The 288,358-nt window shown below is 43.5% G+C and overlaps 1 protein-coding gene, 1 non-coding gene and 1 pseudogene across 5 annotated transcripts; 1 reads left to right on the top strand and 2 right to left on the bottom strand.

Moving 5' to 3' along the window:
* The first annotated feature begins 601 nt into the window (after positions 1-601).
* Positions 602-138,352, top strand: LOC101015052. 4 transcript variants are annotated; one of them, XR_004178277.1, is made up of 5 exons: positions 602-1,246; positions 28,647-28,836; positions 120,046-120,280; positions 121,266-121,357; positions 136,682-138,352. It is a non-coding gene; the product is annotated as an uncharacterized LOC101015052 (transcript). The 4 variants fall into 4 exon arrangements; XR_004178278.1 differs by having other exon boundaries at positions 28,706-28,836; XR_004178279.1 differs by having other exon boundaries at positions 120,046-120,169; positions 136,682-138,351.
* An 82,367-nt stretch (positions 138,353-220,719) lies between these two features.
* TMEM17 (transmembrane protein 17) lies at positions 220,720-227,010 on the bottom strand. The gene is made up of 4 exons (XM_003908713.5): positions 226,532-227,010; positions 223,178-223,281; positions 222,923-223,036; positions 220,720-221,982 (listed from the first exon to the last, which is right to left on the bottom strand). Exons 1-4 carry the CDS (start codon positions 226,629-226,631, stop codon positions 221,704-221,706), a joined length of 597 nt encoding a protein of 198 aa, XP_003908762.1. The 5' UTR covers positions 226,632-227,010; the 3' UTR covers positions 220,720-221,703.
* A 53,669-nt stretch (positions 227,011-280,679) lies between these two features.
* LOC116270285 lies at positions 280,680-281,163 on the bottom strand (annotated as a pseudogene).
* Between the last annotated feature and the right edge of the window lie 7,195 nt (positions 281,164-288,358).

Raw genomic sequence — 288,358 nt, forward strand, 5'->3', positions numbered from 1 at the left:
AGATTCCTGTAGGTCCTTTGAGTCATGTCGGCCTTGAGCATTGTCTGGCAGGGCTGTCCGGGGAATTACCTGACTTTCTAGGGGTGTCAACCTTTGTCTAGCTTGCTATTTACTACTTATTAGGTTATTTTACAACTTTATGACAAAGGCATAGGAAACTGATAGGGTGTAGGCTTGTTTTATAGTGACACAAATAAAAGTATTTTAGTCAAAAGGCCAGGGAGGACACTCATTCTATTTTATGGAATGAAGTATTGCTCCATAAAAAATTGTAAAAAAAAGGAAAAGGGAAAAAAAAAGGCTAAGTCCAGGCACAGTGGCTCACACCTGTAATCCTAGCACTTTGGGAGGCCACGGTGGGTGGATCACCTGAGGTCAGGAGTTCAAGACCAGCCTGACCAACATGGCGAACCCCCCCCATCTCTACTAAAAGTACAAAAATTAGCCGGGCATGGTGGTGGGCATCTGTAATCTCAGCTACTCAGGAGACTGAGGTGGGAGAATCATTTGAACCTGGGAGGCAGTGGTTGCAGTGAGCGGAGATCACGCCATTGCACTCCAGCCTGGGTAACAGAGCAAGACTCCATCTCAAAAAAAAAAAAAAAAGAGAGAGAGAAGGAAAGGCTAAGATTTTATACAAAGTTATTTAGCAATATTACTTTAGTATTCTTTACTTCAGTGATTATAACTATTTTGATGTCTCCTACATTTTTTTTAAACCAGCTCTACCATCCTGCTGGTTCTCTCACACATTAGTTAAATACTTTTTAGATACATGTTCATTCTATATTTATGTGAAAGCCATGTTTAAAATTTTAATTTTGAAAAATTAACATCTAGCAAAATTGAGGGTTTTTTTTTTCATTTACAGTTCTATGAATTCTAACCCATATATAGTTGCATACCTGCTACCTCAATTAGGATACAAAGCAGGTCCATCATCCCCCTAAAAAACTCTCGGGTCACCCCTTAGAACCAAGTTTTTGACTTTTTGAAAATGCCTTTTTCACAGGATGCAGAGGGCTGTCAGTGACTAGGGAGTTGTGGGTACGCCCGTCTTATCAATCCCCACAGCCCTGCCTGTGGAGATGCCCTATCTGTCCCCCTCTGTCAAGCCCAGGGAAAGGCGTGGGGTCTGAGGATTTGGCTCTGTCACACCACTCACTGCCTGCCCTCCCTCCCCGCGCTTCCAAGATCTGGTTGAATTAAATACAAGAACGAAGAGAGGAAAATGCCTTCACCCGCGGTATGCTCTGGGGACATCTCCAGGTGTGGGTGGTAGGGTCAGTCACAGGACGGGTAAATAACCGAAGGGAACATGGGCACCCAAGCCAGATGTCCTCTTAGCTCCTTCCCTCAGGAGAACCTGCCTTTTCCTCACCAGGGAGCTGGTGACACCCAGGCTTCCCTGCAAGGACAGGAGGGACATCGAGGGGCCAGATAGCCAAGGGAGCAGAGGAGGAAGGGGCTCTTGGAGTCAACTTGTTGGGAATTAAGATGTGCTGCTCTCATCACCTGGGTGTTACTTCAGTTGGAGAAAAAAGAGGCTTCACCATTTGTCTTTGTGCAGTATTATCCTCAGCAAAGAGGACTGGGAACGCGGTACACGGGAGGAGGGAGCCAGGGATGCGAGTGGCCAGCCATGCCAAGGGAGAGGGAGCGAGGCACAGGGATGTCCCCACACAAAACCCCTAAATCATGTGGAATCAGATACACATATTCTCTCTCTCTTTTTTACATTCTCTCTCTCTCTCTCACTGAGCTATTTTTCACTCAGTGTTCAGAGCCTGTGATATGTGTGGATAGCAAGTAGGGCTTCAGGTCTTCATAGGTCTAAAGTCCATAACGCTGTCTCTAGTGCCCTCCCTTTAAAATGTATTTTATAGCCTTTTGTTTGTCTTTACCAACAAATGGAAAAGCAATGAAGGCAGACTTTTTTTGGGATTTGCTGCATCTAACCAGTGCCCTTGCCCTCTCCAGAGGCCTCTCTTTCCCTGCTGCAAGAGGCATGTGCAGGGCCTGGTAAGAAAAGGAGCCTTAGACACTGGCTCCAGGGGTCCCTAGCCAGCCTCGTGGGCTTCATGACAATCCTAATACTTAATGGTGTGTTCTACTCTGACTTCCAAGTTCTCTCTTCATAAGAATGTGTCTTATCTCTAGGGTAACCATGTAACTTTTAGCCTCCAAACAATGACATTCTTAAGAATGAAAGGAGGTGGGAATAATAATTACTCTGGGACAATGTGTGTAAACTGAGACTATGGCAGGCAAGCAGCAAAGTATTGTCACTCTTATCTTTCGAGTAAATTGGGAACTTTTTCCATGAAGGGCCAAGTCTATCCATCTGTGATAAGATATACTTGGCCTTTGTCCCCCAAGAGATGAGTGTCTTTTGTATGCCAATGAGAGGTCTGGTGGCTGGGGGTCCCTAGATAGCTTCAGGATGGGGGTTGCTCTCCAGAAAGACCAAGGCAGGAGTAGAGGGTTTGAACTTTCAACCCTATCCTGGACCTCCTGGGAGGAGAGAGGGGCTGGAGGTTGAGTCAGTCACCAATAGCTAATGATTTAATCAATCAGGTCTAGGTAATGGGATCTCCATTAAAAACTCTGAACAGTGAGGTTCAGAGAGCTTCTGAGTTGCTGAATACATTGAGGTCCTGCGAGGGTGGCATTCCAGAGAGAGCGTGGAAGCTCTCCACACCGCCCCCTAGTACCTTGTCCTTTGCATCTCTTCCATTTGCCTGTTTCTAACTTGTATCCATTCTGATAAACTGGTAATAGTAAGTAAAGTACTTTCCTAAGTTCTGTGAGTCCTTCTAGCAAATTATCCAACCTGAGGAGGGGGCTGTGGAAACTCTTGATTTATAGCTGATTGATCAGAAGTACTGGGGACAACTTGCGACTTTTGACTGGCATCCAAAGTGGGGGCAGTCTCATGGGACTGAACCCTAAACATGTGGTGTCTGCACTTACTCCAGGTCCAATCCAACATAGGAATTAATCCTACATATTAATCAGGATGGAATGGAATTATAGGATGCAATTCCTACGGCGAGTTGGAGACCTTCTTGGAGTCCTCTTCTGCATCTAAGAGCTTTGTTAGGAGATGCTTAGTTAACACTGACTGATGGCTGCTTCTTTAAGGTGCTCTCTTCCTAAGAAATTTAACCCAGTACAAGTTTAGAGGGAGAAACTTCTTGGTTTAGTTCAAACACCCTGTTATAGGTTGGGCTGACTTTGGTTGTTAAATATCAACTGTTGTGAATGAACACTGAGAGACAACAGGTGACTTGTGATGGAAGGAGACTCTTTGAGAGAAGCCAGCCAAGGTCAGGCTGCTGTAGGCAGCGTTTGTCTAATAAGTCACAATTGTGTGGCAGAGGCTCCTGTGACCCCAGTTGTGCTGGAGGCAAGAGCTAAGCATTGGTATGCCCAAATGGGATTTCAGGTATCCACTTTGTGTGGAAACCCACTAGGACTCCTTGAAGAAATGAAGGTAATTTTAAGGACTGACTACAGGATTCTAAGAGAGCAGGTTTACATGTCTAGGGGAAAAAAAATAAAGACAAAGGTGACTTTAACCCCTGAAGAGTATGCTTGGATGGGCAAAAAAAATCACTCCATGGTAGAAGGCTGTGGTTTGAGATTCACTGGGGGGAGTCTCTTGCACATATCCCTGGGTGGTTGATGGTGGTTGATGGTTGATGACTTCTGACCCAGCCCTGGTGGAGGAATCTAGGAGGCCCTAAGAAAATGAAAAGAGTAGGAGTGGTCCTTTTGGAGCCTTATAAACAAGGCATGAAACCTGATCAGGAGAGATCTCTCTTCCATCTCAAAGGGTTAGAAACTGGGCAGGCTGTGCTCTACCACATCCCAAGAAGCCCATACACATAATGGACACCAAAGAGAAATCTTTCCAGCAAATGGCAGCCAAGTGTTACATCCTAAAATCAGAATATCATGATGGTTTTCTGTTAGAGGAAGTCCAACATCTTAAGGAAGGGCACTCTTTGGTCTAACTGGCACGGGGCAATGGGGTAGTGTCAGCCCCAACATGGGGTAGTGGCAGCCATGGTCAGAGTGATGTCCTCACTGGGGAGTGACAGTGACTACACTGTATTGCTAGTGGCCAACACTAGCAGTGATGTATGGAGTTGGCAACATCACTGCTGGCCTTGATGATGGCCAGGCTGGTGCTCATGCAAAACCTGCTGCTGGTCCCACTGAAGCACAGTGGAAAATAGCCCAGAGAGAAGTCCAGGAAGGCTTTGTCAGTAGAGGCAGTGTTGATGCGATACTCGGGCCCTGCCAGGAGGAGGAGGAGGGGACCATGGGGAAGGGACCTGGGGTAAAAAATATTTCTATTCACACTGCAGTTGTGACTCAGTCCCTTAGGATGCTGTGACTGGGAAACACACATTACATTGTGTATACACACACATTACACTGTAACCTTCACTTCCTGGGTTCAAGTGATTCTCTTGCCTCAGCCTCCTGAGTAGCTGGGGTTACAGGTGTACGCCACAACACCCGGCTGAATTTTTTTGTATTATTTTTAGTAGAGATGGGGTTTTGCCTTGTTGGCCAGGCTGGTCTCGAACTCCTGACCTCAAATGATCCCCCTGCCTCTGCCTCCCCAAGTGCTGGGATTACAGAGGTAAGCCACTGCGCCCGGCCCTGTATGATTTTTCGTGTGCAACTCACATCCAAAATTACTGCTTGGCTTCTTTGGTGCAGAACCACCCTTCTCCGCCAGGGCCTCTCATTGGGTCTGGATGGTAGACACTCGGGAGGATGCCTGCCTCACTCTCTGAAGTGAATTATTTTGGGTATGTCCTTCATCCTAAATAAGGTCAGACAATCCCAATATACTCTAAACATCTGTTCAAATCTATTCAACTATTTTCATGTAGTATAATAAAATTTTATTAATATCTCTTGGTTTAATTCATGAACATTTTACATGTGGTGAAATTGAGCCCAAGCTCTACCAACTCTGTCTTCGTTTTTTCTTTCAATTTTTAATTTTGGGGGTACATAGTAGGTATACATCCCTCATCATTGTGAAATTAAAATGTGTCTTTAGCCTGAGCACAGTGGCTCACACTTGTAATCCCAGCACTTTGAGAGGGTGAGGTGAGAGGATTGCTTGAGCCCAGGAGTTTGAGGCCAGCCTGGGCAATATAGAGAAACCTTGCCCCTACAAAAAAAAAAAGTTAAAAATTAAAAAACAAATATGTCGCCAGGCATGGTGGCTCACGCGTGTAATCCCAGCACTTTGAGAGGCCGAGGTGGGCAGATCACGAGGTCAGGAGATCAAGACTACGGTGAAACCCCGTCTCTACTAAAAATACAAAAAATTAGCTGAGTGCGGTGGCAGGTGCCTGTAGTCCCAGCTACTCAAGAGGCTGAGGCAGGAGAAAGGAGGTGGAGCTTGCAGTGAGCCGAGATCGCGCCACTGCACACCAGCCTGGGTGACAGAGCGAGACTCTGTCTCAAAAAACAAAACAAAACAAAAAAACCAAATATGTCTCTTAGTGATTTTTCTTTTCTTAATTACATATTCACTGTAACAAAAAAGTTTGAAGATAGAGGTAGGCAAAAAGAAGAAAATAAAAAACACCCCAGTCCCATTCTCAGAGTTAGCTATCACTTACCACTTGATGTATTTCCTTCCAATCTTTTTCTGTGTATGTACATGTGAATGTTTGTGTGTAAAAAAAACCACACACACCTATAAAACATAAATAAGATGTCCAGCTACCTCAATGACTGCATTATTCATTTCTAATACATATACTTTGTCATGTAGTTGCCTATGTTTATTTAATAACCATCTGTTCTTATTTGTGATGTATATTCTTTCATTTAGTTCCCTGAAGTTTTATGTATACATTTTAAAACCCCCTTCAAGATTGTCTATTATCTCTAGTTCCTTGAGTATAAATTTTCTTGTTTGGGGGGGTCTGAAAACTGCCTTTAGTGTTGTTGATCTTCCTTATAGAGTGTGTAATTCTTGTCTATGAGCTTGTCTTTCATGGGAGCCATCTTTCTTGGGACTTCTCCACTGTGTGGTCTGGGTTGTTGAGGAAGGATTTCAGTGAGGAGGTTTCTGTTGTCCTGTGGAATAGAGCACTGACTTCAAACCAAGTCTATGGCTAGTGGACCAGGACTGTTGACTGTTTCCACTGATAGCTGGGCAGATGGCTTGTGTTCAGCTACAACCTTGGGCAGCCCACTTCCTGGAGGGGCAGCATGGTCCTGCCTCCTAGACTCATGGCTTCCTGCTGTATGTGGGGCTCGTGACTTATTGAAATCACAACCACAGCTCATCCAGTCTGAGTCCCCTGTGGGCTTTAGCTCCCATTTACAGGCATGCTTTATTTTATTATACTTTGCTTTATTACACTTTGCAGATATTGCATTTTTTACAAATTGAAGGTTTGTGGCAACCCTGCGTGGAGCAAGTCTGTCGATGCCATTTTTCCAACAGCACATGCTTATTTTATTAGCATTTTTTTAGCAATATTATCTTTTAATTAGGGTGTGTACATTGTTTAGACATATGCTATTGCACACTTAATAAACCACAATATAGGGTAAACATACTTTTATATACACTGGGAAACCAAAAAATTTGTGTGACTTGCTTTATCTTAATATTTACTTCGTGGTGGTCTGGAACTAAACTGGCACTACGTCTGAGGGATGCCTGTATGACTTTGTTCCTACTCTGTCCCTGGAGATTTCCCTTTCTTGCTTGGAGCTTGGACATATCAATCTAAAATATATTTTTATATTTTATTAAGTTTTTCTATGCATTTGCAGTAGGAGATGACAGCAGTACGGGGAGTTCACCCTGTGCTCAACATGTTGACCTGAAATTCAATACCAATTATCCTTATGTTGATTTGTGTTTGTCCTCCAAACATCCAACATCTTCTTAACTACTTTAATTGCTTTGTCATTTTCTTCCATGTTCACTAGAATTATCTCAAGATTTTTCTGAGCTGGGAAAATTTCAAGCTTCCTTGATGTTTCAAACTTATCTAATAGCTCTACAAAGCTCTTGTTTTCATCCTGAAGTTTTTTCCTTAGCTCTGAATTTCCTTTGCATTTCACTTGGTGGACTTACCAAGTCACCTTTGGGTTCTTGTTTTACTAAATTTCAAATGCATATTAAATATTTTAAAATGAATTATATACCAAGTTAATACAAATTATTAATTGTTAAATTAATATAATTAGCAATTAAATTAATACGATTGATTAATTATTAAATATTCTTATTGGCTCTACAATGTGAAGCATTCTCAGGAGTTTTCTTCTGTACTTGGGAGAGTGATTTCTTCCAATCTAGATATCTGGATATGTTTATCTTTTTCATGTTGTGTTTATTGCTTTTTTTGTTTGTTTGTTTTTGAGACAGAGTCTCACTCTGTCACCCAGGCTGGAGCTCAGGGGTGCAATTATGGCTCATTGCAGCCTCCACCTCCTGTGCTCAATTGATTCTCCTGCCTTAGTAGCTGGGACTACAGGCATGTGCCACTACACCCTGGTCATTTTTTCTATTTTTTGTAGAGACAGGATCTCACTATGTTGCCCAGCCTGATCTCGAACTACTGAGCTCAAGTGATCCTCCCGCATTACCCTCCCAAAGTGCTGGGATTACAGGCATGAGCCACTGTACTCAGCCTGTTTCTTGCTTACTTTCCTTATTTTCTTTCTCCTACTCTGCCTTCTCCTTCTTGGTGTTCTTCTTTTTAAAATCTAGCATGTTGGCTTAACCTCCATGCCATCTCTTTTAATTTTGCACAGGTAAGTCTGGTCAGACCGTCTAATGCTGTGAGAGTGTGAGGACGAATTCTTTTTGACACCTTTTCTAGCTACCTGTCATTCCCTCAATACTAGAGTTTGGGGGCTGGGTGGTACTTCCTTCCTGCTTCCTGAGCTCTGAGAGTCACATGGACAGGCGAAGGACAGAGCTAGGCCTGGCTCCCTCCTGACGTGGGCTAGCATCCCACACCTGGGTCCGCTCCACTCAGCAGGCACATGTCCCCTCCTGGGACTTCAGCTCATCCCCTTGGACAGCACAGAGTCCTGACCAGCAGCAAGTCCAGCCACTCCTCCAGTCACTGCTGGCTTCTGTGATGGTGCTCAGGGGCTCCTTCTCTCTGGGGTTTCTCCTGGACTCCCCAGGCTGCCAATTTAGCCTCTTGGCCCTCTTTGTGCCAAGCTGAGAGGTGCTGGTGACCCTTATTGGGATCCTGTTCTCTTACCTTCCCTCATTTGGCTTCAGCTGGGTGTGTGGGAGAGAGACAGCTAACATTCCATTCTGAGACCCTCTATTTCTTCCCTCTTGACACCTTCTCAGTCTTGTGTCATAAGGTTGTACTATTTTCCATGTGTGGTTGCCTCTGGTTAGCTTTGGACTTTTTTTGTTTTTGTTTTGTTTTGTTTTTGAGATGGAGTTTCACTCTTGTCACCCAGGCTGGAGTGCAATGGCAAGCTCTCGGCTCACTGCAGCCTCTGCCTCCCAGGTTCAAGCAATTCTCCTGCCTCAGCCTCCCAAGTAGCTGGGACTACAGGTGCCCGTCACCACGCCTGGCTAATTTTTGTATTTTTAGTAGAGCCTATTGACCAGGCTGGCCTCAAACTCCTGACTTCAGATGATCCGCCCGCCTCAGCCTCCTAAAGTGCTGGGATTACAGGGATGAGCCACCGCACCCGGCCAGCTTTTGACTTTTTTCAAAAAAATTATTCTTTGATCACCTTGTGATGTGCCAGGTAGAAGGAGGTGTGTTTCTGGCCTCACTTGTGCCACCTTTACCCAAAGTCCAGGCACATGTGCTGTCGAGGCTCCACACAAGACCCCAGGAACTCCTGGGTCTTTGCTACCGCCAGAGGGTCGCACCTGCTTCGCAGACAGAAGACCCCCCTCTCATGGTTTCTCTCTCTCAGGCCTCCAAACCCCTGGTTTCTTCATCTTTGAAATGAGTGTTTCATATGCAATTAACCTATGTTGAAACTTTATCAACTCTAAAGTGAAATTATACATCCTTCCTACACCTAATTCTATCTAACCATAGAGTTCCCCTCCTGAATATTTCTGAAAGTTTCCCAGGGAGAGCTTTGCACAGCTCCAGAAAGTATCTCTCACTCTCACTCCACCCTTTTCTTCTTGCTGCCATGATTCTGCCTCTGTAGCTTATGGGACTGGCGACTTAGTGACTCTGCCAGGCCTTGGGAAGGAGACATTGTCCTCCCCAACCCCCTGCAGCTCATCTGACCACAGGTTCCACTGAGTGGAGGAATAAAGAAAGCAGCGTTAGAAATTTCCATCTTGCCGGGCACGGTGGCTCACGCCTGTAATCCCAGCACTTTGGGAGGCTGAGGCGGGTGAATCACGAGGTCAGGTGTTCAAGACCAGCCTGGCCAACATAGTGAAACCCCGTCTCTACTAAAAATAAAAATAATTAGCGATCATGGTGGCAGGCGCCTGTAATCCCAGCTATTTGGGAGGCTGAGGCAGGAGAATCACTTGAACCTGGGAGGTGGAGGTTACAGTGAACCGAGATTGCACCACTTCACTCCAGCCCGGGGAACAGTGTGAGACTCCGTCTCAAAAAAAAAAAAGAAATTTCCATCTGCCTCCAGAGGAGAAGTGTCTTGTACCCAAAGGCCTCCATTTGGTAGGGGCCACTTTAGCCCCCACCAACAGCAATATACAGGTCCCCTTTCTCCACAGAGAGAGGAAGAAATCTCTCCCTTTCCAGCCCACAACACTCTTCCTTGCCTGCCTTGGGACGACAGACTGTGAGGGCACCCCTTTCTGTTAGGGGCAATCTCCCTCCTCCCTCCACACCTGAAGGTGTGGTCTGACCCTTTCCCCTCTGAGAGAATAAACCACCATCTTAGTGTCCAGTCTGAGTGTTTTGTTGTCAGAGCCTCAGGCCTGTCTAGGCAGCGCTGTTCCCTCCCAGGGCACCATGGTAGCCTTTCCTCCAGCCTGAGGTGAGGAGAGGATCGTTTTCCGACCTCTGGTAACCCCATCTCCCAGGAACAGATGTTGGACAACAAAGCACTCATGTCACCCAGGAGCCAAAGGGCAACCTCAACCAAGATTTTAAAAAATGGACACCTTAGAACATGTGTTTGATTTGTTTGGGGGCAGTTCTACCCATAAACACAATTAATGTTTCCTAACAGGACTCATAATGACTTTGCTCAGAATCACCCCACCTGGGCTTCCTCCAGAACAGCGGAGGCTTCTTGCCTCACAACAGGTGGCCTGCAAGTGCTGCCCAGCGTGGTTACAATGTGAGCACACTGGCGGCTGACTCACAGGAAAGGGTTCCCGAGGCTGTGCCTGAGGTAAGGCTGGCTTCTGGAGGCCTCTTTGCAGAGGAACAAATCCCACCCCAACTCCCTGATTGGATAATAAGACTCAGAAACTCCAGTTCTCCCCTTCCTATGTGGCTTTGCAGGTTCTGTGTCTGACTGGACTGCCACTTTTCTCACGTACCTGTGGTCTGTGCTACAGAACATCCTAGCCACACAGGAAAGGCGGGAGCAGTGGGTGGCTTGAGGCCAACTGAGCTTTCAATCCAGTTCCTCTCCCCTGCCACCTGCCTTACCTGGTGCTACCTCTGCAAACACCACCTGCTGGGACAGCGTGGGTGGGAGGGGCTGGTGAGGAGGATTATTTCCCGTTACTGCCTTGGGGATGCTGCTGAGGGCATTGCTCACTCCTTTGATCTGGGCAGAGAAGGAAGCCACCTGTCCTAGCCAAGGTTTTAGTGCAGTGACCAGATGAGAGGCTTCAGGTCACCTCGGGGCCCTGAGTCTGGAATCCAGAGCCACAGAGAATGAGGCTCTGTGTGGAATCATTGGTAGAGACAGGATTGGAAACCTCTTGCAGCCAGAAAAATCACCATCGCAGAGGGAGACTAGAAACCATCTCTGGGCCTGAACCTATCCTTGCTCCCGCCTTTCTTGTGCGGTTAGGTGGTTCTGTGACACTGACCTTAGGCAGGTGAGAAAAGTGGCGGTGCAGTCAGACAATTCACAGAGGCCAGACGGGATGGGGAGAACTGGAGTTTCTGAGTCTTATTATCCAACTAGCCAGGCAGTGGGGGTGGGCTTCGCTCTTCTCTGCAGAGAGGCCTCCAGAAGCAACCTTATCTCAGGCACAGCTTATGAAGCTCTTTCCTGTGAGCCAGCCACCAGTGTGCTCAAATCTTAACAAACATCATGACCTTTACTTAATAAAGGCCTGGGGGAAAGCCAGGGCAAGCGTTCCCACTTTAAAGTGCTTCATAAACGACGTGGCATCTGCAGTCACAAGGATGACATGATTAGCCCGCCGTCACCTGAGTCAGTTTTTCCAGATGTGGTGAGGGGCAAGGCAGCCAACTGGTGTAATGGAAAAAGCTCTGGATTCGAGTCTCGGTCAGATGTTGGCTACCCACTCAAACTGCTGCCGTGGCAGCCCTGCCTACTTGCACTGCCGTTTCACATCTCTGATGTGGGAGATGAAGAGGGGAATGATCCATGCCTGGTATTTTGCAAACAGAATGCATGCATTCATAGATATGAGAGCACTGAAAAAACCCAAGCAGTTGATTCGGCAGCCAGACTGTGTAGGGGGATGTCACTAGACTTGGTGTTTGAAGACTCTGGTTGGATCCAAGCTAATTCTTTTTTTTTTTTTTTTGAGACAGAGTCTCCCTCTGTCACCCAGGCTGGAGTGCAGTGGTGTGATTTTGGCTCACTGCAACCTCTACCTCCCGGGTTCAAGCGATTCTCCTGCCTCAGCCTCCCAAGTAGCTGGGACTACAGGCGTAAGCCCCCAGACTGGCTAGTTGTTTTTTTTGTTTGTTTGTTTTGTTTTGTTTTTTGTATTTTCAGTAGAGACGGCATTCACCATGTTGGCCAGGCTGGTCTCGGACTCCTGACCTCATGTGATCCGCCCACTTCAGCCTCCCAAAATGCTGGGATTATAGGCGTGAGCCACTATGCCCAGATGGATCCATACTAATTCTTAGTCATGTAAATCTAAGCAAGTGATTTAGTGTCTCCGGATCTCAGTTTTCTCCACTGTCAAATGGAATGGGTATAACCACCCTGCACCTGGCTCTCCTGAGAGGTAGATTAAATGAGATGGGGATGCATGGGAAGTGCTGTGGGGTCGGCGTACTCAGATGTTATTTGATGCTGTCTAAGGGTAAGCCTTCTTATTTGGGCTACTAGGGCAGAGCACATCTGGGCCTCCATTCTCTTTCAAGAGAAGAGAGCATGGCCGGGCGCGGTGGCTCAAGCCTGTAATCCCAGCACTTTGAGAGGCCAAGGTGGGCGGATCACCTGAGGTCAGGAGCTCGAGACCAGCCTGGCCAACATGGTGAAACCCCGTCTCTACTAAAAATACAAAAATTAGCCGGGCGTGGTGGCAGGTGCCTGTAATCCCAGCTACTCAGGAGGCTAAGGCAGGAGAATCGCTTGAACCCAGGAGGCGGAGGTTGCTGTGAGCCAAGATCGTGCCATTGCACTCCAGCCTGGGGTACCAGAGTGAGACTCTGTCTCAAAAAAAAAAAAAAAAAAAGAGAAGAGAGCAGCTGCCAGTTGCCCTGGTAACCCGGACCAGCAGCAGGCTTCCTGCAGGGACTTTCCTGCCCCGGCACAGTTGTCAGTTTCTCTTCTCAACCTTAGCTGAGGCCGAAAGTGTGGTGGAGACACACAGGTTTCTCAAGCAGGGCCCTCTGCAGAGCACACCGTGCCCACTGGCATTACTTGCCACATCTCCTTGCTTTGTGGAAGAGAACTTGGTTACACATCTTACTGTTTTTTCTGCTTTCTTTCTGTGACTCATCATGTTTGTGAGTATTTCAGGTAAACACTTGTAGGGGGCAGCCTTCTTGGCTCAGTTTTCTGTTCTCTGTAGTCTCTGTGCCAGGCTGGTGACCCTCCTCTCTGTGTCCAGCCCCCCTCCCCTGGGAATAGGTCAGGGGTCTGAGATCGCCAGCTGCCTGGGCTGTCTTCAGCCAGGACCTGAGGGGTTTGTCTCTGTAGCAGTGGAGTTCATTCACTGCTATCCTTTGTGAGAGTGGAAGCTGCCCGTTTCTCCCCTACCCTTCCTGACAGGAAACTAGCACTGGCTGAAATTTCTCCAGGGCTGACCCGCTTCTCGGTGTCCTGGTCCCATGTTCAATATAAAAGTCCTATGAATCACCACAGTCTTCAGGAGTAACACTTTCTATTCCCAGAAAGTCAGGACCAGCCTGGAAGGACTTCGTACCTTCCTGGGATTTGCTATTTTGACCATCCCCTATCTGTTTTCCTGTAATTATCTGCTGTGAAACTTACAAAACTAAAATGCCACGAGTGCTTATCTACAGGGCAACCAAAAAAGAGAAGGCCTTGAACCTGAGTCCCTCTGTATGTGTGGGTTTCTATGGGGGTGGGTAGGCACTGCCTGACGAGGGGGCAAGAAAGCCAAGAGCTGACAGGGAACCAGGGAGGGGCCGAGGAGCCTGCCCAGTGAGGAGGCCCATGGGTGAGTCCCTGATTTGTGCCAGCCAGGAAGTTGTAGAAGGCAGGGAGCAGTTGCCATGCTGATGTGATTCTTATAGGAGTGGTCCCTAAGATTAGTTGGAAAGGCCCTTTATCAAGGATCGGAGAGCTATCCAAACTCTTGGTCCACAGGAATAATAAAAGTGTAAAAGCATGTAACATCCCTGGTAGCTGTCCTTTATTGATGTTTTCTCTGTGCCCTGCCTTATCTCAGACTCATGTTAAACCTGGGAGATGGTAGTTTTATCATCCCCATTTTACAGAAAAGGAAAACCAAAGGGCAACCATGTGGGCTAGGAATGTCGCATCCAAGTGGCTTTTATGGAAGTATGCTAGATGCCAGGCGCCCTGCTAGATGCTTTCCCAAGTACCATCTTGAATCCTCAGCAGAGCTCTGTGGGGTAGGCTCTATTATCCCTGCTTTATAGATAAGGCCCATAAGGTTCGCAGAAGGTGACGTGCCCAGGGTGTGAGTGCAAGTCTGTCTGTCAACCCCGCTGCAGCTTTCTGCAGCACAGAAACTGGTCCAGCTCTTCAACTGATTAGAAGGCTGTTTAGGAATCAGCCACGGGTCTCTGTCACATCCCAGACCATCACAGATCTCCGTGCTGCTGGAGGGTGGCCACCTGCTCTTGTCTGGCTCTCCCACCATCTAATCCCTAAGCAGGCCTGAGAGAGAGGAAGGAAAAGGGAACACGTGGCCCAATCAGGAGCTTGGACCCAGGTCACCTGTACCTACCATGTTTACTTGCACAGTCTCTTCACCCTCTGCACTTATTCTGAGGGTGCATGAGCTTGGCCATTATAAACCAAGGAGATAAACTTATTTATTAGCTGCTGTGGGTCCTACTCTGTGCCTTTCCTGCTCACAAAGTCTCTGTGAGGCAGAGAGCAATCCCCGTTCCACAGAAGCAGGAACGAGATAGAGGGGTCATGAATCCAGCCACACAGCTAGTGGTAGTCAAGCCAGGATTCAACCCAAGGCTCCCGGCCTCCACAGCTCATGGGATTTCCTTCAAATCAGAGTGAATAGTTTAGCACTATCCTCTCTTGGTCCCTCACGAGTGAGTTCTCATGTATGGTTGTTTAAAAGTGTGTGGCACTGCCCGCTTCGCTCTCTCTTGGTCCTGCTCCTGCCATATAAGACGCCTGCTCCTGCTTTGCCTTCCGCTGTCAGTAAAAGCTCCCTAAGGCCTCCCAGAAGCAGACACTGCCATGCTTCTTCCTGCAGAGCCTGTGGAACTGTGAGCCAATTAAACCTCTTTTCTCTATAAATTACCCAATCTCAGGTATTTCTTTATAGCAATGTGAGAGCGGACAAATACACTTGTTTTTGATGACCTTGACAGTTTTGAGGAGTACTACTCATGTATTTTGTAGACAACCCCTTAATTGGGATTTGTCCATTGTTTTTTCATGATAAGACTGGGGTTTTGGGTCATGGAGAGGAAGGTCACATCATGTCATTTCAACACATCATGTCAAGGGTACATACTAGCAATATGTCACTGTTGACATTGACCTTGATCATCTGGTTGAGGTAGTGTGTCAGTTTCCCCGCTGTAAAGTTACTTTTCCCCCTTCCCATACTGCATTCTTTGGAAGGAAGAGAACTATGTGCAGCCCACAGTTAAGGAGTAGAGAGTTATGCAGTCTTCCTTGAAGGCTGGGTGTTTTGTTTTGTTTTGTTTTTTAGATGCAGTCTTGCTCTGTGACCTAGGCTGGAGTACAGTGGTGTGATCTCGGCTCACTGCAATCTCTGCCTCCCAGGTTCAAGTAATTCTCCTGCCTCAGCCTCCTGAGTAGCTGGGATTACAGGCACCCGCCACCACACCTGGCTAATTTTTTGTATTTTTAGTAGAGATGGAGTTTCACCATGTTGGCCAGACTGGTCTCGAACTCCTGATCTCAAGTGATCCACCCACCTTGGCCTCCCCAAAGTGCTGGGATTAGAAGCGTGAGCCACTGCGCCCGGCCAAGGTTCATTCTTACACTTAATAAAAATATACATATCAGACAGTCTGCTTGATGATTTATATTTTTTGTACCTAAGGTCTTGTCAGATCTGAGTAGAGCATCATGTTTTTTAATAATAAGAGCTAGCTAGCTTTTATTAAGGGCTTACTCTGTCCAGTGCTGTTCTAAGCAGGTCACATACTGTATTAATTTACTTAATCCTCACAACTACCCTCTGAGGTGGCAACTATTATTATCCCCATTTTGCAGATGAGGAAACAGAGCCCCAGGGAGGTCAGATAACATGCCCATATAGCTAGAGAGTGGCAGAGCTGGGGGGAACCCTGGCGGTCTGGCTCTAGAGCCCATTTTATAGCAGTCACCTCTGCCCACCCTGGCCTGGCTAGGACTCAAGGCCAGAAACACACCATTCTCTGATCTCCTGCAGGGAAACAGAGCTGCCATTATCCCAGGAGGCAAGGCTGTCCCAAGAGCATAGACCAGTGGTAGGATTGGCTGCCAGCTTCTAGGTGTCGCCTCAAGGCTCCTTGCTGCTTCTATTATTATTCTAATAGTTCTGAGCTAGGCATGAGGTAATCTGAGCTTTTAGACCTTGGCCTTTTCGCTGAGGTTTGTTGTTAGGCTTCAGTTTTGTCATCTAAAACAGCACTGTCCTTCTAGAGTTGCTGTGAGGACAGGAGAGGAGTCTGCCAAGCACTTAGCAGGGGACTGGAGGGCAGAAAGCATTCAGTGATGGGGAGAAGAGGGAAGCTCACAGAGCCTCGGTCCACGTGGCTCAGCTCTGTGCTGGAGCTGCGATGCGGTCAAAAGACCATGAAACAAAACGTGATTTCAAAATAACTCAAGTCTTTCACGTGTGTTTCTCACACACCAGTAAGTGAACATAGCCCTTTGGAAGACTGCACTTGATTCTCACGGTGGCCATGTGAGAGTCACAGTTCTTCTTGCACATCCCCCTCCGTCTTCTCCCACACATAGCTCTCACTTGCTGCAGGGGCTCCCGGTCTGGCTCTCAGTTTCCATTTCCTCTGATTTTTATCTCACAGATGGCTGGCAGGGTGGGGATCCTTCCTTGGAGGGTGGGCTCCAGGAGGAACTGAGGAGAGGGTAACCAGGACCCTCATTAGGGACCACGGGGGTGGGAAAGGTTGGGAATTCGCCAGTCATTTTTATCCCATCACGTGAATCATTCTTTCTGGCAGAGGAGAAGGTGCCGGTGTTAGTACCACCAACTGTGGCTTAAAATCACAGAAATCTATTCTCTTACAATTCTGGAGGTTAGAAGTCAGAAATCAAGGTGGTGGCAGGGCCACACTCTCTCTAGAGCCTCCAGGAGAGGGTCCTTCTGAAAAAAGAAAAACTTCAGCTGAATTACATTTAAAGGAGTTTAACTGAGTTTGATTAAATGAACAATTTGTGAATCAGGCAGCCCCCAAATCACAGCAGATTCACGGAGACCCCAGTGCAGCCACATGGTGGAAGAAGATTTATAGACAAAGGGAAATGATGTACAGAAATTGGAAATGAGGCACAGAATGGCCGGATTGGTTATAGCTCAGTGTTTGTCTTATTTGAATGTAGTTTGAACACTAAGCAAAGTATGAATGGTTGAAGTATAGCCTGTGGGATTGGCCAAGACTTAGTTATTGTTACAGGTGCATACTCCTAAGTTAGGTTTTCAATTTTGTCTGACTATTAAGCTAGGTTACAGTTCATCCACAAGGACTCAAATATAGAAGTATAGAGTCCTTCTCAGGACATAGTTTGCTTTAACACTTCCTTGCCTCTTCTCAGCTTCTTATCATTTCTGGCATTCCTTGGTGTTTCTTGCCTTGTAGACCCATCATATTCATCTCTACCTCCATCTTTTTTTTTTTTTTTTTTTTTTTTTTTTTTGAGACAGAGTCTCGCTCTGTCGCCCAGGCTGGAGCGCAGTGACCGGATCTCGGCTCACTGCAAGCTCCGCCTCCCGGGTTCACGCCATTCTCCTGCCTCGGCCTCCGGAGTAGCTGGGACTACAGGCGCCCGCCACCTCACAGGGCTAGTTTTTTTGTATTTTTTTTAGTAGAGACGGGGTTTCACCGTGTTAGCCAGGATGGTCTCGATCTCCTGACCTCGTGATCCGCCCGTCTTGGCCTCCCAAAGTGCTGGGATTACAGGCTTGAGCCACCACGCCTGGCGTCTACCTCCATCTTTATGAGGTCTTTTCCCTGTGTATTTGTGTCCAAACTTTCCTCTTCTTATAGGGACATCAGTCATTGGATTAGGGACCACTGTAGTTGAGTATGACTTTATCCTAACTTGATTACATCTGCAAAGACTCCATTCCCAAATAAGGCCACATTCACAGGTTTGGGGGCCAGGATATACTCTTTTGGGGAACATAATTCAACCCAGGCTGTAACAGTGTCATATTATTCAGATAGATTCTGAGCTAGCCCATTCCCCGTCTAACATCTCCAAACCTGGTTCCCTTAAACCGTTGAGCTTGTCTGCAACTCTTATCCAAATGAAGCTGTGAGGAGAGCTGCCCTGCTGACCAATGGCAGGGCCTCCCTTCTGGCTCCAGGCTCTGCACTGAAGTGCAGTGGCCCAACCAGATACTTGCCCAATGCCGTGGGGGAAGCCAAGGAGGGCATAGCCAGTAGGAAATATATTCTCCCGAAGTGATCACTTTTCAGTTTTTAAAAAAAAAGGTAATTAAGGGCCGGGCGCGGTAGCTCACGCCTGTAATCCCAGCACTTTGGGAGGCCGAGGCAGGCGGATCACAAGGTCAGAAGATTGAGACCATCCTGGCGAACACGGCGAAACCCCGTCTCTATTTTAAAAAATATGAAAAAATTAGCCGGGCACGGTCGCAGGCGCCAGTAGTCCCAGCTATTCGGGAGGCTGAGGCAGGAGAATGGCGTGAACCCGGGAGGCGGAAGTTGCAGTGAGCCGAGATTGCATCACTGCACTCCAGCCTGGGCAACAGAGCAAGACTCTGTCTCAAAAAAAAAAAAAAAAAAAAAAAAGGCAGTTGATATGTTTTAACGGTATATGTCAACTTAATGTTTTATTAAGATTATGAGGGAAATTTTTTCTTCTATGAAGAATCAATGTGAAGTTATTGTTAAAATATCAATCGCTATGTCATATTAGGAGATAAAAGAGGAACTATTCAACAACTGAAGCTAGGAAAACATCCATATGGAGAAGAATGAAACTGGGCAATGTCAAAGCATGTCTTCCTTGTTTATCTTGGTAGAAAAGATAGAGGACTGTCTTTCTTGGAATAAAGAAGGGAAGAGGCCAGGCATGGTGGCTCACACCTGTAATTCTAACATTCTTGGAGGCCAAGGCAGAAGGATCACTTGAGGCCAGGAGTCTGAGACAAGTCTGGGCAACAAAGCAGACCCCCTCTCTCCAAAAAAAAATGTTTTAAATTGGCTGGGCATGGTGGCATGTGCCTGTAGTCCCAGCTACTCAGGAGACAGGAGGATTGCTTGAGCCCAGGAGTTCCAGGCTGCAGTGAGCTATGATTGAGCCACTGCACTGAAGCCTGAGTAAGAGAACAAGACCTGTCACTAAAAAAAATTTAAAAAGAAAGGAAGAATTCTTAAATTAGGTACAAAAAAGTACCAACCAAAAAGAGAACAGATGTATACATTATATTATTATTATTGACTATATTAACTATATTATAAAATTGAATATTCACATTCTCTATGACTCAGTGTGTGCATCAGGATGTATCTATTGGAATACCCTTAGGAGCTCTGTAGATATCAGCAAAAACAAACAAAAACAAACCAGAAACATCCCAGATGTCTACTGACAGGTAAATGAATAAACAAATTGATATATTCACACTGTAGAATATTACACAATTAAAGCCATGAACTACAACTACATGCAACACTGTTCTTACAATGTAATTATATATAAACTACCTACAACATAATACCTTTCTATCAAGTGTTCTTCATTTATTTATTTTTGAGGCAGGGTCTCACTCTGTCACCCAGGCTGGAGTGAAGTGGTACAACCTTGGCTCACTGCAACCTCCACCTCCCTGGCTCAAGTGATCCTCCTGCCTCAGCCTTCTGAGTAGCTGGGACAGCAGGCACATGCCACCATGCCTGGCTAATTTTTGTATTTTTTTTGTAGAGATGGGGTCTCGCCATGTTGCCCAGGCTGTTCTCTAACTCCTGGGCTCAAGCAATCTTCCCACCTTGGCGCCCAAAAGTGCTGGAATTATAGGTGTGAGCCTCTGTGGCTGGCCTTCTATCAAGTTTGAAAACAACTAAAACTAAACATTTATTAAGCATTACATTAATCAAATATAATTTAACATTAATTCAAGATTAATTAAGGATAACACTTATTTAACTACTTTTTAAAGGAAGAAAATTATTAGGACAAAATGGAAGTAAAGGGGTAAAGGGAAGCACACAGGCAAATGTAAGTTATTGTTGATATTTTAGGCCAGGTGCAGTGGCTCATGCCTGCAATCCCAGCATTTGGGAGGCCAAGGTTGGTAGATTACTTGAGCCCAGGATTTTGAGACCAGCCCAGGCAACATAGAGGAGAACCCTCCTTTGCAGAAAAGGATTAGTGTCCAGCTAGCAGAGAAACACTTGGCCAGGTACTTAACAGGTACTTAACAGGTTCTCCCTGATGTTAGTGGAAGCTCTCCCCAACACACATGCCCACTCAGCCAGAGGAGAAGGCAGCAGGAAGGAGGCCCCCTGAGTATTGTGACTACAGAGATAGCCTGCCCCTGCAACCACACCCACACACTGAGGTTTCACCAGGGCGTAGGGGAGTGGTGGTTAAAAGACAAGAGAACAGGCAGATATTATTATCTCCAAGTGTTGCTCCAAAATAAGAGCTCTGACGTGAGGTCCCATTTCCATCTGTCCCCTACCCCATTCTACTCCCAGGTATAAGTTGCTTACCAAGATGAATAATGAGGGTTCTTTGCAGCTTGTAAAATACTTTTTTAAAACATCGTCACATTTGGTCCTCCTTAAAAAACCCGGTGGGGGTGGTTATCATGGTTACCTTTATTTTGCTAGAAGAAAAAACCGAGGCTTGGAGAGGCTCAGTGACTTGTCTAAGGTCATAGACTTGGAGGCAGAGCTGAGAGGAAGGTTTCTGACTCCCTCTTATGCCATGTTCCTAGAGGGCGTGCTCAAAAACATGCTGTCTCAGAAGGAAGCAGCCACTACCCAAAAGCAGAATGAGAGGAAAGGAACAAGGGCCACATCTGGTCCTCACCAGCCAGTGGAGAAACGGTGGTATTGGAAGGAGATGTTTAGAGAGTGGCCCTCCTGTTACCTGATCCAAAGGCCAGGACTGAAGGAGCTATGTCCTAGAGCAGCAGAGCTCTGTTAATTTGTTGTCTGTGCCTTCTGTACAATATCCCTTGATGCCCCTAGATATGCTGCTTTCTCCAGTGAGTCTAGGGAAGGAACTCCGAGGGATCATTTCACTGTCATTAAACAAACAAACAAACAAACGTTTAAAAGGGATACTTCAAAGTTTGATGCTCTAGTTGTTTTTAATCAAGTAGAGATTGCTCATTGTAAAAGTAATTTGGGATAATAAAGTCAAATAAAAAGTAGGAAAAAGAGTCACACCACCCAGGGATAATCACTTGTCCATCACCACCTTATCCCTGGCAGGGAATCTGCAGACAACATAGCACTGTTACCTCCCTTTGAGGCCTCAAATAAGTTCTAACAGAAAGAGGCTGTTTTTGCTTAGGATGTAGGAAGCTGCAGAATAAAGAACAGAACTCCCATCCAAACAGTGAGAAAAAGATATGTAATCTACAAATCATACCTTTTCTTGAACCCGTCAGAGAGCTGAGGTCACAAGGCAATGAAATGAACTGAATTCCAAAGAGTAACTATCCAGCCTGAGAAGAAATAGGGAACAGGGGCTATTTTACCTTTGCTCAGGATTGGCTACATCATTTACAGATTTACAGGACCCAGTGAAAAATATGGGGAGCTTCTGAGCACGGGGCACTGTGTGACTGCACAGCTCGGATACCATGAGTTGGGTCCTGTCTTTGGCAGAGAACAGAAGGAAGTGGCCACCATCAATGTTGGTAAAAAGGAAGGAACTCAAATGTTTTGGATTCCCGAAGGCTGAGTATAGACTAACATATCAATTTATTTATTTATTTATTTATTTATTTATTTATTTATTTATTTGACGGAGTCTTGCTCTGTCACCCAGGCTGGAGTGCAGTGGTGCAATCTTGGCTCACTGCAACCTCCTCCTCCCAGGTTCAAGTGATTCTCATGCCTCAGCCTCCCAAGTAGCTGGGATTACAAGTGTGTACCACCATGCCCGACTAATTTTTTTTTTTAGATGGAGTCTCACTCTGTCACCCAGGCTAGAGTGCAGTGGCACAATCTCATCTTACTGCAACCTCTGCCTCCCCAGTTCAAGCGATTCTCCTGCCTCAGCCTCCCAAGTAACTGGCATTACAGGCCTGTGCCACCATGCCTGGCTGATTTTTGTATTTTTAGTAGAGACGGGGTTTCGCTCTGTTGGCCAGGCTGTTCTCAAACTCCTGACCTCAAGTGATCTGCCTGCGTCAGCCTCCCAAGATGCTGGGATTACAGGTGTGAGCCACTGTACCCGGAGTGTATCAGTCTAGAATGACTGGGAGCCCCAGACAGAAGGGGAGTTTGTCACTACAAGCCCTTTTCCATGGGCCTCCACTAGCTGCTCACAAGAAAGAATGGGGATAGGGCAAGAGCCCCATGCTTGATGGTGCAGGCATTCAAGATGATGCAGGCAGCCCTACACCAGGGTGTAGCCAAGAAGTGGATGGGGACTCACTTCCAAAGACTCCACTTTCATCAAATAAAAGCATCAAACTAGAAGAATGGCAGCAAACACTTTCCACCCCAGAGCCACAGGTGTAGAAGCAGAGTCTGGCTGCCTTTGGGAAACAGTAGGAAACTCTCATTCTACATTGGCGAGGGCAAAGATCCACTGCTTCTGGGATAAGAGTCAAAGCAAAAGCCAACTTCCCCTGGGAAAACAGGGGTAGGAAAACCTTCTGGACCTAGGACTCTGCACCAATATACAGTGGAGACGTGTGCTATGTTGCTCAGGCTGGTCTTGAACTCCTGGCCTCAAGCAATCCTCACACCTCAGCCTCCCAAAGTGCTGGAATTATAGGCATGAACCACGATGCCTGGCCGGAGGGGCTCTTTTACACCCAAGACCCAGCACAGATTCCAGGAGGATAATGATACAGTCTACCTCCTGAGCATTTAAGAAGCCTTAACTGTAGCATCAAAACATTTTTCCTGGAACTAAAAACATGATTTTCTGATTAAAAACTCAGTAGATGTATTCAAAGAGCTCATGGGCAAAGTGGTGATAAAAGAAAAACTTCAGCCGAATTAAATTTAAAGGAGTTTAATTGGGCAAGGAACAATTTGTAAATCAGGCAGCCCCCAGAATCACAGCTGATTCACAGAGACCCCCGGGGTGCCTCGTGGTCAGAACAAATTTTTAGACAAAAAAGGTAAAGTGAAGAGGCCGGGCGCCGTGGCTCACACCTGTAATCCCAGCCCTTTGGGAGGCCGAGGTGGGTGGATCACGAGGTTAGGAGATCGAGACCATCCTGGCTAACACGGTGAAACTCCGTCTCTACTAAAGATAAAAAAAATTAGCCGGGCATGGTGGCAGGCGCCTGTAGTCCCATCCCAGCCACTAGGGAGGCTGAGGCAGGAGAATGGTGTGAACCTGGGAGGCAGAGTTTGCAGTGAGGCGAGATCATGCCACAGCACTCTAGCCTGGGTGAAAGAGCAAGGCTCCGTCTCAAAAATAAATAAATAAAATAAAATAAAATAAAAAGGGTAAAGTGACATACAGGAATCAGAAGTGAGGTACAGAAACAGCGAGATTGGTTACAACTCTGTGTTTGCCTTATTTGAAGGTAGTTTGAACATTCAGCAGTCTATGAGTGGTTGAAGTATGACCAATGGGATTCAGTAGTCTATGAGTGGATGAAGTATGACCAATGGGATTGGCCAACACTCAGTTATTGTTACAGGGACATACTATTAAGTTAGGTTTTCAATTTTGTCTGACTATTAAGCTAGGTTACAGTTCATCCACGAAGACTCAAATACAGGAGTACAGAGTCCTTCTGAGGCCATATTTAGTTTGCTTTAACAGTAGAAATATTAATTAGTAGCCTGGAAGATCAAATGGAAGAAAATCTCAAATCATAGCACAGAACTACAAAAAGGTGAGGGAATATAATCACTATATTATTATCAAAACTTACATATATTAATATAGTTAATTTATACTAACACCTATGAGTTAGCTATTATTACTCACCCATGTCAGAGCTGAGGAAACTGAGGCTCAGAGGGGTAAGGAACAATCCCAGGGTTGCACAGCTGGTGTTCAGACCCAGGTAGTCGGGCTTCTGTGACTGTGCTGTTAAGTGCTGGTTTGTTGTTGTTTTAAATGTAACTTAATTTTATTTTAAGTTTCAGGATACATGTGAAAGATGTGTAGATTTGTTACATAGGTAAACATGGGCCGTGGTGGTTTGCTGTGCTGTTGTTAATCACATATTTTTGCTTCTTAATGCCCATGCAATTTTGCCGTGATAAAAGACTTGGAGGATTGATCCAGGAGACCTAATTTAAGAAACAGAAATTCAAGGCCGGGCGCGGTGGCTCAAGCCTGTAATCCCAGCACTTTGGGAGGCCGAGACGGGTGGATCACGAGGTCAGGAGATCGAGACCATCCTGGCTAACATGGTGAAACCCCGTCTCTACTAAAAAATACAAAAAACTAGCCGGGCGTGGTGGCGGGTGCCTGTAGTCCCAGCTACTTGGGAGGCTGAGGCAGGAGAATGGCGTGAACCCAGGAGGCGGAGCTTGCAGTGAGCTGAGATCCGGCCATTGCACTCCAGCCTGGGCGGCAGAGCGAGACTCCGTCTCAAAAAAAAAAAAAAAAAAAAAAAAAGAAACAGAAATTCAAGAAGGAGAAAAGGAATTGTTAAAGGAAGTAGAGGAATTAAATAAACGATGAAGTTGAGGTGGGAGGAACACCTGAGTCGGAGGTCAAGGCTGCAGTGAGCTGTGATCATGGCACTGCACTCCAGCTTGGGCAACAGAGTGAGACTCTGTCAAAACAAAGAAAGAGAGAGAGAGACAGAGAAAGAGAAAGAGAAAATGCTGCTGTGATTAAAAAAGACTTGTGATTTAAAAGGGCTCATTGAATTCCAGCCTGGATTGAGAAAAAAGGCACACATGTAAAAATATCCTGTAAAAAGCCCTCAACTCCCAGGATAAAGAGAAATTTCTATAAGTTTCCAGGCAAAAAGAACAAATGACTTATAAAGGAGTATCAGACCTTCCTCAGGCTTTTCATCTACAACAATGGAAGCTAGAAGATTGCAGAATAAAATCTAATGACAATGAGAGTAAAAAGACCTTGGAATATTAGCCAGGTGTGATGGCGGGCACCTGTAGTCCCAGGTACTTGGGAGGCTGGGGCAGGAGGATCACTTGAACACGGCAGGCAGAGGTTGCAGTGAGATCAGTCCACTGCACTCCAGCCTGGTAACACAGCGAGACTCCGTCTCAAAAAAAAAAAAAAAAAAAAGACGACCTTGGCCTAAGGATCTGGATCTGACACCCAGGCTGACAGGCCTTACCTATCAGGGTGAGAGAATGTTTTCTGTGGATATGATATGGGTCAGAGAGTACTGCACCCACACACTCTACCTGGGGAATTTATTCAAGAAGAGCCTCCGTCCAGGCAACACGTGAATCAATCCCAAAGGTAGTATGTGCTTAAAAAATAATAAAGGCCGGGCGCAGTGGCAGTGGCTCACACTTGTAATCCTGTCACTTTGGGAGGCTGAGGTGGGTGGATTGCCTGAGTTCAGGAGTTTGAGACCAGCCTGAGCAACACAATGAACCGTCTCTACTAAAATATAAAAAAATTAGCTGGGTGTTTCAGTGTGCGCCTCTAATCCCAGCTACTTGGGAGGTTGAGGCAGGAGAATCACTCGAACCTGGGAGGTGGAGGTTGTAGTGAGCCAAGATCATGCCATTGCGCTCCAGCCTGGGTGACAGAGCAAGACTCCATCTCAAAAATAAAAATAAATAAATAAATAAATAAATCGAATCAAAGCAAAAAATCTCAGTGTAGTGAAATATGATAAAAAGAAGAAACAATAATAGTGAGACATAAGCCTAATACATATCTATTTACCTAAATTTAAATGAATACTGATAGAGCAACTAGGAAATTATTCTATAAATTTGGTTTTATGATTGTGGTGGGAGATTTCAAAACACTCCTTTTAATCAAATCTAAACAGACCAAAAAAATAGTGAAATCATAAAGAAATGAAATATTTCATTAACAGACCCAATTATAGTGTTAACTCAATTATAGTAAGTGTAAATATTAATGTTTACAATGATAATAAAGGTTACAATGATAGGAAATGTACTCTGTGTGGCAGAGGCACTTGGCAGCCTTAACTTAAGCGTACCCTGAGAATGACTACAGTCTTAGAAGAAAGTGTTTTTGGAGTTACAACCTAAGGAATCTGGGAGTGGCCAACCTGGAGATTCACTCCCTGTGGTTTGAAGGACATCTGAGCTCCTGGCCCATCCTGTGGAATGCAGGCCACATAGGGGATCTAGGCATTTTGTTTTGGGTTAAACGGAGGCTGCTAGGTGCATTCTTTTCACAAAGGGTAGCAGTCTTCCTGTCCAACCCACTGCCACTGGACTGTCCATATTTGTAAATGCCCCCAGTAAACCCTTTGTCTCGTTCGCTCTCTCTGGATCTCTTTTTGGCCCCTCAGACACGGTGCCATTCTTACTAGAGTCAGTCGGGGTCTGGCACAACACCCTATAAATAGAGAGTGAGAATAAGGCTGCTCTCCTGCGTAGAAAGAGACCCCACCATCTCAGGGACACCAAATGCTCCTCTCAGGGAACATTCTTCTGCTCACTGACCTTTAAATCAAGATGAGAAATGACTCCTTTGGTTTGAGGTTTTGTTCTCTGTTCAGAGATCTCTCAGAGAAGTCTTTAAACTATGGCCATCACCTTCCCTTCAACAGAAGTCTGCTTGTTAAATTCTATCCTGAGGAGAGATTTAATAAGGGATAAATGGGGAGAGTATAAATTCAAGGGAAGGGTACCTAAGGGAGTGAGAGAGGTGAGGAAAAGACCCTAAAGCTATTAAAAAGGGTAGTTCTGACCCACCTCAAGCCCAGCTTGCCTGCCTCCCAGGCTGGGGTACATACTCCCAACCCTTCTCTCTCTGCTCCCATTTCTTCCTGTTCTTCCCTATCTCTTCGTGCCTACATTTCAATTGTTAAGTTAATGGGGGATGGGACAAAGCATTTCTTGTTCCTTCAACCTAATTCCTGAGAGAAGCAGCTGCTACTTAAGAAATTTCTCAAGCTCAGAGCATAATTAAGTGCGACTTTTAGCCCTGAAAAAAAAAAAAATCTGAATTTCAATTTGGGAGCTCCTGAGCGAGCAGTCTCCTTGACATTTGAAAGCTCAAACCTTATCTGGAGCAGCCCTTTGGAGGCTAAAAGACCTTGTTGAACTTGAACCATTTCAGAACCCACCATAGGGTTATTTTTCATTCCTGTTTTTCAATTACACAGCAGCAGAAGATTCAATTAGAATGTGAGGGCTTTTTTTCATTAATCCGTAGAAGCTTAAGTGACCATATTTTACAGAGAATACCGTAAACTAAATATTGCACTGGATCTCTTTCTTATGTTAGTTTTCTCTTGCTATTATTAAAATGCAAGGAACATCAGAACCCAGAAGCCTTAGGGTTCACTCAGGTGTCAAAACCTCCACAAGCATCTCGTCCCACTGCCTCTCTGCTCTGCTGTGACCTTTGAGAGCCTCGGTTTTTCCCCAGCTGCATCTGTTTCTAGCCTCTTCCCCTAGCGCATTTGTATATGTATTACAAGAATAACCTCACTGTGGATGTCAGTATTTTTCCATTATAACAATTGCTCCACTTGGGTGCATTTACACAGACATACCATTTTTAAAGTACAAAAGCATTATGTCAGATATCTTGTACACATTTTTCTCTATCCTTATGCAAACATGTAAGCTTAGTATTGTTATTCCCATTTCTCAGATGATGTTCTGGTTATCTATTGTATCTGTATGTACCATGTTTTGTTTATCCATTCATCTGTTGATAGATATTTGGGTTTGAGAAAGAAAACAACATTTTTGCCGGGCGTGGTGGCTCACACCTGTAATCCCAGCCCTTTGGGAGGCTGAGGTGGGCAGATCACCTGAGGTCAGGTGTTCGAGACCAGCCTGGCCAACATGGTGAAACCCCATCTCTACTAAAAATACAAAAATTAGGCAGGTGTGGTGGTGCATGCCTCTAATCCCAGCTGCTTGGGGGGCCGAGGCAGGAGCATTGCTTGAATCCAGGAGGCAGAAGTTGCCGTGAGCCACTGCACTCTAGCCTGGGCAACAGAGCAAGGCTCTGTCTCAAAAAAAAAAAAAAAAGAAAAGAAAAGAAAACATTTTTATATGAGGAATGTGAGCCCCCTTTAACTACCAGGCCCAGAGAGCACTGAAATGTGACAGTATCTGACAGCAATCATTCTCACTCCCCCCTTAAGCCAAGTAATTACCTCTTGAAGCCACTTACTATGCAGGTTCTAGACTAACTGATGCCAAGTAGCCATAAAATGCCCCATGCTAAACACCATAACTCATACTCTACATTTCAACCATGCATAGGCAATTGCTAATCAATGTTGTTTCTGCAAACCAGTGAGAATTCCTGTCAAACAATTTTGTATCCGCCCATTTCTTACTCTCTTTTGCCTTTAAAAACCTGCTTGTAACCAATGCTGAATGGACCACTCCCCAAAGCAACTTGGAAGCCAGCTGCCCTCAACCTTGGCCCAAATAAACTGTCTACATTCATTTTGCCTCAGATTCTTTAGGTCAACGTTTTGTTTCCATCTCTTGGCTATTGCAAATAATTCTGCTATGAACATGGATGTACATTCAAGTTCCTCCTTTTAATTCTTTCAGATATATACCTAGAAGTAGAATTGCTGGATCCTAACAGTAATTCTGTCTAATTTTTTGAGGACCACCATGCTGTTTTCCATGGTAGCTGGACCATTTGACATTCCCACCAACAATGCTCAAGGATTCCAACTTCTCTGCATCCTTGCCATCCTAGTGGGTATGATGTGGTATCATCTGCTGCTTTTGAATGGTAAGTACCTAAGAGAAAAAGCAGCCCCCAATGTGAGGCTCACCTCCCTGGGCTTCCCTTCTCCCTAGGATCTTGGCCCATCAAGTCCTCATTGCCTTTGGTAGTTCCCTAGTACATTCACACCTATTTCAAGAACATTTTGTCCAGCTTAGAGTTGTACTCACTAGGAGTTTGGTTGAAACAAGCCATTGCTGCCCCTTCCACACTTCTGGAAAAAAATATTAATGCCCTAACTCCTTGCATCATGGGGTTCTAAGAAACCTATAAGGTCATTTTCTTGTGTGTGGGTTTTTTTGGTTGTTGTTGTTGCTTGTTGTTTGTTTTACATAGAGATGGGTGTGTTTCCCAGGCTGGTCTCAAACTCCTAGGCTCCAGTGATCCTCCTGCCTTGGTCTCCCAAAGTGCTGGGATTATAGGCATGAGCCACCATGCCTGGCCCTATATGGTCATTTATATGTGGTAATCATTAATGCTTTTGCCAAATATCCATTTTAGTTGTATCCCCTTCTGGGCATATGTCAGGATTGTATTTCTTGGTGTCCTTGTGATAGGGTAGAGCCACAAAGCCAGTCCTGGCCGGTGATTTTCTTTGGCGGATGATGTTGGAGCAGCAGTGTGACAAATGCGTGCCGGTTACTCACTACCTGCAGGGTCCCATTCACAAGAGTGAGGTCCGGTCTAAAGAAAGTGACTTTATTCCAATGTTTAGCTTAGGGGAAGTACAGGCTCCTGCCTTAAAGGGTACTGCTTCACTTTTGGGGCAGAAAGCAGGGAATTTTAAAGGGGATTTGGCATGAATGGCATGCATGGGAGGGAATGAGCAGGTGCAGGGTCTATGTGACTCACTTTGGTGCCTTATGTACCAAGTGGTCAAGCTGCTGCCACTGCAAGTTGTAAAGGGGCCATTGCCTCAAGATCCCCTCCGGGTGGGAGACAGTTCCCTCACGGGTGTACTTTAGGTTATAAATTGACTGTTGTCTCTCAGATGATCTCCTGATGGAAGAGAGCTCCCGCTCTGGAGCTTCTAAGTCAGCACATAGGTAAGCTTGCTGTGAAGGGAGTGTCTTCAGGTCTGTGTCCTTCTGCACGCTCAGGGAAATCCATTTACCTTTTGTAGCTCCTGGAGGCTGCCACATTCCCTGGCTCATAGTCCCTTCCTTCTTCAAAGCCAGCCATGGCTGGTTGAGCCTTCCTCATATCACATCATTCTGACACCCACTCTTGTTAACAAAAGACCATGAGGTCTACAGAGAAAGGAAAGGAGAAGACTTTATTTTCAGAGGGAGAAGCAATCGTGGATTGAGGAACACAGCTTCTAGGGACAACGGAAGGTATGCGCCCTGCAGAAGGAAGGGGGAGCTTGTATATGTGTCTTACAGGGCCAGCCTTACTTGCATATTGAGCAGGGTTGGGGACATTCTATGAATATTCATGAGGGATGGCTGGCACATACACGGTGGGTAAACATCTATAACATACATTCTATTCACTTTGGGATGGGGTTTTAGGTATTAAAATGAGGTAGAATTTGGCTCTTGATCTCAAAAGGTAAACTGTAGGGCACAAAGACAGTTTGTGCACAGTCTCTATAAGCTAAATGGCTACAACTGGCTTGAGGTCTGCAGCATTTATCAATAAAGAAAGTTTATAAGACCAGTCCTCTGTCGAATCAGAGTTGTGGTGGGGAGGGTGGGGCGACTGGGGACTGGGTATGCAGGAGGCGGGTTGGGGGGTTGGGTCGGCTAGAATCTTGGGGTCATTTGGGAAATTTTCCAGCTGTAGTTGTTTGGGCAGTGCTTTTCAGGAACTGGTTTCTGCTTAATTACAGGAAATAAACCTTATGGCCGTTATCGACACTGGGATTTGTGACTAATCCCCCATCCTGCTGGCCATGAGATTCTGTTTTTGGTGTGTCTCATTTTAGCCACAAGGAGTCAGTCCACTTTGTCTGTTTGTTGGGGGTATATTGTAACACTCTTTTGCCTCCCTCTTCCACATGTAAGGATCTGTTAGGAATGCAAAATGCTCATTCCCTGGTGCCATAAAGAAATAGCACTTGAACATAAATTTAATTCTCCCAGCAAGGCAATTTTTACTTTCTGCAGAAAGGGTACAGTCACCAGCCATCTTGCCATGAGAGTACACCGAACAAAGGAAAAGCAGACATATTTATCCCTTATGCATTTGGGTCATCCTTACTGCTGTGTCCTGCATCCGTTGGCTGGAGCCAAACCTCATAGTCTAAACTGTTACCTGATTTGCTAACAACCTAAAACTTTCTTAAATAGGTAAAGGCAAGGGAGAACAAAGGAAAGGAGGAAGTTGCTTACAAAAGATTTAAAGAAGCAATAACATTTCCAAATAAGGCAGGGGCATAGACTGTTAGCTGGAATGTGCCTGTGAGCATGTCTAACAGCTATATAGGATATATAACTTAACAGAGAGCTATTAGCACAAATCAAGGAGGTTTGAAGAAAGTTAGTCTTTAAAATAAACTATTCTTTCTTTTTTTTTTTTTTTGAGACAGTCTCACTCTGTTGCCCAGCTTGGAGTGCAGGTGGTGCGATCTCAGCTCACTGCAAGCTCCGCCTCCCAGGTTCATGCCATTCTCCTGCCTCAGCCTCCTGAGTAGCTGGGACTACAGGCGCCTGCCACCACGCCCTGCTAATTTTTTGTGTATATATATATTTTTTTAGTAGAGACGGGGTTTCACTGTGTTGGCCAGGATGGTCTCGATCACCTGACCTCGTGATCCGCCCACCTCAGCCTCCCAAAGTGCTGGGATTACAGGTGTGAGCCGCTGCACCTGGCCTGAAAGAAACTATTATTTCTAACACTTATGATTTATTTTTTAACAAGAAGGGAAACTTTGAAGAGGAAACTTTTTACTTTCTATAGATCTTTATGATTACATTGGGCCCACCTGCATAATCTAAGGTGCCCTTTCTATTTTAAGGTCAGGAGATTGGCAACCTTAATTCCCCTTTGCTATGTACTGTAACATATTTTCAGGTTTTGAGGATTAGGACTTGGGCATCTTTGGGGGGCCATTATTCTGCCTACCAGGGTCACTCAGCTTGGCCTGTGGTAGGAGATGGTGGTAATAACCATGATAGTAGTGGTGGTGAGGCTCATAGTCCTGATGAGTCTTGCTTGAAGCTATAGTTAGTACCTTCCTGATTTTTACATAGTGGGTGTCCTACATTTTCCAACCTTCCAGAATTGCCCTTTACTTAATCAAAGAAAAGAACATGTTCTGCAGCCAGAGGAATTCTAGCCCCTTTCCAAATTGCCAAGAATTCCTGGAAGCACACCCACCCTCACAGTCACCGGTCTCCTCCCACTTTGCTGCTCCCAGCTTCTCCTGGATCTCTCTGGCTCCTCCATCACAGACTCTGCATACCTTCCACTCCCTCTGAGGTTTTTCCTCCCAAACAGGGACCCTCCCATCATTCTGGAGGCTACCTGGAGAGAACCAGGTTAGAAGGTTTGATTAACTCCACCGAAGGCCTGAAGATCCTTGTAAGGACTTTAAAGTGCAGGAGGGGAGAACTTCATTTAGTACTTAGTACAGAGAACTTCTTGAATCTTTGGTCACACCAGTGTCAAGGGAGGCCTTTACTTAAAGTCTTCCTCCTTGAGCCAAGCTTAAATTCTCTTCTCTGAAGCCCCAGACCTCAAATTGCTCCTTCTAGGACCACCAAAGGAAACAGAAACCCTTAAATATTGACTTTATTATGCAGAGCATTATAGCCCCTTTGGTCTCCAAGAGCTTACTTCAGCCTGATCTCAGGGACTTACCTTTGCATAACCAGAGGGCCAATTAAGATGTTTTTCCCATACAAAAGATACATTATTTCCCAAGATGAATTCTTCTCCCACTCTTGGAATGCACAAATGCTACAGTTGAAAAGTACAACAGAGCAAAAACAGCTCCATTTATTTCTACTTCCATTATTTACCACAGAAACAAGTAGTATTAGTATGTGTGTTGTGGTGCAAAAGACTTAAATTTTATATCACAACAGGCATACCAGTTGTATTAGTCCATTTTCATGCTGCTAACAGAGACATACAGGAGACTGGGCAATTTACAAAAGAAAGAGGTTTAATAGATGCACAGTTCCATTTGGCTGGGGAGGCCTCACAATCATGGCGGAAGGCAAGGTGAAGCAAGTCACATCTTCCATGGATAGCAACAGGCCAAGAGAAAGAGCTTGTGCAGGGAAATTCCTCCTTACTAAGCCAACAGATCTCGTGGGACTTATTCACCATCATGACAATAGCATGGGAAAGACTTGCCCCCATGATTCAATTACCTCCCATGAGGTCCCTCCCATGACTCGTGGAAATTAAAGATGAGGTTTGGGTGGGGACACAGCCAAACCATATCACCCATGTGCACACGTGACTTAAATAAAAGAAAAAATACCTATTTCTACTATTTGGGATACATACCTTGATATTTTCCATTCTGTTCAAATTTTAAAATGCTGAACATGATTCACATAGGAGAACAAAATATGCCACCCCAAAATATGACCATAGGAGACCAGATTATGCCACTGTAGGGGAGTGAAAATGACTTCCTTCCACCCTTCTAGGTCTCTTGGCTGGGCTATGAATTAAATTGGCATAAGACAGATTAACAGGAGAAAAATCATATTTAATTATGAACATACACACAGAGTCTCACAAAATATGACTCAATAAAGACTGATGATTGGAGCTTATATGGCATCCTGAGCTACAGAAGGGAACGGGGCTTGCAGCTTCTGCGGGTGTGGTGGCCACACAAGTTATGAGAGAACGAGGGGAGGAAATGTATGGTGAATAAAGGTCTTCTTGTTATGCAGATAAAAGTCTCCCAGGTTGGCCAGGCAGCAGCTCACTCCTGTAATCCCAGCACTTTGGGATGCCAAGGTGGGCCGATCACCTGAGGTCAGGAGTTTGAGACCAGCCTGGCCAACGTGGCAAAACCCTGTGTCTACTAAAAATTAAAAAATTAGCTAGGTGTGGTGGCATGTGCCTGTAGTCCCATCTACTTGGGAGGCTGAGGCAGGAGACTCTCATGAACCCAGGAGGCAGAGGTTGCAGTGAGCCAAGATCACACCACTGCGCTCCACCTAGGCGACAGAGTGAAACTCCGTCTCAAAAAAAAAAAAAAAATATCTCCCAGGTAACAAAAGTTGGCTGGAGCAACCCTCAGGAGAATAGGTGGTTTCTGTCTGGATGTGACATCCAGGCTCTCTTGTGTGATCCCAGTTAATCTTCCCTGATGGATGAGATTCCTGGGGAAGAGAATTCCTGGGATTCAGGACCATTGAGTTCCCTTTGGAGGATGGTCTTTAGGTAAGGGGAGCTCAGAGAAAGCCTCTGCCTGTTTCTCTCTTCCTCTGTTCCCCATGTACCCTCAGTTCAATATAATCAGCACACCAAAGCATCATATTCTGGGAGTGGCACTCCCTGAACTCCCTTACCCCTCCCAAATATGCCATTTTGGCATAAGGATTATTGAGCTTGAGCCTTTTTTTTTTTTTTTCTTGAAAGGGTCTCGCTCTGTTACCCAGGCTGGAATGCAGTGATGTGATCGTAGCTTAGTGCAGCGTCAAATTCCTGGGCTCAAGTGATCCTCCTGCCTCAGCCTTCAGAGTAGCTGGGAATACAAGTGCATGCTACCGCACGTTTCTTCTATTTTTCTGTAGAGACGAGACCTTGGTATGTTGCCCAGGTTGATCTCACACTCTTGAATTCAAGCGATCCTCTTGCCTTGGCCTCCCAAAGTCCTGGGATTACAGGTGTCGGCCACCGTGCCTAGCTCTAAGCTGATTATTTTGAGGAACAGCAGACACAGGAGAGGCCCCCAAACCAGTATAAATTGCCCTTTCATTAGGGAAATTTACATTTCTAAAGTAACTCTCCATTTGTAAGGATGTCTCCCTCTCTGCACCAGGAAGAAAAAGAAGACTCTAAATCACAAGACTTTTATCAGTGGAGAAGGCATTGCCTTATATCTGCACAGCAAACCTTACCCTTGTTTACTGTACTTTTCCTGGTCACCTTCCCATAAGTTGCCTTGCCCACACCCTTCCACTTTTGTTAGCTAGGGTGTATTTAAGTTCAAGCTTTAGCCACCTCTTTGAGTTACTCTTCCCTGACTTTCTTTTTTTTTTTTTTTTTTTTTGAGATGGAGTCTCGCTGTGTGGCCCGGGCTGGAGTGCAGTGGCCGGATCTCAGCTCACTGCAAGCTCCACCTCCCGGGTTCACGCCATTCTCCTGCCTCAGCCTCCCGAGTAGCTGGGACTACAGGCGCCGCCACCACGCCCGGCTAGTTTTTTGTATTTTTAGTAGAGACGGGGTTTCACCGTGCTAGCCAGGATGGTCTCGATCTCCTGACCTCGTGATCCGCCCGTCTCGGCCTCCCAAAGTGCTGGGATTACAGGCTTGAGCCACCGCGCCCGGCCTCTTCCCTGACTTTCTCCCATTTGTATATAAGATCTGCATATTAATAAACTTCTGTTTGCCTTTCTCTTGCTAATATATCTTTTGTAACAGGAGCTTGAGCTGAGAACATAGAAGAGTAGAGGGAAACATTTTGTTCTTCTCTTACACTCACTAAATATTTTTCATGACCTGCTGATAGCTCATAACCTGCACATTTAAAATTATTGCACTAAGTAGAATATCCTTTTATCTCCCCTCCCAGGGCTAAGTATTTGTGTAATGCTTTAGTGTCTACAAAGCATGTTTTAAAGCATACATTATCCTATTTAATCCTTGCACAACCCCAAAATGGGAATAACTTTCCTTTTATAAATGGAGGGAAACGAGGTCTAAAATGTTGGAGCAGCTTGTCAAAGTCATGCACCCAGAAATGCAGAGTTTGGATACAAATCTCTGAATCGAAATCCAGGGCTCTTTCACCAAAACCAGACTCCTAGTCCCACTTTATCAATCCCTTCAACTCTTATGGTTTAGGTTAAACTAGACAAAGTAAGCTCTTTTTGTGTAAACTGGATTCTTAGTGCTCACAAAACCTCAGAATTCTTTGTGAGCCTGGAGTTGCCATAACTGTCCTGCCTTCCCTTCCCTTAGCCCAGGTGGTCTGGCAGAGCTGGGAAGGTCTTTGCAGAGTATAAGGTGTGCCTCTTGCCCCGCAGGGCAAGAGGCCTCTGCACCCACCTGGGGCTTCACTGTGGCTGGCCTTGGGTTTGAGCCCTGCCTTTGAACACAGCAGGGGGACACAGTCCCTGCCCTGGGCTGGGAGTAGTTCATTCAGGCTGCTGTAACAAAATACCATAAACTGGGCAGCTTATAAACAACAGAAATGTATTTCTCATAGTTGTAAAGGCTGGGAAATCCCAAGATGAAGGTTCTGGCAGATTCAGTGCCTGTTGAAGGTCTACTTCCTGGTTCATAGATGGCGCCGTCTCGCTGTGTCCTCACTTGGTAGAAGGAGTGTTGATAAAAAGAGTCCAACTCTGTAAAATACTTGAAGAGATTTATTCCGAGCTAAATATAAGTGACCCATGGCCCATGACACAGCCCTCAGGAGGTCCTGAGAAGTTGCGCCCAAGGTAGTCAGGGCACAGCTTGGTTTTATACATTTTAGAAAAACATTAGTGTATTAGTCCTTTTTCATACTGCTATGAAGAACCGCTTGAGACCAGGTAATTTATAAAGGAAAGAGGTTTAATTGACTCACAGTTCAGCATGGCTGGGGAGGCCTCAGGAAACTTACAATCATGGCAGAAGGGGAAGCAAGGCACCTTCTTCACAAGGCGGCAGGAAGAAGTGTTGAGTGAAGGGGGAAGAGCCCCTTATAAAACCATCAGATCTCATGAGAACTCACTCACTATCACAAGAACAGCATGGGGGGAACTATTCCCATGAGTCAATTACCTCCACCTGGCTTCTCCCTTGACATGTGGGGATTATGGGGAATACAATTCAAGATGAAATTTAGGTGGGGACACAGAGCCTAACCATTTCAATGAGACATCAATCAAATACATGTAAGATGTACATTGGTTTGGTCCAGAAAAGTAGAACAACAGGAAGGGCTGGGGGGCTTCCAGGTCATAGGTAGATTCAAAAATTTTTCTGATTGGCTGTTGGTTGAAAGAGTTAAGTTATCGTCTAAAGACTTAGGAATGCCTGGCATAAGATAACGGGTTGTAGAGACCAAGGTTTTATCATGCAGGTAAAGCCTCCAGGTAGCGGGCTTTAGAGAGAATAGATTGTAAATGTTTCTTATCAGGCTTAAAGAGTCTGTTCTATCAGTAATTCCAAAAGGGAGGAGGGCATAGGGAGGCAGTCTGACCCCTCCTTCCGATGATGGCCTGAACTAGTTCTTCAGGTTAGTTTTGGAATGCCTTTGCCAAGAGGAGGGGTCTTTGCAGATGGTGCGGGGCTTAGAATTTTATTTTTGGTTTGCAGGAGCAAAGCAACTCCCTGGGCCTCTTCTACAATGGCCCTAATCCCACTCATGAGGGCACAGCTCTCACAACCTAATCACCCCCCAAAAGCCCCCCTGACCCACCTCCGAACACCATTTCCTTGGGGGTTAGGATTTTAACACAGGAATTTTGGGGGAACACAAACATTCAGACCTTGGCACTCAGGAAGCTGGGAAATGACACCAGGTATCGGAGAGGGAAAAATGGCTTTCCTCTACCCTTCTAGTTCATTGGCTAGGCTACTAATTACACTGACATTAGACAGATTAACAGGGGGAAAAACATGTTTAATTACATGCATACACATGGGAGACTCACAAAAATAGGAGAGCCACAGAAGGGCCAAAATATTGGAGCTTATATAGCATCCTGAGCTATAGAAAGGAACAGGGGCTTGGGGCTACTGGGGGGTTACCTTACACAGATAAAAAGCCTCTCAGGTAATAAAGCTTGTCTAAGCAGCCTTCTTCCTAACACAAATACTTTTACTGAGGTAGACTTCCTTTATAGATGTAGTTTTTTTTTTTTTAAATACAAAGAAAGCTTTTCAGAGCTACCCCTCTGTGTGCAGTTTCTCAGAATAACCAGCTCAACATATACCAATGAAGTATATTCTGGGGCGGCATATTTGGTTCTCCTACAGTAATATTTTGGGGTGGTGTGTCCTGAGCGCCAACACAGAAAGACAAATCATGGTGTCTGAGGACAGGTGAGCCAGCCTGAGGATGAGTGGCTTTCGGTGGGGGCCAGGGGAAGGTCAACTGAATGAGCTGAGGATAGGGATGGGGTATCACATATCCAGGAAATGCTGAGCACCCTGGGGGAAGGAAAGAAAACCTGGGGATTAGAAAGCATGTCTACCAGGTGGAGCGTGGTGGCTCAAGCCTATAATCCCAGCACTTTGGGAGGCCGAGGCGAGTGGATCACCTGAGGCCAGGAGTTCGAGACCAGCCTTGCCAACACGGTGAAACCCCATCTCTACTAAAAATACAAAGAAAAATTAGCTGGGGGTGTTGGCGCACCTGTAATCCCAGCTACTTGGGAGGCTGAGGCAGAATAATTCTTGAACTCGAGAGGCAGAAGTTGTAGTGAGCTAAGATCATGCCACTGCACTCCAGTCTGGGCGACAGAGCAAGACTCTGGTGAAGAAGAACTTTTTCAGATGGGCTGCCAGGCTCTGCAAGCCGGTGAAGTGACCCCTCAGCTTAGAGAAAAGCTCATCAGGGCCGAGAAAGAACTCTTTCTATATCCCCAGGATCCAGCCCTAGGTACCCAGGATAGCATTTTCTTCCCACCCAGAGAAGCCAGGGTTCCACAGGACTGAGCCTCCCTCCGGCACTAGAGGCTGGTGGGAGTTGATGTTTACCCGTATTTCATTCAACTGGAGACACCATCCACTGTAAGCTGCACTGTCATTTTATGTACTATTATGCAAGGAAAAAAATGCCAAATATCGAGACACCACTTAAAAGCTGGGATGCTATAAGAAAATAAGTCTTCCCACGGGAGTGGCAGGCTGGAAATGCGCACGTCTCAGTCTTGACACTGTGGAGGGAGGAACAACAATTGTCTCCTGAGAATTTGAACCACTGAGCCTGTGCTCATGCAGATTTGAGGTCTGAATTCATACTGTCAGTGTGGTCTGAAAAAGTGAAGCTGATAATTAACTTAAGGTGGTCTCAGGTTGGTGGCGAGCTGGAAGTGACTGTCAGCTGTGCATCATTTCAGGGAGAACTCAGCTTTGCATTGCAGGACGCCACTGATTTTAAAACACATCCTGGTTTCAGTGAAGTTAAATATGAAGAAATGTGTTGCTTAAAATTAATGATGAAGGGGGACGAGCATGGTGTCTCACGCCTGTAATCGCAGCCCTTTAGGAGGCTGAGGTGGGTGGATCATGAGGTCAAGAGATTGAGGCTATCCTGGCCAACACGGTGAAACCCCATCTCTACTAAAAATACAAAAATTAGCCAGGTGTGGTGGCACGTGCCTGTAGTCCCAGCTACTGGGGAGGCTGAGGCAGGAGAATTGCTTGAATCCAGGAGACAGAGGCTGCAGTGGGCAGAGATTGTGCCACTGCACTCCAGTCTGGCAACAGAGCAAGACTCCATCTCAAAAAAATTAATGATGTATGGGCATGAAACAGATGTGACGTTGGCTGAACTGATTACTAACTTTTCCAGGTTTGTCTGGAACTTTCCTGGTTTTAGCTCTAAAAGCCATGCTTCCTATAAAATCCCTCAGTCCCAGACAAGCCACAAAGGTTGATCACTCCACCCATCTGGTTGTCTTTTGGAGTTATCTCCTCTGGCCTAGGGGGCCTTGTTTTATACAGGGGTGGGATGATTGTACCCCGAGCAGGGACACCTGACCTGAGGGAAGATAGGGGAATATGGAAATTTAAACTCGGGATTTTGAAGAAATGAGAACATTTTCTGAGAACACTAGGCCTGGCCTAGTTATTCGGTTTCTCTTGGGTTCCTGTGCTTTGAAATAATTTCAATAAATTCTCCCTTTTATTTATGTGCTCTTTGAGGGGTGGGGTAGTTAATTTCAGTATATCTTTGGCCTTTATAGCTAATGGGGCCCTGACTGAGGGAGGGAGGCAGCCCTGAAAGGCTTTTTAGAGGCTCCAAGACTGTCCTAGGCACGAGGCTTGCCACTTGGAAAGCTTCCAAGAGAAACCAGCGATGCTTGTCAGCGGGTCTGTGTGTGCAGGGGATGGGCTCTCCTTAGACAGATTTGTCTAAATGAAGCAGAAATACCATGAGCTCCATCCAACACTGTTGTTATTCTCACAACTCTATAATTAGCAGAATGATGTGAATTATTCCCTAAACAAAGGCCAAGAGAATAGTTTAACCGTCTCTGTTTTATTTGTGTACTAAATAACTGTACTTGAAGTTGTGTTTGTTTCCAAGCTCCTTATCACGTGTTTTCCTTTTTCTCTTCCCTGCCTCCTATACCAGTAAACTTCTTGAGGGAAGAGTAAGGTCCTCCTGCTCATACCTGCCCCTCCCAGGGCCCAGCATAGCTGCTTGTTTTCCTTTAAGCTCCTTGAGGACAGGGAGTGGGTGGGTCTCTGTGTGTTCCTAACACCGAGCACCATGGTGACACCTAATAAGTTCTCAGTGAGTGAGTGCTGAACTGAGCTGCCGCTTGCAGACTCACCAGTAAATACCTGAGCCAAGGACAACGGATTTCCTCATCCATTCATTCACTGAGTAGTTAACGAATTTGTATTATATGTCTCCATGCAGCTTACATTCTAGTGAAAGGCAGACCAAAACCTAGTAAACAGACAAATGAAGTCAGAATAAGGTATGATAAATGCTGTGGGAAACAAAAAGGAGAAAGAGGCCCAGTTGAGATAGAATAGCCAGGGAAAAACCCCTCTGAGGAGGTGACAGCTGTGAGAAAGGAAACACTTTCTCCCCACTCTCTTAGGTTCAGTGTTGGAGGCCTGTGAATTAAACTGACGAAAGACAGATGGGCAAAACAAAAACAGAAGTTTTATTCACATATATACATGGTAATTCACAGAAAAATGTGGCTCAAAGAGGTGAATAGAATTGGGGGCTTATATATCTTTTTCACAGGCTCTCAGATGAAAGACCTTTGTCTTTTGGTGGTAGCTCTGACATTTTATGACACAATATACACTCTTAATAGGAGGAGGGGATGGAGAGAAAGGGGACTGGAAAACCAATGACTTTTAGAAAAGATAAATGGGCCCTTAGGTGAATAGATATGAGGGAGATATGATAGTTTTGTGATCACGTATATTTAGGAGAGTTTTTGTTTTGTTTTGTTTTGTTTGATATGGAGTTTCACTGTTGTTGCCCAGGCTGGAAAACAATGGCGTGATCTTGGCTCACTGCAACCTCCACCTCCCAGGTTCAAGCGATTCTCCTGCCTCAGCCTCCCGAGTAGCTGGGATTACAGGCATGTGCCACCATGGCCGGCTAATTTTGTATTTTTAGTAGAGACGGGGTTTCTCCATGTTGGTCAGGCTGGTCTCGAACTCCCGACCTCAGGTGATCCACCCACCTCGGCCTCCCAAAGTGCTGGGATTACAGGCATGAGCCAAAGTGCCTGGCCTAGGAGAGTTTTTATAGCCTTGTGGCTTCTCCTCTCTCGTGAAGGCAGTCAGTCACTCTTCCCAGGTTGGGGAAACCTCTGGGAAGGGCATCTATGATGGTTGCATTCTTTTGGGAGGCTCTGCTTTTAGGCAGATAAGAGGAGTTTAGAAAAAAACCTCTCTTCACCATTGTATGTTCTGGATCTTTTTGCTAGAAAGTTGGTTTCTTTTTGAAACGGAGTCTTGCTCTGTCACCCAGGTTGGAGTGCAATGGCTTGTGAATCTCCTTTTGCAGCTTTCTCTGTATTCATTGTTATGGACTGAATTGTGTCCCTCCAGATTCATTCGGCAAAGCCCTAACCCCCAGTGTAACTGTATTTGGAGGCAGGGCTAATTAAGATTAAGTGAGGTCACAAGGGTGCAGCCTAAAGCCAAAAAGGACCGATGTCCTTATAAGAAGAGAAAGAGATACTAGAGAGCCCCCACTTCTCTCCTAAGCAAGCACAAAGAAGGGGCCATATGAGGACATAGGAGAAGGTAGCTGTCTACAGGACAGGAAGAAAGGCCTCACCAGAAAGCAGCCCTGACATTTTGATCTTGGACTTCTGGCCTCCAGAACTGAGAAAATAAATCTCTGTTGTTGAAGCCACCCAGTCTGTGGTATTCTGTGATGGCAGCCCTAGCCAACTAATAGACTCTTATTAGTATACACAAAGATCCGTGCACAGGGAGAGTGTGTTTTATTTGATGTTTATTTGAGCAAAAATGGGATTGGGCTATACTCTCTTTCCTCTGAAACTAGCTTTAGTCATTAACACTATTAAATGGCCATCTGGCTTCTTGCTGACGCCCCACATCCAGTTCCATTAGGACATCCTGCAGGCTCCACCCTCAAAATCCATCCGGAATCAGACGACATCTCCCCACCTCGTGACTTCCACTTGGTGCAAGCCCGATCCTCTGTCTCTCTCACTTAGATTACTACGGCAGCCTCTACACCCCTCTCTGCTCCAATCTTGTCCCTTCAGTCCGTTCCCCTCACAGCAGCCAGAGGGACCCTTTGAAATCTGTCAGATCACGTTGCTCCTCAGCTTAAAAATCTTAACTGGCTTTCCATTCTACTCAGAGTAAATACCAGTCTTAGCCAGGTGGGGGGAGTATACACATTGTCTCAGTTACTCAGGAGGCTGAGGCAGGAGGATTGCTTGAATCCAGGAGTTCAAATCCAGCCTGAGCAATATAGTGAGACCCCATCAATAAAAAAACAAAAAAACCAGGCCGGGCGCGGTGGCTCAAGCCTGTAATCCCAGCACTTTGGGAGGCCGAGACGGGTGGATCACGAGGTCAGGAGATCAAGACCATCCTGGCTAACATGGTGAAACCCCGTCTCTACTAAAAAAAAATACAAAAAACTAGCCAGGCGAGGTGGCGGGCGCCTGTAGTCCCAGCTACTCGGGAGGCTGAGGCAGGAGAATGGCGTGAACCCGGGAGGTGGAGCTTGCAGTGAGCCGAGATCCGGCCACTGCACTCCAGCCTTGGCGACAGAGCGAGACTCCATCTCAAAAAATAAATAAATAAATAAAAAACCAAAAAAACCAAAACCAAAGTCTTCACCAGGAGCTGCCGGGCCCTACATGGTCTGCACCATGTGTATACATCCCCCGCCCCCACACACCCCTGCTCTCCTCTCTGACCTTCCCTCCCATCCCCGTCTCCTGCTACCCTGGCCTCCTTGATGCTACTAGATCACACTAAGCACATTCCCAAATCAGGGCCTTGACACTCAGGATGGAATGCCCATCCTCCTGATTGAGGGCCACAACGTTCCTTCCCTCATTTCTTTCCAGGCTCCATCCCCCAACTCACCGCCATTATTCTTCATAGCATTTCTCACCAACTGATACTATATACTTATTTATTTGTTTATGGCCCGTCTTCCTCCACTAACATGTGAAATGCATGAGCAGAAAACCTTGTCTTGTTCCCTGCTGTATCCCTAGCACTTAGAATAGTACTAGGTTCATAGATGATGCTCAGGAAATGTTCAATAAAGAAATCTCTCCAAGTCACTAAACATAAATATAATAACCTTTTCAATGGTTGTATAACATGTGCTAATACGAATAGATCACAATTCACGAAACCATCCCCTGTTAATGATGTATATGTTGTTTTTCACTTTTTTCCTATATTAAGCGATGTTTGTGACAAACATTTTTGCATAGCTACCCTTCTCTATTAGTTCTTTTGTTTCTATAGGATATTTTCTCTAAAGCTGGATTGATGTATCAAGAGATAGGCATCGGCTGGGCGTAGTGTCTCACGCCTGTAATCCCAGCACTTTGGGAGGCCTAGGTGAGCAGATCATGAAGTCAGGAGTTCGAGACCAGCCTGACTAACATGGCAAAACCCCATCTCTACTAAAAATACAAAAATTAGCCGGGCGTGGTGGCGTGCACCTGTAATCCCAGCTACTTGGGAGGGTGAGGCAGGAGAATCTCTTGAACCCAGGAGGCGGAGGTTGTGGTGAGCCAAGATCGCGCTGCTGGACTCCAGCTTGGTGACAGAGTAAGACTCCATCTCAAAAAAAAAAAAAGAGAGAGAGAGATAAACATCAAGTTTCAATAGCCATCAGTGCTTTTCCTCAGTCACTATTCATAGACAAATCCCCGTGCAAGGCCTCAATCATTTCCGCGAACCTGGGGCCAGTGCAATATTGTCCTTAGACCAGGCAAGAGGACCTCTACTCTTTGGAGGGCCTTGCATATCACAAACACAAAAATTAAATTTACTGAAGACCACATGGGAGCTTTTGTCACCTGGAATCCTGGACATATCACTGGCACAGTGTGACCTGTGATTGTGAGCACCGATGCGTGAGATGAACACCCTCACTCTCCACATTTCCCTCCTGTGTTCTCAAAACAAGCCTGCTGAGCCCAAACACTGTGAAGGTCTACAGGTCGTGCCCCTGCTGACACTGAAGACAGACACTGCTTTGGACGGAGAAGGAATGAAATTGGCTCATATGTGTGTCCCTTCTCTCAGCATGAATTCAAGAGGTCCTGGCATAACCAAATATTATTTCTCAATAGTGCCAAGGGCCTATTTTCTTCTTAATTTGTCCTAATTCATGATTCTGGAGGCATTCAAGAATTAGCTTAGTGTTCACAGGAGTCGTACGTGGTGGCTGTGTCAGTTATCTATTCCTGCATAACAAACCACACCAAAACTGGGTGGCTTAAAACGACAACAATTTATTTGCTCGTAATTCTGGGTTGGGCTCAGCTGGGCAATTTTTCTGCTGATCTCCTTTGGGGTCACTTATACAGCTGCAGTCAGCCAGTGGCTCAGCTGCCACTGGATGTTCCCCGATGGCTTTGTTTATGTGCTTGATATTTCTGCTGGCTGTTGGCTGGGGCGCCCTAGTTCTCCTTCAAATGGTCTTTCCTCCTTTAGGAAAGGACGGGGCATTTTCACATAATGGCAGAAATGTGGAATGTAATTAAGGCCTAGCTGTGGGAGTTGCACCATGTTACTTCTGTCTCAGTCTATGGTGCAAATGAAGCCTTAAGGGATGCCCAGATCCAGGGGTTGGAAGGATATAGACTCTATGTCTCCATGAGAGACGTGGCAAAAATTATATTGCAAAGGGGCTGGATGCAGGGAGGTAAGACGTGTTGGGGACCATTATGTAACAATATACCACAATGCCTGAGGAACATTTTGCCAGGCCGAACAATTGATATTTTTCAGCCAGGCACAGTGGCTCACACCTGTAATTCTAGCACTTTGGGAAGCCAAGGCAGGTGAATTGCTTGAGCTCAGGAGTTCAAGACCAGCCTGGGCAACAGGGTGAAACCCTGTCTCTACCAAAAATACAAAAACTTAGCCGGGTGTGATGGTGTGCACCTGTGGTCCCAGTTACTTGGGAACCTGAGGTGGGAGAATCACTGGAGCCTGGGAAGTGGAAAGCCATGATCACACCACTAAACTCCAACCTGAGTGACATAGTGAGACTTTGTCTTAAAAAAAAAGAATTCGTATTTGTCTTACATTTATATACATGTAGTTGTAGGATATTTGAAACATGATACAGATTATTTGCTTTGCTTATTAACCAGACATTAAAACCCAGAATTGTGAAGTTTTATTTATTTATTTATTTTGAGATGAAGTCTCTCTCTGTCACCAGGCTGGAGTGCAGTGGCGCAATCTTGGCTCACTGCAACCTCCACCTCCCTGGTTCAGGTGATTCTCCTGCCTCAGCCCCCTGAGAAGCTGGAACTACAGGCACACACCACCATGCCCAGATAATTTTTGTATTTTTAGTAGAGATGGGTTTTCACCATGTTGGCCAGGATGGTCTCAATCTCTTGACCTCGTGATCCACCCACCTTGGCCTCCCAAAGTGCTGGCATTACAGGTGTGAGCCACTGCACCCGGCTGAAGTTTTATTTTTATAATAATATTGAATAAGATTTAATTATCAAGTATACAAAAATTAGCCTTATTTAAATAACTTTATTTTTAAAATTTACTATTTAAATTTTTGTATTTTGCTTTGTAATATTAATAATTTGGTCGGGCATGATGGCTCATGCCTATAATCCCAGTACTTTGGAAGGCTGAGGTGAGAGGATCACTTAAGCCCAGGAGTTTGAGACCAGCCTGGGCAACATAGTGAGACCCCTGTTGGAGCTGGGGAAAGAGCGACAGAGAGAGCTAAAAAAATTAGCTGGGCATGGTAGTGAGCACCTGTAGTCCCAGCTGCTTGGAAGACTTAGGTGGGAGGATTGCTTAAGTTTGGGAGGTCGAGGCTACTGTTGCCCAGGATGGAGTGCAGTGAACTGTGATCATACCACTGCACTCAAGCCTGGGCAACAGAGCAAGACACTGTCTCAAATAAAAAAAAGAAAAAAAGTTGAATGTTTTAGAAGAAAAACAACTTTATTTTGTAAACTCTTAGATCACTAGGAATGCATACAAGTTGAGTTGGGATCAATTTAGAAAATATGACAGTGGAGCTCAAAAAAAAAAAAAAAAGCCAAAAAAGGAAAAGTATTAAGAAGGGCATCGGGCTTCAATTTTTAAAAACTGGCAACACTGAAAATGAACAGTTTTCTACTGAGGTCTCTCATAAAATTTGTAAGAAACAGAACTTAACAAATTCTTTTTCTTTTCCCTTTCCCTTCCCTCCTTCCCTCCCCCTTCCCCTTCCCTTCCCTTCCCTTACCCCTTCCCTTTCCTTCCCTTCCCTTCCTTCCTTTCTTTTTTGAGACAGGGTCTTGCTCTGTTGCCCAGGCTAGAGTACAGTGGCATTATCATAGCTCACTGCAGCCTGGAACTCCTGGGCTCAAGCAAATCTCCTGCCTCAGCCTCCCAAGCTAAGACTATAAGTGCATACACCTCACACGACTAATTTTTTATGTTTTGTAGAGATGAGGTCTAGCTATGTTGCCCAGTCTGGTCTTCAGCTCCTGGCCTCAAGTGATTCTGCTGCTGCCCAGGCTGGAGTGCAGTGAGCTGTCATCACAGCCTCCTAAAGTGTTGGGTTTACAGGTGTGAGCCACAATGCCCAGCCACAGATTCTTTTTCAATGAGGTTTTAATGCTGATGAAGCTGTAAAAATAAGCAAGAAAATTATTCTCATTAAATTCATAACTTGAAGAGTTGAATGCAATTCCTGCAACTTCATATTTTTTTACCAAATGAGGATCTAATCATAGATCCAAAGAATAAGAATGTACGTGGCCTCTGTTTGCACTTGCAAGTGTTGGGGGCGATGAAATTGTGTCAATCAGCCTCCTTCTCCCCAGAGTCTGTTTTCAGGTGAGGCAGGAGAACAGGGCAGAGTCATTCTGGGAAGCCTGGGCCTTGTCAGATTCTTCAGAAGGGACGGCCTCCTGGGACACTCTGGGTCCCTGGCAGAGAGCTCAACCCTGACAGCCTCCCTGAGTCATACCAGAGCAGTCACTGGGTCCTGATGTCCCTGTTTCAGATGCTCTGCTGCCTCCCCCTGCACCCCTGGAGTCATCGGGCGGCTGCATGCCCATCAGCCTGAGTATTTGCAGGCTATTGGTGTCATTTCTGGAAAAGAAGGCAGCTGCTTCTCTGTTTGTTTTTCTCTCCCAGCACAGTGCCCTATTTACCTACAGAACCACCACAAAGTGACAGCCCCGGCAGATCTGCTACCATTCAGCAGCTGCCTCAAATCACCCAACATAATGTTTGAGTCTCCAGCGAGAGGGAGGGAGACAAAGGCTGCATTCCACAGACCAGGTGATGGAGGCCCAGAGAAGAGACAGTGATTTCCTCAAGGTCACACTACTTCTCGGTAGCAGAACCAGGATTCTCAATTTTCAGTTCAGATCTTTTCCATTGTGTGAATTAGGAATACTGAACTGTCTTCACTTTTCTTTTGTTTGTTTGTTTTTGAGACAGGGTCTCATTCCCCTTGCCCAGGCTGGATTGCAGTGGTGCAATCACATCTCACCGCAGCCTCAACTTTCTGGGCTTAGGTGATTTTCCCATCTCAGCCTCCTGGGTAGCTGGGACTACAAGTGCATGCCACCACGCCTGGCTCATGTTTTCTATTTTAGTAGAGATGAGGTTTCACCGTGTTGCTCAGGCTGGTCTTGAACTCCCGGGCTCAAGCGATCCACCCGCCTTGGTCTCCCAAAGTGCTGGGATTACAGGTGTGAGCCACATCATGGTTAGAAGTTTGTTTTGTTTTTTTGCCCTCCTTTGTAAGTCAGCCCTATCCTGATAAATTATCAGGATACAGACTTAGGGATTGGGTGAGTTTACCAATGAGATTGCAGGAATGCTAATTAAATTATCCCTTTCCCAGAAGCCTCTGCTTCCTGAGGCTGCCCCACTGCCAGCCACCAAATGCAAATGGACTTAACTGCAGTAAAGTTTTGTTTACTTGGGGATGTTGGTTACATTTTCAACTGCAAAGATTTATAACCAAAGTTAAGGGGTTATAAAAAGACCTCAGCATCTTATTTATTATGACGTGAAAAGTAATATCCAGACTACCTTATTTGCAATAGCAAAAGTTTGGAAATAACTAACTTGCTCATTAAAAGAGGATAGATGAAATGACTTCTAGTACATCCACAGGACAGCATACTCTGGAGATATAAAAAAGGAATGATGCAGAAGTTTTCCTTTTTATTTTTTGCATGATAATCTACAAACAGAATACTGTATAATGAAAAACCTTCCTTCTATTCTCTCTCCCAGTCACCAAGTTCACCTTCCTACAGGCAACCAGCATGGCATATTTTCTCTCTAACGTTTTAAAGACATTTCATGCACATAGAAGCATTTATAAGGATAGTCAGCCCAGGAGCTTGAGGCTGGGCTCAAACGCCTCTGGCTTTTTTTTTTTTTTTTTTTTTTTGAGACGGAGTCTCGCTGTGTCGCCCAGGCTGGAGTGCAGTGGCGCGATCTCGGCTCACTGCAAGCTCCGCCTCCCGGATTCACGCCATTCTCCCGCCTCAGCCTCCGAGTAGCTGGGACTACAGGCGCCCGCCACCACGCCCGGCTAGTTTTTTGTATTTTTAGTAGAGATGGGGTTTCACCATGTTAGCCAGGATGGTCTCGATCTCCTGACCTCGTGATCCACCCGCCTCGGCCTCCCAAAGTGCTGGGATTACAGGCTTGAGCCACCGCGCCCAGCCGCTTCTGGCTTTTTTCATTTACTGTTTTCACTTCTTCAGGAAACACTTACCGAGCACCTACTATGTGTCAAGCACTCTTTTAGGCATTTGGAATTTGGTAGTGAACACAACAAATACATTTCTTGCCCTCCTGGAGCTTACTTTTTTTTTTTTTTTAAATTTTTATTTATATATATTTTTCCAAGACAAGGTCTTACTCCCTCACCCAGGCGGGAGTGCCGTGATGTGAACACTGCTTGCTTCAGCCTCGACCTCCTGGGCTCAAGTGATCCTTCTGCTTCAGCCTTCCAAATAGGTGGGACTACAGGCACCCACCACTACCCCCAGCCAATTTTTAGATTTTCTGTAGAGATGGAGTCTCACCATGTTGCCCAGGCTGGTCTCAAACTCCTGTGCTCAAGCAATCCTCCCTCCTTGCCCTCCCAAAGTGCTAGCATTACAAGTGTGAGCCACTGTGCTGACCAAGCTTACATTTTTGTGGAATATAAATAAACAAGTGATATATGGTGATAAGTGGTAAGTGCTATGGAGCAAAACAGGGTAAGGGGATAGATGTGTGTGCATGCATGCATGTGTGTGTGGTGAGGGTGGTGGTGAGTGAGTTGTGGTTATTTTATGATAGGGTGGTGTGGGAGACCAGAATATGCCACCCAAAAATATGAAGGATTTTTGAGCTAAAGACAAGAAACAGATGAAGGAAAGCTCTCTGCCCTCCTTCTATTTGCCTAAAAGCAGGACATAGATTTACAAAGGCAAAAGGTATCCTGCCCTGCTACCCTTCTTCCAGGAAAAACAAAGATTAGCACTGAAGGTCTAACTTTGGACCCTTATCAGCCTGGAGATGGCACCAGAGGAAGCTGCATGAATAGGCCTTACTAGCCAGCCTATATCTGCCATTTATTTGCTTTCTTACAAGTTGCTGCCCCTAGAGACTCAAAATCCTTTTCCTTTGCCTTGTCACTTCTCTAAATATTCATTGTTCTTTGTTGACAATGCTACATAAGCTAGAATTCAAAGCCACCTCTTTGAGGACTACTCATTCTCTGGGTATGTTCCATGTATACATGAAATATACATGTTAAACTTCAGTTTGTTTTTCTCCCATCTTTTGCTACAGGGGTCTTTTCCAATCAAAAACCTATGAGGGTTGAAGAAAATTTTATTTTTATTCTCCTATAGTGGTCAGTGAAAGATTTGCCAAAGCCTGAAGAAAGTGAGAGAGTGAGCCAGGTTTCCTCTGCTTTCAATCCAGATATCTGCATTTGAACCTTCAAAGCCTTTAAACCCTCCACATGGAGTGGAAGGAACTTGCTATGAGGAACAAAGCAGTTGTGGTTGAAACTGAGTGAATATATCTTGGAGATCTTCTGTATCATGAGAACTTGCTCATTCTTTTTACACCTGCATCTTATTCCATTGTATGTGTGCACCACGGTTGAATTAAGCAGGCTCTTCCTAATGGAGATTTCTGAGACATCTGTTCTTTTGTGATTGCAAACAATATTGCAGTGAGTAACCTTATCAGGTGGTTCTGTGCAATGTGCAAGTTTCTGTAGAATTAATTCCCAGAAGTGGAATTGCTAGGTCAAAGGTATGTGTGCCTGTATCTTCTTACAGATTTTGCCAAACTGTAACTAACAAAGAAGGTGAACTATTTTTGGTCTGCTGCCAACTATATATTGATATATATATATATATATTTTGAGACAGAGTTTCATTCTTGTTGCCCAGGCTGGAGTGAGTGCAATGGTACAACCTTAGCTCACTGCAACCTCCACCTTCTGGGTTCAAGCGATTCTCCTACCTCAGCCTCTTGAGTAGGTGGGATTACAGGCCCCCGCTAAGGGAGGAGACCACCCCTCATATTGTCTTATGCCCAGTTTCTGCCTCCAAAGGAAGAAGAAGTAAAAACTAAAAGGCAGAAATGAAATCCACAAGCAGACAGCCTGGTGCCACACCCTGGGCCTGCTAGTTAAAGATCGACCTCTGACCTAATCGGTTATGTTATGTATAGATTACAGATATTGTATAGAAAAGTACTGTGAAAATCCCTGTCCTGTTCTGTTCCGTTCTAATAACCAGTGCGTGCAGCCCCCAGTCACATACTCCCTGCTTGCTCAATCAATCACGACCCTCTCACGTGGACCCCCTTAGAGTTGTGAGCCCTTAAAAGGGACAGGAATTGCTCCCTCGGGGAGCTCGGTTGTTGAAGACATGAGTCTTGCCGAAGCTCCTGGCCGAATAAAACCCTTCCTTCTTTAACTTGGTGTCTGAGGGGTTTTGTCTGCGGCTTGCCCTGCTACACCACCACCATGCCCAGCTAATATTTTGTATTTTTAGTAGAGATAGGGTTTCACCATGTTGGCCAGGCTGGTCTCGAACTCCCGGCCTCAAGAGATCTGCCTGTCTCAGCCTCCCAAAGTGCTGGGATTACAGGCATGAGCCACCGCACCCAGCCGATTTATTATTCTTTAAGTAAACATGTATTGAGCACCTACCATGAACCAGGTACTAGTCTAAATGCTGACAATTGAGAATTGGAGCGGAAGCCACAACTTGCCAAGCATATCCTGACTCAAAGAACAGATTGACTTTGCCAGACCAGTCATGTCAGAAGCTATGATGTGCTTCATACACTATCAAAACTCAATACTCAACACCAATTTGTTCAGACCCGTGATCCCAAGGTAAGACCACTGACAATTCCATTAATTATCTAGTTTTCAAAATCTAACCAATCCTTGCAAAGAGCACCCTCTAAATAACCTCTGGGACAAAATATACCCATTAGTGAAGACCATTTGACTTTGGGTAGTGCAATAGGAAGAACATTCATTAATGAGAAAGGTCTCAAAAAAGAGGAAGCAAACTTGTGTGGTTTTTTTTGTTGTTGTTTTTTTGTTTTTTTTTTTTAAGATGGAATCTCGCTCTTTCACCCAGGCTGGAGTGCAGTCGTGCCATCTTGGCTCACTACAACCTCTGCCTCCTGGGTTCAAGTGATTCTTTTGCCTCAGCCTCCCAAGTAGCTGGGACTACAGGTGCCCACCACCACACCCAGGTAATTTTTGTATTTTTAGTAGGGACGGGGTTTCACCATGTTGGCCAGACTGGTCTCAAACTCCTGACCTGAGGTGATCCACCCACCCGGACCTCCCAAAATGCTGGGATTACAGGCATGAGCCACTGTGCCTAGCCCAAACTTGGATTTTGATAAAACAAGGAGTCGTTGAGAAAGAGTGGAGGCAAGTCTCATTTTGGACATGTCAGGGCAAGGTGGTCCTTTGTAGTTAGACTTTTCTGTGAACATAAGGGTGGTGGGATTTCCTAACCATTAAAAAGGTGCTATTTCGGCCAGGCATGGTGGCTCACACTTGTAATCCCAGCACTTTGGGAGGCCGAGGAGGGTGGATCACGAGGTCTGGGGTTTGAGACCAGCCTGGCCAACATGGTGAAACCTTGTCTCTACTAAAAATACAAAAAAAAAGTAGCTGGGCATGGTGGTGCGCTCCTGTAGTCCCAGCTACTCTGGCGGCTGAAGCAGGAGAATCACTTGAACCCGGGAGGCAGAGCTGGCAGTGAGCCAAGATCGCACCACTGCACTGCAGCCTGGCAACAGAACGAGACTCCATCTAAAAAAAAAAAAAAAAAAAAAGGTGGTATCTCAGCACAGCTTAAAATGACAGCTTGACATATGATTCACATATTATACAATTAACTCATTTAGAATGCACAATTCAATGGTTTTTGGTATATTCTTGGTAAATTTATGCGACCATCACTAGGATTAATTGTAGAACTTTTTCTTTTTCTTTTTCTTTTTCTTTTTTTTTTTGAGGCAGAGTCTCACTGTCACCCAGGCTGAAGTGTAACGGTGTGGTCTTGGTTCACTTGCAACCTCCACCTCCTGGGTTCATGCCACTCTTCTGCCTCAGCCTCCAGAGTAGCTGGGATTACAGGTACCCACTGCCACACCTGGCTGATTTTTGTATTTTTAGTAGAGACAGCATTTCACTATGTTGGCCAGGCTGGTCTCGAACTGCTGACCTCATGATCCTCCTGCCTCAGCCTCCCAAAGTGCTGGGATTACAGACATGAGCCACCGTGCCTGGCCAATTGTAGAACATTTTCATTACCCCCCAAAGAAACCTCATACCCATTAACAGTTATTTTCCATTTTCCCATTGCCTTTTCTTTTTTTTTTTTTTTTTTGAGACGGAGTCTCGCTCTGTCACCCAGGCTGGAGTGCAGTGGCCAGATCTCAGCTCACTGCAAGCTCCGCCTCCCGGGTTCACGCCATTCTCCTGCCTCAGCCTCCCGAGTAGCTGGGACTACAGGCGCCTGCGACCTCGCCCGGCTAAGTTTTTGTATTTTTAGTAGAGACGAGGTTTCACTGTGTTAGCCAGGATGGTCTCGATCTCCTGACCTCGTGATCCGCCCATCTCGGCCTCCCAAAGTGCTGGGATTACAGGCTTGAGCCACCGCGCCCGGCCTCCCATTGCCTTTTCATAGGCAATTGCTAATCTGTTCTTGCCTCTATAGATTTGCCTATTCTGGACGTTTCATATAAATTAAATTATTCATTATGTGATCATCTTTTGTGACTGACTTCTTTCACTTTGCATAACGTTTTCAAGGTCTATCCATTCTAGCATGCATCAATACTTCCTTTCTTTTTATTGCTGAATTATACTCCATTGTATACCATATTTTGTTTATCCATTCATCAGCTGGTGGACATTTGGGTTGTTTCTCCTTTTTTGTTATAATGAATGGTATTGCTAATAAACATTCAGGTACAAATTTTTGTGTGAACATATGTTTTCAGTTCTTTTGGCCATGGACCTAGGAGTGGAATTGATGGATCCAATAGTAACTCTATGTTTAATCTTTTGAGGAACTGCCAAACTGTTTTCCAAAGCAGCTGTACCATTTTACATTTCCACCAGCAATATGAGGGTTCCAATTTCTCCATATTTTTGCCAACACTTGGGTTTTTAAACATTTTTATTATAGTGTAGGGGCAGAAAAGTGTGATACCTTTCCTCACCCATCATAAGGCACATGGCCAACACTGATAACAAAAGAAAGGTTAACAAGAGAAAAGCATAACAAATTTATTTAATCAAAGTTTTATGTGACACAGGAGTCTTCAGAAATGAAGGCCCAACAACTTAGGGAAAACCATTTATTTTTTGCTTAGGTTTGATTAAGAAGGAACAGCCTTATAGAAATGTGATTGGACAAAGAGGTACAAGCAAATGGGAATAGACTGAGGGGGAAAACCCAGCAAGGCTTGTCCAGATTCGTCTTGGCCTTTCTGTGGAGCCTCACTCTACCCTTCCCAGGTGTGGGGCAAGACTCCCCTTGGAATAAGGGCCTTCAAGGGAGAAAGGAGAGAGTGACATTTCTAGGTTTTATGGCTTGCTTTTGGAGAGAGGGTCTCTGGTTTCTATGACTCACCTTAGAAGAAGAATTCTCCTTTCTATGACTCCCTTTAGGAGGAGAAAGAAGGGCAGGAGACAGGAGGATGGGAGAAGGTCAGAGAGATCTTTCTTCTGAGATCCTTCCAAGCTCTTTAAGTTCCAAGTACTTGGCATGCTGTTGAGACTCAGAAAACAATACCCCAAGAAGAAGACCTCAGCACCAAAGGGACATTGTTGTCTGGGGTAAATACCTGGGGTCCGTCATCTGGCGTCAAGAAGATAAAGGACACAGACACATGTGAAGAGTGAGTTTAGGAGCAGAGGTTTAACAGGCAAAAGAAAGAGAAAGGAGAGCAGCTCTTTCTCTTGTGAGGAAGAGGGGGCATCTGAAAGGGAAAAGTCGGCCCATGGGGGACTGTGCCGGATTTTATAGACAGGCTTGAGGAGGGGGTGTCTGATTTACATAGGGCCCACAGATTGGTTGGACCAGGTATGACGTTTGCATAGCTCGCAGGGAAGGCTGGTCACCCCACCCTAATTTTATTATGCAAATTGAGTCTTTCCCTGGCTGGCACCATATTATCTTTTCCTTACTGTACACATGGTTTGGCAAAGATAAGCCGCCATTTTGAACGTGGCTAGTCCCAGGTAGCCTTTGCCTATTAGCACAACTGCTGGCACTCACCTGTACAAGCTTCCATCTTGTCTATGTCTGCAGCTCAATTTTACAGGCTGCTCTTTGTTAGAAGAGAATGATTTGGGGGCTGCTTTCCATTAAAAGGAAATCCTTACTGAGGTTTCCTGTACCCTCACTATCTGCCTAAGTAATTTCTTCTTAACTTCTATATCAGCAGCAACCTCAGAAGCAAAAAGTTTCTTCTGACCTTCTCATGCTCTCCTGTCTCTCAGTCCCATTCTCCCCAGAGGCCAGCCATAGAAACTAGAATCCCTCTTCCCCAAGGCGGGTCATCAAAATCAGAACCCTTTTCCCCCAGAGCTAGTCATAAAACCTAAAAATATTACTCTAATTTACTCCAGTTATCACCAAAATAATTAGATAATATGTAAATTATCAAATATTACTCTAATTTCCTCCCCTTTCCATGTAAAAACTGGTCATAAAGAAATCATCTGGGCCAGGCATGGTGGTGGCTCACTCCTATAATCCAAGCAGTTTGGGAGGCTGAGGTGAGACTGTCTCAAAAAAAAAAAAAAAAAAAGTTATTTTTAACATAGTTTTCTCCTCTACGAACTGTTTTAGCTATAGTCTATGGGTTCTGATACATATAGCTTTCATTAACATTATTGTCTACTTAGGGGAGAAAAAAGCTTTTCCTCTACCCTCTCAGTTTTAGTACCTGGCAACCTGTCAAGAGTCGCATTCACAGGAGAAAAGGCATACAACCTTTTTTTTTTTTTTTTTTTGAGACAGAGTCTCATTCAGTTGCCCAGGCTGAAGTCTGAAGTGCAGTGGTGTGATATCGGCTCACTGCAAACTCCACCTCCTGGGTTCACACCATTCTCCTGTCTCAGCCTCCAGAGTAGCTGGGACTACAGGCGCCCGCCACTACACCTGGCTAATTTTTTTGTATTTTTAATAGAGACGGGGTTTCACCATGTTAGCCAGGATGGTCTCGATCTCATGACCTCATGATCTGCCCGTTTCAGCCTCCCAAAGTGCTGGGATTACAGGCGTGAGCCACTGCGCCCAGCCAAGGCATACAACTTTATTATGTTAATATTTGTACCTGCACCCAGCTTCACAGAAAACAAGTGAAAAATCCAAAGAGATGATTGGATTTGAAGGCATATATACCATTTTAACACAAAGTAATAAACTGGAGAAATGACTAGAAAAGAAAAAGAAGACTTGGACTTCTAAGGGGTTAAATTGTAGGAAGGTGATGAGAAAAAGTCTGGGGGAAGCTAATGGCAGATAAGGGTTGTTGATGCAGACTCATTTAGTGCTATCTCTAGAGATAACATTAATTTTCCATTCTCCTCTTCCTGGTATGGGTGAGGGGACCTTTACAAATGGCAATTTTCTTTGCAGAAAGGAAATCTATGACCTGCTTGTAGTCAGATAGGAGGAGGGCAGAGAGCTTCTGTGTCCGCTGCTTCTGCTCAAAAATAATCCTTATACTAAAGTTACACATTTTGAGGTGCCTTTTCTGATCCCCTTCATTGAGATATTTTATACTTTCCTCTTTTTCTCTTCCTTCTTCTTCTTCCTTTTTGGACCTAGTGTTAAGTCAGGGAGAGTTGTAAAAGTCCAAGTGGTAGGCCGGGCACTGTGGCTCACTCACGCCTGTAATCCCAGCACTTTGGGAGGCTGAGGCAGGCAGATCACGAGGACAGGAAATAGAGACCATCCTGGCTAACATGGTGAAACCCCGTCTCTACTGAAAATACAAAAAATTAGCCAGGTGTGGTGGCAGGCTTCTGTAATCCCAGCTACTCAGGAGGCTGAGACAGCAGAATCACTTGAACCCGGGAGGTGGAGGTTGCAGTGAGCCAAGGTTGCGCCATTGTACTCCAGCCTGGGTGACAGAGCGAGACTCTGTCTCAAAAAGGAAAAAAAAAAAAAGTCCAAGTGGTGAAGTTTGTTTGTTTTCTGGTTCTATAATTAATTTTTAGTTTTATTACATCATGATTAGAGAATGGTGTCTCAGGCCAGGCATCATGGCTAGTGCCTGTAATCCCAGTACTTTGGGAGGCCAAGCCAGGGGGATTGCTTGAGCTCAGGAGTTTGAGACCAGCCTAGGCAACACAGTTAGACCTCGCCTTTACTAAAAATAAAAAAAATTATCGAGATGTGTATGCTGGCACACACCTGTAGTCTCAGCTACTCAAGAGGCTGAGGTGGGAGGATCACTTCAGCCTGGGACTTTGAGGTTGTAGTGAGCTATCATCACCAATGCACTCCAGCCTGGGTGAAGGAGTAAGACCCTAGAGAGAAAGAGAGAGACGAGAGTGGGGAGAGAGAGAAAGAGAGAGGTGTCTTTATTCCTTTTACAATGTAATTACTTTTGGGATTTATTGAAGTTGTCGTGACATAATTACTGGGCAGTCAATTAATTTTGAAAACGTTCCATAGATACCTAACAATAAAATTAGTTTTTAGTCTTTAGATTATAAATTTGATATACAAAAAAAGGCTGTATTGAAAAAAATATGTTATTTGGGTATACCTTATGACCATGGCCTAAAAGAGAGGTAAATTAAATTCTCTAACTAGTGTGTTTCTATAAAGAGCAAGTACAAAATTGCTTTTTATAGTCTTAATATTAATTAGATAATTATTAATTAGTGGTAATGTAACCACCCAACAGGTTCACCTTGCCCGCTGACAAGTATTGTTACTTAGATATTAATAAGAATTAATAAAAATATAAATCGTGTGAATTTCCCAACTTTATTATTAAAGAACTGTTGTCTCATTTAATGATTTTTCTTTTTAACAGAATTCACCCAAGTCTAGTATTAAGATCATAATCTCTGCTAAACGTTTTTTTGGGATGGAGTCTTACTCTGTCGCCCAGGCTGAAGTGCAGTGGCATAATCTTGGTTCACTGCAACTTTTGCCTTCTAGGTTCAAGCAATTCTCCTTCCTCAGCCTCCTGAGTAGCTGGGAATACAGGTATGTGCCACCATGCCAGGCTAATTTTTTTTTTTTTGTATTTTTAGTAGAGATGGGGTTTCACTGGGTTAGCCAGAGTAGTCTCGATCTCCTGACCTTGTGATCGGCCTGCCTCAGCCTCCCAGAGTGCTGGGATTACAGGCATGAGCCACTGTGCTCGGCCTAATCTCAGCTAAACTTTTACACTTGCTTGGTTAAAAACACATTTTCTCAGCCTTTTGTATTCAACCTTTCTTTCTTTCTTTTTCTTTTTGAGACAGGGTCTCACTCTGTCTCCCAGGCTGGAGTACGGTGGCACCAGCTGGGCTCACTACAACCTCCACCTCCCAGGTTCAAGTTATTCTCCTACCTCAGCCTCCTGAGTAGCTGGAATTACAAGCATGTGCCACTACACCTGGCTAATTTTTGTATTTTTAATAGAGATGGGGTTTTGCTTTGTTTGGCCAGGCTGGTCTTGAACTCCTGGCCTCAGGTGATCTGCCTGCCTCGGCCTCCCAAAGTGCTGGGATTGCAGGTGTGAGCCACTGCACCTGGCCACAGCCTTTCTTAATCATTTTGTTTTACTTTGTGATTTAATATGAGAATGTCTTTTAGCAGATGATGTGTTGGTCTATTATCTTTGCTTTATTATTGTTTGTGTTTTTAGTAATAATTTGAAAGGCGTGTGTTTTTTTTTTCTATTAGCTACCTTTATCACTTTTTTAAGAAATGATTTTTAGAAAATGATGAAGACATAACTCTCATGTAGATGCAAGAATGAACATGTGTTGAAGATTTTATTTTTCTCCTTAATTAGCAAGGGAACCAGGCAGGTATTATAACTGTTTCAAAGGAAAAAAGGAACATAAATTTAAATGGACAAAGAGATTGAATTACAAATGGAGGCAAACTGGTTTTTCCACAAGGGAAAGAAATCAAAGGAAACTCTTCTAGATAATATAGTTTGTGTATCTGTCAGTCACCTACAATTTACAGAGATGCAAAATAGCTCAAAGACAATGAACAGGACCAGAAAATGCAGTTTTTCAATGAAGTACAAAATTGCTTTTTATAGTCTTAATATTAATTAGATAATTATTAATTAGTGGTAATGTAACCGCCCAACAGGTTCACCTTGCCCGCTGCCTAGACGGAGCTGATTTATCAAGACAGGGGCACTGCAAAAGAGAAAGGGTTTAATTTATGCAGAGCCAGCTGTATGGGAGACTGGAATTTTATTATTACTCAAATCAGTCTCCCTGAAATTCGAGGATGGCAGTTTTTAGGATAATTTGATAGGCAGGGGCCAGTGAATCAGGAGTACTGATTGGTTGGGTCAGAGATGAAATCCTAAGGAGTCAAAGCTGCCCTCTTGTGCTGAGACAGTTCCTGGGTGGGGGCCACGAGACCAGATGAGCCAGTTTATTGATCTGGGTGATGCCAGCTGATCCATCAAGTGCAGGGTCTGTAAAATATCTCAAGCACTGAGCTTAGGTTTTACAATAGTAATATCATCCCCAGGAAGGCCAGAATCTTGTAGCCTCCATCTGCATGACTCCTAAACCATAATTTCTAATCTTGTGGTTAGTTTGTTAGTCCTACAAAGGCAGTCTAGTCCCCAGGTCAGAAGGGGAAGGGCATTGTCCTTGTTTGGGAAGGGACATCGTCATCCTTGTTTCAAAGTTAAACTATAAACTAAGTTACTCCCAAAGTTAGTTTGGCTTATGCCAAGGAATGAACAAGGACAGTCTGGAGGTTAGAACCAAGAGGGAGTTGGTTAAGTCAGATCTCTTTCACTGTAATCATTTTCTCAGTTATAATTTTGTAACTACAGTTTCGGTAATACTCTTAATCTTCTGTTTCTTTAGACATATCTGTCAATTTTCTTTATAGGATGAGCAGCTAATTCCAGTTTCCCTGGGAATTTCCTGGCTTCTACACTGAAAGTGCCTCATTGTGGGAAACCCCTCAATCCATGGAAAATCAGGACCATTGGTCACTGAAATTTTCTACTATAAGAAATGATACAATTATTGTACTTCCTCTTTGTTCCTTTTTTTTTCTTTTTCTTTTTCTTTTTTTTTTTTGAGACAGTCTTGCTCCGTTGCCCAGGCTGGAGTATAACGGTATGATCTTGGCTTACTGCAACCTCCTCCTCCCAGTTTCAAGCAATTCTCCTGCCTCAGCCTCCTGAGTAGCTTGGATTACAGGTGCCCACCACCATGCCCAGCTAATTTTTGTATTTTTAGTAGAGACAGGGTTTCACCATGTTGGTCAGGCTGGTCTTGAACTCTTGACCTCAAGTGGTCCACCCACCTTGGCCTCCCAAAGTGCTGGGATTACAGGCGTGAGCCACCACGGCTGGCTCCACTTTTTTCCTGAGGAAGTTTTTATTCTTTATCTATTTTAGAGATAGGGTGTTGCTCTGTCACCCAGGCTGGAGTGGAGTGGTGCAATCATAGCTCACTGTGGCGTTGACCTCCTGGGGCTCAAGTGATCCTCCTGCCTCGGCCTCCCAAGTAGCTGGGACTACAGGTGCAAACCACCATGCTCAGATAAATTTTTTATTTTTTGTAGAGATGAGATCTCCCTATGTTACCCGGGCTGGTCTCGAACTCCAGGGCTCAAGTGGTCCTCCCACCTCAGCCTCCCAGTGTGCTGGGAGTCACTGTGTCTGGCCATGCCCAGCTAATTAAAAAAATTTTTTTTTTACAGAAGGTGTCTCACTGTGTTGCCTAGGCTGATCCAGAACTCCTGGCCTCAAGTGATCCTCTCTCAGCATCGGAAGCTTTTTTTTTAGATAATAGTGGTACAAAACCTTGACTGTACCTGAATGAGTTTTTTAAAATTCAGATGCTTGGGGCCCAACCCCAGAAATTCTAATTTAATTGGTCTAGGATATGGCTTGGCCATCTAGGATTTTAATAGTCTACCCAGGTAATTCTAATGTTCAGCCAAGGTTGTGAATTGCCAATATGTAAAGATACGGAGCCATCTCCAAGATGTATTGAATGCAGAGTAGTGTACACAGATGGCCTCTGACTTATGGTGGCTTGACTTATTACGATTTTTGACTTTATAATGGTATCCATACAACCATTCTGTTTTTCACTTTCAGTACGGTATTCAATAAATTACATGAGATATTCAACACTTTTTTATAAAATAGGCATTGTGTTACATGATTTTACCCAACTGTGCACTAAGTGTTTTGAGCACATTTAAGGTAGGCTGGGCTAAGCTATATTTGGTAGGTTCAGTGTATTAAATGAATTTTTGATTTAGGACGCTTAAAACTTACAATGAGTTTATCAGGACGTAGCTCAATTGTAAGTCGAGAAGTATCTGTATAGCATGTCACCACTATGTAGAAAATGGGAAAGAAAAAGAAAATATTTATATATGTACATAAACTATCTCTGCAAGGATGCAGAGGGAACTGTTAACATTGGTTGTTGCCAGGTATGTCAACTTAGGGAGTGGGAGGAAGATTTTTCACTGTGTACTTTTTGGACCTTGTGAATCTATTATTAATGTTTTAAAATTATTTTAGGCTGGGCGTGGTGGCTCACACCTGTAATCCCAGCACTTTGGGAGGCCAAGGCAGGTGGATCACTTGAGGTCAGGAGTTTGAGACCAGCCTGGGCAACATGGCGAAACCCCGTCTCTACTAAAAATATAAAAATTAGCTGGGTGCGATGGCAAGCACCTGTAATCCCAGCTACTAGGGAGACTGAGGCAGGAGAATCACTTGAACCTGGGAGGCTGAGGCTGCAGTGAGCTGAGATCACACTATTGCACTCCAGCCTGGGCTATACAGAGTGAGACCCTGTCTCAAAAAAAAAAAAGTTATTTTAAAATTCTACCTCTTTAAAAAAAAAAGTTAGTTTTCTGAAAAAGTAGGTATATAACTAGACAATATGATCTCTTCTTTTTCTTCTTTTTTAAATTTTTTTATTTACTTTTTTTTTTCTTTTTTTTGAGACAGTTTCTCTCTGTCACCCAGGCTGGAGTGCAGTGCAGTGGCATGATCTCTGCTCACTGCAAACTCTGCCTCCTGGGCTCAAGAGATTCTCCTGCCTCAACCTGTGTAGCTGGGATTACAGGTGCGCGCCACCACGCCCAGCTAATTTTTGCATTTTTAGTAGAGACGGGGTTTTGCTATGTTGGCCAGGTTAGTCTCGAACTCCTGACCTCAGGTGATCTGCCTGCCTCAGTCTCCCAAAGTACTGGGATTACAGGCATAAGCCACTACACCTGGCAATCTCTTCTATTTTTTTAAACCCCCCAAACCACAGAAATTTTAAAAAGAAAAATGAGCTTTGCATAGAAAACATTTTTTAGGTAAGGAAATTAAAACATACAACATGCACACACACGCACAACAAAGGGACTTTAGATGGTAAAACTATCTCTCTTTTATTTCTTATTTTCTTTTGAAAAATATAACCATATTCATTATTTTTATAACTGTTAAATATTTTATAATTTAATATTTTTATAATAAAATAAAACATAGAAAGAAACCTAACAATCCTGTTTTTATCTAGAGACAAACTTTCCCTCTACTGGAGGGAGTCAGCTTTGTCCTGCTGGTGTGGTGGCGTTTGTGCCTCTCCCTTCCTTGGCCACTTGGTATCCTCTCTTCTGGCTCAGGAGGAAGCCCAACCACTAAGCCTTCAATATCAGCCCCGCTGCCTCATGGGAGAGGCTTTGGGGGCTGCTACCACTGGAGCTGGGCAGCTGCCAGTGGATGCCCAGGCAAACTCTACTGATTGTCTCTCATATGAGGACACTGTAGGGGAGAAGAAAACTTTTCCTCTATCCCCTGAATGTTTCATAATTGAGGCTATGAAATAAACTGACAGTGGACAGATTAACAGAAAAAAAGATATACAAATTTATTATGTGGACAGGGTATCACATGAAAGAAAAATGAATACCTCCCACACCCAGTGAGATCTAGAAGCTTATTTACTTGCTCTCTCTCTCTCTCTCTCTCTTTTTTTAAGCAGGGACTTAATCTCTTATTTATTTATTTATTTATTTTATTATTTTTTGAGACAGGGTCCCACTCTGTAGCCCTGGCTGGAGTGCAGTGGTGCAATCACGGCTCACTGAAGCCTTGATATCCCAGGCTAAAGCAATCCTCCCTCCTCAGCCTCCTGTGTAGCTGGGACCACAGGCAAACACCACCATTCTTGGATAATTTTTTAAATTTTTTGTAATGATGGAGGTCTCACTGTGTTGCCTAGGCTGGTCTTGAACTCCTGGGCTGAAGTGATCCTCCCGCCTTAGCCTCCTGAGTAGCTGGGACCACCGGCACACACCACCACACTTGGATAATTTTTAAAATTTTTTGTAGTCATGGGGGTCTCATTATGTTGCCTAGTCTGGTCTTGAACTCCTGGGCTCAAGTGATCCTCCTGCCTCACCCTCCCAAAATGCTGGGATTACAGGCATGAACCATCGCACCTGGGTTGGAAGCTTATATACTGTCTTCATATGGGAGAATGAGGGGTAATGTGGGCAACTTGGAGAGTAAATGATTTTGATTTGGGGGAAAGAAGAATAGGTGATAGCCTGTGACAAAGTCCATCAGGGCATGGTGTCAATCTCGTCTCTTCTGGGATGTTGTTAATCTTCCCTGGTTGATGAGATCCCCAGGAGGTGACTAATGACAATTGAGTTTCTTTTTGGAGGATGTATCTTTAGACAGATGAGGGAACTTCAGAGAAAGTCCCTCTCTGTACTTCGGGGAAGAAAGAGGGGTGAGAGGCAGGAGAGCAGAAGAAGGTCAGAGAGGCCTTGCTTCCTCTTTAGTTCAAAGCACTCAGCATGCCCAAGCACCATACTTCGGGGTATGATTTTCTGATTTTCTGTTTGTTTTGTTTGTTTGTTTGTTTTTTCAGACAGAGTTTCATTCTTGTTGCCCAGGCCGTAGCGCAGTGGCACAATCATGGCTCACTGCAACCTCCGTCTCCTGGGTTCAAGCGATTCTCCTGCCTCAGCCCCCCAAGTAGGTGGGATGACAGGTGCATGCCACCAAACCCAGGTAATTTTGTATTTTTAGCAGAGATGGGGTTTCAACACGTTGACCAGGCTGGTCTCGAACTCCTGATGTCAGGTGATCTGCCCGCCTCAGACTCCCAGAGTGCTGGGATTACAGGCATGAGCCACTGCTCCTGGCTGGGTTATGATTTTTTTTATTTTCAGACATGGAGTCTCACTCTGTTGCCCAGGCTGGAGTGCAGTGGCGTCATCTCGACTCACTGAAAGCTCTGCCTCCCAGGTTCACGCCATTCTCCTGCCTCAGCCTCCCGAGTAGCTGGGACTACAGGCACTTGCCACCACGCCTGGCTAATTTTTGTACTTTTAGTAGAGACGGGGTTTCACCATGTTAGCCAGGATTGTCTTGATCTCCTGACCTCGTGATCTGCCCGCCTCGGCTTCCCAAAGTGCTGGGATTACAGGCGTGAGCCACCGCACCCAGCTGGGGTATGATTTTCTGAGCCCCAGTAACACTGTGCTAGGCTTTGGGTTGTTGGCAAAAAGTTAGCAGATAGGACTCTGCCCACAGGTCTTCCCTGTCTGAGGTGGTGGCCAAGACATGTACACAGAAGCAGGCCTGTCCTTAACATTTATGGAGCCAGCATGAAAGTATCAGTGAGGCCGGGCGCGGTGGCTCAAGCCTGTAATCCCAGCACTTTGGGAGGCCGAGAGGGGCGGATCACGAGGTCAGGAGATCGAGACCATCCTGGCTGACACGGTGAAACCCTGTCTCTACTAAAAAATACAAAAAACTAGCCGGGCGAGGTGGCGGGCACCTGTAGTCCCAGCTACTCGGGAGGCTGAGGCAGGAGAATGGCATGAACCCGTGAGGCGGAGCTTGCAGTGAGCTGAGATCCGGCCACTGCACTCCAGCCTGGGCGGCAGAGCGAGACTCCGTCTCAAAAAAAAAAAAAAAAAAAAAAAAAAAAGAAAGTATCAGTGTAAGCTCACTATTACATATTTAAATATTTGTTTATTTTATTTTTAATTAAAAAAATTTTTTAACCTTCCCTGTTTTTCTGCCTCATTTAAATTTCTTTTGAGACAAGGTCTCACTCTGTCACCCAGGCTGGAGTGCAGTGGCACAATCTTGGCTTACAGCAGCCTCAACTTCCCTGGGCTCAAGCAATCCTCCCAATTTAGTCTCTCAAGTAGCTGGGACCACAGGCATGTGCCACCATGCCTTGCTATTTTTTTTTTTTTTTTTTCTGTATTTTGTAGAGATGGGGTTTCATCATGTTACTCAGGCAGGTCTCAAACTCCTGGGCTCAAGCAATCCAAAAATACAAATTTACCTGGGTGTGGTGGCATGCACCTGTAATCCCAGCTACTTGGGAGGCTGAGGCAGGAGAATCGCTTGAACTCAGGAGACGGAGGTTGCAGTGAGCCAAGATTGTGCTACTACACTACAGCCTGGGCAACGAGAGTAAAACTCTGAAAAAAAAACCAAAAAACAAAATCAGAAAATCATACCCCGAAGTATGGTTCTTGGGCATGCTGAGTGCTTTGAACTAAAGAGGAAGCAAGGTCTCTCTGACCTTCTTCTGCTCTCCTGCCTCTCACCCCTCTTTCTTCCCCGAAGTACAGAGAGGGACTTTCTCTGAAGTTCCCTCATCTGTCTAAAGATACATCCTCCAAAAAGAAATTCAATTGTCATTAGTCACCTCCTGGGGATCTCATCAACCAGGGAAGATTAACAACATCACAGAAGAGACGGGATTGACACCATGCCCAGATGGACTTTGTCACAGGCTATCACCTATTCTTCTTTCCCCCAAATCAAAATCATTTACTCTCCTGCCTCTGCCTCCCAAAGTGCTGGGATTACGGGTGTGAGCCACCACACCTGGCCTTAATATTTTTAAATATTTAAATGTACACACTTATAAATATTTAAAAGGTGTAACTCAAGATAAGAAACTGTTGACTAAAATATTTTCTATTCTCTCCCCTTTATATATATAACTTCATAATGAATTAAGAAAGCCAGGTTTGAATGTAGAACTCTTTCTGATTCCTTGGAGTTCTGTGCTTGGATATGGCTGTGGCAGGCAACTTCTAAGATGACACTCAGTGATCCCCACCTTTGACATTTACATCCTTATGTAATCCCCTCCTCTTGAGTATGGGCAAGACCCATGAGCTGCTTCTAACCTACAGAATATGGCAAAGGTAATGACATGTTCCATCCATGATTAGGTTATATAAGACAGTGGCTTCTCTCTTGCTAGCAGACACCCACCCTTCCTGGCTTTGATGAAGCAAGTTGCCTTGTTCCAGGGATCCATATTACTAGTGAATGAGGGCAGCCTCCAGCCAATAGCCAGTGGGGAACTGAGGCCCTCAGTCCAGCAACCCTCAAGGAACTGAAATACTGCTAACAGCCACATGGATGTGGACGCAGATCCTTCCCCAGTTGAGCCTTGAGATGAGACTGCAGCCCCAGACAACACCTCCTGAGAGACTCTAAAACAGAGAGCCTGGCTAAGCCCTGCTGAGATTCCTAACTCACAGAAACTGTGAGATAATACATATGTACCATTTTAAGCTGTAAATTGGTGGTCATTTGTTATGCCACAATAGGTAACTAATATAATGGCACTGCTGGAAAAGTGGCCACCAGTTAGTGGTCCAGCCATCTTCTCTTCCTACCTGCTCTTCATCCTGAACCTGGAAGGGCCTCATGTTCATCTCTGTGGACACGCCAGCTCTCATGTCAGTTCTGCCCACCCCACACTCCACTCCACACTCCTGGACACAGGTCTAAAGGGTGTGCACATTTGGTGAGTGCTGCCCATGAACCCAGTGTTGCTCTTGGGAAGGTGGGCAGGGGACAAACCCCAGCAAGCCCTGGAAATAGCTCAGGGACATTTGTGCAGGGAATTCTAGGGTCCCAGAATTCTAGAGGAGGGGCTTCAGGTCCTTGGCATTCTAGAGGAGGGGCTTCAGGTCCTTGGCCCTCCATAGACTCTCCACCCCACTGGAAAGGGTGGAGCAAAGCCCTCTAGAGCACAGAGTTGAGGCCAGGAGCCCCTCACCCATGGAGGCCAGCACTCCACTCAAGGAGCACTGGCTGAGGGCCAGGTGATGGGAACCGACCCAGAGGGCTGCCTGAGGAGGGCCAGAGGCCAGTGCTGCAGCACACCTGATAGGAATCTTCTCTGGGAGCTGTGGGTGGAGCTGGGCCAGGAATGTGGGAGGGCTAAAGCACCAGCAATGGGAGGGCCTCCAGCAAGACAGCCCTAGTCACTGGCTTCCAACAACATAGTTTCTTTAGGGTGGAGAGGAGCTGGGGCTATTGAGTCATAGTGCATCTGTTCAGACCCCGCCTCTGCACACTGGTACATGACTCTAGTCAAATTACCTAAACTCTGAGTCTCAGTTTCCTTCTCTGTAAAATGAGGATAATAATAGAACCTGTCCCATAGGCTTGTGGAGAGGATTAGCGCATGTGAAATGCCTGATAAGTGTTAATGAATATTGGCTCTTATTAAGGAAAATGAGACTCAAAGCAGATGAAGGGTGATCTTTCTGTTCCCCAGTGCTGCTTGTCTTACCTAATATATCAGAGGGAGATGTGAGGAGGGGAGCATTCAGTTCTAGGCTACACATTGTCTCTACAAGCATTTATGGAAACTTTCAGACCATGATCCTAACTCATGCCATGCTTCCTCAGACTCCCTGAGAGCTGGGATGACACAATGGGAGGTGCTGCCTTAGTGTGCAGAGTGGGCCTCCATGGTGCCTATCCAGGAGTACTGAGATCACTGGGTGGGCACCTCAATCCCTGGTCCCTGTTGCCTCATCTGTGAAACAACGGGGATACCAGTGTGACTCTAAGCGTAGACCACAGACCATAGCCTCATTTTGTGGTGCACCTGAAGGAAGTTAGAAATGCAAATCTCAGCCATCCCCCTCCAACTCCCCTCACACAGACTTACTAAGTCAGAATCTCTGGAGCAGGGATCTGAGAGCTTGTATTTCTCTTTTCTTTCTTTCTTTCTTTCCTTTTTTTTTTCTTCTCTGTGTGTGTCTGCGTCTGTGTGTGTGTGTGTGTGTGATGGAGTCTTGCTCTGTCGCCCAGGCTGGAGTGCAGTGGCGCAATCTTGGCTCACTGCAACCTCTGCCTTGCAGGTTCAAGCGATTCTTCTGCCTCAGTCTCCTGAGTAGCTGGGACTACAGGCATGCAGCACCATGCCTAGCTAATTTTTGTATTATTAGTAGACACAGGGTTTCACCATATTGACCAAGCTGGTCTTTTTGTTTGTTTGTTTATTTGAGACAGAGTCTGTTGTCCAGGCTGGAGTGTAGTGGTGTGATTCCAGCTTACTACACTCTCCACCTCCCAGGTTCAAATGATTCTCCTGCCTCAGCCTCCTGAGTGGTTGGGACTACAGGCACCAGCCATCACGCCTGGTTAATTTTTTTATTTTTATTTTTTTTTAGATGGAGTTTCGCTCTGTTGCCCAGGCTGGAGTGCAGTGGTACGATCTTGGCTCACTGCAAGCTCTGCCTCCTGGGTTCATGCCATTTTCCTGCCTCAGCCTCCTGAGTAGCTGGGACTACAGGTGCCCACCACCACGCCCGGCTAATTTTTTTATTTTTAGTACAGACAGGGTTTCACCGTGTTAGCCAGGATGGTCTCGATCTCCTGACCTTGTGATCCACCCACCTCGACCTCCCAAAGTACTGGGATTACAGGTGTGAGCCACTGTGTCTGGCCAATTTTTGTATTCTTAATAGAGACAGGGTTTCACCATGTTGGCCAGGCTGGTCTTGAACTCTTGACCTTAAGTGATTCACTCACCTCAGGCTCCCAAAGTGCTGGGATTACAGGCATGAGCCACCGCGCCCAGCAGAGTTTGCATTTCTAACATGCTCTCCGGGTACTTTTTTTGCCTGCTGAAGTGGAGAACCTCTGGGTTCTGACGGTGGATTGTCAGAGGTCTTCAGGTGCCAACGCAGGGGCCTCCTGGCTGGGCTTCCTGGGTCCCCACCCTGGGTCAGTGCAGGCCTCAACCAGAGCAACTCCCCTGGGGTTTTAAGAAAACGAATGTTCCCCTTCTCACTCATTAGACATTAGAAACTTCTGGGCTGGGGTCAAGGCCACTTTTGTAATTTGTGGGGTCCAGTGCAAAATGAAAATGCAGGGCCCTTATTCAAAACATGGGAGGAAAGCTTTTTTCCTTTCTTCTGTGGCCTCCCATGTCACAGTGGGACATGGGATTTAATTTGTGATTTAATATCATGCACCCTTCAGGCATGGGGATACAGACAAGGTGAGTACAGACCCTCACCAGCTTCCGGACCTTCCTGAGGAAGCTGCAGTTTACAGAGAAACCTCTGAGTTCTTTTTGGAGCAAAACTGGCTGCAGTAGGGAGAAAGCCGCGCAGCTGGCAACAAGCAGGTACTTAGGGTGATTAACGAATGCATTTGAAAATTCCCTCCTGCTTCAGCCTCAGCCTGCACCTGAGCTCTGGTCTGCAGCAGTACATTTCCGGATAATCTCTTTTGACAACTGAGAGGGCAGCCAACCCACAAGACTAACCCAATTACAGCGAAAGAGAGATCTGGCTGCTCCCTGTTGACAAGGTGAACACAAGGGCATCCCCTTTCGGGGACTGTGGTGCTTCCGGACCGGTGGGCTGCCGGCACGGGAAGTACTTTCCTGCTCCAGCATCTTGAGATACTTTTGCTTTGTGACAAACGGTGGCTGTCACTCCTGGGCTGTGTCAATTCGGCACAATCTGCTTGCACCCCCATAGCTGGGCCTGATACTTCAGCCCAGGAAGAGATACGCAATGGTAAGAGCCCTTATCCGGGATCAGAAAAGTTGAGGTCTCTGGTCCCCTATCTTGCTGTGTGGCTTTGGGTACAGCATTCAGTCTCCTTGGGCCTCAGCATTCTCTTTTGTAATATAATAAGGTGTTAAAGTAGATTACCCCCAACTCTTCTCTCTTATTAACATTCCATGTGGGTAAGGATGTAAGAGAGAGTTTTCAGTCTATACTGTTAGTTTTACAGGTAGAGCTGTAAGAATGTAGGGTGGAGGGGTTATACACCAAAACAAGGGTTGGGGTTTCATCACTGAAGGCCAAAGTGTCCAGTTAAAGAGTTTGGCACTTCTTCATAGGCAATAGGGAGTCATTGAAGGCGTCTAAAGAAGGAAAGGGATACGTTCAGAGCTGAGCATTAGGAAGAGGAAGGGGAAGCGTTGTTTCAGAAGAATTGAGGATGGAAAAGAAGCCAGCTAAGTAGTGACCACATGTGCACACACCTTTTGCACTTCCTGGACAGCACCAGGCTGCCTCCCTAATTCACAGTCCCACCAGCAAGCTAAGGGAGTCCTTATTTCCTCATAATCTATCACTTGGCATTGTCAGACCTCTACATTTTTGCCAATGAGATGGTTAGGAATTGGCATGTCATTGTACTAATTTGAATTTGCATTTCCTTGGTTAGTAGTGCAGTTGATTTCATTATATTGCCCAGGCTGGTCTCGAACTCCTGACCTCAGGTGATCCTCCTGCCTTGGCCTCCCAAAGTGGCGGGATTACAAGAGTGAGCCCCTGCACCCAGCCCATTTTTCTTTTTGTATTTTTTTTTTTTTTTTTTTGAGATGGAGTTTCACTCTTGTTGCCCAGGCTGGAGTGCAATGGTGTGATCTCGGCTCACCGCAATCTCCGCCTCCCGGGTTCAAGTGATTCTCCTGCATCAGCCTCCCAAGTAGCTGGGATTATAGGCATGCACCACCACACCTGGCTAATTTTGTATTTTTAGTAGAGATGGGGTTTCTCCATGTTGGCCAGGCTGGTCTCGAACTGCCAACCTTAGGTGATCTGCCCCCCTCAGCCTCCCAAAGTGCTGTGATATAGGTGTGAGTCACTGCGCCCGGCCTTCTTTATGTATTTTAAAATCTGTTTTATTCCCCTACAAATTCTGATACTCACCTTTTGTCAGTTATTTGTGATGCAAATGTACTTTTCTAGTTTGTCTTTGCACTTGGGTTATTATGGTGGCTTTAAAAAACTAGTCATAGATAACTGTAACCTAGTTTAATTTTTATTACTTTAATTTATGTTTTTGAGATGGGGTCTCTCTCTGTCACACAGGCTGGAGTGCAATGGCATGATCATGGTTCACTGTAGACTCTACCTCCCAGGCTCAAGCAATCCTCCCACCTCAGCCTCCGGAGTAGTTGGGCCCTCACGTATATGCCACTATGCCTAGCTAATTTATTATTATTATTATTTGTAAAGACTAGGTCTTGCTATGTTGTCCAGGCTGGTCTCGAACTCCTGGGCTCAAGCAATCCTCCTGCCTCAGCCTCTCAAAGTGCTGGGATTACAGGTGTGAGCTGCCATTCCCAGCCATCAACATTTTTACTTATGGTTTGTTCTTTGGTGTCTTTTTAGGACTTCTCTACACTTAAATCATAAACCTATTCTATATTTTCTAAAAGTTTTAATAATTTCCTTTTACCTTTAAGTCTTTGACCCATATTGAATTTATTTTTGTGTATGGCATAGGTAAGGATGTAATTTTATCTTTTTCCATGTGGATACCCAGTTGTCCTGGCACCATGTATTGAATGGTTCATAGGTCAACTCCACTGCCCAGGGTGAGGCAACAACAAAGCACTGGTTCTCAGGGTTGTGCAAGTTCATGGCCAGCAGCAGAGAGTGAACACCTGCTTAAGTTTTGCGCCCTGGGCACCTCGCTTGCCTCTCCCTGCATGCCTGGCCCGGCTGCTGCTTTCCACACCTGGGAATCCAGCCCAAGGTGAGGGGGCTTCTCTTGTCACTGACAGTCCCTGACACACATAAGACTTTGTGTCTCCTGCTTAGGAGTGTTGGTTCCTGATACAGAAGAGGCTTTGTGAAGGAGGAAAAGGAACTCTGGAATTTCCTATCAGCTCTGGAGGTGTTAGGAGGGGTGCCTGGGAATAGGGCAGTTATGGTGAGACCTTTCGGGGTGAGAGTCAGGAACCTTGTGCCCCAGAGGTGCTGTTTGAGGCTTCACAGTTTTCTGAGGCTTCTGGGGGCAGGACGCTGGTACTTACATGGCCTCTCCCCTCTGCGCTGTCAGGAACGAACCCTGGAGTGCCTGGTACTTGTGGTTCTGCCCCCTGCCTTCTCCATAGAATATGGAAGGCACTTACAGAGCACCCTAGAAAGTTTAACCTACTGCACGGACGTGGACTCAGCAGTAGAAGTAGAGAAAATTTTTCCTCTTCTCATTCTCTATTTTTTTTTTTTTTTTTTTTTTGAGACAGAGTCTCGCAGTGTCGCCTGGGCTGATATGCAGTGGCACGATCTCGGCTGACTGCAACCTCCACCTCCTGGGTTCAAGCAATTCTCCTGCCTCAGCCTCCCCAGTAGCTGGGACTACAGGTGCGTGACACCACGTCTGGCTAATTTTTGTATTTTTAGTAGAGACGGAGTTTCACTATGTTGGCCAGGCTGGTCAACAAACTCCTGACCTCGTGATCCACCCATCTCGGCCTCCCAAAGTGCTGGGACTACAGGTGTGAGCCACTGCGCCCGGCCATCTCATTCTCTTCTAATTGCACCTGGGAGAAAAGCTAACCTATAAAGCCCCTCCCTGACAACACTTGCTCATCTGCCTCTGTTATCCGCTAGAGACTAGGCCTCAGGCTTGGGAGCCTTGGTGAGTTATGGTATCTGACCAGATATTTAGTCAATTGTTTTGTTTTTTGAGATGGAATCTCACTGAGTTGCCCAGGCTGGAGTGCAGGGGCACAATCTTGGCTCACTGCAACCTCCGCTTGCCGGGTTCAAGCAATTCTCCTGCCTCAGCCTTCCGAGTAGCTGGGATTACAGGTGCCTGGCACCATGCCCGACTTATTTTTGTATTTTTTAGTAGAGATGGGGTTTTGCCATGTTGGCCAGACTGGTCTTGAACTCCTGACCTCAGGTGGTCTGCCCGCCTCGGCCTCCCAAATTACTGGGACTGCAGGCGTGAGCGCCCGGCCACATTGTTTTGTTTTTGTTGTATTTATTTGGGAGGAGTTACTTTCTATTCTTGCAAGTCATGGCAGTTTGCTATTAATGATGCCAGTAGAGCATTTCCTTTTGAATACATTTATTTAAGCAAAAAAGTATGCCTTATGTCTGTAAAATCACATTTGTGTGTATATTTGGAGAAAGACATGTAGGAAAGGAGGAATCGAAATGTTGATGGTGGTTTTCCCTGGGTGATGAGATTTCAGGTGGTTTTTGGCTTCCTTATGCTTTTTTGTGTTGTTTGCATTTGTTATAATGAGCATACATTGAGTTACATAATCAGAAAATAACTATATTTATTTATTATTATTATTTTTATTATTATTTTTTGAGACAGTCTCACTCTTTCGCTCAGGCTGGAGTGCAGTGGCGTGATCTCGGCTCACTGCAACCTCCGCCTCCTGAGTTCAAGCAATTCTTGTGCCTTAGCCTCCTTAGTAGCTGGGATTACAGGTATAAATCACCACACCTGGCTAATCTTTGTGTTTTTAGTAGAGATGGGGTTTTGCCTTGTTGGTCAGGCTGGTCTCGAATTCCTGACCTCAAGTAATATGCCTGCCTCAGCCTTCAAAAGTGCTGGGATTACAGGTGCGAGCCACCATGCCTGACAGAAAAAAAGTATTTTTATTATGGAAAGAGGTATATGCACTTAAAAGAACATATTAAGTGAATAATAATACAAGGAATATATTTGTCAACATGTTGACTAAAGTTGGGAAACCCAACTCACAAAATAGCAACTGAGGGAGAATGTGGGGCTTGCTTTGGGAGGCTGTGTGGGAGAAGAGGGGACAACTGAATGCAAGCACAGAAGGATCCAAGATGGGCTTCCTGTCCTGGGACCTTGTAGCTGCCGCCAACCAGCGGCTGAGCTCTGTCCTTTCAGTGTTGTTCACAGGATTCCATTTCAGAGTCTCGGTTACAACTTTTTAATCAGGGACATATCGATCATTTGCTGAGGTCAAGGTTGAGTTTCGGTGATGTGTTATTTACCTTGCCAGGATCGGGTAGACAAGAGGAAACTTCGTCAGGGGTCTTGCTATGTTGCCATTTTAGTCCATCCTCATACTGCTATAAAGAAATAGCAATATGAGACTGGGTAATTTATAAAGAAAAAGAGGTTTAGGCTGGATGCGGTGGCTCACACCTGTAATCCCATGACTTTAGTAGGCCAAGGCTGGTGGATCACCTGAGGTTAGGAGTTTGAGACCAGCCTGGCCAACATGGTGAAACCCCATCTCTACTAAAAATAAAAACTTAGCCAGGCATGGTGTTGCGCACCTGTAATCCCAGCTACTTGGGAAGCTGAGGCAGGAGAATTTCTTGAACCCAGGAGGCGGAGGTTGCAGCGAGCTGAGATCGTGCCACTGCACTCCAGCCTGGGAGGTTGCAGTGAGCTGAGATTGTGCCACTGCACTCCAGCCTGGGCGACAAAGTGAGACTCCATCTCAAAAAAACAAAACAAAGCAAAAAAACAAAAAAACAGAAAAGAGATTTAATTGGCTCACAGTTCTTCAGGCTGACAGGAAGCATGGCTGAAGAGGCCTCAGGAAACTTTCAATCATGGCGGAAGGTGAAGGGGAAGCAGGCATGTCTTACATGGCTGGAGCAGAAGGAAGAGAGAGAGGGGGACATGCTACACCCTTTTAAACAACTGGGTCTCATAAGGACTCACAGACTATAAAGGCAACAGCAAGGGGGTAATCCACCCCCATGATCCAACCACCTCCCACCAGGCCCCTCCTAGAGACTGGGAAGGATTGGGAATTATAACTTGACATGAGATTTGGGCAGGGACACAAATCCAAACCATAGGAGTTACCCAGCCTGGTCTTGAACTCCTGGCCTCAAGCAATGTCTCTTGGTTGAGAGCACTGGCTTCTCCTCATTGGGCTGTCCTTGTCTGCAGGGTGACCACTGTGTGGCTCCTATCCCAGACACTTGGCAGCTGGTGCCAGGCCCATGGTACTGGCCTCTCCTAGGGAGGGCATAATTTAACAGGAGCCCTTGGGCAAAGGATTCCTGATGTGTAGCCTTGGGAACCCTAGGCTCACTGCCCTTAGGAAGAGCCTTTTTTCAGATCACAGCCTAAGTTACTGTTTAATCTTTAATAGGGCCAGCACCATAGTCCAGACGCAATAAGAAGCAGACAAGTAATCTCAGCCCTTCTTCCTTGGGAACTTATTTGGCTTCACATCTAATTCTGGTTCCGGGCATCTAATGTGGGACAGATGTGGGGTAGGAGACAGTATCTGCCAATCATATTGTCCTTATTATGATTGGCATCAATATAAGGACAATATAAGGATAAGGACCAAGTAGCTGATACTAGCACTGTGGGAGGACCAGATAGTCACTGTCCCTGTTCTCTTGGAGGTGGCAGGAAGCAGCATGTGGCAGAGAAGTGGGGTTGCCACAGGACACAGTGTAGGGCTCTGGAGGCGGGGTGGGGCAGGGGGCCTGAGCAGGAAACCTTTATGCTGAGACACAAGGAGTTTGCCAGGTGAAAACAGGTAGGGAGGGGTGGCCCAGGAAGAGATCCTGTGCAGAAATCCTGAGGCAGGAGGGATGTGGTATCCAGTTGAGAGTTGCCCTTTAGGCGGCTAAAGAAGAAAGCACAGGCTGGCGACCCCTGGGGAGCAGATGAGCCCGGGGGGATGGACAGGGCCAGATCCTGTGGGACCGCCTAGGGCAATGGTTCCCAATGGAGGGCAATTTTGTCCTCCAGGGACATCTGGCAAGGTTGTCACAAGTGTGTTGGGGGATGCTCCAGGGATGCTGCTAAACATCCTGCAATGCAGAGGATAGCCTCTGACAATAAAGAATTTTCCACCCCCAAATGTCAGTAGTGCTGAGGTTGAGAAACCCTCTTCGAGGACCACTTGAAGGACTTTGTTCCTTATTCTAAAGCCAAGGGGAAGCCATAACGGGGTTTTACGTAGGAGACGATCAGATTTCTGTTGTAGAGTATTCCGTGTGGCTGCTCTGAGGAATTTTGAGACCTAACTGTTCTAATTCAGAACCACTCTTGGTAGTTGTGGATCCATTCTCCAGCTTGGGAATTTCCAGCCTCTCTGATTGTCTCTCCCCGATCCCCACACCCACACCTCCAGGGCTAAGCTTTTGGCTGCTTTGTGACCATCTGGGTTTCTACCAGGGCAAGGAAACCAAAACAGATATTTACTAAGAGCTAAGCAGGGCAGGGGTTTTTCCACTCCACACAATAGGCATAGCACTAGGGCCTACAAAAGTGTTTAAGGCCTATGTGGCAGGCAGAAAACTGCCCCTGCAAAGATGTGCACGTCCTAATCCCCCAAACCTGTGAATATGTTACCTTACATGGCAAAGGGATTTGGTAGAAGTGATTAAGTTAAGGATCTTGAAAAGTGGGAAGATTATCCTGGATTATCTGGGTAAGCCCAATGTAATCAAAAGGGGCCTTCTAAGCGGAAGACAGGAGGGTCAGATTCAGAGGCAGTGTGATGACAGAAGTAGAGGACAGAGAGATTTCCAGATGCTGCTGCTGGTTCTAAAGATAGAGGAAGGGACCAGAATTCCAAGATAAATTTGTGTGCCACCAAATTTTTGGTAATTTGTTACACAACAACAGGAAACTAATACAGCCTAGAAAAAGTTTTTATTAACTCTGAAATAAAAGAGGAAAACTGCAAACTAGATATTAATAAATGCCATTTATTTTAAAATTTGTTTTTTAATATTTAATAAATACAAAAAAGTATAAAGATTAATACAACAAGCCGGGCACAGTGGCTCACATCTGTAAGCCCAGAATTTTGAGAGGCTGAGACAGACGGATTGCTTGAGGCCAGAAGTTCAAGACCAGCCTAGGCAACATAGGGAGACCTTGTCTCTACAAAAAAAAATTTAAAAATTAGCCAGGTGTGGTAGTACGTGCCTCTAGTCCCAGCTACCTGGGAGACTGAAGCAAAAGGATTACTTGAGCCCAGGAGTTCAAGCCTGCAGTGAGCTATGATCAGGCTACTGCACTCCATTCTGGGTGATGGAGTGAGACTCTGCCTAAAAAGAAAAAAAAAAAAAATACTAATATAACACACAAGTAGGTAGTATTACCCACCCAACCTAAGAAATAAAACATCTCTTTTTTATTTTATCTATTTTTTTTTAAGAATAGAGATGGGTCTTGCTATGTTGCCCAGGCTGGTCTCAAACTCCTGGGCTCAAGCAGTCCTCCCACCTTGGCCTCCCAAACTGCTAGGATTCCAGGTGTGAGCCACCATGCCTGGCAGAAATAAAGCATTTCTAATACAGCCAAAGAATCTTGCAGACCCATATTGATTTCATTCCCTTTTGTTCCTTACAGAGGTAATCAATATCCTAAAGTTGGTATTTATTTTTCTCATATTTTTAATAAATGTATCCCCAAACAATATGTAGTATTGCTTTGCATGCAACTTTATATACATGGCATCATAGTGTATTTTCTTATGCTGCTTGATTTTTGTGTCAAACGTGTTTTGAGAATCATTCTTGATGTGTATGGCAACTATATTTATATTACCCTATTGTATGAATATATCCTACTTTATTCTGCTGACAAACATTTAGGTTGTTACCAGTTTGGGGCTATTACAAACCAAATGGCCATGAACACATTTGTACCTGTCTCATTGTGAATTTCTGCAAGGGTTTCTCTAGAGTTAATTCCCAAGAGTGAAACTTCTGGTACCTTGGATAAATAGCTTCTCCAGAGAGTTCAAACCATTCTTCAGAGAGACTGGGCCAATCAAAATTCAACTGGTGATGCATAGAATTCTTGGTGATGGTGGTATTGTTATATTTTTGCCAATATAGTGAATGTAAAATAACATTTTATTGTGATAAAAACTTTTATTTTCTGGATCACTATGGAGTTGAGCATCTTTTCCTATGTTTACAGAGCATTCCTGTTTCTTCTGTGAATTGCCTGTTCATCTCTTTGCCCGCTTTTCTGTTGGATTGATCGTCTTTTTCTTATCATTTTGTAGAAATTCTTTGTATTGTTTTGAGTACTACTCCTTTGTAGCTATATGTGTTGCAAATATCTTCTCCCATTTTGTGGTTTGTCTTTTCATGAACATATGTTGTCTTTTGATGAAGAGTCTGTTGAGGCAGGAATATCGTCTTATCCCAAGGCAGGATTTGGGCAAAAATTCAGTTCCATGATCCACCTAGGATTATGTTTCAAGGCTCGACTGGTGAGGATAGTTAAGGTGTGTAACTGGCACTGGACCTCAGTGTTGGGAAGTAATGGGGCATGGTGTGGACTGTAGCAAGCTGGAGAGTGTTGGGAACAGGTACTTGGTGTCACAAAACTCAACACTGAGAAAAAGGATCTCTCAGCAAGGCTAGTTTACTTTCTGCAGAAAGGGTACCGCTCGCTAGCAGTCTTGCCATGAGAGCACACCCAAAGGAGACAGGGTCATTTATAACCTGAAGCGGCCACCCTGCTGCTGTGTCTGGTGTCCATTGGATGGAATGGGACCTCACATTCTGTACTTGTCCTGATTGGCTAGTAACTTAGAACTTTCCAAAAGAGGCAAAGGCAGAGGACAAAGGAAGGTGGAAGCGACTTGTGGAATGCTGAGAAAGGTAAAAACACCTCCAAATAAGGAAGAGGACCAGGCTGTGACCTAATGCTTGCTTGGACCAGTATAAGCATGCCAGGGCAAATATCTAGGCTAAAATATGGGAGCTAAGAACACAAAGTACATTGATTTTTTTATTACAGCTAGCAGATATCTAAGAATGTTAGCCCAGGTCTTTGAATACATTTTGCTTCTAAGAGATTTTACTATTTATTCCTAATTAGACAGGGAGGAAAGTCCCTTTGAAGAGGAACCTCTACTTCACTTTCTACAATTGAAAATGCCTATTATGGGATATAGTGATTACTCGATTTCAGCTGCCTTATGTCAGCAGGAAATATAGACTTAATATTGTCAGATCTTCTGATTTTTTTCAAGAGAAACCAGAAATCCAGATTTTTATGGGGATGGCAACTGATTTTTAAGTACTGGCTCAAATTCAATAATTTTACAAAGTTGTTCAGACCAAATGGGTTCAGGCCACCCATTTTTCTGGGGTGCCACTTTGTGACTTTTGATTTAGCCCAGAATAAATTGTTTGTTTGCAGCCTGAACTACCTTTGGGATAACCAATTCCTAAGAGCCATATGGAATATTTCCTTTTACTTGTACTGAAATAAACTCTGTTGAATAACAAGAATCTTTCCTTACTTGAATGCTTAGGAATTTGTAGTCCCCAGTACAATCTCACAGATTTCAGTTATATCTCATATTAATTGTCTCCTTCTCAGACAGAAGTTGAATGAAATAGTCACAAAGCTTGAGACAAGTGTTCTGGTATTGACTTGCTTCCCACAGTACTTAATTAAAATAATTGTTTTTTTTTCTCTTAGGTCTTAGTAAGTGTCTTAATGGCTGCAATTTACTTGTGTGAACCCAGAAAATCTGAGACAGGTCTCAGTTTATTTAGAAAGTTTATTTTGCCAAGGTTGTGGACAGCCTGTGACATAGCCTTAGGAAGTCCTGACGACATGTGCCCAAGGTGATTGGCGGACAGCTTGGTTTTATACATTTTAGGGAGACATGAGGCATCAATCAATATATGTAAGAAGTACATTGGTTCCGTCTGGAAAGGCAGGACAACTTGAAGCAAAGGCAGGAAATGGGGAAGGAGCTTCTAGGTCACAGATAGGTGAGACACAAAGGATAGCCTTTCCAAAGGAGGCAATCAGATATGCATCTATCTCAGTGAGCAGAGGAATAACTTTGAATAGAATGGGAGGCAATTTTGCCTTAAGCAGTTTCCAGCTTGAGTTTTCCTTAGTGATTTTGGGGGCCCAAGATATTTTCATTTCACACTTGTAAATACTGCAGCATTGACAACGGAATGCTGTGTACCTGCTGGTTAAATTAAGCTTCAATTCCAAGGGCAAGCTACACCCCAGGGGTGTCAGCTAGTGTTATATCTGAAAGGCTATTCAATGTGCCCCTTAAAAGTTGCTTGGGTAATCTGTATTTTGATTCATAGCAGATACTTTGCTAATCAGCACGTAAATATCAGAAATTGGTTTTATTTTGTGGTGAAATCAGTGGCTTAGTAATTAGCATGAAAAAATCATAGAAAAGGGCTCACTGATGAAATGGAAGAGAATCAAGATACGTGAATATGCTAACATATTTGAGAGGCTCTGCTCATTTGCCTGAACAGGGTGTAAGAGTCTATTGAGGCCTTTAGCAAGCCCCTGTAAAGATGGTGCAAGACCCTGGACCCTGAGCCACTCCTGTATCCAGATGTTGCTTTAGAAGAGTTTCTGGTTGCCTGATGCTGACCACAAAGATAATTAAATCCTGTCTCTAAAATGTTGGTTCTTTTCCTGCAGATCATTCATGTCATGTAGTCATTAAATCATTTAAAAGGACATAAGCTGGACCTACCGAGTGGGTTGTATAAAATGTTCTGTGCCTAATGGTCCATGAATATTGGTTTAATAAATGTCTTTGCATGGGGCAGAATTTGGCCTGGGGCTTGCTTTTATTACAAGTTGGTAGCAAGGTAGGAAATGAGCAGCTGAATCTTACCCACTACAAAACATCTTGAGCTACTGCCATAAACTGAAAGTAACAGGCTAGTTCCCAACAATGAAAAAATGGAGGAGCCAGAACAAAGCTGGAGGCATCACATTACCTGACTTTATACTGCAAAGTTGTAGTAACCAAAACAATGTGGGACTGGGATAAAATCAGACCTACAGGCCAATGGAAACAGAATAGAGAACCCAGAAATAAATGCACACATTTATAGTCAAGTCATTTTGTTGTTGTTGTTTTGTTTTTGTTTTCCAGACGGAGTCTCACTCTGATGCCAGGCTTGAGTGCAGTGGTGCAATCTCGGCTCACTGCAACCTCCGCCTCCCAGGTTCAAGCGATTCTCCTGCCTCTGCCTCCTGAGTAGCTGGGACTACAGGCATGTGCCACCACACCCAGCTAATTTTTGTATTCTTAGTAGAGATGGGGTTTCACCATGTTGGTCAGGATGGTCTGGATCTCTTGACCTTGTGAGCCACTGCTCCTGGCCCAGTCAACTCATTCTTGACAAAGGCACCAAGAACATACATTAGGGAAAGGATCCCCTTTTAATAAATGATGTTAGGAAAATGATAGTCATATGCAGAGGAATGAAACTAGACCCCTATTTCTTACCATATACAAGAATCAAATACAAATGGATCAGGCCGGGCATGGTGGCTCACGCTTGTAATCCCAGTACTTTGGGAGGCCAAGCTGGGTGGATCACCTGAGGTCAGGAATTCGAGACCAGCCTGGCCAAAATGGCAAAACTCTGTCTCTACTAAAAATACAAAAATGAGCTGGGCATGGAGGCACACGCCTGTAATCCCAGCTACTCAGGAGGCTGAGGCAGGAGAACCACTTGAACCCAGGAGGTGGAGGTTGCGGTGAGCCAAAATCATGCCACTGCACTCCAGCCTGGGTGACAGAGCAAGACTCTGTCTCAAAAAATAAAATAAAATAAAATAAAATAAAATAAAATAAAATAAAATAGGATCAAAGACCTAAATGTAAAACATGAAACTACTAGAAGAAAACATTGGAGAAATGCTTCAGGGACAATAGGCTGGGCTAAGATTTCTTGAGCAAGACCTCAACAGCACAGGTAACCAAAGCAAAAGTTGACAAATGTCATTAGATCAAGCTAAAAAGCTTCTGCACAGCAGATAAAAGAATCAACAAAGTGAAGAGACGACTTACAGGATGGGAGAAAATACTTGAAAACAAGTCATGTGGCGAAGAATTAATAACCAAAATATAGAAAGAACTCAACTCAATAACAAAAGAACAAATAACCTGACTTAAAAATATGTAAAAGATCTGAATAGATATTTATCAAAAGAAGACATAAAAATGGCTAACAGGTATATGAAAAAATGCTCAACATCACTAATCATTAGGGAAATGCAAATCAAAACCACAATGAGATATCCCAGTTAAAATGATTATTGTTAAAAAAACAGAAAATAGCAAAAGTTGTCAAGGGTGCAGAAAAAGGGGAATGCTCATACACTGTTGGTGGGAGTATAAATTAGTATATCCACTATGGAAAACAGTATGGAGAGTTGTCAAAAAACTAACAATAGAACTACCATATGATCCAGCAATCATCCTTCTGGGTATATATTCAAAAGAAAGGGCTGGGCATGTTGGCTCATGTCTGTAATCCCAGCACTTTGGGAGGCCAAGTCAGAAGAATCACTTGAGTCCAAGAATTCAAGACCAGCCTGGGCAATATGGCAAGACCCTGTCTCTACAAAATTTTTTAAAGAAATTAGCCTGATGTGGTGGCATGTACCTGTAGTCTCAGCTACTTGGGAAACTGAAGTGGGAAGATCATTTGATCCTGGGATCTTAAGGCTGTAGTGAGCCATGATTGTGCCACTGCACTCCTGCCTGGGTGGCGAAGCAAGACCCTATCTCAAAAAAGAGAAATAAAGAAATGAAATCAGTATATCAAAGAGATATCTCCACCCCCACATTTATTGCAGCACTATTTACAATAGCCAAGATATGGAATCAACATAAGTGTCTATCAACAGATGAATGAATAAAGAAAAGGTGTTATGTACACACAATGGAATATTATTCTACCGTAAAACAGAATGAAATCCTGTTATTTGCAACAACATGGATGGAACTGGAAGACATTATGTTAAATGAAACAGGCCAGGCATGGAAAGACAAATGTCTTATGTTCTAACTCGTATGTGGGAGCTAAAATAATTGACCTCAAGGAGGTAGAGAGTAGAATGGCGGTTACCAGAGACTAGAGGGGCAATGGAGAGGGCAAGATAAAAAGGGAATGGTTAATGGGCACAAAAATACAGTTAGATAGGCTGGGCGTGGTGGTTCACGCCTATAATCCCAGCACTTGGGGAGGCCGAGGAGGGTGGACCACTTGAGATCAGGAGTTCAACACCAGCCTGCCCAGCATGGTGAAACCGTCTCTACTAAAAATACAAAAAATTAGCTGGGCATGGTGATGTACACCTGTAATCTCAGCTACTCAGGAGGCTGAGGCAGGAAAATTACTTGAACCCAGGAGGCAGAGGTTGCAGTGAGCCAACATTGCACCATTGCACTCCAGACTGGACAACAGAGCAAGACTCCATCTTAAAAAAAAATACAGTTAGATAGAAGAAATAAGATCTGGTGTTTGGTAGCACAATAGGGCAGCTGTAGCTATCAATAATCTATTGTATATTTCAAAATAGCTAGAAGAGTAGATTTAGAATATTCCCAACACAAATGATAAATGTTTGTGGAGGTGGATATCCCAGTTATCCAGGTTTGATCATTACACATTGCATGCTTCTGTCAAAACATCACATGTACCCCTGATATGGTTTGGCTCTGTGTCCCCATCCAAATCTCACATTGAATTGTAATCCCCATGTGATTACATGGGGAGGGAGGTGATTGGATCATGGGGGCAGTTTTCCCCATGCTATTCTCATGATAGTAAGTTTGTTCTCATGAGATCTGATAGTTTTATAAGGGGCTCTTCCCCACTTTGCTTACTTCTCTCTATCCTGCTACCTTGTGAAGAAGGTGCCTGCTTCTCCTTCCGCCGTGATTGTAAGTTTCCTGAGGCCTCCCCATTATGCAGAACTGTGAGTCAATTAAGCCTCTTTCCTTGATAAATTGCCCAGTCTCCGGTATTTCCTTGTAACAGTATGAGAATAAATTAATACAACACCATAATATGTACAACTACTTTTTTTGAGACAGGGTCTCACTGTGTCACCCAGGCTTGAGTGCAGTGGCATGATCACAGCTCACTGCAGCCCTGACCCCCTAACCCATGTCAGCCTCCCATGTCAAGTGATCTTCCCATGTCAGCCTCCCAAGTAGCTGGGACCCCAGGTGTGTGCCAGAACGCCTGGTTAAAGTTTTATATATTTTTTGTAGAGATGGGGTTTCACTGTGCTGTACAAGCTGATCTCAAACTTCTGGCTTCAAGTAATTCTCCTGCCTTGGCTTACCAAAGTGCTGGGATTACAGGTGTGAGCCACCATGCCTAACCTGTACAACTATTATGTGTCCATAAAAATTAAAAATAAAAAGTTTTTTGAAAGAAAGAAAATAGAACGTGGAGGAGCCAGCCTCAGAGATGAGAACTGATTCCTGAAGGCCCCAGGAATACATCACTAACTCTGCTTCTGTAGGGGAGTAGAAAATGACTTTCTTATAGCCTTCTAGGTTCCTTGGCTGGGCTATGAATTAAATTAATGTAAGACTAATGAACAGGAGAAAAGCCATATTTAATTACCTATGCATGCACAGGAGTCTTACAAAATACCAGACTTGAAGAAGGGGCAGATGCCTGAAGCTAATAGAGCATCCTGAGATACAGAAAGGAATGGGGGCGCTTAGGGCTTCTGGGAAGTGGTGGCCACACAAGTTATGGGTGAGGGGAGGAAACGTATGGTGAATAAAGGTCTTCTTGTTATGCAGATAAAAATCTCCCAGGTAACAAAGGTTGTTGGGAGTCGCCCTTAGGAGAATAGGTGGTTTCTGTCTAGGCATAGTTTCCACCTCCAGGCTCTCTCCTGTGATCCATCCCAGTTAATGTTCCCTGGTGGATGGGATTCCTGCAAAGGGGATTCAGGACAATTGAGTTCCATTTGGAGGAAGGTCTTTAGGCAGCTAAAGGGAGCTCAGAAAAAGCCTCTGTCTGCATCCACTGTTCCCCACATGCCCTCGGTTCAATGCAATCAGCACACCAAAGCGTGATATTTTGGGGTGGCATTTCTTGGACTCCTTCAACTTCATCCTCCAAGCCAGACTTTTCAACAGGAAAGTCATCTGGGTGTCTACATACTGGTTGTCATTGTATTCATATTTTATTGTTCCTCTTCTATCTAGTTGTCCCCAGTGGTTGGCAGGAAATTTATTTTTTATTACTTCTCTTCCTGTATTTTAACAGGAAACCGTGGTGTTTTCTGACAACATAGCACACAGGCAGCTGGGTTTTGTGGCATCGAGCACATAACAGAAGGGTCATGGGCTTTTGGCTTTACTTCCTGAAAGTTGGTGCTAGTGCCTGCATTTGATGTTTCTAGCCTGTGAAACACATCAGGTGTCCCAGGAGGAGATGCCAGCTCAGCTGCCATAGGTACAGAGACAAGTATGGGGCAGTGGCAGGAAAGTCTGGAGCAAGAACAGGATTGTGGCCTGGGCAAGCCCTTCCTTTGGGGTTTGAATCCTAGGGGAGTTATCTAAGCCTAAATGCAGGCCTGCAGGAGTGTAGCCTGTAGGACCTGCACACAGGGCTCTGCCAATTGAATTGGGATCAAGGTCGCCAGTGTCTCCAAGGCACAGACCCACTAAACAGGTTGTCATCATAACATAGTAGTAGAGGCAGGTGGTGGGCCTTCAGTGAAGCCACAGGGAAACACAGCAGGAGCCGATCAGCGCAGCCTGTGCCAGCAGCCTGGGGGACCTTCTTGGAAAATGTTTATTTATTTATTTATTTACCAGAAAGATTAATATGAAACACAAAGAGAATTATTCATGAAAATATACAGGAACTCAATTATTTCAAAGAAAATGCTACTACAAGCCATAGGTTCTGCATGTTTGGAATCTAAGTCCCGGAATTGTCTGTTGCTGTTCACCTGTCTCATTTTTGCTCTCCAGTTACACTTAAGATTGGTGCTGATTTAAATATTCAGGGAGGATGGGTGTCTAAGAGGTTCTGTCCATTTGGAAAAGACAGCAGAGACTATCCTCTCACCCACTGCCCTAACCTGTGGATTATGTTGTGAAGGTAGGACCTCATGCCTACCCTCATAACACTTTCAGTTCTTTGATTTGCGATCTGCTTCTTGTGTTTCACCGTGCCTGGCAAGGCCATTTCTTCCCTGCTAGTTCTAATTTGGGCAGATGGCTATTGCTTTTCTTTTATATGCCAACTTTTCCACACCAAAGTTTATATCTCTAGGGAGCTACTTCTGTTTATTAACAATGGGGTTTTATTCCTTCAGTGAACGTAGACTATGAACAAATAGCAAAATGAATATGTATTTCACCAATCTCTTCCAGCTGCCTCTTATCTCACCAGAGGGACTGAGAGGAGCCTCTGCCTTATTCAGTCTTGAATCTTGGGTGACTGTGTGTGGCCATTTTTATGTGAGCCACTTCTGCTGACTCTCTCCTCAGCCTGTCCCAATCAAGCTTCTGCCCCTTCTGCTGTACTGATATGCTCCTTCCACAACTACCTGTGAAGCCGGGTCACGCTAAAAAGAATTGACATGGTCCACCTGTCATTTACCTAATGCCTCTGCTTAAACTTGCATGTGAAATTAACATTCCCTTTTTGTTTATATTTATATTTGTAAAAATACAAATAATTATATTTAAAAAATTTAATCCTGGCTAGGCACGGTGGCTCATGCCTGTAATCCCAGCACTTTGGGAGGCCGAGGCAGGTGGATCATCTGAGGTCAGGGGTTTAAGACTAGCCTGGCCAACATGGTAAAACCCTGTCTCTACTAAAAATACAAAAATTAGCTGGGTGTGGTGCCTTATGCCTATAATCCCAGCTACTCAGGAGGCTGAGGCAGGAGAATCGCTTGAACCCAAGAGGTGGAGGTTGCAGTGAACTGTGATCATGCCATTGCACTCCAGCCTGAGCAATAAGAGGAAACTCCATCTCAAAAAAAAAAAAAAAAATCCCTTGTCTGTGGATTTCTCTCACATCTTTCCCAGCTCATCTCACAACCTCTCCTATCATTTTCCTTCACTCCTTAAGGGACTTCTCTTCCTTCCCTATTTATAAGTTTGCAAAGGTCCATCCTCAGTGAGCTCATGTTTTAACTCCCAAAATATCTCTGAATGCAGACCTCTTCCTGAGTTCATGTACCATATACCTAACCCCTAGGGGATGTCTTAAAAATTCTCCAAACTAAATTTTCTTAAAAGTTCTCCAAACTGAATTTCTCCCAAATTGAATATACCATTATGCCCCCAAGTTCTGCTTCTCTTCCTAGGTTATATTTCCTGACACGTCTTCTGCAGCCCAGGGAACAGTGCTCAGGAACACAGATCCATTCTGGGGTTCCCAAAGGGGAAGCTGACTCTGAGAATTGCAATTATACTTTCCTTGGTTGGATCAGAAAATATGGCCTTGAGGATTTAGCAGATACTAACTTCAAACGCAAGTTTGATGGCTCTCTCTCCTATGTCTGTGTCCGCTTAGAGGTCTTTATCTCCGCTGGTAGAAAATGGAGAGGAATCACTGTGCTTCTCCTTTGCACATAATGTCAGCCTGGAGATGCGTATGTGTAAAAACAAAGTTGGAGGTGGCTCAAGTGGATGAAGAATGAACTCAGTAGGATTCTCCCAAATGCCCTACTGTGTCTGGAGAATACAAATGAAGCCAACACATTTAGCTCTAAACCTTGGAGCGTTAATCTTCAAGAACACATTTCCTTCCTGTATTTCTAGTAACTACTGTTTCTGACTTTTCTGGAAATCTCACCAATTTCCTTGATTCCCTTTTCCATAAGAATTCAGTCATAAAAATAGAACCATGAGAAAAGTTAGTTTGACCCCTTTGTCTCTCTCCTGAAATGCTGCGGAAAACAGCCTGGGAATTCAGTGGGAAATGCCTATTTAATCAAACTGGTTCTTCCATCTCAAGGAAAAACAAACTGAAGCAAAGAATAAAAATTGCTTTACATTAGTCTTCCACAGGAAAGGGATTTTTTTTTACGGAAAGAATTTACATGTGGACTCTTCTAGTGTTTAGAGAAGGAATTTTTAGCCTGAGATCTGTGAATGGGCTTTACTGGAATATAAGATTCTCCAGAAACCGTGAGCTACATGATTTTGTTTCTGGCATTTTTCTTTTTTCTTTTTTTTTCTTTTTTTTTTTTTTTTGAGATGGAGTCTCGCTGTGTCGCCCAGGCTGGAGTACAGTGGCCAGATCTCAGCTCACTGCAAGCTCCGCCTCCTGAGTTCATGCCATTCTCCTGCCTCAGCCTCCCGAGCTGCTGGGACTACAGACGTCCACCACACGCCCGGCTAATTTTTTGTATTTTTAGTAGAGACGGGGTTTTACCGTGTTAGCTGTGATGGCTCCCATCTTCTGACCTCGCGGATCTCACCACTCTGGCCTCCCAAAGTGCTGGGATTACAGGCGTGAGCCACTGCGCCCGGCCTATTTCTGGCATTTTTCTTAAGTGAGGGTCTATAATTTTTATCGGATTCTCAGAGAAGTCCCTGTCCCCCCAAAATGTAAGAACTACTCATTTAGACGATAACTTGTTGAATTATTTATTGCTGTGTAAACAATTACCTCAAAATTTAGCAATGTAACACAACTATTTGTTATCTCACAGTTTGTACGGGTCAGGTATTCAAGAGTGGTTTAGTTGGATGACTGCTCAGTGTGTCTTATGATGTTGCAGTAAAAACTCAGTTAGGGTTGTGGTCATCTGAAGAATGGGGCTAAATGATCTGTTTTCAAGATGGTTCACTCACATGGCTGTTGACGTAAGGTGCCGGTTTCCTGTTGACCATTGGCAGGTGGTTTCAGTTCCTTGCCACATGGACCTTGCCATTGAGCTGCTTGAGTATTCTCACAACATGGCACCTAGCTTCCCCCAGAGTGAGTGACTAAGAGAGAGCAAGAAGAAAATCACAATGCCTTTTGTAACTTAGTCTCAAAAGTCATACATTGTCAGTTCTGTCACATGCTATTCTATAAACAAGACAATCCACTTTTTTTTTTTTTAATTAAGAGACAAGGTCTTACTCTGTCACCTAGGCTAGAGTACAGTGGCACAATCACGGCTCACTGCAGGCTCAACCTCCTGGGCTCAAGTGATCCTCCCACCTCAGCCTCCTGAGTAGCTGAGACCACAGGCACATGCCACCACGCCTGGCTAATTTTTATGTTTTTGTTTTTTAAATTTTATTTCCCATACTACATGGAAGTATACTTTTTGTATTTTTTGTAGAGACAGGGTTTCACTATGTTGCTCAGGCTGGTCTTGAACTCCTGGGCCCAGGTGATCCACCTGCCTCAGCCTCCCAAAGTGCCGGGATTACAAGTGTGAGTCACTGCACCCAGCCTACAGCCGACTCTTTTTTTTTTTTTTTTTTTTGAGACAGAGTCTCATTCTGTTGCCCAGGCTGGAGTACAATGGTGCGGTCTTGTCTCACTGCAAACTCTGTCTATGGGTTCAAGTGATTCTCCTGCCTCTGCCTCCTGAGTAGCTGGGATTACAGGCGTGAGCCACCACGCCTGACTGCCCACTCTTTTTTTTAGAGACAGTCTCACTTTTGTAGCCCAGGCTGGAGTGCAATGGTGGGATCTCAGCTGACTGCAACCTCTGCCTCCCGGGTTCCAGCAATTCTGCCTCAGCCTCCCAAGTAGCTGGGACAACAGGCGCACACCACCACATCCGGCTAATCTTTTTGTATTTTAGTAGAGATGGGGTTTCTCCATGTTGGTCAGGCTGATCTCGAACTCCTGACCTCAGGTGATCCGCCCACCTCAGCCTCCTAAAGTGCTGGGATTACAGGCGTGAGCCACTGTGCGTGGCCGGCCCAGTGGGTTCTTCCCGCCTGCTGCACGAACAAAATCAACTCACCAAGACCATAGCATTGTAGTAACAAGTGTTTAACTGATACGAGGCCAGTCACTCCCCATAGGAAATGGGATTATTATTCAAATCAGTCTCCCCAAAGGCATGAGGTTAGGAGTTTTTCAAAGATAGTTTGGTGGGCAGGGAGCATACTGATCGGTTGAGTCAGAGATGAAATCATAGGGAATCAAAGCTGTCCTCTTGTGCTGAGTCAGTTCCTGGGTTGGGGCAACAGGACTGGTTGGTGGGTCCAGATGGGGTCATGTGGTTGTCAGAAAGGCAAAATCCTGAAAAGACATTTCAAAAGGCCAATCTTAGGTTATACAATAGTGATAGTATCTGCAAGAGTAACTGGGGAAGTTGCAAATCTTATGATTTCTGGAATAATGGCTGGTAATTATTTAGAATTCAAGACCCTCTCATCCTCCTAACTTGGTGGCCGTTTATTAGTTTTACAGGAACAATTTCATTTTTGGGAAGGACTATTATCATTTAAACTATAAACTAAATTTCTCTCACACCAAGGCATAATAAGCAAAGAGAGTCAACTTGAGAGGCTAGAAGCAAGATGGAGTCAGCCATGTAGATTTCTCTTACTGTCATAATTTCCCAAAGGTGGTTTCAGTATGAGGATTACATGAAATGCTGGATTAATAACTGCTAAAATATGTTAGCAGTAACAATGGTTGACCCCACCCCCAATCTAAGGATTTCCGTTTCCATTCAATGGAATTATACATTTATGAATTATAAATCTCTACATGTGGTCAGAAGTGATTACTTATTGAGAATTACTTTGTAGAGCAGGTGCTGTAAGGCAGGGAGATAAAAAGGAAATTAAAAACAGACCCTGTTCCCAATAATTCTACATTTTAGTTGGGGAAAAAAGATACGTATGTGTAGAACAGAGGGATGCTTTGGAAATCCATTGATACCCATCTCTTTGTTGAAAACAGGGGAAGTCCTTGCCTTGAGTGTAATTTTGAAGGTTAATGTGGGAACGTGAATGAAAATTTAATTGGAAAGGGAAGCTGAACTTTGAAGGAAGACCACAGAAGACATTTCAGGACCATACCAGAAAAAATAAAAGGGAAAAGAAGAGGATTTATAAAATCAAGAGTTCACAAAGGAATGGACTTAAAGAAAAAGCAAAAGCCACTGGGCATGATGGCTCATGCCTGTAATCCCAACCCTTTGGGAGGCCAAGGCAGGTGGATCACGAGGTCAGGAGTTTGAGACCAGCCTAGCCAATGTGGTGAAACCCTGTCTCTCTAAAAAATGCAAAAATTAGTCGGGTGTGGTGGTGGACGCCTGTAATCCCAGCTACTTGGGAGGCTGAGGCAGGAGAATTGCTTGAACCAGGGAGGCAGAGGTTGCAGTGAGCTGAGATTGCACCATTGCACTCCAGCCTGGGTAACAGAGTAAGACTCAGTCAAAAAACAAACAAACAAACAAAAAAAGCCAGGCGCTTCTCTGAGGGAAGAAATGATCTGTGCCATGGTAATTCCTGAAGGAGCACTTTATCATATTTATCCAACTATTTATTGGAAGAGAAAGATATTCTATTAACCCTTCAATAACAAGAAAAGTATCCATTAGGCTTCTGTAATCCAGCATGGAGGATACTTTAAAAAAAAATACTGAAAAACCAATTCTCTGACCAATTATAATTTTAGATTAAAATGTTTGCTGACCAGCATCTCATGGAGCTGGTTCCCTACAGCCCAGCTTTTTGGCTCGTCCCTTGTTGTGGGAGAGGTCAAATTAGGGTTTCCAACAGCTCTCTCAGGCAATCTCGTAGGCTGGGGAAGAGACAGAGGAGAGGCCTCTCCAGGCTGGCCTCAAAGAGCATCTGCAGCATGGAGGGCGTGGAACGGAAGGAGTTCAGGAAAGTCCACTTCAACATATGACACTTTGGTGTGCTAATTACAGTGAACTAAGGGCACTTTGGGAAGAGCAGGTTCAGACAGAGGCTTTTTCTGAGCTCCCCTTAGCTGCCTAAAGACAATCCTCCAAATGGAACTCAACTGTCCTGAATCCACTTCGCGGGAATCTCATCCACCAGGGAAGATTCACTGGGATCATAGGAGAGAGCCTGGAGGTGGACACCATGTGATATGGTTTAGGTGTATCCCCCACCAGATCTCATCTTGAATTGTAGCTCCCATAATCCCCATGTGTCATGGGAGGGACCTGGTGGGAGGTAATTGAATCATGGGGGGTGGGACTTTCCTGTGCTGTTCTCATGATAGTGAATAAGTCTTATGAGATCTGATGGTTTTATTTATTATTATTATTATTATTATTTTGAGATGGAGTCTCACTCTGTCGCCAGGCTGGAGTTCAGATCTTGGCTCACTGCAACCTCTGCCTCTCAGGTTCAAGCGATTCTCAGCCTCCTGAGTAGCTGGGACTACAGGCGCACACCACAACGCCCAGCTAATTTTTGTATTTTTAGTAGAGATGGGGTTTCATCACGTTGGCCAGGATTGTCTCAATCTCTTGACCTTGTGATCCACCCACCTTAGCCTCCCAAAGTGCTGGGATTATAGACATGAGCCACTGTGTACGGCCTGATCTGATGGTTTCATAAAGGGGAGTTTGCCTGCACAAGCTCTCTTGCCTGCTGCCATGTAAGATGTGCCTTTGCTCCTCATTTGCCTTCCGCCATGATTGTGAGGCTTCTGCAGCCATATGGAACTATGAGGCAGTTAAACCTCTTTCCTCTATAAATTGCTCAGTTTTGGGTATGTCTTTATTAGCAGTGTGAGAACAGACGAATACACCACACCCAGACAGATATTCTCCTGAGGGTTGCTCCAGACAACTTTTATTATCTGGGAGACTTTTATCTGCATAACAAGAAGAACTTTATTCACCATACATTTCCTCCCCTCACCCTCCCATAACTTGTGTGGCCACCACCTCCCAGAAGCCCCAAGTCCCCATTCCTTTCTGTAGCTAAAAATGCTACACAGGTTGCATATCCCTAATCCAAAAACTCAAAATACTCTAAAATCCAACATTTTTTTGAGTATTGACGTGAGCCTTCATGTCGTGAGTGGAAAATTCCACACCTGAACTCATGTGATGTGTCACAGTCAAAACACATTAAAAACTTTGTTTCATGCTCAAAATCATTAAAAAACTATATAAAATTACCTTCAGGCTGTGTGTATAATGTATATATGTAACATAAATGAATTTTATGTTTATACTTGAGTCCTAGCCCCAAGATCTCTCATTATATATATGCAAATATTTCAAAATTGGAAAAGATCCCCAATCTGAAACATTTCTGGTCCCAAGCATTTTGGATGAGAGATATTCAATCTGTATAAGCCTTTAATCATCTGGCCCTCCTTTGAGTCTTGTATTTTGAAGGACTCCTGTGCCTATGTATGTAACTAAAGATGGCTTTTCTCCTGTTAATCTGTCTTATGTCAGTTTAATTTGTAGCCCAGGCAAGAAGCCTAAAAGGGCAGAGGGAAGCCATTTTTCACTCACTTTCAATGTGGAAGACTTGGTCACACAGCTGAGCTCAGGACAGCTCTCTTGACTGGGGATTGAGAAGAACACAGCCATAATCCTGGTTGGTTCCCAGGAACATTAGCTTCTTTGATGTCACAATAAAGCAAATGTTGGACTTTCTCAAAAGTTAGAAGGCAGGTGGCCGGGCACAGTGGCTCACGCCTGTTATCCCAGCACCTTGGGAGGCTGAGGTGGGTAGATGACCTGAGGTCAGGAGTTTGAGACCAGCCTGGCTGACTTGATGAAACCCCATCTCTACTAAAAATACAAAAAATTAGCTGGGCATGGTGGTGGGCGCCTGTAATCCCAGCTACTCAGGAGGCTGAGGCAGGAGAATCACTTGAACCGAGGAGGCAGAGGTTGCAGTGAGCCGAGATCGCACCACTGTACTCCAGCCTGGGGAATAAGAATAAAACTCTGTCTCAAAAAAAAAAAAAAAAAAAAAGAGGTGGAAGGCAGAGGCAAGTCCGATTCATTTTGCTGACCTTGGAGGCCATCTGATTTCTATGGGGTTTGGGTCTGACTGTGGAAAGTTCTTAATACTTGTGGTAGCATCTGCGATTGAGGGACTTTTTTGTCACAGCAGCTATGAAACAGCCCCCTCCCACCCCTGACCCCAGTTTGGGAAGGGCCTCTGTGTTGTGTTGGCCGTCACAGCACCCTCAGATCTTACCCTCTGCCTCTTGGACAGATCTCCTGCTAGCACCTAATGTTGAAGCAACCTCTTGGCTCCTAGCACTCTCTCATTTTTTTCCCTTGAGACAGGGTCTCTATCACCCAGGCTGGAGTGCAGTGGCGTGATCATGGCTCACTGCAACCTCCGCCTCCAGGCTCAAGGAATCCTCCCACCTCAGCATCCTGAGTAGCTGGAACTATACCACGTCTTGCTAATTTCTGTATTTTTTGTAAAGATGGGGTCTCACCATGTTGCCCAGGCTGATCTCAGACTCCTGGGATCGAGTTATCTACCCCACTTGGCCTCCCAAAGTGCTGGGATTACAGGTGTGACCCACTGTGCCCAACAGGCTCCTAGCACTCTCAATGCCTACGGAGAAGTCTTTTAGGAAAAAACATAGAAAAGGAAACAATGATTTTATTGTTTTTGTTCAAAATAACACATATTCATCATAAAAATTTAAGTAATATAGGAAAGCATAACAAAGAAAGTTAAAAAAAAAAAATACACACACACACTATAAATCCCACTGCTCCGAGATAACCATCCACCAACATTTGTAAAAAATATGATTCAGGAATCTATAGGTAGGTGAGTAGACAGAACAACAGAAATAATTTTATAAAAATAAAATCATTCTCTGCGTGCTATTTTAGATGTAAAAAGTTTAATATAATTTAACTTAAATTTAGCAGTACAAAAACTGAAGCAGAACTTACTTTTCTTTTTTCGAGATGAGAAAGCTCTGTTACCCAGGCTGGAGTACAGTGGTGTGATCATAGCTCACTGTAGCCTCCACCTCCCAACCTCTGGAGTACCTGGGACTCTAGGTGCTCACCACCATGCCTGGCTAATTTTGTTTTATTATTTGTAGAAATGAGCCCTGGCTATGTTACCCAGACTGGTCTAGAACTCCAGGGCTCAAGCAATCCTCCTGCCTTGAATTACAGGCATGAGCCACTGTGTCCAGCCAGCAAAACTTAAAAATTACTAAATTGGCCGGGTGCTGTGGCTCATGCTTGTAATCTCAGCACTTTGGGAGGCTGAGGTGGGCGGATCACCTGAGGTCAGGAGTTCAAGACCAGCCTGACCAACATGGTGAAACATCATCTCTACTAAAAATACAAAAATTAGCTGGGTGTAGTGGCAGGCGCCTGTAATCCTAGCTACTAGGGGTACTGAGGCAGAAGAATTGCTTGAACCTGGGAGCGGAGGTTGCAGTGAGCTGAGATCGCGCCATTGCACTCCAGCCTGGACAACAAGAGCAAAACTCTGTCTCAAAAAAAAAAAAAATTTACTAAATTGACTGCTTATTTATCACAAGATATAATAACTCTTAAGAGATTGATCAAGAAAAAACACAATGCAAAACATTAGGAGATTAAATTTGCTTTTTTTAAAAAAAAAGCCATGTTTCAATTTTAAGTGATGTCTATTGACTTCCTGCTACAGAAGATGAGGAATAACCTGCAATTACATTTAGCCCAATGCCTGACTCTACCTCTTGATTTTTACTACAGTTGACCCTTGAACAACACAGGGGAACTTTATGAGTCCACTTATACATGGGTTTTCTTGCACCTCTGCCACCCTTGAAACAATAAGTATAATCCCTCCTCTTTCTTCTCCTCCTCAGACTGTCAAGGGGAAGATTATGAAGATGGAGACCGTTATGATTTACTTCCACTAATGAATAGTAAAAATATTTTCTCTTCCTGATGATTTTCTTTTTCTTTTCTTTTCTTTTCTTTTTTTTTTTTGAGACAGAGTCTCGCTCTGTCACCCAGGCTGGAGTGCAGTGGCATGATTTTGGCTCACTGCAACCTCTGCCTCCCGACTTCAAGTGATTCTCCTGCCTCAGCCTCCCAAGTAGTTGGGATTACAGTTGCGTGCCACCACACCCAGCTAATTTTTTATATTTTTGATAGAGATGAGGTTTCACCATGTTGGCCAGGCTGGTCTCAAACTCCTGACCTCAAGTCATCTGCCCACCTCGGTGTCCCAAAGTGTTGGGATGACAGGCGTGAGCCACCATGCCTGGCCAATGATTTTCTTTTCTTTTTTTTTTTTTTTTGAGACGCGGTCTTGCTCTGTCACCAGGCCGGAGTACAGTGGTGCGATCTTGGCTCACTGCAACCTCCGCTTCACAGGTTCAAGTGATTCCCCTGCCTTAGCCTCCCAAGTAGCTGGTATTACAGGCACGTGCCACCACACCTGGCTAATTTTTTGTATTTTAGTAGACACGGGGTTTCACCATGTTGGCCAAGATGGTCTCTATCTCCTGACCTCATGATCTGGCCACCTCGGCCTCCCAGAGTGCTGGGATTACAGGCATGAGCCACTGTGGATTTTCTTAATAACATTTTCTTTTTCTAGCTTACTTTATAGTAAGAACACAGAATATAATACATATAACCTACAAAATATGTGTTAACCAACTGTTTATGTTATCCGTAAGGCTTCGGTCAACAGTAGGCTATTAGTAGTTAAGTTTTGGGGGAATCAAAAGTTATATGTAGATTTTCGACTGTGCAGGGAGGTCAGCACCCCCATGTGCAAAGGTCAAGTGTATATTCCATTGTCAATGTTTCCCTCATTTCATTTTTTTCTAATTTTTATTAAAAAATTTTTTACAATATGCTATTAGTTACTTTTTTTTAATTTTAAAAATATTCTTAAATTATTTAAAAATTTTCTTGTAGGTACATAATAGTTGTATATATTTAGGGGGTATATGAAATGTTTTAATACAGGCAGGCAATGTGAAATAAGCACATCATGGATATTGGGGTATGTATTCCCTCAAGCATTTATCCTTTAAGTTACAAATAATCCAATTACATTCTTTAAATTATTTTCAAATATACAATTACATTATTATAATATAGTTCCCATATTGTGCTATCAAGTAATAGGTCTTATTCATTTTTTCTATTTTTCTTTACCCATTAACCATCCCTACCTCCCCTTCAACCACTCACAGCCCTTCCCAGCCTCTGATAACCATCCTTCTACTCTCTATGTCCATGAGTTCAATTATTTTGATTTTTAGATCCCACAACTAAGTGAGAACATGTGATGTTTGTCTTTCTGTGCCTGGCTTATTTCACTTCATATAATGATCTCCGCCGGGCGCGGTGGCTCAAGCCTGTAATCCCAGCACTTTGGGAGGCCCCAGACGCTGGATCACGCAGGTCAGGAGATCGAGACCACCCGGCTAACACGGTGAAACCCCATCTCTACTAAAAATACAAAAACTAGCCGGGCGCAGGTGGCGGGCTGCCTGCAGTCCCAGCACCAGGAGGCTGAGGCAGGAGAATGGCGTGAAACCCGGGAGGCGGAGCTTGCAGTGAGCCGAGATCCGCCACTGCACCCTGGGTCTCCCGGCTTACAGAGCAAGACTCTGTCTCAAAAAAAAAAAAAAATGATCTCCATTTCCATTCATGTTGCAAAATGACTGGAACTCTCATTCTTTTATGGCTGAGTACTACTCCATTGTGTATATAAAAATTATATATTTTCTTTATCCAGTCATCTGTTGATGGACACTTAGGTTGCTTCCAAATTTTAGCTGTTGTAAACAGTGCTGCAACAAACATAGGAGTGGAGATATCCTATGATTTCCTTTCTTTAAGGTGTATATCCAGCAGTGGGATTGCTGGATCATAGAGTAGCTCATTTTTTAGTTTTTTGAGGAACCTCCAAACTGTTCTCCATAGTGGTTGTACTGATTTACATTCCCACCAACAGTATACAAGGGTTCCCCTTTCTCCACATCCTGGCAAACATTTGTTATTGCCTTTTGCCTATAAGCCATTTTAACTGGGGTGAGATGATATCTCGTTGTAATTTTGATTTGCATTTCTCTGATGATCAGGGATGTTGAGCACCTTTTCCTATGCCTGTTTGCCATTTGTATGTCTTCCTTTGAGAAATGTCTGTTCAAATCTTTTGCCCATTTTGGATCAGATTGTTATATTTTTTTCTTATGGAGTTGTTTGAGCTCCTTATATATTCTGATTAATCCCCTGTCTGATGGGTAGTTTGCAAATATTTTCTCCCATTCTGTGAGTTGTCTCTTCACTTTGTTGACTGTGTACCTTGCTGTTCAGAAGCTTTTTAACTTGATGTGATCCCATTTGTCCATTTTTGCTTAGGTTGCCTGTGCTTGTGGGGTATTACTTAAGAAATCGTTGCCTGGACCTATGCCCTGGAAATGTTCCCCAATGTTTTCTTGTAGTAGTTTTGTAGTTTAAGGTCTTAGGCTTACATCTTTAATCTATTTTGATTTGATTTTTGTATATGATGAGAGATATAAGTCTAGTTTCATTCTTCTGCATATGAATATCCAGTTTTCCCAGCACCATTTATTTAAGAGACTGTCTTTTCCCCAGTGTATGTTCTTGGCATCTTTGTCAAAAGTGAGTTTACTGTAGGTGTGTGGATTTGTTTCTGTCATCTCATTTTGTTCCCTACCCACACTCCTCACTGTTGTTTAGTTTTGGATATATATATATGTATGTGTGTGTGTGTGTGTATATATATATATATGTTTTGTTTTGTTTTTTGAGACAAGGTTTTTGCTCTGTCACCCAGGCTGGAGTGCAGCGGCATGATCTTGGCTCACTGCAACCTCCGCCTCCCAGGTTCAAGCAATTCTCCTGCCTCAGGATCCCGAGTAGCTGGGATTACAGGCACCCACCACCAGGCCTGGCTACTTTTTTGTATTTTTAGTAGAGACGGGGTTTCACCATGTTGGCCAGGCTGGTCTGGAACTCCTGACCTCAGGTGATCCACCCACCTTGGCCTCCCAAATGCTGGGATTAAGGCCACCATGCCTGGCTTGGCCCTATATTTAATGGGCTCAGTGCTCACCACCTCTGTGTTACCCAGTGGTATGGATTAAATTGCGTGCTGTACCCCTGCAACCGAGAAAAAGGTATGTTGAAGTCCTTACCCTCAGTACCTCAGGATAGGACCTTATTTTGGAAACAGGATTTTTACAGAGGTGATCAGATTAAAATGAGGCTAGTAGGGTGGGCCCTAATCTAATATGACTGGAAATTTGAACACAGACATGCATGGAGGAAAGACTCTGAGAAGAGGCATAGGGAGGACACTGTGTGAAGACTGCAGTTATGCTGCTGCAAGCCGAGGCATGTCTGGGGCTGCAGAACCTGGAAGAGGCAAGAAAGGATCCTCCTTCATGATGCTCAGAGGGAGCATGTCCCTGCCAACACCTTGATTTCATACTTCTACCTCCCAGAACTGTGAGACAATGACTCTGTTGTTCTAAGTCATCCAGTTTGTGGTCCTTTGTTATGGCAGCCCCAGGAAACTAATACACCCAGGTCCTGTATTGTAGAATCCATTTTGACTCATCCCTGGGTTGGATAGATTTCATTTTTAAGTTGTTTTTCAAGAAGGATCCTGGGTCCTTTATTCCCTGAGGTTTAGCATGCCTAAGTGTCTGTTTATTGCCTTTATACTTGAAGAATAACTTGGTGTGTAGAAAATCCTTGTGTCAATCAGAAATGACAAAGGAGATGTTACCACTGACCCCAGAGAAATAAAAATAGCCATCAGAGACTACTACGAACACCTCTATGCACACAAACTAGAAAATCTGAAAGAGATGGATACATTCCTGAGCACATAAACCCTCCCAAGACTGAACCAGGAAGAAACTGATTCCCTAAACAGACGGATAATACGCTCCAAAACCGAATCAGTAATAAATAACCTACCAGCCAAAAAAGTCCAAGGACCAGACAGATTCATAGCCAAATTCTACCAGATGCACAAAGCTGGTACCATTTCTACTGAAACTATTCCAAAAAACTTCAGGCCAGTATCCTTGATGAATATTGATGCAAAGGTCCTCAATAAAACACTTGCAAACCAAATACAGAAGCACATCAAAAAGCTAATCCGCAATGATCAAGCAGAAATAAAGCCTACTTGATCATGAATACCCCTACTTGTATACCCCTGTGATACAAGGTTGGTTCAACATATGCAAATCAATAAATGTGACTCGTCACATAAACAGAACTAAAGACAAACATTACATGATAATCTCAATAGATGTAGAAAGTCTTTCAATAAAATTCAACATCCCTTCATGTTAAAAACTTCCAATAAACTAGGTACTGAAGAAACATACCTGAAAATAATAAAAGCCATCTATGACAAACTCACAGCCAACATCTTACTGAATGGGCAAAAGCTGAAAGCATTCCCCTTGAAAACCAGCACAAGACAAGGATGCCCTCTCTCCCATTCCTACTCAACATAGTATTGGAAGTCCTGGTCAGGGCAATCAGGCAAGAGAAGGAAAGAAAGGGCATCTAAACAGGAAGAGAGGAAGTCAAACTATCCTGTTTGCAGATGACATGAATCTATATCTAGAAACCCCATAGTTTCAGCCCCAAAACTCTTTCAGCTGATAAATAACTTTAGCAAAGTTTTAAGATACAAGATTCGTGTACAAAAATTACTAGCATTGCTATACACTAACAACAGCCAAACCGAGAGCCAAATCAGGAATGCAATCCCATTCACAATTGCCACAAAAATAGTAAAATACCTAGGAATACAGCTAACCAGGGAGTTGAAAGATCTCTATAACGAGAACTACAAAACACTGCTCAAAGAAGTCAGAGATGACACAAACAAATGGAAAAACATTCCAGTTCTCGTGGATAGGAAGAATCAATATCATTAAAATGGTCATACTGCCCAAAACAATTTATAGATTCAATGCTGTTCTTATCAAACTACCAATGACATTTTTCACAAAACTAGAAAAAAACTGTTTTAAAATTCATATGGGGCTGGGCGCGGTGGCTCATGCCTGTAATTCCAGCACTTTGGGAGGCTGAGGCGGGTGGATCACCTGAGGTCAGGAGTTCGAGACCAGCCTCAACATGGAGAAACCCTGTCTCTACTAAAAATACAAAGTTAGCCGGGTGTGGTGGCACATGCCTGTAATCCCAGCTACTTGGGAGGCTGAGGTAGGACAATTGCTTGAACCTGGGAGGCGGAGGTTGTGGTGAGCCGAGATTGCACTGTTGCACTCCGGACTGGGCAAGAAGAGTGAAACTCTGTCTCAAAAAATAAATAAATAAAAATAAAAAATAATACAATTCATATGGAACCAAAAAAGAGCCCAAATAGCCAAGGCGATCCTAAGCGAAAAGAACAAAGCTGGAGGTATCACATTGCCCAACTTCAAACTATACTACTGGTATAAACTATTTCTGGTTAATGGCTACATCAACCAGAAAAACATGGTACTGATACAAAAACAAACACATAGGCCAATGGAACAGAATAGAGAGCCCAGAAATAAGGCCACATATCTACAACCATCTGATCTTCAACAAAACTGACAAAAACAATGAGGAAAGGATTTCCTATTCAATAAATGGTGCTGGGATAACTGGCTAGCCATATGCAGAAGATTAAAACTGGACCTCTTCCTTACACCGTATACAAGAATCAACTAAAGATCGATTAAAGACTTAAATGTAAAACCCAAAACTATGAAAACCCTGGAAGGCAACCTAGGCAATGCCATTCTGGACACAGGAACAGGTAAAGATTTCTTTTTTTTTTTTTTTTTTTTGAGACGGAGTCTTGCTCTGTCACCCAGGCTGGAGTGCAGTGGCTGGATCTCAGCTCACTGCAAGCTCCTCCTCTCGGGTTCACGCCATTCTCCTGCCTCAGCCTCCCGAGTAGCTGGGACTACAGGCACCCGCCACTTCGCCCGGCTAGTTTTTTGTATTTTTTAGTAGAGACAGGGTTTCACCGTGTTAGCCAGGATGGTCTCGATCTCCTGACCTCATGATCCGCCCGTCTCGGCCTCCCAAAGTGCTGGGATTACAGGCTTGAGCCACCGTGCCCGGCCACAGGTAAAGATTTCATACAAAGATGCCAACAGCAATCGCAACAAAAGCAAAAATTGACCAATCTAATTAAATTGATGATCTAATTAAATGTAAGAGCTTCTGCACAGCAAAAGAAACTGTCAAGAGAGTAAACAGACAACCTAGAGAATAAGAGAACATTTTTGCTAACTATGCATTCCACAAAGGTCTAATATCCAGCATCTATAAGGAACTTAAACAAATTTACAAGAAAAAAACAACCTCATTAAAAAGTAGGCAAAGGACATTAACAGACACTTTTCAAAGGAAGACATACATGGGGCCAACAAGCATGTGAAAAAAAGTTCAGTATTACTGATCATTAGAGAAATGCAAATAAAAACCACAATGAGATACCATCTCACACCAGTCAGAATGACTATTATTAAAAAGTTAACGCCGGCCACGGTGGCTCACGCATGTAATCCCAGCATTTTGGGATTACATTTTGGGAGGCTGAGGTGGGTGGACCATCCTGGCTAACATGGTGAAACCCCATCTCTACTAAAAATACAAAAAATTAGCCGGACGTGGTGGCAAGCGTCTGTAGTCCCAGCTACTTGGGAGGCTGAGGCAGGAGAATGGCTTGAACCTGGGAGGCGGAGGGTGCAGTGAGCTGAGATAGCACCACCGCACTCCAGCCTGGGCAACAGAGTGAGACTCCATCTCAAAAAAAAAAAAAAAAATGTAAAAACAGATGCTGGTGAGGTTGTGGAGAAAAAGGAACAGTCATACACTGTTAATGGGAATGTAAAATTAGTTCAACCATTGTGGAAAGCAGTGTGGTGATTCCACAAAGAGCTAAAAACAGAACTGTCATTCAACCCAGCAATCCCATTACTGGGTATATACCCCAAGGAATATAAATGGCTTTACCATAAAGAGACATGCATGCATATATTCACTGCAGCACCACTCACAATAGCAAAGACATGGAATCAACCTAAATGCCCATTAATGGTAGACTCGATAAAGAAAATGTGGTACATATGCATCATGGAATACTACATAGCCATAAAAAAGAACAAGATCATGTTCTTTGCAGGAACAGGATGGAGCTGGAGGCCATCATCTTTAGCAAACTAATGCAGGAACAGAAAACCAAATACTGCATGTTCTCACTTATAAGTGGGAGCTAAATGATGAGAACACATGGACACATAGAGGGGAACAATAGACACTGGGGTCTACTTGAGGGTGAAGGGTGGAGGAGGGAGAGGATCAGAAAAAATAACTATTGGGTACTAGGCTTAGTACCTGGGTGACAAAATAATCTGTACAACAAAGCCCTACGATGTGAGTTTACCTATATGACAAACTTGCACATGTACCCCTGAACCTAAAAGAAAAAGTTTTTAAAAAAGAAAATTCTTGTGTCATGTTTTCTTTCCTTCAGAACTTTAAAAATGTTGGTCCTCTGTCTTTTGGCATTGTGAAAAAACCTGGTTTTTCCTTTTGTAAATGCTTTTTTGCATGGTTAACCACATGAGGTTTTCTTTGTCCTTGGTGTCTCATAACTTCAGTAGGATATCTCTTGATGTTGAACAGTCTACGTCAATTTTTCTTGGAACATCTATGCCCTTTTGATCAGCAGATTGAAATCATCCTTATTTCAAGAAAGTTCTATTATTTTTTGAAATAATTTATACTTAATTTCATTTATTCTCTTTTTTTTTCCAGAAATGTTTATTCTCCTTCAGAAATGCTGGAGATCTCTCTTTTTTTTTTTTTGTTTGAGATGGAGTCTCGCTCTGTCGCCCAGGCTGGAGTGCAGTGGCGCGATCTCAGCTCACTGCAAGCTGCTGGAGATCTCTTTTATTGGTCTCCCATAAGAATAATAATTTTCTTTTTTTTTTTTTTTTTTTGAGACAGGGTCTTGCCCTGCTGCCCAGGCTGGGGTGCAGTCAGGTTGACTCCCAAGTAGCTGGAACCACAGGTGTGTGCCTCCATACCCAGCTATTCATTTCGTTTTGTGTGATTTCCTGGTTTTTGCCCACCAGATATTGAACTAGAGTCAGTTTTTTCTTTTTTTTTAGACAGTGTTTTGCTCTTGTTGCCCAGGCTGGTACGATAGTGCCATCTCGGCTCACTGCAACCTTCGCCTCCTAGGTTCAGGCAATTTTCCTCCCTCAGCCTCCCGAGTAGCTGGGATTACAGACATGTACCACCACGCCTGGCTAATTTTGTATTTTTAGTAGAGACAGGGTTTCTCTATGTTGGTCAGGCTGGTCTCGAACTCCCGACCTCAAGTGATATGCCCACCTTGGCTTCTCAAAGTGCTGGAATTACAGGTGTAAGCCACTGTGCCTGCCATCAATTTTTCAACTGTTTTTTGTGGGTTTTTTTTTTTGTTTTTTGTTTTTTTGGCTTCTAATGTAGCTTCCATCTCTATCAGATTTTATTCTTCCATTTTTATCCTGAACTTATTAGCTTGCTTTTTATCTTCTCTCATTTTAGAATCTCTTTTTTGAATTCTTATGTCTTGTCTTTGCAGCCTTTTTCTAGAAATAGTGTTGTCTGAAATTTCTTTGAGAATATGGAGAATGTATCTGAACATATTTTCTGTTTCCTTGGGTAATTATTCTTGCGGTGTTTATTTTTTTCATCAGGCTTTTGTGTATATTTCCTTCCTCTGCAATTTCTATGTGTAAATCCAATATGGTTCCCTGGGTTATTGTTTATCTTTGAATGGGATCCACTACTGGCTGAATAGCAGTATAAGGAGTGGAGAAAGGGCTAGGGATGTTGGAGAGAATGTAGGAATCCTTCAGCTTCAATAGGTTTTGTTATCTCAAACACCCTTTCATTTACTTCCTTTTTCTTGGGGGTCATCTCCCCACAGCTTTTCGTGTTCAGGAAGTCCATGTGGCCCACACTTACAGGTCCCTGGGTGCAACCCGGCGGTCCCACCTCCGCATCCTCCTTCCCCACTCATCCTTCTTGCATGACTGCCTTTCTGGAGGCTAGGTTAGCAAGGTAGTTCCTGCAGGCCCACCTCCCCTGCCATTCTGCAGTGCCTGTCAGCTCTCTACAGGACTTCCCCAGTCTCTGGGGACCAGCCTGTGCTAGGTATTGCTGAGATATTAATAGATTTCAAGCGTTATCAGCCAAGCTTCTATCACGGACTTTTGGAGTAATCTGTGTCCTACCCTCGGTCCAAGGAGGCACCTGGCATCTCTCTCCTGTTACAGTTCCCATCTTACAGTAACAGCAGGTTTGCTTTATGGGCTCTGGTTTGGTTCTGTAGTTATTTGTCTCATTGAAAACAGAGGCCTCAGCCGGGTGCAGTGGCTCACACCTGTAATCCCAGCACTTTGGGAGGCTGAGGTGGGCGGATCACGAGGTCAGGAGTTCAAGACCAGCCTGGCCAACATGGTGAAATCCTGTCTCTACTAAAAATACAAAAAATTAGCTGGGCATAGTGATGCGCGCCTGTAGTCCCAGCTACTCAGGAGGCTGAGGCAGGAGAATTGCTTGAACTCAGCAGGTGGAGGTTGCAGCGAGCCAAGGTCACATCACTGGACACCACACACTTCAGCCTGGGTGCCAGAGCGAGACTCCGTCTCAAAAAAAAAAAAAAAAAAAAAAACGGAGGCCTCTTTCCCTATTTTTCATTTGTTTCGCTGTGATCAGTAGGCTTCATAATAGGAGAGTGGAGTAAATATTTTAACAGGAAGTCTTTTGTTTTGAAAGGCTAATTGATATTAATTGATCTATTTATAACCTGGGAATATTTACCTTTGTTTTATGTGAATATACTATAAATTATAAATAGGAACACTATTTTTGTGCTTGTTTATATTCTGTTTCTCCTACTTTCTTTTTTCTTTCTTTTTTTTTTTTTTGAGATGGAGTTTTGCTCTTGTTGCCCAGGCTGGAGTGCAATGGCACAATCTTGGCTCACTGCAACCTCTGCCTCCTGAGTTCAAGCGATTCTCCTGCCTCAGCCTTCCAAGTAGCTGGGACTACAGGTGTGTCCCACCACATCTGGCTAATTTTTATACTTTTTGGTAGAGACAGGTTTCACCATGTTGGCCACACTGGTCTTGAACCCTTGACCTCAGGTAATCTGCCTGCCTCCCCTTCCTAGAATGCCTGGATTACAGGCGTGAGGTACCACCCCTGACCACAACTTTTTTTATTACAGAAATAATACATGCTCATTATAAAACAGTGAGCAACACTAAAAAAGAAAAATCACAGTGAAAGCTATTGAAATGCCACCATCTGTACATAATTGCTATTAAGTTTGTGTGATAATCTTTTGAGACATTTTCACATCAATGTGTCAATAATTTGAGAAAATGAAATCATATGCTTCTTTGTAAAGGTTTTGTTTCGTTACATAAGTACTACATGAACACATTAGCATGGAAAAAAATTCAAAGGAGGCAGACAAGCTCTCCCTTACTTTCCCTTCATCCTCTTTCCTTTCCTTGGGAAAATCACTTGTCTCAGCTTTCCAGGCTTTTTTTCTATTCATTTACATACATATTTGTAAACACATAGAAACATATACAATTAAAAACAATTTTTTTGACACACAGTCTTGCTTTGTCACTCAGGCTGGAGTGCAGTGGCACAATGATGGCTCACTGCTGCCTCGACCTCCCAGGCTTAAGTGATCCTCCCACTTCGATCTTCTAAGTAACTGAGATCACAGGCATAGCCACCATGCCCAGCTAATTTTTTAATTTTTTGTAGAAACAGGGGTGTCACTATGTTACCCAGGGTGGTCTTGAACTCCTGGGCTCAATGATCCTTCTGCCTAGGCCTCCGAAAGAGCTGGGATTACAGGCATGAGCTGATGTAACTAGCCACATATAGTTTTTTTTTTTTTTTTTAAAAACCATATATTAGATCACTGAATATGATTAAATTTCTTATTCAGTTTATTTTTGGTTACTATTGAGAAGGGGATCTTATTTTATTTATTTATTTTGAAGATGGAGTCTCAGTCTGTCGCCCAGGCTAGAGTGCAATGGTGCGATATCTGCTCACTGCAACCTCCGCCTCTCGGGCTCAAGCGATTCTCCTGACTCTGCCTCCCGAGTGTCTGGGATTACAGGCATGCACCACCACACCCAGCTAAATTTTTTTTTTGTATTTTTAGTAGAGACGGGGTTTCACTGTGTTGGCCAGGCAGGTCTCAAATCTCCTGACCTCAGGTGATCCACCCGCCTCAGCCTCCCAAAGTGCTGGGATTACAGGCATGAGCCACCGGGCCTGGCAGGGATCTTATTTTTAATTAAAATTTCTAACCAGTTTAAAGGAATTGAATTGTGTTTTGAGTATACACTATCTTATATTCATCTACTTTGCTCAACTGTTTTATTAATTCATATGAATTACAACCCCTGCCTTGGATTTTTAAAGTTCCCAATTATGCTTGAATTACTGATATTTCTTGCATATTTTGTTCTAATATTTACTTTTCCAGCACCATATTTAAGTAACAGGTGTGAGGTAGAGACATGATTCTCAACTTTAAGACGTAAGTGCGTCAAACTCACCTGGAGGGCTGGTTTGGGATAAACTTGACCAAAGATGGACAAGACCTGTACGTTGAAAACTAGAAAACATTGCTGAGAGAAATTAAAGAACTAAGTACCTGAAAAGATACTATGAATTTGCGGATCAAAAGACAAAAGACTAGAATATTTGAAGAGCTAGAACATATGTATTTTGTTTGGCTCAGACAGTATTTAAAGATTATTTTGAAAAGATTATGAACTTTTTTAAGAATAAGAGCTTTAGTTTTTTATTTTTTATTTATTTTATTTATTTATTTTTAATTTTAAAATTTTTACGTATATATGTATTTATTTATTCTTGAGATGGGGTCTCCCCTTGTCACCCAGGCTAGCATGTTGGCTCACTGCAACATTTGCCCCCAGAGCTCAAGCAGTCCTCCCACCTCAGCCTCACAAGTAGCTGGGATTACAGGACATGCCACGATACCTGGCTAAGTTTTGTATTTTTTGTAGAGATGGAGTTTTGCCGTGTTGCCCAGGCTGTCTCAAACTCCTGGACCTAAGCAACCCACCCTCCTCAGCCTCCCAAAGTGCTGGGATTGCAGGCGTGAGCCACCACACCCAGTCTATTTATTTATTTTTTTGAGGCAGGGTCTTGCTCTGTTGTCCAGGCTAGAGTGTACTGGTATGATCATGGCTCACTGCAGCCTCCACCTCCTGGGCTGAAACACTCCTCCCACCTCAGCCTCCTAAGTAACTGGGACTACAGGTGTATGCCACTCACCCAGCTAATTGTTTTATTTTTATTTTGTAGAGACGGAGTCTCACTATGTTGCCCAGGCTGGCTTTAGCTTTTTAGATCCAAATATGAATATACAGGAAACACAGAAGACAGGGGAGCATGTTAAATGACACCAGCAAAATCCAGACCATGGAAAACTCTGTAGGACAAAAGGCCTAGCTTCTTTTTTTTTTTTTTTTTTTTTTTTTTTTTTTTGAGGCCAGTCTTGCTCTGTCGCCCAGGCTGGGGTGCAGTGGCGGATCTCAGCTCGCACAAGCTCCACCTCCAGTTCACGCCATTCTCCTGCCTGCCTCAGCCTCCGGTGGGGACTGCGGCCCATGCACCATGGCCTGGTGCATTTCAGGTAGGGTTTACCGTGTGCTTTGGGAACGGTCCAGGTCTCCTGACCTGCATTGATCCACCGATCTACGGCCTCCCAATGCTGGGTTGGGCGAGGCTGGCGGCCAGGCCTAGCTTCTTTAACAAATACATTGCAAGGGAAAAAAAGGTGGGAGCACAAACCTACAGATTAAAGAAGACTTAAAAATATACCTACCAGTCACTCTCAAGGTGTGGGCTGGGTTTAGATCCTGTTTCAGACACACTATACAAAGTAAAATAATATTAAATAAACATTTTGTGAGAAAATTATAAATTTTAACACTACAGGTTATTTGATGGTAGGAAATTACTGGGATTTTATTTAGTTATTATATGTGTCATGGTTAGAAATAAGAGTTCTATGCTGGGCGTAGTGGCTCACGCCTATAATCCCAGCACTTTGGGGGGCTAAGGTGGGTGGATCACCTGAGGTCAGGAGTTTGAGACCAGCCTGGCCAATGTGGTGAAACCCCGTCTCTACTAAAAATGCAAAAATTAGCTGGGTGTGGTGGCAGGCGCCTGTAATCCCAGCTACTCAGGAGGCTGAGGTAGGAGAATTGCTTGAACCCAGGAGGCGCAGGTTGTAGTGAGCCAAGATTGTGCCACTGCATTCCTGCCAGGTGACAGAGTAAGACACCATCTCAAAAAAAAAAAAAAAAAAAAAAGAAAGAAAAGAAAAGAAAGAAGCATTCTTTGGGCATGGTGGCTTGTGGCTCATGCCTGTAAACCCAGCACTTTGGGAGGCCGAGGTGAGCAGATCACGAGCTCAGGCGATCCAGACCATCCTGGTCAACGTGGTGAAACTCCGTCTCTACTAACATAAATTAGCTGGGCGTGGTGGCATGTGCCTGTAATCCCAGCTACTCAGGAGACCGAGGCAGGAGAATTGCTTGGACCCGGGAGGTGGAGGTTGCAGTGAGCTGAGAACGCACCATTGCACTCCAGCCTGGCAACAGAGAGGGAGACTCTGTCCCAAAAAAAAAAAAAGAAAAGAAAAGAAAAGAAATAAGAGTTCTTACCTTTACAAGAAAATGATGAATTGGATTTACTTCAACATAATTCTGAATGAAGGGAAATAGGTGGGGTTATAGATGAAACAAAATTGGCCATAGTTGACAATTGTGGAAACTTGGTGGTGGATACACGGGGATTCATTATACTCTTTTGCTTATTTTTAAATATGTTTGAAGTTTTCATTAACTTTGTTTTTTGTAAGCCTTTAGCGGCTAATAATAACTTATTTTTTAAGGGGAACTTCCTCAAAAAAATTCTGATTTTAGATTCTCTTGAAAAAAAATGGAAAGATGTGGTAACACTAGGCCAACTTCCACAGTGCAACAACCAGCCAGAGTTGAAAAGGATCATGAGGAAGGCCTGAGGCAGCCATAGTCCAGACCACTCCCGGGGGCACTTCAACCTGGCCCACTCCTGTGTTGACACTACCCGCCTCGGCCTCTAAGTGTTGGGGTCACAGTCCTGCTATGGACTGCCTCACATTCCTCCTAGCACTCTCCTACACCCAGCCCAAGTCCTGTTGTCAAGTGGGGCTGGCACAAGGAGGGTTGCTTGCTCTGCCTCAATTTTCCATGTATTTTTTCCCAGATCTTTTTTTTCTGTGCCATGGATCCTCTTTGGTCCCCCAAGAATCTAGGGTTTTAAAACTCAAAAGCCAGAAAGAAACACTTCTCCCTCCTGCCTCCTACTTTCTGTCATTATGTCCCTTCCCTGAGGGGGTGAGAACAGAACAGGCTGACACTTTGGGGAAACAGGCGGAGATGGGAAGGAAAACCAGGAGAAAGTGGTTAAGATATAGCTGTAGATCTTATACCTATCAGATTGGCAAATATTAAAAACTTGGCTAATATCAAGTACTGCCAAAGGTGAAGGAAAACAGAAACCCTCCGGGAATGTCAACCAGTATAACCTTTCCGGGAAGAAGATGAGAAATAGTAAGAGAAACTAAATACAGACAGATCTTCCCACCAGCAATTCCATCCACTCCTAGATGCTGAGCCCAGAGAAACTCTTACAAAACGTGTAAGAGGAAGTCCGTTGCAGAATTGTTTATAATAGGGACAATTTGAAAATACCTAGAAATTTACTAATAGGAAACTAGATAAAATGTGTTATATGCAAATGATAATAGTTCAGCAGATAAAAGGAATGCTCTGGCCACATCCACTTATATCAACTTGGATCAATCTCAAAAACATAACTTTGGAAAAGGGTGAGAAGCAGAATGAGATGTATACCAAAGACTACTTACCCATATTTTTATTTATGTTGTTTTTTTTTTTTGAGACAGTCTCGCTCTGTCACCTAGGCTGGAGTGCAGTGGTGCGATCTCGGCTCACTGCAACCTCTGCCTCCCAGGTTCAAGCGGTTCTCCTGCCTCAGCCTCCCAAATAGCTGGGATTACAGGCGCCCGCCACCACGCCTGGCTAATTTTTTGTATTTTTAGTAGAGACAAGGTTTCACCATTTTAGCCAGGATGGTCTCGATCTCCTGACCTCGGGATCCACCCGCTCAGGCCTCCCAAAGTGCTGGGATTACAGGTGTGAGTCAACGTGCCTGGCCCACATATTTTTAAAATATGCACAAAAAAACACCAATCTCAGACCTGCGTGCAAATCAAACTACAGATTGGGAGGGAAGACACACAAAAATCATGGGAATGGGTCCTGTGGTAAGAGGAGAAAAGCGAGATTGGGGATGGGCTGAAGGGGGCCAAGAAATAAGGTGAAGTAAAATGCAATTGAGCCCTGCATATACCAACAAAGATGGCATGCCTTGAACCAAGAAGTAAGGCTAATTCATTTTGAGCACGTGAAGTCTCCACAAAAAGAAAAAAAAACTAAACCAAAACAAAACATCAGTTAATGTTTAACACAAATGGAAACAGAGCTCCAGGGAGTGGCTGTGGCTACCCAGAGGTCTAATATGCGCCAGGCAGTGACCAACCAAGGTTGGTCACCCTGGGGTTTGGATAGTGAGGGCAGAGGGTGGCCTCAGGCAGCTCCAGGGGAACTCAGGTGCCCTGGAACCTTCAGTCCCTGGCGATGACTTCTAAAAGACTGGTCTCATTCTGGGGTGACCCCATGTGATGGCCTTCAGTCACTTTACTCACAGAAATTCAGTCTCCCTGAGGCACTGCTGACTGCTTTCAGGGAACTTGATGGTCACAAGATTTTCCCGCAAAGATTGTTACCATGGGGTGCTTTCCATCTGTTATTAACCTCAGGCTTCTCCAGCAAAGTCAGCATATCCTGGGAACACAGACTCCTCCCGTCCACTTTTGCTGCCTGCTTTCAGTAACCAAAAGCTGTTTCTCAAACAGCATATTATAGAACCCAGCCTGTCCAGCTTATTTTTCACGTGGCGGGGACGGGACAAGTGGTTCTGGCCAACAGCTCTGATAATGCTTGACGTCCCACTCTTGGGGAATGAAGGGGAGAAAGATAGATGATGAATTATTTGCTGTCTCCTGAATCCATCCTTCTTCTGTTCCTTCCTCTTCTCCCTCCTTTCCTTCTCAAACATAAAATCACTGCTGAGTACACACCAGGCACTGTGCTAGGCACCATATGATTTGAGTCTGACATTATCACCTGCCCTCAAGGAGGTTAAAGTCTAGTGGGGAGGAAGCAATGATATCAAGCATGATGGAGACGTGAGGGTGCTTTGAGGCATGGAGGCAGACGGCTGCATCTGATGGGAAGGTGTCAGAGACAGCTTAGAGGTGGAGCACGTTGAGCTGAGTCTGGAGGAACATAATGGAGTCAAGAAGAATGGGAGGAACTGGGAGAGGTATTCCTGCTGGAGAGGACAGTGTGGGCACTGGCTGGGAGCGTGAAGCACTGGGAGGCTGACTGTAGTTCGTCATGTCTGGATTTGGTGCTCCGGACTGAACTCAGGCCCTATCTTCTCCCTGAAGCCTGCAGCAGGTGCCCCACCACATCAAGTTCCAGCCCCCACTGCCCCCCAGCTCTACCTATTGACAGTCGCATGTTTCCCTTCTGTTCTCTCTCTTACGAACTTTTTTGGTGTGAAGACTTCCTTTCCCAGTCTTAACTTGGAGAGGGTCCCAAGAGGTCAATGCTTCTCCCACCCAGTGCTCAGAGCTCTTATTCCACCATGGGGATGCCTTGCCCGATTCTGAGTGGGTACAGTGTTCACCGAGGAGGCAGGCTGAGGCGGTTGGTAGCAGCACTGAATCCACCCCAGCCCATTGGGGTTTCAGTCTGAGGGGCTTCTCCAGCATGTGCCTGAGCCTGGCTGACACCTGGGCCAGTCAGCAGGTGAACATTCTTCTGGGAGGGGAACTGAAAGCCTGTTGTAGCCAGGTTCTCAGTGATTCTGATCTCCTAGTTTTCAGGCCCTTGAATGGTCTCCTGCCACATTTGTATCAGGGTCGGTCTGCATGGCCTACAGAGCACAGCAGAAGTGATGGCATATGCCTTCAAGGCTAGCTTAAGAAAGAGGCTGTGATTAGCCTGCCTTAGTTTCTGCCTTGGGCTGCTCGCTATGGAAGCCAGCTGCTGTGTTGTAAGGACATTCATGCAGCCCTCTCAGAAGTCCCAGAGGTGAGGAACTGAGGCCTCCTGCCAACGCCATGTGAGGATCCATCTTGAACATGAATCCTCCAGCCTCACATCAAGCCCTCACGTGAGAGCAGCTCTGTTTAATATCTTGACCGCAACCTCAAGAGAGACCCTGAACCAGAACCACCCACCTTAGCCGTGTCCAAATTCCTGACTCTAAGTTAACATTAGCGATGACACATGTTTTGCTGTTGAGGCTGCTGTGTTTTAGGGCAATTTGTTACATAGCAATAGATAACTCATGCAGAGCACCTGGCCACTCTCAGTGGTGTTTCTCGCTGCGTGTTTGGGGAGGCTTCCGGACTGGGGTTTTGCCTCCTCTGCCAGACAGGAAATACTAGGCTTCCCAAAAAGTCGCAGAAACTCACTCACAGCTCCTTCCCTGGCTCCTTCTCTCTTCCTAGCAAATTGAAGGTACTTTCCTTTAAGCAACCAAAATCCAACAACAGATGCTTCAACAATAGATGCAAAAAGAAATCTGAATTGGGGGAGGGTGAGAAAAGAAAAATAAGAAAAAAGGGAAGAGAAAGATCCATCCTGTGAGGTCTGAGAATAAAAGAAGGAAAAGGAAAAGAAAAAAAAAAAAAAGAAATCACCACTGAACTCTTAGCTGGCTAAAACAGAGTTTATCTCCTTATCTCCACCCCCAGAGGTCTCCAGTCAGGGAGGTGACTGGCCTTGGGCACTGGGACATTCCCAAAACGTTATGTAAACAAGCCCCATCAGGCCCTTCCAGCCTCCGAAGCTCTCATTGCCTCCCTTTTGCTAAGTTGGTATTTAAACTTCTACCCCGGCTGTACAGCAAGGTACTTATTACTGAGTGCTACCACACATGAATAACCTCATCTTTTTTCCTGTTCCTATGTCTATTGTGAGTCATTTCACAAACCCCCTCCTCAAACCTAAGTTGGTAGAGGAAAAGATTTTTCTCCCAGTACCCTCAAGTCAAAGAAATTCCCAGGGGCTGTCAAGTGGGAAGTTCTGGAGCCCACTGCACTGAGTATTCTCTCTGGTCAAAATGAACCTTCCTAAGAACCACCACCTCCACAGGGGAGATGCTGCAGGGATCCCAGACACACCCACCACCCCCAGATACAAATGGCCAGAGGCCCTTGGAAACAACTGCTGGACCTGAGGTCACGGCTGGGGCACCCTCTGACATACAGAAGGCTGCATCATCGCCTGGTCTGCAGCAGCTTCTTTCTGGGTTTTGGCTTCTTTAACAAACACTTAGTGCTTGCTATGAGCCAGGCTCTCTTCTAAGTATTTTCAAAATATGAAGTCATTTAATCCTCACAACAACCTGCGGAGGCAGGTATTTTTACAGATAAGGATCCTGGGGAACAGAGAGGTGAAACAATTTGCCCAGGGCCACACCGTGAGTGAGTGGCAGGGCCAGCCTGGCTCCATGCTCTGCACTGAGATGAGAATGGGCCCAGGGTCCACTTAGTGAGCGTTCTGTGCCGCCAGGGCACTGTTTCTTGGCCAGCACTCCTGGGGCTGGACAGGGTTATGTATGTTGGTTTGGGCTGCGGGGAATCCAGGGGTCCATGTCCAAGCAGGGCATCAGCTCTTGAGGAAGCAAGGCCATAGCCTTACTAGAGATCTCGAACGTCGTCTTCCAGGGCCAATCTCCACACTCAGCGCTGAGGGTCTGCCCCAGCCCTGCCCAGGGCATGAGGGGCTCTTGTGCTCAGGCTCACACCTGCCTCCTCCCCCTTGCCAGGGTGCCCCTTTGTTTCCCTCCTTCCTGGACCAGTGCCTCTCAACCAAGGACGGTTTTGTCCCCTGGAAGACATCTGACAATGTCTAAAGGCATTTTTGATAGTCATGACTAGAAGGCTGCTACCGGCATCTAGTGAACAGAGGCCAAAGATGCTGCAAAGCAGCCTACAATGCACAGAACAAAGCCTTACCACGAAGAATGGTCTGTCAACAGTGCCGCAGTGAGAAGCTATGACCTAGGCCCACCTCACGGCATCCTTAAGGCTGAGGACCCCTCCTTGTGTGATCTGTTTCCTGTTACAGTGGGGGCCCAGCGTCCTGGGAAGTCCACACCCATCCTCACTTTGGCGTCTCCCAGAGCTACAACAGAACATGAAGGACTCAGTTTGTACTCCAGCCTCAAGTTCTTGGAAATAAGGATGTTGAGGTCCTGGTAAATGTGGTGGCCATTATTTTGCATCAGGCTCTGTGCTGAGCAGTTTGCATATTTTATCTTATGTCATTCTCATCAGCCAGTCTGTGATGCTATTATTATCCTTCTTTTATAGATTGGGAAACTGAGGCTTTAAAAAAGTAGCTTGCTCAAGGTCACACAGCTGATAAACCTGGGGACAGTCCACTTTCTAGCCTAACCAGGCCCTGATATACCTACTTAGGCAAAGTAAACATGGTCAATTCCCAGGGAGAGCCCAACTGACACCCACCCTTGGCCCGGCTTGTGTCTTCCCCTGGGATCAGCACCCCTCACTCCACAGCACAGTTGCAGCTGAAGCTCTCAGGGCCAGTTAGTTCTCTTCCCCTCTCTGGTTCTTGCAGAAGGAAGGGGAAAAGTACAGAGAGGCAAGAGGAGGGTTAATTTTTGTGCAGGGACAGTTAAGACAGAGAGGAAAGGGCAGGGAAGCGATGGACAAGGGAGGGAGGCTTGGGAGCTTTTTATTATTTATTATAGCAGGGGAAAGAATGGGAGGTTTGTTTCTAAGCCATAAATACTCTCCTTTGATCCCTGTGTCTATCAGAGATAAATGAGTCACTCTTGGGCCTCAGAAATTAATGACTGTCCTAACGATCACCCTAAGTGACCTTGCAGCATTCCTAATTCTCACCACTCCCTGCAAAGTAGCTGTGTCAGGGTTTGACAAGGTTTGGGGATGAGGCGAGACTGAGCAGGATGAAGGTGTAATTTCATTCCTCAGCCCCAGCCTCACTTTGCAGAGATGAAATTGCCTCTACTCCTAAGGCCAGAGAACAGTCAGAACCAGACCCCAACTTCTGGACTCTGCCCTCCCTGGCTTTGCTTCAAGCACAGGGATGGGGAGCAATGGGTGAGGAAGCTTCAGAGCCCTGTGGAATTCTGACCTGAGAGAGGGCGGGTCCCCAAGGGCTGTGCAGGCCTGCAGGGGCACCTGAAAGCAAGAGGGCATTTAGAGCAAGTTAACATCTGACCTCTCAGCAGGCCCTGCCCATTCAGACTGGGGAAGAGCTTTGAAGTTTCCTTTGTGTGATGTTTTCATGGCCACGATCCTACTGTACTGGAATTAGCCCGAGGCCCTGCCCCTTCCCTGGAGATTTGTTCCCCAACTACAAAAGTCTTAGAAAAATACCGCAAGCTCCACCCACCATCCCCACACCACTGAATGCTTTTTCCTTAGGCTAAAATACCAGGGAGGAAAAGGCCTCAGAACCCCCACCAGGAGACATTCTGTGCATGTTTACAGTTTCTCAAGAGGAAAGCAAGGACCCCTGGAACCAGATCTGAGGGCAGGTGCTTCCCAGATAAGCATGTTAGGGGGCGGGGAGGACGGAGTAAGGGAGGGAGAGGCAAGATTGTCCCTGGAGGCTTCCCAAGCCACAGGCCGGTCCAGAACAGCAAGGCTATGGGTTCTGGCCCAGAGAGCAGAGGAAGCAGGTGAACCCAGGCCTTCCGGTCGTGCCCAATGAGCAAACCAGTGTGCTTACTGTGGCCAAATATCCATCTCGGGGATCTCTCTCTGAATTTCACCAATGGCTTCTGCTATACTATTGCTCAAGTCCACCATAAAAACACTGTTTAAAAACGGAGGGAGAGGAAGACAAAAGGGAGGAAAGCGGAGAGAAGCGAGGAACCCAGAAAGGCAGAATCCCAAAGCGACCTGATTCTGCTAGGAATTCAGCTTTGCAGAGTAGAATAAGGCAATAGTGCCATCTTGTGGCTATGAATAGGAATTACAATTCGTTCCACCTCCTCTCTCTCCCTCTCTCTCTTTCTCTCTCTCTTTCTTCATTCCTTCCATCTCCTTCTGGGGCAAAGTCATCTATTTGTTTCCATCCAGACCTCTTCTCCAGACTCCTCTCTTCCACACACCTCTCGGGTGAGTACACAGTTGCCCAGTAGAAATACCTGCTATCTGATGTTTGACTCAACTCTAAGACTCATTCAACAAATATTTATTGTGCTCTTATGTGCCAGGCACTATCCTAAGATCTGCGGACCTGACTATAAATAAAAATGTCTCCATTCATGCACTTTACATTTTAACCAGGGAGGCAAATATTAAACACATTCATATAAAATATAATGGGATGTAGTAACACGTGCAATAAAGGAAAATAAGGGAGTTCAGAGCTATTTCAGATAGGGTAATTGATGAGCTACAACTGTTTTTTTTTTTTTTTTTGCAGGGATAAGGTCTTGCTATGTTGCCCAGGCTGGTCTTGAACCCCTAGCCTCAAGCAATCCTCCTGCCTCAGCCTTCCAAAGTGCTGGGATTACAGGTGTGAGGCACTGTGCCTGGTGCAATCGCAACTTTTATCAGCAGAGATATCCGCTAATATCTGTGCAGAGGCGTGGATGAGGTGAGAGAGTAGGGCAGGTGAGTATCTGAGGGGAAAAGGACCTGCAAACACAAAGACCAAAGCCATCTGTCCAGATCTTCTCTGAGATGTGACTCCAGAGTAGCAGCCAAAGAATATGACACTCAGGAAGTCATCTAGGGTTCGAGGTGCTAATGCCAACTTTTTTCTTTTTCCTTTTTTGAGACAAGGTCTTGCTCTGTCACCCAGACTGGAGTGCAGTGGTGCAAACACAGCTCACTGCAGCCTTGATCTCATGGACCCAATTGATCCTCCCACCTTAGCCTCCCTAGTAGCTGGGATTACAGGTGGGTGACCCCATGCCCAACTAATTTTGGTATTTTTTGTAGAGATGAGATTTTGCCATGTTGCCCAGTCTGGTCTCGAACTCCTGGACTCAAGTGATCTACCTGCCTTGGCCTCCCAAGGGATTGCAGGTGTGAGCCACCATACCCAGCCTAGAGCCAACATTTCTCTTTTTTCTATGCTTAGCGTACAAAGGTATCTTTATCAAAATCCACCTGCTAAGGCCCCCACCAGGACAGCATGTGGGGACGCTCTAGGCCATTCTGGATTCAGGACCTTCTGGCTCCATTCTGAATACAAAAGCTGACTTTTGACATGAGAAATCTGACACACTCTTCACTCTCTGAGCCTGGGATTTTCTTTCCCAAATAACTGGGCTTCTTTCTGTGGCCAGTGGTGATCCCACAAGCTTGCCTTTGCTTATATCAAAGACCCCAGATCTCCAGTTGAATGTCTCCACCAAGACATCAGAGTTGAAATTAAAAAGAGCATTTCTTTCAGAGAATAAGCCCAAGCTTTGGAGATCTGGTTTGTAGCCGGTTCCTGTCCCAGGCCAGCCTGCTCTGTCCTTTGCTCATTTGATTTTCTAGGTTAACAAACAGAGCAAAGTTTCCCGGTGTGCTTGCAGAATATCACCTGGAACATTATTTGGGGGAGAGAGGCAGGGTGCTGAGCTTTTCTGAAGGCTTGTATTCTATAGGCCAGGGAGCCAGTTACTTACAAGTAAAACTGTCCCCAACTAGATTGCTCTATCAGGGCCCATTTGAGGTTGGCTTTTTTAGCATGTGAGTCAGCATATGAATCAGGCCAGGCATGGTGGCTCACACCAGTAATTCTAGTGCTTAGGGAGGCTAAAGGGAGATGGTTGCTTGAGTCCAGGAGTTTGAGATCACCCTGGTCAACACAGTGAGACTCCATTTCTACAAAAAATTAAAAAATTATCCAGGCATGGTGGCACGTGCCTGTAGTCCTAGCTAATTGGGAGGCTGAGGCAGGAGGATTGCTTGAGCCCAGTAGTTCGAGGTTGCAGTGAGCTGTGATTGTGCCACTATACTCCAGCCTGGGTAACAGAATGAGACCCTGTCTCTAAAAAAAGTTTAAAAATTGAAAAAAACAAGTATGAATCAAGTATAGCCTGAGTGGATTCTGGGTAGACAAGGGGACTGGTTTCATCAGGTTACTTGATTCAGAAAGTCAAAAATAGGCTGGGCGCGGTGGCTCACACCTGTAATCCCAGCACTTTGGGAAGCCAAGAGGGGTGGATCACTTGAGGTCAGGAGTTCAAGGCCAGCCTGGCCAACATGGTGAAACCCTGTCTCTACTATAAATACAAAAATTAGCTGGGTGTGGTGGCACGCCCCTGTGATCCCAGCTATTCAGGAGGCTGACGTGGGAGAATCACTTGAACCTGGGAGGCAATAAGCCTAGATCGCGCCATTGCACTCCAGCTTGGGTGACAGATTGAGACCCTGTCTCAAAAAAAAAAAAAAAAAAAAGTCAAAAATACCTGAGGTCTTTTCTTTACTGTCTGCATTCTCAATGTTCATTTCATACCCGAGAAGCAAAGCCAGGCAAGGCAGCCTAGTAAATAGGCCCAGATCTTTTCCCAGAGAGCACTTTGTAACCTTGATAACAAGACTCAAATGACCTCCACCAAAATCAAAAACAAAACAAAACAAAAGCCCTATTTGAATGTTAGAAAACATGTTCACAATGAATCTAGTCTTTTTGTTTTTGCGGTTTCGGCAGCTGCTTTATTTGGGTGTGTTCTTGACAGTCATGGTCTCAGAGGGTTCTATCCAAGAGGAAGTCAGTCCTCTGAAGACCAAGTGTGTGTACTGGACAATTTGAGCTGACGGCAGCTGCCAGCTCATGCTTGGCTCTTCATGGTGGACTGTCTCTTGTGCAGGTCAGCTTGTCCTGGCAGATGCTATTCATGACAGTGCTTTCCTGCCTGGGCCTGGGGAGAGGCCCTCCTGGGAGATTCCTCTTCTGGCTGAGCCTGTACCTGGGCCTGTGTGCGGGTAAGGAAGGTAGGTCATTGCTGCCTTAAAACGAATCCAGTGGATGTACCTGGATCAGAAGACACAATGAACTCACCAAAAGTCAAATCATTGTTAACCAGGGCAAAGACTGACTTACAGGTAAAGTCCTCTCCCTTCCATGAGAAACAGCTCTACCAACACTGTCACCTCTCCAGTGACAGCTGTCATGGCATTTGTAGTGTGTGTGGTGGTTGTTTTTTGGAAGATGGGATCTAGAGGGTGAGAGGGGGTAGGGGTACAGGACTGGCAGCAATAGCAAGGGCTTAGAGCAAGTACATTTGGTAGCTGCCTGTGGGAGTGTAAACATTTCAGGAGGCCAGTCTGCCAATGTGTGTCATGCCCAGAACAGTCCTGGCTTATTGTTATTTATTAATTACTATGGATTTTTAAGATTATCCTTTTTCACTCTCAAAGAATTCTGCTTTGGAGAATAAATGATATAGTCACCCAATCTTTGGTGTGCCTTTAGGGAACATATGCTAAGAATATGTACAAAGATGTAGATTTGGGGATGTTTACTACAGGGGTATCAGGCTTAAAGAAAAGCTAGAGATAAGTTATATGTTTACAACAGAGAATTAACTAAATTAGTTAAATAAATTACAGTACATTCCACACAGTAGAATGCTGGATAAGCCATTTAAATGAAATGTGGAAAAATATTTAGTGCCATGGGAATATATGCATATTATTAAGAAAAATTACTAAACACTGTTTATATATAACACTATTATAATAGTGTTTAGTAATATATTATATATAGTGTTTAGTAATCTAATATTAAATACTATATATATTTATAGTCATTCATTATATATAGTAATTTAATATTAATGATTATATATATATTATCATACAAACCTAGTTTACAAAGAAAAAAACATGCACTGAACAAGACTTGATGAATATACACTAAGCCATCAACAGTAGTTATTTCCAGGAAGTGGAATTGGAAGTGTCATGTACTTTCTTTTATGCCTTTTCTGCATTCCTACATTTTCTGCGAGGAATGTGTATGTTGTAGGCAAAATAATAACATCAAAGATGTCCACATCCTAATCCCCAGAACCTGTGAATATGCTAGGTTACATGGCAAAAGGGAACCACGGCCACAGATAGAATGAAGGTTGCTGATCAGCTGCCTTTGAGAAGGGGAGTGTATCCTGGATCATCCAGGTGAGTCCAGTGCAATGACAAAGGTCCTTAAAATGGGGAAGAGAGGCTGGGCGCGGTGGCTCACGCCTGTAATCCCAGCGCTTTGGGAGGCCGAGGTGGGCGGATCATGAGATCAGGAGATTAAGACCATCCTGGCTAACACGGTGAGACCATCCTGGCTAACACCGTCTCTACTAAAAATACAAAAAATTAGCCAGCCATAGTGGCAGGCGCCTGTAGTCCCAGCTACTTGGGAGGCTGAGGCAGGAGAATGGTGTGAACCCAGGAGGCAGAGCTTGCAGTGATTCGAGGTAGCACCATTGTACTCCAGCCTGGGCGACAGAGCGAGACTCTGTCTCAAAAATAAATAAATAAATAAATAAATAAATAAATAAATAAAATGGGGAAGAGGGAGGCAGAAGAGTGAAAGTCAGAATGATGTGATATGTGTGAGGAAGGCTTCACCAGCCACGTCTGGCTTTGAAGAAGGGGCCATGAGCCAAGGCATGTGGAAGCCTCTAGGAGGTGTAAAAGGTGAATGGGTTCCCCTAGAGCCCCCAAAAGGAATACAGTCCTGTTGCACCTTGATTTTAGCCTAGAGAGACCCATTTTGGACTTTTGACCCCAGAACTATGAGATAATAAATCTGTGCTGTTTTAAGCCACTAAGTATATGATAATTTGTTGTAGCAGTAATGGAAACTAACACAAGAAATTTCTTTTTTAGTCAGAAAAAAAGATAATAAGAGAAGTCATTTTTAAAGAGAGGATTGGGCTAAGCTCAGTGGCTCATGCCTGTAATTCCAGCACTTCGGAAGGCCAAGGCAGATGGATCACTTGAGGTCAGGAGTTTGAGACCAGTCTGGGCAACATAGCAAGGCCCTGTTTCTATAAGAAAATGAGAAAATTAGCCAGGCATGGTGGAGTGCACCTGTAGTCTCAGTTACTTGGGAAACTGAGGCAGGGGGATTGCCTGAGCCCAGGAGTTTGAGGCTACAGTGAGCTGTAATGGCACCACTGCACTCCAACCTGGGTGATAGAGCAATACCTTGTCTCAAAATAATAATAATAAAATAGAAGATTAGAAATCGTTCTTTGTAATCTAACCCAACAGCCATCCAGGGAGGAGGCCTGGATCAGTCTTCTTCCTATAATCTGCATGAGGAGCTTCCAGAACTAGCTGGCTGCTGTTTTGTTATTAGCAGATAACAACAATATTGTCAATAAGTAAATAATCAAGAATCCCAAGCAGATTTAACCCAAAGAAGACTACCTTAAGGCATTTAATAATCAAAATTCCAAAAGTCAAGGATAAAAAACAGACTCTAAAAGCAGCAAGAGAAAAGAAACAAATAACATGCAATGGAGCCCAAATATACCTGGCAGCAGACTTTTCATTGGAAACTTTACAGGCCAAGAAAGAATGGCATGACATATTAAAAATACTGAAGGAAACAAACTTCTACCCTAGAATAGTATATCCAGTGAAAACATCCTTCACACGTGAAGAAGAAATAAAGACTTTCCCAGACAAACAAAAACTAAAGGATTTAATCAACTCCAGACCTATCCTACCAGAAATGCTAAAGGGAGGACTTCAATTGGAAAGAGAAAGACATTAATGAGCAATAAGAAATCATCTGAAGGTACAAAACTCACTGCCAACAGTAGGTACACAGAAAAACACACAATATGATACCACTGTGACTGTAGTTTGTAAACTACTTTTATCCTAAGTAGGAAGAATAAACGATGAACCAGTCAAAAATAATAACTATAACAACCTTTCAAGACATAGTCAGTAAAATAAGACATAAATAGGCCAGGTGCAGTGATGCACTCCTGTCACCCCAGCACTATGGGAGACTGAGGTGTGTGGGTCACTTGAGGTCAGGAGTTCAAGACCAGCCTGGCCAGCATGGTGAAATCCTGTCTCTAGTAAAAATACAAAAATTAGCTGGGTGTGGTGGTGCTTGCCTGTAATCCCAGCTACTCAGGAGGCAAGGCAGGAGAATTGCTTTAAGATCATGCCACTGCACTCCAGCCTAGGCAGTAGAACGAGACTCTGCCTCAAAAAAAAAAAAAAAAAAAAAAAAAGATATATAAATAGAAACAATAAAGATTTTAAAAGCTGGGGGATGAAGTTAAGCCATAGAATTTTTATTAGTTTTCTTTTTGCTTGTTGTTTATGAAGAGTGTTAAGTTGTTATTAGGTTAAAATAATGTGTTATGGCCAGGCACGGTGGCTCACGCCTGTAATCCCAGCACTTTGGGAGGCTGAGGCAGGCAGATCACAAGGTCAGGAGATGGAGACCATCCTGGCTAACATGGCAAAACACTGTCTCTACTAAAAATACAAAAAATTAGCCGGGTGTGGTGGCAGGCGCATATAGTCCCAGCTGCTCAGAAGGCTGAGGCAGGAGATGGCATGAACCCGGGAGGAGGAGCTTGCAGTGAGCTGAGATTGCGCCACTGCACTCCAGCCTGGGGGACAGAGTGAGACTCCATCTCAAAAAAAAAAAAAAAAAGAAGAAAAGTGTTATAGCATTTGCAAGCCTCATGGTAACCTCATACAATTAATACACAAAAAATAAAAAGCAAGAAACTAAATCATATCACCAGAGAAAACAATTTTCACTAAAGAAAAACAGAAAGGAGACAAAAAAGACCAGAAAATAAATAATGAAATGGCAGGTGTAAGTCCTTACTTATCAGTAATAACATCGAATGTAAATGGACTACATTCTCCAATCAAAAGACATAGAATGATGGACAAAATGAATGGACAAAAAAATAAGATCCATTGATCTGTTGCCTACAAGAAACATACTTCACCTATACAGACATACATACCCTGAAAATAAAGGGATGGAAAAAGATATTCCATGCCAACAGAAACCAAAAAAGAGCAGGAGTAGCTGTACTTATATCAGACAAAATATATTTCAAAACAAAAACCTATAAGAAGAGACAAAGAAGATTACTATATAATGATAAAAGGGTCAATTCAGCAAAAGGATATAACAATGTTAAATATATATGTACCCAACACTGGAACACCCAGATATATAAAGCAAATATTATTAGAGATAAGGAGAGAGATAGGCCCCAATACAATAATAGCTGGAGACTTCAACACCACACCTTCAGCATTGTACAGATCTTCCAGACAGAAAATCAACAAAGAAACATCAGATTAATCTGCACTATAGGCCAAATGGATCTAATAGGTATTTACAGAACATTTCATCCAATGGCTGCAAAATACACATTCCTTTCCTCAGCACATGGCTGGTTCTCAAGGATAGATCATATGTTAGGTCACAAAACAGATCTTAAAACATCCAAAAAAATCAAAATAATATCCAGCATCTTCTCTGACCACAATGGAATAAAACTAGAAGTTAGTAATGAGGAATTTTGGAAACTATACAACTACATGGAAATTAATATGTTCCTGAATGACTAACAGGTCAATGAAGAAATTGAGAAGGAATTTGAAAAATTTCTTGATGTGAATGATAATGGAAACGCAACATGCCAAAACCTATGGAATACAGCAAAAGCAGTACTTAGAGGGACATTTACAGCTTTAAGTGTCTACAATGAAAAAGAGGTAAAACTTCAAATAAACAATCTAATGATGCGTCTTAAAGAACTAGAAAAGCAAGAGCAAACCAAACCCAAAATTAGTAGAAGAAAAAAAAATCAGAGAAAAAAAAATGACATTGAAATGAAAAAAATTATATAAAAGATCAACAAGACAAAAAGTGTTTTGAAAACTTTAACAAAATTGACAAACCTTTAGCCAGACTAAGAAAAAAAGAGAGAAGATCCAAATAAATAAAATCGGAAATGAAAAAGGAGACATTACAACTGATACTGAAGAAATTCAAAGAACCATTAGTAGCTACTATAAGATACTATATGCCAATAAATTGGAAAATCTAGAAGAAATGGACAAATTCCTAGACACATACAACCTACCAAGATTGAACCATGAAGAAATCCAAAACTTGGACAGACCAATAACATGTAATGAGATTAAAGCTGTAATAAAAAGCCTTCCACTAAAGAAAAGCCTGGGATCTGATGGCTTCACTGCTAAATTCTACCAAACATTTAAAGAAGAACTAATACCAATCCTAGTCAAACTATTCCAAAAAGTAGAGGAAGAGGGAATACTTCCAAACTCATTCTATAAGGCCAGTATTACCCTGATACCAAAACCAAAGGCACATCAAAAAAAGAAAACTACAGGCCAATATCTCTGATTGAAGCAAAAATCAACAACAAAATACTAGCAAACCAAATTCAGTAATACATTAGAAAGACCATTCGTCATGACCAAGTGGGATTTATCTCTGGGATGCAAGGATGGTTCAACATAAATAAATCAATCAACATGATACATCGCATCAACAGAATGAAGGATAAAAACCATATGATCATTTCAATTGATGCTGAAAAAGCATTTGATAAAATTCAACATCTCTTCATGATAAAATCCCTGAAAAAACTGGGTATAGAAGGAACATATCTCAAAATAATAAAAGCCATATACAACAAACCTGCAACCAGTATCATACTGAATGGGGAAAAACTAAAAGCCTTTCCTCTAAGATCTGGACAAGGATGCCCAGTGTCACCACTGTTATTCAACATAGTACTGGAAGTCCTAGCTAGAGCAATCAGACAAAAGAATTACATAAAGGGCATCCAAATTGGAAAGGAAGAAGTCAAATTATCTTTGTTTGCAGATGATGTGATCTTATATTTGGAAAAACCTAATGACTCCACCAGAAAACTGTTTGTTTTTTGTTTTTTGTTTTTTTTTGAGACAGAGTCTTGCTCTGTTGCTCAGGCTGGAGTGCAGTGGCCGGATCTCAGCTCACTGCAAGCTCCGCCTCCCAGGTTTATGCCATTCTCCTGCCTCAGCCTCCCGAGTAGCTGGGACTACAGGTGCCTGCCACCTCACCTGGCTAGTTTTTTGTATTTTTTAGTAGAGACGGGGTTTCACTCTGTTAGCCAGGATGGTCTCGATCTCCTGACCTAGTGATCAGCCTGTCTCAGCCTCCCAAAGTGCTGGAATTAAAGGCTTGAGCCACCACGCCCGACCCAGAAAACTGTTAGAACTGATAAACAAATTCAGCAAATTTGCAGGATACCAAGTCAACATACAAAAATCAGTAGCATTTCTATATGCCAACAGTGAACAATGTGAAAAAGAAATTTAGCAAGTAATCCCATTTATAATAGCCACACATGAATACCTAGGAATTAGCTTAACCAAAGAAGTGAAATATTTGTATAATGAAAACTATAAAACATTTATGAAAGATTGAAGATGAAAGATGGAAGATTGAAGAGGACACCAAAAATGGAAAAATATTTTGTGTTTATGAACTGGAAGAATTAATATTGTTAAAATGTCCATACTACCCAATGGAATCTACAGATTCAGTGCAATCCTTACCAAAATACCAATAACATTCTTCACAGAAATAGGAAAAACTACCCCAAAATTTATATGAAACCACAAAAGGCCCAATTGCCAAAGCTATCCTAAGCAAAAAGAACAAAACTGGAGGAATCCACATTACCTGACTTCGAATTATATTACAGAGCTATAGCAACCAAAACAGCATGGTACTGGCATAAAAGCAGACACATAGACCAATGGAACAGCATAGAGAACCTGGAAACAAATCCACACAGCTACAGTGAACTTATTTTCAACAAAGGTGCCAAGAACACACAGTGGGGAAAAGACAGTCATTGGATATTCATATGCACAAGAATGAAGCTAGGGTGCTACCTCTCATCATATACAAAATTCAAATCAAAATGGATTAAAGATGTAAGTCTAAGACCTCAAACTATGAAACTACTACAAGAGAATATTGGGGAAAATCTCCAGGACATTGGTCTGAACAAAAATTTCCTGAGCAGTACCCCACAAGCACAGGCAACCTTAGCAAAAATGAACAAATGGAATCATATCAAGTTAAAAGGCTGCTGCACAGCAAAGGATACAGTCAACAAAGTGAAGAGACAACCCACAGAATGGGAGAAAATATTTGCAAACTACCCATCTGATAAGGGATTAATCACCAGAATATATAAGGAGCTGAAACAAACCTATAGGAAAAAATCAAATAATGCAATCAAAAAATGAGGAAAAGATTTGAATAGATATTTCTCAAAAGAAGACCTATGGCACACAGGCATATGAAATGGTACTCAACATTATCAATCATCAGAGAAATGCAAATCAAAACTACAATGAGATATCATCTCCCCCCAGTTAAAATGGCTTATAGCCAAAAGACAGGCAATAACAAATGCTGGCCAGGATGTGAAGAAAGGGGAACCCTTGTACCCTGTTGGTGGGAATATAAATTAGTACAACCACTATAGGGAACAGTTTGGAGGTTCATCGAAAAACTAAAATCAAGCTACCCTATGATTCAGCAATTCTACTGGTAGTTATACACCCTAAAGAAAGGAAATCATAGGATATCTGCATTCCTATGTTTGTTGCAGCACTGTTTACAATAGCTAAAATTTGGAAGCAACCTAAGTGTTCATCAACAGATGACTGGATAAAGAAAATATGGTACATATACACAATGGAGTAGTACTCAGCCATAAAAAGAATGAGGTTCAATCATTTGCAACATGGATGGAAATGGAGATCATTATATGAAGTGAAATAAGCCAGGCACAGAAAGACAAACATCACGTGTTCTCACTTATTTGTGGGATCTAAATATCAAAACAATTGAACGCATGGACATAGAGAGTAGAAGGATGGTCACCAGAGGCTGGAAAGAGTAGTGGGGGGTTGGGGGAATGGTTAACGGGTACAAAATTAGAAAGAATAAGACCCACTATTTGACGGCAGAACATTATGACTATAGTCAATAATAACTTAATTATACCTTTAAAAATAACTTAAAAGAGTGTATTGGATTGTTTGTAACTCAAAGAATAAATGCTCAGGGGAATGGATTAAAAAATATACAAGTAAATAACCAGAATGACCCACAGCTGAGAACTGTCCTAAAGCCATGCACAGTTAATGGGGCAAAAGCAACCAGCACTATGTGACCAGAAGAGGGAGAACAAGGAGGGTGGCTGCTTTTGAGAGTTCTGGGCCTAGGAAAGGACAAGAACCCTTTTGAAGTGAGTGGAAATTACCAGGTTGTCCTACTGGTTTGTGCTGGCAAATCTTGTTCTGGCATCAGCAAGTAGAAGAAGGGTGATGAGCACACCCGTGGGGAGCTTTCCAACCCCACCCAGGGGCATGGAGCCGAGCATGTTTGGAGTCTTTACCTTTCCGGATTGCTCGTTGAAACAACACGTTCGGGGTGGAAAGTTGCAGGAGATTCTCTCAAAATTCTTTTTTATTTGTTTTGAAGGAACTCTTAGGGAAACCTCAGAGCCTTAGCATTGGCTGCAGTGAACACGTTATCTGCAAATGGAAACAGCAGTTTCTTTGCTAGTGGGTCTAAAATTACCTCCTGTTTGGTTTAATCTGTTGTAAGACTCCCCTTCCACAGGATCCAGGGCTCTCTGGAAGCAGGTGCTGAGATGGAGTTTGGTGTGCATGGTATTAATGAGGGGTAAACACCTATGAAGGTCAGGCAGCCGGAGTAGGACTGGGCAAAGAGGGGTCACACTGATTCAAGCTGGATAAAGCCCATCCCATAGGCATGTATGGCCCATTGGTGTTGTTTATGGGTGGGCAGAAGTGTCCAGGCATTGAGGTGCCCTTCCCATGGTCAGTCACTGGATGTGGGCATGGTCTTGGTGAGGCAGCTCTCAGTCAACCCTGAGGGAGCTGGAGGTTGTCTGCAGGCTGTGGCAAGTCCTTCTTTGAGGGGCAGCTGAGTTGGCATATCTCTGTGTCTACCACACTATCGCCCTAGTGGACCTTGTTCCACTTGCTGGCTTGGACCCACAGACCTGCTAATGGGGTGTGTGCAAGAAGGACTTGGCTCATTTTGCACAGCCCCTGAGAGCAGAGATGTGACTATCAGGGAAACGTGTCAAGGAGGCCAACCTCAGCTCAGAACAAAAGGCTTAATCATAAATGTCTCTTTACAATGGGACAGAGCTATAGCAACCAAACAGCATGGTACTGGCATAAGAACAGACACTTAGACCAATGGAACAGAATAGAGAACCCAGAAACAAATCCACACAGCTACAGTGAACTTATTTTCACTTATTTCACCTTATAAAAAGAGGTGCAGATGTCCTGCACCACTGGAATACTCAAACAGAGCTTGGGGACCTGTGTGACAGATGGAGAAGGGATTTCTACATTGAGCCTGCGAGTGGACTGGTGCCTCTGGGGCTCCTTATGTCTCTGAGAGTGTGTGGCTAATGGGGCCATCTCAGGCTGTACTTCCAGGTGGCTGCTCTTGGCCTCTGGGGCTCTGTCTGCTGTTGTTACCTCTAGAGGTGATGTCCATGTCATGTGAGTCCACTGGCTACTTCCAGCATCTTGCCACAGGCAAGTCCCACTTAGCCCAGACAAGTTCTGAATCTGGTTCAGAGAATTCTACAGACTGTCCCCATCACACACCCCACCTCAGAGAATTCTACAGGCATCCCTGTCAGATGCCCCACCCATTACACCCCTTGCCTGGCTGCCAGTCTTAGTTCCCCTTCCCATTTGGCCACTTTTGGATTTGCCAGCTCCAGCATGGGCCACACACCCCATGGGACACTGCCCCACTGGCTGGCCCTCAGCCCTCTGCCTGCAGCCTTGGGCATGCCACACTGTACTTCCTCTCCCAGGCAGGTCCTGGAGACTTCACCAGCTGGTGATGGCACCTCCTGCCCATCCCTGTCCTGGAGGCAAGAACAGACAGTAACGAGTCCTGAACGTTCATAACCCCCTTGGTATATGGGGTTTCCTTTTATTTGCTCAAGCTGTACTTACACAAATTCCAGAGGTTGCCGCCTTTTCCTTGTATTTCAGAATTTGATAAACAGTCATGTTTATTTTATTCATGCTGCTCATTACTTCATATATATGTTTTAAAATCTTAGTGTATCCTGGCCGGGCGCGGTGGCTCACGCCTGTAATCCCAGCACTTTTGGGAGGCCGAGATGGGTGGATCACGAGGTCAGGAGATCGAGACCACCCTGGCTAACACGGTGAAACTCCGTCTCTACTAAAAATACAAAAAAAAAAAAAAAAAAAAAAAAATTAGCCAAGCGTGGTGGCTGGTGCCTGTAGTCCCAGTTACTCAGGAGGATGAGACAGGAGAATGGCGTGAACCCGGGAGGTGGAGCTTGCAGTGAGCCGAGATTGCACCACTGCACTCCAGTCTGCGTGGCGAGACTCTGTCTCAAAAAAAAAAAAAAAAAAAAATCTTAGTGTACCCTACACACAAAATGATATGTATTATATGTATTATGTACATGTTACCATGTCTGAGCACCCACCGTCTGGTGTAAGACATGGAAATTTATCAGAGCCTTTGAAATTCCCTGCAGTCTTTTATCTCCCAGAAGTAGAAGGGGGCCCTGTTTTGAATTTCAGGTGCATCATTCCTTTGCCTTCCTTTATAGCCTACCTCCTATAGCATATGCAATTTGCTTTTGCTAATTTAAAAAATTTATATAAATGGATTCTACTATATTATTCCTTATGATGCTTTTTTCCCTCCCACTCAATGCTATGTGTTTGAGATCCAGCCATGCTATAGGGGAATGTGGCTTGTGATTTTATACTTCAGTCAGGCACCTCCTTAGTCTTCCTCTTTCCCATGATCCTGTGGATTGGAGGGTCCCGGGCTTTCGGCTCACGTTTGTGCAACAGTCCCACAGGACACCACCTTTCTTCCTTTGCCTCTTTCTCGTTATTCCCCTCTTGTCTCCTTTGCATCTTCCACTATAACCTCCTTCAAGTGCAAAGACTATCCCTCCCTCACCACACACATGAACATATGCACAGGGTTTCTGGAGACAAATATGAAACCATGGAGTTCATGTGGATGTTGAGGATTGCAACTCTTTTACTTTGCTGAAATCTGGACCCTAGGACAGAAATGAGTTTTCTCTTCCTGCTTTAGCATAATGAAGCACGTTGACTTACTGCAACTGGACTGGGCAGGCAATGTTTTGCAAACTTTAGTGAGCACCAGAATTCCTGGGTCTGGGGCCGAGGGCTTGTTAATTAGGCAGATCTTGGGACCCCATTCCCCAGAGGCTCAGAAACAGAAGACGTGAGATGGGGCCTAGGAAGACGCATTTTAACAGATGTACTCTTCTCCATCCAGTGATTCTGATGCAGACTGTCCTCTGGCCACTCTTTTTTTTTTTTTCGAGATGGAGCCTCTCTCTGTCACCCAGGCTGAAGTGCAGTGGCACAATCTCGGCTCCAAGCAAGCTCCGCCTCCTGGGTTCACGCCATTCTCCTGCCTCAGCCTCCCAAGTAGCTGAGACTACAGGCGCCTGCCACCACCCCCAGGTAATTTTTTTCTGCTTTTAGTAGAGACGGGGTTTCACCGTGCTAGCCAGGATGGTCTCATCTCCTGACCTCATGATCCGACCGCCTCAGCCTCCCAAAGTGCTGGGATAATAGGCTTGAGCCACCGCGCCCAGCCCCGGCCACTCTTTTGGCAGACACCGGCCTCTGCCTGGGCCAGAACCAGAGGCACCTGACCTGAAATGCCATCAATCTCCAAGCATGTCTCTTGGCCAGACATTAAATGAAAGCCTGTTGCCTGAGCTTTCAACGCTAGGTCTGAGTAAAAATAAATCTTCACTGAGGCTTGAAGTCCTAGCCAGGACTGTACTCTGGGAAAGAAAGGTCAGGCAGCCTTCAGACCTGGTGCTCTAAAACTTGGCTGCTCTGTCCATGGTTAAGTTGAGTGGAGCTTGCTACTTTCCACACACAGAGCTGGGAGAAGGAGCCAATGCTTGCTGCAGATGCATGAAATGGCTAAGCTCCCAGGCTGATGCCAGCAGTCCACGGGGCTGGCTCATGACTGGGAGAGCCGTAGCAGCAGCAGCAGCAACTGCTGGAGGCACAGAGCCTGGCCCACAGGCACCTGGGAGCCCTCAGGTGTGGGTAGGCCCGCTCTGGCGGCAGGTCTTCCTCAGGCATTTTGCAGCCTGGCCAACTTGGTTTGGCTGGGGAGAAGAATTAGCACTAGACATCTTTGGCAGGATCTATTGACGTGGGCACCTGTCTGCACTTCCCCCGTGGGACAAAGGTCTTAGCTAGTGGTCACACTGGGGTCACCAGTCACAGTTGTTGGTGAAGAAGCCATCTGGGCCACTGGGGCATGTTGGCAGTGATACCCAGGGAAGCAGCTAAACCATTCTTTTTCAGCCTAATGAAATGAAAAACAAACATTTTGCGCCAAGGGCAGTGGAGAGGCACTGGTACAGGGGAGCCTGGTACATCTGTTCATCCGCGGTTGATGCGGCCGGGGGAGACATGGGGTCATCATTCAGTGAGTGAGCCTGGCTCTACGTGGTGCTGGCACCTCGGTAATGAACAAGAGACAGGGTCCCTGGCCTCACTTAGCTTTGCCTAGGTCAGTGATCATCACAGATGTTTACAAACTGAAGTATCTGCTAGGTCAGTGGGGACACAAAGAAGACAGATGAACTTGACTTTAGTAGTCAAGAAATGTTCCACAGAGGAAGAGACGGTTACACCGGGCCCTAAAGGGTGGGTGGGAATCAGAAAGTTAGGAGAGGGCACTCCAGGCAGAGAAAACATCAAAGGCCTGGAGATGGGATTCAGCGGGTCGCAAAGATTGCTTTCGAGAATTTTCCTATAATGCACGTTAAGGTGCCTGGCCTCAAGTGTGGCACTGAGTGGGCTCTTTGGAGAACTGTGGGGAGTTCTGTGCAGCTGGGACCCAGTGGAGGTGGCCTGAGAGACAGACCTGGGAAAAGGGAGGTGGGCTGTGAGCCAGGCTTTTCATGCCAGGCTAGGGAGTAAGAAAGAAAAGAAACTTTTTAATCTGAGGAACATCAGCCCCTTTGAAATACCAGGCCCAGAGAGACATTTAAAATGTGGCTGTAGTCACGTCTCACTCCGCCCATGAGATCAATAATTCCCTCTTGAAGCCACTTGCCATCTGGGCTCTAGACTGACACTCAGTAGCCGTAAAATGCCACACTCTGGACACCATAACTCATATTCTATAGTTCAACAATGTATAGCCAATCACTAATCAGCGTTATTTCTGAAAACCAATGAGAACCGTCAAACAACTTTATATCATCCCACTCCTTGTTCCCTTTCGCCTTTGAAAACTTGCTTGCAACAAAGGCGGAACAGAACACTCCCCAAGGCAACTTGGAAGTGTGTCCTGGGCAGCTGCCCTCACTTTGGCTCAAATAAACTCTTTAAGGCCAGACATAGTGACTCATCCTTGTAATCCCAGCACTTTGGGTAGGCCAAGGTGGGAGGACTGCTTGAGGTCAGGAGTTCAAGACCAGCTCTGGGCAACATTGCAAGAACCTGTCTCTGCAACAACAATAAAAAATACATAAAAGTTTAAAAATCAAGTAAACTCTCTCTCTCTTTTTTTTTTTTTTTGAGACAGAGTCTTGCTCTTTTGCCCAGGCTGGAGTGCAATGGTGCAATCTCAGCTCACTGTAACCTCCACCTCCCGGGTTCAAGCGATTTTCCTGCCTCAGCCTCCTGAGTAACTGGGATTACAGGTGCATGCCCCCACACCCAGCTAATTTTTGTGTTTTTAGTATAGATGAGGTTTCACCATGTTGGTCACGCTGGTCTCGAACTCCTGACCTCGTGATCTGCCCGCCTTGGCCTCCCAAAGTGCTGGGATTACAGGCATGAGCCACCGCACCCAGCCTTCACGTTAACTCTTTAAAATGATGTTTTATGCCTTCTTCCTTTAGGTCCATAGGACCTTGGCGGTGGCAGCCAGGGGAGGGTTTAATAGGGTATGCCCTTTTCTTGCATCTTGGGAAGATCACATGTGGAGGGAAGATCACCTGTGGAGGGGGCAGGGCCAGAATCAGGGTGCTTCTTAGGAGCCTGTCAGTCTCTAAAGATATGTGGTCCTGAGAGCCTGGAGAGACAAGAATTTTTTAAAAGTTCTTCAGAGATAGAAAGAGAAGATATTGACATTATCTATACAGCCAGAGAGTGATGAGGCCCCAGGCTGTACTCTGATTTGAAAACTGAATAATGATGTGATACACATCAAAAGAAGGTGAGTTGCCTCCTGTAACTTACAACAACCCTGAAATGAAAGATAAAAAGGGGGTAGGGGGATCCTGTCAGAGTTACCCTCAAGAATCTACTCAGAGCCTGGCCAAAATCTGGTCCGTAGATGACTGAGAAGCAATTTTCCCCTAAGTAAAGTGTTTCCAAACTTCCACAGTGATGAGATAAAACTGGGGCTGTTATAATCATGCAGATTACCTGGTCTTTTTCCTGGAAATGCAGATTCAGGGAATGTAGGTTGGGGCCCAGGAATCTGTGTATTTGACAAATGCCCAGGTGGTTCTTATTTTCTGGTAAGTCTGGAAAACTCTCCTCTCTGGGAAAACCTCTTTAGGCCCATGAAAATTAAGTACAGTATAGAAATTAGAAATTATTTCAAATACATTGGATAGTATTAATTCTTTTTTTTGGCGGGGGATGGAGTTTTACTCTGTCTCCCAGACTGGAGTGCAGTGGTGCAATCTCGGCTCACTGCAACCTCTTCCTCCTGGGTTCAAGCAATTCTTCTGCCTTAGCCTCCCAAGTAGCTGGGACTACAGGCGTGCGTTACCACGCCCAACTAATTTTTGTATTTTTAGTAGAGATGGAGTTTCACCATATTGGTCAGGCTGGTCTCAAACTCCTGACCTCATGATCCACCCACCTCAGCCTCCCAAAGCGCTGGGATTACAGGTGTGAGCCACTGCACTTGGTCAGTATTAATTCTTTTGTTCTATGAATACTCTATACATAGTTGACATTTTAAGTACTTACGATGTTTAAGAGAATTTGGTCTATGAGAGGAACAGCTGAGGCTTATAATTTGATTTTTTTTTTTTTTGAGATAGGGTCTTGCTCTGTCACCCAGGCTGGAGTGCAGCCCCCAGGTTCAAGCAATTCTCCTACCTCAGCCTCTCAAGTAGCTGGGACTACAGGTATGCGTCACTACACCTGGTTAATCTTTTTGTATTTTTTGTAGCGACGGGGTTTCTCCATGTTGCCCAGGCTGGTTTCAAACTCCTGAATTCAAGTGATCTGCCTACCTCAGCCTCCCAAAGTGCTGGGACTATAATTTGAATTTAAAAGTGCAATTGCAGAAGTTAGACTTGTGATTTTAAGTTGAAAGCTTTATAAATTTCTGTGTTGGAAGAGTTAGAAGAATTTAAGTACTGCTATATTTATCAGTTTATTATATTTACATTTATTAAAAGTGATTGTTAAGATTTTGTTTAAGTCAGATAATTGAGGTATTTAAAAAGAAGTTGCATATATTAAATTTATAAAAATACTTTAAAATGTTTGAATGTATATACATAAGCTTATAAATAGGACCAAATATTAACCAACAACATTCTAAAGATGTTTCCTATAATTTGCTACAGTTATAAATAGGCGGAAAATCTTTCAAAGAACTTAAAAGCTAAAGGAAGGTTTTTTACAGATGAATGAATAAACAAAATGTGGTATAGCCATACAATGGAATATTATGCAGCCTTAAAAAGGAAGAAAATTCTGTCACATGCTTCAACATGGATGAACCTGGAGGACACTATGCTAAGTGAAATAAGCCAGTCATGAAATAACAAATATAATACAATTTTACCTATGTGAGGTTAGAGTAGTCAAATTCATAAAGACAGAAGTAGAATGGTGGTGCCAGGGGCTGGGGCAGGGGAAGGAGAATGGGGAGTTAGTGTGTAATGTGTACAGAGTTTCAGTTTTGCAGATGAAAAGAATTCTGTGGATGGATGTTAGCAGTGGTAGAACAACAACGTGAATGTACTTAATGTCACTGAACAATGTGCCACTTAAAAATGGTTAAGATAGTAAAAAATATATATATATATATAGAAATATATATATCGAGAGAGAGAGAGAAATGACACCTGAAAGTGTTCAATCCTTAGACCTTTAAAAGCTCTACTTACTGAAAATGTTGCCCAATAAAGTATAATTATAATTATTGGTGATACAGTCAACAAATGTATGCTTAGTTAATTCTTTATATTAAATTATTCCTGTTGGAAAAAAAGCTAAGGGAAGATTTTTTTAATTGATCATGCCAAAAAGTTACATTGCTTTTTTTTTTTTTTTAAACTAAAGTTATCTTTAATCTTTTCCATGCAGAAAAACCACCTACAAGGACTCCTCAAACTCTCAATAAACGTAGACTGTTCTCATAGGTAAGTGAGGGTTCTAGGGCTCTAACCAAGGCAATGGAAGGATGGATGGAGAGGAGAGGGGCTTATGTGGCAGGTGTCACCCGAGTAGAATGGTCCCACTGATGGAGCTATGGAAGAAGGAGCAGATGGCATCTGGGGAAGGGGATGCCACATGTTCAGGTAGAAACTGAGCATTCAGTAGCCAGCCTGATCCGAAGGCAGGGCACTCAGAGACACCGGGTAGAGGTAAGGATTTGAGGGTATCGGGGATGGGTGGTGGTGGAAGTCTTATGTGCTGCAAAAAAGACCTGAGAGAAGTGTGGAGGGACCTTGACCAAGGACATAACTCTGAGGAATGCCAACACTTTCGGAGTGGTGGGGCCTGAGATGGCAAGATTCACTTAAATGGCATAATTTCAGGACCCAGAATTCCTCTGCATCCCTCCTCCACCCCATATCTCTTCCAGGGCTTTGCCATCCCTGGAGTTCTTCAACCTAGGAAAAGTGGCTACAAGACTTTGACGTTCCACTCAGAGGCCCAGGGATTTTGGTGGGAGAGATGACATAAGGACTGAAATCACACAAAGGTGCAAATGACTAATGCCAGTAGGTTTCTGGAAGCAGATTCCCTAGGACTGGAGGGTGCACTCCAAGGAAAGCTGAGTGATGAGGAGGCACCAGGAAGGGAGGAAGTGCTCAGAAAAGGGGAGGCCGGTGGCAGGAGTGACTCCTGGTCTAGCAGGTCTTCATGTCCATCTTGTTTTCACTCCAGGGGAATTTCAGCCTTAGCTTTGCCCAGGTTTGGGTGGCAATGATAGGGACAGGAGGCAGGGAAATTCTGGGCAGAAGTGGGCGGGTCTCCAGCAAGGGCCCCACCCTCAAGTCTGAAACTATGGTCCAAAGTGAGATCATACATTCCTGTTTTCCTGCTTGAATGTTGCCTTTTCCAAAACCACCCATGGCCCACCCCACCCGCTCTCCTGTGCCATGAAAGCCCCAGGCTCCACCGGCAGAGAGAGAAGAGAAGAAGCAGCTGGATGTCAGAGACCACGGTTGAATGTCAGAGAGAAGGGGCTTGACTTCAGAGGGACAGCTTGATGGCATAGCTTTGGAGAGGAGTCTGGCCAGGGACGGCTGAACTCTCGGGGAAGATTACCTACCCACTCCCTCCCCTTTTCAGCTCCACTTCTCACTGAGAGCCACTTTCATCAGCAATAAAATCCCCTGCATTTATCATCTCCAATTTGTTTGTGTGACCTCATTCCTCCTAGACCTTGGATAAGAACTCGAGTGTGGGTGCAAAGGGCTGTCACACTGACCCTCCACTGAGCTGTTAACACTTAAGCCATCTGCAGGTGGCAAAGCTAAAAGAGCACTGACTGAAACACTCCTTCTGGGGCTTCAGGGGTTGTGGGCACCCCCCTAGACACTGCTGCAGGGCCAGGACAGAGTGTGTTCCTGCTGGCACCCAAAGTGCTCTCCCTGGCTCCTGCACCGGCTCACCTGCATGCTCCCTCCCTGGAGGGGTTGAGTGCAGCGGATTCCATTGAGTGGGGTTTGCCCTGCAGGCACTGAAGTAGCTAGTTCAAGCACCCACACTCCAGTTTCCACCCACAAGGGGTCAGGGAAATTTCCTGCTCCAGCAAGATCCCCTGAGAAATAAGTGAGGAGGAATCTCTTTCAGCCTCTGGTGAGGGCTGGTGGGGTAGAGGTGGGGGGTGAGTGGGAAGAAGCCACTCCATCAGCTTTGTCTTGGCCTTTGGTGTTTTTTGATCTTTAATTCCCCCAGTATTGGTTACATTCCAGCTGTGGTTGGGTATCCCTGCTTCATTGGTTAACGAAGAGCAGGTGCATCATTAGTTAATTACCTCCTCAGGCCTCAGAGCTACCCAAAAGGAGGAGGCAGTGGAAGCTTTGTCCCGCCTCAGACCACTGCTGCTGGAAGAGGGAAGGGAGCACTGGTCAGAAGGGGGCCCCTGCTCTCCATAGGCTTTTCTTCCTCCTGGTCTTCTTCTCTTGCCTGAGGGCTGGAATGGAAGCTCCCTGAGGGCCAGGCCCAGGCCCACCTCCATAACCAGGTTTCAGGCCTAGCCCCAAGCCTGGCCTGACTCTCAGGCCCTGAGCCAAAGAGGTGAGTATTCAGGGGTTGCCCGGGCTCCGTGCAGAGAGTGCCTGGCCTGCCACCCCATTGCTCTCAGGGAGCCCTGGGTTGAGGAGACCTTCCAGGAGTGGGTGGTGCATGGCTGTGCCCATGAGGGAAGTGGGCTGTCCTGAGGCTCCCAAATTGCATATCAGCATATTATTCAGAGCCCCTTTGGATGCCCTTGGGCAAGGGGGAGAAGTAGATGGGTAGCTCCTGGGGCCATTTGCTAGATAAATTGGAGGGGCAGGGGTTGAGAAAAGGCCTCTGTGAAAAACAGACGCCTCCTGTTCCTAGAAGGAAGCGCGTCTTTTGCCAGACATCAGGTGGATATTGGGATATCGGGCCCTGGGATGTGGTGAGTGAGGTTCTTGACAACTCCCCCAAGGTGAACTCTAACTGCCTGCTGCCCACTGTGCCCTTAATCGCATTTAATTCTCAAGAGAGCCCGGCCAGGGGGAAGAACAGCTTCCTCTTCAAATGTGGCCTCCCATATTTTCTACCAACCAATCAATGCTTTTGGAACCCCTGAATGGGGGCAACCACAGGAGATAGCCTGTAAACCTTAGCTCCTGACCTCAGGAAATCCATCATCTTGGGGGATGCCAGGCAAACACCTCAGGCCCAGAAACCCAGTGACCCAGGCAGAGGAGCTTTTGAAGAGGTGGATGACATTGTAGGGACACAGACAAGTCAGGTACTCATGTTAGCAAACCAGGCAAAAAATCTACACTGTTATCAACATTTTGGGACTTTAGCCCTTGAGGAAATGAGTGAGGAGGGGGCCATCAAATTGTGATGCCTCTAAGACCAGGACTACTAATTCTTCTATTCTGGTGTCCTTTTTTTTTTTTTTTTTTTTTTTCTGGAGACAGAGCCTTGCTCTGACGCCCAGGCTGGAGTGCAGTGGTGCAATCTCAGCTCACTGCAACCTCTGCCTCCTGGGTTCTTTCAAGCAATTCTGCCTCAGCCTTCCCGACTAGCTGGGACTACAGGTGTCTGCCACCAAGCCCGGCTAATGTTTTGTATTTTAGTAGAGATGGGGGTTTCACTGTGTTGCCCAGGGTGGTCTCAAACTCCTGAACTCAGGCAATCCACCCGCCTTGGCCTCCCAAAGTGCCGAGATTATAGGCGTGAGCCACTGCCCCCGGCCATCTGGTGTCATCTTCTATCTTTACTCCAAAACTCCAGAAAATCAAGAGGAAATAGAAGTCAGAGTGCTGCAGGCACTGAAGCTGATTGCTCTGTCCTGGAGGTGCTCCTGCCAGCCTCCCACAGTGTTGCCTCCAGCCAAACAATGAGACCAGGGTTACGGCTGGGAGGCACCTCCTTTGACCTTTTTAGGAACTCAAAACTGACAACACTATTAAATGGAGAGATGTAACCTTGAGGTTAGGTCTATTGAGAAGTCCTTTGCTCTGGCATTTGATTCTGTTGAAGTGTTTCTTGTCCCTGCATGAGGTTATGTCTCAGAGCTGAGTGATATGGAACAGCTAAGAACCAGGATCATCCTAAGGGCCAGAATGAATGATCCACTAGGGTGGACAACCCTGCCAAGTCTACACTGGTATTTCTGAGGGCCTGAGGTTAGGAAAAAAACAAAGCGGCTTTTCTCAATTTTGGCTGAACATGAGAATTACCTGAAGATCTTTTAAAATTGTGAGGCCTGAGTCCCACCCCTAGAGAGTCTGACTTAATTGGTTTTGAGGGGAACCCGGCCGTCTGGATGTTTACAAGCTTCCCAGGCAGTTCCAATGTGCAGCCAGTGCTGAGAACCACCACGGTAACACCTGTGTGGCCACCTGGCGTCTCCACGTGGGGCTGAAGCCTGTCCGCTCAGGATGCTGGAGCAGGCTGTGCTTTTGACATCTGCTGTATTGGTCACCGGAGAAGGGACGAAGGAGAAGGCTGCTCCTGGTGTGTTACTGGGTGGTGTATTTCTGTCAGGCCTGGATTTAGATGCTTTGGAGGTGAAGAATGAATTGAATTTTCTATTATTATTTTCCTTCTGTATCTGGTGTGTGTGTATGAGACAGAGAGAGAGAGAGAGAGAGAGAGAGAGAGAGAGAGAAAGCCTTGCTCTGTGCCCCGGCTGGAGCGTGGTGGTGCGATCACAGCTCACTGCAGCCTTGCCCTTCCAGGTTCAAGTGATCCTCCCATCTCAGCCTCCTGAGTAGCTCAGACCACAGGTGCACGCCACCACATCCAACTAATTTTTAAATTTTTTTGTGGAGATGGAGTCTATGTTGCCCTAGCTGGTCTCAAACTCCTGGGCTCAAGTGATCCTTCTTCCTTGGCCTCCCAAAGTGTTGGGATTACAGGCATCATGGACTAGTGCAGGTAGGGAATGCACCATAAGGGAGGAAATACTTGATCTTGGGAAGAATTTAGGCAAGAGGGTTTTTCCCTGAAAATTAGTGAAATGGGGATAACAGTAGTAAAGCACAGCTATTAGAATCCATGTGATACTTGACGGCCAATATGCCCATACTTCTTATAAGTCTACTCCCTGGGTTTCTGTCAGTGGAAAGGTGATTATGTAGTCCAAACTTCTACAACAGATGGCTCTCCAAATGAGGTCCTCAGATCAGCATCGCCCCATCTCTGGGAACTTGTTAGACATGCATAGGCCGCACCTAGACCTAAGGAATCAGAAATTCTGAGCCCAGCAGTTGCTATTTTTGACAAGTTCTCCATGTGGTTTTGATGCTCACTCAAGTATGAGAACCACTGTCTTGCTTTGCATCCACGTCTGCTAAGTAGACTCTAGTTATTAGGAACAAGAGACATGTTTGTTCTCAGTTATATTTAACTTAAATTGGGTTGAAACCTCTCCCTCTAACTACCCCCATGGGTTCTATGGCCTTATTACTGGCCTTATGATTACTTATGTCCGTCCAAGTGACACAGTGTCAAATAGTTGACAGGCTCTTATGTGTGCAGTCAACATTTACTGAGCAGCTCTCATTTGCTAGGCACTATACTAAGCCCTGGGAATGTAGCAATGAACAAAATCAAAGTATGTTCTTCCATGCAGCGTGTATTCTAGTGGGGGAGATGGTCCATTGATAGAACTACTAGATTTTTTTGCTTAGGTGATAGGAAGGAAAACATAAGAGAAGGTTGGGAGGCTATTTTTGATAGTGGTTAGAGAAGGCTTCTTTGAGGTGATGTTTGAGTAGAAAGCTGGTTGAAATGAGAAAGCCAAATGAAGGGAGCCCATCCTGGGAAGTGGGAACAGTAGTGTCATGTCCTAAGGTAGGAATGAGCTTCACATGTTCTTAAGAACAGAAAGGAAGTTGGTATAGCCAGAGAGGAAATAGCAAGGAGGAGAGATGCAGGGAGTCAGGTCCAGGAGGCAGTAGCCAGATCAAGAGAAGCCTTAGAGGTCCTGCATAGGTGTGTAGGGGAAGAAAAAATTTTTTTCTACCCTTCTAGATTCTCCAGCTGGGGCCCTGTAAATGAGACTGGCCAGAGAGACATTAACAGAAGAAAATTAAAGTTTCCTAACGTGTGCATCACACTTGCACATATAAGAGCACTCAGTGATAAGTAACCCAAAGGGGTAGTTAGAACTTGGGTTTAAATACCTGTCAACTCAAGAATGATAAGGTCCATACATTTGGAAAAGAGAGCTTTATTTCTTATAAAGGGTTGCAGCCTGCAGGCTGGCCATCCTCAGGCTGGGGCGCACTTCGAAGGAGGAAAGGTGAAATGAGAATTTATGCTGAAGGGTTAGCTAATTATACATATTCAACAGGTTATTGGAGGAGCTATGAATATTCAGAAGGGGGATGTATACACACATAGTAAGCAAACATGCGTGCTACATACATCCCGTGTTCACTCTGGGGTGGAGACTTAACACTTAAATGCATTAGAATCAGGCTGTCTGTCAAAGGGTGAAATGGAGGTCACAGAGGCATCCTGTGCACAGCCTCTGTAAACCAGCCACAACCACTTCATGGCTGGTGGCCCCCTAGCAGGAGGGAATACTGGCTAGTATTTGTGTCAAACTGCAGAAGGGGAGAGGAGTCCTGCTAAAATCAGTGGTGGAGCAAGTCTTTTGAAAGGGCTGGCTTTGGTCAAGGTTGGTAGCTCATACCTGTAATCTCAGCACTTTGGGAGGCTAAGGCAGGAGGATTACTTGAGGCCAGGAGTTCAAGAGCAGTCTGGGCAACATAGTGAGACCTTATCTCTACTTAAAAATAAATAAAAGAGCTAGTTTCTGTTTAGCCCTTAAGAAAGAAAGCCTAATGGCAATTAGGGAGGGAAGAGTATAATGGGGTCTGTCTGACCTCCCATCTGGTCGTGGTGGGGAACTCAGTGTTTAAGTTTCCTGTGGGGTATGCTTGGCAAAGAGGGGGTCCATCCAGTCAGTTGGGAGGATTTTAGTTTTATTTCTCATACCAACAACAACAACAGCAACAACAAAAAGGGCTTCAGGCTCTTAGACAGGTAAGGCAGGTTATGGGAAGATGACCCTGAAAAGTATGGTAAACAAGGATTGTTTATCAAGGTTTGTTATACAGATTTAAATTGATGCCTTCTCCATTGAGAAGAGTTAAGAATCCTTCCATTCCTGGAGAGAGAAACACCTCTACAAAGGGAAATTTCCTTTATAGATGTAAATTTTCTTTATGATATAAAAACTTGATTTTAGAGCTTTCTCTGAATCTGCTGGTTCTCAATGACTTTTAGCTGAAAATAATTTATTCCAATGGGGCATATTTTAGGGTGGCATATTCTGGTACCCCTCAGGTGTCAGTATGGTTTTATGTCACATTATGACAGGAATATGTTCTGAGAAATGCATCATTAAGTGATTTCTTTCTTGTATGAATATCGTAGACCTACATAAACCTAGATGGTACAGACTACTAGACACCTCAGCTGTAAGGTACAGCCTCTTGTTCCTAGGCTACAAACTTGTATAGCATGTTACTATACTGAATACTGTAGGCAACTGTAACACATTGGTCAGTACTTATGTATCTAAGCACACCTAAACATAGAAGAGATACAGTAAAAATATAGTATAAAAGATTAAAATGGTACACTTGTATAGTGCAGTTACCATGAATGGATCTTGCAGGACTAGAAGTTGTTCTGGATGAGTCAGTGAATGGTGAGTGAATCTGAAGCCCTAGGACATTACTGTACACTACTGTAGGCTTTATAAACAACGTACACTTAGGCTACACTACATTTAAAATTTTGCTTTCTTCAGTAATTAACTTTAGCTTACTAGAACTTTTTTACTTTATAATTTTTTTAGTTTTCTTTTTGATTTTTTGTAATAACTCTTAGTTTAAGACAAGTACATAGAGCTGTACCAAAATCGTTTGTTTTTTAGAGACAGGTCTCGCTTTGTCACCCAGGCTAGAGTATAGTGATGCAATCTAGTCTCACTGCAGCCTTGACATCCTGGGCTCAGGTGATCCTCATGCCTCAGCCTCCTGAGTAGCTAGGACAACAGGTGTGTGCCACTATGCCTATCTTTTTTTTTTTTGTAGAGATGGGGCCCAAGCAATCCTCTTGCCTTGGCCTCACAAAGTGTTGGGATTACAGGCGTAAGCCCCCACACCCAGCCAATGTTTTCGTTACATTCTTCTATAAGTTTTTTTCTATTTTTTTTTTTTAACTTTGTAAACACTTTTTATTGGAAATGTGGACACAAACATATTTGCCTAGGCCTACACGAGGCTAATTCATCAAGACTTCACTAGGTGAAGGGAATCTTTTAGCTCCATTATAATTTTATGGGACCATCATTATGTATGTGGTTCATTGTTGACCAAGATGTCATTATGTCATGCATGAGTATATTTCATTTTGAATGATGGGCCAGCTACTTAAAGGTATTGATATGAGCAAGGTGGTATCTATCTTTGAACAAAAATCCCTCTATATAATGGACCATTCCATAAGAGTATAAGCAGGGAGATGAGTTAGGGAGATGCCAAGTGTGAGACATGGCAGTATGGAGGTAAGGGTGAAAACCAGTTGGATTCTAGATATTTTGAAGAAGGAGTCAACAGGACATGCTGATGGATTAGTCTGGGCTGGAAAAGAATTAAGACTGGAGTCTTTTTTTTTTTTTTTAATAGTCTAAAGTCTTTCCCAAAGCCCCACATCAATAGAGGGGATAGGAACAATGTGGAGGGATTCACAGGCTCTCTCCCATCCTCTGAGTGCCTACATTGGCCATCATAGGCTGGCTTGTGTACTTCTTCACAAACATGATTTTGTCCATAACTGGACCATGTCCTCAAGGGCCATATTTTAAGCTTTTCTGAATCCTGCAGCCCTACCCACTCCCAATAGAATAAAAACAGTTGTGAGAACATAGGAAAGCATGCTATGGACTAAACCTGGGCTAAACCCTTTTCAGGTAGTGATGACAGCCTTAGAGATGAGGAAACAGACTCAGGGAGTAAAACTATTTCCCTGATAGTAGTGACCACTTGAAATAGCTTCCTGCCTGCCTGCCTTCCTTCTGGGCAGGCAGGAATTTGGGTGGCAAATGGTTGATCTGGGTGTTATACCAGCAACTTCTCAATTTATGATGCTGCTGAGCAAATGTTGCCTCATTGTGATCTGTCTGCTGAAGGAGTTCAGAAAATGCCACCCCCAGAGTATGCTTTGGTGTGCTGATTGCTTTGAAATGAGGGCATTTGAGAGACAGTGGATGAAGGCAGAGGCTAGCTTTGAGCTCCCCTTATCTGTCTAAAGACAATCCTCCAAAATGAACTCAACTGTCATGACTTCCCCAGGAATCTCTTCAACCAAGAAGACCAGCTCATAACACAGGAGAGGAGACTGAGGTTTGACCTCATGCCCAGAAAACAGACTTTGTCACAGGCTGTCACCTTTTCTTCTGAGGGCCCACTCATCTTTCCCAGCATGAACTGAAGAATCACGAGGCTTGAACATTTGGAAAGGAGGGTCCCATGACCTGCAGGCAGGACATGGAGCTACCAGCTGAAACTGAAAAGCAAGTGTTCTGAGGGAGAGAAGGATGAGATGGGAATTTATGCTGAAGGACTAAATACACATAGTCAACAGGTTGTAGGAGGAGCTATGAATATTCATGAAGGGGAGTGAGTACATGTGTAGTAGGCTAACATGTATGTAACATGCATTCCATGTTCACTTTGGGGTAAAGACTTAATATTCAGTTAGACTCTACAACAAAAAGTGAAGCAAAGGACAGGAAGGCTGTCAGTGCAAAGTCTGTAGACTGACTAGAATCACTTCATGATTGGTGGTCTCTATTGGGAAGGAATGCTGGTCAGTTGCTGTGTCAAAACAGCAAAAGGGAGGGACGGCGTCAGGTTACTGGTTGAAATTGGTGAAGGGAGTCTGTCGGAAGCTGGTTTCTGTTTAACCCTTAGGGAAGAAGAAGGGCTAATGGGGGTTGGGTGAAGGAAGGGGTAGATGACAAGGCCTATCTAACCTCCCAGCCCATCATGGCCTGGAACTCAGGTTTGTTTTTTGGTTCCCTTGGCGAGAGGCGGCCTATTCAGTCAGGTGGGGGGCTTAGGATTTTACTTCCCACCAAAACTCATTTATAGTTCCCTAAGTTGCTTACATCCCCCTCCAGTCTCCCATATGAAGAGAGTGAATATGCTTCTAGATCTCACCAGGTTTTGGGGGATATTCACTTTTCTTTCATGTGATGTCCCCATGCATACAATAAATTTGTATTCTTATTTTTACTGTTAATCTGTCTACTGCCAGTTTGTTTCATAGACTCAGTCATCAAAGCCTCAGAGGACAGAGGGAAAGTTCTCCCTCCACATACTATTCTTGGCAGGTGCCAGAGCTACCTTTTCAATGGTTTCCATGAAGACGACTTCCCTCTGTGAGTGACTTCAGGTGGTTGGAGACCAAAATATGCCACCACAAAAATATGGCTGAAAAGTTACAATTTTAAGAGAAAGTTACATGAATAAGGGAAGTCTCCACCTGTAAGAGTGTCTCCCTCTCTGTCCCAGGAGGAGAAGGATGGCTAAATCACCAGACACTTAATGGAGGAGGCATGACTTAAACCTGCAGAACAACCTTACCTTTGTCTAAGGTGCTTTTCCTGGTCTTCGGGTCTTAACAGGGTCTTTTTCCATACTCTTATTTCTTTATTTCAGAGAACCGAAGGTATTTAAACCTGAAGTTTAAACTTTCTCTTTGAAATCTCATTTCTCTGGGTTATCTCCCATATATACAGGAGATATACACATTATCAAACTTCTGTTTGTGTTTTTGCTTGTTAACGTGTCTTTGTTACAGTGAGTCCTGGTTAAGAATTATGAAGAGTAGAAAGGATTATTTTTCTTCCCCTACAAGGTCCTACCCCATTCCCCCCACTCTTTTGAGGGAGCCGGTCCTAAATGTCAGCTGAAGGGAATACCATATCCTATGAATCATTTGTTATGTCTTTTTGCTTTATATTTTAAGCCTCTTTCTTCATACCTTCCCCTCAACAACTTGAACATGCTTGTTTTCTGGCCCAGGCATAGGAAATGTATGCAAAGGGCAAACTAGAAGCTTTGCTATTGAGAGCACTCATATAAACTGATTTTCTTCCCAATGCCTCCACCCAGTTCTTTTCTTCCTACAGGACTCAGACTCTCTTGGACAGAAATCTTTGTCCCCGTGAAATGCTGCCATGTCGTCCTGAGAGACAAGATGGGTGAGTTCTCTATTGTGATGATGTGAAGTTGGTTTCCTCGGAACATCTGGTACAACTGGGCCATCTGAGCTGGCCCCCAAAGCCGCGTTGTTATTTATGCCCGTGGCTTTAGGGCCCCAGGAATCAATGACTGTGAGGCAAACCCTGACAAGATCATGTTTCAGCGCGTTTCCCCTGTGGTAGAAAGAACATGACCCCATGTTCTTTCCATGCCTGTTGAAACAAGAGAGTACACGTTTCTGCCACCCAGGCTCTGGCTGTGCATGTGGTCTTGCTAGCTAAGAACTATGCTTGATGTGGAGATAAAGCACTGCAGGGGGAAGTATTGTGTCTTCTGGGATCCTAGAGTGGATTCCAGGGAAAAGATCATGAAGTCCTGTATTACAAAATCTCCCGTTCCATTTCAAAGAGACACCTCCAAACCTACTGTTAAAAGTATCACTGGTCCAAAAACCCAAATGGAGAAGAGACTTGGGATCTCAGGAACTTCGGTGCCCCATGTGGTTTAGCCAGTCTCTCATGTTATTTAGCAAGCCCACAGCAGGCAGCATCCTGGCCACCAAGTTGCCAGAAACAAGTGAGATAGATTTTTGAAAATAGCCTCTTCCTCAACCTCTGTAGAAACATCAGTCTTTGATACAAGGTGGTCAGAAAACCCAGAAAAAAGTACTTTTGCCTGGGCCTCAGGCAGCAGAGAGGTCCCTTCCAGCATTGCAAGTTCCATAACAAGCTCCATGGTGACCCAAACTGGCAGCTTGGTCCTCACTTGTAGAATGGGGAAGGCCGGGGAACACTTCAGAAGATGGGCCAGCCTCTGTGGACTCACCAGGCATGATGACAGGTACCTGTAATTCTAATTCTAATTCTAATTCTAATTCTAATTCTAATTCTAATTCTAATTCAATTAACCACTCAGATTTGGGCTTATGGGAAAGAATGACATCTTGGGAAAGGGAGCTGCTTTCTCTCAGCCCCTCTCAGGGAGTGGAAAACTTCCTGGAGCGTACAAGCAGCTTCCTATACAGATGAGCGTCTTGCCTGATGACACGCCATGTTTCCCATGGGGAAAGCCTGGGGCAGGCTTGGCCACTGAGGCCTGATTGTCTCTGGAAGGCAGGCCAGATTCTATTTCTGTTACCACACATCTTTCTCCTATCTCCAGTTCTGCTCTTGCTATGTTCCAAGCTGAGTGCTCTCTGACTGACTTGGCTTTGGTGAATTCCTACAGACATCCCAAATTCTACCATCAAGGGGCTTGCTTGCTCAAGAGCCAAGCTCATCTCCAGTGAGGCAAGAGTTACCTTGGCAGATGCATCTCTGGGTGGCAAAGCGTTAATACCTCTTGCTCTCTCCCAAGGCCTTTGGCTACCTCTGAGGTGAAGTCATATCTTCTCCCTTGGATGGCCTTATCCTCAGCCCTCCCTGAGCCAGGACAGACAGCTGGCCTGCCCCGTGGTGTGATCTCAGAGGGTGTCTCCTCAAAGCAACATGAGAATTTTACAGGAAGAGACTCAACACACACTTCTTGGAGTCCAAATGGGCTGGCCACAGAATTGCTGGAGAACCTGGCCAGTGTGATGCTGACAATGGCCCCTCAACAAGCTCCTGTAGCCACAACTGCCCTCCAATATGTTTCCTAACCTACACTGGTGTTCCCACCCTCTGCCTACCACAGTGAACCCGGAACACTAGAGGGGACCATAGGAATGTCTACAATAGCTTCATGGTTGCTGTCAGGACATCTGAAGGCAACTGTGAACCTATTTGAGACTAGAGGGGAGGTAGAACCCTCCCTCAGCTCTTTAAGTCCAGCCATTCCCCAGGGCTTGTTCAGTCAAGGAGAGAGAGAGGCTGCCAGCAGCCTCTCTCCTTGGGAGCTGCGATCCAAGCTTTCTGCAGACTGACATGGAGTGCCTTCTGCAGAGCTCAGTGGCTTCTCTGTCTCCCTCCTGAAGCCAGGGTGAAATGGAGCTGGCATCTAGAAGTCTAGTGAGTACTTCCTGGCCTGGGCCCAAGGAAGCTGTTCCTAGTGGGACAATAGCTGGTCCTCACGACTTGAGGTCGAGTGGGAAACTGTTCCCAGCTACTTCATACAGCAGAGGCAGCACAGAAGGAGCAGCCTCCTTGAAGGAGGAAGACTGGGTGATGCACTGCATCCCTTTGCTCTTGGGTTAATTCCTGGGTTCTGGCTTTCTCACATTCTGGGACCCTCCCCTGGATGTGAAGCTCCTTCAGGGCCAAAGACATGTGCTACCGCATGTGGCTGCTGCATTGGTCGTGGAACTGTAAACTGGCTGGGCAGTGACCTCCTCTGGGGAGTCCCTTGAAGAGCATACTGACATGGCCACTTACCCTCCAAAGGGGCTGCTCTAAAGGAAGCTAAGATCTGGAAATCCACCCATTCCCTGAAACAGGTATGGAAAGACTTCACCTGGGATCTGCCAGGTTCTCTTCCTAGCTTTCCAGAGAACACCCCTGGGAAAGGACCCATGCTGTGGGGGCTCCTGCTGTTCTACCCATCTGTCCCCTGGGAAGAGGGTGAATCCTCTCTGGAGACTTTGACACTCCAGAACTACACTGGTGGGTACTGCTTTTTTTCTTATCTGCAAGAAAAGCTTAGTATTTTATTTGTCCGCATCCGTCTCTGTATTTCAAACCATCCTTCTCTAAATGAACTTTAGAAGTTTCATTACAGTTTCCTGAAGGTAGACTCTGATTTTATTTATCTAGTGTCTTTCACCCTCTTTCATTATAGTTTTTGTTTGTTTGTTTGTTTGTTTTGAGACAGTCTTGCTCTGTCACCCAGGCTGGAGTGCAGTGGCACAATTTTGGCTCACTGCAACTTCCACCTCCTGGGTTCAAGCAATTCTCCTGCCTCAACTTCCCGAGTAACTAGAATTACAGGTACCTGCCATCACGCCAGCTACTTTTTGTATTTTCAGTAGAGACGGTGTATCACCATGTTGGCCAGGCTGATCTTGAACTCCTGACCTCAGCTGATCCAACTGCCTTGGCCTCCTAAAGTGCTGGGATTACAGGTGTGAACCACCATGCCCAGCCTCATTATAGTTGTATTGGGTACATGATTCTAAGTTGAAAACTTTTTCTCTCAACATCTGCCAGAAATTATTCCACTGTCTCTTGTTTCTGTTGTGGCTATGCAACCTAAGTGACATTTCTTCAAGGTGATCAATCCTGTCTCTGACTTTATTTTAAGATCTTTTTAAAGTTTTGAAATTTCCTTATGTCTGTGTCAAATCCTTTTTTATTTTAAATTTTGCTTGAGCATACTAATTTCTGGGTATTTATTGTTGGATAGCAAACTGCCCCAAAACTTAGTGGCTTAAAGAAATAACCATTTTATTACCTCTTTTGTGAATCAGAAATTTAAGCAAGTATCAGCTGGGCAATTCTTCCACCCCACACGAGATTGGCTGCAGTATCTTGGTGGTATTTAGCTGAAATCTGGGCGGGTCTGGAAGGTCCAAGATAGCTTTGCTCACATGCGTTTACAACATGAACATCAGTGGGGACAGCTGGGAGGCTGGACTCAGATGTGTCCCTCTTCCTTTTACACAGTCTTGAGATTTATCTAGTCAGATTCCTTTTTTTTGAGACGGAGTCTCTCTCTGTCGCCCAGGCTGGAGTGCAGTGGCCGGATCTCGGCTCACTGCAAGCTCCGCCTCTCGGGTTTACGCCATTCTCCTGCCTCAGCCTCCCGAGTAGCTGGGACTACAGGCACCCGCCACCTCGCCCGGCTAGTTTATTTTTTGTATTTTTTTAGTAGAGACGGGGTTTCACCCTGTTAGCCAGGGTGGTCTGGATCTCCTGACCTCGTGATCTGCCCACCTCGGCCTCCCAAAGTGCTGGGATTACAGGCTTGAGCCACCGCGCCCGGCCGACAATCTAGTCAGATTTCTTACAAGGCCTCTGGCTTTCCCCAGAACAAGAGACAAAGATGGAAACTAAGGCTGCTTCTGACTTAGCCTCGGGAGTCTTACAGCATGACTTTTAGGTCCTATTTATTAAGCAAGTTGCTGAGGCCATTCCAGATACAAGGGGAGAAGGATTAGACACTACCCCGCAAGGGGTGGTATAGGGAAGTTTTTATGGCCATCTTTAATACTACATTGTACATCCTAGATCTGTGGATTCATGTTGTTTGTCAGTTCTAGAAAACTCGTAGTCATCAGATGTTGCTCTTTCTTCCATTTTTCTGCTTTTTCTTTCTGGGTCTCCAGTTAGATATCTAAGACTTTCTTCTTTGAGCCTTCAAATCTCTTCTTTCATGTTTTTATCTCCTTGTCTTTGTACTAAATTATGGGTGAGTTTGTTGGTTCATGAGTTTTTCTTTTCTCTGACATTTTACCACAAAATTTCAAACGTATGGCCAAGTTGAAAGACCTTTACAATGAACAACCAATATCTACTACCTACATTCTACCATTCATATTTTACTTACTTCATATCTATATATTCATCTTATTTTTGATGTATTTCAGGTAAATTGCTGCATCGGTGTCCATTGAGCTTTATTTCAATTTTGCATTTCTAGAAGTTCATTTATTTTCTAATCTGCCTATTCCTAGTAGTGTTTTTTATTTTGATTATATTCTTTATTTCTTTAAACATTTCTCATGTAACTATCTTCTTTATCTTAAAATTCTAGTAAGTCCTTGGATATAAATTGTTTTTTTGTTGTTTTTTGCTAAAAATGCTTTACTCTTGATCTTAATCTATACAGCACTGTCTGTTTGGAAGATATAAAGGAAGACAGCGAGAGAGAGGAGGCAACTTGGTGGTTTCTGAGAACACAGTCGTCAAGGTTGTAAAATGGCATCATTATTGTTAGTCCTCACACTGTCTACTAGCTATTTAAATGAGAACAGAAGTTAGAAATTCAGTTTCTCAGTTGCACTAGCCACATTTCATGTTCTCAATAGCCACGTGTCTAGTGGCTACTGTATTGAGCAGGGCAGATTAGAGTAACTTCCATCATTTATATACATGGCATGACCATATTTAAATAAAACTGTAGTTACGAAAAACAGGCAGCAGCTGGATTTGTTTCATGAGCTGTAGTTTGCAGATCCCCGCTCTAGGCCTAAACTGTCATGCTTTCCTTTGAAGAGGACTTGTTTTTGCTTGTAGCTTGGTGAGTACCAAACTAGAAGCACACCAGCCCTCCAGGGCTCTCCTCAGGGCAAGAGTCCCAGATTTGTGTCCTCATTTTCCTGCCATCCCAGGGCTTAGTGTCTGCAAGTACCTTCAGGGCAATGTGGCTCTTAGCAAGTTCTTGCTGTTCTAATCCCATCATGGTTTTCTCTGGAGGGTAAGGTGGGGAGAGGGTCCATAGAGACCTCTTGTTTGCAAATAAAACATTTTGTATACCAGAGGTAGATATTCTCTCTTACATTATTTTCCTTCTCACCTCTGGTTAAACTTGGCAGTTATGTCTTCTGCAGGGGAATTGAATAAAACTTTCAGTCTCTTTAGGAAGTTAAAGCTGTGCACAGCTTTCTTCATGGTGTTCCAATTCAGCACTGTATCTGATGTCTGGGGATTCCTTCGTGGAGTGTTGAGATCTGTACTCACTGGAGGGCAGAGATGAGATCATACAGAGCCTAGATGTGGGCCTTGCCTGTTCTCTCCAAGCTGCCAATGCCAGGATTAGTAGCACTGAAAGCCAATGTGAGAGGCTTCAGATAACTCAGATGGGGGAGGGTTAAGAAGGATGGCAAATGATAGATGGATGAGGGGGTCTCTATTGACCCACACACCACCCTCTGAAAGCTCTGCATCAGGATGGCAGAAGGCCCCTTAAGAGCCTGTTGGGGACCTTGCCATGTGTTCCAAGTGTCATTTATTTTTCTGCTTGCTGATAAGCCATGGGTTGGATTAGCTTGCTCCTCTTATCACCTTCCCAGGTCTGGGTCAGTGAAGGAAATGAGATCTTGGCCCCTGAGATCTCTGCCCCTGTGTTCTGGAGCAGAGGCTGGAGAGGCTGTAAGATCACTCTCCATCCAGCAGGCACTTGAAGGTGCTTGTTGGCAAGTGGGAGACAAGAGCCAGTCCCTGCCATCAAGAAGTGGAGGGTTAGAGACAAACCAATGACAGCCAAATACAGCATGACTAATGCCATGCATGACAACGTTCAGGATACAAGTATTTGCAGGGTACTGAGGGCAACCAGAGAAGGGAGGAATTATGGGGAAGTAGAAGAGAAGCCTGTAGGGCTGGTGACATGAGCTGACCACCTTCTGAGAAGCCAGCAGCTCTGTTCCATAAGTGTAAGTTAAGGCGAGTCTTATGCTAACTTGGGGTTAAATAGGTGGCATTTATCGTGCCCTTCTATGACTCAACTGAGTCTTGTACTAACCTGATTCCTTCATCTTTCTCCTGTCTCTTCCATCCTTTACCCACTGAGATGAGACAAAACCTCAGGGTAGTGTATGTTCCAATCAGAAGGTGCCATGTGGTTTTGAAGGATCCATTAGGGGAGCTGCCACGGAATCGATTCAGCCGCCTGCCAAACATCTGGTACAACTGGGTCATCTGGGATGGGCGAGAAACATTGTCATTTACATCCAAGGGTTTGATGGCCATGAGGACTGTGCCGAGAGCCAGGACAAGCTCATCTTCCATGGGGTTTCCCTGACTGTGGAGAGGAAGGTCTCACATGCATGTGGACACGGGGGAAGTCAGATGTTTCCTTCAGGGCCACTGGCTGTCAACGTGGTGCTGCTTTCCATGAGATTGACCTCAAGACCCACCAGCGCTGCATTCCGAGGCCAGTACTGTGCCTTTGCTGAGGTCAAGAGAAATCCCTCATGAGCTTTGGTATGAGCAGCTTCTCTCTGTTCTGGCTCCAGAGTTTCCATTAGGAACCATCTCAGATCCAAGTGTCACCCATGTGGGAAACAGAAGGGCAGAGGCTGGGGGGCCCTCTCAAATGGGGAATGAGGAAGCCTCAGAGGATAGAGGGGAGGCCCACAGCATCTGATCCCTCTCTTCCTTCTACCCACTGGAAAAGAAGATCCTTTGTTAATGGATGAAACCTTAATAGCCCCAAGGCTGCAGTTAAGCAAGACATGGGATAGAGTATAAGGTCTAACAAAAACCCTGCTCACTACTGCTTTCCCCAGACCGAAGGCTAAACCCATGCAGGATGGCTTGGTGAATCATCTGCTGCCAGCCCCTTCAGAATGGCCCTCCATTCTGCTCTCTGCTCTTTACACATAATCAGGAGAGAGTGCTGGGGTCCAGAGCTGCCCTTGAAGAGAGGGATGGACAAGTGGCTCAGACGTGGGAGGGGGTGACCAAAAGAGAAAGCCTGGACTCCTCACCTGCCCTCTGGGAGATAAGATCTCTCCAAGAGGAGCCCCTGGATTGGGAAAGTGCTCAGGAAGGCAGTATTGAGCACCAAACTGCCCAGAACCTTCCACCTGCTGGCAGCAGCTAGGCCAAACTCTTGGGTTTGAAGAGTGCGAGTGCTGAGCACCAGGCTGCTCTCTGGCTTTCGAACCTCCCCACTGGGCCACAGATAATCCCTCAGCAGGCACTGTTGGAGGCCATACCCTTGTCCCAGCACCAGAGATCCAGGAAGATCAGGACATGGGGCATAAATTCACGGTGCTTCATCTCCCTGCTGGGGAGGGGACTGAAGATCACGACCATTAATGGCCTTCTCATCTCAACCTCTGGTACGGGCAATGGCCAGTGGGAAGGCCTGGACACAAGGAGCTGGCATGCTCTTAAGCATGAATGTGGAAGGGTTACCTAAGTGCATAAGGCTGTTCTTGTGTTGCTATAAAGCAACACAAGAAATACCTGTCTGGGCACAGTGGCTCACACCTGTAATCCCAGCACTTTAGGAGGCCAAGGCAGGAGGATCACTTGAGCCCAGGAGTTTGAAACCAGCCCGGGCAACATGGTAAAACCCTGTTTCCACGAATAATATAAAAATTAGCCAGGTGTGGTGGCACATGCCTGTAGTCCCAGCTACTAGGGAGGCTGAGGCGGGAGAATTGCTTGAGGCCAGGAGGTTGAGGCTGCAATGAGCCAACACTGCATCACTGCACTCTAGCCTAGGTGACAGAGTGAGGCCCTGTCTCAAAAAATAAAAAACAAACACAAAAAATCACTGAGACTCAGTAATTGATAAGAGGTTTAATTGGCTGGCTTGCAGTTCTGCAGGCTTTATAGGAAGTATGGTGTTGGCATCTATCTGCTCAGCTTCTAGAGAGGCCTTGGGAAGCTTTTACTCGTGGCAGAAGGTGAAGCGGGGGCAGGCACATCAGATAATAACGGCAGGAGCCAGAGAGAATTGGGGATTGAGGAGAGGTGCCATACACTTAAACGACCAGATCTCAAGCGAATTCACTCACTATCTCAAGGATGGCACTAAGGGGATGGTGCTAAACCATTCATGAGAAACCTGCCCCCATGATCTGATCACTTCCCACCAGGCCCCACCTGCAACACTGGGGATTTACATGTCAACATGACATCTGGGCAGGGACACAGATCCAAACCATATCACCAAGTGCTGATACCTCAAATTGTTTTCAGTGCTGTCTTGCATTGTGGCAGGCCTGGGAGAATTCAGACTGAAGTTTGTCCTTGTCTTCCCTTCATCAACACTTACTTGTGACCCTCACTACATCTAGCTTCCCAGATCACCTAACTTGTTAGTAGCTCTTCTCTTGTCCAGTCTTTTTCATCCTTCAGGGCTCTGCTCAGATGCCACCAACAGTCACTGCCACATCATCCTCTTTCATTCTTTCAGAGCACTTACTGCTGTCAGCGACTCTTTTTAAGAAAGGGTCTCCCTCTGTCACCCAGGTTGGAGTGCAGTGGTGTGATCATGGTTCACTGCAGCCTTGACATCCTGGGCTCAAGTGATCTTCCCACTTCAGCCTCCCAAGTAGCTGGGACAACAGGTGCACGCCACCACACCTGACTAATTTTTGTATTTTTAGTAGAGATGGGGTTTCACCACGTTGCCCAGGCTGGTCTTGAACCCCTGTACTGAAACAATCCACCCACTTTGACCTCCTGAAGTGCTAGGATTATGGGTGTAAGCCACCGTGACCAGCCGTTGGTGACTTTTCTTGTCTCTCTCAGTGGAATGCAAGTGTCATGAGGACAGGTTCCTTGCCATCTGACTTTTCCCTGGTGTATCCTCAGGAACCAGCAAGGGACTTGGCACATAGCATATAGCTGTTGAATGAATGTTACCTCTTCTTCTAGTATCTTCCTATGAGGCACTTCAGGAAATACAACTCAACTGAATACTTGCTTGTGACTTTAGTCTTCATGGAATCCTGGTGAGGGAGGGCTTTGAGTGAGAAGGGTCTTAAAGAATGCTCTAGAGGTATTTTTCTCAGTTCTAGAGGCTTTGTTTCTCTATTTGCATCAGTGGAGCTCCACTGGGGTAATGACTGGCAGATATTCCCTCCCAAATGCCATACAGGAAATTGGGTAGGTTTCTCCCTGTCTTTTGACTGCTGTACCCCCACTCTGCCAAAATACTGGGTTTTAGAATCCTGTGAGGATTACGTTAAACTTTTCCCCTCAGTACTCATGTTCTGAAGTTGGTAGGTTAAGAAGGCTAGTGGAGCCCATGAAGCTGATTCTGCTCCAGATAAATAAATGCATATCCTGGGCCCCCCTTGAGTTTTGGGGAGAGGTGAGAGTTCCTGCACCGACGCGACCATTGAAAAGCCTGGCAAGCCCTGCCATTGTGACCTGGGTGTTCTGTATCTGCTGGGCGCTCAGTAGGGAGTCACTTTCCTATGCTGTGGAGAGGAAAAAACACAAAAGTAGCAACTTAGTAACTTTCTAAATAAGTCACCACTATTTGTTTCTGGCCATACCTCCTATGGGAGCAATGACTGCACTTCTATGCTTCAGCTTTTGCGGGGAGTTTCTCATTCCTGGGCCTCAGGCTGGAACGAACCAGTTTCACTCAGTGGAAAGCTGTTCCCAGGGAAAACCATGAACTTGATGGCAGGGCTGCTCAAAAGCTTAGTTGATCTGGAATGTATCTTTCTCCCTCCCTTTGATCACCCTCCCCATCTGAGTTCCCAAACTTACACATTAGGCAGCAGTGGCTTGTGAAGACGAGAACAGCCCCGTCCTTACTATAGCTTCTAGAAACATGGTTGTCTAGGAACTTGTGAGTCGGATGAGGTCTTCTTGCTGGTTCATCAGATAATGGTTGAGCCTTTGTAATCCTAAATATTTTCATTTCAAATAAAGTTGTTAAGCCCAATCAGAAAAAAGAGGGAATAAAAAGTGTTGGGTAAGTGTAAGCTCTTAAGAGATACTGGGAGCTCTGGAGGGATCTAGGGGAGACTCCCACTTCTTTCTGGAGTTCATATATTTATTTTAGAGACAGGGTCTCATTCTGTCACTCAGGCTGGAGTACAGTGGCATAATCACAGCTCACTGTAGTCTCAAACTCCTGGGCTCAAGTGATCCTTCCACCTCAGCCTCCCAAGTAGCTGAGACTACAGGCCCACACCACCATGGCCGGCTAATAATAATAATAATTTAAAAAACTGCAGAGATGAGGTCTCCCTATGTTACCCAGGGTGGTCTCAAACTCCTGGCCTCAAATGATCCTCCTGCTTCAGCCTCCTAAAGTGCTGAGTTTACAGGCATGAGCCACTGCAACTGGCCACTTTTCTGGAGTTTAATAATGGAGTTGTGTCAGAATATGCTAAGTTATGATGTGGTTTCAAGAGCAACCCAGCCTTCTCACTTGGGCCACAGTCCATGCGTGCAGCGGGTGGGCTCTGCTCATTGCAGTCCCCTGGGCACCAGCCTGACGGTTATGTTACCTGGCCTGAGGGGAAGCACGCTGGGGGGTCTTTGCACTGGCAGTTAGATGCTCTGGACAGAAATGACAGTCACTGGCTGGAAGTGATCTCACAACCATGCCCAAACACGAGAGTTGTGAAGGACAATTTTCTTACATCTATAGGGGAAAGAGCTGGAAGTATTTGAACAGTTTCAGAATCAGCAACAGGAGTTGAGTGTGTTGGCCATTAGGGCTTCAGTTCAAACTGATGTCAGACTTTTAGTCAGTTAGTGGGCTTGAAGGCCACAAAAGCGGGGTTTCCTAGCCTTGTTCTCCTGTTCCAGCTGAGAGAAATTGTCTCGGTTTATTTTAGAAAAAGCCCTTTTTAGCCACTGTAGTATCAAGAGGCAGCTTTGGAGGATGGATGGTAATTTGAGATTAGGAGCTGGGATCTGGTATTGCAGGCATGGGTGTTTCAGAATTACTTGGGGAATATAACCTGGGGTTGCCTTAATAGGAGTAGAAGCAGCAGGTCAAGGGAGGGGTAAGTACCCCTTTATTTTGGTATAGTCATATCCTACCTGATACAACTGTTCCAAGTACCATACTTGGAAGGCAGCTTTGTCAAGCTGGAACCCAAGGAGGGTTACCGGGGGAGTTGGGAGTCTTGGGAGTTGGAAGGGATTACTTGGTAGCTGCTCTAAGTATTTGAAGAGGTGTCAGAAGTTTTCTCCTTACTAGTAAGGAATTTACCTCTTTGTAGTGAGATGAACTGGACTGCATTGTAGGTGGTATACTCACTACTCTAAGTGACCAAAGAAGCTGGAGAAGGGATTTGACCCTTCCAAGTGTAGAGAGAAAGAGTGGTTGCCATGGGTGATTTCTCAGGTCCCATCCACCTCTGTTATCATATTTCTATGATTCTGTTTTTTCTCAGAAATAAACCTTTCCTCATGGGAGAGAGTGAATGCCAGTTGAGAACTCACTAATATAAAGACACAGCTGCTCACAAATGTTCCACTGTGAATCCCTCAGGAGTCCTGAAATTGGTGATAGGATCTCCATTTTACAGGTGAGGTGACTGAGGTTGAGAATGAAGGAAGCCAGGCACTCATGCAGTCTTACAAGGTATTGTAGTTAAAAGTGGAGTCTGGAGCCACATACAGGCTCTGCAGCTTTCTAGCTATGTGACCTTGGGTAACGTCTCAGTCTAGTCTCTGCAAAATGGAAATGATAGCACCTCATAAGGTTGTGAAGATTAACCAGTTTATAGGCAGCATATTGAACATCAGTATCTTAGCACAGAATGTGAGCTAAATATGCTTCATGTATTTACTACTACAATCATGATCAATGTCTGAACTAAGTTTAAGATACTATAGGCAAGCAAAACTAACTTCTTTTTTTTTTTTTTTTTTTTTTTTTGATGAGACAGAGTCTCGCTCTGTCACCCAGGCTGGAGTGCCGTGGCCGGATCTCAGCTCACTGCAAGCTCCGCCTCCCGGGTTTACGCCATTCTCCTGCCTCAGCCTCCCGAGTAGCTGGGACTGCAGGCGCCCGCCACCTCGCCCGGCTAGTTTTTTGTATTTTTTAGTAGAGACGGGGTTTCACCGTGTTAGCCAGGATGGTCTCGATCTCCTGACCTCGTGATCCGCCCGTCTCGGCCTCCCAAAGTGCTGGGATTACAGGCTTGAGCCACCGCGCCCGGCCTAAAACTAACTTCTCTTTCCCTTTCTCCTGTTACCCAATGTAGATGCAACAACATTTTCCTCACTTCCTGGAAATGGCTCCATTCTAGCATTTCAACATGATCCAGGAGGTAAGATTTCTTTACTGGAGAATACCAGATACATTCCCAATCTGTTGATCACATTTAGAGACCTGAATTCCCTAAACCCATCTTAAACTGATGGCAGAAAGCAGGTGTGTATTCAGGATGCAAAGTATGCTCTTTGACTGGTCATGTCAGGAAATGGACAAAATCAACCTTTGTGATCCAGATTTCAAGCTATATACTCTCCCAACTTTACAAACGCACAAATTCAATATGTTTTTAGTCATTTTTAGTGTATTATGTCTAAGGTTTTGTATTTCTCAGGCTTAATCTGAATAACAGCATTACCCAGGGGCCATTGTCTCCATAATCCATTCCCAAGTCCAGTATAAACTTAAACATAAAGCACGTTCTCATCTTGCATTGAGGTCAGTTTGAGGGTAAAAATCCCAACAGGGGGCATGTGATACTGAAGCACTATTGGGATGCTTTGTTGATGGGGCTTTTTTTTTTCTCCCTGTCTTCCACAAATGTCTTAGTGACAGTGATGGTTAAGTCAGAGCATCTCAAAGAGTCTGAGTGTTGAATCTTCCAAAGTGTTCGAATCTGTGGTAAGGGAAATGAAGCACAAGGTAAGTTGAGGGTTGGACTGTGTGCTGTTGGACTCTTGTTCTTGTGACAAGGTCAGCAGTCCCTTGTGGGCATGTCAGTTCCTGCCCCCGCACAGACATGTGTACACACACGCGCACACACACACTCCTGGCTTTTGTTTTTTTCCCGAGTGGGAAACTGTTCTTTACACCTTGACTTGCTGATCTGTCTTCTACCAGGGATCCAGGAACATTACTAAGGGGCAACGGGACTTGGGGTAGGGGTAACAGGCTGGGATTGAGGTGATTAGATTCTAGTCTCAGATGAGTCCCTAATAGGGTTTTGGACAAAATCTCCATTCTAAATTTGTTTTCTTAGCTCTATGAAGTCCACATGTAAGGTTTTTTGTCTGTTTGTTTGTTTCTGTTTGTTTGTTTGTTTGTTTTGAGATGGAGTTTCGCTCTTGTTGCCCAGGCTGGAGTGCAATGGCACAATCTTGGCTCACCACAACCTCCGCCTCCTGGGTTCAAGCGACTCTCCTGCCTCAGTCTCCTGAGTAGCTGGGATTACAGGTATGTGCCACCACGGCTGGCTAATTTTGTATTTTTAGTAGAGATGGGGTTTCTCCACGTTGGTCAGGCTGGTCTTGAACTCCTGATGTCAGGTGATCACCCGCCTCGACCTCCCAAAGTGATGGGATTACAGGCATGAGCCACCATGCTCGGCCCACATGTAAGTTTAACAAGGTTTTAGTTCCAAAGTTTCTTTTTTTTTTTTGAGACGGAGTCTGGCTCTGTCACCCAGGCTGGAGTGCAGTAGCCGGATCTCAGCTCACTGCAAGCTCCGCCTCCTGGGTTTATGCCAGTCTCCTGCCTCAGCCTCCCGAGTAGCTGGGACTACAGGTGCCCGCCACCTCGCCTGGCTAGTTTTTGTTTTGTATTTTTAAGTAGAGACGGGGTTTCACCGTGTTAGCCAGGATGGTCTCGATCTCCTGACCTCGTGATCCGCCCATCTCGGCCTCCCAAAGTGCTGGGATTACAGGCTTGAGCCACCGCGCCCGGCCAGTTCCAAAGTTTCTAACTCACCGAGACCTAACTGATGAGGAACACTATTACTGTCATTATCACCAGAACCAGCATCGTTACCCTTTCTCTGAACTGGTGGTTGACCTGTTTTTGGGAAGTGGTTGTGAAGATTAAATGAGTTAACATGACAAGTTTCAAACAGTGCATGGGCATGGCCTATAATACAATCTATAAAGTGTTAGTGGTGATGAGAAAACATTGCTTACAGGGTTGTGAACTGTGATATGCCTCTTGGAAAACAATGCAACAGACATATTAAGAGCCAAAACCAAATGGTTCTCAGACCAGAGATCCCACTTGTAGAAATCCCAGAAATATATAACTTTGGAAAACTCATACCAACATATTCATCACAGGATTATTATGTAAATTTTAAAACGAGTGGCTAACAAGATCAAATAAATTAGATCATCTACTTGACTCCTTTGTAGCCACTGAAAGACTAATAGCAATGCAAAAAAAAAAAAAAAAAAAAGATATAAGCCTGCATGCCTTTGACATAACTATAATGACGTAGTTATGTAGTAGTATACAATGATGGACACTGTAACATTGCTATAGATCCTGGAGTATGTGGGCTTTGGCATTATGAGTCTTCCTTTTTCTTTCATAACTAACAAGGAGGTCTGCAACAGATATCACAGGTAGTCGAACACAACCAAAAGTGGGAACAGAAGACAATAAGGTCCTTTACTTTTTGTCAAGACCTGACTTGACTTTAATGATCAGTAACTAAGTGTCCACTCAGTAGTTCTTTCCTGGAATTAGTTGCCTTTAACTTTTGTTCTTAAAGTCTCTTCAGAAGAATACACTCCTAACAGAGATAAGCAACAGTGGTCTACATGATGCCACGGTCCATTGGGTCTTTTTTGGCAACACTCCGAAGTATTCTCAATCCGAAGGCAGCCTCCACAATCAGTTGGTAGGAATGTGTTGTCTCTTGGCTAGTTCTAATAACAAACAAAAGTAGTCTTATACTATCATAATCCCTACTCTTGCTTGCAGATCTTCGGAAAAAACAAACAAACAAACAAACAAAAAACAACTGTTATTCACTCCAAAATGATGAAGGCAAGCTAACGAATGGAAAAGTAACTGTTCTCGAGGTTTAGTACTTTTATTCAAGATGTGTTGGGCCAGGTGTCGTAGCTCATGCCTGTAATCTCAGCACTTTGGGAGGCTGAGGTGAGAGCACCACTTGAGCCCAGGAATTCGAGACCAGCCTAGGCAATATGAAGAAACCCCATATCTACTAAGAATACACGTACATAAACATTAGCTGGGCATGGTGGCGTGTACCTGTAGTCCCAGCTCCTTGGGAGGCCGAGGTGGGAGAATTGCTTGAACCCGGGAGGCAGAGGCTGCAGTGAGCCAAGATCATTCCACTGCACTTTAGCCCAGGTGATGGGAGTGAGACCCTGTCTCAAAACTGTTAATTTGAGTTATTTGTGGTTATTCCATTTGGGGGAGAAAATATATAGTTTTACTATAGTTCAAGTACCTGAAATAAAGGGAAAATACCCATAAAGTGTTAAAACTAGAGTGTCAAACAAGATCTTGATCAGTTTTCCCTTCCTTTGTAGTAAATGGGAGAAGAGCCTGGTAAAACACAATGAACTGTGGCCAGGGTCACTAATGTCTTGAAGAGTATGATTAAAAATCTTCTCCCTGGCTGGGCACTGTGGCTCACTCCTGTAATCCCTGCACTTTGGGAGGTTGAGACAGGAGGATCTCCTGAGAACAGGAGTTCAAGACCAGCCTGGGCAACATAGTGAGACTGTCTCTACAAAAAATACAAAAAAGATAGCCAAGCATGGTGGCACATGCCTGTTAGTCTCAGTTACTCAGGAGGCTGAGGCAGGAGAGGATCACTTGAGCCCAGGAGTTCAAGGCTGCAGTGAGCTATGATTGTACCACTACACTCCAGCCTGGATGACAGAGAGAGAGAGAGACGCTGTCTCTTAAAAATAAACAAAAACACTCCCTGTGCTAAACCTGCATGTGAAAATCAGCTTTTTTCCTACAGAGATGAATTAAGAAATTACTTGGTGGAAAAGAATCCTGAATTGAAATAAGCTAAATTAATGAATGCAATAGTCTACAATATAGTTTCATAACTTTACTGTCTAATCTCAGAGTCTTTAAAAACAATGTAACATTTCTTTACCAAGTGGTGTTTAGATTGTTTTCTTCTCCTCCCTTTCAAACCATTCCTAGAAAAGACACTGTGAATGTCACATATGCTTCCTGGCTACACTCAAGGTCTCAAGGAATAGATGTGCCTGATCCCCTGTCTTACCAGATAAGGGCCATCACTGAGGATGCTCTAGGAACCCACAAGGTGGCAAAGAGGTGCCCCTTCCTTGAAGGTATGGATAGGTCTCTTGGCTGCTGGTGGTCAGTATCATGTGCCACACTTGGATTAGGCATGATTCAATCAGGATCAAGTTGAACTAGGCAAAGTCCCCCGATGCTAGGCCACGTCATTTCACATGGAGAGCAGACCCTTACTCAGTCTACATCATGGGAATGTTATGCTTGTCCCCCAACCCGAGGAAGAATTGGCTATTAATTCATCATGTATGTAATATATTGTATTGCATTTTACTATGGGTTAGGCATTTTTTGGGACACTAGGGATTCAATAGCAAACCTAAAAGGCAAATCCCTTCCCTCGTGTACTTCACAGTCTAATCAGGAGATAGACTGGATAAATTACAGAGTATCTGAGTTGATATGCTGTATGGAGAACAATCAGATAAAGGGGATAAATAGGGTTTTGTGTATGCACATGTATGTGATAATAGTCTTTAAAAGGTGGTGCAGGAAGGCCTCCTTGAGAAGATGATGAGGGAGAGCCGTGTAGCCCTCGGGAAGAGGCTTCTAGATAGTGTTGAGGCCCTGCGGCAGGGTTGTGTGTGGTGTGTTCAAGGAACAGGTGGAGGCCAGCAACAGAGAGGAAGAGCAGCAGAGGAGCCTTTGGGACACTAGGAGACAGCATGGTAGAAGGGACTGGACAGTGAGACTGACCAGAACAGCCTATTTCTTCTGTCTTTAGATGTGAATGGGTGTGAGACAGGCCTAAAGCTCTGGTGATCCTCGCTGCCAAGAGGACTGAAGTTCATGCCCCCATGCAGCTTGGCATGCTGTGTGTGCATGCTCCCCGCCCAGATATCGGTTGCCCAGGCACCCTGCCACTGGCTGTATTTACCTGCTGGGATCTCCTGGAAGTCCTGTACCCTGAGCAGGTCAGGGTGGAGCTCTTATTCTGAAGACTTTGGCCACAAATACCAAAGAAAGCATTTTCCAAAGGAAAAATGTTCTAGACAAAGTCCAGGAACTGTTCTAGAACTTGGAACATGTTGTAAGATCATTTATTATGAGAATGTTCATTGTGCTGATTTTTCTTCTGCAACTTTGCCTTTGAAATACTTCCATAGGATGCTATTCCTGACTCTGATCAAAGTAGACGTGAGTAGGAATTAACTTGAGCATCCAGTTGTTTCCCCAAGGCTCCTTTGTGACCCTTGCTTTTGTCTTGCTTTTTTTCTTCTTATCAAAGATTATACTGGGCAGGGACTTGCACCGGAAAATCGATGTGAGCTCCTTGTGAGCGGGTCCAGCATAGAGCACTTGGTAATGAATTAACGGATGCCCTTAGCCTTTTTAAGGACTTACTGCTGGTGATGGTAATTCATTTGGTACAGTTACCTCTGAAATAATGTAACCTGCCTGTGCTGCCACAGGCAGATCAATAGACATGATTTTTATTTCCCATCTTGCTAACTTGCTGTGTGACCTTGATGCTCAGGTCTTGCATATCCCTGTGAAACAAAGGATTAGACTAGATGTCGAAGGCTTTGTTTAGATCTTTGAATGTTAGATGCTGAAATCCCAGCAAAGATGCCATTTAGCACAATCTTTTTCCACTGGACTCTAAGGGCAGGTGGGTAATCTTGCAATGCTATTTGCAAGTTTTTTTTCTTGAGGTGGGGGTTTCTTAGTTTGTATATGTCAAGAGAAGATTGAGTTTGGCATAAAATAGAAGCTCAGTATATAGTAATTGAATTTCTTATGGCTACAAATCTACATGTAACTATTTAAAATATTTCATGTTTTTTTGTTTTTTCTTCCCCTGCCCTCCCAGGTGTCCAGATAAGTCAGTGACAAGAGTTAAGTTGGAACAGGGTCTGTGAGTCAGTCATCTGGAGGTTGCAGTCATCTAGCTTCTGTGGATTTTGCTCTAAAGATAGTTTCTATTTCTTTGCATCCATATAAGCTATCTGATGGTAGAATACATTCTGAAATACAACTGGCCTTGTGCTTCTCTGGGTACATGGTCTCAAATGTAACAATCTTTTTAAAAATAAACAATTTTTGATATGCATAAAATGAAAAATATTTAATCATCAGCTCTCAGGCAATTTAGATTCAGCATCACAAAGGAATGTTAGGCGTTTTCCAAAGTTAACTCTGTGTGCATGCACAGGGTTCTTGAGGGAGCTATATAGCAAAAATAGGTGGCGAGCCCTTATATTACCAGGTTCATTTGTTCCAAGTCTGGCTTTGGCTTTTAATCAAATGTTAACATTTGTTTATTCTCTCAAAAAATATTTATCTATGATGTGCCTGACAACATGCTAGGGATGGGTATAAGAGCATAAATCTCTGAAGGTACTTTCAAGAGCCCATTAGGAAAGGGAATGGGCTCTCACCCTGTTACTTAGTTCTCGGCCCGTCACTTAGTTCCCTTTAAAAAAAATTCCTCTGTGTTTCAGGAGTTGGATTATCCCTTAACTACCTGGGCCCGCTGGTTGGAGTTGCTGTGCTTACTGCAATGTTGCATATGTTAGTTATTGGTCTTGTGTGACTCATGACTAGAACATACATGAAGAAGGCAAATTCTCTGGGTCAGAATACAACATTACAGGAGTGCCCACCTATAGCACCTACTTTTGACCTGAGGAATTTCTTTTCTTTTCTTTCTTTTTTTTTTCCCGAGACACAGTCTCACTCTTGCCCAGGCTGGAGTGCAGTGGCATGATCTCGGCTCACTGCAACCTCCGCCTCCCAGGTTCAAGCAATTCACCTGCCTCAGCCTTCTGAGTAGCTGGGACTACAGGTGTGTACCACCACACCTGGCTAATTTTTTGTATTTTTAGTAGAGATGGGGTTTTGCCATGTTGACCAGGCTGGCCTAGAACTCCTGACGTCAGGTGATCCACCTGCCAGGGCCTCCCAAAGTGCTGGGATTCCAGGCATGAGTCAGTGTGCCTGGCCAACCTGAGGGACTTCTGTAAGCTCCCTCCCTTCACCCCCTGCCAACCTAAGCTGCATGCCAGGGTTCCAGATGGTGCTCAGGGCAAGAAGGTTCATCAGAGCTGGGAACCACAGGTGTGGAGGGAGCAATCAGAGGCCTGCTGCCTCCCTGATGTCTGTCTATAATGCAGGGTGGGAGAGAGGACCACCTTGTGTCCTGTTGGAGGTGCCATCAAGTCACACAGATTCTCTGTGAACTTGGGAAGAAGCAGCTTGAGTCCCATCCTATGCATCATCCTTGTTCTCCATGATGTAAATTATGCTGGGCTTCTGACTCTCTCCCTGGGAGAAGGCCTGTATGCTGTATGTTCTGCATCAAGACCCAGCCTGTAGTCCCAACAATGGGCTGAGGTAGACCTCTGGTGACTCAGATACTCTAGTGATGAGTATGGTCTGCAGGAGGTGCCCAGGGGAGCAGGAAGCACACGGCACCAACTTGGAAAGTTAACAAATGAGTTTAGTGATGGACGCACAAGAAACTGTTAACATGTTTTAGAAAACTTACTTGGCCTCAGCACTTTTCTCTCCTTTTAGGCTGGGTGCGGGGTGAGACCTCCTCCTTTTTCCTTCACCCTTGGTTGTATTTTATTGGATTACAAGTTTGTATTTATTTTGTATTACAAGATCCTGTCTTCTGTTCTTTTTTTGGCCACTGTCTATGCCAGGCTGCTATTAGAGCCTGACAGCTTCACCCTAAATAAAAGAAACCCTTTTATGTGTAGTTTAAAAAAATAAACAGAAAACCTCTAGATCTTTTAAAAATCTACCGGCAATGTTTGACTCCTTTACTTTTAAAAGTGGAGCTATTCCCATTCCTCTGTTTTAGGCCTACACTTGTCATTTTGTAGAGGAGACCATTGGAGAGGATGCTAGAGGTCTTAAATATGGTTCTCACCCACGGTTTGCTTGCTTTTATTAGACTGAGCTAAAGGGTGGGGGAATTCACATGCCATGAGAGAATAGATACTTGTATGTGCTTGCGTCTCATGGAGGTAAGATGGGAGAGATTTGTAAAGTAGATCAAGAAGAAAAACTTCGAATTAGGCAGGGTGGGTCCTGAGTTTCTGGAAGCAGGGCCACATTCTCTGCAGTGCCAGGCATGGGCACTCTTTTACTTGAAGGAACTCTTTTACTTGAAGGAAAGCTTCAGGATGAGGGGTGCTTCTAAGCTGGCCTTAGGTTCTTGAGAGATGCAGAGCTAAATGGGATTGGCAGCTCTGATCTTGCTGCAGCAGCCTCCTGGTCCAGCTTCCACATCTTAACCTCCCTAGAGAGCAGCCTAGTCAGCAGAATGGAGCTGGGGAGAGCCGGGTGGGGTGAGGTACAGAGCCCTACTGAGAGGAGGGGAATGCAGTGTCTCCACAGACCCAGCTCTGGGGGTGGGAGGAGCAGATTCCATGCCTGACTCGTGGAAAGCAGAGGCATCAGGCACGGGGTGCTTTTGTGTGAATCATGGCTGTATGGAGCATGCACTGGTTCCCATGTTGAGCCCCAGCGAAGGTATGAGGCGAACAGTGTGCAGCTCTGTTCCCACTGCTCCCCAGAATGTGAAAGGTGGCACAGCATAGCTGCGGTACAGGGTGGTAGGGCTGCCCACTGGGATGATCCAGAGAGGTGCTGGGCCGTAGTCCCCAGGTCTGTTCTGTCACCAGGCCTTCCATCATACTATAGGTTTCGAAATCTTTAAGGTCCCTCTCTTAAAATGCAAATACTCCTGTGAGGTTTGAGGCTTTATTATCCTATATCCTAGACTTGCCTTTAATAAAACAAAAAACCCAGCTTTATTAAAGTCTAATTTGTATATCATAAAATTCATTTTGAGTTGTTCCACCATAATGATCCAACCTTAAAATGCTATCACTCCAAAGATACTTCTACTTGTAGCCATTCCCATTCCCATTCCCACCCCGTCCCTGTCCCAGGCAACCACTAATCTTTCTGTCTGTATGGATTTGCCTCTTGACATTTTATATAAATAATACAATATGTGGTTTTCTGTGTCTTGCTTCTTTCTCTTAGTGTAATGTTCTTGAGACTCCCCCATGTTGCAGCATAACCGTAATCTGTTCCTTTATATTGCTGAGTAATATTCCATTGCAAATACCGTGTTTTCATTCACTGATGGTGAACATTTATTTCTGGGTTTGGGCTACTATGAATAATGCAGCTATGAACATTCATAGCTTCTGTTCTTATATGCACATGTATTTGGAGTATGTGCTTATTTTGGGTAGATCACTTTAAAAAACTGGTCAGACACAGTGGCTCACGCCTGTAATCCCAGCACTTTGGGAGGCTGACGTGGGTGGATCACCAGAGGTCAGGGGTTCGAGACCAACCTGGCCAACATTGTGAAACCCCGTCTTTACTAAAAATACAAAAATTAGCTGGGTGTGGTGGTGGGTGCCTGTAATCCCAGCTACTCGGGAGGCTGAGGCAGGAGAATTGCTTGAACCTGAAAGGCAGAGGTTGCAGTGAGCCGAAATTGCACCACTGCACTCCAGCCTGGCCCACAGAGCAAGACTCTATCTCAAAAAACCAAACAAACTACCAAACTATTTTCCAAATTAGTTGTACCATGTTACAATCCCATCAGCAATATATGAAAATTATAGTTTTTCCACACTTTTGACATTTGTTATTGACTTTTATTATAGCCATCCTAGTGAGTATGAAATGGTATCTCATTGTGGTTTTAATTTTCATTGCCCTAATGCTAATGATTTTGTGCATTTTCTTTTCATGTGCTTATTGACCACTCATATATCTTTGAAAAAATGTCCACTTGGCTGTTCCTTTTTAAAATCCAGAGACAGACAGATGGTCATCTTCCCTGGGAGGTATAGAGGTTTGTCTGATTCACTGTTTGATCCCAAGTGCTGAGTACAAGAGTCAGAGAGTAGAGGGTCATGTATTAGCATCCTGTGGCTGCTGTAACAAATTGCCACAAACTTGGTGGCTGAAAGCAACACACATTTATTCTCTTTCAGTTCTGCAGATCAGAAGTCTGAAATCAGTTTCACTGGGCCAAAATCAAGGGGTCAGCAGAGCCTGCAGGGGCTCTACATTTCCTTGCCCTTTCTAGCTTCCAGAGCCGCAGTCTTTGCATTCTTTGGCTCTTGGCCTCTTACCCATCTTCAAAGCCAGCAGCATAGCATCTCCAGACCTCCCTCTCCCTGCTTCCTTTGTAATATGGCTTTGTCTGTCTTCTGTAGTAAAATCTTCCTCTGCCTCTCTTTTAGAAGGACCCTTGTGATTACATTTAAGACCCATCTGAATAATCCAGGATAATCTCCCCATCTCAAGGGCCTTTAGTCACACCAGCAAAGTCCATTTTGCCATGTAGGATAATATTTACAGGTTCCAGGGGTTAGGACCTGGCTGTCCCTGGGGGCCATCATTCAGCCCACCCAGTCAGGAACCTGTCAAATGCACACGGCCCCACCAGTTCATGGTTCCGGGTTGGCTGGTCTTGAGGAGGACATCAGGCTGAAGAAGTCTTCTGGAGGCACAGGTAGGCCCTGGAGGGAGACCAGAGCCAGTCATGCTAGAGACCTCTCACCTCTTCTGACTCATCTCCTTTCTAGAAACTATGATATGAGGCGTTTGATAGCACGTGTGAGCAGGGAGATGCTGAGGTAGCTAGCACTGTTACCAGGGTGGTGGCGGGGACAGGACCAAAACTCGGGGCCTCGTGCCCAGGTCCTCCCGTCTTTGCCTTCTCCCAGCTCCCCTCCAGGCTAACCGCCTCCACGCAGGGGCCAGGTCGCGGGCTGCTGCTGCCCTGAGAGCTCAGCCCCTTCCCGGGGCTGGCACCGCTTCCTGGCCTCTCTGCTCTCCCGAGGCGACAGCCACCCTGCGATCTCTCGCGCGGCCAGCAGGGGCCAGCATCCCCCGTGGAAAAGGTCACCGGACTGGGCGGGCCAAGAGTTAGGGCTCTGCAACCCCCCACCGCTGCCAAGCCCCCCGCAGTGCGGGGCTGCTGCTTCGTGGTCCCAGCCCCGCAGCCGTTTGTGTCTTTCCACTTCTTCCCCGGCCCGCTGCTCTCTCGCTTGAGAGAAGGCCCAGACTGCCTTGGGCGTGGCAGCCAGGAGTGGACTGGTGCGGGCTGGGAGGCTGGCCGGGCTTCCTCCCCATCGTGGGCCTGGAGAAGGGCTGGGCGCGGCAGGAAGGCCCCGGAGGGAGAGCTGGGCCTGGGCTGGTAGCATGGTTAGGAATAGCGGCCTCAGGGGCAGGCAGACACGTCCGTTTCTTTGTGCACTGAAAGCTCTGAGAAGGACATCCTGATAGCAGTGAACTTCTAGATTTGGAATGAGCTTCTTACCAAGCATCTCAGATTCCAAAGTGCATCTGATTCGGAAGTCCTCGTGGTTCCACCTTCGGAAGGTGGGGGTAAGGTGGGCTGCCTGGGTGCAGAGCGCTGAGCCAGGCTGGTGGGAACTCTTCAGCGTCCAGCACCTGTGGGGCTGCAGCAAGCTTTTGCTGCTAGGCTCTCTGAACGAAGCCTCTGATTAAGGTCTTAGTTTAACTGGGTGCGCTCTCACTTTTATTTGTGGCCTGGCCTGAGCGGTCGCCTCCAGCAGCCTCAGCTACCCTCACTGCTTTGCCGCTGAACCCAGGAACGGCTATTCCACTGCAAGGGAGCTAAGACCTTCATTTGTTGCACCAACGTTTTCCTCATGGCTTATTTCTGTAGCCTCAGAGAAATCAGAGATTAGAGCCCAGATCTGGGGTCAGAAAAAGACCTGGGTGTTACGTCTGACTTTGCTACTAGCTGGGTGGCAGAAGATGGGGGAGCACTTTACTCCTTTCTACCTGTTTCCTCCCCTTGTTAAATGGGGAGGCTAACAGCACTTACTGCAGAGGGTGTTATGAGGAATCACTCAGCAAATTCCTGTAAAGGGCCAAGGTTAGAACTCAAGGCTTTAAAAATCCCATCTCTTAGTCTGGGCGGATCCCAGGAAGGTGTCAAGTCCAGCTGATGGGCATAGGTGTGGCCGTGAGGTGAGCCTGCTCCTGATGGAGCACAACAGGAAATGCAGCCTGGCCCAGCTGACAGAGCTATCTACAGCGCAGGTACTCACAGGAGTGGACCCTCATGCTGGCCTTGGCTCCAGCTCCGAGATTCTCAGCAGTTCTTTCCACATGTAAGCACACATCCTCAGTTACTGTGGGAGCCAGACCACGTGGGTTCGATGTCAGCCCAAGATCCACCAGCCATGAGGCTTTGGGAAAGTCACTTCACCTCTGCAGGGATTGATTCCCCCATCTGCAAAATGGGCAGAGCATGACCCATCTCAAGGCATTGTGGTAACGCATGGGATGCTGCTGAATGGGACTTATTGCACTCTGCAACCTGGCTCTGGCAATTCAGACCGTGAACACTTGGATTTTGATAGTAAGGCCAGAAAATGTTTAAAGGAGAGAACCCAGGATAAGTTGAGCCTTCTGGTGAGGTTCTTGCTACTCCTGGACAGCGTGCCCATCTCTGTAGCAACTCAGGGCAAGGCAGTGCTCTGGGGTTCCCAGACATCTGTGAGCATGACAGCTGGTCCAAAGCTGTCTTGGATGTGTTTGTCCTCTCTAATCAAAAGAGTCCCTGGCGATGCCAAGATGGAACTCTGCAGACAGTTTGAGGAGAAACTAAATTCTGGTTTTGAAGTAAACTTGGCCTCAGTCTTTAAGGCAGATTCACAATCTATTATGAATAAAGCTGCTAGGAACATTTGTGTACGACTTCATATGGACATATGTTTTCACTTCTCTTGGATAAATATCCAGGAGTATAATTTTTGGGTCATGTGGTTTCCTTGCTTGTAGAATTTCTGACTGAAAATTGTAAGATAGTTGGATAATTGTTCCCTGGAGGGAGACATTTCAGATGTGACAGGGAGAATGCCACAGGTATTGGGAGTCAGGGGTGGTTTTCGTGAATATCAGGCAGCATTTCTGTGGTGGGGGGTCTGCCTTCCACCTTGACTCAGCTCTTGAGGGCAGCAGCTGCAGCTGCAAAGAGGCAGGCCTTGTTGTGACCCTCAGGGGCCCCTTACTGTACGTCACTGAAATCCACATCACTTATTTCTTCGGAATGTCCTGATTGTCAGCGTGGTTCAAGGAATAGTTGAGGCCTTGGTCCTCAGGTTGGCTTGGGTCATGGAGGCTTGCTGCTCAGGCAGGGGCCATGTTTCTGACCTCCTGACCAAGTTTCTTGACCAACTGATTTGATAGAGCATCAGAATTCTCATTAACTCACTTTCCAGGCTGTCACAACAAGGGATTTTATAAGAAGCTTAACCAGGGCTAATGCTTTTAATCACTACAAACTAACTTATTTTACACACTGACTGCCTTATACACTTATTTTACAAAACAAAGTATAATGCTTAATTTTCATGTAGTCTCCATAAGCTCCTAACCTGAGAGAAAGAGAATGCATACAATCAACCCAAATGCCATTGTATATTGTTTAGAAATATTGTTTTGCTATAATCATTTTTATTTATTATTATTATTTTTTTAATTTATTTATTTTTTTAAATTTATTTATTATTATTATACTTTAAGTTGTAGGGTACATGTGCATAACATGTAGGTTTGTTACATATGTATACTTGTGCCATGTTGGTCTGCTGCACCCATCAACTCGTCATTTACATCAGGTATAACTCCCAATGCAATCCCTCCCCCCTCCCCCCTCCCCATGATAGGCCCCGGTGTGTGATGTTCCCCTTCCTGAGTCCAAGTGATCTCATTGTTCAGTTCCCACCTATGAGTGAGAACATGCGGTGTTTGGTTTTCTGTTCTTGTGATAGTTTGCTAAGAATGATGGTTTCCAGCTGCATCCATGTCCCTACAAAGGACGCAAACTCATCCTTTTTTATGGCTGCATAGTATTCCATGGTGTATATGTGCCACATTTTCTTAATCCAATCTGTCACTGATGGACATTTGGGTTGATTCCAAGTCTTTGCTATTGTGAATAGTGCTGCAATAAACATACGTGTGCATGTGTCTTTATAGCAGCATAATTTATAATCCTTTGGGTATATACCCAGTAATGGGATGGCTGGGTCATATGGTACATCTAGTTCTAGATCCTTGAGGAATCGCCATACTGTTTTCCATAATGGTTGAACTAGTTTACAATCCCACCAACAGTGTAAAAGTGTTCCTATTTCTCCACATCCTCTCCAGCACCTGTTGTTTCCTGACTTTTGAATGATCGCCATTCTAACTGGTGTGAGATGGTATCTCATTGTGGTTTTGATTTGCATTTCTCTGATGGCCAGTGATGATGAGCATTTTTTCATATGTCTGTTGGCTGTATGAATGTCCTCTTTTGAGAAATGTCTGTTCATATCCTTTGCCCACTTTTTGATGGGGTTGTTTGTTTTTTTCTTGTAAATTTGTTGGAGTTCTTTGTAGGTTCTGGATATTAGCCCTTTGTCAGATGAGTAGATTGCAAAAATTTTCTCCCATTCTGTAGGTTGCCTGTTCACTCTGATGGTAGTTTCTTTTGCTGTGCAGAAGCTCTTTAGTTTAATTAGATCCCATTTGTCAATTTTAGCTTTTGCTGCCGTTGCTTTTGGTGTTTTAGACATGAAGTCTTTGCCCATGCCTATGTCCTGAATGGTACTACCTAGGTTTTCCTCTAGGATTTTTATGGTATTAGGTCTAACATTTAAGTCTCTAATCCATCTTGAATTAATTTTCGTATAAGGAGTAAGGAAAGGATCCAGTTTCAGCTTTCTACTTATGGCTAGCCAATTTTCCCAGCACCATTTATTAAATAGGGAATCCTTTCCCCATTTCTTGTTTCTCTCAGGTTTGTCAAAGATCAGATGGCTGTAGATGTGTGGTATTATTTCTGAGGACTCTGTTCTGTTCCATTGGTCTATATGTCTGTTTTGGTACCAGTACCATGCTGTTTTGGTTACTGTAGCCTTGTAGTATAGTTTGAAGTCAGGTAGCGTGATGCCTCCAGCTTTGTTCTTTTGACTTAGGATTGTCTTGGAGATGCGGGCTCTTTTTTGGTTCCATATGAACTTTAAAGCAGTTTTTTCCAATTCTGTGAAGAAACTCATTGGTAGCTTGATGGGGATGGCATTGAATCTATAAATTACCTTGGGCAGTATGGCCATTTTCACGATATTGATTCTTCCTATCCATGAGCATGGTATGTTCTTCCATTTGTTTGTGTCCTCTTTTATTTCACTGAGCAGTGGTTTGTAGTTCTCCTTGAAGAGGTCCTTTACATCCCTTGTAAGTTGGATTCCTAGGTATTTGATTCTCTTTGAAGCAATTGTGAATGGAAGTTCATTCATGATTTGGCTCTGTGTTTGTCTGTTATTGGTGTATAAGAATGCTTGTGATTTTTGCACATTAATTTTGTATCCTGAGACTTTGCTGAAGTTGCTTATCAGCTTAAGGAGATTTTGGGCTGAGACAATGGGGTTTTCTAAATATACAATCATGTCATCTGCAAACAGGGACAATTTGACTTCTTCTTTTCCTAACTGAATACCCCTGATTTCTTTCTCTTGCCTAATTGCCCTAGCCAGAACTTCCAACACTATGTTGAATAGGAGTGGTGAGAGAGGGCATCCCTGTCTTGTGCCAGTTTTCAAAGGGAATTTTTCCAGTTTTTGCCCATTCAGTATGATATTGGCTGTGGGTTTGTCATAAATAGCTCTTATTATTTTGAGGTACGTTCCATCAATACCGAATTTATTGAGCGTTTTTAGCATGAAGGGCTGTTGAATTTTGTCAAAAGCCTTTTCTGCATCTATTGAGATAATCATGTGGTTCTTGTCTTTGGTTCTGTTTATATGCTGGATTATGTTTATTGATTTGCGAATGTTGAACCAGCCTTGCATCCCAGGGATGAAGCCCACTTGATCATGGTGGATAAGCTTTTTGATGTGTTGTTGAATCCGGTTTGCCAGTATTTTATTGAGGATTTTTGCATCGATGTTCATCAGGGATATTGGTCTAAAATTCTCTTTTTTTGTTGTGTCTCTGCCAGGCTTTGGTATCAGGATGATGTTGGCCTCATAAAATGAGTTAGGGAGGATTCCCTCTTTTTCTATTGATTGGAATAGTTTCAGAAGGAATGGTACCAACTCCTCCTCATACCTCTGGTAGAATTCAGCTGTGAATCCATCTGGTCCTGGACTTTTTTTGGTTGGTAGGCTATTAATTATTGCCTCAATTTCAGAGCCTACTATTGGTCTATTCAGGGATTCAACTTCTTCCTGGTTTAGTCTTGGAAGAGTGTAAGTGTCCAGGAAATTATCCATTTCTTCTAGGTTTTCCAGTTTATTTGCGTAGAGGTGTTTATAGTATTCTCTGATGGTAGTTTGTATTTCTGTGGGGTCGGTGGTGATATCCCCTTTATCATTTTTAATTGCGTTGATTTGATTCTTCTCTCTTTTCTTCTTTATTAGTCTTGCTAGTGGTCTGTCAATTTTGTTGATCTTTTCAAAAAACCAACTCCTAGATTCATTGATTTTTTGGAGGGTTTTTTGTGTCTCTATCTCCTTCAGTTCTGCTCTGATCTTAGTTATTTCTTGCCTTCTGCTAGCTTTGGAATGTGTTTGCTCTTGCTTCTCTAGTTCTTTTAATTGCGATGTTAGAGTGTCAATTTTTGATCTTTCCTGCTTTCTCTTGTGGGCATTTAGTGCTATAAATTTCCCTCTACACACTGCTTTAAATGTGTCCCAGAGATTCTGGTATGTTGTATCTTTGTTCTCATTGGTTTCGAAGAACATCTTTATTTCTGCCTTCATTTCGTTATGTACCCAGTAGTCATTCAGGAGCAGGTTGTTCAGTTTCCATGTAGTTGAGCGGTTTTGATTGAGTTTCTTAGTCCTGAGTTCTAGTTTGATTGCACTGTGGTCTGAGAGACAGTTTGTTATAATTTCTGTTCTTGTACATTTGCTGAGGAGTGCTTTACTTCCAATTATATGGTCAATTTTGGAGTAAGTACGATGTGGTGCTGAGAAGAATGTATATTCTGTTGATTTGGGGTGGAGAGTTCTATAGATGTCTATTAGGTCTGCTTGCTGCAGAGATGAGTTCAATTCCTGGATATCCTTGTTAACTTTCTGTCTTGTTGATCTGTCTAATGTTGACAGTGGAGTGTTGAAGTCTCCCATTATTATTGTATGGGAGTCTAAGTCTCTTTGTAAGTCTCTAAGGACTTGCTTTATGAATCTGGGTGCTCCTGTATTGGGTGCATATATATTTAGGATAGTTAGCTCTTCCTGTTGAATTGATCCCTTTACCATTATGTAATGGCCTTCTTTGTCTCTTTTGATCTTTGATGGTTTAAAGTCTGTTTTATCAGAGACTAGGATTGCAACCCCTGCTTTTTTTTGTTCTCCATTTGCTTGGTAGACCTTCCTCCATCCCTTTATTTTGAGCCTATGTATGTCTCTGCGTGTGAGATGGGTCTCCTGAATACAGCAGACTGATGGGTCTTGACTCTTTATCCAGTTTGCCAGTCTGTGTCTTTTCATTGGAGCATTTAGTCCATTTACATTGAAGGTTAAGATTGTTATGTGGTGAACAAAATCTCTAAGCCATTTGCTTGATCTGTAAATGGATTTTATTTGCTCCTTCACTTGATGAAACTTAGTTTGGCTGGATATGAAATTCGATGGGTCTTTAAATTCTGGCATGTTCTTTAAGCAATGTTGAATATTGGCCCCCACTCTCTTCTGGCTTGGAGAGTTTCTGCAGAGAGATCTGCTGTGAGTCTGATGGGCTTCCCTTTGTGGGTAACCCGACCTCTCTCTCTGGCTGCCCTTAAGATTTTTTCCTTCATTTCAACTTTGGTGAATCTGGCAATTATGTGTCTTGGAGTTGCTCTTCTCGAGGAGTATCTTTGTGGCGTTCTCTGTATTTCCTGGATTTGAATGTTGGCCTGCCCTACTAGGTTGGGGAAGTTCTCCTGGATGATATCCTGAAGAGTGTTTTCCAACTTGGTTCCATTTTCCCCCTCACTTTCAGGCACCCCAATCAGACGTAGATTTGGTCTTTTTACATAATCCCATACTTCTTGCAGGCTTTGTTCATTTCTTTTTCTTCTTTTTTCTTTTGGTTTCTCTTCTCGCTTCATTTCATTCATTTGATCCTCAATTGCTGATACTCTTTCTTCCAGTTGATCGAGTCGGTTACTAAAGCTTGTGCATTTGTCACGTATTTCTCGTGTCATGGTTTTCATCTCTTTCATTTCGTTTATGACCTTCTCTGCATTAATTAGTCTAGCCGTCAATTCTTCCACTTTTTTTTCAAGATTTTTAGTTTCTTTGCGCTGGGTACGTAATTCCTCCTTTAGCTCTGAGAAATTTGATGGACTGAAGCCTTCTTCTCTCATCTCGTCAAAGTCATTCTCCGTCCAGCTTTGATCCGTTGCTGGCGATGAGCTGCGCTCCTTTGCCGGGGGAGATGGGCTCTTATTTTTTGAATTTCCAGCTTTTCTGCCCTGCTTTTTCCCCATCTTTGTGGTTTTATCTGCCTCTGGTCTTTGATGATGGTGATGTACTGATGGGGTTTTGGTGTAGGTGTCCTTCCTGTTTGATAGTTTTCCTTCTAACAGTCAGGACCCTCAGCTGTAGGTCTGTTGGAGATTGCTTGAGGTCCACTCCAGACCCTGTTTGCCTGGGTATCAGCAGCAGAGGCTGCAGAAGATAGAATATTTCTGAACAGCGAGTGTACCTGTCTGATTCTTGCTTTGGAAGCTTCCTCTCAGGGGTGTACTCCACCCTGTGAGGTGTGGGGTGTCAGACTGCCCCTAGTGGGGGATGTCTCCCAGTTAGGCTACTCAGGGGTCAGGGACCCACTTGAGCAGGCAGTCTGTCCGTTCTCAGATCTCAGCCTCCGTGTTGGGAGATCCACTGCTCTCTTCAAAGCTGTCAGACAGAGTCGTTTGCGCCTGCAGAGGTTTCTGCTGCTTTGTTGTTGTTGTTGTTGTTGTTGTGTAGCTGTGCCCTACACAACACCTCCCCAGAGGTGGAGTCTACAGAGACAGGCAGGTTTCCTTGAGCTGCTGTGAGCTCCACCCAGTTGGAGCTTCCCAGCAGCTTTGTTTACCTACTTAAGCCTCAGCAATGGCGGGCGCCCCTCCCCCAGCCTCGCTGCTGCCTTGCTGGTAGATCACAGACTGCTGTGCTAGCAATGAGGGAGGCTCCGTGGGCGTGGGACCCTCCCGGCCAGGTGTGGGATATGATCTCCTGGTGTGCCTGTTTGCTTAAAGCGCAATATTGGGGTGGGAGTTACCCGATTTTCCAGGTGTTGTGTGTCTCAGTTCCCCTGGCTAGGAAAAGGGATTCCCTTCCCCCTTGCGCTTCCCAGGTGAGGCGATGCCTCGCCCTGCTTCAGCTCTCGCTGATCGGGCTGCAGCAGCTGACCAGCACCAATCGTCCGGCACTCCCCAGTGAGATGAACCCAGTACCTCAGTTGAAAATGCAGAAATCACCGGTCTTCTGTGTCGCTGGCGCTGGGAGTTGGAGACTGGAGCTGTTCCTATTCGGCCATCTTGCTCCGCCCTCGCCTCTCCTTCTTTTGCTATAATCATTTTTAAATGAATTTATATTTATTCTGTAAAAATAGAGATGGGGACTTGCTATGCTGCCCAGGCTGGAGTATGGCTGCTATTCACAGGTGTGATGATAGCACACTGTGGCCTCGAACTCCTGGACTCAGCTGATCCTCCCACCTTGGCCTCCAAGTAGCTGGGACTACAGGTGGGCACCACCATGCCCCATTTATAATCATTTTTGAATACTAGATTTTTCTCAGGTCCTGATGAAATGGTGTTCCTTACACAAGCAAAGTAAGGGGAACATTTCATAAAACCAGAAAATAATGAAAATAGGGGAGAATGGGGCTCATGCCTGCTGCTGTGAGTAACTGAATAGTGCCTCTGTCTTCTACATCAGCCTGTAGATAGTTACATATAATTAATCAGGTACTGTTTACTCTGGTCTCAGGAAAAGCATCTACCAGCCCTGCTGTGATCTTATTTAATCCTCACAACAAACCAATGGGTAGGAATGACTGCTGCACACATTTTATAGATGACGGAGTTGAGGCTCCATGAGTAGATCAGTTTTCCCTCCTGCCTTGGCTGCAGTTGAGTAGCTGAGATGAGCCATCGTAGGGAGCCATGGAGCACCATGCCCACCCGAGCGTGGCTGCTGGGTCTTTGTTTCAGTCACTGAGTTTCTAGTTTTCTTTCTGCCACGGTGCTCCCAAGTTTTTATCATAAACGTCTCAGGGCCATTAGTTACTCTCACCCAACAAACCTTTTACCCCCTCTTTAAAATTCCACATTTCACCATTATGTTCCCGCTCCTGGAAGCCAGTTATCAGGGCTGGGCATCCCACCTGAATAGTTAACCATATTTGTATTTTTAAAAAAATTTTTATCCACTGTATGCATAACAGATTGCTCAGAGGCTATCAGATAAACTTAAGAACAGGTATTTTAGTCCTGAAGGTCGCATTTTTTCCCAGTCATTATTTTTATAAATAGTGAAATAAACTCTGAGATAAAGTTCTTTTAATATGGGCTGCACATGTCCCCTCCTCAGCACTTTTGTCTCCAGACAAAACCTTTTGAACTGGAACCCTTGCCTCATTCAATGCTATTTTCAATTTGATGAACACCTGCTGTGTGCCAGGTGCTGCAGAGAACAAAGGTGGAACAGCCCCTACTTCCGTCTAGTGCAGGAGATGGACATTAAAATGGCTGGCTGACAAAGTTGTAGAGGAAAAAGCGGGTGACTGTGGCTGGGGAGATGAGGACGGATTTTGGAGGAAGGAGCCCTTGAAAGATGGGGCTTTGGAAGGCCCATACCCAGTGAGACAGAGCTATAACTTGGAGACCGTGTGCCTTCCCACAGAGGAACGGAGTCCTGGGCTCTCTGGCCAGCCTCTTGGGCTCCTGAGAAGTTTCTTCAACTTGTCCATCTTCTGGAATTTGAGCAAACACAAAGTGCTTTTAGGGTTCAGGTCCTGAACTCTGCTCTCTGGTTACCAATATGTTCAAATGAGCTTTGGCTTGGATGGGATTTAAGGTAAACAGGCCAGGCCAAGGAATGGGAGATGGAGATGAGTGGGACCTCAGAGACCTAAACAGATCATGCAGCTTGCCCTCAGCCGCAGGCTCTGCACCTCCAGTTCAATCCCCAAATCTTGACTGCCAGGGCTGGTTTTCTGGTTCTCTGCTAGTGTCCTGCTTGGCCATTCCTGCCTGGTCAATGGAGGATGCCCAGTCTCTTCTCCCACTGGCCCATCCCACACTGACTGGCAGGGGGTACCAGGAAAATAGCTGTCTTTCTCTCCTTGGCCCAAGGAACCTGGTTTTTTTGCAGGGAAACTTAAGAGACCCCGGAGATGGCCAAGTTCCTATTGGTTAAAATGTGGCCCAGGACTGAGGATGGCCCAGAACCCTCTGGGGGCATCTGTTAACAAGGCACGTCCCTGAGTCTCATTCCAGACGCCCTGAACCTGATTTCAGGAGGGCCTGGAATTCACTGTCTCATTAGCTGTCCTGGTGGTTCAGACTGAAAACCTTGGAAGCAGCCCCACACCTTCATTTTGCATCCAGTAAGTAAACCAGAGCCTGACAGGTGAAGGCACTGCCTGTAATGGCCGAGCTGGGCTGAGAGCCCAGGACCACTGCCAATCCAGAGTTAGTCACTCCACTCAACACTGCTGCCCTGCTCTCTTTCCTCTGACTGTGCAGACCAAAGTCTAGGTCCTGGGCATTCAGCTCTGGCAGTCAGGCCAGAGGGCTGGCATTACTGTAGAAGAGGTGAATTCAGGAACTGGAAACTGAAGTCAGTAGCTGGCCCCTGGAGGCTATTTCTCAGTGTTTTCAGCCTGTGGCTTCCTTGTGAACAATTCTCTCCTCCATCCAGCACTCCTCCCGTAGGCCTAGCTGTCACTCTCAGCCCTGGTCCCAGCCTGGGCCCCAGCTTTGTACTCAAGTGCATCTCCATAAACACCCACACCACGCTCTCTGACCTCCCTTTGCTGCCATAGGGATCTCAGGCCACCCCACCCTTCACCCCCTGCATCAAAAAGTAAGTAAAGATGAATGAGGAACATGTTTGAGCACAGGAAGAGCCCTGAAACCAGCACTGCAGGACCGAAGTTCCAGCCTTGTGTGACTTTGAGCAAGTCACCTTCTCTGGACTGTGCAGGACATCCTTCCATGCACTTGTCCCTTTGGCTTCTCATTCTGGCTTAGTCTACCCCACCCATAGGCCGCAGGGAAGATAAGTCAGAAAAAAAAACCCCTCCTCACTGGGCTAAGGTGACCTCTGCTTTTGCTTACATTTTCATTCCCAATACAGTGCTACCTCATGGAAGGTACTCCGTATTTGGATTATGGATAAATGTGAACTTAGAGGCACAGAAACACTGGCAATCAGGGGAAGCACTTGAGCTGAAAAGGTTCCTCAAGGCTACATTTCCTACCAATGAGTTGCAGTGAACTCCTTCCCTGAATACTTTCAATAAACCCTACTTTGCACTTGAGGGTCTGATTATAATCAATAAAGCCCTAGAATGTGGTCTTGGCCTCCTCACCTGGAAAATGATGAACTAGATAAGATAGTCCCTCCTTTCTTTACCTTTTCTCTGGAACTTTCTCCCACCCATTCCCACCTGTTATCCAGCTGGTATCTGCCCTCCTGAGCCCTCTGCCCCTCCGCAGAGGCCCTGCCCACATTTTTCCTCTGTCCAGATTTGGGTATGTCCCCACCTCTTTCCTTGTGACCTTGTGGGCTGGGAAAAAGGAAAGAAGCTGGATATTTAGTTTCTACCTCCTCCTCTCAACACAGGTGGCCTTTTCAATCCTTCTGGCTACCAGTCAGTCCACAAGCACTTACGTGACACCAGACCTTGCCTGGAGCAGCCTGGGGGAATCAAATAGGAGCCGGTCCCTGCCCTCCAGAAACTGTGTGTCTTGGGGAGAAGATCACACACAGGAAAATCAAGTGGTGATAAGAGGTGCCATGAGACAGTATATGGTTCACTTCCCCACTGCAAGAGTAAAGGGCTTAGGGTCAGAGGCACTGCTTTGGTGCCTGAGTTTTGACTCTGCCAATTATTAGCACTGGGACCTTGGGCAAGTTACAGATCTGAGCTGCAGTATCTTGTCTACAAAGTGGGGAAAACACGGACCCTTGTGAAATACAAAATCACCATTAGACCAACATTATGGTAATAACTACTGCAGGCAAGATCTGCAGGTGGATCTAAATTAAGTGGACAGGAGTTGGAGGAGAAATAGGCTATTCATAGTCTCATAGTGTCTCCCTCAGGGTATTAACAGTTATGAAAAGAAAAAGAATAATTTTACTATGGAGAAACCTACCAGATACCACCTTAATCATGTGATCAAGGTTAACACAACTTGTAATAAGACAAATCAGTATCATGTACCTGCTAGTGATAGGGACAGGAGGTAGAGAAATTCTAGGCAGAAAAGAGCGGGTCCCAGCGAAAACCCCACCCTCAAGCTGAAAGGCCCAAAGTGAGAACTTCTATTCCTGTTTTTCCACTCAAATGTTGCCTTTTCCTAAATCACCCATGGCTCTGCCCCATCCCATCCTGTGCCTATAAAAACCCCAGACTCAGCTGGCAGAGAGGAGAAGCAGCTGACATCGAGACTATGGCTGGACGTCAGAGAGAAGCAGCTTAACTTCAGAGGGATAGCTTGACGGTGTAACTTAGGAGAAGAATCTGGCTGGAGACGGTCGGACTTCAGAAGAAGATGACCTACTCCTCATCCCCTTTTCTGCTCCCCTTCCTGCTGAGAACCACTTTCATTGGCAATAAAATCCTCCACATTTACCACCCTTCAATTCATTCATGTGACCTCATTATTCCTGGACACTGGACAAGAGCTCAGGGGCCACAGGTGTGGATACAAAAGGCTGCCTCACTGGCCCTTTGCCCTCGCTGGTGGATGGCAGCTGCCCCATGCGACGAGGCAAAGGGTCCACTGAGTTAACACTTAAGCTGTCCATGGACAGCAGAGCTAAAAGAGCACTGTAACACGCCCTCTGGGGCTTCAGGGCTCACAGCCCCCATCTGGATGCTGCTGCGGGGCCCTCCTGCCAGCACCAAAGCAGCACTCATGCACTCCAGTTCTCACCTCATTCACTTGTGCGCTACCTCCTGTGAGGAGTTGAGAGCAGCGGGCTGAGTAAACGAGGCACCCCTGTCATGAGTCCCACAAAGGGGTCAGGGAAATATCCTGCTTCATCAGTATGACACACTGAGAAGGACAAAACATCACTTCTGTGGTATTCTTGCCAAAAGTGCATAACCTCCATCTAATTGTAACTGCCCAATGGGTTCACCTTGCCTGCTGCCTAGACAGAGCCGATTTATCAAGACAGGGAAATTGCAACGGAGAAAGTGTAATTCATGTAGAGCTGGCTACGTGGGAGACTGGAGTTTTATTATTACTCAAATCAGTCTCCCAGAGCATTCAAGGATCGGAGTTTTTAAGGATAATTTGGTGGACAGGGGTCAGTGAGTCAGGAGTGCTAATTGGTTGGGTCAGAGATGAAATCATAGGGAGTCAAAGCTGTCTTCTTGTGCTGAGTCAGTTCCTGAGTGGCATAGATCAAGTGAGCCAGTTTATTGATCTGGGTCATGCCAGCTGATCCATCAAGTGCAGGCTCTGCAAAATATCTCAAGCACTGAGTTTAGGTTTTACAATAGAGATGTTATCCCTATGAACAATTTGGGGAGGGTCAGAATCTTGCAGCCTCCAGCTGCATGACTCTTAAGCCATCATTTCTAATCTTTTGGCTAACTTGTTAGTCCTACAAAGGCAGTCTAGTCCCCAGGCAGGGAGGGGGTTTGTTTTGGGAAAGAGCTGTTATGGGTCTTTGTTTCAGAGTTAAACTATAAACTAAGTTCCTCCCAAAGTTAGTGAGACCTACACTCAGGAATGAACAAGGAGAGTTTGGAAGTGAGAAGCAAGATGGAGTTGGTTAGGTCAGATCTCTTTCACTGCCTCAGTTATAATTTTGCAGTGACACTTTCATAATCATGAGAAAAACATCAGAAACTTGTTGAGGTATGTAGTTAATAGTATTGTACCAATATTAATTTCCTGGTGTTGGCAATTGTGCTGTATTTGTGTAAGACGTTAACATGAGGGGAATGGTACACAGAACTCTGTACTATTTTTCCAACTTTTCTGTAAGTCTAAAATTTCAAAACGAAAAGTTTCTTAAGAAGTGACTCAGCGACCGGGTACAGTAGCTCAGGCCTGTAATCCTAGCACTTTGGGAGGCTGAGACAGGAGGATAGCTTGAGCTCAGGAGTTTGAAGCCAGCGTGGGCAGCATAGTGAGACCTCGTCTATATTTTTAAAAAAATAGACTCAGCATTTTGTGAGGAGTAAAAGAGAAGACACATATAAATAAGGCGCTTAGCACTTAGCACTGACACAGTAAGTGCTCAAGAAGTTTGTTTTAAAGTCCCTCAAATGCTCAAGAAGTTTGAACCTCTATTATTTTTGTTATTTGACTTGAAAAATACTAAGGTGGCAGGTAAAGTAAAGGGCAATCCATTCAAAACAGAAGGACTAGCAAGAGCAGATACTTGGACGTAGAAAGGTACCCAGTACGTTTAGGTGGGTAGGGGGAATAAGCTGACCAGACAGGCGAAAGCAGAAGTCTTTGAATTTTTAAAAAATAGGGAAATAGTGGGACATGAGGCAGGAAAGGCCTCAAATGCCAAACTGGAGAGCTGGTTTTAGTTGGAGAAAGGCAGTAGGAAGTACCTCTGTTCAAAAGGGACAACAGAATTCAAGAAGTTCCTGCCTTTCAGACAGGCCCAAATCCGGAGGGGTCCCCACTGCCCTGCAGATCTCCCTTGTCATTGATAAAGGACAAAGGATCTGAGAAGGAGGAAACCTTCTGAAAAGTTTTCTAGGAGTTTGGAATGTACACTTCTTCACCAATGAGTGAAGGATAAACTCCAGCCAGTAGGATTCGATTCTGCAGGGTGGTAGTGGTGGGGGAGGGGGTCTGTGGCTGGTGCTCTGGGGTGGGAGACAGTGAAAGCGGAACCTTTCTGCAGGGGCCCCTGGAAGCTGAGCATCCTTGGTGGAAATCCAAGCTGAGCCTGCTTCCTGCCTGCTGGTCCCAGATGCTGAAGTGCAAAAGGGAGAAAATGGATGTTGGGAAACAGTCCAGGAACATTCAGCGTCGGCTGGGAAGTTAAACCAAATGCGATGTGAGTGTGACTTGCTGTGTTCAGAGAGGTGGGAGGCCTACTTGGCCACATGAGGAGACAGAAAATGAGGCTAAGTTCAGGCTCACCGTATGGTGGAGAGGGACTGGTCCTGTCTGGAACTTCCTGGAGGTGCAGATGCCACCCTCCCTGAGCTGGCACACTTGGCCCTGGAAGCCTTAGGAATCAGCCTATTTGAGGACACCACCTTTCGGGGCAGAATAGACCAACTGGAGGACCTGGGACTGCAGCTTGGCAGGGCTTTGCGCTGACCCCGCCCATCGTCTCTCCTCTGAGAGGAGGAACTACAGCAGTAGAAGGTAAAAGCAAGTGGGACCTGAATTTGACTTGCTATAGCTTGGTGGAAGGTTTGAGTGGCTCAACTGCTCAGCTGCATGCGGGGCCCATGGAGAGTGTTTCGTCCAACATTCTCAATCCTGGCTGCATATTGGCATCACCTGGGGACTACTTTTTCAAAACACCAATTCCATGGCCCCGAGCCCTTAGACCTTCCATTTCATTTTGTTTTTTTTTGAGACGGAGTCCTGCTTTCTCGCCCAGGCTGGAGTGCAGTGGCGCGATCTCGGCTCACTACAAGCTCCGCCTCCCGGGTTCATGCCATTCTCCTGCCTCAGCCTCCTGAGTAGCTGGAACTACAGGCGCCCGCCACCAAGCCAGCTAATTTTTTGTATTTTCAGTAGAGACAGGGTTTCACTGTGTTAGCCAGGATGATCTCTATCTCCTGACCTCGTGATCCACCGGCCTCGGCCTCCTAAAGTACTGGGATTACAGGTGTGAGCCACCGCGCCTTGCCAGACATTTCATTTTAATAGGTTCCAGGTGAGACCCAGGCATCAGTGGTTTGGTTTTTCTTTTCCTTTTTTTTTTTTTTAACTTTTTATTCTGAAAAACAGGGAATGGAATGATCCCACCCTCTTACCCCCCATTTACCTATTATCCCATTTAAACAATTTCAACACTTAGCCAGTCCTGTTGCAGCATTTCCCCCGCCCACTCCTCCCCACCCAAGCACCTGCCCCTTGTTTACTTTGAAGCTATCACAGACATCCCATGCCCATGATTGCAGGATCCCCAGGTGGTTCTCTTGTGCAGACAGGATTGAGACCCACAGATCTAGTCCAATCCCTTCATTTTGTAGATAAGCAAACTGCAGCCCAAAAAGGAGAAAGGACTTGCGAAAGTCCCACAAAAAGTCCCTTCCTACTTTAACATTCTATGAACATGTGAACTTGGAAGCACTATAGAGACTTCTCTAGTGTCTTTGTCAAAACACTTCTGGGAAGGTTCACCCGGGAGCCAAGGCCTCCCAGAGATAGAGTGGGCTCTGCCTCAGGTGCCAACTGAGCGCTTGTCTCTTCTGGTTCAGTCCTGCTTTGTTCTGCTTAGTCTCACTGAAAGACTGAGCAGTAATGATCCTGTTTGAATCCTCTCAAACTGCGTGTCCCTTTGGTTGAAAGTAAGTGGCTCTGTTTTCTGGCTGCAGGGCCAGGTGGGGCTGCATGATGATTCAGGGCTGGGAGAGTCAGGGTTTCTAGCCCAAGGAGCTCCTCTAAGCTCCAGAGGCATGGAGGCCAAGTATTCTCAGAGGTTCACACACTCTGCAAGGCCAGGTGGCAGGGCTTGGGGCGGTGGGTGAGCTTCCCCGCAGGAGACTGTGGGCATGACATATCTCTCCTTTTTTTTTTCCTAATCAGAGAACAGATGTGAATTGTGAAACCAAGTATTTGTTGAATTAGGACGTGTTTCAGAGGAAGCAAATCCTCGGGGTACTCAGCATGACCTCTGCTGGGTCTGGTTAGGAAGGCTTGGGGTTGAGGAGTTGTTAGTGGTACTCTGGTACCCCCAACTCTGGTAGCCCCAGAGACTGGTGTGGCTTTGCAATTGTGCAGGGGGCTGGAGTGATTCCCTTTCCCTCCTTTAGGAAAGCCCCTTTCCACTTCACCCCTGCTGGGTGGGCCCCATCCTGGTGCTCTCCCACGTGACTCTGCAGAGGCAGCCAGCAGCCCTACTGACCGGCTCTTAAAGAGGCTGTGGTTTGGCCCAGGGCTGAGCAAAGAGAGAAAGCTGTGTATTCTCTAGCCTCAGGAGGGCTGAGGGCGGGGTATGCCAGCACATCCCTGGACCAGCTTACACCCTGTCAGGTTTTCAAACAGTGGAAAAGACCGTAAAAATTAGAAGATCGGGACTCCACATCTTCATTTGATATTTTGCCTGAAGTCCAAGGGACAGTCATGTCTGGCCCCTTAAAATATCAGTGGCTTCCAGCTGGAATTACAGCTGGGGCCCTGACTTGAGCTATTGATGTTTTCGTCACATCTACGTTTAATGTCTAGATTGCTAGATAGAGCTGTGTGCATGTGGGTGCCTGTGGGTGTTGGGGGGGAGGGTTGTCACAGTGGACTGAGTGTTCACCACAGAGAGAACTTGGAGACACAGGGGAGAACCAGAGAGTAAAGTCTCAGACTGCAAGACCCTTACGGTTCAGCTGATAAGCAGACAGTACCATATATGTGCAAGAAACCAAGGATGCTTGTATTTCTGTGCCAGCAAGGCCGACTCAGGGGACTGGAGCCCATCAGGTGTGGCTGTCAGATAATTGGGGGATGGCTCAGAGGCGGGAGGGGACTAGCTAGAGGCATGGTAGCTAGAGCTAGCAGAGTTTGACAGAGCCAAATGTTGTCCTTGGAACAAGAACCAAAGGTAACCTAGAAGCCCCCATATCCAATTTCTGAATGCAGACCATGGGGTCAATTAGGGTCTATGCCATGTCAGGCGCAGCCATGGCAGCCACCCACCTCTTTTACTCTCTGTCATTGCATCCCCAGATGGCCAAACCAAACAATACCTTTACTGTTCCAGGAAATGTACAAATGCATTTTACGATATTTCAGGTACACACTAAATTTTTTATTTAGTGTAAATGTATATGCTATACAGGCAACCCTTAGTACAGAAGAAGGTACATACCTAAATTGGCTAGTGGCATATTCCAACCTCAGGTTCAGGCCCAGTAGAACTGGTTGGGCTTGTGGAGATTGCTAACCTCTTCCCTCAAAGAGGACCCAGGATGGAATCAGGGTGGGATGACACGTTAGGCAAGGCTGGGAGGTCACCTGACCCTGTCACATGTGTGATCTTGGGGAAGTACAAACTCTGCTGAGACTTTTCACCTTCATTTTCAAACTGCATGGGCTCATTTAGCTTCTTGGCGAGATCTTTCCAGCTAATTCTTTTCTTTTTTCTTTAATTAAAAATCCAGAGATTGAATTGCCCTAGAAAATGCAAACATTCAATGGTGTTACCAAATTAGGATTTCTTCTCTTCACTTTCAGAGATCTTTCCAAGGAATTTTATTTAAAGAAAACAAACATTTAAAGTTTTTGGTTCATCAGTCTGCCTGTTGCCTGTTGCCAGGTGTTGGGAGGCAAACAGCAGTTTGAAGACTATGTGGCTGTTCTTCTGAGTGTAGTTGCTGAGGTCAGGAAGACAGGACAGAGGGAGGCACATTCTTGGCTCCTGAGCATAGAAAGTGTGCAAGGAGGCCCAGGTGGCTTTTTCTGTTGGCTGACGCTTTGCAGTCTTTGGGAAGAGGCAGCGTCTGGTGCTCTAGAAACAGGCTGTCTCCTGGCCATCAGCTGTCTGGGCAGCCTGGGTCTTGCTGGCTGGCTACAAGTGTGTTTCAGGTTGTCTGATCTTTTCCTTTCCGCAGCCCCTGAGCAAGTCCATCCCCACTCTAGTCCCAGGGCCTCTGCCTTTGTATCCCCATGTTCCCTGGGCCTTGAATCCACATGTCCAGCATGTCCTCTCATTTTCCTGGCCCCTAAAGAAAAGTTCACCCCTGAAGCCAGCAAGTTGCTCCTTCCTTCAGGTCTGGGAGCTCTAGGAAGACACCCATTAGTTGGTTTGTTTCCCTTTGGCATAATTACATCTTGATTAGTCTGCTTCCCCCACTACACTGATTAATCCTTGGCTTGGGGCACCTTTCCTCTGTATTTTGAGCACTTCTCTCTCAATCTGTCCACCCCTAGTGTATAATTCCAAGGTCCTAAAGTTCCTCTTCCAACTCACAGGATCCTGGGGCTGGCTCTGGAGTTAAATGGAACATTTAACTCAAAGACAAATCTACTGTAAGGTTCTGAACTCAAAGACAAATCTACTGTAAGGTTCTGATCTGAATCCCGAAATCTACATGTTCCCATGCAGAGTTCTCAATTCCTGCTTCCTCAGTTCCCCCACCTGGTATGGCTGCCCTCGGAGGGATAAACACGCATGAGCAGATTGGGCTCATGCCATGGCCTATAGTATTTCAGGTGAGTGCAGTGTCGAGAGATGAACGTTTTCACAAGCACAGCTGCCTTCAGCTGGATGACAACCAGGCCTCACCTCCTTGGCCAGAGGCCCAGGCACACAGGGTCCTCAGTCACTCACTGTGGCTGGCCCACCACTGGGGGTGGGGTCCACCTTGAAGCAGCATGCACAATCCCACCAGCTTCTCTTCACCTTCTTGCATTCTCCCAGCAACACCACAGCCCCTCACAAAGAGCTGCCAGAGGACGGTCCAGGGGAAAATTCAGTTGTCTTTATTATCTTCTGTTCTCCAAATGGCTCATGGGAAAGAGATCAGGTCAACTTCATTTTCTCTGAGGAGGAAGGCTGCAACCAACACCCTTATTTAACTTAACCACTCCAGTTCCAAGGGCTGCTCACTTGAGCCTGTCTTGAGAACAGAGCCTTTAGAGAAAGCAAAGCCTGTTTGCAAACAGTGAGATGTAGGCCCTCTCCTGGGGGCTACAGGCTGCTCCTTCTCAAAAAGAGGCCACACCAAGGGAATGTGAGCAATGGAGAGGAAGCTCAGCCTCTCTCCAGATGCAGGGTCTGGACTGCAGGTTCCAGGTAGTGCCCTTGGGCCCTGTGACCTGAGGAGCTGAGAGAGGCCCACGAGCAATCAGCAAGTCGCCAGTCTTTATTAGGCACTTAATGTGTGTGGAGGGTTGGCAGAAAGGCTATAGGCAGGAAAGTTAAAATGTCCTGGCCCCTCCTGGGAAGCTTAGAGACCAACTGGGGAAGTAAGACCAACACAGAGAGCAGTTAGAGCACATAAGGGCCACCAGCTCACTCTGTGACTCTGGGCAATGCTCTTAACCTCTCAGAGGCTCCGTTAACTTGTCTGTAAGTTGGGGATAATATTACAACAGCCAAGGCTGGACCAATTAGATGAATTTTTTGAGGTTCCTTCTGTTTCTAAGACTGATGATTCTGTGAGATCTACACCGTACCTCAAACTGTTCGAAGGAGTTGGAAGAAGGATAGCACTTGTGGGCTAAAATGGTCAGAGATTGCTTCCCAGATTGGGAACTCCTTGCCGGTAGGGCTGGGGAGTTTAATCTTTGTATCTGAATCCCTAGTCCACTCCTGGAATTCAGCAGGTGCTCAGTAAATGCAACTATCCTGAAGAAGTGCTGGGGAGGGGGAGGAGCTTGGTCTGAATCTTGAAAGAGTAGAATTTGTCCGGTGCCTAGGAGAAGGGAGGGCCTTTTGGGCAGGGGGCAAGGCTGAGGCTGGAAGCCAGGGTAGAAACATGGCATGGGTAGTGGCTGCGGGCTGGTGTGCCTTGCTGTTTGTTGACAACTTCTGCACAGCAAAGCATTTAATGTCTGAACTCTTCTCCATGGGCTGCTGACTATAGTCAGTCTATGGTGTTTCAGCCCATCTGGCAGAGGGACTCTTGGCCCCAGTAACATGCCTTTATCCATATTGGAACAGAGCAAGAACTCAGATGCGGAGTCAAGGACCCGGGCTGGAATGGGGAGCAGCCCAAAGCCCCAGGAGCAGTAGTGCTGAAGCCAACCTTGGCGGGGTTTCAGCCTCGGCAGCAGGTCGCTGAGAGTGTGGGTGGGAATACAGATATTTTGTTCAGGGAAGTGGGAGGAATGTCGAATTCTTTTTGGAAAATAGGATAGGTTAGCTCATTTATTACTCATCCAGTCTTTTAAAGGATAACGCAGACTTAATGCTAATCTAAAAGCATTTTCCAACAAAAGCTCTGAAATGTGAGAGGGACACAAGAAATGTCACAAACAGCTCCCTTTCCAGCCAAAGAAGCGTGGGCATGAAGAGCCATGGCAGAGTCTTGGGGCTTTCCCTGCAGCCTGAAATGAGAGCCCCTTCCTGGTCCATGTCTATTTGATTACTGCAGACTCCAGGCTTTCCATGCACCACTGAGGAAGTAAAATCGAGGGAGAGAAGGGTATCTATTTATTGACTCTGGCTGGCGCCTCCCCTGTCTCCCAAATGAAGCTATTTGGGCTCACTCCAAACCTTAGGGAGTGGACAGAGGCTAGTCTGCTGGGGATGGAAGTTTTGCTGGCTGTCACTCCACTCTCCCAAATTCCCAAAATCCAAAGCAACTGTATTTTCCAACCTGCCTGATCCAGACTCAGATGCTCAAGGTCAAGGGGGTCTCCTCAGTATTATTTCTGGTCTCATGGACACTGGGCAGTGGGGTGGTAAATTGTTTTTGGGTTCTCCCAGGTTTTAATGTGTCACTCAACCAATGCCTAGAACTATGTTAGACATAGTTGGGAGATCAAGAAAATGCACAAGACAGAATTGCTTGCCTCAAGAAGCACATGGAGGTTTAAGATATCAAGATTAACACATTCAAAACAATTAGAAGTGGACTGTGTCAAGGTGGCAATTAAAGGCAACTTCCTTAGAGCTCGGCCATGGCTGGCCTATTTTGGAGACACAACACACACAGAAAGAAACTCAGGAGTGTCTGGGCTGAGAGATTCTTCAGGAGGCCAGAACTGCCTCTAGCGATAAGAACCAAACTCAGAGATGGGAAAACTTCAGGACGCAGGACTCACAAAATTCAGGTGGCCTCTCACCTAGAGATATTTGCCATCTCCTCCCTCTCCTCCATTAAGAGAATGTTAAATAATAGCCAACATTTATTATGTGTCAGGCACTGTTCTAATTGCTTTAACAGAAGTAGGTCAATTGATCCTCTGAATACCAGTGAAGTAGGTGCTATTATTAACCCCCATTTCTGGATAAGAAAACTAAGGTACTGGGAGCACCCAACCACACTGCTAGAACCCAGAATTCAGAGTAAGGTTCCTGATTCCAGGGTCAGCTGCTCCCTGTGGGCCAAGCTTAGGATCTGGCCAGGACTTCGGAGGTGAGAACACAGTAGGGACTGCAGCAGAGATGGTAGGCTGAAGCAGAGATGGCCCCTTGGGAGTTCTGGAGGGATGCAGAGATGTCCTTTCCTGGGAAAGTAGCCACATCAAAGAACTCCCACCCAAGGGCTCTTGGCTGCAGAACCAACTGTACCCCTCCTTTCCACTCCCTGTTTCAGTGCTGGGAGTGAGGGAAGCAGCAGGGGACTGCAGCTTCCCCAGGCTTCTTGCTGACTAAATATCTCATCTGCATACTTTCCTACTGTTTACACATCATGGTGAGCAGGTGGGAAGACCGCAGCCATGCAGATTTTCAGACAGTCCCAGGAATACCAGGACTGGGGCTGGTAGGCAGAGACTGTATCAGCAAAGGACATGTTGGTGGAACTAATGACCTGGTAACTTCCACAAGGGATCACAGAGGAACGCTGGACAGTGTGGCAGAGACTCTGCTTGCTTTGGAAACTTTCAGAAGAGAGAGGAGGAAGTAGGTCTTCCTGGAGGATCCCAAGCTTGAGCTGATCATTGCAGAAAGAGTGGAAGTAAGGGGCTGGGTGAGAGCCTTCTGGACAGAGATGACAAGGAGTCTGCATAGCCACAGGACCATCCATGCAGGGACCCAGGGAGGCCACACGGAGGATGGGGAGGGGCCAGAGTGGGGGGGTAGAGAGGCCTTCACTGTGAGTTTCAGGAAGGCCTGCTTGTCAGGCTTTGAGAGTCCTCAAAGAGCCTGAGAAGGGAGCTGCTATGTTCTCCACAAACCCTTATTTTACTTGTTTTGAATAAAACTGAAGCAAAAAAGGAGAGAGAATCCTGATTTTCCTTTTATAAGAGACAAAACTTCCAAAATAGTTCATTTTTGCAGTCCAGTTGCTTTGATAGGAAAATTGTGTGCAGAGGGATATTTAAATGAGATCTATATCTGTGGTGAGAATAGCTCCATTTCCCTGAAATGTTTGCAGCCACAGCATTCCACGTCCACAGGCTTGCGAATCTCTCCCAAAGCCCAGCCCACAACCTGCTCTTCAACCCACGCTGAAGCTGTATCTCTCTCCAGAACAAATAATACTATGTCTTTCTCCAGGCCATGAAAGCACGGTAACATTCCTACATAAAATAGCAGCAGCTAAGGAGCCTTTGTTGAATTAAACAGGAGGCAGCAAATTCAGGACTAGATAATGAACACCTACTGTACGGCAGCTACTGGGGAATACAAACATGAATGAGACTTTAGCCCTTGAAGAGGCTCAGAGAGCTGGTGAACCTATGGGAGACACAGCCCAGGGTGCCCTGGGGGCTGGTAGCGTGACAGACTTTTCTAGTTTTGGCTCTGAAAATTCCACATCCCAGGAAAACTGCCCTAAACCTATATCCCCAATCCCAGTTAAACTGGAGCTATTGTTCACCTTCTGGGGGGCTCTGACTGTTGGAATCTGTTTCCTCATCTCATTCCTTGCCTCTATCCCACCCCTGCAAACAGGCTTTTGAAATAAGCTAGCATTTAACTTCAGATAATAATAATGATTGATAATGAAACTAACAACAGCAACAGCAATCTATCCTTGATGATGGTTCACCACCCCGGCTGCCCATTAGAATCACTTGGGAAGCTTTTAAAAAAGATCAGCACCCAGGTCCCATCCTAGAACAATTAAACCTGATGTTCTCCAGGTGCTTTCCATGTGCAAGCAGCAGGAGAAGCACTGCCGAGGGTTTAGGATGCTGCAGGAGAGGCAGCAGGAAGGGGGCTGCCCAACCCTGGTGTATTTCCTGGGGTATTTTCAGCTTCTGAGCCAGACCAGGACCACTCAAGGATGGTAAGGACAGACCCGGCAGGTCCTAACACAGATGCTAATTTGGGAAGCAGCCTCTGAGCTGCACCACAGGCACCCCATTGTGTCTGTCCTGTCTTGGGGCACGGCGGCAGAGCCATGCCCACACAGCCAGGCTCAGTGCCTCTTCGAGAGGGACCGCTGAGTGTGGTTGTCCTCTCCAGTGGGCCCGGGAACCTACGAGAGTCCCTGCCCACCCATTTCCAGCCCCCTGGCCTTGCTTCAACAAGTCACGCCTGGGCTGTTTTGTAGGCTGCTGCTCCCTGGCGGTTCTGGGTTTCCCATTTGTCACCTCCGTGAGAGAAATTAACAGTTTTGCCAGACCCCATATAAACAGGAAGGCAAGCTGTTAACAAGAGCCTCCTGCCCCGCTGCCAAGCCCAGAGCTCACGTTTCCTTCCTCAGAGCCTGTCAATTGTAAAGAGGAGAAAAGAAAAGAATGGGCTCTCTCTGGGCACTGTATAGGTTCTCCTGCGGCCACTTGAATGCCAGTGTCGGGCTTGCTAACAGCTGGGTCTGCAGCTGGCTGGTTTTGTCTGTTTTTTGAGGGACAGCCAGGGATAGCCACTGGTTAAACCAGGAACAAAGCACGACTGCACTTGTGGCTGTGCACACCAATGCTGCTGAACAGCAGAGAACAATTAATTGCCATGTTGTGGAATGTGTGGATGGGGGCAGGGAGGCAGTTGGCAAATGTAAGAATGTGCAGGAAAATGTCAAGCAAGTGCTCGTGTTCATTAGAAGCTGAGGGAGAGGGAGCCAGCTCTCCATGTGTTCCCAGGACCTACCACGGTGTCAGAGCTCTGGTCACTGCCTGTGTGCCTAGCAAGCAGCCTTCCCCACTGGGGGCGGTCAGCCCACTGATGTGCTGCAAGGGGGTCACGCTTTGTCAAATAAGATAGGGAGCCCCTCAGCTCTTAGGGTGGCAGTTGTATCCATTTGCTTGAGTATAGGGCACAAAAATGCTCATTTTCTGTGTATGTTGTTGCAGAAAAAGGCTGGCTCCCTGCAGGTTTGCTGTGGGCTTCACTCTGGGCACTATGCAGGGTAGGCTCTACTCTGATGCTCTGGAAGCTTGCAGCCTGACTCTTATCCACAAACCAGACAGGGAGGGCATTGGTGGGAGGCAGCAGTCCCTCAGGCTTCCACTACCACCAGGAAAGAAGATGGCTGCTCTTCAGTGATGCAGATCCACAACAGCTTCTGCAGAAAGACAGGAGCGGGAGGCTGTGTGGATACGGGCACTCTTCAGCTTATGACGGGGCTACACCCTGATAAACCCATTGTAAGTAAAAAATACTGAAGTAAAAAATGCATCTGATACCCTGATAAACCCATTGTAAAGTTGAAAAATCCTAAGTAACACCATCATAAATCAGGGACTGTCTGTATGTATTTAAGCTAGGGAAGTGAAATGCATTCATATATTAAAAGAGATGGAAAAGAAGAAGAGCTAGAATGGTATCCAAAGGGGTCTGGAGTAGCTGTGAGATGGTTTGGGGTCTGGATAAGGGGAATTTAGAAATTGCTGGATGTGTTTTGACCTATCTCTATGATTGGTAAAGACTGAAATTCCTTTTTATAAAAGCTTTATTGCTTGCTGAGCTGTGTATTGGACTTCCTGCTGAGACTGAGCACCCACAGGGCCCTGGCATTTATTGGGGTTACACAAAAATGTTATCTTTCCTATCCTGTGTCCTCCCTGGAGAGCTGAGCCCCAGATAAGGGATGGTGTGCAGGTGGTTTACTTGGAAGTTATTTGGGAGGTGATCCCAGGGGGCAGAAGTGAGGGACTGGGGAGAGAGAGGGAAGGAGGGATAGTCAACATAAGGTGTGTTATTGAGGCCATTGCTGTGCAACTGCAGCTTAATCCCTCCCAGGACCTTCTCTCATGGCCGGGAGCAGTGGCTCATGCCTGTAATCCCCGCACTTTGGGAGGCTGAGGCAGGCAGATCACCTGAGGTCGGGAGTTTGAGACCAGCCTGGCCAACATAGTGAAACCCCATCTCTACTAAAAATACAAAAATTAGCCTGGCCTGGTGGCAGGCACCTGTAATCCCAGCTACTTGAGAGTCTGAGGTGGGAGAATCGCTTGAACCCAGGAGGCAGAGGTTGCAGTGAGCCAGGATCCCACCACTGCACTCCAGCCTGGGCGACAGAGTGAGACTCTATCAAAAAAAAAAAAAAAAAAAAAAAATCTCGGAGGGTTGTCTCTCTGATGGTCAACCAGAAGAGGCATTCATCTGCAGCTCCCACTGGCCCCTGTTTGAGGGCTACACTGGAGCCATTAACTCCCTCACAGTCAGAGCCGTGCATATGTGAGTGCTAAGTGGGCTCCCATTAGTGTCCACAGCATTGTAGAAATCCCAAAATAGAGAAAGCAAAAGACATGGGCTGGCTCTTAAGGCAAGAGGCTGTCAGGATGAGGCCAGCATAGACTGAGTTAGAATCAGGGGTGAGGCTGAGAATGGGAGGCAGAACAGCAGAGGTATCTGATCTACTATCGCAGAGAATGTGGGCCAGGCCCCTCCCGGACTTGACCCTTGGAATGACTGAGATACAAACACAGGAAGGGTACGTGGCCTTAGGCCAAGCTGTGGCAAAGAAAAGTTCAGAGCATTTCTACATTCCTTTATTTGCTCTCTCCTACCTTGAGGGGCCCCCTGACCTGTAGACTTTAAGGCACTCAAGCAGTGGCAGCTCCTGGAACTCCCACTGCTTCACCGCCTTTCTGTAGGGCTCCCCTGCTCTACTGCCTGGATCCTACAGCTCCCCAGTCGTCCCACCAATTGCCATTAAACCTCCCACTCTTTACTGGGAGGATCTCTACTTACTGTTTCAAGGCAAAAAGATGATTAAACTATCTCACATGGTTGTAATTTGGGCCTGAAATAAATGGCTCTAGTGGTAGCATTTCAGGTGGGCAGGTCCAAGGAAGAGAGATTTGTAGACAGAGTTGGGAAGAGGGTCAAAGAGCCAATGAGTCTCCATATCCTGAGAGATGCCTTGACAGAGCCACAACATGAACTCATGTTTTCCTGAATCCATCTCAGTTCATGTGACAGGGTGGAAATGATTCCTTTCTTAGCCAGTGTTGCTTGTAATGAGTTCCCTGCAGCTCAGGGAAGGGAGCAACATGTACTGCTTTGTTGCTTCCTGTAGAGAGAAGGCAGGAATGAGGAAGTTCAGAGAACACTGTCCTGAACAGCGGCCACAGGAGACCCAGCCCAGGCTCTGCGTGCAGAAAGGCACACGGCAAGAAATTCCCATCCTGTACACGTGGGTGTGATGGACACCCTCACTCCTTAAGTTTTGAGGCAACTAGACTGAAAAGAGCTCTTGCTTGATTTAAACAATGGAATTCTTCCTAGTGGCCCAAGCATCTTGTTGCTTCTTGCACTGGCTTTGGCACTGACCTTGGGTAAGTCTGAGCCAATGCTGGATGAATAACAGAAGATGCTGGTCCCATTTATTTCATGTACTATGCTTCTGGTAGGTCATGGTTAGTACTGTGGTATTTTTATTTTTCTAGTTTTCTTTATTTAAAAAAAATTAAAAGATAAGTTTTAAAAAACTATTATTTTGAAAGTTACCATAACTATTAGCTCTAGTTCTATCCTAATTTATGCTTCCCTTGAAACAATTTCCAAAGGGTCTTCTTTCCCAAAAGGGAGATTGGGGGGAGTTTAGAAAACTTAGATTCTGGGCTTTTAAAAAATTGACATATAATGATTATACATATTTATGGGGTACATAGTGATGTTTCGATACATATGAAGTATAGTGATCAGGGTAATTAGCATATCCATCATCTCAAACATGTATATTTCTTCGTGTTGGGAACATTCTCTATTCTCCTTCTAGCTGTTTAATTTTGTATCCTTAAACAAATCTCTTCTTATCACTGTCTTTTCCCTACCCTTCTCAGTCTCTGGTATCCTTCTACTTTTTAATTCTATGAGATCAACTTTTTTGTAGCTTCCAATATGAGGGAGGACATGCAGTGAGAATGTTTAACTTTATGTGCCTGGCTTATTCACTTAACACAATGTCCTCCAGTTCCATCCATGTTGCTGTGAATGACAGAATTTCATTCTTTTTTTATAGCTGCTAGCATTCCTGGTGTATTTATACCACATTTTCTTTATCCATTCATCTATTGTTAGACACCTAGGTTGATTCCATATCTTCATATCTTGGCTATTGTGAATAGTACTGCAATAAACATGGGGGTGCAGATGTCTCTGATATACTGATTTCCTTTCCTTTGTATAAATTCCTGGTAGTGGGGCTGGGCACGGTGGCTCATGCCTATAATCCCGGCACTTTGGGAGGCCGAGGCAGGCAGACTACTTGAGCCTAGGAGTTCAAGACCAGCCTGGGCAACATGGCAAAACCTATCTCTACAAAAAATAAAAAAAAAATTAGCCATGTGTGGTGGCACGTGCCTATAATCCCAGCTACTTGGGAAGTTGAGGTAGGAGTATCGCTTGAGCACAGGTTGTTGAGGCTGCAGTGAGCTGAGGTCATGCCACTGTACCCCACCCTGAGTGAGTGACAGAGTAAGACCCTGTCTCAAAAAAAAAAAAAAAAAAAAAAGGATAAATTTCCAGTAATGGGATGGGATTGCTGGATCATATGATAGTTCTATTTGTAGTTTTTTGAGGAACCTCCATACTATTCTGCATAGTGGTTGTATTAGTTTACCTACTGACAATATATACAGGTTCCTTTTTCTCTGCATCTTTGCCAGCATTTGTTATTTTTTGTCTTTTTGATAATAGCCACCCTAACTGGAGTGAGGTGATATCTCATTGTGGTTTTGATTTTCATTTCCCTGATGATTAGTGATGTTGAACAGTTTTTTCATGTCTTTGTTGGCTATTTGTATGTCTTCTTTTGAGACATGTCTATTCAGATCATTGCCCATTTTATAATCAGATTGCTTTTTTTTTTTTTTTTTTTTTTTTTTTTGCTGTTGAGATATTTGAGTTTCTTGTGTATGCTGGATATTAATCCTCAATTGTGAATAGTTTGGAAATATTTTCTCCCGTTCTGTAGGTTGTCCTTTCATTCTGTCATTTTCTTTGCTGTACAGAAGCCTTTTCAACTTGATGTGATCCCATTTGTTAATTTTTGCTTTGGTTATCTGTGCTTTTTGCGGTTTTACTTAAGAAATCTTTGATCAGATCAATGTTCTAAGTTGTTTCCCCTATGTTTTCTTCTAGTTGTTTTATAGTTTCAGGTTTTGCATTTAGGTCTCAGATTCACTTTGAGTTGATTAAGGGTAAGATGTAGGGGTCTAGTTTCATTCTTCTGCAAAGGGATATCTGGTTTACCAGCACCTTTTGTTGAAAAGACCGTCCTTTCCCCAATAAATGTCCTTGGCCCCTTTGTAAAAAATCTACTGGCTGTAGATACATGGACTCGTTTCTAGTTTCTCTGTTCTGTCCCATGGGTCTCTGTGTCCGTTTTTATGCCAATACCATTCTATTTTGGTTACTACAGCTTTGAATATTTGTAGGACTGGTAGTAGTATGCTTCCAGCTTTGTTCTTTTTGTTGAGGATTACTTTTCCCTGAGGAGGCTATTCAGGGTTTTTTGTGGCTCCATACAAATTGTAAGATTTTTTTTTTTTTCCATTTCTGTGGAGTATGTCATTGGTATTTTGATACGGATTGCATTGGATCTGTAGGTCACTTGGTGTAGTATGGTCATTTTAACAACATTAATTCCAATATTCTTCTAAACCATGATCATGAGATATCTTTTTATTTTTTTATTTTTTGCACTCTCTCCAATTTCTTTAATCAGTTTTGTAGTTTTCCCTGCAGAAGTCTTTTGCCTCCTTGGTTACCTTTATTCTCAGGTTCTGTTTTTTGTTGTTGTTTTTTGTTTTATAACTATTGTAAATGGATTGCCTTCCTGATTTCTTTTTCAGCTTGTTCATTGCATATAGAAACACTACTGATTTTTGTACATTGATTTTGTACCCTGCAACTTTACTGAATTATTTCATCAGTTCTGAGAGGTTTTTGGTAGAGTCTATAGGTTTTTCTATATGTAAGATCACGTTTTCTGCAAACACGGACAATTTGACTTCCTGCTTTCTAATTTGGATGCCCTTTATTTATTTATGTTTTCTCTTGACTAATTACTTGGCTAGGACTTCCAGTACCATGTTGAATAAGGGTGGTGAGAGTAGGCATCCTTGTCTTGTTCTAGTTCTTAGAGAAAAGGCTTGCAGCTATTCCTGGTTCAATTTAATGTTAACTGTGGCTTTGTCACACATGACCTTTATTGTGTTGAGGCACTTTCCTTCTACCCATCATTTACTGAGAGTTTTTGTCATGAAGGAATGGGTCTGGTTTTATTAGTCAGAGACTAATGAGAAAAGTAGAACCCCTTAAAGGGGTGTGTGTGTGTGTGTGTGTGTGTGTGTGTGTGTGTGTGAGAGAGAGAGTGAGGGGGGAGTGATTTAACCTTCTACAATTATGGGAGCTGGGTAAGGAGTCTGCGAGGCTATCATCTTTGTGTCTAATGATGGAGTTTGAAGTCCTTGGAAAAGATAGTTGGCAAGTGCAGGTGAGAAAAAGGACAAGCTGGAACCTACAAGCATAAAGTGAAACCTATGAGGAAGGATATAAATCAGTGTCAGTTCCACTGCCTCTGACTGGATGGTTTGTGTGTCCTTCAAGAGAAGCTGGCACCCTCTGTCATGGAACTAAACACACATTTGGCCTGGAAGTTGGAGAAGCTGAAGAAGGATCCACGGGAAGGTAGAACTGCTGTAGACTTGACCACTACTGCTTACCAACAAAGTGAACCAGCGGATAAAGGATAACCTTTGTGAGTGACAAAATGGCAGCTGCTTAACTTCCAGATCTCACACAAGAGTTTCTCTGTTGGCACAGCCTAACCAGAAACATATAGGAAAGGGAATTCTATGAAATGTAGTTCAGCCTAGCCAAGCTGACATATTACAAAGCCACCACATGTCCTAAACAAAATAATAGTAAATTATTGTTTGGCAAAATATTAGCTGCCATCATTTGAGCAGTGTTTCAGATGCCTTTATATAAGTTATTTAATCTCATCCTCATCCTGTGAGAAAAGTATTCTATCCCTGTTTGACAGGTGAGGAAATGGAGACTGAGAAGTTGTAGTGAGCATGTTGTTATGGACCATCTGGAACCCAAAACCCCTCTCCTGGTGGGGAACTCATCCTGTGCAGTTTGAATTATTCAGTCTACCCTTAGTCGGAGGGATGAACATATATCCAGCCTTGGTCAGTCAGAACATCTTATCTTGTTGGTCACAATGAATGGTCCATCAATAGGCCTTGATCCAGGCTGGGTCAAACAGGAACTTCCCTAGAGCTTTTCTACCAGGGAAGATTTGATCCTTGTTTCCTGGAAGTTGTGAGGTAAGTCTGGGGCTTCTGGTGGTCACCATTCTCAACATGTAGAGCATGCTCATCTGAAGGGTAGAAAGAAAAAGATCATTTGGGCCCCTTGATGCAGCCGTGCCTGAAGTTTTCTGTGCTCTTGGATCACCCAGGTTGCATAAGCCTATAAACTTTATATTTGTGTTGGAGTTTTGTCAGTTGCTAAAAAGGGACTAATAAACAAATTGGTATCAGAAGAGGAGTATTGTAAGGGATCCTAAAATGTAGATTCCCTATGCATGGGGAGCAGACCTCTTGGGTTTTCCAAGTACATAAACCAATCAGCTTTCAATTCTGCTGAAGAAAACGTAACTTGAAATCAAGAGAGCTATGTCTAATATGAAGGTTAAGTGACTTGCCCAAGGTTACCCAGCTAGTTAAGACAAAGTACTGGAACTCAAATCCAGCGCTGTCTGATTCCAAAGTGTAGGCTCATAACCGCTGCATCATGCCATAACCATGCTAATTTAGTCAGCACATCTGGCCTTACAGCAGGCTCTGTCTCTGGAGCTTCTCCATAAAGATGGAAAAAGCTGCTTGAAAGAAAGTCTGAGGGGATCTTTTCTAATTCCCTTTGGAAACAAAGGAGATTGTGGGGTGAAGCAAAAGTGGCTAGATTTTGAGGTCAAGAGTGAAGGCTTTGTTTTGGCATTATAGGCTTCTTTGGAGAAGACAACCTAAACAAAAACCTCTGGGATTCATGCAGTGGTCCTTCCTTATTTGTGCCTATCATTTGTATCCTCCATATACAGGACTTAAACAGACAAAGCAAATAGATGATTAAGGCAAAGTTCATTCTAGTCAGTCCCCCAAATCCGAACTCCTAGATGTTAAGTTGCTACCTTTTTATGTATTTCCCAGGATACAGATTTTTTTTTTGAGACAAATTCGCTCTTGTCACCCAGGCTGGAGTGCAATGGTAGGATCTTGGCTCACTGCAACCTCCGCCTCCCGGATTCAAGTAATTTTCCTGCCTCAGTCTCCTGAGTAGCTGGGATTATAGGCATGTGTCACCGCGCCTGGCTAATTTTTGCATTTTTAGTAGAGACAGGGGTTTCACCAGTTTGGCCAGGCTGGTCTTGAACTCCTGACCTCAGATGATCCACCTGCCTCAGCCTCCCAAAGCACTGGGATTACAGGCGTGAGCCACCACGGCTGGCCTAGGATACTGATTTGAAAGTGTTTCTTCCCATTCCAGCATCCAGTCACCTCACAAGGAAAGGAGAGTTTCTCTATGACTAAGTTAAAATTTCCTGCCTTAGCTCTTGAAACAAGTGGAAAACATCTGGTCTTCACTCAACAGTTATCACCATTTTAAAGCCTAAAGCCACTCTTCACCATCCTCCCTTCAAAGCTTAAGAAACTTAATTTCACTTTTATTGCATTTTTCAAAGTTTCATTTTCTAATGATTTGGTTGATGCCTTTCCAGACCATCTGCAGGGCCGTCTTTCTCTAGAGCAGCACCATCCATTAGAACTTTCTGCAATGTTGGGAACCTATATCTGTGCTTTCCTGTTCTGGGGGTTAGGGGATGTTCCCATTGAACAGTTGGGATGCATATGAGCCTCCTGTCATTTTTAGCATGGGCCCCTTCTCAGGGTATCCTGGGAGCAGCTCCGATTCTGGCTATGCCACACTCTGGTTGACTGCCGTGTTCCTGCTGGACCTACTGTCTTGCTGTCTTTCTCTTATCAGCCACTAGCAGCCATAGGTGACTGCTGAACGTTTGAAATGTAGTGCGTGTGACCAAGGAACTGAATTTAAACTTTTATTTACATTTAATTAAATTAAAAATAGTCACATGGAGCTAGCAGCTAACTCCCCCAATTACATGCAGTGCACACATGTTCCGTTCTTGTTTCTTGCCTCCCAAGGACTATCCTTGCTCTTCTAAGACCTGCTTACTTTTGTTCAGTTTGTGGCCCACTAATACCCTTTACATTATGTAACCTCTTCATGGTTTCCAGCTTCTGTTTGAGGGTTTTGATATGCTCTCATGGCTTCAAGTCTGTATTTGTCATTACTGAAATCCTGTTTTTACTCCTGTTTTCCATATTGTTTGGAATAGTTCGGCTTTGACCAAAATGGACTGTCATACTATGGAGTGAGCTGGTGGAGAATTACATAAATATTCCTCAGACAAACAGAATGAAACATAAATGAAGAGCAGTCATGGCTTTCCCAACTAATTCATAATTTTTTTTTTTTGAGACAGGGTTTCACCTGTCACCCAGGCTGGAGTGCAATTGCATGATCTCAGCTTACTACAACCTCTGCCTCCCAGGCTCAAGCAATCCTCCCACCCTAGCCTCCTGAGTAGCTGGGACTACAGCTACTACAGCTACGTGTGTGCCACCATGCCCAGCTAAATTTTTTGATATTTTTTGTAGAGATGGGGTTTCACCATGTTGCCTAGGCTGGTCTTGAACTCCTGGCTCAAGTGATCCTCCTGCCTTGGCCTCCCAAAGTGCTAGGATTATAGGTGTAAGCCACCATGCCCAGCTTGATTCATAATTTCCATTGCATCAGGGGATGCCACTGCTGTAAAAGTGGGGAAATGATAACATTGATTAGACTTCTACATTCCCTTATTTCTTCCCCCACTTCTTTCTCCCGAAAACCTACTTCCCTGATTGTCCTGCTGTTATATGTGTTATCTTACTGTAGTCTTTGGAAATATTATCTCAAACTGGCTTTTCTAATTCTCAGAGGAGATGATAAAACTTCAACAAAAATATTCATGAAATGGAAGTAACTCAAAAGTCTAATAATGAGTATATTTGCCACCACGACTTTGCCCTTTTATAGTCTCATTGGCCTGTGCTTTTGACCTTGCTTTATACAACAGAAGAGTGGGACACAGCTTTTAATATAAAATATGGGTTCTAAAACCCAAGAGATCAGGAAATACACTTTTTAATTTGATTAACACAGTGTATCCTTTTAGCAGTTTTACTGCTCAAAGTTAATAAAATGTGAAAACCTACTGAAAGTTGATTTTGGAGACATCAACAAAAGACAATTGGTTATTTGTTGTCATTCTCTGGCACCACTGAATTATGTTGGTCTCATGTTCAGTGTCTGCCCCAATCAGTGAACAGTGCTCCTGAGCAGCCCCGAGAATCCTAGTCCTTCCACCCTCCTGTACAGAGCCAGTGCCTATGTCATTTCAAGAAGATTTGCATGGAATTGACCTTACAAAGTGAATGTTTAATTTTAAAAGCTGTACTTTTTTTCCCCATTTCCATTTTAGTAAGCAGACCAGATGCTTTGCCAAATTTACCCTCAGCTAATTGCATAGTTCAATGTCCTGAAATGTGCCCTTGTTTGCTTAAAACCTGCTGATTTGCAAAAGAAATCGTTCCAGGAATGTGGGTCAGAGTGGACGCTCCTGTGGAAGCTGAATTGACCAGGAAAGAGAGGTTCAGGCCTGACTGGGGTGCTGGGTGCCTGTAAATCTGCAGGAATAGGGGATGCTCCAGGGCAGGATTTTCACTCTAATGATAAGGCTGCTGGAGGTGAGGGAGAACTGGGGCCTGAAGATGTGGACAAAAATCAGTTTGGCTCTGATCCACCTTTGGAATTCCCCTCAAGCTTTATATTTTGAGCAGGCTTTGGGTCAAGACTGAAATAGAATGTTAATGCACAGCCAGAGGAAAATAATTTTAAAATCTGGTATTTGCTCTGCCTCTGTCCCTGGAGGCCCTCTGATGAGATGTATGTGAAGGAGGAATGATCTTCCAGCAAGAATAGAATAAGAATGAAGTTGCTCAGTTACTCCTCCCCATTTGTGAATCTGGAACCTGACTCACAGAGGTGTTCCTGGGCATTTGGCCCTCGGGGATTTGGTAGACTCTTGGCTAGCTCCAACTCCTGCTAACAGGGAAATTAGTTTGGGGAAGCCTGGAGGAGACTGAAAAGAGTAGAGGGAACGAAAAGAAACAAAGTGAATGCTGTTCTAGTGGAAGGGACAGGATGCAAGGATCATCTGCCTACTTTGGTAACAGTGGTGGTGTTCCCATTGAACATATGGGACAGATAGGAGCTTCCTGCCATTTTTAGCATGGGCCCTTACTCAGGTATCCCAGGGACAGCTCCAGTTCCAGCTACGTCACTCTTGGGTTGGCTGCTGTGCTCCTGCCGGACCTGCTGTCTTTCTCTTGTTGGATGCGCTTTGCTGACCTACAAGGCAGACACTGGGGGGTGAAGGGGGTGATGTGGGGTAGGGGAGCTGCTCACTGTATTTCACTTAGCTCTCAGAATCCATCTAGAACTTGTTTCAGTCCTTGGAAGTTCAATCATCTTAATAATTGTGTTAGTTTCCAATGGCTATGTAACAAATTACCACAAACTTAGTGGCTTAAAACCATGCAAATTTATTATCTTATAGTCCTGGAGGTCAGAAGAACAAAATGGATCTCACTCATCTAAAATCAAGGTATCAGCAGGGCTGTGCACCTTTCTGGAGGCTCAAGGAGAATCCATTTTCTTACCTTTTGCCACCACATTCTTGCTTCATGGCCTATTCCTTCTTCAAAGTCAGTCATGGCTGGTCAGGCCTTTCTCACATCACATCACTCTGACACTCATTCTTCTGCCTCCCTCTTCCTCATTTCAGTTCTCTTGTGATTGCATCAGATAATCCAAGATACTCTCCTTATTTTAAAGTCAGTTGAGTGGCAAGCTCAGTTCCATCTGCAAACCGGATTCCCTTTTGCATGTAACCTAACATATTCATAGTTTATAGGGATTAGGATGTAGACATCTCTGGGGGATCATTATTCTGCCCACCATGATAATAAGCCCTCATTTTTTTTAAAGCCCTTTTAAAGACCTTATTTGACCCTAAAAATGCCTGTGAAACAGGAGAATGGGTGGGATTATCCCCTTTAATGCACAAAGAAGCTAAAGTATGAGTCAAAAATTAAAATAAAAAAATAAAACTTGCACAGGCCCCACTCCAAGTTTATTTTCTTTGTTTGTTCGAGACGAAGTCTCGCTCTGTCACCCAGGCTAGAGTGCAGTGGTGCGATCTCGGCTCACTGTAACCTCCAACTCCTGGGTTCAAGCAATCCTCCTGCCTCAGCCTCTGAGTAGCTGAGATTACAGGCGCATGCCACCATGCCTGGCTAATTTTTGTATTTTTAGTAGAGACAGAGGTTTTACCATGTTGGCCAGGCTGGTCTCGAACTCCTGACCTGAGGTGATCCGCCCACCTTGGCTTCCCAAAGTGCTGGGATTATAGGCGTGAGCCACCATTCCTAGCCCAAGTTTACTTTGAAATAGAGGTTGGAACGGAGTTAAGCTATGGGCCACAACGTTCAGTTTATTTTGAGGCTATTGCTCTAGATGACAATGCCTATCAAAGAGGAGGGGTGTGGGGAAAGTATGACCTTGTATGGCTAGCTGTCAGACCTGGATTCAGATTTTATGTTCACACAAACTTGATCCACCTTTGGAATTCCCCTCAAGCTTTGTCATTTCCTCTTGTTGAGTCTGTGAGTCCTTCTTTTTGCCTTCCTGGGTGGCTTTGAAAGTGATCAATATGATAATTTTAACACAGATAGCTACTGTAAATAGGTATGACCCAAATGCAAAGTTACCTATATTTATTAAAATGAATGTCATAGAAGGATGGTGAATGGAGAATAAAAACCATGGCCCTGATATTGACATTGTTGAATTTTCCATGAAGGAGGAGTAGACGATTTGCAACAAGCAAGCAATATATGGATAAACTTTTTTTTTTTAAATAAAAGATGAGTTTTGGGGAAAAAAAAAAAAAACAACTTAGAGAACCTATGATACTTAGGACAATCCTAAAAGCAACTAGTAAAGAGGAATTCTGACTGCCATTATGACTGCTGTCCAAACATATAGGACCCAACTATGTGGTTCTCCCAATAAGCTTAATTCCCTCTGCAACTCGACTAGGAAGCTTAGGAATTGGATCTTGAATCTATGGAAATAAAAGAATAAAGAAAGAAAAATCTCCAACCTACAAAGAGGCTGGTTTTAAAAGGTTTACACTGAGCTGCTGTTTACTAGCACTTCCTCTCTGTTTTATTCTATTTTTTGGAGTAGAATTAAAAACTTCTCCAACCTTAGCACAACTTCTCTGCTTAGGGGTCAGATTAAAAAACAAAATAAAACAAGACACATACGGGAACACACTATTGGGGTACTTGATTGACTTTTAGTCAATAATACAGGGACGTAGGCTTTTAAGCCAGGAATTAAACTTGAAAACAATGGTGCCTTCCACGGACACCCTTACCAGGTGACTCAAGGATGGCAGCACACATCACATATATCCCCTGAGGTTTGAAAATGGTAAATGTATCCTGGAGTGGCCAGCATCTCAGAAAGCAATTACAATAAAACATTCCTAGGGCGGGTTTTCCCCGAGGATGAGTGATGACTTCGACTCTTCATCTTCTAACTCCAAAGCATTGCTGTCTCAAATAGTCAAAATGACAAGGGAAGGAATGTTTTGTTGGAGAGTCCCAACGCTGTTTCCAGCACATTTTTCCATTTGCCTGACTGCTCTTGGCCCTGAATGGAGTCAAAGGTGGAGTTCTTTCTACTGAAATCATAAAAGTCTCTTTATTGGCATGTGTGCATTCAGATCTGCTCTTGGTATTGCTCATGTTATTAGCTGCAGCTGGGTTTGCTGTGAGTGAATTGTTTTTGTCTTTAGTGAGGATCACATGTTGACTCATGACTGCCTGTATCCTGTGATTGGAGTAGGCATTTTAGTGAGGGGCTTAATTATTCTTGTATTTTTGTTGTGTCTTTTTCACTCTTCAAACCATATGCTTATTTGGGCTTGCTTGCAAAAGGAAGAAATATTTGATTCATTCCATTTTATGCAATAAAGGCAAGAGCTTACTGGGGGCTTGGGAGCTGTTTTCATGACCTAGCAGATTGAAGTTTTCAAAAGAAATTTGGCAAGCCTTAGGTGTTACTAAAATGTTGTGAGATAAGGAGTGCACTTGTGCCCCACTTTAAACTCTATTAAAAAATTTTAAAAAAATCAAAAATAAAACAAAAACCTTGCATCAAAGTATTAATAGGTAAGCCTATACATTTGAGCTCCACAGTCTTTACACATATTAAATCAAGAATCAGTTAGCTTGGCGTGGTGGTTCAGTCCTGTAATCCCAGCACTTTGGGAGGCCGAGGTGGGTGGATCACTTGAGGTTAGAAGTTCAAGACCAGCCTAGCCAACACAGTGAAACCCTGTCTTTAGTAAAAATACAAAAAATTAGCTGGGCGTGGTAGTACTTGCCTGTAATCTCAGCTACTCAGGAGGCTGAGGCACAAGAATCACTTGAACCTGGGAGGCAGAGGTTGCAGTGAGCTGAAATTGCGCCACTGCACTCCAGCCTGGGTGACAGAGCGAGATTCTGTCTCAAAAGAAAGAAAAATAATCAGTGAGTTCCTTATTATTTCTGTAAGACTAAAAATTGATTTCAGAAAATTAAAGTCTGATATATGTGTGTATTATTATTATTATTATTTTTGCAGGGTCTTGTTTTGTCACCCAGGCTGAAGTGCAGTGGCACAATCCTGGCTGACCACAGCCTCAACCACCCAGGTTCAAGAGATCCTCCCACCTAAACCTCCCGAATAGCTGGAACTACCGGCATGAGCCACCATGACTGGTTAATATTTTCATTTTTTGTAGACACAGGGTCTCACTATGTTGCCTGGCTGGTCTCTAACTCCTGAAGTCAGGAGATCCTTTCACTTTGGCCTCCCAAAGTGCTGGGATTACAGGCATGAACAGCAAGTCTGATATCTTTTAAAGCCTTATTATAAATACTGAACTATAAATACGGTAACTTCTCATATTTCGAAGCTTAAAATTTTAAAACACTTTGGATCATAGATTCAGAGGGCTGTGAAGGAGTCAAGAAGTTATGAGTTTGTGGCAATGGTTTTCTTACTTTTAAATTTTAATAAACAGGCACATTACTAGAGAAACAGAAAAGTATGTGGGTACCTTAACTGGTATAGAACAAGCAGAGATTCAAATGGCGTGGTGGCTCACGCCTATAATCCTGGCACTTTGGGAGGCCAAGACAGGCAGATGACCTAAGGCCAGGAGTTTGAGACCAGCCTGACCCACATGGTGAGACCCTGTCTCTACTAAAAATGCAAAAAAATCAGCCGGGCGTGGTGGCGGGCACCTGTAATCCCAGCTACTCAGGAGGCTGAGGCAGGAGAATTGCTTGTACACAAGAGGCAGAGGTTGCAGTCAGCTGAGATGGTGCCACTGCACTCCAGCCTGGGCAACAGAGTGAGACTCCGTCTCAAAAAGAAAAAAAGCCTCTTCCGTGCAGCGACAGTATTCTCATCATAGAATCCCCTGTGCCTGCCACGCAATAGAACCTCAATTAGCTGGGCGTGCTGGAGTGTGCCTGTAGTCCCAGCCACTCGGGAGGCTGAGGCGGGAGGATCACTTGAGCCCAGGAGTTCTGGGGCTGTAGTGCACTATGCCAATCGGGTGTCCACACTTAGTTGAGCATCCCATGTTGACCTTTTGGGAGCAGGAGACCACCAGGTTGCCATAAGGAGAAGTGAACCAGCCCAGGTTGGAAATGAAGCAGGTCAAAAACTCGCATGCTGCTCAGCAGTGGGATCACACTGCACTCCAGCCCAGGCAACACAGCGAGACCCTGTCTATTTAAACAACAACAACAACCCTCAATTAATTTGTAGAACTGAGCTGTGTAGGAGAGCTTTGGAATTAGACATGCCTCAATTTGAATCCCAGTTCTGCCAATTACCAGCTAGGTGATCTTAGTTAACTTTTTAGAATACTCTGTTTTTCTCATGTTCAAAATGGGAAATGGTATTACAATTATAAAGTTAATATACAAGTGTTACAATACCTTAGAGGAGTAAATAAGATAAAGCACTTAGCATTTCACAAGGACCTACTTCAGCAAATGGCAGTCTTTTAAATTAGTCAACCAAAGGGTTTTCCCATTTAAAAAAATTAATCAAGGCCGGGCGCAGTGGCTCATGCCTGTAATCCCAGCACTTTGGGAGGCCGACGGTGGATCACTTAGGTCGATCGAGACCATCCTGGCTAACACAGTGAAACCCCCGTTTCTACTAAAAATATAAAATTAGCCGGGCGTGGTGGCTGGCACCTGTAGTCCCAGCTACTCTCAAGAGAGGGGCTGGGAGGGGTAGGAGAATGGCGGAACCCGGGAGGCGGTGGAGCTAGGTGAACTGGTGATCGCTGGCCACTGCACTCCAGCCTGGGCGACAGAGCGAGACTATCTCAAAAAAAAAAAAAAAAAAAAAATTAATCGAATATACATCTCTGTAACTGTCAGCTTTGATCAACATGAAATGACTGAGGATAATGCTCAGAGTTAGTGAAAACCAACTAAAGGCAAAACAAAAACAAAACAAACCCCCCACACAATAAAACAGACTTTTAGTTTCATTGTTGGGCCTTTCTATAGGTAAACATATTATTAGATTTCTAGATTTTTTTTTTTTTTTTTTTTTTTTTTGAGGCAGAGTCTCGCCTGTCGCTTCAGGTTGGAGTGCAGTGGCGCCGACTCGCTCACTGCAAGCTCCTCGGGCCCCGGTTCCCTTCATTCTCCTGCCTCAGCCTCCCAAGCAGCTGGGATTCACAGGCTGCCGCCACCACTCGCTAATTTTTTTTTGTATTTTTAGTAGAGACGGGTTTCATTGTGTTAGCCAGGATGGTCTCGACCTCTGACCTCGCGGATCCCGGCCTGGCTCGCCTCCCCAAAGTGCTGGGATTACAGGCTTGAGCCACCGCTACCGCCTAGATTTAGATTTTTAAAAAACAATGGAGTAGTTTCTGGACCCTTGTTTTGCCACTTTCCTTGGCCCCGAGAAGTCTGAGGGTCCAAGGCTGAGCAATGTTCCTGCTTTGGCTTCTAGATGGGACAGGTCTAAATCAACCTAAATATATCTTTGGAGCATGTGTTTAGAGAGAGGGAGCACTGTAGAGTGAAAAAGCATGATCTTTGGGGCCAGACAAGGTTAGGTCTAAATCCTGTCTTCTGTTTACTTGCTGTGTAACCCTGAGCAAGTTCCTTAACTTCTCCTGAGTTCTAGTTTTAGCTTTTGTAAAATGGGAATAAGATCTGCCTTACAGAGTTGTCATGAGAATTATATGAGATAGCAATAAAGTCCCAGCACACCACCTGGCACATTGCAGGTATTCAGTTAAATGGTGGCTGTTATTTGCATGAATTTTGGGGATTCAGCAAAATTTGAACGTTCATCTTAATATAAAAGTGGTTATTGTTTTTAAGATTAGGATTTTTTTTCATGCCACAAAGATTCAAGTATGAGTAAATGTGGCATTTCTATTTTGTAGAAAGTTTATGAAAAAAGATACTGTGTATTAAGAACAGGAGGCAGGAGCTCTGAGTTCTAACAGCTTGCTTATTCCTTCATCTGTGCATAAACAGTCAACATTACTAAGTGCATAAACACGGTTAGATGCACTAGAGATATCATGAATAAGAGTGGTGGTCCCTGTCCCCAAGATGCTCAGTGACTGTAGGACTGTAGGAGGAACAAATATTCAGAATTCCATAGAAGATATGATAGTTGAGTCAGGAATTAAAAAATAAGTAGAGTTTCACTGCATAGATAAGATTACTACTTCAGGCAGACAGAGAAGTTTGGAGGGAAAGTCTGCAGGTAAAACCCAGAATGGTGCACTGGAAGAACTGTAGCTTGAAGGAGTGAGGAAGAGCAAGGTGAGGTCAGGCAGGTGGAAAGAGGCCTTGTATGCCAGGCTAGGGAGTTTGGGCGTTATCCTGCAGGAAATGAGAGTCCTTTGTTTGTTTTGTTTTTGATACAGGGTCTTACTCTTGCCCAGGCTGGAGTGCAATGGTGTGATCACAGCTCACTGTAGTCTCAACTTCCTGGGCTCAAGCAATCCTTCCATCTCAGCCTCCTGAGTGGCTGGGACTACGGGCACACACCATGCCTAGCTATTTTTTAATTTTTTTGTAGAGACAGGGCGTCACTATGTTGCCCAGGCTGGTCTCAAATTCCTGGGCTCAAGCAATCCTCCTGCCTTGGCCTCGCAAAGTGCTAAGATTACAGGCATGAGCCACGATGCCCAGCCTGAAAATGAGAGTCTTAACAAATTTTAACGAGAGTAGTGTCATGATTAGATTTGGTTTTAGATTTCTTGATAAATGCAATCATAGGGCTGGTACGGAAAAGTTGATGAGACATTACTACTACAACATTAAAGAGTACAGTGAGATTGCTACCCTCCATGATCTGGTCATTATATTTCTATTAATATATGCTTATCGTCTCCTGAGACCACCCAGATGTTTTTCCTTGAAAAATAGCACAGAATTATGTACTGGTGAGCTTTTTGAAAAGTACATGTTGGAGGAGGGTGTGTGTGTGTGTATGTGTGTCTGTAAAATGTATTTGGATCTAGCATTTCAGCTTGTTAGGAGATTCTTTTGAAATGTGATTGTATCATCTATCAAATTAGCTCTCCTTCTCAGCTTTCTATCATTTTCAAATGTGGCAACAATGACTTATAATGCTGCTTAAATATAGATAGACCATTCATCGCCTACAGCATGAAGTTCAAACTCTTTATAATAATCTATTATTTAAAAGACTGATAACTTCCGACGCCAGTCTTTTCAGCTCATCTCAACCACTTCTCTTCTACACACCTTATATTTTAATGACACAAAACTACTTTTGGTTCTGTTCAGGACTTATATTTTCAAATGTCTATATCTTTACCCATGCTGTTCCATCTGTTGAAAGCCTATCCTACCCCCTAGGCAGGATTCATCACCTATTTTCATCTTTTACATAGCTGTATTACAATAATTATAAGGGATTGTGGTTACCTTAAATTTGTCTCCTCTGCTAGATGGCTGGAAGGGCAAGGACTTAATCTTATTTATCTTTTTTGTCTTGGAGTGTCAAAGCATAGTAGATGACATATTGTTGTAGCTAACTAAATAGTTTACTTTGCAGAACAAAATCATAGTGTACTAAAAACACAGAGCATATCTTCTGCTGCTCTGCTTTGTAAAGTACTGAACAATCAACAGCTAAATCTCCAGCCTTCTTTAGCAAGGGCTTATTGACCATTGGGAGCAATAGTTTTTAGGATAGCAAAAATTTTGACTCTTAATAAGCTCTCAGTCTTTTTAGGAAAACTATTGAAGCAAAGTTCTGAAACTTCTACTTTCTCTAGTGGTCATTTTAGTATTTCTGGGTATTAATGAATCAAGCATTTAAAAATAATTTTTAAATGTGCATATAATTTTAATATCAAATATTCTTTTCTTTTAGGCTATAATATTGAGCAATGTAGCTAATGTGTTTTGAATTAGAATATAAATAACTCAAGATTAGGAACTAAAAACCTTTAAAAATGAATCAATAATATCACTTTCCTACCAGCCAAATATAGTGCTATTAGAGTTCTGAAAAATTAAAGACAAAGCCATTCTTGGTTGATTATTGTTTTTAAAAGTCTACATTTTTAATGTAGCTGAGTGCTAAACACTTAGGTCTGTGGAACAGTAAATACATTGTGATTGTACACTTTACTAGATTAAAAAGCTCTTTTCAGACAAGAATGTTCAGCTGTGGAATATGTTTAGATAAAGCATGTTGATAAAATAAATTTCAAAATGTCTTTGGCTTTTCATAGAATATATGTTCCATGCTGTCCTGCGATTTGTATCTTGTTTTCAGGAGTTCCAGCCTGTCTTGACTTGGGTTAAGATGATGACACACTGATGCCTAGCCTCACTTTCAGAAAGATGTAAATCTGTCAGAATACATTTAAATGTTGAGGTTAAACTTACATTTAAACACATTTTTCTAGGGCTTGAATATTTTTAAGTGCTTAAACACTGGTGAAAAAAGATTTTTAGAATGATTCTTAGAATGGCCTCATAACTATGTAGTTTTGCTTTTTGATTTAAAACCCCCAAATTAACAGTCTCTTAAAACTAGAATAAAGATGTATACCCATAACAAGTTGGTGTTAATTACACTTACAAAATACAGCAGTTCAGTCTTCTGATAAATCATTTCTATGACCAAAATCTAACATATTACATGCTAAACAATTTGCAGGGTAAACTCTTCTGTTTGCCGCTTTGTTTTCTGCCTCCATGCCTATTTTGCTATGCAAAAGCTTTATGTCAATTTACTTTTTGAGCCGTTTAAGACCAAACCAAATTATTCCTTCAGCACATTTTAAACAATCCCTTAAAGACCTCTTTTTCTTGGCTATGTTTCCAATCTTGGCTTATCACTATAATATTTCATGCTCCATGCTTCTGAAAAAATTCAATATTCAAGAACAAAGTAATCCAGAGCTTTACTTCATTTCAGTCTTTTTATGTCCTAGGGCTGTCCCAACTCAATGACCCAGTTTTTATTGTGTCACATCTCACTGTCTGTTGCTGACTGCGACCAGCTTGCCTAATCCTTTTCCCGTCCCTTATCAGTTTTCCCTTAATTCAAAAATCTTTTTTTTTTTTTTATTCTTTCCAGTTCTCCTTTCACAGCTTTTAGATTTTTTTTTTTTCTTTCTCTTGAGACTCAGTGTTCCTGTGGTAACTACTCAGAAATACAACGACAAATGGGTAACTAAAGTCCACAAATCTGTCCTTGTCAAAATTTTCATTGTACTATTTTTAGAATTGCGCGTGGTGAATAGTAGAAAGTGGATGTTATAATTTGGCAATATGCCCTTAAAAATGTCCATACTCTAGGACCCAGCAATTTCACTTCCAGGAATCTGGCTTATTAATTAAAAGGAATCATCTAAGAGATGGAAAAAGCTATATGCATGAGCTGTTCATTACAATGTTATGTATAAAAGAAAAAGGAAATAACACAAATATCTAATGATAGGAGAGAAGTTAAATAAATTATGGCCCATCTACTTGATGAAATAACACACAATCATTTAAGATGATGATTGTGTCACTATGTAGAAACATGGGTAAACACTTTCAGTGTTTTCAGAAAAGCAGGGTGCACAACTGTAAGTGCTTATGATCACAATTGTGTTTTTAAAAAACTATTTGCAAAGTAAAAACATCAAAGAAACATGACATTTGTGAATAGTTGTTATTTTAAGGTGGTGGAATTATAGATGATTTTTCTTTACTCTCAAAAAATCTTGTGATCCTTTCGATCTTTTTTTTTTTTTTTTGAGATGGAGTCTCACTCTGTCGCCCAGGCTGGAGTACAGTGGCGGGATCTCAGCTCGCTGCAAGCTCCGCCTCCTGAGTTCAGGCCATTCTCCTGCCTCAGCCTCCGGAGCAGCTGGGACTACAGACACCTGCCACCATACCCGGCTAATTTTTTGTATTTTTAGTAGAGACGGGGTTTCACCGTGTTAGCCAGGATGGCCTCAATCTCCTGACCTTGTGATTTGCCCGCCTCGGCCTCCCAAAGTGCTGGGATTACAGGCGTGAGCCACTGCGCCCAACCGAGTTTTTAAAAACTATAATCTTAATTCAAGTAAATGAATCATTAGGTAGGTTATGTCAAATAAAACTTAGATTAGATAGAGCTCTATTTAAGTCTAATAATAATCTAATGGCTGGGTGTGGTGGCTCACACCTGTAATCCCAGCATCTTGGGAGGCTGAGGCGGAATGATTGCTTGAGGCTAGGAGTTCACGACCAGCCTAGGCAACACAGGGAGACCTCAGCTCTACAATTTTTTTTTTTAATTAGCGGGGCATGGTGGCCTGTGCCTGTAGTCCTAGCTACTTGGATGGCTGAGGTGAGATCACTTGTGCCTAGGAGTTGGAGGCTGCAGTGAGCTATGATTGTGCCACTGCACTCCAGCCGGGGTGACAGAGCAAGACCCTGTCTCTAAAAGACAACAACAAAATAATAATCTAATAACTGTGGGTGTGGGGGAGATAAGAAAGGCAATATTTCATTTTGTTTACCCTTATAGGTCATCTCTGAAAAGACGAATTAGAAAAAAACCCTCCTAATATCTGTTTTAAAATACAAAATTATCTTTAAAACACTATAGTAGGTTCTATTCAAGTTTATTTTATTGCCACTGACTTTATCCAGGCCAGCTTGTTCTCATCTAACTTACTTAATCACATTCCTCCTGGTATCTCTGCCTCTGGTCCAACCCTTTCAATCCATTTTTCACATTGTCTTCAAAGAGATCTTTCTGAAACCTAATTCTGTTTGTGATATTCCACTGTTTAAACCGTTCAGGGATTCAGAATAGAGTTCTGAAAAATTAAAGACAGAATATATTCAAAGCTTTACCCAGGCTTCCTAGCACCTTCCAAGCTTCTCTGCCTTATTCTGTACCATTTCTTCTCATGCACCCTTTCCACTAGCCTCAACAAACTAGTTGTAGCAGTTGAAACAGAACTCACAGTCACTATTTTTTGTTTCTTAACACTGAACTTAATATGCTGTCATTCTTTAAATCTCAAGTGTCACTTTCTTTGGGAAGCCTTTCCAGATTCGTCATTCATTTAGATGTCTCTTCTCTGTAATCCTATAGGGCCCCACCACCCTGTGCTATCACTGATTTGCTTATCTGCCTTTACTACCAGACAGTGGACTTCTTGTTTGCATAGACAAGTGGGATTGAGTGTGTATTCATTTAACCTGAATACCGCCTATCCCCTCTCAGACAATGTGAAGTATGGTGAATACTAAATCGTGTTGGTGTAGGGCTAATGTGCTAATCCTGGGATACTAAGTGCTAGGAACACAGAGGGAAGATGCACTGGAAGCCAAGGGCCTGTTACTGGTGAGGTACTTAGCAGGTAGAAACTCATTCAATGCATTTCCCTGATAAAGTTATGCTTTTTTTACTTTGTCTTAAGGTTGTACAAATGTTTTACCTCCCACATCATATCCCTGAGAACTAGGAGCCTGTCTTGTCTATGAACCTTTGACTATTCCTTATATATACTAGTCATTCAAGTGTATGTTAAAGTAATACATTTTGATGTTTTAAAATAATTTTGATTTAGGTTAGGCTTGGTAGCTCACGCCTGTAATCCCAGCACTTTGGGAGACCGAGGCAGATGGATCACTTGAGGTCAGGAATTCAAAACCAGCCTGACCAACATGGTAAAACCCTGTCTCTACTAAAAATACAAAAAAATTAGCCAGGCATGGTGGCAGGTGCCTATAATCCCAGCTACTCAGGAGGCTGAGGCAGGAGGATCACTTGAACCCAGGAGGCAGAGGTTGCAGTGAGCCAAGATCGTGCCACTGCACTCCAGCCTGGGTGACAGAGCAAAACTCCATCTCAAAAAAAAAAAGAAGAAATAAATAAAAATAAAATAATTTTGATTTATAGAAAAAATATGTAAAGGACAAAACATTTGTGAAGTTCAACATTTTAAACAAAAATTTTCAGAAGTGTTGTAAAGAGAGAAGGATAAAATATAAATTAAGGATGGATAAACATATTCAGATAAAATTAAAGACTACCTAACCCCCAAATGTGCTGACATGTAAATATCTTCTCTACCTTGATTTTCACATACTTATATAGGGAACCAGGTATACTCCAATAGAAAATATTGGTTCAGCCTGACCCAAAAAGTCATGGTTTTACTGTTCAGATGGAAAACAAACAAATGACTTGGTCATGGTTTCAATTTACTATCTTTTTTTTCCCCCACTGTTACTATATCTGCATTTTAAACAATATGTTTATTACAGCAAAATTACTTGGAAATTTTGATAAATCAATTTTCTCAAATTTTTTACAGTTAAAAAATTTTTTTATGATTATGACTGACATTTTGTTATTAATCTCTTAAAGTTTAAATGTACCAGAAGTTCTGCTATTTAAAATAAAACTCTGGAAACAATCTTGAAATAGAAATGTCTCCATCATCCCCTAATTTATCTGCTTTGTAGATTTAATTTTATTTTATATTTTCTTATAGAATCACCTACCTATACCTACCCAGATACCTACCTAGTCCTATCTGGGAAACAAATGCAAATGAATATGTTTTAGAAAACTATTCAAACAGAATTCTATTTTAAATTCCAAATTATTAAGAGTATAACTAGTGACTACTTTGGCATGAGAAAGATTAACTAGCCACTGCATGGAGGGAGAAATATTTGGCTGAACTTTATATATAATCATAAAGAGGAGAAATAATAAAATTAGCATAGTTTGGTCAGGAAGAATCAAGAATGAGTGGGAACTAAAGACATTTTTTGAAGTTCAGCAAAACAAGAATGAATAAGGCAAAACCTGGGAATCCAAAGTATGAATTGTAGAAAAAGAAACTTGAAAAGAGCAATGTTTAATGCAGCTACAACTGTCTCTCAGTGAAATACATTATGAAGGCCCATTTCCCTATAGAAAAAAAGAAAACCTGTAATGAACATATCACATCCTTTAAGACAGTCCAACAGTCACTTAAATATAATGTTCGGATAATCCAAGCAACTTTGTTCTTAACCAAATCTCCTAAAATAGATTTCTCCTATTAGCAAGGGAGCATGCTCATTCAGGATCATGAGTATAGTCCCTTTGGCCATCTTAGCTCTCATATGTATTAAGAGGCGCTCTGGTTTCCAAATCAAGCCTCATGTGAATTTAATGGGTATGAAGCAGTTCTTTGGTGACCGATAACCTAGTAGATGAGATCACAGTGCTAATTTAAAACGCCTACTACAGTGCCCACTACATAGAAAGCTCTCTAGGATTTGTTTTCCTTCCTTCCCTTGCAACTCTGTAATAAAAAACACAAATCTATAGCCCAAAAGAATTGCACAAGACAAGGATGATCTGTTGTTGATACCTTAAATATTTAATAATTTATTGTAAAAGCATTTTATATACCACCATTACAAATACTGAATATGGTTTTATGAAAGTTATAATTTTATAACAAAAATATTTCCTAAATACCAAGGCAATCCACCTGTTTTCTTCTTAATCTCAGTATAACAGCTAATATTAGGGTTAGAATTTAACCCTAGCAGACATGAAAATTTGGTCTCTTGGTTTATTTTTTATTTATTTATTTTTTTGAGACAGAGTCTCGCTCTGCTGCCCAGGCTAGAGTGCAGTGGCTTGATCTTGGCTCACTGCAAGCTCCGCCTCCCGGGTTCACGCCATTCTCCTGCCTTAGCCTCCCAAGTAGCTGGGACTACAGGTGCCCGCCACCACACCTGGCTAACTTTTTTTTTGGTGTTTTTAGTAGAGACGGGGTTTCACCGTGTTAGCCAGGATGGTCTTGATCTCCTGACCTCGTGATCCACCCCCCTTGGCCTCCCAAAGTGCTGGGATTACAGGTGTGAGTCACCGCGCCTGGCGGGTCTCTTGGTTTATAAATATAGTCAGATACATAGGAACATTGACTGGCATTTCCATGTCAAGAAACATGGTCATATGTACAGCCAAGACACGGACAACCAACAAGTTTTAAAGAAATGGACACATCTCTAGTTACAGATTCTAACCAGAATTACTACAGGAGAGCTGGCAAATGACAACCACCAATACATACATTTCTACACTCCTGAAAAAGACAACATCAAAAAACATTAAGAAATTTGGCATCAGGTGGACAACATCTAGGTTTTGGGGCTAATATACTGATTCATACATTGTACAAAGTTTCATCATTGCCCCCAACCTTGGAATTTCAGAGTAAGAGTGTATACAAAACAATTGCTTTGTCCCTTTTCTCATATTAGAGCTCTGATATTTTCCTAACTCTTACAGTCTTCTAGAATGATCTGTCAGATTTTCACTCAACACTGGGTCAGATCTCTTCTATACATGACCTCATCCTTCTCATGTCTCCTCTGTTTGCAGAGAGCCGGTCAAAGTCTTGGAGGTGGAAACGAACTGCCAACTGATTAACCATTTTCCTTAAGGTAAGAAATGCTGCAACAACTTGGAAAGCAAGGAAGAGAGTGAAGATGATATGTATCGCTTTTTCCAAGGGCAGATTTGTTAGGCCTTCATTAAAGAGCAAGAAAAGAATTAAAGGTAACTGCAATAGAAGGCTCAAAAGCCAAAAGCCAGCCAGCTCAGGAACCTGCAATGACACATATCAAGAGTAATAAAAATCAGTAAAATATAGTTTTTGTTTATACAGATAAGTACTTATCACTACTGTGAACCTACATTATGGGCTCTGTGAGTGATTCCGAAGGAGGATGACATGGTCCTTGTCCTCAGAGAACTTACAGTCTAGATGAGAAAACTAATTTATGTAAAACAATCCTAGAATACTACACTTTAGTGAACAATTAAGGGCAATATTTAGAAGTACAGACTAAATGCTACAAGAAATAAGAGAGTGATTAGGGTAGGTGAAAGAAAGACCTCAGGGATGTAGGCTTTTAAAGTTGTGGAGGAGGAAGAGGCAAAAAGGTAAGTAAGCAAACACGTGAAACTAGCATGATTGGGAATCAGCACATCAGCCTGGAATGAATGGCTGAGTGAGAAAACAGCAAAACCTACAGTAAGACAGGCTGGGTGGGGCCTTATTATGAAGGGCCTAGAAAACCACAGGAATCTTTAGGCATTATCCCTACACTCTGGTAACCATAAATGCTTAGGTAGCATGATGATGCAGAAAACGGGCCTGGCGTAGGAAACGAATTCATAATTTTCCCCCATTTTCTTATTCAGGATCCAAATACACATGTTTAAGTAACCATGTATTTTCAAGACTGATGAGAAGAGGGAAAATATCAATTTTAAGTGTTTACCACATTCATATGCTTTACATAAATCATTTCACTTAATCACAATAAACCTGTGAAGTAAATATTATTTTCCTCATTTTATATATGAGGAAACCAGGGCTCAAGAGATTAAGCAAACAGACCACAGTGACAGAAGTGGTAAAGCTGGAGTCAGGCTTTAAATTCAGGCCTGTGCTCTTTCTGCCACACCTCACTGCCTTTTACTTGTTATGAAAACTGATTTCATTTATATCTATCACTGAGAGAAAGGAAAAAAGAGCTTACCTTTTCCTGTAGGTTACCCATGTAGCCCAGATACAACCGGATGGCTTCAATTAAGGTTATTAGGATGATAACAGTGATCACAATGAATTTGTAGTAATCAGGCAAGATTGAATACTAAAAGAAAGGCCAAAACATGTTTGTAAAATCGCACCTATAGTAACACTGATTTGAGATAGAAAAAAATTATTAAGAACTTTAATTTTATTGACACTCTAACAACGTCAGGGCAGCAAAAGTATTAAAGCTTAGATTTACCTTCATGTGAAGCATCATAATGCTGCTTACCCACCACAGTGGGAAATAGTAGGTATTAAAATAAAGTGACATCTGCAATGCCAAACTGGAGACCATTTCATTTTCTACAGAAGGAATAGAAAAGGAATAAATTATGAAACTTGGTCTATGCCCTATATATATATATATATCCTATCCCCTAGAATTAATAACTATAATATTGGCTCAGTAAAACACCAAATTTTAAGCCTATTTATAATCATTGACAGTAAAAGGAATATTCATCCTAATACCAGTTAGGTCAAATATTGGCTATTTGGGGGTATGCTTCATATTTTTCAATTATTTTACCATTTTGCCATTACAGTCTTCTGACTTTTTTGCATATACTACTGGTACAGATTTAATGTAGAATATCAATATAAATCCTATTCAACAGATAATTATCGTTGCCTCCTTTGTAGAATTCTATGTAAATAGCATATAAAATTAATGCATAAAATAAATAAAAATGAATCTCTCACATATAAACTAATCTCATACAAAAATGGATTACCAAGATTATATAATTAGACACATCTTTCTTTTCAGCATACCCTAATCTTAGCCATTCTTTAAAGTCCAATTCAGCGTCGTCTTTTCCATCAATACTTCCTTCATCAGTTCCCCCACCCCAGCAGAAATACCTTTCCCTTCAGGTACTTATCACTCTAAACTGTCAATAAGAAGTGCTAGCAAAGAACCACATTCCCCTCCCCGAAAAACAGTCTGGTGTACTGAACAGATCACGGGCTTCAGAGTTCAAGCAAACCCGAGCTCCCCAAACCTCTGTGACCCTGGATGTCAGACTTGATATAAATTATTTAAGTTCTTTGAGCTTCTATTTCTTCATCTGTAAAATAGTGAAATTAAAACTTCCTTACAGGCTGCTTGTGAGAATTAGAGCCAATATGAATTATTTCTTCCTAGCACTGTGCTGGGCACACTTAGTAGGCACTCAACAAATATTAGTCCCCTTTCCTTCTTCTCTTCTATTTATCTACTTATCTGCAAGCACACACCATGTCCCACCCTAATTTGAGACCCTCATAGAATCTAGCATCTTGCTTTATATGCAGTGAATATCAAATACACATAAGAATGAATTAATGTAAGCATACTGTCATAAGGACATTACTAGTATAGCCATTTGTGATACATGAGTTCCATTTACCTAAGGTTGATTCCATAACACTTTTTGCTTTTATGTAAGACAGAAGGGTCCTAAATTAAGAATTTGATTTTTAAAATTGAACCCTACAAAATACATCCTAAATTTGACTAAATTCTTAAGAGCGGACACATATATTGAAATCAGTTGTTCTACACGTAAGATTTTAAAGGTCCTAAAATAAATGTCTTAAGAACATTATTTTCTCCTTTTCTCCATAGTTGAGTGTTTTTATCTGTCATTTAATAATTTTAAAATATAAGAAACAGTCATGGTCTCTCACAGCAAAATAGTTTCTTTTAGCTCCAAAAATATGCCTGATTATTATGATCTACTTTTGCTTGCAACTGCTTATTAAATTACCACTGATAAATGAATGAATTCTTAAAATCTGTTAAATCTGAAGACAACTCACCAGCCTAGGATCTTTCTGATAGCAACAGCACAATGCTGTGGACATGGTAATTACATAAATTTGTTATTACAGTACAAATAATCAAACCTACTTCGATCCACAAAGAACAAAATACGGGAAAGAATAATAAATTGGGCAAGCAGAACATTTCAGTACCTTTGAGAAGAAACTGTAGTCAAATTTTGCAAAGAACGGTTTTTATGTTAGAAGTATTGTGTGTTAACATCTTAAAGGTTATGCTATGTCCATATTTCAGCAGATCAAACTTATAATCATGGAAATGAAAATCAAATTAATATGTAAATGAACCTTAAAAGCATAAGATATACATTTACTGAATTTTGCCAAAGTTCAAGTTGAGTTCTATAAATGGAATTTAAATTAAAACATACAATATAAATCAGGGATAGGTAAACAACTGGTCAGCTGCCTAAACGTTTTTGTACAGTCAATGAGCTAAAAATGTTTTTTCACCTTTAAATGGTTAAAAAAGTAATATTTTTTTCATATGTGAAATCCATATGAAATACAAATTTCAATATCCTTAAAGTTTTATTGGAACACAGCCATGCCTATTCAATAACTATTGTCAGTGGCTGCCGTGGAGACCATATGGCCTACAAAGCCTAAAGTACTTACTATCTGGCCCTTTTCAGAAAACGTCTTTTTACCTTGTATTATCAGACGTTAGTGCTCATTAAGCCTCATCCTTGGAACCAGAAACGTGAAACCTAATTTTTTCACATTTTTCTCTGTACATCCTAAATCATAAAGGCCTACATTTGGGGAATAGGCAAGTGATCAAGACGACAAAATGCAGCTTTGGGGACTGCCTTTACTTTTCTCTGTCCCTTTTAAAAATTCTGTAAAACCAAGCAGTGGAAAAGATTTATATTTCCCAGCAGATTTGAATGATGGAAACCACACGGGTTTGGTTGACAGTGTGTTGTCTACCATCATGATGTAGGAGGAGGAACCTGTTCTGGAGGAAACTGTGTTATCACTTGTCATCAAGTTGAAGGATGCAGAGGCATCATGGTATTTTCTTACCTTATGGTAAGAGTTACATATAGGGGAGGAGGAGGAGAAGGCAGGGAAGGGGTGAGTTTTGTTGAACGTCCGGCTAGTATGGCACATGCCAGTTGGGAGTGGATGGTGGTTTGAAAGGACTCTTTAAAAAAAAATTTTTTTCCCCCTAATCTTTTCTGCCAGAAAATGGCCTTGCTTAGGAACATACTTGTTCTGCTACGAAAAGGGAAAAGGCAAATTTGCTCCCTGGGCGGCGGGTGGGGACAGGGGAGGTGGGATTGCTTGGGCTGTTCCTCGCCATCCTGGACAGAAAAGCCGGGGCGGGCGCCGCAGAGGAAAAGCAAGTTGGGCCTTCGCTCTCGCGGTGCGCGGGGGACTAGCCTGTGCAGCAAGGGCGGCTTTTATCTTTTTATTTTTGGGGTTTCCCAGGAGCAATGATGGGCCTTGCATGGCACAGAGGTCGGCCCCACCTCAGCTGCCGGGCTTGCACGGAGCAGGCCAGGCACTAGCGCGCGCAGACCAGGCCCAGCCCGCGGCCGGAGGCCGCCAGCGCCTCAGCTCCCCGCCCCGGCCGGCCCCTCCTCCAAGGCTCTGGCCCGCACTGCGGGGAACTGACTGAAGGCGACATCGCCATTTTAGGTACGGGCAAATTCTGGACGCTCCAAAACCCACGCCAAGCCCTCAGCAGGCCACACCCCCTGCGCCGGCCTCGGTCACTCACCGGGACCCTCACTGTACTCCGGACCGGTCCGATTGGAATCAGTGAACACAGCCCGGCTGAAGTTTCCCAGCCGCTGGCGCACCGGATCCGGCAGCTCCATGCCTGGGCCTCGGTATCCCTCGCCCCCTCAGATACAGGCTAGTCTGCGGGCGTTCCGAGGCTCCGTGGTTCTCATGGCAACCGGCCGGCGCGAGGCCGGCGAGATCCGGGAGCGCGCGGGGGTGCCCGGCTGTGCCGGGTCTCGTCGGGAGCCCGCGCAACCTTGAAGCGACCGGCGTACTCAGAGCGCGTTCCAGGCCCCGGGAGCCGCGCGCCTCGGCCGAGTCCAAAACGGCAGATCTCTTAGTTCTGCTTTGAGCCCGACCATCCTAAAAACAAACCTATACTAAGAAATGAGCTGGGGTTGGACTGCGATACAAGGAGCCCTCATATCTTGCCAGTGAAACTGTAAATCAGTACAACCTTTCTGGAGGGAAATAGAGAATGAATGCAGAGCTTAAAGAATGTCTAGAGGTGTAGCGGTATGTGTGAGAGAGAGATACTATGACTGATTATTTTTTAATAAGAAAATAGAGCAATGGGCAACTGATTAAATGTACTGGAGCATATGCATTCAATGGAGTATGTTTCAGCTGCTTATAAAATGCTTGCAAAGAATATTGAATGATATAGTTTATGTAAAAATAAAGCAGAAATAAAACTAAATGAGAATAAACCTAATTTAGCAAAATTTATGTGTATGAGTGGAGGGGAGGAGAGAGCATGTGCACACTGACTTCAAAAAAAAAAAACTGGAAAAAAATATTAACAGTAGTTATCACTGGATAGTGGGATTGTAGGTGATTCAAAAATTTTTAAACACTTCTGTATTTTCTAGCTTTCTCTCTAAGATATATTACTTAAATAAAACTAAGTAATATACATACAGAAAAATTGTATACCATTTGTAAGTAATAAACATATAAAGATATATTACTTAAAAAAACTAAGTGTAATATACATACATAGACAAACTGAAATCTGCATGTCTAGTCAGCACCCTGTTCAAGAAACGTTACAATATTCCCAGAAACTCCCCCTTCCTATTTCCTTTCAGTCACTAAACCCCCTCCTCACTCATAACTGACCTTTCCTGAATTCTAACAGCAAAGGAGAGTTTTGCCTTTTTTTTTTTTAAATCGGAACATTTATTGTGTGACTAATCCAACTATATATATATTTTTTATTCGAGACAGAGTCTTGCTCTATCGCCCAGGCTGGAGTGCAATGGCACAATCTCGGCTCACTGCAACCTCCGCCTCCCGGGTTCAAGTGATTCTTCTGCCTCAGCCTACCGAGTAGCTGGGATTACAGGCGCCCGCCACCACACTCGGTTAATTATTGTGTTTTTAGTAGAGACAGGGTTTCGCCACGTTTGCCAGGCTGGTCTTGAACTCCTGCTGCAACAGCTGTCCTCTTGGGTTTAGGTGGCGTTCCTTCAGAAAAGCCATGCCTTAACCTGCTGTACACAATTTTTAGGTGCCTCATTCGACCAGTCTCGTTGGTATTTTGTTTTTTAGCCTCGGCACTCCAATTATACTTTGTCTTGGCTTGGGAGCCGAGCCGCATTTGCCACAGGCAAACTTTTGAAGGAGGTAGATCTTAGAGTCACAAGGCAGCACTAGCTGTGCATCTTATTGCACCACTTTCTAGATGTGACACTCCCTTTGTCATCTTGCTTCTCAGTTTTGCATATTTATATAAAAGCCATGGTACTGTAAATACTTTTTAAAAATAAAAAACTGGCTTTGTCTTCAACATTACTTTCATGAAATTCCTTCATATCATTGAGTGTAGATTCTTTTGCCTTGCTCTGTGTGATCATACCACAATAAGCTTACTCATTCTACTGTTGATGAGTGTCTGTATTTTCTAGTTTGCAGCTGTTACGAATAGTGCTGCTTTGGTGAAAAGATGCCTCTTGGTGAACATATGCATGCATTTTTGTTGAGTGTGTATCGAGAGTGGAATTGCCATGTCATAGGATACGAAAGACCCAGCTTTAGTAGAGGCTGCCAACAGTTCTCCAAAGTGATCGAACCAATTCCTGCTGCCTCCAGCAATGTATGAATATTTCCATTACTCCATATACTTCACCAACACTTGTTATTTGTTATCCTTTCCTTTTAGCCCTTCTGATGGGTGTGTGGTAAAAGTATTATTTTTACAATCAAAAGGAAAATCACACATTTATATAAATGCAAGAAGAAGATATGGGTGGAAATAAATTCATGACTAGAATTTTAAAATAATTACACAAACGTTTATTGCATTCCTACTGTGTTTTTGGGTATTGTGCTAGGCTAATTAGGGATATGGTCCCTCTTCATCAAGAAGCACAGCTCAGTGAAAGAGTGAGAGATATGGAAAGAAGTAAGTGCAAACACTGTTGTTATGAGTGCTCTATTAAAGGACCACTGATGAAGAACCAATTAATTCGGGTTGAAGATGTCAGGGAAAAGCTGGTTAACTTCTGCTTCATTTCAAGATGGAGCTCAGACCTGAGAATCTCCAAAAAGGCTTCTAGGACCCTCCTGAAGTAGCTTAGGTGCTCTCTTCCGTGTTTCCCAAAGTATCTTCCTGTTGTTTCTTTGGTCACAGTGCTGGTCACTCTATACTAAAATTGTCTGTTTATGTGTCTGTGTCTCTTGCTAGTCCTTAAGCTCTTAGAGGTCAAGAATGGACTTTCATCTTTATATCCCCAACACTAGCGCAGTGTGGTACCTGGCCAAGAGTAGGAGCTGGATGACCGTTGAGTGAGTAAAACGAAGAAAAAGCCTAATAACCACTCTCTTGTCTTCCCTTTCTAGTTCAAGGACTTAGCCAGCCCTGTATAAGGTTCACTTTGTAGAATGGTGAATTGGTGTATTAAAACATAGTGAATTTATAACAATTTAAAAAACCTTAGCAACAGAGAATCACTTCTCATCTATCAAATGAACCGAGGTTTTTTAAATAAAGGGAACAGTGAAGCAGGAGGCCTCAGGCTCAGCTGATTGAATTATAATTTGGCCAACTGCATTGAGACAAGCAATTGGCAATATATAGAAATAGCCTTTAGGCTGGGCGTGATGGCTCACGCCTGTAATCCCAGCACTTTGGGAGGCTGAGGCGGGCAGATCACCAGGTCAGGAGATCGAGACCATCCTGGCTAACATGGTGAAACCCCGTCTCTACTAAAAATACAAAAAACTAGCCGGGCGAGGTGGCGGGCGCCCGTAGTCCCAGCTACTTGGGAGGCTGAGGCAGGAGAATGGCGTAAACTCGGGAGGTGGAGCTTGCAGTGAGCTGAGATCCGGCCACTGCACTCCAGCCTGGGCGACAGAGCGAGACTCCCTCTCAAAAAAACAAAAACAAAAAATTAGCTGGGTGTGGTGGTGGGTGCCTGTAGTCCCAGCTACTTGGGAGGCTGAGGCAGGAGAATGGCAGGAGGAGGAGCTTGCAGTGAGCCGAGATCGTACCACTGCATTCCAGCCTGGGCCACAGAGTGAGAATCAGTCTCAAAAAAAAAAAAAAAAAAAAAGAGCCTTTAAAACATTCCTGCCTCCTTTAATACAATAATTTAAATCTTAAGACTCTGGGGAAAATAATCATAGAAACAAAGTTTTATACACCAAATGCTTCTCCAACATTATTGATAATTGTTTAGAAAAGAGAGAGGTGAGTGGGCATTTGAAGTGCCCAACCACAGGGCCTGGTTAAGCAGATTATGATATTTATGGCGAGGTGTTGGGCTGCAGTAGAGAGAATGTCCTTGGAAGCTGAGAGGACAGGGTTCAAATACCCTAAAATTCCCAATGTACCATTTAAGAGCTATGTGACTGATTTCAGATACTTGTTTTGTAAAGTAATAATAATAATATCTTACTGTTGTGGTTGATGTGAATATTATATCATTAAGGCTCTCTATACATGATAATTACCATTTACACATCAATTAAAGTGAAGTTTATGAAGAAGCAACACCTAGAGTGGAGTCAAATAATGCTGGTATTTAATTTTGTGAATTCTACTGGACCTGCTAGGTAATACCTCTATTGCTTTCCTAATAAAGACAGTAGAGGCAATTAAGCATTAAAGCAGCCCATTATGTTAACCAAAAACCTATGTGAATTCTTATCAAAACCCTAAGTGAATTATTTTAAATATATTTTCCCCCAGCACTGAGAAAAGATGTAAGATACCTTCTTCAGATTGTAATTATTTTATCAAAATCCTGGAGGAAAAAAAAATTGATAGAATTATGGGTATTTTTCCTTCTAATTTTATTATTCAAATTTCCTATATGAGCATACATTTTCTAGTTTGAAAAAAATCTTGTTAAAAATAAATTGAGAGGAAGAGGCAATGATGATGCAAAAACATTAGAGAAGATAATTTGAGAGGAAAAAAATGTGGTTTGGAATGAGTCCTACCATTATTGATGTATCATAAATGGTCCAAGGGGCTCAAAAAAACTTTCCAAATGTTACCTTTATTAGTTGATGCTCCCAATATTTATAGGCAATTACATTAGAAATACTAAGGGAGATCCTTCAGTGTTTCACTAATGTGATTGGCTATACAGGAAGGGATCGACATTCATGAACAATGAAGACTAGTATGATTTGGGTTTCCCATCTTCTAGATGTACTACTTATTAGGATCTAAAGAAAGAAGTATGGGCTGGGCACAGTGGCTCACACCTGCAATCCCAACACTTTGGGAGGCCAAGGTGGGCTGATCACAAGGTCAGGAGTTCAAGACCAACCTGGCCAATATGGTGAAACCCCGTGTATACTAAAAATACAAAAATTAGCCGGGTGTGGTGATGGGCCCCTGTAGTCCCAGCTACTCGAGAGGCTGAGGCAGGAGAATCGCTTGAACCCGGGAGGCAGAGGTTGCAGTGAGCTGAGATTGTGCCACTGTACTTCAGCCTGGGCGACAGAGTGAGGCTCCATCTCAAGAAAAAAAAAAAAAAAAAAAAAAAAGTATGGAATCTCTGTACTTAAAGTCACAGGAATCATTTTAGGTTAATGCATAGTCCCATAAAGTTTAAACTGCTTAGTTCTTATACCAGTGTTGATGTTCAGAGTAATAGCTGTTTCTACAATAGTTGTTTAATGTATTTCTTGGGGTTTAATTACATTTATCATTTGCTTATTTGTTTTCACAAACATTTTGAGACTGATGCAATGATTAGCTTCCCTTTGATAAGGGACCATGTTGTCTGGTAATAATGTATTATCTTACATGACAAGAAACTGATTTGGGGGAGTTATTTATTTATTTATTGAGGTAGGGTCTCACTCTGTTACCCAGGCTGGAGTGCAGTGGTGCAAGTATAGCTCGCTGTAGCCTCAAACTCCTGAGCTCAAGTGATCCACCCACTTCAGTCTCTCTAATAGCTGGGACTACTGGGGTATGCCACCACGTCCACCTAATTTTTTTTTTTAATTTTGTAGTGACAAGGTCTCCCTATGTTGCCTAGGCTGATCCTCCCACCTCAGCCACTCAAAGTGCCAGGATTATAGGCATGAGCCACCACACCTGACCTGACTTATTTAAATTTCTCCTAGGCATAACAAAAATTCTTTCCACTTGATACTAATAAAGAGTTTAGAAATATTTTTAAGTAAATATGTCATTCAGTTTATTGCTTTCAAATGAACTGAGAGACATTTCTCAGAATCTAGATAAATTTAAAAGATAAATTATATATTTGGGTATGATATGTAATTATGATTATGATATGATTCCACATTGGCATCCACATTTAAAAAATCTTACTCTATATTACCTGAAATGTAATCTTATAATCCTCGAATTGTTTTTTTTTTTTTTTTTGAGACGGAGTCTCGCGCTGTCGCCCAGGCTGGAGTGCAGTGGCGCGATCTCGGCTCACTGCAAGCTCCGCCTCCCGGGTTCACGCCATTCTCCTGCCTCAGCCTCCTGAGTAGCTGGGACTACAGGCGCCCACCACCGCGCCCGGCTAATTTTTTGTATTTTTAGTAGAGACGGGGTTTCACTGTGGTCTCGATCTCCTGACCTTGTGATCCGCCCGCCTCGGCCTCCCAAAGTGCTGGGATTACAGGCGTGAGCCACCGCGCCCGGCTTAATCCTCGAATTGTTAATGGATAATCAAAGATTTTTTGATACAAGTCCCTGGTACGATATATTCTATTCACAGTACTTCTCAAAGGTTTATAAGAAAGAATCAGGCTATGAATTATACAGAAAGCAAAATCTCATGAAAGGAATTTTTATACTATATTAAGTGATATTTCAAGGCTGACTTTAATATTTTGTCTTCAAAGACATCGCCATTGAGAATTTTTATTAGAAAATTGTTTCCCCTTTAAAATACTGTTTATATGATAGTTTTTTGGTTCTGTGGCATTTCTTTGTGTTGGTCTACCACATTGCTCACCTGCTATATCAAGCAGCTGCTCCATGCATCAACCATGTGGGAGACTGGAATGTCAAGCCGAGGGAAGAAAATCAGTAAAGCAAAAACCCGCTTAAGGAAACCTCAGATCTGTCAAGTGAATTATGATACTGATTAGAAGCAGGTGGTCATTTTACTGAATAAGTAACATGTTCCATTTTTAGTAGTGATGTCTTACTGAACTAAAAATATTTTGTATATTACACTGTGTAAAGCATAAATTATGTTCCCCTTTCTGGAAGAAAAATTAATCTTGACCTGTTATTGATTGTAATAAAATATTGCTTTCCCCACAGTAAATATTGATACATTGTTCACTGTTCTCTCTGGCTTGTTTTAAATTGTGGTTCTGTGCTTTTAACAAATAGTATGCTTTGTTTTCAACAGTATACTTTGCATTGCTTAGCTATGTTCAATTTTGATCCTCAATCACATCAAGATTGTAAGAGTAGAAATTTTATAAATAGACAAGTTAGTACTAAAATGAAAGATGTACCCACAGGCAAAGAGTTCAAATACATTTGAATTATTTTACTTAGGTAGCTGAATAATACAATTATCCAAATTTTCTTGAAGGTATTTGCTTTGCAAAATAGAAAATCATTGCCATTATTCCTGTATCCCATTTCCTTTCGTGCTGTATTTTTAGTTACTACAGAATTGTTCTTTTTTTTTTTTTTTCCCCAACACATGGTGTGAAGATTAATAGAAGTTCAGGGTGATTGGAGACAAGTGTAATAAGATGTCAACAGGAATGTGCTCTGATCCCTGACTAAGGTTCAAAGCTATGCACAGAATGGGGTAAGTTCACATATTCTAACTTGAGAGACCACCTATAGTTAGGCCAGCCTACTAAGGAATGTTGATACAGGGAAACAGTCCTACCACAAACGTTTCCCAAACTACCCCATTCCTACTCATGGAAGTATAAGGAAAGGGTGGGTAGAGAGGAGGTTAGCCTTTTGTGAAGTATAATATTCATAAGGATATTCTCTTCCCTTCCTTCACCCCATTCTCACTGTAAGGGAGAAGATGGAAGCACTTTTTCCTCTCAAAGTCTAACAAGGAACCCTCAGGAGAATTACCTATAAAGTTTAGAAATGCCCAGCCATCCCCCCTCTACAAGGTAGGAGATTGGTGATCATCTCATCTGTAACCTTTCCTGGACCAGCTGACTGCTCCGTGCTTGCAGAGCAAGGAGAGGGGATAAGAGAGATGGCCTAGCTAAGGGAGGAGGCACCACAGTAGCCCACATCCCTATCTCCAAGAGGCTGCTAGCTGGATCCCTCACAGGAGAGGTCAAGTAGGTGCAAGATATACATCTGAAGGAACTGGGCAGTGGAGAGGCCCCCAATGACCCTTGCCAGTGAGGGAGCCAGTACTTGGATTCTCTCCAGTATAGAGGACATCAAAAGTCTGACAGGACTAAATAAAGAAGCAGCAATATCCTACAGAGAAGAAATTGCAACCTTTCTAGGAAGCCATATGAAATATCTACTTCCCTATTCTTCTTGCCCTAATATCAGAAGGGAAGCAACTGAAAGAAAGAGAGGGAAGGATATAAAGAGCAGAGCACCTGCCGCTCCACCTTCACACACGCATGCACTCCAAGCCACTAGCAATAGACGTCTACTTTTGGACAAGTCTGGAAGTAAAGGAGGAAAAAGAAGGGAGGAAAAAATAGTTTTACATCCCATTTGAAGCTTAAGTTGAAATGAACAAAATGGAGCCTTACATGCTGGAATGAGATGATCTTAATAACTTGAAGAGGTTAATAAATGGAATCAAGCCAGGGTGTGATTAAAAGAGTTGACACCCAGAAAAAAAAAGAGAGTGGATAGTGGGTGGATATTTATTTATTTATTTATTTTGAGACGGAGTCTCGCTCTTTTGCCCAGGCTGGAGCACAGTGGCAAGCTCCGCCTCCCGGGTTCATGCTCTCCTGCCTCAGCCTCCGGAGTAGCTGGGACTACAGGCGCCTCGCCACCATGCCCAGCCAATAATTTTTTTTTAATTTATTTATTATTATTATACTGTAAGTTGTAGGGTACATGTGCATAACGTGGTGGTTTGTTATATATTATTTGTGCCTTGCTGGTGTGCTGCACCCATCAACTCGTCATTGCATCAGGTATAACTCCCAATGCAATCCCTCCCTCCCTCCCCATGATAGGCCCCGGTGTGTGATGTTCCCTTCCCAAGTCCAAGTGATCTCATTGTTCAGTTCCCACCCATGAGTGAGAACATGCGGTGTTTGGTTTTCTGTCTTGTGATAGTTTGCTAAGAATGATGATTCTCCCAGCTGGTCCATGTCCCTACAAAGGACACAAACTCATCCTTTTCAGTAGAGACGGGGTTTCACTATCTTAGCCAGGATGGTCTTGATCTCCTGACCTCGTGATCTGCCCGCCTCGGCCTCCCAAAGTGCTGGGATTACAGGTGTGAGCCACAGCGCCCGGCCCATGGTGGGTAAATTTTAAGAAAATAAAGTTATTTCATTTTTATGCCCCCAATGAATTGAGAATCCTCAAGAAAGTAATTACACAATCCATCAGAGTTCTGATTTTTAGGGGGGGATGGCATGATCAATTCTAAATAATAGACAGATGAGATTGATATCAATTCAAGCAAGGAAATAGAATGCTTTTATTTTTTAAGAAAACATTTTTTCCTGTTAATTGAAGTAAGACATGCACACAAAAAAGTGCACAGATCAGAACTGTAGAGGTCCATGAATTTTGCTCAAGCGAACCCACCTGTGTAACCAGCACCTGGATCAGGAAATAGAACGCTACCAACGCCTCCAAACCGCCTGCTTATGTTGTCTCTTAGTCACCAGCCCTCTCCCACTCCCAAAGTCATACTATCTTGATTTCTATACGTGTAGATTAGTTGTGCCTGATTTTATTTTTCTATAAATGAAGTCCTACATTATTTGCCTGTCATGTTTGCTTCTTTCACTCAATATTACATTTGTGAGATTCATCCATGCTGTTACGTGTTGCAGTAGCCTGTTTGTTCCATTGCAGCACAATATTCTGTTTGAATATATCATGAATTTTATTTATACAAATGCTAATGGAAAAAAAATTGTATCCAGTTTGGGCTACTGCAGAGAGTGCTACTGGACCTGCTTGCTCATATTTTGCTTATGACTGTCACGGTTACATTCATGAGAGAGATTGACCTGTAATTTTTCGTCCTTGTGATATTCTTGCCAGCTTTGGGCATCAGGGTTGTACTGATTTCATAAAATTGTTGGAAATGATCCCTCTTTTTCTGTTCTCTGGAAGAGTTTGTGGTAAGGTTGATGTTTTTCTTTGTAATGTGTCTGGAAGAATTCACCAGAGAAGCCATCTATGCCTGGAGCTTTCTTTGTGGGAAGGTTATGAATTTAATTTTTGTTTATAGGTGTAGAGTTCTTCAGATTTCTTTTACCTTTTTTTCCCCCAATCTGATAAGTTGTATGTTTCTAAGAATTCATCCATTTCGGCTGGGTGTGATGGCTCACGCCTGTAATCCCAGCACCTTGGGAGGCCGAGGTGGGGTGGATCACTTGAGGTCAGGAGTATGAGACCAGCCTGGCCAACATGGTGAAACCCCATTTCTACTAAAATACAAAAATTAGCTGGGTGTGGTGGCAGGTGCCTGTAGTCCCAGCTACTCAGGAGGTTGAGGCAGGAGAATTGCTTGAATCCAGGAGGTGGAGGTTGCAGTGAGCCGAGATCGTGCCATTGCATTCCAGCCTGGGTGACAGAGTGAGACCCTATCTCAAAAGATGATAATAATAATAATAATAATTCATTTCATTGGTATGCAGTTACTTATAATTTCTTCTTATTATATTCTTAATGCTGATAAGGTCTATATTGAGGGCTCCCCTTTCCTTCCTGAAATTGGTTATTTGTACCTTCTCTTTTTTTTTTTTTCTTTCTTTGCCAGTGTGGACAGAAGTTTCTCAATTGTATTATTTTTTTCAAAAAACCAACATTTGGCTTCTTGGTTTTCTCTATTGTATATTTGTTTTCCATTTCATTAATTTCTTTTGTTTATTATGATACTTTAAGTTCTAGGGTACATGTGCACAACATGCAGGTTTGTTAAATATGTATACATGTGCCATGTTGGTGTGCTGTACCCATTAACTCGTCATTCACATTAGGTATATCTCCTAATGCTATCCCTCCCCTATCCCCCCACCCCACGAGAGGCCCCAGTGTGTGATGTTCCCCTTCCTGTGTCCATATATTCTCATTGTTCAACTCCCACTTATGAGTGAGAACATGCGCTGTTTGGTTTTCTGTTCCTGTGTTAGTTTGCTCAGAATAATGGTTTCCAGCTTCATCCGTGTCCCTGAAAAGGACATGAACTCATCCTTTTTTATGGCTGCATAGTATTCCATCGTGTATATGTGCCACATTTTCTTTATCCATTCTATCATTGATGGGCATTTGGATTGGTTCCAAGGCTTTGCTATTGTGAACAGTGCCATGATAAACATACATGTCCATGTGTTTTTATAGTAGAATGATTTATAATCCTTTGGGTATATACCCAGTAATGGGATTGCTGGGTCAAATGGTATTTCTAGTTCTAGATCCTTGAGGAATCGCCACACTGTCTTCCACAATGGTTGAACTAATTTACAATCTCACCAGCAGTGTAAAAGTGTTCCTATTTCTTCACATCCTCTCCAGCACCTGTTGTTTCCTGACTTTTTAATGATCACCATTCTAACTGATGTGAGATGGTATCTCATTGTGGTTTTGATTTGCATTTCTCTGATGGTGAATGATGATGAGCATTTTTTCATTTGTCTGTTGGCTGCATAAATGTCTTCTTTTGAGAAGTGTCTGTTCATATCCTTCACCCACTTTTTGATGGAGTTGTTTGATTTTTTCTTGCAAATTTGTTTAAGTTCTTTTATCAGTGTGAAGTCCTTGCCCATGCCTATGTCCTGAATGGTATCGCTTAGGTTTTCTTCTAGGGTTTTTATGGTTTTAGGCCTAATATTTAAGTCTTTAATCCATCTTGAATTAATTTTTGTATAAGGTCTAAGGAAGGGATCCAGTTTCAGCTTTCTATATATGGCTAGCCAGTTTTCCCAGCGCCATTTATTAAATAGGAAATCCTTTCCCAATTTCTTGTTTTTATCAAGTTTGTCAAAGATCAAATGGTTGTAGATGTATGGTATTACTTCTGAGGGCTCTGTTCTGTTCCATTGGTCTATATCTCTGTTTTGGTACCAGTACCATGCTGTTTTGGTTACTGTAGCCTTGTAGTATAGTTTGAAGTCAGGTAGCGTGATGCCTCCAGCTTTGTTCTTTTGGCTTAGGATTGTCTTGGCAATGCGGGCTCTTTTTTGGTTCCACATGAACTTTAAAGTAGTTTTTTCCAATTCTGTGAAGAAAGTCATTGGTAGCTTGATGGGGATGGCATTGAATCTATAAATTACCTTGGGCAGTATGGCCATTTTCACAATATTGATTCTTCCTATCCATGAGCATGGAATGTTCTTCCGTTTGTTTGTGTCCTCTTTTATTTCATTGAGCATGGTTTGTAGTTCTCCTTGAAGAGGTCCTTCACATCCCTTGTAAGTTGGATCCTAGGTATTTATACTCTTTGAAGCAATTGTGAATGGGAGTTCACTCATGATTTGGCTCTCTGTTTGTTATTGGTGTATAAGAATGCTTGTGATTTTTGGCACATTGATTTTGTATCCTGAGACTTTGCTGAAGTTGCTTATCAGCTTAAGGAGATTTGGGGCTGAGACGATGGAGTTTTCTAAATATACAGTCATGTCATCTGCAAACAGAGACAATTTGACTTCCTCTTTTCCTAATTGAATACCCTTTATTTCTTTCTCCTGCCTGATCGCCCTAGCCAGAACTTCCAACATTATGTTGAATAGGAGTGGTGAGAGAGGGCATCCCTGTCTTGTGCCAGTTTTCAAAGGGAATGCTTCCAGTGTTTGCCCATTTGGTATGATATTGGCTGTGGGTTTGTCATAAATAGCTGTTGTTATTTTGAGATATGTCCCATAAATACCTAGTTTATTGAGAGTTTTTAACATGAAGAGCTGTTGAATTTTGTCGAAGACCTTTTCTGCATCTATTGAGATAATCATGATGGATTACATTTATTGATTTGTGTATGTTGAACCAGACTTGCATCCAAGGGTTGAAGCCCACTTGATCGTGGTGGATAAGCTTTTTGATGTGCTGCTGGATTTGGTTTGCCAGTATTTTATTCAGGATTTTTGCATTGATGTTCATCAGGGATATTGGTCTAAAATTCTTTTTTGTTGTATCTTTGCCAGGCATTGGTATCAGGATGATGCTGGCCTCATAAAATAAGTTAGGGAGGATTCCCTCTTTTTCTATTGATTGGCATAGTTTCGGAAGGAACAGTACCAGCTCCTCTTTGTACCTCTGGTAGAATTCAGCTGTGAATTTATCTGGTCCTGGACTGTTTTTGGTTGGTGGGCTATTAATTATTGCCTCAATTTCAGAGCCTATTCAGGGATTCAACTTCTTCCTGGTTTAGTCTTGGAAGGGTGTATGTGTCCAGGAATTTATACATTTCTTCTAGATTTTCTAGTTTATTTGCATAGAGGTGTTTATAGTATTCTCTGATGGTAGTTTGTATTTCTGTGGGGTTGGTGGTGATATCCCCTTTATCATTTTTTATTGCGTCTATTTGATTCTTCTCTCTTTTCTTCTTTATTAGTCTTGCTAGCAGTCTATCAATTTTGTTGATCTTTTCAAAACACCAGCTCCTGGATTCATTGATTTTTTGAAGGGTTTTTTGTATCTGTATCTCCTTCAGTTTTGCTCTGATCTTAGTTATTTCTTGCCTTCTGCTAGCTTTTGACTGTGTTTGCTCTTGCTTCTCTATTTCTTTTAATTGTGATGTTAGGGTGTCAATTTTAGATCTTTCCTACACACTGCTTTAAATGTGTCCCAGAGATTCTGGTATGTTGTGTCTTTGTTCTAATTGGTTTCAAAGAACATCTTTATTTCTGCCTTCATTTCGCTATGTACCCAGTAGTCATTAAGGAGCAGGTTGTTCAGTTTCCATGTAGTCGAATGGTTTCTAGTTCTGAGTTCTAGTTTGATTGCACTGTGGTCCAAGAGACAGTTTGTTATAATTTCTATTCTTTTACATTTGCTGAGGAGTGCTTTACTTCCAACTATGTGGTCAATTTTGGAATAAGTGCAATGTGGTGCTGAGAAGAATGTATATTCTGTTGATTTGGGGTGGAGAGTTCTGTGGAGGTCTATTAGGTCTGCTTGGTGCAGAGCTGAGTTCAATTCCTGGATATCCTTGTTAGCTTTCTGTCTCGTTGATCTGTCTAATGTTGACAGTGGGGCATTAAAGTCTCCCATTATTATTGTGTGGGAGTCTAAGTCTCTTTGTAAGTCTCTAAGGACTTGCTTTATGAATGTGGGTGCTCCTGTATTGGGTGCATATATATTTAGGATAGTTAGCTCTTCCTGCTGAATTGATCCCTTTACCATTATGTAATGGCCTTCTTTGTCTCTTTTGATCTTTGTTGGTTTTAAGTCTGTTTTATCAGAAACTAGGATTGTAACACCTGCTTCTTTTTGCTTTCCATTTTCTTGGTAGATCTTCCTCCATCCCTTTATTTTGAGCCTATGTGTGTCTCTGCATGTGAGATGGGTCTCCTGAATGCAGCACACTGATGGGTCTTGACTATTTATCCAATTTGCCAGTCTGTGTCTTTTAATTGGAGCATTTAGCCCATTTGCATTTAAGGTTAATATTGTTATGTGTGAATTTGATCCTGTCATTATGATATAGCTGGTTACTTTTCTCCGTTAGTTGGTGCAGTTTCTTCCTAGCATCAATGGTCTTTACAATTTGGCTTGTTTTTGCAGTGGCTGGTACTGGTTATTCATTTCCATGTTTAGTGCTTCCTTCAGGAGCTCTTGTAAGGCAAGCCTGGTGGTGACAAAATCTCTCAGCATTTGCTTGTCTGTAAAGGATTTTATTTCTCCTTCACTTATAAAATTTAGTTTGGCTGGATGTGAAATTCTGGATTGAAAATTCTTTTCTTTAAGAATGTTGAATATTGGCCCCCACTGTCTTCTGGCTTGTAGAGTTTCTGCCGAGAGATCCGCTGTTAGTCTGATGGGCTTCCCTTTGTGGGTAACCTGACCTTTCTCTCTGGCTGCCCTTAAAATTTTTTCCTTTGTTTCAACTTTGGTGAATCTGACAATTATGTGTCTAGGAGTTGCTATTCTCGAGGAGTATCCTTGTGGCGTTCTCTGTATTTCCTGAATTTCAATGTTGGCCTGCCTCACTAGGTTGGGGAAATTCTCCTGGATAATACCGTGAAGAGCGTTTTCCAACTTGGTTCCATTTTTCCTGTCACTTTCAGGTACACCAATCAGACGTAGATTTGGTCTTTTCACATAGACCCATATTTCTTGGAGGCTTTGTTCATTTCTTTTTACTCTTTTTTTCTGTAAACTTCTCTTCTTGCTTCATTTCATTCATTTGATCTCCAATCACTGATACCCTTTCTTCCACTTGATCGAATCAGCTACTGAAGCTTGCGCATGTGTCACGTAGGTCTCGTGCCATGGTTTTCAGTTCCATCAGGTCATGTAAGGTCTTCCTTACACTGTTTATTCTAGTTAGCCATTCGTCTAATCTTTTTTTCAAGGTTTTAAACTTCTTTTTGATGGATTCAAACATCCTCCTTTAGCTCGGAGAAGTTTGTTATTACTGATTGTCTGAAGCCGCCTTCTCTCAACTCATGAAAGTCACTCTCCACCCAGCTTTGTTTTGTTGCTGGCAAGGAGCTGTGTTCCTTTGGAGGAGAAGAGGCACTCTGATTTTTAGAATTTTCAGCTTTTGTGCTCTGGTTTCTCCCCATCTTCGTGGTTTTATCTGCCTTTGGTCTTTGATGATGGTGACATACAGATGGGGTTTTGGTGTGGATGTCCTTTCTGTTTGTTAGTTTTCCTTCTAACAGTCAGGACCTTCAGCTGCAGATCTGTTGGAGTTTGCTGGAGGTCCACTCCAGACCCTGTTTGCCTGGGTATCACCAGCGGAGGCTGCAGAACAGCAAATATTGCAGAATAGCAAATGTTGCTGCCTGATCCTTCCTCTGGAAGCTTTGTCTCAGAGGGGCACCCGGCTGTATGAGGTGTCAGTCAGCCCCTACTGGGAGGTGCCTCCCAGTTAGGCTACTCGGGGGTCAGGGACCCACTTGAGGAGGCAGTCTGTCCGTTCTCAGATCTCAAACTCCTTGATGAGAGAACCACTACTCTCTTCAAAGCTCTTCAGGTACGTTTAAGTCTGTAGAAGTTTCTGCTGCCTTTTGTTCAGTTATGTCCTGCCCCCAGAGGTGGAGTCTACAGAGGCAGGCAGGCCTCCTTGAGCTGCAGTGGGCTCCACCCAGTTCCAGCTTCCCGGCCGCTTTGTTTACCCACTCAAGCCTCAGCAATGGTGGACGCCTCTCCCCCAGCCTCGCTGCCGCCTTGCAGTTCGATCTTAGACTGCTGTGCTAGCAGTGAGCAAGGCTCAGTGGGCATGGGACCCTCCAAGCCAGGCACGGGATGTAATCTCCTGGTGTGCCGTTTGCTAAGACCGTTGGAAAAGCACAGTATTAGGGTGAGAGTGTCCTGATTTTCCAGGTACCATATGTCATGGCTTCCCTTGGCTAGGAAAGGGAATTCCCTGATGCCTTGCGCTTCCCAGGTGAGGCGATGCCCTGCCCTACTTTGGCTCACACTCCATGGGCTGCACCCACTGTCCAACAAGCCCCAGTGAGATTAACCCAGTACCTCAGCTGGAAATGCAGAAATCATCCGTCTTCTGTGTCGCTCATGCTGGGAGCTGTAGACTAGAGCTGTTCCTATTCGACCATCTTGGAACCTCTCTCTAATTTCTTTTCTAATCTTTATTATTTCCTTATTCTTGCCTTCTGTGGGTTTAATTTTCTGTCTTTTCACCCTCTTTGAATATGACTTTTTATATTTTATTTTATTTTATTTTTGAGACAGGGTCTCTCTTTGTCACCTGGGCTGGAGTGCAGTTGCTCAATCTCAGCTAACCACAACCTTGATCTCCCAGGTTCAAGTGATCCTCCTGCCTCAGCCCCCCAAGTAGGTGGGGCTACAGGCATATGCTTCCATGCTTGCTTAATTTTTCTATTTCTTGTGGAGATAGTGTTTCACCATGTTGGCCAGACTAATCTCAAACTCCTGAGCTCAAGCGATCTGCCTGCCTTGGCCTCCCAAAGTGCTGGGATTACAGAGTGAGCCACTGTTCCTGGCTGGATATGACTTTTTTGGTAGATATTATGGATCTTTAGTTTTTAGATTTTCTTCTTTTTTAAATATGTTCATTAAAGATTATAAATTTTCCTTTAAGTTTGGCTTGTTCTTACAACATTTTAATATGTTGTATTTTCGTTATCATTTTGTTTAAAATATGTTTTAATTTCTATTGAGATATCGTCTTTGACTCACAGATTATTTGGAAATGTATTGTTTTTATTTCCAAACACTAGGAAATTTCTGGTTATCTTTTTTGTAATTGATTTCTAACTTAATTCCGTTATGGTTGGATAACATACTCTGCATTATTTCAATCCTTTGATATTTGTTGAAACTTTTTGTTGGCCCAGCATTTGATCAATTTTAATAAATGTCTGGGTACACTTGAAAAGAATGTGTTTTCTTCATTTGTTAGGTGTAATTTCTATATAAGTTCAATGGGCCATGCGTGTTAATTATGTTGTTCAAATTTTCTATGCCCTGATTTTTTTTTGTCTACTTGTTGTCAAAGATGTCAGAGATGTGTTAAAATCTTCCATTCTGATTGTTAATTTGTCCATTTCTTTTTTTAGTTTTAGTTCTTTATGGTATTTTGAAATTATGTTATTAGGAGCTCAGAAATTTAGAACTGTCATATCTTCCTAGTGAACTGACACTTTTATAATTATGAAATACACTGTTTTATCTCTAGAAATACTTTAAAGTGTGCTCTGGTTTTTAGCTTTCTTTTAATAAATATTGATAGTATGTAGATATATTTCCATCTTTTTACTTTCAAATTCTGTGTGTTCTTGTAAGTGAACAAGAACATGTATATCTTGTGTCATATATATGAGATGTATATCTTGTAAGTGTCAAATAGCTTTTTTTTTTTCAATTATTCTGAAAAATCTTTGTCTTTTAATTGGATATTTTAGTCCATTTACATTTTTAATAATTATTGAAATTGTGGGGTTTAAGTCTATTATTTTACTACTAGTTTTCTATTTGTCCTACTTTTTGTATGTTCCCTTTGCTCTCCTTTCTTGGCTCCCCTTTCTTGCTTTCTTAGGATTTATTTTTAATTATCTTATACCCCATTCTATTGGCTTGTGAATTATACATTATTGTGTTATTCTTTTTGTAGTTATTCTGGAGATAAAATGCCTCCTTGAATCTAATACAGACTAATCTTATACTATTTCCAAGACAATGTAAGGGCTCTGCTTGCCCCGTTCTGCCTTTTTGTGTTAATGTTGTCACATATTTTAACTCTGCATGCAGTTGAAATCCCACATATGTTGTTATTATTATTGTTTTACGTAGTTAATATTCATTAGATTTATCCAGATCTTTAAACTTTCTGTTGTTCTTTATTCCTTCCTGCACTTCTGTGCTTCTCTCTGGGATTATTATCTCTTTGTTTCAGTATCAGTTTACTAACAATAGACCCTCTTGGGTTTGTTTGGGGTTTTGTTGTTGTTGTTATTGGTCTGAAATATCTTTCTTTTGCTTTCATTTTTGAAAGCTGTTTATTTTTGAAAGCTGTTTCACTGGGTATCGAATCCTAGGAGGACAATTATTTCCTTTCACCTCTTTAAAGATGACATACATGAAAAGTCAATTGTCAGTCTTATTCTTGTTATTTTGAAGGTAATGTGTCTTTCCCTCTGGCTACTTTGAAGATTTTACTTTGTCTTTGGTTTAAAGTGTTTGACTGTGATATGCCTAAGATGCGAATTTTATTTTTTTAATGCAAATTTATTGAGGTACATAGCACGTCTTGTGGCTTCATATATTTTGGAATTTTGGAAAATCTTGGCCATTGTCTATTCAAATATTGATGCTTCTCCCATTTTCTCTTTTTCTCTCTCTTCATTTCTGAAACTCCAGTTGCATCTAAAACTAGACTTCTTTACATTTGTATTATATATGTCTCTTATGGTTTTAAAATGTATTTTTTCTTTTTCTTTTTTAGACAAAGTCTGGCTGTGTTGCCTAGGCTGGAGTGTAGTGGTGCGATCTTGGCTCACTGCAACCTCCACTTCCTGGGCTCAAGCCATCCTCCCACCTTAGCCCCCCAAATAGCTGGGACTACAGGCACACAGTACCACACCTGGCTAATTTTTTTTTTTTTTTTTCGTAGAGATGGAGTTTCACCATGTTGCCCAGACTGGCCTCAAACTCCTGGCTGGCCTCAAAAGAGATCTGCCCGCCTTGACGTCCCAAAGTGTTGGGATTACAGGCGTGAGCCACTGCACCCAGCCTTTAAAATCTATTTCTTTTTCTCTCCCCATGCTTTGATCTATGAGTATGTTTAGAAGCAAAATTGGTGATTATTAGGCAGACTGTGTTTACTACAGCAAATTGTATCATTCTAACCTCACTTTCTTCTTTGCTAGAATTACCAGATTAGTAATACCTGTCACATCAGTCATAGTGCCTATCATACCCAGTGTTTCTTTCCAGATGAAAATGCCTCATCCACAGCCCTCTGTTCACGGAAGTAGAGTTGGGCTGTTCCCTGCACAGTGGTGACCAGTCAGATTAGCTCTCTCTGTGATTTGGAATAGGACAGTGTAGGAGGGACTGGTGAGTCAGTAACAAAAACAACAAAATAACAAAATAAGATCCTAAAACAGAAGCAGATACTTGAGGGAGGTAACATGTAGGCAATAAAACAGAGATGCAAAGTAGATTTTGTCCAGAACCGCCTTGGCTCCTGGGAGCTATTTAATTCTAGGTATAATATGTGTAATCTTACGAAAAAAGCCCATTTCTTGAGGTGACCTGAATGAACCTCTCTTCCTTGCAATCAGAAGGGACTAATCTATCCAGGAAATGTGAAAAAAAAAGTATATCTGGGCTTCAGCAAAGTATTTCACTAAGACGTGCAACATCTTATGGAAAAAATTGAAAAATTTTCACTAAATGTGAATATATTTAATAAATCAGTTAATTAGAAACTCGTTAAGTGAACATACCCAAAGGATACTAGTTAATGAATTGCTTCAGCCTGTAGGGAGGGTTTTGTTGTTGTTTTAAATATAAGGTTCTTGCCTTGACCCTGTTCTAATAAACACTGTTATCACCTTTGTTGAAAACAGGCGCTTATCAAATTCACTAACGGAAAGCATATTATTTAACAGGCGCTTCCAAGCTGGAACAATGGCTACTTCTTTTTTTTTTTTTTTGAGACGGAGTCTCGCTCTGTGGCCCAGGCTGGTGGGCAGTGGCAAGATCTTGGCTCACTGCAAGCTCTGCCTCCCGGGTTCACACCATTCTCCTGCCTCAGCCTCCCCAGTAGCTGGAACTACAGGCACCTGCTACCACACCTGGCTAATTTTTTGTATTTTCAGTAGAGACGGGATATCACCATGTTAGCCAGGATGGTCTCAATCTCCTGACCTCGTGATCTACCCGCCTCGGTTTCCCAAAGTGCTGGGATTACAGGCGTGAGCCCCCGTGCCCGACTGGAACAATGGCTACTTCTAACAAGAACACATTTAAATAACAATTTTGATTACAAAAATAATATATTATTGCCAAATATTGATAAAATTATTGAGAAAAATCTTTTTTTATGGCATACTCAGGCATCCTCAAATTCTATATCTTCTATAATATAATATTTAATACAAATAGATTAAAGACCAGCTCTTAGGTTCAGGATATCAGTTAGATAACCTCTGGATGGAAGAGCTTTTGAGGTTGCCAGCATCAGTGTGCTTTGGCTGCCAAAAAACTGGGATTTTGGGCAACATTAATAAAGGTTAAGTTCCAGAACCAGAGAGGCTACAGTCCTACACTACTGTCAGAGGGATCAGGTTTCATAGTATGTTTGATTTAGATATGCCTGAGATTATTTATTTTATTGGTTAATATTTGAGCAATTGTTGGGCAGAGAGTTTGTGTAATAAAAATATTCCCTCATCCTCAAGATATGGCAGAGACAAATTTTCATAGTGATCAAGGGAGATAAAAAGTATAGCTTCAACTGTTCATTTTTATTTAGACTTCTAAATTTGCTTGAGGTTGTCTGATACAAATATCACAGGCGTTAAAGTTAAACATTTCTCAGGAAACCTTTGTGCTTCTTAAAACCACACCTCCATTTCCAATGGACATAGTCCAAGTTTAGCTAGAATTTGCTTGACATCAAGTAGAGCTTGCTGGCACAAAATTCAATGTTAGAAACATTCTTTTTAAAATCAAGAAGACAAGGCTGTCTACTACTCCTCCTCTCTTTTACTCAGCACTGAACCAGGCAAGAAAAAAAAATAAAAGGTGTAAATATTGGAAATGAAGATATAAAAACTCATTATCCAGAGTTGAATTTCATGTGCTTTTAACTTCTTAGTCCTTTCCTAGGCTGTTTCATAGCTGTGTGTATCACACTTATTCCACATGTTGTGAGGAAATAACTAAAAGAGATTTGTAGGAAAGTAACTGTGGTGGCGATGAGGGGACTTTAAAAACCATGGCATATGAGTAAAAGATTTGGGAATACTTCACTTGTGGAAAAAAGACACACAGGAGGGAAAAAGAGTCAAATTAGTTTGTCTTCAACTATTTAAAAGAAGAATTGTTATTCAAAACAGGGATTATCTACACCCTCCCTCACCTCCCTCACCCCAACCCACCAACCCCAAGGCCCCGGGAACCAGGGTCAACAGACAGGCAAGAGGAAGAGAGATATAAGCTCTGGCAGAACTTTAAGAGTCAGAATAATTCAAAACTGTGATGGGGTGCCTTAAGAGGTGGACAGTTCTTTGTCACTAGAGGTTTTCAGCTAAAGGCCGAGTAACCATGTAGTGGGAATGCTGTAGAATCCTCTAAGGCTTTAGGAGCTAAATAGCTCGTTGTTCTTTGTTTGTTCTGAGACAGGGTCTTGCTCTGTCACCCAGGCTAGAGTGCAGTGGTGTGATCATGGCTTACTGCAGCCTTGATCTTCTGGGCTCAAGTGATCCTCCTGCCTCACCCTTGTGTAACTAGGATTACAGGCATATGCCTCCATGCCTGGCTATTTTTTTTTTTTTTTTAGTTTTTTTTTTTAAGTTTTTTTTTTTTTTTGTAGAGACGGGTCTTGCTATGTTGCCCAGGCTGGTCTCAAACTCCTGGCCTCAAATAATCATCCCACCTCATCCTCCCAAAGCATTAGGATTATAGATGTGAGCCACCATGCCCAACCAAGAGCTCGTATTTCTGAACCATGCACTGTCTCATTTAATCATGGCAACCCAATGAGGGACATTATTTCATCCCATTTATCAAATGAAACAGAATGTTTGGCAAAAAGAGTTGTCTGGTATAACATAGTGGGTAAGTATGAAAACCTGAGTTCAGGCCCATGCAGTCTGTTTCCAGAGCTTTGACTCTTAACAGAATTTAGTGCACTAAATTGTCTGGAAAGAGTGGCTGGTTTCAATAATCTTCAAGCTTTCTTTAAACCCTGAGACTATATGATTGTGTGGGGGGAAAAGTCATGCCTAAAGGGGTTTGTATTAAAGATAAATTTTGTTGGCAGTGATGTCAGTTCTTGTTTTAGTATCTAAGCTTTAAGTTATGAATAAAATAAAAGTTACTGAAAATCCAATTAATCTAAATTAAAAAAAACTATTGGATATTCACACATCTACCAAGGCACAAATAAGTTGGTAGACAATGGCTGGGATCCCAGTAGATGCTCTTGGGGCTCTGGCAATAAGACTAAGCCTATGAATACCACAAGTAGTATGTCTTACAAAAACCAAATATCAGCAGTTTTGAAGCATCATGGTATTGGGTTTTTCTTCTAAAGCCAGCAGTTGATGTTAGGCTACTTTTATATCATCTCTAAACAAAGTTGTTTTATTTGACATTTTTGAATGTTTTATCACTGAGTTCATACCATCATAGTCACAGAATGTCGTTTAAAATTTGTAGTTAGGTACATTCTTCTATATACATATGCAACTCCTTCAAATATAAAAACTAGATCAAATATACATAGAAGTAATGTGTGTGCAAGAGATAAGTACAGAGATTGGCCATTTGCCATTGTTATTAGGAAGAAAGGCATGCACACTGAGAGTTTTAACAAATTACAAATGCCAGGAAGAAAATAATATGGCTGTGTTTGAAAAGATCATGCTATTTACTTGACAGGCTCTGCCAGGGCAAAGTTACAGCTGTGGCCCTGCTTTGCAGATCATTTAAACAGGCTTTTCTTTATGTCACTGGCACTTTGGTCACATCCACAGAGCTTTGCCATCAGTAAATAATAATTATTATGTGTGAGAAGATAGTCGACAAGCAGCTCCAGTGTCAACATCACCATAAATGAATCAACAGAAACACATATTCGTTTCAATGGGTTTTGTTTAGTTTTTAATTTATGAACACTATCAGCCTCGTTAGAAGAGAAATAGAAGAAAAATCTATAGATTATAAGTTTGAAAAATTATAGTGATGTATAATATACACATATACATTTGTGTGTGTGTATTCTAAAAAATCAAGGCTGTCTTTTAATGTATTCTATCTAATCCTCTTTTTAGTCTTTCTGATTTCCTTATATTTGAACGTTTCTCATATTAACATTCCTTATGTCATATTGTCTTTATATTCATCTACCTAGGCAAACATAGGATGTGAAAAAGAGTTGGACAGCCTGATTTTAAACATCACTACTTTCAAACTGAGTTACTTGAATTCAGACTCGATTTCTCAATCTAAAATAATACCTACTGAGCAGATGAAAGGAAATTATGAACACAAAGATGTTCTATAAGCTATGAAGAAAGTATCACACCAAAGTCAGGTCCAAAGGTCCATTTCTTCTAGTTTTGTCTTTGGTGGAAACTCAAAAGATCTATAAAACATCTTTTAAGTAACTAATGGTGGAAATAAGCATGGATATGAATCATGGTACGGCACAGTGGAAACATTTCACTGAACTCTTTTCTATTTATCCTTATTTTAGCTGTCATGGTGAACTATGAAGGCTACTGATTACTGTTATTGTAGTAAAATTTCCTGTAGTTGTTATTGTAGTCGTTTTTCTACTGTGATAAGAAATACTATCATAGAAGTAAATTGTAGTCAGCTAAGAGAAGAAGGGGACAACCTGTGTAGGTGTGGTTGGCATTTAATAAACATTATTTAGTTAACACATGCGAATGTACCCAACATTTCCATCTTATGTTAATCATTGGAAATTTAAGGGAATGAAAATGGCTTGGCAATTGTTTTGAGGCTTCATTTCTCAGAGCTTATTTGGCATTTTGGCCCTATAGGAGTAGGTAGGGCAGCAAATCCCAGATTGAATTTTTGAAGCATTCTTCTGCCTGAGCGTTCTGGAAAGTCACACAAGGCATTAGTAGGAGGCTCCTGTGGAAAAAAGATCTCTTGACTTTTTTCAGGATGTGACTAGAATTTCAAATTTCTTTGTTTATAGCAAGTTAGTTGGGTGTTCCTTACTTTGTTTTGTACTTAAAGGAAACATTGATCCTTTAAAAGCTTTGGGGAAGGACAGAGTTTTTTATTTAACAGTCTGCCACTAGGGTGGGAGACTGGTTCAGATTTGAATGGTACAGTGCTGTCAGGATTTTTCAAGTCTGAAAACTCCAAGGCGAGAGATGTCATCCCGAGTGGCAGACAGTGATCCCTGCAAGATGCCGGGGAGGCCGGCAGTACATAATGTATAAGGATGGAGGGGGCAAAAGAGGAGGCTGGAGGAAGAGTGGCTTCTTTCCTAGTCATGGGGTGGATTGTTCACTTTGTGTTACTCTTCTGTGATGACCAAAATGCTTCTTTAACTCAGCAAGAAGCCTGTGATTTTTAGGGAAAACAAGTGCTTCCAATTTTAACCACACAGACTTGTATGAGGAAAGCATTAGTTCTGTTTGGTTTGTATGTATTATATGGGTTTAGATTGCAATAATTCTTCCCTTTTGTATAATGTTTTGCAGTTTTAAAAGCACTTCATGCTCTAAATCCTTACCATAAACATGGATAGGAGGGTACAGATGGCTCTTCACTCACAATGGCTTCAATTTAGACCCCTGCTTTTATGACCTTTTTTATTGCAAATATGATCCCCCCAGTTTTGGCTAAATATCACCATGGTGCTTGCCTATGACTCTCACTATAGGTGATAGAAAAATAAAGCTGCTCTTATGTTGATTGGCTCTAGGAGTAAAGTGGAAAAACTTTTGATTTTAATGGATGCAGCTGTAGATGAAGCAAACTTATATGCACTTGAATTAGGCAACACTCTTGCAAAGCCATTGTCTATCTGTATCTATCTTTCAAAGAGCTGCCCCAAGACATCAAAGGAGGAAATTTTTATTGCAAGCTAAAGCTTTTTAGAGCACTTCTGGAAGATGGCAAAACATTAGCTGTTCGGGGAAGAAGCCACAAGAACCAACAGAGTGGTATCAGATAATTTGCCCACAAAGTCTGCTAAAGATGAAGGCTATTGTGTGTTGTGAGTATTTGGTAGTAATAAAATTGGGTGCAGAGATGGGAAGAGGATGAGGAGTAGTGGGAGAAGGAGAAAAGGAAGAGAACACAGCAATATGGAAAACTTGAACATTCAAAGAACTGTCTACCCAATGAATTTATAGATAGGAGTTTTAGACAGATGGCCCTAATTTTGATCACAGTTTGAAAGTTCTTAGAGCACTGAAGCATTTACTTGCTCTGGGGAGATCTATCAGAAAAATAAAGTATCTTTAGTTGGAATTTCTTTGGATTTGTGTTTTTAAAAGCATCAACCAGTTAGTTGATAAGGAAGTATCTTCCAAAAGATCATTTACAACATTGACTTTTTCTTTTTAAACTTAGGAAATCACTGTAAAAGCATATCTTTGTTTTTGCATGATTGATTTTAGTATTTTATAGTGTCAAATGGGTCTCCAGGAATACTGTCTTCACTTACAACCTTAGAGATAATAAAGGTTTAACTTATGGAAACTTATCTTGTTACCAATATTTAGGAATAAATTAGAGCTTAGGTACCCATCATATTAGCCCAGTTTATAAATGAGAAATAGATCACAAAGAAGTAAAACAATTTGCTGACTTCCCCTAAAAAGGCAGATGAGGTCATGTAATGCCAGACTACCAGGCTGAAATGTCATAATGTTTCCCTTTATCTCCCTACCTGAGAAACATGTTTTTCAGACAATGACGCAAATACCCATATAACATTTGAAGGACTCCAATTTTCATATCATGGCAAGATCAAGTACGTTAGTTGACGGACATATCATACTTGTTATCAACTATTACCAATGTTTAAATACCATTAAAGTCTGACAGATAAAGACAATTTAGAGCAAGGTAAGTATAAGTATACAGTTGAAGCAGGAAAAGTTCCCTTTTCCCCCTCGCTTCTTCAGGGCACTTCTTCAGTGCCCTGTTGCACAAGCCTCTAGGTGAGTATCCACACAGGCAGGGAGCCCCATGGCAGTGTCTAGGGGTGAATGTTTACTGTTCCTGAAGCCCCAGTGGGCATGTGTTACACGGTCCTCTTTTAGTTTAGCCATCCATAGGCCGCTTGTGTTAGCTCAATTAAACCCCTGCCTTATCACAAGGGCAGAGGGCTTTCTGTGTCCTGGGGTTCTTGCGTTGGTGTACTGGAAGAATCAGAGCACACATAGGCTTGGAGAATGACTGCAAGGTTTTATTGAGTGGAAGTAGCTCTCAGCAGATGGGGGAGTCAGAAGGGAGATGGTTTTCCCTTGGAGCTCAGCAGCCTGGGCTCTCCTCAGACTGTCCCAGCCAAACTCCGTGTCATTCTGCCGGGGTGGTCTGTGGCCTGCTGCGGTGGTTGGTGGCCTGCCGGTGTGCTGGTGCCCATCGGTGCATTCCTCTCGTCGTCCAGCTGCCCATGTCTTCTTCTGATGATGCACTGCTCTCGATGTCCAGCTGCCTGGGTGTCTGCCTGCGAGGCTCTGGGGTTTTTATAGGCACAGGTTGGGGACGTGACAGGTCAGGGTGATCTTGGGAAATGCAACATTTGGGCAGGAAAACAAAAATGCCTGTCCTCACCTAGGTCCATGGGCACAGGCCCAGGGGTAAAGCCCTAGCCAGGTATCACGCCCTCCTCCCTTCCGTATCATTTAAAGGGACCACACTTCCTTTCCCAGCATTTCCTTTCACATATCACAGTAATGCTTTGGAATTAACCACCTACTCGTCTTGAAAATAAGTAAGTAACCACTTTATTGTTTCAATGGAAGGCAAGTCCCTTCTTCTGACTCAATCTAATCTACCTGGAATCCATCCTTTCCTGCCTTTTCCAGGAAGTCATCAGGAAATCCTTATTGTTCCTCACTCTCCCCTACCTTCAACCTCTTTCTCTGTCTACTGGTGTTTATGAGCCTAAATGGTCAGAACAGGCTCAAGCCTCTCCCACTTTTACACACACACAGACACCTCATTCAACCAGCTGTCTCTTCATCTTTCTTTTACCTCTTAAAACCAAGCTTCCTAAAAGTGTTTCCCATAGTCACTCACTCTCTTTATATTCTCTTTTCCCACTAAATACTCAACTCACTGTAACCTAGCTTTTGCTACTTCATTCTTAGAGTACTTTTCTCCAAGTCATAAACTACCTTTATTTGCTACATCTAATGGCTACTTCTTTATACTTTCTTTTACTGTTCAGTAACATTTGACACTATCAATCGTTCCCTTCCTTCCTTTCTTTCTTTTTCTCTCTTTTTTTTGAGACAGGGGTCTCACTCTGTCACCCAGGCTGGAGTGCGGTGGTACGATGTCAACCTCTGCTTCCCGGGCTCAAGTGATCCTCCCACCTCAGCTCAGCCCCCAAGTAGCTGGGACTACAGGTGCGCACCATCATGCCTAGCTAATTTTCGTATTTTTAGTAGAGACAGGGTCTCACAATGTTGCCCGGGCTGGTATAGAACTCCTGGACTCAAGCAATCCGCCTTGACCTCCCAAAACGCTGGGATTACAGGCTTGAGCAACCATTCCCAGCTTCTTTCTCTTTTTTTCTCACTCCTTCTCACCCATCCTCTCTCCTGTCCTTCTTTTTCCCCTTTCTTTCCCTCTTTTTAAGTATCTTTTACTGGCTGAATAACAATTTATTTCTTTTTCTTTTTCTCTCCCTCCCTTACTTTCATCTACCCCCACTTTCTCTCTCCCTTTCTTCTTTTTTCCCCCTTCTTTCTCTCTTTAATTTCAAATATCATTTACTGGCTGAGTAACAATTTCTTTCTTTTTCAGAAGAAAACCCTAAACATTTATTTACAGGAGATATTGTAAAGGGTCAATAACAGTAAAGTCGCATTGCTTCCCACACATAAAAGAAATGTTGATCTTTCTTGGATGCTCCTCCAGAGTTTTCCTGTGAAGTTCCTCACTCCCATCTGAGTTTCTACCCCTGCTAACAAATTTCCTGCCGAACTGGCTGCTACTTCCACTTCTCTTCCCCAGTCTTAGGAAAAGGACATGAATTGCCCAGATTTCAGGGAGAACTTGTCTTCAACTCTGAGAAGGAATGCATTGCCACTAGCTTTTAAGTATGCTTGTTAAAAGAACTGTGAAATCAATCTAGACTTATCCTTTGCATTGAAGTTTATGACTGGGCTGAGACTGAAGGGGCCATGAGTGACACTGGAAGATGTTCAGACGTTGGAGGCTTGCAGAGCAAGCTGTGGGGCAGGGAAGGCCACTTGGCAGAAGGGAGGGGATTTGAATGGGGGCTCCTTGGTCAAATTTGGGGCCAGAAGCTGGATGGTTGCAGGTGAAAGGGAGGCTGCCAGTGCAGGGCATGGGCAACTTATTGGGGTGATGCCTCTCCATGCCTCAGGAAATGGGATATCCCAGGTCGGGTTATCTGGAGTTGGTTCCTTCAAGAATGGAGCTGCGGACCTTTGTAGTGAGTGTTACAGCTCTTAAAGATGGCACGGACCCAAAGAGTGAGCAGCAGCAAGATTTATTGTGAAGAGCGAAAGAACAAAGCTCCCACAGCATGGAAGGGGACCCAAGTGGGTTGCCGCTGCTGGCTGTGGTGGCCAGGTTTTATTCCTTTTTCTGTCCCCGCTCACATCCTGCTGATTGGTCCATTTTATAAACCTCTAGCTAGCCAAAGAGCGCTGATTGGTGCATTTTACAAACCTCTAACTAGCCACAGAGCACTGACTGGTGCGTTTTACAGTCCTAGCTACAGAGTGCTGATTGGTGCATTTTACAATCCTCTTGTAAGACAGAAAAGTTCTCCAAGTCCCCACCCCACCCAGAAGTCCAGGTGGCTTCACTTCTCAAGGGGGTCACAGAGACTATCTCCAGTTTCCCAGAGCCAGGGTGGGGCTGTAAAGGATAATGGATTCTCGTGGCCCCAAAGGCTGATGGAGCTGGGAGGAAGCACAGCCGCCTCAGCTGCCCTGGGGTCTCTGCCCAAGACCCCCACTCCCTGGTCTTAGATGTTGCTGCTGTTTCTGCCACCATCAGGCAGTCACATCCCCGGAGTCCACCACAGGATCCAGCCTCCCCACACTGGTGGGGGCTGTGGACGTTTGAGGGACTCCTCAGCTGCAAGATCCGGGAACTGGCTCTGGCTCCAGTGCTGCTCAAGGACAGAGGCCCACCCTGGCTGCTGCTGGGATAGATTTGCCTGCTCTTTCTTGAAACTTCCTCTTCCCTGGCCTTCCACGTTGCCAACTCTCTTTGTTCTTCTACCTCTCTGGTCGTTTCTGTCTCCACTCTTCTTCTGCCTGTGCCAGAAATGTTGTTCCTCGCGGTCCCTCATAGACCCCTTTCTCCTATCACTGGAAAATTTCATCTACTTCTATGTTGTCAGCTCCCATTAGGAAGAAAACATAAGTTTTTGCTTCTACCCCAGATCTCTTCTCCTTAAAGTCTAAGTTGGATCTTTACTTTGAAATCCTACAGACTCTTACTTTAGTTTGGATTCCCCTACCCTCAAGTAGAGCCTAGGACTAGGGCTTACCAGAATGAAGTTTTTCTGGGAAGGTAATTCCAGGAAGCAGGAGTGAGGGAGCAGAAATAGTGAGACACAGAAGGAGGAAAAGCCAGTAAAGGGTACATTGCTGAGCTGATAATCACTGTGGGCATAGACTGGTTATCATCATCCATGTCACTCAGAATTGTTTCTCTGGAGGCTTGAGGGGCTGGGGCATTGTTCACCAATTCCCAGCAGCCATTGGTTGAGGACTGCCCCCAGGAAATGGTAGCTGAGGCACATTTGAGCGATACTTTTGCCAGGCTGAGGGATTTCCCAATTCTGGAGAAAGCTGTGAGGAGAAAAGCAAAAGTGATAGTGTCAGCGCAGGGACATGTTCCCCACAGCTGCACTGACATCAGAGGTGAGCCAACAGGGTAGAAAGCAGGGCACAAAGCGCTTTGCTCTACAACATTCCAAAACGGAACCAGCTCCCTAGCATCTGGTTCTCTTTTTGTCACCCTATCTCAAGGGCTGGCACGTCCCCTCAAACCCTTCAGTGGCCCTCCTTTGCACTTAGAATGGCCAGCTTCTGACTACGGCCTTGTGATAGCTACAGGAGGCAGATAAGGGTAGGGGTTGGTCGGTTGGTGGGGGGAGATGGTCCCCGGAGAATCTCTGACCTGCCCCACAAGCGTTTACATCAGATGCTTTTGTGCAGATAAGGGAACCTGTCCACAGTCTTGTCTGTGCATGCCCTCAACAGACCGGGGACCCACCTGCACACTGAGAGACTGGGGTGGAGCTACATGAAGTTCGTGCCTTGTGCAGTGGGGAGCAGCTTGGTCACCTCAGCTCGTGTGTGGTGGCCTGGTATTCAGTCTGTGAGGTGGGAGTCAGCATGCCCCCCTCTTTTTTCACTGAGAGCTTTCTTTTAATGAATTTCCCTCTCCTCACCTTTCAATGTATCTGCGTGCCTAATCTTTCCTGGTCGTGTTAGCTAAAACCTGGTTTTAGCTGAAGTAGCAAAAAATACGGCATCACTTCTGCCCCCTGCTCACCTCACCATCCTCACCTCTCAACATTCCCACCCCACTGTCTCCATTCCAGCCTTGCTGATCTTTCAGTTGTGTAGGTATACTGTGCTTTCTCTCATATCTAGGCTTTTACACACATTGTCCCTCATCCTGGAACATTCTTTCTCCAGCCCTCTTTTCCCTTAATTCTTATTTGCCACCTGGTTTCATATTAGTTGCTACTTTTTGATGATCGTCCATATCTAGATTAGGTGCCCCTCTGTCTCTTCCTATACTGTCTTATGCTTTCCTGTCAGAACACTTGTGTGATATTATAACAGCCTGTTCACTTGTCTGGAGCCCTCTCTGGACTATGAGCCATGCGAGGAAAAGATCTGTCTGCATCCTGTTCACCATTTCATGCCCAATGTTTACCATAGAGTCCTAGACATAGTTGACCCTCAGTAAATAATTGAATCAATATCTCAAGTGTTAATAGAACATTAATTCTAACTGTGTGGCAGGGTCTCCCAACACATCTCAGAAAACTTAAGCATTCAGCTGCTTCTTGAAGAGCTGTAAAGGCCCTGAGGCTGGCTTGTTCAGGAAATGATAAAGTTTGGTTGCCTAGAACACACAGTACTCAGTAGAACATGGCAAAGATGAGACTGGTCTCTCACTTTATGGCCGGACTGCAAGGGGCCGTGAATGATTTTGGATTTTATGGAGTAGACAAAACCATTGAGGAAGTTTTAAGAAGACAGTACCTAGTCATTTGGGTTGTAGAAAGATAACTCAGCTGGGTGTGGTGGCTCATACCTGTAATCCGAGCACTTTGGGAGGCCAAGGCAGGCAGATCACTTGAGCTTAGGAGTTCAAGACCAGCCTGGGCAATAGGGCAAAACCTTGTCTCTACAAAAAATTAAAAAAAAAAAAAATTAGCTGGGTGTGGTGGCGCATGCCTGTAGTCCCAGCTGCTTGGTGGGCTAAGGTGGGAGGATTGCTTGAGCCCAAGAGGTTGAGGCTGCAGTGACCTGAGATTGTGCCACTGCACTCCAGCCTGGGTGACAAAGTGAGACCCTGTCTCAAAAAAAAAAAAAAAGAAAAAGAAAAAGAAAAAAAAGACAAGGCAACAGGTTAATGGCCATAGAAAAACAGAGGTAAGAAATTCAATTAGGTTACAATTATAGTAAACAACAAGATCTGGAAAGCAGTCGCAGTGGGAATAAGGAAGAGGACTAGATTTGAGACCTTTTAGAGGTAGATTAGACAAGGACTCAGTGACTGGTTAGAGACAAAGCGTGAAAAAAGAAGCAGTATATACTGATTTTGCATTTAGATGCTTGGGAAGATGGTGATGTCACTAACAGCTGGTGCATATAGTTCAGTTTTAGATAAAAGTGAGTTTAAAGTGCCTGGGTAATGAGAAAAGTTGAGAAAGAAACTGAAAATTTGAGTCTGCAGCTAAGGATTGGAGGTGGTGGTAGGCTGAATAATGGCCCCCAAACATACCCAGATTCTAATCCCTGGGACCTGTGGATGTTACAGTACATGGCAAAAGAAACTTTACACATGTGATTAAATTAGGGATTTTCTTTTCTTCTTCTTCTTTTTTTTTTGGAATGGGAGTGCAGTGGTGCAACACAGCTCACTGCAGCCTCAACTTCCTGAGCTCAAGCAATCCTCCCACCTAGGCCTCCCAAAGTGCTGGCATTACAGGGATGAGCTACCACACCCAGCCAAGTAAGGCATCTTGAGATAAGGAGATGATCCTGGAGATCCAGGTAGACCCTAAATATAATCTTGAGCATTCTCATAAAAGGGAGACAGAGGAAGATTTGACTACAGAAGAGGGAGTAGTAGATGTAACAATGGAAGCAAGAGGTTGACATGATGTGAGGAAGGAATCACAATCCAAGGAATGCAATAATCTCACAGAAGATGGAAGAGGCAGAGAAGGGATTGTCTTCTAGAGCCTCCAGGAGAAACCAGCCCTGCTGATATATTGACTTTAGCCTGTTGGAACTGACTTTAGACTTGTGGCCTTTAGAACTATAAGATAGTACATGGTATTTTTTAACCACCAGATTTGTGATAAAGTTGTTTCAGTAGCCATAAGAAACATACAGAGGTATAGGTGAGGGACTGATTGATAAGGAGCACCAAAGTAGTGGGAATTGGTAAAGGGAGAGGGCCTGTAGAATGAGAAGAGGGGAGGACTAAGGAAGAAACCCTTGAAATAGACTTTTAACCCTCAGGCAGTGGCAGAGGGACTTCAATTTCTGGCAGTATGACAGACTACATACCTTGAATGATAGCTCACTGAAAACAACTACAAATAATTGACAAAGGATTTTTTAATCTTTTGAAGTGCATGTATATGCTGGCAGAAGTAAGGAATACTCAGAGGTCAAGTATTAGATGCAAGTGGAAACCCAGGAGAGGTTTCCACTTGGAGAGATTCCTTGGGTTTCCACTTGCATCTAATACTTGACCTCTGAGTATTCCTTACTTCTGAGTATAAGCAGAAACCTGGAGAGGTTTTTGCCTTGAGAGTATCTGCTGAATTCACTTGAGTGAATAAGTGAATACAGCGGTCAAGGTGTACAGAGTGAATCTAATTGTAGACCCTTCCACCTCTGCTTAGAGATGGGTCCACAAAAAACTACACCGTTTGTGTAAGGATGAGCTATAAATTAACTTACTGCCTTTCCCGCAGCCCCAGAGTATTGCAGGAAAAATTTCCTGCCTTGAGACGTGATTCTTAATGGAGGCAGAAAAAAACATCTCCCCTGAGAACTCATAACATAACCAGCACTCACACAGTCTTGCAGCTCAAATTCACGCTGTTCTTTAGAGTCCAAAAAATTCAAGTCAAGAATGAAGTTCAAAGTAAACCTTAATTTGTAGTTTCCAGGCAACCGGCAGAAACAAATGCAAATCTATTCTGGAAGTACCCTTCTTCAACACAGGCCTCAATGACTTCTCATCAATACATTCTAAAGAAATACAAGCTCATGGTCAAAATCACAAAATACAAAAGGAAGTAATTGCTCTCGTCAGTTTTGTGTTGCTATAACAGAATACCTGAAACTGGGTGATTTAGAAAGAAAAGAGGTTTATTTGGCTTAAATTCTGGTGACTGGAAAGTCCAGGTTTGAACAGCTATATCTGGCAAGGGCCTCAGGCTTCTTCCACTATGGCAGACAGCAGAAGGGGAGGGGATACCTGCAAAGAGATCCCATGGCAAGAGAAGAAGCCAGACTTTAACAACCTGCTGTCTCTGAAAGAATTCATTCTCACAAAAGCAAAAACTCACCCCAGCAGGAGGGCATTAATCTATGAATGAGGAGTCCACCCCCATAATCTATTAATGAGGACCTAACCACCTCCCACTAGGCTCCCCGCTCCCAACACAGGGAATCAAATTTCAACATGAGTTTTGGTAGGGACAAACAAAACCATAGCAATAATGTAGCATGAGCAAAGGCCAGCATAAACAACAAATAACAGAATCAGACTGCAAAGCTTTAGCTATTGAAATGACTAATCGTAGAACATAAAATAAGCCTAATAAATGTATTAAAAGAAATAAGAGAAAAAAATGAAAATATGCATAAAACATGACCAGAAGATTTGAAGAAGACCCAAAAGAACTACTAGAAGTTTAACAGATAATATTTCAAATTAAAAATACAATAGACAGGTTTAACAGCAGAATAACCACAACTGGAGAATAGATTCAGATGGATAGATCCAAGAAAATTTCCAGAATGTAGCCCTAACAGACAGAAAATATGAACGAGAGGTTTTAACATTAAGACGGTCTTGTGAAAAATATAGAAATTATCTAATTGGAGTTCCAGACAGACAGGAGAGAAGGAGAGGGGCAAAGGTAATAACTGAAGAGGTAGTGGCTGAGGATTTTTTTTAGAAATGAATAACCACAGATTTTAAAAGCCCAACAATCCCAATAAGGATAAATAAAAGGACATTCACTCTTAGACATAATATAGTTGAACTGCAGAATACCATAAACAAAAAAAGATTGAAAAGCAGCCAGAGAAAGATAAGACAGATTAGTGTACTTTCAACAGGACAATTAGACTTAACAATTATAGAAGCCAGAAAAAGTTTAAAATTTTCAATGTGTTGAAAGAAAATTACTGTCAACCAGAATTTGAATATTATCTTTCAAAAACAATGACAAAATCAGACACCTTCAAACAAGCAAAAACAAGAGTTTACCATCAATAGACCCTCACTAAAGGAAATTCTAAAGGCTGCTATTTAGGCAGGAAGAAAGGGAACAAGGAAGGTCAGAGATGAATAAAAGAATGAGGAGCAAGGAGAATGCTGAATATGTGCTTAATTGTAAATAAATATTGGCTACAAAGATCAATAATCTCTTTTTAGAAAATAGTATCGTAAGGGGCTAAAAAAACAAGATAGAAATGAAATACGCAGCTGTCAATAGCATGTAACTGGGAGCGGAGGATCAGAATTAAAGTGTTTATTGTGTGGTAGGATGGTAAAGATATTGTTTCCATGTTAAAATTTCTAGCGTAACTACCAAGAATGTATAACTTTTTAACTATAAGGGGAAAAAGTGGAAAGAGAAAAATAATACAAAAGTAGATGAGAATAGGGGAAAAAACAAAATATTGAAGGTTCAAGATACATAAAAAGCACAATATAAGATGGCAAAAATAAATCCAAATATATCAATAATTAAGTAAAATAGACTACTCAATTTATAAGCAAAGACTGACAAGTGGTATATATTGTGTTTTAAAGAATGCAGGTATATTCTCTTAAGTCACATTTAAAACATAAGGATTCAAACAAGAATAAGAGCGTAAAAAAAAGTTGTATCATGCAGACACTAACCAAGAGGATGTTGGTGTTGCTATATTAGTATCAGACAAAATAACCCTTAAGGCAAAAACCTTCACGAAAGATAAAGAGAACATTTCATAAAGAGTTTCATAAATAAAAAAGGTTCAGGCTGGGCGCGGTGGCTCAAGCCTGTAATCTCCGCACTTTGGGAGGCCGAGGCGGGTGGATCACCTGAGGTCAGGAGCTGAGACCAGCCTGGCCAACGTGGTGAAACCCTGTCTCTACTAAAATTGCAAAAGGTAGACAGGCATGGTGGTGTGCCACTGTAATCCCAGCTACTCTAGAGGCTGAGGTGGGAGAATTGCTTGAACCCGGGAGGTGGGGGCTTCAGTGAGCAGAGATTCCGCCCCTGCACTCCAGCCTGGGTGACAGAGTGAGACCCCGTCTCAAAAAATAATAAAAATAATAAGAAAAAAATAAAAAAATAAGAAAGTTTCGGTCTTCCAAGAGGATGTAAGAATTCTAAGCTGTTAAGTACCTAGATCAAGTTGACCAAATCAGTAAGGAGAAAGATTAGAACAACACAATTAACAAGCTGGCACTAATTAAGTACAGTACATAGAACACTGCACCTAACAGCTACACAATATAGATTCTTTTCAACCAACATGGAGTATTTTTGAAAACAGACCACATTGCTAGGTTAGAATACAAATCTCAACTATTTAAAACTGGAATCATACAGACCACGGTTTCTGAACATAATGCAATTAAGTTAGAAATCAGTAACAAAAGGATAACTAGGAAAGTCCATATTTGAGAAATTAAGATATCCTCTTCTAAATAACATGTGGGCGAAAGAAGAAATTATAATGGAAATTAGAAAATACAATGTGTGAACATAAAGACACTATAATAAAGATGTATTTAATGTAGATAAAGTAAGATCTAGTGAGAAATTATAGCCTTAAATGCTTTTATTAGAAAAGATGAAAGGCTAACAATAAGAAGTTAGAAAAATAATAATGAAATAAAAATAAAAGAGTAGAAATTAAATAAAGATAGTAGAAATTAATAATATAGAAAATAAAAATACAACAGAAAGGATTCACAAGGCCAAAAATTCTTTCTTCGGAAAGCCTTTTAGAACAAAAGAGAGGTTATAATTACAGTTGATGGACACATTCATGGTTAATTAGGAGGATAATGTACATCAGTGCTGTAAGTTGGAGAACTTAGGAAAATGGATAAGTTCATAAAAAAATAGAATTTACTAAAACTTCCTCAAGAGGAAATAAAAAATAATATTCCAAAACATATTCAAGAAAATGAATTCATTTAAAATTGTCCCACAAAGTAAATACCAAAACCAGATAGTATTGTGTTTTCCTTAAAAAATTTTTTAATTATAGAAATTTTAATATTGCACAAAAGTAGAGAAAATTGTAAAATGAACCAGTCCCCACCATTCAGCTTCAATGATTGTCAGCACTTGCCTTTCCTTTTTATTCAATCTCCACCCTCATTTTAAAAAAATTCCTTGCTTTGAAATAATTTTGATCTTACTGAAAAGTTCAATAAATAGTGCCAGGCATTCACATATATCATTCATCCAGTTTCCCCTATTGTTAACACATTACATACCTCAGTACAATTAATCATACAGATTTTGATTCTCTCCTGATTGATCCATGGATTTAATGAAGAAGCAAGAATATATTCAATTTTACTTACATGAAGTTAACAAAAAAAGTCTTATTTTATTTTATTTTTTTAATGAGACAAGGTCTCACTATGTTGCCCAGGCTGGTCTCAAACTCGTGGGTTCGGGTGATTCTCTCGCCTCAACCTCCCAATACCTGGAATTATAGGCGTGGCCCACGATGTCCAGCAATGTTTTTTGTTTTTTGTTTTTTTTTAAAAAACACAAATATGTGTGGTAAAAACAGAAAATTAAGGAACATTTTTATTTCCTTTTATTCATCTCAGAGATAAATCCGTTTATCTCTGAGTGTGAAGGGCTAGGGGTGGGATCAGGAAGGGGCTTATAGGGAACTTAGAAATGTTTAGTTTCTTAAACTAGGTAGTTGTTGCTATACCTGTCTTGTGCTGACCATTCAGGGCCTCTGCCCTGGGCCCCAGGCTTTGGAGTGCCTCCCTTCGAATGTTCTAAGTCTCTCTCCAGTGCATGAGATCAGCTGGGGAGTGCAGAGCAGTCCTGCACCTGAGCCCAAACCTGATCTCACATGGGTCCCGGTCCTCAGAAGCACTTTTCTCAAAAGTTGGTGAGTAGTCCAGTGACTAGGACCATTGTGGACTGGGCGTGCTATCTGGGCAATGTACCCAATACTCAGTCCAGGACTCACGGTCCTGGACCTCCATTTCTCCCCAGGGCACATTTCTCCTCTGGGGCATTCTCTAACTCTCTACCAATCCACCTGTTCACCACCATGAGGTCAACCAGATGCCCAGAGGAGCTTTGAGACTCTCCGCTATGAGACGGTTCCTGGGTTCTGGAGGGTGGTCTGGTGAGCAGATCACTCCCACTGGCCAGTGAGATTTTTCTTTTGCAGGATCGCTGAGCCTCCAGAAAGGTGAAGACACGCTGATTTGGAGTGATTCTTATTCGTGCTGGACTAAAGACAAAGTCAGGTCTTTGGGGTATCCATGTCCACGGGTGTTCCCACTGCAGTGTCACTTCCAGTGCACAGCAGGCGAGGGCAGCAGGGATGGCAGTGGGCATCCTGTACCCTATGCACACACACCCCCTCCTCCGTCACTGGCACCCAGGACAATCCGCAGGCTCTGGGCCATCTGTCAGACCATCCCTGGGGGTGGCCTTGCCTGTCTCATTGAGGAATGTAGAGGCCGTTGCTCCTCAATGCCAACGGGCCTTTCCTATCAATAACATCATTGTCTCTTAGGTCTATCTCTTTTTGTTTTGAGACGGAGTTTTTTTTGTTTTGTTTTGTTTTTGAGAGGCCTGTTGCCCGGGCGGGTGTGCAGTGGCACGATCTCGGCTCACTGCAAGTTCTGCCTCCCGGGTTCACACCATTCTCCTGCCTCAGCCTCCCGAGTAGCTGGGACTACAGGTGCCCGCCAACACTCCCAGCTAATTTTTTCATATTTTTAGTAGAGACGGGGTTTCACCATGTTCACCAGGATGGTCTCGATCTCCTGACCTTGTGATCCGCCCCCCTCGGCCTCCCAAAGTACTGAGATTACAGGCATGAGCCACCGCGCCCGGCCCGGTCTATCTTAATTAAGTCTTTCGGGACAAGGATCTGACCTTTCAGTGCAAATGGGTCCGACTTTCGGTCTCTGCCCCGGGCCCCTTGACTTATCCTCCCTACTGGTGGTGGGGTTTGGAAGGCAGAGGTGTGGTCAAGATACAAAGAGATCACATTGTAGGAATGCAGGAATCACAGAAAATGAGAGATTAAATTGGAAGATATTTTCTAAGTTTTCGCCATACAATTCCTATCAGTAAATTTAACATGATTGGAAAACAAATTACAGTTCACATTTTCCTGCATAGGCTGGGTAAGAATCTCATTTCTGGTCATCATCAATAAAGCCCAGAACAACCTTTGAGTGTTTGGCAGCCCTGTAGCATGATGTGTGATACAGAGTCATGAGTAATGATATCATCAGTATTAAATAAACTATAATCAGGAAACTTCAGAGGTAAGAAGATCTACATTGTTTAAATACAAGCAAGTTTAAAGAGTCATGACACTGTGACAATTAAGAGCAGTGCAACTGTTTTTCTGATGTGAAAGATATGAAATTAACCAGGAACAGTTCATTCAATAAGGAACTTGAAGAGATAGTTCCGGAATCTGAGTAAGAAGAGATGGTGCCTGGATTCTAGGAAGAATCTTCATCTGTCCTGATTGAACAATAAACAAAGAATGTCTTTTCTATTAGTTACTTTAAATCTTCATGCATAACTCACCATTCCTCACATTGGCCCATAAATTTTGTAGGGCAGTTTTAAAATCAAATTGTTCATGTAGACAGGGACCTCACAAAAAAATATTTACTTGTGGCCCCATACCCCCTAGGGGCAGAAGTGGATACTTGGATGTTTTTGCATTCTTTGTTCATTACTTATATCTTAGAAATGTTGTTTTGTATCTACTCAATATTTAATAGAAACTTATTTCTAAAATAAGAGACACAAGTAGAGGAAGTGGAGCTAGCAGAGAAGGCACAGAATGAGTAGTTAGAGCGATCAGAAGGGAATTGTGGTACCTAGAGGAATATAATAAATGTTTCTAAATTAATAATGGATTCATGAACCAGGAGAAAGTTGAGAGAAGTTTTGGGCAAGAGATGTGGCCATATTTGTAACTCAGTTTGTCAAAGCATGTCATATTGGTTATGCACAATATGAAATCCAAACTCATTTAGAAAATCCTGCCCCGTTGGGCCCAAAGCATCTAACACCATCTATAATGCCAATCCAAGGTGTTATATTCCAAACTATAATGTTCTATCATCCCTTTTAAAAGTGAATTTCTGTGTAAAATAAAGAGCTTGTTAAAGGTAGGGTAATGAAGAAGTCTAGGGGGAGTGTGTTCCATAACATCTCCATCATTTAGGAACTATATACATTTGCATTTACCTGAATGGCTTTTCTTTTGAAATTTTTGTCCTAATTTAAGTGACATCATAAAAACAAACAAAAAAATGATGTCTATATAATATTGCTTCCTTTACTTAGCTATTTCACCTTTGTGGTTGACTGTTAAATTGTCTGCTTATGATATACTTAATGAATAATTCTGATTATTTTCTCTCTTCAGTAGATTATTAACCCTACTCATCTTTTTTTTAAATGCAAAGAATGCTTAAATGAGTTATTTCCTTCATTTACTCCTTGTCATTCGTTCAGGATTTGTTTTTAAGCTTTGCCAAGGGTCGTTTCCACTACAAAGTCCTGGTCTCTCCTATGTGAGGGGACATTCAACACCACGATAATCTTTTTGCTCAATAATCTCCTCCTTCATTACCTTCAATGGCTGTTTCAAACTTGAAGTTCTCTTCCCCATTAAGTCATTCCTTTGTCCCCTTTACTCACAGTAAATCAGTTTTCCTCCTCCTCTTCCCACTACTAATATTACTATTACGCAAACACACACACACACCCCTTCCTGATAAATCCCCAGTCTTTACCACCATCAAATTATCTTCTCCCTTGCTTTCTGCCCATTTCACTGTAATTAGTGTTCTTCATTCTATTCATGATTAAATACTCCAGTGTGTGTTGATCAAATCCCTCCTATTCAGAAACCTCATGCTCTCAACCATTCTCTCCTTCTTCCTCTCTCTCTCATGTACGCATATGCACACACATACCTCTATAACTTCCTCTTCGCTAACTTTTTCCAACCAGTATATAATGAACTTAAATCTCTCTTAATACTAAACAAATGAACAAACAAATAGCTTTTCCTTAACTCAGTGTCCCTCTTAAAATTAGGCTACCCCTCCTGTTGTGAACTGCATGTCCCAGCAGGCAGCATTCGCAGAATCAACACAGTGAATAAAATCCCCTAGGATTGACGATTACATGCCTGAGCATCTACATGTAGTGGGCCTCCTCAGATTACCCATTTGTCTCCTTCCCGTTATAGTTACTGGGGAAAAAACTTATGCTTGTTTCTTTTCTTTTTTTTTTTCCACTCATTCCTTAGCTGACTACAACTGGTGTCTACACCACTAGCTTGATGTAATGTCTGGGGCTAAGGTCAACAGTTTCTTATTGCCAAGTCTGAATATTTGTCTGCCTTTATCTTACCCAACTGTTATTTGAAGTTATAGACAAAACAGTTCTCAAAACTCCTCCTTTAACTTCTGTCTTCTTTTGAGATTCCTTCCTCCTACCTCACTGGATAATTCTCTACAGATTCCTTCAAGGACTTTGGTCCTCCAGGCCCTCCTTAGATGTGGTGTTCTCTGAAGTTGCCTCATAGAGTCTGTATCCTCTTCACTTTTTCCAGGTTGTTTAGATGATGTTGCTGAAATACTTGGCATTAGCTATACTGGGATCAAATTTTGAGACAGGGAGTTTTGGGAGTGGGGATGGACAGGAAGTTTGTAAAGTCAAGGGGGCAAGGTATAATATAATCTATCGTTGGAAATCCTTTGAATAACTCATGGACACAGAATAGCACTTTCTCCCAATAAGTCTACACAGTGTTTAGAAGAAAGTATTGAACTTCAGCTGAGCACCAGGTTACATGTACTTGACTTAGGTTTAGAACCATGGAATTTTAAGGGGAAAAACAAGCACAGTATCAGCATCATTATTATTATGATGATGATTTTTGGAGACAGAGTCTCATTATGTTGCCCAGGCTGGAGTGCAGTGGCTATTCATGGAGCAATAACAACAGCCTGCAGCCTTGAACTCCTGGGCTCAAGCTGTCCTCCTACCTCAACCTCTTGAGTAGCTGGGACTACAGAACTACTGAGCTTGGCGTGGCACAGCATCTTTAAGCACAAGACCAACACCCAGGATAGGGAGATGTTCAGCCCAGAGAATCTGAAACCTGCCTCTCTTCTCATGTTTGTTTGGGGACAGACACTGAGAGGAATAGTGGAAAAAAATCATCACATCATTTTAACTATTGATTTTCTTTTGCCCTATTTTTTTTTCTTTGTTTTGACAAAACAAAACAAAACAAAGATGTGTACTTGGATTTGCATAAGCTGAATGTCCACATGCCCTATACTACCTGTATGTAAATAACTCTCCTGTGTCTCCAGTCTGGTCTCCCTTCTGAGACCAGGCCCACATGTTGGAAATCCATTTTCTAGGCTAATCATCCCTTCATATTAACATTCTATAGACTAATCTCATCATTCCCCCCTACCTTTATCCCTTCTCCAGTCCTGCCTGAAAGAATGATACCTTTGTTCAATCACTCAAGCCAAATACCTGAGAATCATCTCTGATCTCCTTTCCGTGAACATCCACATTCCATCATTCTACTCTCTTCAAATTGCTCAAATTCATCTTCTCTACCTCTCCATCCCACTTCTATTGCCTTCACATTCTTGTCATCTGCCATCTCTCCCTAGGATTTTTACAGTGACTTTTAACTGGTCTTCCTGCTTCTGTCTTATTCTTTTTTTTTTTTTTTTTGTGACAGTCTCAATCTGTCACCCAGGCTGCAGTGCAGCAATGGCACCATCTCAGCTCATGGCAATCTATGCCTCCTGGGTTCAAGTGATTCTCCTGCCTCAGCCTCCCAAGTAGCTGGGATTACAGGTGCACACCACAACACCCGGCTAGTTTTTGTATTTTTAGTGCAGATAGGATTTCACCATGTTGACCAGGCTGGTCTTGAACTCCTGACCTCAAGTGATCCACCCAATTCGACCTTCCAAAGTGCTGGGATTACAGGTGTGAGCCACTGCACCTGGCCTGTCTTATTATTGCTGTATTCCACAGTTAAGAATATGTGTGCAACACTTAGAAATGAGGCCAAGACAGTACAGTAGGTAGGTCCTTCCAATGTGGTGCTGAAGCATTGTTAAATAGATCTACTCAACAGCTATTTAATTGTGAATGTATCTCCATTGAAGTTATTACTGTTATTATTACTGAAATTTATAAATTAAGGACTCACACTAGGCAGTTAGTTTTATTACTGTTATTATTACTGAAATTTATAAATTAAGGACTCACACTAGGCAGTTAGTTACATGTTAACTTGTAGATTTTTGCATGGTAGAGATGCAAAGTTTTTTTTCTGATAGAAGAGGTAATCCCAATGTTTTATTTATTTGGTTTATTTTATTTTTATTTCAATAGTTCTGCGAGAACAGGTCGTGTTTGGTTGCATGGAAAAGTTCTTTAATGGTGATTTCTGAGATTTTGGTGCACCCATCACCTGAGCAGTGTACACTGTACTCACTGTGTAGTCTTCCCAATGTTTGATTTCTCTAACGTTAGCCACCAGATCTGTCACTAACTTAAAAAAAATTAAAAGCTGACGTTGGGTCCTCTCTTGATGGTGTATATAAACACCCATTCCTTAAGTCTCTTAGAACCAGCTTAACCAAATTACTAGTTTCTGCACTATTTAATGAATTCAATAAAATATTTGACAATTGTACATTTTTAAAAGTTTTATTCTTAATTGATGAATAATAATTGCATATTTTTATGGGATACAATGTGATGTTTTGATACATGTTTGTACTATGGAATGACCAAATCAGGCTAATGAACATATCCATCACTTCAAATGCTTTTCATTTCTTTGTGATGAGAAATGATAAAATCCACTCTTTTGGCTATTTTGAAAGCTATGATGCATTATTATTAACTGTAGTCATCATGCTGTGCAGTAGGTCACCAAAATCCATTCCTCTTGTCTAACAGACTTTATACCCTTTGGCCAAAGGCTCCACTTTTCTCCTCTGCCCTTACCTCCACCATTCTACTCTCTATTTCTTTGGAATTCACCTATTTAAGCTTTTGCATGTAAGAGAGATCATGCAGTACTTTTTTTTTTTTTTTTTTTCTGTGCTCGGCTTATTTCCCTTAGCATAATGTCCTCTAGGTTCATCCATGTTGTCACAAATGACAGATTTTCCTGCTTTTAAAAGGCTGAGTAGTATTCCATTGTGTATGTATACATTTTTTTTTTATCCATTCATCTGTTGTATTATTTTTTTAAAGATGTTCTGGGACTTTCATCTTCTTCACATGTTCTACATAAAATATTAACAATAGATAAACAGTAAAAGCAAAGACTTTTAAGCAAAAATCTTCCAGAACTCATAGTAGTACTCTGGCCACCATAAAGAAAACAGTCAAGTAAACAAAGGATACTGGAGTTTAACAGTGATTTTTAGATTAATGGCACAATTAAAAAACAAAGAACAAATCAACCAGCCAATCTTCTCTTGCTATTGAAAGGAGAATAAAAGTGAATCATGGAACTAGATCTTTTGTGTGAAGCAGCTTAAAAAGAGGGGGTAGGGGGTGCAGAAGAGGAGAACAACTATTGCTAATGCAGTGCTATAATGGGCAAGGTCAAGGATTCTAACACATTTCTAAAAATCTCTAGATATATTACTGAGAACTGTAGTATTAGAAAATAAATGCATAGGCAGGGCGCAGTGGCTCACACCTGTAATCCCAGCACTTTGGGAGGCCAAGGCAGGCAGATCACGAGGTCAGGAGATTGAGACCATCCTGGCTAACACGGTGAAACCCCATCTCTACTAAAAATATAAAACATTAGTCAGGCGGGGTGGCATGTGCCTGTAGTCCCAGCTACTTGGGAGGCTGAGGCAGGAGAATCACTTGTACCTGGGAGGTGGAGGTTGCAGTGAGCTGAGATTGCACCACTGCACTCCAGCCTGGGCAACGGAGCGAGACTCCGTCTAAAAAAAAAAAAAAGAAGAAAGAAAAGAAATGCATAGAAATATAAACTATATGGCATTAAAACATACCCTGCTATATAAACATACAGTATGTCACTTTTATCTCTTTATGCGTATAACTGTATAAAGAAATATCAACAGTTTGACCTTTTGCCTGAAACTCTTAAATACTCATGAAATGCTCAATTTGAACTTAATTATTAGCTGAAGAACCCAGGAGACTCCACTGCTGTCTAGAATCTAGGATCTAGATTCACACCTAGAGGGCCCACCCATTAACCATTCTGTGTGTTCCTGTGTCTCCAGACACAATTAACTGCAACTCGCATAATTAAGTTAATAGGCAAGTTTGAATACTGAGATCTAGCTAGAAAAAGTAGCAGCAAAGACAAACTAAGCTGGAATTCATTAGCTAAGCAATAGGAAGATTTTAAAAATACTTCCAGTTCAAGTTGGAATTAAGGTGGCTGTTAAGTTCCACTGACGTTCCCAAACTAGTGATGTTTTGCTGTTCTCTGAAAAAAGAATCTATCATAAGCATATTCATTCGAGAAAAATAGCATGTTTAAGTTTTCATAACTATTCCCAAGTTACTTTTTATTTTGTACATTGTTCAAGGGCAGCGTATATATTGGTTAGTATGTATTCATGGCTGGTGCATCTCCAAAATACTTTTTATGAGGGCTGCCAGCTTCTGAACATCTTCACTCTTGATGGTATTATACAGGGAGGAGATCTGTGCTCTCCCAAGGGGAGCATATTGAGTTCAAGAGCTTTTTCAAGAAATCGTTTTTTTTATAAAGCACCATCTCCTTTGACATTGCCAATATAGAATGGAATATTCATCTTCCTCATAATGGAATATTATAAGGCTTTACTGGACATTCATAGAATCCTTGAGAATTATCAAAAATATCACAAATTATTATTTTAGATTTGATGGAGCTTTTCCATCACTGCTGCAGTGCCATCATTCTTAATCTACACCAGGAACAAGCCATGACGTAGTTGCTGAAATACTGTTGCATGTTGTACAAGAAGTTGTTTCCAACATGTACTTTGTATTCCAGGATGAAGGGCCACTCTCTGAGGGTGACCCCAGCAGTCATTGCAAATGATCACTACTGTCATCCCAAAACAACCAATGTGCTTCTGGGCACCAGCAAAAATCACACCAAACCTGGAAGCATCCACTGCCTGCGACAGAAAGTTTGAGGATATGTGGAAAACCAGTAGTGCTTCCTGAGATCAGATATAAAGTCAAATGCCACTCTGTGCCAGTCATTTGTGCAGTATTACACATAGAAGCTGTAAGGATGAAGTTCCAGGTGTTGAATCTGGAATTTTCATATAACTCCCAAGTTTAGGGTAGCTGATATTCACAATCTCAAACTTCTTGGATGCTTCTGCAGCTTTAGCTGACCAAGCTCCTGCCACCACATAGTCGGCACACCTTCCTGCTTTCAGGCACTTTGGGTTTAAGGGGACAGTACTGAACTGACCAGACCCACCTTCTTGCACAAAAATGACCTTGTACAGTAGTTGTCTGGAATGGCTAACAGTTCCCACACCAGATTCTCTGTGGTATTAATAATTTTAGTGAACTCGAATGACCTGTTGTTCATTTCAAGAACACTAATGCCAATTCCTTTGTGGTCTAATAATTATTGTTCCATCTCTAACAACTCTGAGCTCAGCACCTTGGTGGGCCCAGGGCTGAAGCTGACCACCTGCCTCCGTGGTGTGATGGAGGGTAGGGAATCAGCTGAGGGGGACCTATTGTGTGGGCAGCATGCATCCCCTGACCTGCAGTGGCAGGAGCCTGTTGACCAGTGTCCATTCTCTATTAATATGTGAATCATGTTTTTAAACTCTTTGGAAACTACACTTTGATATCATACTGCTACTAATGAATTGTTTCTAACATACTTATCTGATTATATTATTTCTCTGCTTAAATCCCTTAATGGCTGCCTGTAGCCTTAATAACTGATGCTCATACTCCTTAGTTTGACACTTATGTGTCCTTCATGTCTACTTTTCTAGCCAAATCTCTTCCTATCCCCCCACAAACACTATATTCCAACCACACAGCACTATTAAATAAGCAATGTGTTTGTCTTTTTGTATCTGCTTCCTTCTTTGTCTAGACGTCCTCCTCCATTTCCCACTGCCCTTTCCCCACTTTCCCTCCTTTCTATCTTATTTATCCTTCAAGATTCAGCCCAGGTGTCATCTCCTCTGGAAGCCTCCCCAGATCACCCTTGCTGGATTAAGGTGTTTCTTTCCTCTGCTCTCCTTGTGCTTACACACATCATACTTTCTCCAATTCTTCATTTACTTGCCTGTTTCTGAAACTAAAAGCTAGAGTATAAGCTCTTGAGCTAGGAACTGAATTGACCATCTCTGAAGTACTTATATCCTGAATTAACTAACTATTACAAAAATGAACTATTTGCCTCATCTGTCTCTGTAAATAATCAATTTATACAGTAAAATTATGTTAAGTGTATTCACTGCCAGCCATGTGCTAAACATAAGCAGAGGTAGATGTAGCCTCTTCCCAATGGCCCTAGCTCCTAAATTTAACCATTATTAGATAGGCTTTTTTCCTTGATGCATTCTTAATGTTATAGTCAATGAAAAAAAAATAAAATTTCAATCATGCTGTTGCCTAATAGGGGTTGTTCCATACTTCCCCATCAGATAGTCATTAATATTCTCAGAATTTTAACCGTACTTTAAACTTGGCCTACAGTCGAACAGTATTTATGAACATAAAAGTGTTCCCATTTTCCCCAAGAAATATAAAGAAAATTATCACTTGCTGGATTTAAGTTAAGTCATCCCCTGGTGGATGGCCCTCTGATAATAGCATGTGCCACAGCCTCACTCAATGTATTGTGTGGGCCCTTGACTGTACTTTCTTCTCAACTACTTCCAACTGTGGGTCATCCACTCAACAGACATTTCATTGTGTGATTTCCTATTGACAAATGTCTTTCTTGTGCTTTTTGTAATGCTGTTCTGTTTGGAGCAAGTTTGTTCCCTTTGGCAGAAAACACTATTCATGAGAAAAATTTCCTAATGAAAAAAGTCCTAGACTTTGGTGCTGAGTATCAGCAGCATAAGGAAAAGCACAACTGTGTGAGGATTAGAACTTTATATGTGTAATTGACTTCAGGCTCCAACCAAAGACAGCATCAGGATAAATCCTCTTATGCTTTAACTTGCTCTGAACCACCTCTCAGATGTCCAGGTTCATCGTAAAACGTGTTCCATCTATGCCTGAAGTATCTTGAGGCTCTAAATCTTTGCAAGAGTATTTTATTCTCTCATCCATGTTAGAAAAACATTGTCAGGAAAGCAAACATAGTTACCTGACGGTCTCATGTCAGACTTTTTGTTTATTTAGGTAAGCACCTCTTCCTACTAGTGGACTCACCTCAGAAGATTTCAAAAACAAAAGTCTCAAGTGATGTGGATATTTCCACCTGGTTGTAGTGGGATAGGCTGGATTGATGATTTTTCACACTAAGCTCTGAGTGTTCCAATGAGTTCCTTGGAAGTCTCTCAGGATCAAGAGGGGTGAGTGGAAGGGGCTCCCCCCTCCAGTTTCAATATGAGCTACTCTATTTTTATCCATTTTATATAAATTGATCTCTAATCTGAATTTCATTTGAAAAAAGCATGTAAGTTTAAAAAGACAGCAGAACTAGAATACTTTTTAAAAAATTCAGTTGTTAGCTTATATTGCATACAAATAAAGTAGGCATGGGATATTGATATTGCTGTTAGTTCAAAGCAGTAACACATTTAAAAATTCATTTATTCTACAAACATCTATTGAGTTATGATTGCTGCTAAATATGTTCAGTTTGAGATTCTACCCAGTTTGATGGGATAGTGTTTTTCACAAGGTACATGGCTTTTTGCAGATGTCCACCACTCTATAAACCACATAACTGGAAGAGAACCTGGGAATTATCTAGTCTACCCTCTTCCTTTTTAGTCGAAGAAACTAGAGTAGAAAGAAATTAAGTAAGTTGAACAACGATACTTCAGGCACCAAGTGGGCAGCTGAGGTAAATCCACATGCAGCTTGCCCTTTGTGTATAAAAATAATGCATCTTGGAGATGACAGAGGAAACTAAAATATGTTCTGTCTTATTTTATATTACAAGACTAACTCTGTTCATGTCAAGTTGCTAAACCATTAATACATAAAATAAAGAAAAAAATTTACTTTTGTATGTTTGAGAAACATGGTGATAACCAGTCTCTAAATATGAATTCTTTTCTTCCCTGTTTCACTGCACTATGTGCAAAAATTTGTTTCCAAAGAGATCAAGGAAGCATATACACTGATTTATCCTACAGTTGTGAAATTCTGCCTAACCTCGGTCTTGCTCCAAGGTCTTTTCCACTGCAGCAGTCAAGCTCATCTACTATCCCAGTCCTGCTAGTGCCAATACCTTGACCTTCCCATGAGATGTTAGGAATCCTTGTGGCTGCTGGGTTAGAACTGGCAATGGAACAGGGAAAGACTGAGCCAGGCAAGACCGTTAAATCCAGCTGTCCCTGGGCCAGGTTCGTGTAAGAAAAGAAATGGCTTTCTGTGGACAGAGGCAAAGCTGAGCTGCCAAGAAGTTTGATGGGATGGTAGAGGAGGTAGCTCTCTAAATATTGGAAATCCCAAGCCCATGGAAGGTGATGGCACATAAGCAAAGACCTCACACTTTGGAGCCAATGGACTTGGCTTTAGAATCCCAGCTGCACCTCTTACTGGCAATGAGACTTTGCAAATTTATTTTAACTTCTCTAAGCCCCCAGTTTCCATCTCTGTGAAATATGGTTGTAAAAATACCATGAAATGATGTATGTAAGGAAATTCATTAGCACAGTGCCTGCCTAATACATTTTAGTTTCTCTTTTCTTCACCTTAAATTCCTTAGTTTCCTCCCATCTCGGGCCCTCTCTCTCTACGTCTCTATGAAACAGCTCTGCTAAAGAAAGATGCAAGTTTTTGCTGATCTACCCTTGAAGAAAAGCTCCTTGGAATTTGGACCTACAGTTTGAAAATCTGGCATGCTACACTAACACTACTGTGACAAGGGAAAAAATTATTTGTGACAGAGAAAAATTACCTGCAATTTACAATACCCAGCTGCCTCCAGAGGAGGTTCTTTGCTGAACGGAGTGGTGGGCATCAGGATGCAAGGTTAACAGAGTTCACCAAATTGTTCTGCATTAGAAAAATCCTGTTTGTTCATTTATTGTAGGAGGTAGGCAGGGGGGAGTCAGGGTGAATGGAAAATGAATGAGATCCAGAAGAACCAGGGAAAACGTGGAGCCTATGTGTGGCAAGATTGAAGAGTGGAAAAGTGGCTAAGGGGAACTTTCGGCAGAGACCCAGATGTTAAACAGGAATTTTTATTAAAATGTGCTCTGTGGTGCTCCATATAATCCTTTCATGCCTTTCTCCACAAAACCTACAATAATATCTATATTTCTTATCAATTTATTGAAGGAGTTGAATTTGTTCTTGCTGAGAAGTACAGGAACAAATTGAAGTGTTAAGTCCCCCTTCAAAGTGTTTGTGAGCCCAGCACAGGGCTGCCTATGAGGCTCAGGAACATCTGGGTCACATTACTTAAAAATCAGCAACCTCTCCTCTGGCTGAAATATGCATTATTTTTAAAAAGCAGGAAGAAAGAATAAACACCTAGAAACCATTGTCATGGGGCCCAGGACAACACGACTCAGCCCCGAAGGATAAAGATAGAGTTTCACCAGCCAAAGGTACACATGTCCAAAAGATTGGCCTTAACTCAGTGACATAGTTTGGATATTTGTCCCTGCCCAAATCTCATGTTGAATTCTAATTCCCAGTGCTGGAGGTAGGGCCTGGTGGGAGGTATTTGGGTCATGGGGGTGGATTCCTCATGACTTGGTACTGTCTTCATGATAGTGAATGGGTTCTCAAGATATCTGGTCATTTAAAAGTGAGCAGCACCCCTCTACTCTTTCTTTTGCTCTTGCTCTGGCCATGTGATATGCCTGCTCCCTCTTCACCTTCCACCATGATTGTAAGCTTCCTCTGGCCTCTCTAGAAGTTGAGTGGATGCCAGCACCGTGCTTCCTGTACAGCCTGTAGAACTGTGAACAATTAAACTTCTTTTCTTTATAAATTGTCCAGTCTCAGGTATTTCTTTATAGCAACGCAAGAACGGCCTAACACACTCAGAACTTCTCTATGTACCTCACAAAATGGTTATAAGGCCTTCAACTCTTAATTTTTCTATTGTAAACACTGTTGATTATTCAGAATATTTACCTGATGCTGCAAAATTTGTGTGAAAAGTCAAAGAATAAAAGTGTTCAATAAATCCCAAGGCAGAGGCTTTCATTTGAGAACTCTTTCCATGGCCAGAAAATCAACAGCAGCAGCTTTCTGAGCTCACCGGTGAAGTAATGGGATAATGGATTAGATTTTCAGAGCTTCCAGCAGAGCTTGTGGTCACATTTAGCTCCATTGCTCTACTTCCCTCATGATTCTCTTTGCTTTTTCACAGTGGAACAGGGCTTGTTAGCAAGCAAGAAGTAGCTTTTAAGAAAAAGGTCACATTTTTTTAAAAAATGAAAGAAAAGAAAAAGGTCACAGAAAAACACATACCTTGAAAAACTGATAGGAGTAGAAACTGGATATGGAGAAAGATGACAGAGTCCAAGAGAGCATCCAGGAAGCTTTTAAGATTTGAGAGTGTTACATAGTATACCACTTTGAAATACTAGCTATTCAAATTAATAAAGCTATAGGAGTTTGTTGTGGAAGCCTAATTGCTTCAAGTCGTTGGTGCCACATCCAGAACAGCTACCATTTTAACTGGAAAATTGGTTTCTACAAAATGATCAACAGGTACAAATAAATGGATGATGCTCTATTGCAAGGGTAACATGAAGATAGCCCTGAACATGCTACAGTGAGCTGCTGCATAAGACAGCTCTGAGAATTGAGTGTCATAATGTAGAGGAAAAAGCATAAGGTTTAGAATTAGATGGCCTAGAGGAAAACCCAAGCTCTAATACTTGCTACTTGCCAAACAGGTCGCTCAGTTCTTCTGAACCTCAATAGCATCTTCTATAAAGTGAGGTGTTGTACCTCACACGGTTGTTAAAAGGTTCGGTGAAGAAAAATGCAGATGAAAGCACTTTTAAATTTTTTTCTAATGACGAGAGTAATACATGTTCAATGCAAGCAACTTACAAAGCAGAAAAATACTAAGAAAAATGCCAAAGAAGAACCCATAATCTTACCAATCAAGGAGAACATATAGTATTTCAATATGTCTTCTCAATTATTTTATATGTATGGGTGTGTGCACGCACACACACACACAAACACACTTCTTTTTAAACAAAAATAGCATCTTGAATGTGCATACTATTTTTGTAGCCTGCATTTCTACTTAGCAATAATATACTGCAAAATATCTCCCATGCCAATAGTCTTCTACCACCATGTGCTTAGGAAAACACTTAAAACTGTAAATGGCCGTTCAAATATCAGTAGTTATTATGAAAATATGAATGAATATTCTCATTTCTCCCTCAATACACACCAAACCTGAAGCACCCAAAAAGTCCCCCTGCATCATTTTATTGGCAATTTTCTAAATAAGCTATAAGGTGAACAGAATCCTTTTCTTCTGTCTTTTTTTGTTTCTTTCATGATCTTTTCTTTGTGATAACTAGGAAGAAAAAAGTTACAAAATGAGATTGCATGCCAGCATATTTTATTTTAAATGCCTTTGATTTATTCTCTTCTAATTTGCTTTTCCAACGATGCATGGATTCTGTTGAGATGTGCTACATGTGTACCCTCATGCTTTCCGTTAACATAAGTTACAAATAATTACCCAGAAGTCTGGGCCCACTGCCCTTTTGTTTTCCATATCCAAGGTCTTCTGCTCTCATGAAGAATACACACACTTTTTCTATGAACACAAGTAGAAAGTAAATTGCAACTCTGATTTGGAAGTAGCACAAAAATGATGAGTGGGCAAGTTAATTTGGTATGAGGATGTTTTGCCCACCTCAACTGACCTGGATTGAGATTTGGAGATGTGGGAACTCATTCTGACTCTCATTATTCATGCATCTTGAGCAAGCCACTCACCTTTCCTCAACCTTGGTTTCTTCATCTGTAAAATAGATAATCTCTGAACTTCTAAGATTTTAAGACCACATTTGGAAAGTCAGGTGTGCATTCTCATGGAACACAGGAGATATAGTGGACAGATATGCCCCAGAAGAGCTCTAACCAGCTGCTTAAATAGTGAAAACTCCTGTGCCACTTTAAAAAAAAAAACTTTTAAAATGGTTTTATGTGCAAATAATGAACAGATGTTGTACCCATAAATTCTACTTTCCAAAAACAGGAGCTTTTTAAAAGAAAACCACATAATAACTTTTAAAAGGTTCTGGGATTCCTCTGCTTCTAGATCATTGCTAGGCTACAAAAATAAAGTTTATTCTACCAGGAATCATAAGTTAGAACTGAGTATTCTCCCAAGTGGAAATTCTAGAGTATAGTGTCACTCCAGGCAAAGATTATTCAGTTCTCATCCCCAACATTCATAACTACCTATCAGAAGGGTTAAACCAGGTCAAAACAGTCTAGCATAATTAGGCTTCATCAAACAACATCATTATGCTCTTCTAAGATACAAATAAACCAAAACAGGCAATACTAAAATTAAAATAATATTTGACACTGTCATACAAATTGTTAGTTCCTTGTTGTATCCCCACCTTCCATAACATTAATAAAGGGAATATTTTACTGCAAAGAATATTTTATTTTATACATCACTGGCCATGAATTTTTGCCATTAGTTATTATACAAATGCTGCCTAGTGCCATTATCCAAATGGCATAACCATTTTATATCCACAATTCACTTCTATAGTTATAAGTAAAATTTTTATGATTTACATAAGTACATCTATCAGTGAAGATTTAACACTGAGATGCAATTAAACGTCCGTAATATGTTATGTTTTGTAGATGGCAATGTAGGAAAGATATATTTTAATCACTTTTCATTTAAGTGAACTTATGTAAAAAATAAACTAATAATTTAGCAGTTCCAAGTCTGCAGAGGGCATTTTCAAATGTACATAAAAGAAATGGTTACAGAGATTTTTAAGAAGCATCTTCCCTGTCCACATCCTCTTGTAACTGCCGTGCCATTTTCTCTTCCAACTGCTTCCCTTTGCCTGCAAGAGGGGCTCGGATAAGATGGATGTTTTGCTTGACTTCTTTGAACTTTCTGTAGTGCTTTATTTTTCTTTAATCTGTTCACTATAAATGTAGCTTGGCGTTTCTGTTTGGTGTCTTCAACTCTCTTAATTGCAGCAATAGTTTTATTCCATAGCTCTCACTGGTATTTGATAGGTTCATTTCTATATTTTTCAAACTCAAATGAATTATCCACTGTAAGCTGTTTTCCAGCTGCTTTCCAGAATGCTTTGGTCCACCTAACTTTGTGAGGATTGCGCTTCTTTTTAAAGTTTTTATGACATTTAGAGTTACAAAATCTGAACACCTTGCAATCGTTCTGGATGAACATCATGCTGTGGACAGGGTAGATGGACCCCGAACAGAAATAACACTTCTCAATACGCATGTTGAACCCATGTGAGTCCCCACCAAACAAACGCCAAGCTTGAGAGCCCTATGCCGCTTATTAAATGTACTCCCACTGGAGCTTCCCAAGTGCTCTCACTCCCTAATCCCTCCCCCTTCAACTTCCCTGGCTTTCCTTCTGTATCCCCCATTCCTCTAAACTCCAGCAACTAAGGGGTTTCCAGCTGTCATCATACTGGTTGGTCAGTGTCCAACTATTTAACAGTTTTAAAATATTTTGAATATCACCCCGGATATAAGAAACTCCTTTGCATCTCCACTGCACAATACATAGAAGCTAAATCCTTGTGACTAAACCCTCTGGGGCTCATAAAGTTGGAGACTGTTTGAAATTGGCCATTTTTATGGAGGTTGCAGTGAACTGAGATTATGCAACTGCACTCCAGCCTGGATGACAAAAGCGAAACTCCATCTCCAAAAAAAAAAAAAAAAAAGAAATTGGCCATTTTTACATGTAATAGGTGAAAGTAAAATGAAAAGCTTAACTGAACTTTATGAGTTTTATCGACAAGTATAAATCAGATATATTTATTTTTCTATGTGTACAGGTGTTTTATTGTTTAAAAAATAAAGGGAATTTTTGAAAAAACTTTAGTTCTAGACTTTAAAATAACAGAACACATGAATGTATTCTCTTTTTTAAGCATTTTTATGGAGGTATAAGTCACATACCATAAAATTCATCCATTTAAAATATGCAATTCAATGATATGCAAAGAATTTTACAACTATCATTGCAATCTAATTTTAGAATATTTTTATCCACCCCAAAAAGCATATATTCCTTAGCAGCCACTCCCTATTCCCTTCTGCCCTCAGCCTCTGGAAACCTCTAATCTACTTTCTGTCTCTGTGGATTTGCCTACTCTGTGTATTTCATATAAATGGAGTCATACAATACGTCAATTTTGTGATTGGTTTCTTTCAGTTACCATATTGTATCAAGGTTATGAGTGCATTTTTGATATCTGATTCAAGTTGAAACCAGAAGCAATCCTGGGCAAAATTTGAAGGACACAGTGGTAACATTTGGTTTTGGTATCCTCTGACCTCTTCTTCTAGATCCAGCTCTACTCTACCCCCCAGGCCTTTCCTCCCCACATAGTTTCCCAATTTTGGTATTATCTCCTTCCCTACAAACAAATCTCTTGTGAAATACCTGGACCTATGGAGATCTGTTTTATTTTAAAACTCCCTGAAAGTAAGGAAACATGAGCAGTAAGGACTCAATGTACTACTCTGCCCAATGGTAATTGCTTTAGAGGATAATTCCTTAATAGCAATAATAGTTTTCATTTTGGAACCCTAACTAATGGCTGGGTTCTGCACTAAACACTTTGTAATACCTCATTCTTGGTAACTAGGAATTAGGTAATAGGTCACTCTTGCTAACAAGGCAGGTGTGTACTCGTATTTTCATTTCACAAGGAAGATGGTATGGATTCAGAGAAGTAACCCACCCAAGGCAACCCATTTATTAAATGGCAGAAGCAGGATGTCCATCAGGTGTATTTGATTTCATGGTCCATGCTCTTCATTGCTTCATTCACACAGCCCAAGACACAGGTTTTTCACATTTTAGTATATCTGAAATTGGGATGTTTCTTATAATTGATGATGTCTTATTATACTAGGCCTTGGTTTTTCTTTCTTAGCGGCATATAAAATAGTGGTGCGTCTTACAGTGGTTTATATCTTTGATTTTGATAAAGGCTGGTACCAAACAATATTGACTTTCTTTTTTTTTTTTTTTTTTTTTTTTGAGACGGAGTTTCGCTCTGTCGCCCAGGCTGGAGTGCAGTGGCCGGATCTCAGCTCACTACAAGCTCCGCCTCCCGGGTTCACGCCATTCTCCTGCCTCAGCCTCCCGAGTAGCTGGGACTACAGGCACTCGCCACCTCGCCCGGCTAGTTTTTTGTACTTTTTAGTAGAGACGGGGTTTCACCATATTAACCAGGATGGTCTCGATCTCCTGACCTCGTGATCCGCCCGTCTCGGCCTCCCAAAGTGCTGGGATTACAGGCTTGAGCCACCGCGCCCGGCCAACAATATTGACTTTCTAAAGGAATTAGCCTTTAGTAATGGAGTTTTAGGCATTAGAGACAGAGGTAAAAAGAGAGAAGGAGACAGGTTTTGAGGGGAAGCTCCTTCCTCAATGTAGCAATGTCTCACACATACAGATGCCTATCTACTTCTTCTGTGGATAAAAGTGACCTGGTAAGTGCTAACCTCATGATGCCTTAATCACAAACACTGCTCCTTTGAAATATCTAAGGTTTTACATTTCGGTATAGAGAGGTGATGGTCTTGCAACATCAGTTTACCATTGGAGTTATTCAAACAAATTGATTTTAATTGAATTTAATTTTGAAAGCTTCATGACATTCTTAAATGAGAGAGAGAAAAGGACTATCATTCACTTGCAATTATTTTTCTCATCCTTATTTTCTCTGTTTCTAATAGCACATATAGATGATAATGTTCCAACCCTAAAAAAGTTGAGGAATCATTGACCTACAGCAAAGTGACATTAGAATAGATTCATATTTTCAATGCCTCATATGTTTCTCCTCATGTATTTTCTTCTCACACTTTCTGCCCACATTTTTGAGAAAATGATTATAAATAAATACAAATTTTTGTGCCCAAATAGTTCCCCTCGCCACATTTTGCTTTCTGCTTTCTAGCTGGGCATTTGAAGTGTCCTTGTAAGAGCAGAAAGTGAAGCAGAAGAAAAGAAGGAGGCAGGAGGGAGAGTGTACGTAAGTATTCACTGTAGTTTGATCAGGTTGCACTCACTTGTGAAGGAAAGAACAGGTGAGTACAACCTGACCAAGCTATAAATCACAACTATTAGTTTTCCTGTCCTATATGGACATTCACCCAGCTGAGCTGGAGTCAGGGCTTTCATTTTCTGGAGCGATTCCAAATAGAAACTTAAAAGGAGGCCGGGCGCAGTGGCTCATGAGAGGCCCAGGCAGGTGGATCACCTGCGGTCAGGAGTCCCAGACCAGCCTGGCCAATATGGTGAAACCCTGTCTCTACCATAAATACAAAAATTAGCTGGGCAAGGTGGCATGTGCCTATAGTCCCAGCTACTGAGGCAGGAGAATCGCTTGAACCTGGGAAGCGGAGGTTGCAGTGAGCCAAGATAGCGCCACTGCACTCCAGCCTGGGTGACAGAGAGAGACTCTGTCTCAAAACAAAAGGAACTTAAAAAGAGAGACAGAAAAAGAGGGGCAGGGAGGAAGGGAGATGGAGAAGAGGAGAAGGAGGAAAAGGAGAGGGAATGAGAGAGAAAAGGACTATGATTCACTTGCGATTATTTTTCTCATTCTTATATTCTTGTCTCTAACAACACATGTAATTCATTCAACAGGCTTATTTTCAATGCTAAGGGTCAGGCATTATACTGAAATCAGGTAACTCAAAGGAGACAGGGCAGATTCAGTTCTGCTGAATTGGCACTTTCAGTTTAGTGGAGACAACAGACACCAGAAAAACGATTGCAAAAAATATATCATTACAAAATATGACAAGTTCTACAAAGATAAGAACATAAGCATGAGCATAAACAACAAGGGGACCCAAAATAGCCTGGGAAGGCCTGCCTTCCCTGAGAAAGTGATATGTTGGGCTGAAAGTGAATGATGCGAAGATATGGTCCTCTCTTCATGGGGAGAGAGGAATCGAGGAGGACCTCAGAGTGGGAGAGGTGGGTCTTGTTCAAGGAACCAGAGCCCAGAAGGGTCTCGGGAGGGCAAGGATGTTCTGAGAGGAGCTGGAGAACTGGGTCAGACCTGCAGGGCCTCGCAGGCCACAGGAAGGATTTCTCCTTTTATCTTGTGAGCATTGGGAAGCCACTGAAGGGTTCTAAATGGAGATGGGGAGGGGGGTGGGGGTAACATGATCACACAGTACTTCTAACAGCTCCCTGTAGTTGCTGTCTGAGAGCGGATTGAAGGATTGTTCATGAAGGTAAGGACGAGACGTGGATTCTTGCCCCACTTGCCCAGACACGGGTTGACTGAGGCAATGCATTGACATTATCTAGTTCTTGGTTTCCTAATGAGGTTAATCGTGTCTGTTATACCTAGCTTACATGATTACTGTGAGATTCAAATAAAGTGGTGGATAGAGAGGTGTTTTGAAGAAGCTCAAAGTGAGACACAAATACAAAAATTAATTTAGGATGGCAAAGCCCCACATAGCGAAGCTTCTGTGGTAATAATTACAACAAAACAGCTACCACTTATTAAACACATAGTTTGCAGTTAGTCCTCACAGTAACAATATGAGAACAGTATTATTGGGCCTAATTTAGAGCTGAGCAGACAGACTTAGTAAGTTAAACAATTTTCCCAAGGTCGCAGCTGCCGAGCATTAGAACCAGGATTCAAACCCAGCTGTGGCTGACTCTTAAACCACATCTCAAATCACTCTTCTTACATCTTCAATGTTTTTCTCTTCATTGATCACGTTTATTGTGAGAACTACAGAAAGAATAAGTGCTTAAAATGGTAACTCATTTTACCCTCACATCCTGTTTATGAACGTTCCTTAGCTGGACAACTGGAACGATAGCAGATAAGAGCTGAATGTCAACAAGTAAGCAAGTCAAGCTCTTCACTGGACTTGAGAGAGACTGGATAATACTTTAGGAGTGAAAGAGCTGGTTATGATTATTCTGTGTTATTTACATGGCACCAAGTAAGTTTGATTAAATAAAAAAATTGTTTCATTTGAATGTGTTGGCAAAAATGCTGTCATCCAGACAAGTAGAACAGGACAGATATGCATACACATACACATACACATACATTCACAATGGAATTAGGATATATATTGTAAATACTAACTTGGAGATTATATATATATACACACATATATATGATATACATATCCACAGTGGAACTTGGCCTTGTATATATATCCACAGTGGAATTGGGCCTGGTTTCTGAGCTTTGAACTATTCATGAGCTTAAATTTACAGCAAAGGGTCAAATATCAGAAATTCTAAGTTGTCATATGCTCCTGCTTCCTTACACCAAACTAAGCCAGTTTTGATGAAAAAAAAAAATTGTATGATGTGGAGTGTAGATAAAAGAGCAAACAGACTTCTTTTAATAACATGAGATTTAGGAATTAAACATAGCAGGCAGAAGATCCTGTAGGAATTTCAAGTGATATTTTATGACGGTTCACTAAAGGATGTTTTAAGCCTTGGTTTACATAGCATGCTACTTTATATAGCACTCTTTATTCTTGGGATCCCTGCAAGAGGAGATATTGTATTGATATAGATAATCATCTCCGCTTCCTTCCTATCTGGCCACGTGGGAAGGGAATAAACAAAAATAATATCTAGCTTATAGGAGAAGTAGGAAAGAAGTTTTAGAAGAGTATAAAGGCCAATATAAAAAAGAAATGTGAGGTAGTGAATATTTTGAGTAGGACAATCTTATATAATGGATCTCCTAAAAGATAAATGCAAGTTGAAATGTTTTAACAGAACTGTCTAAGAATTACTAATGTTATGGCCTTTTCAAGGAAATATATACCCCATTTTATAAAATACCCAAGGGTCTTAGATTCATTTATCATTTACTCTTCTTTTAATCATATAATTAGTGGTTGTTCTATTCGTTACATATTTATGAAGCATATGCCAGAGACTTTGGGCATTTAAAAGCTACAAAAAGACAGAATTCTTGCCCTTGGCTGCTTAACATTTGGTTGGAGGGGCCAGATATCTAATATGATTACAGGACAAAAGCAATACAACAGCTCAAAAACAAATCCCAGCCTCCTCTGAAGAAGGAGGTATAATGGTTTAGAGTTTGTTGTAACCAGATCACTTGCTCTCTAACTTTTGAAATGTTTGTTTCTACTCGAGAGGAAGTACTGATAGATATACAGCAGGAGGAATTAGTAACACCATCTTGTTCTGCTAAAATATAGTGTAAATCTATTCTGTTATTTAGCACTACTTATATTAATGAAAAAAGGGTTTTTTTTTTTTTTTTTTCCATTTAGTAAGACAAGTGCTGTGAAGATATTGACCATACAACGTTGAAGCCACAAGCTGGGGAGAGCTGAATTGCAACATTTCATAGAGAAAATAATTTGAAGTTCTTGGTTCAATCCAGAGGAGAGTGGGTGAAGATAAAGAACAGAAGGAGAGAAGAGCCAGTGAGATAAAAAGGAGCTGGTGTTAGGCTAAGGTCCCTAGGATGCTAACATGCCATCTTGAAATAGTTTGCATCCTTGTGACTCAAATTCTTCTTTCTCTCACTCTTCCCCAGGTGCTGTCTGTAGTATTTTACTCTTTTCAAGGATGCTTTGTGCAGAGGAATAGTTTGTTGCTGCTGTTATTATTGTTTGTGTGCGTGACTGTCAAAAAAGGAGCTGAGTTTTACGTAATGGATCTTGAAGAGGGCACCTAAGGAAGCAGGAGGGAAAGGAGGCTGAGAACCTACAGTTCGGAGGAGCTCCCAGAAATGTTAGAGGATCATGACTATGAAATTTTATCCAGGTCTCAGAGGAAAGGAGGAGCAGCTGACATCCAGTTTATACAAATAAAGAAGATATGATCCACATTGATGGTGTGTGTGTGCGTGTGTGTGTGTGCACGCATGCATGTTGCAAGGAGGGAGGCTTAGAGAAGAGGCATTTTCATCTAAACCTTGGAGGAAATGGTGTTTTGGGACTGGTTGCAGGAGGGCAGGTGGGCAATAGAGAGAGGCCTAGCGTGAATGAGAACATCTGCAGACACACACACACTCTCACACACAGTGTATAAATGAGAATATTTTGACCATGGCTGGAGATTCACTATTTTAAGATCTCTTCTTTCCCTTGAAGGAATACATTTTTAATTCTTCAATCTGCTGATGGTTCAATAAGAAATAAGGCCCCAGATCAGGGATTTTTAAACTTGTTTTTAAGCAATAGAATCTTATCTTCAAACAAAATCTTATTCCAAACTGCAACATGTAAAACAGATCAACTCAGTTGCCCTGGTTAAGAGGTGAAGGTCTTGTCCTTTTGTACTCCCTCACACCCATCCCTCAGCATTCCTGGGGCTCTATGGAGCACAGCCCCAAAACCACCACCCTAGAACCAGAAAAATGAGTCTGTCTCATTGGTCTCCTTTCTTGATTCAAATATGTTGA

The sequence above is a fragment of the Papio anubis genome, chromosome 14 (genome assembly GCF_008728515.1).
Source record: "Papio anubis isolate 15944 chromosome 14, Panubis1.0, whole genome shotgun sequence".
Classification (NCBI taxonomy): domain Eukaryota; kingdom Metazoa; phylum Chordata; class Mammalia; order Primates; family Cercopithecidae; genus Papio; species Papio anubis.

Coding starts and splice junctions, on each gene's coding strand:
- TMEM17 (XM_003908713.5), bottom strand. CDS start 226,631: ATGGAGCTGCCGGATCCGGTGCGCCAGCGGCTGGGAAACTTCAGCCGG. Junction 223,037..223,177: donor TTATGATGCTTCACATGAAG/GTAAATCTAAGC, acceptor CCTTTCTTTTAG/TATTCAATCTTGCCTGATTA. Junction 221,983..222,922: donor TGGGTAACCTACAGGAAAAG/GTAAGCTCTTTT, acceptor GTGTCATTGCAG/GTTCCTGAGCTGGCTGGCTT.